Consider the following 235,469-nt stretch of genomic DNA (forward strand, 5'->3'; position numbering starts at 1 on the left):
GTGTTGTTTGTATCTATTCCCCTATTTCCTCTGACCTATGTAGGAGGACCAACTTAGGCTCGAGGGGGACCTGCCACAACAACACCTGGGCCAGACAGAAGTCACCCTGCGACAAAAAATCTGCAGCGCGGTGCAACTCCACACCGTGTGAAGGAAGGTCCCCTCCTTCACCCCACAGTGATGGCACACAGGAGAGGATATCAACCCCATCTGCCTAAGGTGGTTCCTAGTGTAGTAGGTTCTATGTAAATATTTAAATTGAATCATGCAGTGGTGCGCCAAGATAACAGCGTTTCGGAGTCCCGCCATGTCCTCAGTCCAATGATTGTTATTTAAGTCTTCAATGTCTCCTTCCCAGGCAGTCTGTAGTGCCCCCAGGGTGGTGCGGCTGTGTGTAATCAGCAATTGATATTTTGGTTGGATCGCATGAACGCCCAGATCCCCATCAACAGGCTACATTCTAATGGGTTGAACTTCGGCAAGTCTGCCATTTCCCTAAAATAAGGGGTTAGAGCATGTCAGAATTGTAGATACTTGTAGAATTGGCTACGGTGGAGCTGGTACATCGGTACTGTCCCCTTCATAATTTCACCCAGCGTGACCAAGCCAATAAGGTCTCATGCTCAAAACCCAGACAGCGCAATTGTTGTATAAAGATTCCATACCATCGTAGGGTCTCCCGGGTCAGCCTCCCCCACCAGCCCAACAGCTGGACAATCTGTCGCCATAATTGAATGACCACCCTGGCCGCTGGGGGTAAGTGTTCATTCCTGCATGACTGTAAAGGAGGTCCAGTACCAACCTACTGCCCATTGCCCATCTTTCCACAGCATATGCCGGGTCAGCCTGCTCAGTGACTACCATTTGTTGACATTAAGTAGGTGAGAAGCGGCATAGTAGGAATACACATCTGCTGCTGCTATCCCCCCACAGAAAATAGACTGAACACAAGTGTGGCGAGCTGCTCGAACCACACCTCCCTCCACAGAAAGTGGTGAAGTACTGCAATTATTTGCCAGAACCACAATTGTGGAATGCCATATTATGACTAAAATCAACTCTGATTTTATATTTGCAAAGATTTATGCAATACTGGGTTTTAATTTGGTTTTAATCTGACGATTCCCGTTTATAAGTAACATTAAAAAAAAAAGGGAAGGGAAATTGGAGGAAATTATAGACGCACTTGAAATTGTAAATATACTTTTGTATTTTATGCAGTAATATTGCAATGGTTTTAAGTAACTATGCAGGAAATAAAGAAACTTGAATTTGAATGTGGGAAATCCTGGAGCCGATACAATAATTGCGTCAGAGACACCATCTTGAAGATGGTGAACCAACCCAATAGTGACAAAGGCAAGGGAACCCATGCTCTCACCTCTTCCCGGAAACGCTGCAATAGAGAAATATTATGTGACCAGAAGATAGTCGGGTCTGAGGAAATATAGACCTCTAAATACTGAAAGCTGTCGACAGCCTGAGTCAACTGAACTTCCCATGTCCCCCTGCCTTGATCACCACAAACAGTACTGATTATGACGGATACATATACAACCCTGAAGTCTTCCCGAACACCCTTAGTATCTGCAAAATTTTCAGACTAGAGAACGCTGGGTCAGCGAGAAAAAAACAGCACTTCATCCGCATTCAGTGTGATTCTATCAGAAATCTTGGTGAGACATTCAGACCCGCGCATCAGGGGGTCATACCTCACTCACACAGCCTGAGGCTCCATGGGGAGCGCAAACAGCAGGGGCGATAGCAGACACCCTGCCTAGTGCCTCTGTGTATGGGGAACTGGTCAGATAGCGCCACAGCTACATGCACTCATGTGGAGAGATCTGTATAAAGTAGGCGGATATAGGCCAGGAACTGTGGGCCGAAATTGAGAGCCTGCAAGAGAATGAATGAATACTCCCAGCTGCCACTAACATCTCGTACCACCAGCGCCGACGTCTGCGCCACCTGACACAGCCAATGTAGCATTGGGGCTAGGGAGAAAAAGGTAATCTAACCTGGAAAAGGACCCGTAGACTGGGGAAAAAGGTATAACCAGGCTCTGCTGGTTGGTAAGGTCCTCGATGCTTCTGTCCACCCCAGGGAGGACTCCAGGAAACACAGCTTTAAGTCACCTGAGCTTCGATCGGCTGTGTGCCATCCATCTTCCAGTGCCATTATTTCATTCCAGTCCTCCCCCACCACAAACAGTCCATCAGGCAATTCTCCCCAGAGGCACATGACGCTATCAACGAATTCCTGGCCCTTGGCGGCTTAGATTCTACCCAACGTCAATAAACTCCCATGTAGTGTCCCCGTCACTAAAGTATACCTCACACCCAAATCCGTGCATACTCTAGTGGGTGTGAAGGGGACCCTGTGGTAGATTAGAATTGTTGTGCCCCACGAGCCCCGGATAAACCCGGAATGGAAAATCTAATCAACCCCATATTGTGTCAGGCCCGGTACCCACACTTCTATCATGTGGGTTTCCTGTAATAATAATATGTCTACCTCAAACATTTTGGCTTGTTTCAGGATCGTCCCACTTTTGACTTTATCAAGGATTTCATGTCATGACTCGATTCCCTCTGATGTGGTCCATAACCATCTAGGCTCAAGGGGGATAGCCAAAGTGTTCCTAGTTCATAGTACATCTGTTTCTGTGCCATGGAAAGATAAAACCTCTAACTGTGAACTTCAACATGCCTGCCCCCTCCCGCCACCCTATACCTTAGCAAACATGAAGTATCTGTTGCGGCGGGAGTACCCCCTGGACCCCAACTCGAGCCCTCGCCAATGTATCCCCAACTCCCTTAACCATGAGTCTCTGGAACCTTCAAATGCATCCCTATGGGGGCCTGTCAGGCCTGGGAGCCCCATGAGAACAGACCAGGCCAGAACCGATGCCGAAGTTCATAATTCAAGACTAGGTCAGGCCCCATCCGGGCCAGTGCTGTGACTACAGCTGCGTTAGGAGCCTTCACCTTGCGTCTATGATCGTCAGTTAGAACAAGATTGGTGCTGTTGTTTCAATGTGGACTTCTTTGGGCAGTTCCGTCGATTAACCTGGGAAGAATCAGATTTCGGTGGAGGTGCCGTATGTGGCAGAAGGTTCACCGACTTGTCAGTCCACATGAAGATCTCTTTGGGTGTATCAAAGAACAGAGACTGCGACTTATATATGACCCTCATACGTGCGGGGTATGACAACATATATTGAACATTTAGTTCACTCAGTGTACGCTTGGCCACCACAAAGGACTGTCATTGTTGTTGGACTATTTAAGTATAGTCTGGAAATATAATGACCTGAGAATCATGTGTCAGCTTGTCTTTGGGTCCCCAGATAAATTTGAGAATGGCATTCCTGTCCATGTAGTTCAGCAGTTTGGCAATTCCTGGACGGGGTTTTATCATCCGGAGGGGAGGTTTATTTGCGAGGGGCCTGAGCGCCCACTCAATATTAAAGCAGGGGGATAGTGAGCATTCTGGCATAATGGATTGCAGTCACAGAGAAAGGAACACTACCATTGAGGCGCCCTCGCACCCCTCTGGGAATCCAACAAAGCGTAGGTTGTTTAGCTGGAGACGACCTTCTGCATCTTCTACTCGTGCAGTAAGCGCTTGTGTCACAAGGGTCAGCTCATTGATTTTTTGAAGCTGAGTCACAAAAAATCATAAAAATTAAGAGAGGGGGCAGGGTAAGAATACCCTGACCCCCTAGGAGTCGTGGCAGGGTCCCACTGGCCCAGTGTGAGAACAAATGCCTGACTACACAGCTCAGGGAAGACAGTATACTACTGAATTTGGAGTACCAGCTGTATAAGGGACTAGGCAGCACAAGTGACTCAGGAACACCCTGCATAAAAACCTGCTGGCAGAGGTGGTGTAAAACCTGCTGGCTGAGGTGGTGTAATGGATTCTAACCGTGTGCTCGATGAGAAATAAATATATAAATCAGGCAGCCGCCAGAGGACTATTTAGAAACAAAACCATTGTGGGTGTTGCTTTATCTGGCATCTGAGACTAGAAAGCAGTTGGGGGATGCTGCAGCGACGTTAGGTAATTGTCCTGCCTAGTAAGATGGCAGTGCAGACTTACTCTAACTTTGACCATAGCCCGCTTGTCCACTGGAAGCAGTGAACATTCACTATGCTATATCATGATTTTCTGTGCTATGTTACACGTTAAACTATCCTATGCTATGGTTTTCTGTTATGGTACTATCTTGCAATTCAGTGTATGCCATGCCCTGTTGTGTTGCTTAATTTCATAGTATTTCCTTATGACATAATTCTATACTATATTAATATTGATGTTTCACGCAACAATCTTAAGCATGAAGCACCATCACCAGTGGTCTTTATAGTGAGGCAGATGTTCATTGGGAGTGGTATGTCAGGGTGGCCGCTAGACTTTGGCTAAGAGAAGCATTTAATATGTTGCTAGGGAAAAACACATATCATGCTGGGAAACAATACTGTGATTTTGGTGAACTAAAGGAGAGTGACTGTGAGCAGCTCTGTAACTGGCCATCAGAAACATCTCTGTCAGCTATGACCTGGCTGGAAGTGAGTATATGGAATAGACCAACAGCCTCTGTGAAAAGGATCTTTGCACATTATGGCTCTGATTAAGAGTCAGCCCTGTCTGTGTTTGAAATGCAATAATTATCCGAGTTTTGGGCGATCTGATGCTTACAGCACTGAAAACTGGCCGTTCGGTCAACACCGTGCCTTTTCTCCTGATTTAATTTAAGTAGGCTTGATCTGCCCAAGTTGACAAAAGGGTGAACCTATAACACGTCTAGTAATTACGAGGTGTAATAATAATGCCACAACTTGTAATTCTGGTCCCTGATCAGAATTTATTGGGCCACTTGCAATGAGGGTAAAAGGGTCCTGATAAATGCAACTGTACAAACCTTTAGAAATACTAATTACAAGGTGTTAGACCTGTCTGGTTTTTTTGCGTAGTCCTTCCAATCTATTATTTATTTTGTCCCCTTTTTGCCCCTCATACCCTTGATAATTTTTGTCCACTAACTTTTTATAGGTGTTGGTCAAGGGGATAGGTGTTCTTTTCCCCCCTCATAGTTTTTCACCTCAGGCCCAGAGGCCTGTTCTGATAGGAAAAGTTGGAACCACACAAAATGGTGGCTACCAACTGCCTTAACTGCCAAACCCAGAACTTGCCCATAGACCAGTATAGGGCGTTCCAGAACCTTCTGGTCCATTCTGGACCACTGAGGGTCAGCCTATATAAGGCGGAATGCGGGGCAGCCATTTTGTCTACCTGAGAGAGTCAGCTGGAGGACAGGCTATCTTGGAAGGTGGGGAGAGGCTAGTGAACGGGTTGATCTCCTGGACTGGGAAGCAGCCTAATTAATCCACTTCTCTACTCCTCCTTTGGGATCCTTGTCTTGTCCCCGCTGTGGTTGTTTAAGGGAGACCCTGGGCGCCTGTCTAATCTCTGAAAGAATAGGGAGGTGGACAGGAGAAGGAGACTACAGCACTGTGGGGTGCAGTCCTCTGCCCAGTGAAAAGACTTCTACTGTGATTCCCTCAAACGGAGGAGGGCTAATCCTTGTGGCCCCCCCAGCCTTTTATTCAGTCCTCCATAAAAACCTGCCCTGGTTACCGCGACTGTCCCCTAGCTCAATCACCCCACAGAGTGTCATCTCTCACCTGCTGTGGAGTGAAGCCAACTGTGAGGAGCAGCGGGCGCTGAGGGAGCATTGGCCAGGAGAGATCGGGCTGTTCTGCCCCTGTGACAGCGAGGGGGATCAGCGCCGAGTTGTGGCTGAAGAGGCGATCTGAAGGTGAGGGGTGCCGGATTCCATGGAGCGGCGCTGATATCGCCGTCTGCAGGACCCCGGGGGCACCGGCCGCGTCATTGTGTTTAAGCCCAAGGTTTGAAGTCAGTAAGCGCTACCGCGCATGCCCCAGGCGTTCCCACTCCCTTTGGGCAGGAGGGGCCTAGGACCGAGCAGGCCCGGAAGGAGCAGCGTCTTGCCAGCGGAGCCAGCGCGGAGGAAGGCGGGAGCGGAGGCGGGTCTGGAAGCGAGGCGGTGTAGTGTGAACACTTCGCGCATGCCCAGAAGTGTGCGCATCCCAGCCCCGAGTGAAGAAGAGCGTCGGGATCCCTTCAGCGGTTGGACGCGTGTGTAGAGACACCTCTTCCCTGCTGGAGCGCCTCCTGAGAGAGCTGGCGTGAGCGGGAAGGGCGGATGAGCTGAGGAGTCTTGCCAGCGCTGGACTCCCAGGAACTGCCGAGTGACTTCCCCTGTGTCTGGTGCTGATAAGCTTCACCGGACGAGTCATCTATAAGTAAGGAGATAAACTGAAGGGGGAAGGTGGCGCTTGAGCCTGCCAGTTGTGGAATTACACTTTGGTGATTTCTCCGTCCACTGTGGTGAATGAGGAGGGGGAGTAGACTTAAAAATCAACCTATCAAGAGTGTGCTGGAAATACTAAAGTTACAAGGAAAGTTACAAGTTCCTCTTAGAGCTTACTGGTGACAGCGTAGAGCTTGGGCATTTTCTTTGCTCTTCACTGTGTATGCCTCACTTTGTGGAAGAGGGACAGATAAGGGAGGTAAAGGTTTAGGCATTAAGGTAAAAACAAAACCAGTGATGTTGGAAACGTATGTAATGAAAGATACTATTGATGTTGATTTCTAATGCCAGTTGACACTGCTAAAAAGATTGCTATTAATTCCATGACATCTGCATTTGCTTATATTGAGTCGTAGTTTTCTCTCCCAAGACTTAAGCGGATTGTTATTTCACCTGATTGATTGTAAAGTACTGAACTGTGGATTCTAAAGTATAAGAGAACAGATTATATTATTTTTATAAACAGGTACTTATTTTCATAACAAACTGGTGTAGTGTCCTTTTTAAGTGTTATTGCGTGGATTTACTGCTGGGTGGTCTGCAACCTTCACACTTGTGCCTCTAGAATTGCATGTCTTACCCCTAGGCCAGGCTACCCTAGGTGACCTGACATCCCAGGTTCCAACATTTGGTGCCTAGCGGTGGGATTCTGACTTGGTTGCAGCATTAGTAATTCAACGCAATACACTGACCTACACTAGGAGTTTTCTCCTTGCGGCCCTCCTAATTTGAATTTTGGTTTTTTCCAAATTTATTTCTGGTGGTGGGTGGAGGTTAACCTCAGGTCACACTTCTTGGTTCTCTCCTGAGTGTTTATTTTATTCCATACTAAAGATGGAATTGAATTTTAAAGAGCTAGAATCCTATACTGTGACCCAACTCAAAGAATGGTGTCAGCAACAAGGGGTATTCTTTAACAAAGGTGCCAGGAAAGGCGAGTTGCTGACAAGCATAAGGGCATGGGTGGAAGCTCATTTAGTGGAAGAACCAGATACCGAAGAGAGTGACGGGGACACTGTCCTTGAGATTGCAATGTTGAACCAAGCTGGAAGGGGGAATCTGCTGACAGGTCCCAGGACACCTTCGAGGGCGGGCAGCAGCGTCTCAGAGAGGGGTTTAACTGACGCCGAGCTGGAAGATAGGAGGGAGGAGAGGAGAAGGAAGTTGGAATTAGCTAGGATGGATATGGAAAGGGAGGACAGGAGGTTAGCCCATGAACGGACCATAAAGGAGCTAGACCTACAAGCCTTAATACGAAGGTCTCCTAATCCAGATAATGGTGGCAGCGAAAATAAGATGAATACCAGGGAACCCAGACCCTATTTACCCAAAGATGTCATCGCCAGTTACACCACAGGTGATGACATTGGCAAATGGTTGGCCGCCTACGAAGTTTCTTTAAGGGCTCACGGGATCTTAGAAACTCACTGGGGGGGTGGGCTGTATAAATACATGCCCCCTGCTGGCAGGGACACCTTGTTGGCTCTGGAGCAGGATGAGCAAACCCACTACCCTACGATGAAGGTGGCACTGGTGAAGAAGTTTGGACTTACCCCTGAAAGGTACAGACAGAAATTCAGGGGAAGTCACAAACTGAGTACCCAGAATTGGGTAGACTTCTTAGACTACGCCAAGAAAGCTTTGGAGGGTTGGGTCAAGGGCAGCGAGGTGAAAGATTATGAGGGGCTGTACAATCTATTTTTGAAAGAACACCTCCTCGAGAAATGTTTTCCCGAGTTGCGCCAACACCTGGTGGACAGCAAGCTGACCAATCCCCGGAAGCTTGCAGAGGAGGCGGACACTTGGGCAAGTACCCGGGTGTCCTCAAAGGGGACTGGAGGGGATTCTCAAAAAGCCGGACAGGGCGCCCCCCAGAAGAAGGAGGGGGGAGATAAAAAGAGGGAGTTCTCCAAAGGTCCCCAAAATAATTTCCAAGGAAAGGGAGCAGGTTTCACCCCTAAGGCAAACCCGCCCAGAAACCCTAATCCTGGCCAAAGCCAGCAGCCAAGGGTTCTCCACTGTTTTGAGTGTGGTGGTGTTGGACATTATAAGGGAGATGTCAGATGCCCAAAGAGACCACCCCCTCCCACCGGAGGAAAGTCACCGGGAGTAGCTAGTGTAGCGCTCGGGGAGGAGTTGCCCTTAGATAAGGGGGGTGAGTGGGCGGGTGTCACCTTAGTGTCCCTGGGAGAGCGGAGATGGTTCCAAAGATCCAGGTGCCCCCAAATACTACAAAGTATGGGCAATGGGTCACCATCAATGGCCAGAGAGGGGAGGCTTTGAGAGATACAGGAGCCAGTATGACTATGGTGAGGAGTCAACTGGTGTCTCCAGAGCAGGTGGTTCCCAATGTACTCCACCCCGCCGCGATGGCTGACGGCAGAATGGGCCACTATCCAGTGGCTGAGGTTCCCTTTGAGTGGGAGGGGGTTGCAGGTTCACTTCGAGTTGCCGTAAGCCCTGCCGTGCCAGTTGATTGTCTGCTGGGGAATGAAATGGAGCACAACACTTGGAGAGAGGTGGAATACCGGACGCACTCTGCGATGCTGGGTACACCTGACTGGGCCTGTGCAAGCACACGGTCTGCGACTGCCCGGAGAGGGAGTTCGCCTGGGTTGGAGCCTGGAACAATGGCCCAACCCGCTGCCAAAAAGGGACAGACCCGGAGACAGGAAGAGCCTGCTTCGGCTTCCACGCCCCATGTGACAGATCGGCCACCTGCGCTGGTGGGCCAGGAGTCCATGGAGGGGGAAGTAGACTCTCTGGAGGATTTACCCATCCCTGCTGAGTGGCATGTGGAGGGAGGACCTACCAGAGAGGAATTCTGTAAGGGGCAGAGGGAGTGCCCTACCCTTGAGGGACTGAGGCGTCAGGCTGAAGCCCAGGCAGCAGGTGATGCTACGGGACACCACCATATTTACTGGGAGGATGGACTCCTCTACAGTGAACCCAAGGTACCCCTACCTGGCTCATCAAGGGCCTTGGTGGTCCCGCAGCAATACCGAGCCTTTCTGCTGGAATTGGCTCATGCGATACCACTGGCAGGACACTTAGGCCAGGACAAGACCTTTGCACGGCTTGTCCTCCACTTTTACTGGCCCCAGATGAAAGTGGCGTCCAACACATACTGTCGGACATGTGTATCCTGCCAGGCCAGTGGGAAAACAGGGGTGAAGCTAAAGGCTCCCCTGGAACCACTTCCAGTCATTAGCACCCCCTTTGAAAGGGTGGGCATCGACATTGTAGGGCCTTTAGATCCACCAACAACAGCTGGTCACAGGCCCGAGGTCATGTTGATGATGGTGACTGATGGGGAAGAGGAAGCAGAAAGCGAGCCTCTCCCTGATCTCTTTTCATCCCAAGAGAAGGATGGGTCGGTGGAGGGTGTGATTCTCTCCCCATCCCTAACTCCTGAGCAACGAGAGGATTGCCGCCAGGTATTGGAGCAGTACTCTTCGTTGTTCTCCCTTGTCCCGGGAAGAACCCACCTGTGTACCCATGATGTGGACACAGGAGACAGCCCCCCAGTGAAGTCAAAGACCTACAGGCTGTCAGACAAGGTGAAGGCTAGCATCCATGGAGAGGTTGCCAAGATGCTAGAGCTAGGAGTGATAGAACCTTCCAACAGCCCTTGGTCCAGTCCGGTGGTGCTAGTGCCAAAAGCCGCCCCACCAGGCACCACACCAGAACTGAGGTTCTGTGTGGATTACCGAGGACTGAACTCAGTTACAAAGACTGATGCTCATCCGATCCCTAGGGAGGATGACTTAATTGACCGGCTAGGAGCTGCCCAATACCTAAGTACCTTTGACCTCACTTCAGGGTACTGGCAGATCTCCTTGACAGATGGAGCAAAGGAAAGGTCAGCCTTCTCCACGCCTGAGGGACACTTCCAATTTTGTGTGATGCCCTTTGGGCTCAAAAATGCCCCTGCCACATTTCAGCGGCTGGTGAACCAGGTCCTCTCTGGAATGGAGAGTTTCTCTGCTGCTTACTTGGATGACATTGCTGTCTTCAGTAGCAGTTGGGAGGACCATTTGCAAGCAGTTCTCCAGGCCCTGAAACAAGCTGGATTGACCATCAAAGCCAGTAAATGCCAGATTGGGCAAGGGTCGGTTGTGTACCTTGGACACTTGGTGGGTAGGGGGTCAGTGCAGCCCCTGCAGGCAAAGAATGAGGCAATCATGGCCTGGGAACCCCCCAAGACACAGACTGAGGTCCGAGCTTTCCTGGGCCTCACAGGCTACTACCGTCGCTTTGTGAAGGGGTATGGCACTATAGTAGCGCCCCTCACGGAGCTCACCTCCAAGAAACAACCTCGACGGGTAGTTTGGACGAAGGCTTGTCAGCAAGCCTTTGAAAAGTTGAAGCAGGCAATGTGTGTAGCACTGGTCCTGAGGGCCCCAGACTTCTCCAAGGAGTTCATTGTCCAAACAGATGCATCAGAACATGGCATTGGGGCAGTGTTATCGCAACTAAATGAAGAGGGCCTGGATCAGCCTGTAGTCTTCTTATCCAGGAGACTGCTTCCCCGGGAACAGAAGTGGAGTGCAATTGAGAGGGAAGCTTTTGCGGTGGTGTGGGCTCTGAAGAAGCTGCGGCCATACCTCTTTGGCTCGCACTTCCTGGTTCAGACTGACCACCGACCCCTTCGTTGGCTGATGCAAATGAAGGGGGAAAATCCCAAGCTGTTGAGGTGGTCCATCTCCCTACAGGGAATGGACTTCCGGGTGGAACATCGGCCTGGAGTGGACCACGCCAATGCAGACGGTCTCTCCAGGTATTTCCGCCTTAGTGATGAGGACTCCCAAGGGGTTGGGTAGTTCTCCCCACTTTCAGCTGGGGGGGACGCGTGTTAGACCTGTCTGGTTTTTTTGCGTAGTCCTTCCAATCTATTATTTATTTTGTCCCCTTTTTGCCCCTCATACCCTTGATCATTTTTGTCCACTAACTTTTTATAGGTGTTGGTCAAGGGGATAGGTGTTCTTTTCCCCCCTCATAGTTTTTCACCTCAGGCCCAGAGGCCTGTTCTGATAGGAAAAGTTGGAACCACACAAAATGGTGACTACCAACTGCCTTAACTGCCAAACCCAGAACTTGCCCATAGACCAGTATAGGGCGTTCCAGAACCTTCTGGTCCATTCTAGACCACTGAGGGTCAGCCTATATAAGGCGGAATGCGGGGCAGCCATTTTGTCTACCTGAGAGAGTCAGCTGGAGGACAGGCTATCTTGGAAGGTGGGGAGAGGCTAGTGAACGGGTTGATCTCCTGGACTGGGAAGCAGCCTAATTAATCCACTTCTCTACTCCTCCTTTGGGATCCTTGTCTTGTCCCCGCTGTGGTTGTTTAAGGGAGACCCTGGGCGCCTGTCTAATCTCTGAAAGAATAGGGAGGTGGACAGGAGAAGGAGACTACAGCACTGTGGGGTGCAGTCCTCTGCCCAGTGAAAAGACTTCTACTGTGATTCCCTCAAACGGAGGAGGGCTAATCCTTGTGGCCCCCCCAGCATCTTATTCAGTCCTCCATAAAAACCTGCCCTGGTTACCGCGACTGTCCCCTAGCTCAATCACCCCACAGAGTGTCATCTCTCACCTGCTGTGGAGTGAAGCCAACTGTGAGGAGCAGCGGGCGCTGAGGGAGCATTGGCCAGGAGAGATCGGGCTGTTCTGCCCCTGTGACAGCGAGGGGGATCAGCGCCGAGTTGTGGCTGAAGAGGCGATCTGAAGGTGAGGGGTGCCGGATTCCATGGAGCGGCGCTGATATCGCCGTCTGCAGGACCCCGGGGGCACCGGCCGCGTCATTGTGTTTAAGCCCAAGGTTTGAAGTCAGTAAGCGCTACCGCGCATGCCCCAGGCGTTCCCACTCCCTTTGGGCAGGAGGGGCCTAGGACCGAGCAGGCCCGGAAGGAGCAGCGTCTTGCCAGCGGAGCCAGCGCGGAGGAAGGCGGGAGCGGAGGCGGGTCTGGAAGCGAGGCGGTGTAGTGTGAACACTTCGCGCATGCCCAGAAGTGTGCGCATTCCAGCCCCGAGTGAAGAAGAGCGTCGGGATCCCTTCGGCGGTTGGACGCGTGTGTAGAGACACCTCTTCCCTGCTCGAGCGCCTCCTGAGAGAGCTGGCGTGAGCGGGAAGGGCGGATGAGCTGAGGAGTCTTGCCAGCGCTGGACTCCCAGGAACTGCCGAGTGACTTCCCCTGTGTCTGGTGCTGATAAGCTTCACCGGACGAGTCATCTATAAGTAAGGAGATAAACTGAAGGGGGAAGGTGGCGCTTGAGCCTGCCAGTTGTGGAATTACACTTTGGTGATTTCTCCGTCCACTGTGGTGAATGAGGAGGGGGAGTAGACTTAAAAATCAACCTATCAAGAGTGTGCTGGAAATACTAAAGTTAAAAGGAAAGTTACAAGTTCCTCTTAGAGCTTACTGGTGACAGCGTAGAGCTTGGGCATTTTCTTTGCTCTTCACTGTGTATGCCTCACTTTGTGGAAGAGGGACAGATAAGGGAGGTAAAGGTTTAGGCATTAAGGTAAAAACAAAACCAGTGATGTTGGAAACGTATGTAATGAAAGATACTATTGATGTTGATTTCTAATGCCAGTTGACACTGCTAAAAAGATTGCTATTAATTCCATGACATCTGCATTTGCTTATATTGAGTCGTAGTTTTCTCTCCCAAGACTTAAGCGGATTGTTATTTCACCTGATTGATTGTAAAGTACTGAACTGTGGATTCTAAAGTATAAGAGAACAGATTATATTATTTTTATAAACAGGTACTTATTTTCATAACAAACTGGTGTAGTGTCCTTTTTAAGTGTTATTGCGTGGATTTACTGCTGGGTGGTCTGCAACCTTCACACTTGTGCCTCTAGAATTGCATGTCTTACCCCTAGGCCAGGCTACCCTAGGTGACCTGACATCCCAGGTTCCAACACAAGGGTTGTGAACATCTATGGAAAAGTCAGTGGCGAAGCAGTCCCGGGGCACAAAGTAAATTGACCTCCCTGATCAGGTGAAGTGGGAAATGGTGCAGAAAGAGAAGAAGAAAGTAGAAAATGTGGGGCATATTTACAAGGGCATTGCGCCACAGGAACGTCACGTTTAATGACGTTTCTATAGCACAGTGCCCTGCTACATATTTACAAAGTGGCGTTAAGCCACCTTTTGTAGCTTAACGCCACTTTACAAATATGGTACCCTTTCACGCAGGTATCTGTGTGAAAGGGGCATGCAGTGGGTGTTGCTGTGGACGTTCCACTGCAACACCCATTGCTTTTTGACGCTGCCTCAGATTTAGGAGGTGTAAATCTGATGAGACCACAGACCTTGGTCTACGGTCGTTGTGAGAAGTTAGCCTTGGCAAACGCAATCCACGCTGGATGTCGAGATTGGCTTCGGTGCAGACCAGCAAGGTCTGTGGAACTTCTCCTTTGCAGGGAAGTTGGAGCAAGCCCGGAGCAACCAGGAAAGCAAGTTAAATCAAAGGTTTGTCTTCTTGGGGGCTCACTAGCCAACAGACTAGGAACCGCGAAGACGCGTCGAGCTGAAATGCACAAAGCGGGCCCACGGGACACTCGTGAAGTGTGGGCGTCTGAGCTTCAGTGCAAAAGGTGCTCAGGGCTGGGGCTTCAAGCACCCCAATGCATATCTTCGTGATACCTCAGGAAGTCAATGTAGGTAGCAAGATGCAGGATGTCCAGGAGTTCCGGTCCCACGTCTCTCGTGTCCGCCACAGGTCTCAGCTTTGCTGAGATCGCAGGTCAGCATCGCAGATGTCTGGAAGTCTATGTCCTGTGTTGCAGATTCTTCAGGATCCAGCGGGAGCTTAAAAAATGCAGACCGGCAAAGATGCTGTTGGTGCCTGTTTGAACAGGGAGGTCATTCCTTGACCACAAGGGAGATTTCTTCCATTTTCCAGTCCAAATGGAATGTCGAAGGTCCAGGATATATGTTGCAGAGTTTCGTCCAGGGTAATCTAAAGTCCTAGGTACTGGGGTTCTATACCTATAGTAAGTTTAGGGGTTGGACTAACTCTAAGGTCCCTCCTATGGGTGGACCTGGGGAGGGGGTGGTTACACCCCTTCCCCTTTCTCCAGAGCCAACCACCAATCCCTACGCACATGCCTACAAAACGCCGGAATCCAAGGGAAGGCCCTGGACTGGACCACATCCTTCCTCTCCGGCAGAACCCAGAGCGTCCGCCTCCCCCCCTTCCACTCCAATGCCACCGAGACCATCTGCGGCGTGCCTCTGGGCTCGTCGCTCAGCCTGACGCTGTTTAACATCTACATGGCACCCCTCGCCCACGTAGCCCGTCAACACGACCTCAACATCATCTCCTACGCTGAAGACACCCAGCTGATCATCTCCCTCACCAAAGACCCTCACAGCCAAAACCAACCTCCACGAAGGAATGAAGGCCGTCGCTGACTGGATGAGGATCAGTCGACTGAAGCTGAACTTGGACAAGATGGAGGTCATCAACTTTGGGTCTACCCCTTCGGTCTGGGACGACTCCTGGTGGCAGACCGCACTGGGAACCGCTGCGACTCCCACAGACCACGCACGCAACCTGGGGATCGTCCTCGACTCCACCCTCACCATGACTAAGCAGGTCAACGCCATCTCCTCCCCCTGCTTCAACACCCTCCGAATGCTACGCAGGATCTTCAAATGGATCCCCACTGAAACAAGAAGAACAGTCACCCAGGCCCTCGTCACCAGCAGGCTGGACTACGGTTACGCCCTTTACGCAGGAGCATCGGCCAAACTCCTAAGACGGCTGCAAAGTATCCAAAACGCCTCGGCATGTCTGATCCTCGACATTCCCCGCTGCAGCCACATCACCCCCCCACCTGAGAGACCTCCGCTGGCTCCCCATCAACAAGAGGATAACCTTCAAGCTCCTCATCCACGCACACAAAGCCCTCCATGACACCGGCCCAGCCTACCTCAACAGATAACTCAGCTTCTACACCCCCACCCGCAAGCTCCGCTCTGCCGACCTCGCTCTCGCCGCTGTCCCCCGCATCCGAAGAACGACAGCTGGAGGCAGATCCTTCTCCCACCTCGCTGCCAAGACCTGGAACACCCTCCCCACCGACCTACGGCAGACCCAATACCTACTGGCCTTCAGAAGACTGCTCAAGACCTGGCTCTTCGATCAGTAGCAGCGCCCCCCCCCCCTCAACCTCCCCAGCGCCTTGAAACCCTCACGGGTATGTAGTGCGCTTTATGAATGTCTTGATTGATTGATTGATACAGAAAATTACGCCATGCAAGAGCAAGCTTTTGAATGGCGAAACTAGGAGAAATGCTTTTATTGCTGCACACATGGAAAGAGCAAAAGAACATTAATCAGTGGCGGCTAGTCAACTTTGAAAGAGGTGAGGTGTATTAATGTGCCTGGAATCGGAGCAAGCGAGAAAGGCTGACACTCTAAAGAAGGGTTCAGGGGGTTCTGTCCTACAAGAACATTTTTGAAACAAATGGCCAAATGAGGTATTTTACTGTATAGTTTTTTACATAAATTGGCTAAAAATCCAAAGGTGCTGAATGAAATAGTCCATTTCCTTTGTGGTGTGCCATCAAGTGCAACTCCCTGTCAGCGTGTTGGAGCTCAACTTCCCCAAGGACAATTGTAAGAAAATAGTTAAAAAATAGTAGGTTTTCCATCCCGGTGTTCCTTAAAAAAAGAGCTTTATATAACACAGAGTGTAAAAAAGCTGTCAATTCCACATTACATGACCCATCGTTTATCAAATGCACTTTTTTCCATCTTGCTTCTTCACAATGGGAAGGGGAGTTCTGTGTATGACTGAATTCCTTCTTGGAAGGGCTTAGCCAGAACAGCTGTAGCTAGCACTCCTATGAGCACACCTTGAAATCAACAGCAACAAAAATGCAGGTAATATCGACCGCAGGCAAGTTGGCACAGTCCCAGCACTACAGCAATAAAACAAAATACAATAATTGACACAATCCCAGAACAGCAACAAAACAGAATTCAATAATAGTAACCATTATTCAGCAGTGGTCAGTGGAATGCATTTTTAGTTACTGCTGGAAGTCACCCAAAGTTCACAAACACCCTCAAAATAATTATTGGTGCTTAAGAGGATGTGAGTGGTGACAGAAATGGTGGCCACCCACCTCCAAATGATGTCAGACCTATAACCCGTTTCTTCCAGCCTTTCTTGCTATTCAACCATGCCAACATTGGAGGCTGAACAATAGGTTTTTTCTATAGAGTCCTATGGATATAATTGCATGATGCAGGTTCAGAAAGTGGCAATACTGGTAGAATCCTCTTGTGGTTGAAACAAATGGGTTTCTGTGGGTGTTGAATTGCAAGAAGAAGTGACCGATGATGGCAGATAGAGTGTAATAGATTATGTGGTTACTTGGCATCTTTTAAGTTGCCTTGTGTGATGTGACTGGTGCTCACAAAAGCACTACACCTTTGGGTGGAGTTTGAGCTGTATGAAAACTGCAGAAAATGCACAAAGAGGTAACAACAGAGCATTAACATAAAAAAGAAAGACAGACACTCATTTAGTAGCTTGTACATAGTGAAATGAGAAAATCTGGATGAATCACACCTTCTCCGCTTAAATTCTGTGATCTTAGGCACATATTTTATTTTACCAAACTCCTTTTTCTTCACTATCAGCATATGAAAGCATTTTCAAATTTGTGAGTTCAGAATACCAGTTTTACAAAAACCTACTGTTTCATTTTATAGACTATAATGTTTCTCTATAATAATCTGGGTCAGAATAAGGTTTTACATGTCAACTGTCTCCTTTCTTAATAATGCCCAAGCGTCCATATGTTAAAGAAATTCAATTCTTTTAATTTTGAGGACACTTTAGAATATTTAGGTAATGTTTGTTGTAGGAGTTACAAAGGAAATATTTTCAGAAACTCATCTAAAAACGAACAAAAATGCACTGACTGCACCACATTTGTTTTTGTTCCATCTGTTAATGGATCAAAAACAAAGTAGTCCAATTAGTGCATGTTTGCTAATTTTTAGACGAGCGCTGAAGATATTTGCTTTGTAACTCGTACAACAAACAAACATCACGTAAATGCGCTAAGTGTCCTCAAAATTAAAACAATTGTATTTCTTTAACAAAGGGAAGCATGGCCATAATGAATATGTCACATTGTAGCACTGCACTGAAAAAAAGCTTGTTATAAGTGATCGTTTTTCACTATGAACTAAATCCACTCACATGCATACTCACCACGCCCGCAATTAAATACACATATATCCATTGTGAGAAGTTGGCCTGATGTGCAGTGCTCACTATTCTAGTGATCACTATATATCAGTCCAAACAACCCTTATTGATGATTGGTTGTAAGTCAACCTTATAGACCAGCTATCCTAGTAGCATGGATACGAGCAGTCTAAGGCTAAGACTCTAGAGGGCGTGTTAAGCCAGCTGTTTTACCATCACATTACCCCTTGAACACCCAGTGAAAGGACACCACACAAGTTGTTATGAAAATAAACAGTGTATTTATTTATAACAAGACTACCCTGGCTCTTTATGAGACAGGGAGCTAAGCACACAACAAAACTCTTACGAAAATACTTTTAAGTTAGCACGTTACACAAATGCCCGAGGGGCACGAAAAACCATATACGCTAAAAGTGGAATGCGAATTACTAGCAGGTAAGTAACAGTTCTAATAGGCTTTGGAATCGCTAGGACTGGACTAGGGAATCGTTAGATTACTACTAGGAGGCCTAGGGGACTCGGGTGCAGAGTGTGCACTCTCACGCGGGATGCGGGACAAAGTCTATGGAAGCTAGAATTCACAAAGTTAGTGTTCACGGGCGAACCCGACCTGGTGGGGAGAAAACGACAGTGGATCCTGACCCTTGGATAGTGAGGCTATGCTGGGACACCGGAGTGCCGAAGTTACCTAGCCCAGGGGCTGCAGCTGCATAGGTCTGAAAAGACGTCGGGGATCTCGTTGCCGGACCAGGAGCCTGGAAGGAAGAAGTTGCTGGCAGGCGACCAGTGAAGAAAAGTTCGATGGATCCAAGCCTGGATCAAGGAAGAAGAAAACCTGAAAGCAGAGGGGACCAAGTTCTTGAATCACTAGCCAGTGATTAAGTGGGCACCAGGATGGCACCGGGCGAAGTCACCGCAGTCAGGTGAGTGGGCGCTGCTGGGCTCTGCAGTCTCTCGGACCAGGAGGCGTTGTCGGCGACCAGGATGGAGGTGCGAGCTGTCCCACGAAGGATGAAGTCGTTGGCGTCGAAGTTACCCAGGATTGGGCAACAAGCCTTGGCTAATTCAAGCCCACGCGGTGGACTCAAAATGGCGTCTTGAGTGGACCAGGAGGGTCCGGGGTGCTCCTCTTCTGGAAGGGAGCAAGGGCCAGTCTGGAGCAACCAGACCAGCAGCAGAAATGTCGTCGGGTCGTCGTCAGGAAGGCCACAAGCCAACGGGCTCGTAGCCAAACAACGCGGTGAGCAGCGGAAAGCAGAAGGGCCCCACGCAGATCGTGGAGATGCTGGGGGGCTGCACTTCGGAGCTGGAGCTGCTCAGAGTCGGGGCTTCTCGGACCCCAAAGCACTCACCAGTAGATTACTCGGCGGGCTTGCTGGAAAGAAGTCGTGCAGTCTTGCAGATGGCCGGTCCCTTGAGGTCTCGTCGCACCCACGGTTCTCAGCTGGGCTGTAGAGGTGGGTAGAGGTCAGAGGTGCCAGGGAAGCCGGTTCTCGTCGAGCTGGGCAGTCGGATTCCGGAGGACGGACTTACAGCAGACCGCAGTGTTCTTAGATGGTGCCTGCGGATGCAGGGTGACTACTCCTTAGTCACAAGGGAGAAATCTTAGGAAGAAGTCTTGAGTTCCTTTCGCAGAAAGTAGTTTCAGGATTCAAAGATGATCTGATTTGGATGGGGGCCAGTCTCTACCTTTATCCTGTAAAAAGGGGCTGGCACGCGACTAAGTCCTGCCCTATGGGTGGGACTAGGAGGGGGGTGGTTACACCCACGTCCTTGGCGGGCTTTTCCCCAGGCCAGGGGCTGGAGTGCCCCTGGAACTGGTTTCAGCCGGCCTATGCACAGTGAGCACCGGGGTGCCACTGGCAGTCACCTTCCTCTAAAGCCCTGCCTACCTACAATACACAAAACCCTGTCTGGGACGGTGCTGGCACCGCCCCTGGCAGGAAACCCTTTGTCCTTATCTCCTGCTCTGGGAGGACTCCCAGCAGCAGGAGGGCAGACTTGTGTCTCGGTGGCAGCATCCATTTTGTGGATGCTAAGGCTCTGTCTGACTTTTAACCGGGTTATAGGTTACATGCATGTCGTGTCCCTCTAGAAGGGTGGAATGCTAACCCCGTCGCCAGAATTGGCGAGGGGTTAGTATTCCAATTCGTATGACACCTTACTCTACATGTTTTGATAAAGCGATACCAGAGTTGGCACATAACCGCGAGGATTATAATGCACTTAAGAGTATATGGTATGCGATATCATGGAAACGGCTAAGGGATGGATCCCGAAAGCCGCAGACAGGCTCAGCTCATGCCAGAGCACCATCTCACACGATTCCAAGCACTCTGCCTTCAGGATTGTTAAGGCCTGCCATAGGAGTGACTGATAGGAGATCTGTGTGTCCATTTTTAGGGTTAGATATAGGTATACTATATCTAAAGCAAAGGGTGATTACACCACCTTGCCCCAGCTGTCAAGCAGCCAGTTGTGTCAGATTTGGATGGCCATCCAGGGGTGGCATAATACATGCTGCAGCCCCTGGTAGGCCCTGGGTACACCTAGGCCCTGGGTACCTAAGGTACACAGTACAGGGACTGATAAGGTGACTCAGTATCCAATTTAGATATGTACCTAAGGTACATGGAATCCATTTTACAGAGAGAGCAGTGGGCCTGAGGTCCTGAATAGCAGGGCCTCAGGTCAACTAAGTCAGAAAACCAGCAAAACACCAGGCAAAAAGTTTGGGGCAACCATAGTCAGGGGTCAACCTTCCTACATAACCCCCCCCCAAACGAAAGGAGATAAGGCTATCCTTGTCCAGGTAAGCCTATATTGCCTAAGTGGCCATTTAAGGAAGTACCAGCACTGGCATGGTTACCCCCTATGTCATGGTCCACTAAGCAATCCCTCACCCTAAGGGTGTCTGAGGGTCTCCACCATAGGGAATCTCTACCTGTGGTGTGTTTTGTCAAAGAAAAAGGCTGGTGCTGAAATGGAGTACTGAAGTGAGGCTCCACTAATTTTGGGCTCAGCTTCCTCCAATCATTTTCCCCCATATAGGCCTTTCTTTCCAAGACTGAGTTGTTTTGGGCTCTCAGGGTCAACCTCTGGCTACCTACAGCTGGAGGTTGGGTCCCTCTGTTTGGCTTACTGGAGGGACAGGTCAGGTCTGGGGCCCTCAGGTCCCAAGTTTGGCTGTGCCCAACAGTGTCCATCTGTGGGAGGTCCCTAACTAATTTTAAGGGGGATCCCTCAGGAGTATGTTTTATTTTCACTTGGCTAGGACTACTAGCTTCAGTGCCCTTAATCTGCTGATTGGGAAATTCTTTTGGACAGGGGGCCCTTTGGGGTCCAACACTGGCCTCCCTGACCTCTACAGCCCTGGGCTGACTGAGGCAGGGTAGAGAGGGGCAGGTTACCTGCTCCAGACTGGGTCCCACCTTGGAAGGGTCCACTGACATCAGGGGTTCTGCCAGGCTAGGCCTGACTACCTCTGTGGCAGTTTCTTCACAAGGGGTCAGATCAGTTCCCTGAGGAGGCTGATCCTTTCCTAAAGTCTGGTGGGAGGGAGATTTCTCTTCCTCCTCAATACTCTCTGTCTGAGTGGAGTGATCCATAGTTTCAGGCTTCACAACACTGTCATCTGTCTGAGTTTGAGCTGTGGCCATCACAACTCTCCCAACCTTTTCAGGAGGGGGCTCAGTTTGGGTGTGGGCTGTGACCATCACAGCCTTGACAACCTGTTCTGGGAAGGAAGTTGTCTGAGATTGGGTTGTGACTGGCACAACCCTCCTGACCTGTTCAGGGAGGATATCTTGGACTGGGGCTGTGGCTACCACTGCCCCACTAACCTTACCATGGATGTTCACCATTCTAGAATGGGTCTCTTGCTCTACTTCAGCCCAGGCTGAGAGCTCTAAATCATTCCCCAGTAGGCAATCTACAGGCAAGTTTGGTGACACTGCCACTCTCTTGTGGCCAGTGACACCTCCCCAGCTGAGATTGACCACTGCCATGGGATGATCTCTCTGTACTCCATCAATATTGGTCACCTGGTATGTGGCACCAGGTAAAAGTTGCCTTGAGGGGACTAGACTCTCAGTCACCATAGTGATGCTAGCCCCTGTATCTCTATAGGCCTCAACTTTTATACCATTGATGAGGGGCTCCTGTCTGTACTTGCCCAAAGTGTTGGGACAAGTTGTGAAGTTGGCAAACCCCATGCCAGTCTCACAGACAAGAGTATCTAAGTTTGGGGACCTGGTTAGGCCAGAGTCCCCAGGAACTCCCAAAGTAAATGCACCCAAATTCTTGGGGGCACTCCCACCACCTGGGGGATTACTACTAGTAGTAACAGGAGGTTTGGGAATGTTACTTGGGGGTATGTTTTCCTTATTGTTATTCTTTGGGCAACTGCTGTCAGTTTTCAAATGACCCACCTGTTTACAGGGATAACAATAGGGTTTCTTCTGGTTATTAGAAGGATTCTGGGACCCACCCCCCTCAGAGGATTTTTGGGGCCCTGATGTGGTTTGATCTGTAGATTTATTCCCACCCTTCTCTTGAGGCTTGGTTGATTCCTTTTTCTGGTCACCACCTTGGTTCGTGGGCCTAATCCTGGTTCTGACCCATTTGTCTGCCCTCTTACCCAATTCTTGTGGAGAGGTCAGATCAGAGTCTACCAGGTGCTGGTGTAATAACTGGTTCTGACAATTATTTAAGACTTGCTCTCTCATAATTAGATTATACAATCCCTTGAAATCAGTAACCTTACTACCCAGTAGCCAGCCTTCCAAAGCCTTAGTGGCACAATCAACAAAGTCTGACCAGTCCTGAGACTGAGTTTTCTGGGTGTCTCTGAACAGCAACCTGTACTGCTCAGTGGTTAAACCAAACCCATCAACCAGTGCATTTTTCAGGACCTGGTAATTGTTAGCATCCTCAACTCTAGTAGTGAGGAGCTTATCTCTACCTTTACCATCAAAGGAGAGCCACAGTATAGCTGCCCACTGACTCTGGGGAATGCACTGCACAGTGCAGGCCCTCTCCAGAGCAGCCATCCATTTCTGGATGTCATCCCCTTGCTTAAAGGGGGGCACTATCTTAGTCAGGTGTTTAGTATCTAAACCCTTCTCTCTATCTCTTGGGAGATTGCTGCCACCAGTGGGAGCTAGCCCACTCATCTGCTGCTCTCTTGCCAGGGCAAGCTTCTCTTTGGCCAGGGCAATTTCTTCCCTTTCAATCCTCAGTTCAGCTTGTCTCATCCTAGCTTCATGCTCCTTTCTCTGAGGGGAAGTAAATCTCCTCTGTGGAGGATTCCTTCTCCCTTGAGAAGAGGCATTAGAGTGCAGAGATCTATTGGAGTCCCTAGAAAGAGATCTATCTCTCCTAACTCCAAGGTTAGGCCCACTTCGGGTTAGTACTGGGGGGCCCCCAGATCCTAGCCCAAGTAAGTCTAAGTTGGTCCTAGTTAGCCTTCTGACTACCTCAAGACCCTTGTCTACCTCATCCCCAGAGAGTACCTCCTGATCCTCCTCCTCAACTGCTGAATCAGTGTTGTGGAGATCTGGATCCCCAGAGGTTCCTTCTAAGGCTGGCATGTTCTCATGTAACTGAGAAAGCTTTCTGGCATCATATGTCTCTAGGAGACCTATCAGAAAGGAAGTGGTGGGGTTAGACCCCTGCTTCAGTTTTCTGGAGACACAGATCTGTCTCATCTCATGAAAGCTGAGAGCTGCATATCTTGAAGTGACCTGTGGAGGGTCAACACTGACCAGGGGAGTCTCAGTAGAGTCCTCCTGAGTCGACATGCTTTTCTAGTGAGGTGTAAGTGGTGCACTTACCTACACTATATGTTTGCCTACTGATCCCTTGCTAGAGTTGTAGTTTAGGGTGTGCTAGGCCCTAGGAGCTACAACAGCTGGTTCAGTAGAACTCAGAGTATTCTAAGCTAAGTTATATGTACCTTTAGTACTTATGTGATCTTTCACAAGATATTCTTAGGGCATGTGTGGTAAAACAACAGCAAGCTCAAATCCCACCGCTGCCACCAATGTGAGAAGTTGGCCTGATGTGCAGTGCTCACTATTCTAGTGATCACTATATATCAGTCCAAACAACCCTTATTGATGATTGGTTGTAAGTCAACCTTATAGACCAGCTATCCTAGTAGCATGGATACGAGCAGTCTAAGGCTAAGACTCTAGAGGGCGTGTTAAGCCAGCTGTTTTACCATCACATTACCCCTTGAACACCCAGTGAAAGGACACCACACAAGTTGTTATGAAAATAAACAGTGTATTTATTTATAACAAGACTACCCTGGCTCTTTATGAGACAGGGAGCTAAGCACACAACAAAACTCTTACGAAAATACTTTTAAGTTAGCACGTTACACAAATGCCCGAGGGGCACGAAAAACCATATACGCTAAAAGTGGAATGCGAATTACTAGCAGGTAAGTAACAGTTCTAATAGGCTTTGGAATCGCTAGGACTGGACTAGGGAATCGTTAGATTACTACTAGGAGGCCTAGGGGACTCGGGTGCAGAGTGTGCACTCTCACGCGGGATGCGGGACAAAGTCTATGGAAGCTAGAATTCACAAAGTTAGTGTTCACGGGCGAACCCGACCTGGTGGGGAGAAAACGACAGTGGATCCTGACCCTTGGATAGTGAGGCTATGCTGGGACACCGGAGTGCCGAAGTTACCTAGCCCAGGGGCTGCAGCTGCATAGGTCTGAAAAGACGTCGGGGATCTCGTTGCCGGACCAGGAGCCTGGAAGGAAGAAGTTGCTGGCAGGCGACCAGTGAAGAAAAGTTCGATGGATCCAAGCCTGGATCAAGGAAGAAGAAAACCTGAAAGCAGAGGGGACCAAGTTCTTGAATAACTAGCCAGTGATTAAGTGGGCACCAGGATGGCACCGGGCGAAGTCACCGCAGTCAGGTGAGTGGGCGCTGCTGGGCTCTGCAGTCTCTCGGACCAGGAGGCGTTGTCGGCGACCAGGATGGAGGTGCGAGCTGTCCCACGAAGGATGAAGTCGTTGGCGTCGAAGTTACCCAGGATTGGGCAACAAGCCTTGGCTAATTCAAGCCCACGCGGTGGACTCAAAATGGCGTCTTGAGTGGACCAGGAGGGTCCGGGGTGCTCCTCTTCTGGAAGGGAGCAAGGGCCAGTCTGGAGCAACCAGACCAGCAGCAGAAATGTCGTCGGGTCGTCGTCAGGAAGGCCACAAGCCAACGGGCTCGTAGCCAAACAACGCGGTGAGCAGCGGAAAGCAGAAGGGCCCCACGCAGATCGTGGAGATGCTGGGGGGCTGCACTTCGGAGCTGGAGCTGCTCAGAGTCGGGGCTTCTCGGACCCCAAAGCACTCACCAGTAGATTACTCGGCGGGCTTGCTGGAAAGAAGTCGTGCAGTCTTGCAGATGGCCGGTCCCTTGAGGTCTCGTCGCACCCACGGTTCTCAGCTGGGCTGTAGAGGTGGGTAGAGGTCAGAGGTGCCAGGGAAGCCGGTTCTCGTCGAGCTGGGCAGTCGGATTCCGGAGGAAGGACTTACAGCAGACCGCAGTGTTCTTAGATGGTGCCTGCGGATGCAGGGTGACTACTCCTTAGTCACAAGGGAGAAATCTTAGGAAGAAGTCTTGAGTTCCTTTCGCAGAAAGTAGTTTCAGGATTCAAAGATGATCTGATTTGGAAGGGGGCCAGTCTCTACCTTTATCCTGTAAAAAGGGGCTGGCACGCGACTAAGTCCTGCCCTATGGGTGGGACTAGGAGGGGGGTGGTTACACCCACGTCCTTGGCGGGCTTTTCCCCAGGCCAGGGGCTGGAGTGCCCCTGGAACTGGTTTCAGCCGGCCTATGCACAGTGAGCACCGGGGTGCCACTGGCAGTCACCTTCCTCTAAAGCCCTGCCTACCTACAATACACAAAACCCTGTCTGGGACGGTGCTGGCACCGCCCCTGGCAGGAAACCCTTTGTCCTTATCTCCTGCTCTGGGAGGACTCCCAGCAGCAGGAGGGCAGACTTGTGTCTCGGTGGCAGCATCCATTTTGTGGATGCTAAGGCTCTGTCTGACTTTTAACCGGGTTATAGGTTACATGCATGTCGTGTCCCTCTAGAAGGGTGGAATGCTAACCCCGTCGCCAGAATTGGCGAGGGGTTAGTATTCCAATTCGTATGACACCTTACTCGACATGTTTTGATAAAGCGATACCAGAGTTGGCACATAACCGCGAGGATTATAATGCACTTAAGAGTATATGGTATGCGATATCATGGAAACGGCTAAGGGATGGATCCCGAAAGCCGCAGACAGGCTCAGCTCATGCCAGAGCACCATCTCACACGATTCCAAGCACTCTGCCTTCAGGATTGTTAAGGCCTGCCATAGGAGTGACTGATAGGAGATCTGTGTGTCCATTTTTAGGGTTAGATATAGGTATACTATATCTAAAGCAAAGGGTGATTACACCACCTTGCCCCAGCTGTCAAGCAGCCAGTTGTGTCAGATTTGGATGGCCATCCAGGGGTGGCATAATACATGCTGCAGCCCCTGGTAGGCCCTGGGTACACCTAGGCCCTGGGTACCTAAGGTACACAGTACAGGGACTGATAAGGTGACTCAGTATCCAATTTAGATATGTACCTAAGGTACATGGAATCCATTTTACAGAGAGAGCAGTGGGCCTGAGGTCCTGAATAGCAGGGCCTCAGGTCAACTAAGTCAGAAAACCAGCAAAACACCAGGCAAAAAGTTGGGGGCAACCATAGTCAGGGGTCAACCTTCCTACATCCATAGAAACACTTGCATGCACACATTAAAAAATCCACACGTTCCAATTATGAAAACGTATCTTATCTGGCACGCTCCGAGCTGCAATTCCTGCTTGGCTGGTCTTGAAAATCACAAATTCGGCCTTCTGCTTTGAAGGTCTGGAATCTGGCACCACAGCTTTCGCCTTCATATGCTCGAGCCTCCTCTCTCTGCCGTATCAGAAGCCAGGATAGGGTTGGAGGTCAACCCTTCTTCTCTAACCTGGCTTCTGATAGGGCATATGATTGACAAGCCCCACTAAACCTCCATTAGTTGACATGCTGCACAGCCTGAGGTATGTGAAACATGTCAGCTATGGAAGAGCCAGGGCTGTAACAGCCAACGCTCTCACACATACAGAACACCAAGGGGCACGATGGAGCCCCCTCTGGTGTTGTTAACATGATGTTGCAGCTTTTTACATGGAAGCTAACTATCGGTAAGGTGGTTTGTTTTCATGTAAAAAGTGGAACACTGGTAAGTTTTGAAAGAGGTGCGGGCACTTCCCCGGTGCCCCCTATTTGCATGCTACTGCTGCCATTAATGATTGTTTATGTGCTGGAAGGTGCCCCATCTTGCACATAAACAATCATTAAATATCGATTTGATACTTCTACCTGTGCTGCATTCTGCAGCACACATAGAAGTAACAAATAGCCATTATGGATTGTTAATGTGCAGGAAGGGAAACGTTCCTGCATATAAAAAATTATTCCCTGCAATGCATGCACTATGGTGCAAGGGGGTCTGTGTTGGTGCTAGGCGATACAAAAGGGGATGATGGACGGAGAGTTTGAACAAATCAAACACTCACCCCCAGTCAACTGATCTGGGTTTAATCCATCACCATTTTTTAGTTCACTCACCACCCCAGTTCAGACATGGCTATATGCAAATCAGTCTGACCCTGTGCCTTATGGGAACAGTCCAGCCCGAACTGCCAAGCCATGTCTTCCCTGGACCAGAAACAAGCATCCTGGGACCGGTTTCGGATTCATAATCCTCATCAGCCAGGCTATCTTGAATCCAGTGGCCAAGTGAACAAGGGACTTACGTCTGAGCATACCCTGCCACACTTAGGGCGAACAAAGCGATACAAAAGGGGATGATGGACGGAGAGTTTGAACAAATCAAACACTCACCCCCAGTCAACTGATCTGGGTTTAATCCATCACCATTTTTTAGTTCACTCACCACCCCAGTTCAGACATGGCTATATGCAAATCAGTCTGACCCTGTGCCTTATGGGAACAGTCCAGCCCGAACTGCCAAGCCATGTCTTCCCTGGACCAGAAACAAGCATCCTGGGACCGGTTTCGGATTCATAATCCTCATCAGCCAGGCTATCTTGAATCCAGTGGCCAAGTGAACAAGGGACTTACGTCTGAGCATACCCTGCCACACTTAGGGCGAACAAAGCGATACAAAAGGGGATGATGGACGGAGAGTTTGAACAAATCAAACACTCACCCCCAGTCAACTGATCTGGGTTTAATCCATCACCATTCTTTAGTTCACTCAGCCACCCCAGTTCAGACATGGCTATATGCAAATCAGTCTGACCCTGTGCCTTATGGGAACAGTCCAGCCCGAACTGCCAAGCCATGTCGGCTGAAGACGGCTGGAATGCCAGAAACCGGTCCTCGGAAGCTTGTTTCCGGTCCAGGGAAGACATGGCTTGGCAGTTCGGGCTGGACTGTTCCCATGAGGCACAGGGTCAGGCTGATTTGCATATAGCCATGTCTGAACTGGGGTGACAGAGTGGGCTAAAGAACGGTGATGGATTAAACCCAGATCTTTTGACTGGGTGTGAGTGTTTGATTGATTCAGATACCCAGTCCATCACCACCCCCTTTTGTACCGCTTTTGGCCGCCATAAGTGTGGCAGGGTATGCTCAGATGTGAGTCCCTTGCTCACTTTGCCACTGGATTCAAGCAAGCCGGGCTGAAGACGGCTGGAATGCCAGAAACCGGTCCTCGGAAGCTTGTTTCCGGTCCAGGGAAGACATGGCTTGGCAGTTCGGGCTGGACTGTTCCCATGAGGCACTGGGTCAGGCTGATTTGCATATAGCCATGTCTGAACTGGGGTGGCAGAGTGGGCTAAAGAACGGTGATGGATTAAACCCAGATCTTTTGACTGGGTGTGAGTGTTTGATTGATTCAGATACCCAGTCCATCACCACCCCCTTTTGTACCACCTGTGTTGGTGCTAGGCAGCTAATTTTAGCACCAGCGCTAGGGAAACACGGGTGCGCCGTATTGTAGTAAATATGGCGCATCCCTGCATTTTGGAAATGTACGAGCGTGGTGCTACCATATTTCCAAGCGCCTACATTTTGTTGTAAATATGCCTGTGGTATTTTGTCACCAGAAAGAGCACCGTTCACACTAGAAAGAGAAAAGCAAATGTGTTTAAGAGGCAAGTAGGCAAAAAGAGAGTTAATTAGACTTTGGGAGGGAGTAGATATCGAGGAGATTGCAGCACAGAAACCTTACTAGTCTCTTTCTCTCCCTTGTAAACACCCACATAGTTTCTGAACCAGTGGTGGTGGAACACTTTTCCAATTGAGGGTACTGCTGCTGCCATCAAATTTGCGTCATTGGAGTCACAGGGTTTGTGAAAAATCAAAGCGCTACAGAATGACAAGTGTAGGAAATGAGCCATGTCCATTCAGCTGGAGTATGATAGGGTTGTAGTATGTAGTGTATTTTGTAAAGCGCACAGCTGCCCCAACGGGGCGTCCCAGCGCTGTATAACGCTGTGGAACCCTTCCTGGCTCTCCCTGTGAGATGCCTCTCCTGGGCACCCCCAAGGTGAAGCCAGGCATCCCAGGGTTGTAGGGGCCGTTGTGGAGATTAAGCAAGCTATTGCCCAGAGTTGCAGCGTGGGACCCATGATTAGAGTAGGCGCCGATGCAAGAATTATCGAGTCCGCGGACATTGAGCCCAAGACCTTGCCGCGTCGGGACTTGAACCCTGGTCCCGGGGCTGATCTCTGCTTCAGAGTCTGCCGCTCTAACCAGTGAGCCACACTTCTCCGTGTGTCCAGTGCTGCAGTTTCCAGCACACTGTCCCAAATATATGAGTAAAGCAGGGAGCGGTAGGGTACAGCCATGTACAGCAGTGGCGTAAAACAAGAGGATGGGGCCAATCTGCAGAATGTGGTGAAGGGCCCCAGAGTCTCCCATATCTCACAGATATTCATTGGTTTTGGTTTCAATGGGGCAGTCAATAAATGAATGGGGGCCCCATGGAGGGTGGGGGGGGGGATGCAAGGGCTTGTGTTATCCCCCTGATGTACAGAGAACACATTTTTCATTGAAATGTCCTTTTCAAATGGCCATTGAATTTGCATCAGGCATGAAACTCCATTTCTAAACGTATATGGCACACAAACAACTTGTGGAAATATGTTTTTTGTGCATACATACAACACAAGTAAAGTGTCTTGGTTTGTTATGATCCTATAAACATCTTTGTAGCAATAACATTTAACAATTTGAAAAAAAACATACCTTATTTGCTCTTTAATTGCTGTTGATATATTCTTTTATATTTATAAAGTTAATTTGCATTTAAATTTTGTTGGGTCAAAAACATTTGACATACTGCAGTCTTCTCCTTTCACAATCGTTCACACTGCAGCTTTCTCTTTTGTCACATGGTTTCCAAACAAATTCACTGTGCAGAAAGAGAATGGGAAAATAAACAACATTCTCCATGTTAAACAAGCATTGGAAAAGCCAATAGGTCTTGCTTATGCAAGAGGTATTGACTTTGCCATTGTATTTTAGTCATGTTGAACACCCGGGTGGCCGCTGTTCAGCATGGCTAAAAGTAAGTGGCGTAGAGGGGAGTGGCATAGAATGAAATGGCGAAGAATCGAGTAGAAGGTTGTAGAGTGGAGTGGCAGAGAGTGCCATGTATTAGAGCGGAAGTGTGTGGACTGGTGTAGAGTGCATTGTTGTAGAGTATAGTGCGTAGAGTTCAGTGGCATTGAATTCAGCGGCGTAGAATGCAGTGGTATAGATTAGAGTTGTGCATAGTAGAGTGCAATGGTGCAAAGTGCAGTGGTGTAGAGTGGAGTGGCACAGTCTGGAGTGGTGCTGAGTGGAGTGGTGCAGAGTAGAGTGCCACAGAGTAGAGTAGAATAGAGTGGCATAGAGTGCAGTGGTGTAGAGTAGAGTGGTGCAGAGCGGAGTGGCGTAGAGCTGAGTGATGCAGAGGACAGTGGTGCAGAGTAGAGTTGAGTGGCATAGAGTGCAGAGTAGAGATGAGTAGCATAGAGTGAAGTGGTGCAGTGTGATGAGAGTAGAGTATGGTGCCATGGAGTGCAGTGGCGTAGAGTGGAGTGGTGCAGAGTAGAGTGGTGTAGAGTTCAGTGGCGGAGAGTGAAGTACTGCAGAGTAGAGTGCAGTGGTGTAGAGTGGGGTAGATTGGCATGCCTGTGGCGTAGAGTACAGTGGCAAAGAGTGCAGTGACACAGATTTCAGTTGTGTAGAGTGCAGTGGTTAAGAGTAGAGGGGCATATAGTGCAGTGGTATAAAGTGGAGTGGCCTAGAGTAGATTGTTCAGAGTAGAGTGAAGTGGCGTAGAGTGGAGTGGTGCAGGGAAGAGTGTATTTGCGTAGAGTGGCATAGACTGTAATGGTGTAGTGTAAAGTGGTGTAGAGAGCAGTTGTGCAGAGTAGATTATAGTGGTGTACAGTGAATTGGCGTAGAGTGCAACAGCCTCAAGTTGAGTATTACAGAGTAAAGTGCATTGGCAAAGACTGTATTGGCTTGCCGTGCAGTGGTGTTAGAGTGCAATGAGGCAGAAAGGTGCAAAGTGGAGTTGTGCAGAATAGATTGATGTGGCCTTGACTGGAGTGGTGCAGAGTGCAGTGGCGAAGAGTGCATTGGCATAGAGTAGAGAGGTACAGGGGTTGGCCAAGGGAAGGTATGAACTCAAGATGGACAGCCTAAAACAAATAAAGCCAGTAAATAGAAAGCAAATAAAAGTTGGGTTACAAACCACAAAGCCATTGACAGCAAGGGCAGAATGCATTCCTAAGTGAACTTTCTGAATGTCTCCAAGATGCCTTTAGCAATCCAGGTTTAAGCTGCGACATAAAAAAGAATAAGCTGCAGTTTATTAGAAGACATTACTTGGCATTTGACTTTGAATGCACAGCTAATGCTGCAAGATAATAAAAACTTGGAAAGACTCTTTATTGATGGTTCTCCTTTTGAACTCCTGCAAGGTTATTTTGGGGCTTCTGCAGCAACTCCGCATTCCTAGTTCCATCGCCCATGTTCTGAACCCAATGGCATGGTGATAAAACAAATGTGTGTGTACCTTTTCACACAGTGACTGAATCCATCTTCCTCCGTGGCTCAGCTTTCTCACGTGAATATTCTGATGGCAGCAGATATATTGAAACTTGTCAGGCATGCACTTCACTTTTAAAGTGGTAGTCAAGGGGTGGGCCGGCTAGCAGCAGAGACCAGAGCCAGGCTTGGGTGGAGCACAGTCGCAGTTGAACTTTGCATGTGGCTGGCTTTAATAATTATTTTCAGATCTTCCAGTGGCGGCTCGCATAGGTAACGCTGTGGTGCGGTGAGGCGGGGTAGGGTGGGGTGAAGGGGGTTAGTGGAGTTCGGCACACAATGAGAAAGGTGAAAGTAAATAAACAAATAAATAAAACCACTTACCTTGCGCTTCCCACATCACCGACTTGGCGATGCGGCAGGCGCAAGGTAAGTGGTTTTATTTATTTATTTACTTTCACCTTTCCCGTGGTATGTCGAACTCCACTACCCCCCACCCCGCCCCACCTCACCAGCCCACAGCGTTACCTGTGCGAGCCGCCACTGACATCTTCTTTAATCAACTTTAGTTAATGCATACCACGGTTCCCTCGTTAGACAACACATTTGAAAGGCAAAAAGTTGCACAGATCATCCCTAGTGCTGTCCCTCAATCAGATAATTATTTCTTCCCAACGAGGGGTTTGAGAGCCTTACCGCAGCTTGAGAAGAGGCGTAGCTCCCATTGCACCAGAATCATTCCTCTCCAGTTACACAGTAAAGTGAGCATAAGAAGCCACCTGCAGGTCTTCTTGACTTCCCTACTAAATATTAGTTGGTTAGATTGACATATTTTTACATTTAAGGAATTTTCAAGACCATATTTGCCAAGTTCATCTAAGAGCTGTTGCAGAGAAGTCTGTAACAAATGTATATTACAGTATAGACAAGGTTTTGCCTCTGAGTTTTTGTGGATTTGTGTTTTTATCACCACGCAGGGCTTCCCCTATGTATGCAATATACAGAAAAAAGCAGGGGCAGAGTGTGGCTTATTGTTTTAGAGACTGATGGTTTCCCCCGGTGTTATTCTCACCAATATGTCATGGTACAAATGTTGAATGGCTCTGAAATGTTTGCAGGAATTGCCCAGCGCAATAACTTGGTCCAAATATATGCTTTCCAATGAAAGGTAGTGGGCAAATTAATGTCTGTGCAAGGTGCAGTGTCTGTTTCTTGTGTGTCTGTTCCTGGCAAATTCAGTGGTGGATGGAGGGACACAAGGAGTGTGAGGCGGTCCAGGGCAAGTAGAGCTCTGGCACAGGCCCCAAAGCCCCACTGTAGAGATGCCACTAAAGTCCAAAAGCCTAACCAAAGCCCCAAATCATACATCTTCAACAGATCTAAAGTAATGTCTAATCTTGAAAAATGAGAAAGTATCCCAGGACCTTTAAGCAACGTTGCAGATACTGATGGATCTATAATATCCATGAGTCCATCACCAGCAGCAAAGCACAATCACATTTTAATCACCAAGAGCTAGATGAATGAAAACTAGTAATAGCAATTTCCTAATTGCGATTTCCTGCAAACCGCAATTAGGAAATTGCTATTCCAAATGTATGAAACTCTTATGAGTTTTATTTGCGATTCCTAGTGAGTCGCAAATAGACCTACCTCATGAATATTAATGAGGTAGGTCGCATTTTGGGCCCATTAGGAATCACAGCCATCACAGGGATGGTGGTCTGCCAGGGTCTGCAGACACCATTTCTGTGATTGCTTTTAAATAAATCTTTTTTTTTTTTAACACAGCCCCTTTTCCTTAAAGGAAAACAGATGTGTTAAAAATAAAAATAAACATTAAAGTTTCATTTTTAAGAGTTGGCAGATTACCTCCAACTTTGAGTTGGTGGTAAAGTGTGAATGTTTTGCAACCGCATTTCGTTCACAGAACATTTGTTCATACAATTTCGATTTGGTATTTGGAAAGGACACCCAAAACATGCCCCTTCCAAACCCCGAATCACAAAACCCAAATTGCTATTCAGTAACAAGTTACCAAATCGCAATTTGAGCTTTGTACATCCCAAAACGCATTTTTTCAGTCGCAAGTAGGCCAATTCTGTGAATTGGCCCGCTTGCCAAGCTTTGTACATTTGGCCCTTAGTCCCATACCTGCACCGCACCCTTCAAATCATCCTTGTCTTCTCTAAAACTCATGTCAGAAAAGGAAGTTAGACATCAGGCCAAGCTATACAAAGCCTTCAATTTCCCTAAGTGACATGACCCAGTTGCTTTCGTGAAGAAAGTTCCACATCCATTGCATAGGCTGTTACAATTTTAATGACTGGTCCTCTTTTAAGTGGCAAAGTCATGACTCCTTGAAACATATTGTTAGCCCCTTCTTGATACATCTATGGTCGAGCTTCAGTGATTATCCAATAACTGTTCAGCGTCAAACTTTCCCTTTCAAGCAAAGTTGAGCAAAACCCAAGGCAGTACGCAACTTGAAAGTGTATGGAATAGAAATTTATTTTGTATGGTCATCCGTCTAGCTCTAGACTCTTGCATAGAACAAGACCAGCAATTGCTAAACATCAAGAACTTTTATCATGTTAGATGAAGCCCAGCAAGGTGCTCTGCTTCTACGTGACCTCTCTGTTGCCTCCGACACAGTCAACCACACCATCCTTATGAACAGGTACAAGCTTTACTACTAGGGTCGGCTGTCCAGTGGACTTTTTTCAATTCATAACAACTGGATTAAATAAGTATGAATAGGATTGTCTGGCTCTTCAGGCTGTAAAGTGCACTGAGGACTCCCAAAGGGGTTCTCCCTCCCTTTATTTCTCTTGAACATTGACAGGCTGCCTTTGATCTAAGTGCTATACCAACTTTGTGTATCAATCCATATTGAAGTGGATCCTACGTAGAGAAGCATGTGGTTAGACAACAGCTCTGAAAAGCATAGCAGCATTATTGGGTGCCATGACCTTGCCCGCTTTTGGAAGAAAGGAACTACCTTGTTGAGCTTCAGTTGAGCTTGCCTCTTGTTGGAAGTCTCAGGGCCATCAAAGACTTCACATGTTGCACCTGGACTCCTCTACTGAGAGCCCTAATTGTCAAGTGGTGCCAAATCCAGTTCCTGGGCCCTCAATGCTCCCGCCCCGGGCGGTCTAAGGTCTAGCTATGCCACTGACTGGGACCTAGAGAAGCATGCTGCCCAGCTTAAAGCACAACAATGCTTTCTTGGGGGTCGGTAAGTGCTGTACACTGCAATCACAATACAATATATAATCCACACTAAAACTAATACCATAACAGTCAGCAGTCAGATAGTCGATTGTAGTTCATACAGACTGCCTAATAATTCCCTTTACTGCTTGACATGCGTACACATAAGACAAAACTGCTATGGGTCATATCCATAACACAGTAGTGTACAAGTCCACCACAATTAACCACCCCTTGCCATCTAAACAGGCGTGGAATGACTAAAGGGATCTGCCATATGCTGCTGGGCAATGGAGTACTCTAATGTAGTCCACCACTGCAGATCCTGACTAACTACATACTACGGCCACTTCTTGGCATCTCAAAATGACAATCAGATTTCTGATGATATTAATAAAATCTATTGCTCCTCCATTTCTCCCATTTATCCTATGTCTGTTCAGGACCATAAACGTTAAACAAATATTTCACAATGGACAACAGCGCAGTAACCAGCTAAGTAGACTATGAATATAAGAAATACCAAAAAGGGACTTGCAGAGCTACTCAAAGTTGCCATCTTACTGAAACCTATAAACTGCGCACCTGTCACTGATGCTTCTTCCTCCTACATTGCTAAGAGCTGCGTTCCATAACACGATAACCGCACCTCGGTGGTCCTTACACACGGGCCGGTTCTAGAGTTTGCGGGGCTATGGGTAGAATAAGAACATGCGAGGCCCTTCTAAGATGTGATCTCATCTAAACATCAATTTCCTGGCATTGTTGAAGCAGCTTTGCAAGAAACTACGAGGCATATTATCAAGAAACAGCATTAAAATTATCGCCACTTTAGCGGCAGGAAACTCCCGCTAAAGCGGCGATAATGGGCTTGATAATATACCCTTGTGAATTCCCATAGAAGCCCATGTTCTGGTGTGAACATGGGCTTCTATTGGAATTCTCAAGGGCATTTTATCAAGCCCATTATCGCCGATTTAGCGGCAGTTTCCTGCCGCTAAAGTGGCGATAATTCTAACGCCCATTCTTGATAATATGCCCCTACTTACCTAGTGTGGACATCACTAAAATGGCTACAAATATAACTAATAATCCTAATAAAAATAATAATCCTAATAAAATAACTATGTATATTTTAAAGCTGTTTTATGTGGCTGAAAAAGCTAGGCTTAAGTCTCTCCAAAACTGATATGATTGCTTTGATGTTCACAAATTGTTTCCAGGTTAGAGCATGATTAAAATTTCAAGTCAGATTCTCCCAGGACTATACAGCGGGACTTCAACTTCACTAGTGAAAAGGGAGGGCTAGAGAGTCACTTGACGATAAGACATTTGGGGGCATATTATCAAGGGGGTTTATCTCCGATTTTTTGGCTTTAAAGGCCAAGAAAGCGGAGGTAAACTTATCTCCCTATTACCTAGCTGTCGCTAACACCAGTTAGCGACAGCTAGTAGGAGATAGCAACCATCTTGGGCCCCACTTTGCATGTCAGAGAAATTTATCACTAATGACATGCAAAGTGGGCGTGCCAAGATGTTAGCGACTCCAAAAGCTAACACCTGCCCTGAGCAGTTCTTAGCCATGTTATCCAATGGGAGGTGGATAACAAGGCTAAGAGCATTAGCTCGGTAATGCATGAATATCGCTGACTTTTCAGCATTGCAGCCGATTTTTATCGCATTTGCGATAAACCTTGGTAATACCAAGGTTTATCTGCGATAAAAATCGCTGCAGGTCGGTGATACATTTTTGTCTCTAACCAAGCAATAGCGATAATTATCGCTATTGCTTGGTAATATGCCCCTTGGTTTTCAGCACACATGGAGGCTCTACACAAAAGATACATGCTAGATCGGGTGAGGATCTGCAAGGGCTACAGCCAATAGAAGACGGCACAGGTTCCAAAATATAAGAAGAGGCAACAGCACAAATATCATCAACAGGGGGAGTGGCTAATATTTTGGCAGGCCGAAGCAACAAAGGCTGGAACGTGTTCTGCTAATGACAATGAGCCAGCTGGCTTTACGAGCACAGGCAGACTAACTGTGTGCACATCAACCTTAAGGCAATAGCAGCCTTTAGGGTTGTGCACCAACGGCCAAGCCGGCCCAAGCAAGGAGCCCAGTTTATCCACAGTAATAAAATAAACGTCTCTCTCAGTGGCCCGGCCATAGGCCTGCCAGGCAACTGTGGATTCTCTGCCTTTCCTGTCTGAATGTTGCCACTCCTTTGGGCCTCACAGCACGTGTGTTTTGCAGGACACTTTGCATACGCTAAGATATTGTAAGATGTTTTTTAGGTATTGGCGGACTATTAGTCACAGAACAATTTTTTTGCATTTCATTCCATAACCATCTACTCTAAATCAGTTCCTTTTAAAAGACAGAGCTAGACTGGATGAGGCCCATTAGTTATGAGCGGGTTCGAGGCCCTGGGCAGCTGCCCACATGCCTAGTGCCATCCCTGCTCACACACAACATGGAAATACTTCACAAACAGGATCAAAATAAAGACAACACACTTCCAACCACGCCCCCTAAACAATGTAGTGTGCGCCCCATGTAGGCAAGCGCGTTAGTCCCCCACATAGGGGTAGTAAGCGCTATATGAATAGTTGCAATACAATGTAATACATCTGACGTTGTGAAGTACAGTGGTATGTATGCCAGAGCTAGGTGCACCCTGGACCTCCAGCCTGAAGTCTAGGGGATGTGCAGCACTTTCTAAAGCTCCCAGATAAATAAAAATAATACATTTTATCACAATTACATTCATATACTATTGCATAATAACACACCATCAATGCCACATCATTCCTGCAATTACTAAACATTTAAAACAGACGTGACCGTTAGTTGCCCTCTGCCGCCACCTTGTGGCTTTTAGTAGTCGGCTGGGCGCTTTTATTTGTTTCCAAAGGGATTTCCAAACTTCCGAAAAGCTACATTTCTTCAAAAAATTTTGTTTTTTTGTGAGTTGACCAGAGCGAATATGGGTAAAAACGAATTTTTATGTACCTTTCTAATATTTTTTTGTGAATATTTTAAGTGTCTGGCGCTTACAGTCCACGAACAGGAAGTGATATAAATGTTTTTTTCAGTTCAGAAACCGAAACAAAGGCGGGATTGGGAGAAAGAAGGAGGAGGTGACAATGACGTTTCAGAGCGGCGACGGGTTCCTGTACGAGGGATATGAGTGTGCTCAAACGGTGAGTTATTTTTTTTTAGCGAATTCCAGTTGTGCAAAGATGAAAAACAGAGCTGGATTTGTTGTTAAATAAAGTGCGCATTACCCTCGTTTGCTTTTCTGTGCTCAGATCTCAGACGAGCCCTTTCTCTTCTTCGTTTGCTGATTAACCAGACAGAAGCACCCCCCCCCCATACACTTCATTCTATTCCAGAACTTTTAAGCTTCCCAGATCCACTCCTCCAGTACAAGTCTTAAGCTTTACGTTTTTGGGTCTTGTAGTTTTCTTTTTATAATGGGATCAACAGGAATACAGGTCCCAAAATAAATGTAAAGCAAAAAACCTGGTATGGATGAATGACTGGCATGGACTTGAAAAACTTGAGGGTTCTGTTGCATGTAGCGCCCGTAGCAGTCCAGTGCAGTGCATGCTATGTTCTAGGCATTAGCATAATAACTTTAAAAGCTCTCGGGTTTCCCAGTTCCATGCATTTGTAGCTCTCCTAGTCTATGTTTTTTTTCCTATTTATTTTTGAGATTTGTAGTTCAGGCGCCTCTATTATAAAATCATGACTCAACTTCGAGTCACTGATGTAAAGAAAACTCCTGACTGAATGAGCTACTGACACTCCTACCCGGAAGGGCTCTGCAATGAGAGCTTTTAGCATGGCATTGTAGTGCTTTATAGGTCTCGCCTAGTGAAGCAGCGCATGCGCTACTCACTTGCAAGATCTAGTGTCGTCGGGTTTGCTTCGGAAGTGGGATGGAAGCTCCACCCATGCTTTTGATTGACGCATGTTATACATGCTCGCTTTTCATTGCAAGGGAGGCATGTTTATTCCCTCCCTGTCTCCTGTTTGACTTGCCCACCGGGACTGGAGACTGTGCACGCGCACTGCGTCTCTTTTGCTCGCTTCGTCTCTTCCGCCTTGGTGTGCTGTCCTAGTGGCTCTCTCTGTTGGCTTTCAGTCCCCGGACTGGATATTGTGCTTGTGCATGGCACCAGTCAGTGCAGGCACGAGCAGTGGCTCTCTCTCTCGCCTATCAGTACACTCACTGGATTTCACACACTTAATCATAGCATCTCCGTGGCACAATTGGACTGATTGAAAAGGAGTGGGTGGGGTGTCAATCCTTCGCTATCGGAGCCCGCAGCCACCCTTGCCAGCTTTTTCATGGTCTCAGAAACCTCGCAATGTCTTGGGTTCATGGTTTTCTCCACACACATTAGAGAGTAGCTCCGAATATGTGTGTTTATGCATTCAGTGATCGCTGCATTGGGCTCGTACAAGTGTCAACAGCGCAATCACACCTTCCGTTGGTATCCGCGGTATGCACAGCAATGTGGTATTCATTTGGGGGCGGTATTATTCGAGTGGAGAAGGAGGTGACAACCCCGGCTTATAATGGCGATATCCGGTTGGAAAATGTAAAGCGTGAAAGGGGTCATTTGATTTTATGTGGCGCCTGGCACCAGATGGAGTCCATGGGGCAGCACCCCCCACCCTCTGACCACAGGCCTCGTCCATACTCCTACATTGGGATATGTCACTGTTGTCCCTCATCCTGCTTGGCCACGGAACCCTCTAAGAGAGATTCCAAAGAGCGCTGTCTCGGGACCTGTGGTGAAAGTGGCTTGTGTAGTTTACTTAGCGAGGTGCTGTCTAAAACATTTCTTCTACTTGCCACCTCAGGCTTGTTTGCGATTCGCTCACTGTGAGGTACAGCTGGGCTTCTCTGCACTGTGATTGGTTCAGCTTTGCAGTGTTCCTTTTGTGCACTGTATACAAGCGAGGACAGGCACAGCGCTCGATAAATGGTGACGAACGCGGCGCTCGCACCGGGGGCTTCCTGGTGGATGATGAACAAGGTGTGTGTCTAATGGGATTATGCACCGTGCATGTAAATCACAGACAAGGCATGCGCACTGTCGTGGGGTCTCGTCTGTATATGACAAACTGGGCCTGTGGTTCAACGAAAGTAAAGTGCGTGGCTCGCCACAATGGCCTCTCGGGTGCCTCTCCTCGCTTCAGCCTTCTCCCCTTGCTCCCTCCTTCCCCTCTCCTTCCCTTCCAGCACTCGTGTAAAACAAGGAAGAGAGAAACAGCGCTCCGAAATCGGACACTGCCAGCCAGTGAAGACACTGACAAGTAAGGCTACTATTTATTACTCAATGCTTTTTTTTGTTCGCTAGCACACTGGTTGGTAATGCACAATGGCCGCTTGGGTGCCTCTCTTCGATTTGTGCGCTGGTCGGTGCCTTACAGACGGTGCATACATTTGTGCATTAATTGCTAAGCGGCATATCCGAAAAATAGTATTTATTTATGGGCGGCATGTTTTCAAAAGGGACATTTTTACATCACACGTGTTTAAGATGTTTCATGTACACCACGTTTTGTAAATACTCTTTAGAAAGTTGTTATGGTTCAAGGGGACACTTGGTTAAAACGTGCAGCGCATTATTAACAATTAGAAAGGACAGAGCTGTCTCCCAGGAAAACCTATACATTTAATCCATATATTCCTATTAGAGGCATGGTGCAAGAAGCCCCCAATATTCAGGGAGCCCCTATTCCTTTGAAGGCCTATGAATATCTGAGATATGGGATGCTATGGGGACCCACATATTAGGCAGGGAAGACCCATGGTTTTGTGTTGTGCCACTGGTCTCATTATTGTGAAAACGAGAGAGCAATGTTCTCCTCTTTTATGCCTATTTGTTTGTGTGAACACGCATTCACATCTGCTTATACATAAAATGTATTGAGATTTTTTCTGCAGTCTGTTCTGCCTTTGGCGTATTGACATTCCGATTCTCTTTAATAATTAAGGACACTCGGACCCTCTATTATGTTGTGCTTTTTATTTTTTTATTTCTTGTCTCTATGGCCTAGTTTGTAATCACATATCTTTTGTTTACCAAATACATACTCCCATTGTTCTGTCATCTGTGTGTGCATGTTGTGCCATAGTGGCATAGTTAGGTCTCGCATTACTGAAAATGAGAGCTATTGGTGTTGCATTATTATTTGCAACGCCAAAAGCTCTAACTCTAACTTATGCAGGACCTGCTGCATTGCAAATGCTTGTTGCAGTGCTGTGATGAGTTTCCCAGCCTCTCTGAGGCTACTGTCACAGATTAGTTGAGCTTATAAAGATGTGCTACACCTAGTGTGAAAGTGTATATTTCTATGTAAGTGAGTGTGTCAACTTCGATGAGTAGTGAGTAAATATTTTTGGGGTTTGATGGATAATACCTAGGGCCACTGTGGAATTATGATGCAGGCGAGGGCCAAGTTCTGTGGCAGGGTTGAGTAGACTGTGTGGCAAGAAAATGCAAATTTTGTGGCATATTGCGGCACATTTTGTGATAGTGTTACTTGACCCCTTTGAGCTAAAACATTTTTTTCCTTAAACTCTGCAGATTATTCAGCAGATGGTTAATTATGTGGAAAATGCCACAAATCTATAATAATGCAAAAAACGCAGCGGCTTCACAATCACATTATTTTAGTGGCCCTGATAATACTGGAGTGTTCTGCTAAAATTAATTGTCATGTCTGGCAGAATGAAACTGAGATATAAAGAGAACGGGGAGGATATGTGGTTGCCTTTGATGCCAAAAGAGCCACTTGAATGCATAGTTTGGCCTTGTGATGTATATATATTTCGTCAGTAAACTTTGAAACTTTCCACATGGGAACATTTTACTGCTGACTCCACATCCACCACTCTCCCAAAAAAGTTTTACAAAAAGACAACCTTTTTAAATATGTACTTTACTTCTAATCTTGAACATTTCACCATTGTTCACATATTATTTTATTCACCGGGGTGTATTTTTGCATCATTTAATAAAAAAATAAAAAAACATTTTAAACTCAACTAAGTGCCTGATTTATAGTTTGGCGGTATATATACTCCATTGCAATGACGACAGAGTATACATACTGCTAATATGAAGGTCCGCTCGCCCAATTTAAATGCAGGTGGATCTTCCGTTTGGCCTCGGCAGAGACTACTCTGTCTCCGCCATGGTCAAAGTTCTTTGACTGCACTGGGACGTCTGAGAAATAGCTGCATGTCCGACTGCCCAATTTAGAAGGGCGGACATGTAGTCATTTTTTTCTGTTCCTTACCGTCATGTAAAACCTATAAATAAGGAAAAGTAAAACAATCCTAATGCCCCCAACCCCCCCACCTCCTCCATGGAAGAAGTCTCCCATGGCGAGCCGAGCATCACTTTCTTATTTTTCTAAAAGAAAATCCAGTTTCGGGATTTTCTTTTTGAAAAAAAAAAATATTTGCTATTGGGCTCATCCTTCTGATGCAGCTCTGCAGCAAACAGCCAAATGCACTGACAGGAACTGCTGTGACAGCGGTTCCTGCCAGTGCCTTTATAAATGGCCGCCTGCTTGGCAATCATTAATAAATTTAGGTGGGTGGCCACTCCACTATGGAGACAGATTAATTGACTCCTTACAATGCGGCCTAAAAAATAAATCGGCTCCAACATTTCTGAAATTTGAACCTGGATCTCCTGCTCTTGGCAAGAGAAAAATATTATTCTGGTTCAGTCACTTTTTAGCCCTGTGTGTCAGATTGAAAATATGCAGAATTTGTTTATCTAAAAAAACCAGCCGGGTTCCTTGTAACCTGACACTGCATAACATATTGCTCTATACACAGCACGTTCTGCTCGAGGTGCCTCTGCTACTATAAAATAGTTCTCCCATGGTGAGCGGAGTATTACTTGCTTTAAAAAAAAAAAAAAATCCAGTTTTGGGATTTTCTTTTTGAAAAAAAATATATTGTTTGCTATTTGGCTCATCCTTCTGATGCAGCTCTGCTGCAAACAGCCAAATGCACTGACAGGAACTGCTGTGACAGCGGTTCCTGCCAGTGCCTTTATGAATGGCCGCCTGCTTGGCAGTCATTAAAGACTATGGAGACAGATTAATTTACTCCGTACTATGCTGCCTAAAAAATACATCGGCACCAAAGTTTCTGAAGTTTGAACCTGGATCTCCTGCTCTTGACAAGAGACCATATGATTCTGGTTCAGTCCCTTTTTAGCCCTGTGTGTCAGATTGAAAATATGCTAAATTTGTGTATCTAAAAAAACAGTTGGGTTCCTTGTAACTTGACACTGTATAACATATTGCTCTATACACAGCACGTTCTGCTCGAGGTGCCTCTACTACTATAAAAATGGTCTTTTTAAAGCATTGCTGACAATCGGCCCCATCCATGCAGGATAACTTCAACCAGTCCTCACTTTGCTTGCTGGGATATTTCAATCCATACAGAAAATGCTAGAAGAAAACTCACATGTTTTGAATGCAGCATGCTCTTAGCTAAGAAGCCAGAGTCCTAACCCTTGATCAGGTTTGTATCTCATCTAGGGTGGGCACCTCGCTCCAATTCATCACAGAAATTGTATTATCAGAACTGGACATTTTGCTTACAAATCTTTGTACTCAGGTGTGTTAGTTTAATTAAGTAACTGGTAAACCAAGTCTATATGGATTTAGCTTCAAAAGTGCTTTAGGAACCCCTGAAGCTCAGATGAAAGGAAGGTGAGCTAAGTTTTTTTTTTCTTCTATTCTGTCTTTGTTAGCTTTTTCTCTGTGATGTTGGACCATATTTCCACTCAGGCAGCCATGCCTCCCATTTTATCGTAATGCGCCCTTGCTCACCCCCTCCTATCCCTGCTGCACAATTCAAGTGGCGTCCAGTGTTCGGGACCCCTCAGTTTTGCAAGGCCCTAATGTCAAAGTCAACTTATTGTATATCTTGAGAAATAATGTCTCCTCTTTATTTGACAAGGTGCTTTGCCTATCATTCAAAGAAAGAATGCTTTTCTTCTGGTCAGAGGAAGTGGTGCCCAGTGTCAAAGATAAAGATGAACAGAAAAATGACCTTCTGGATAAGTGCTAGGGGTGTAGGACGTGTCAACCTCTCCTTCTGGTCACCCCGAATGTCGGCACCTCCAAAAGTGCATTGGATTGTCACACGAAAGCCCAAGAGTGTGCTCACAGTGGCCATGATGAGTTGGATTAAGGTGAATGCCCTAACTTTGTCAGGTCATCCTTCCTTGTCACAATATGTTGTGCACCGCCATTCCTTTATCAGTTCCCCTGACCAGTCCTGACTATTCAAAAGAGCAGACCAGGTCCAAAGATGGTGTGTGACTAATACAGTCACTTCCGCTCGGTTCCAAGCAGGAGGCACTGACGGACAGAGCGGGGCCTCATACTCCCGAGCGGTCGCCGGGTGAGGTGAGGTCATCACCCACACAAGGCTGGGAAGAAGACACATATCTTTTCCATCAGTGGACACTTAAGTATCAAAGTTTTTGGTATAGATGTAACTTTTCACTAGTACATTTGTGTTACGTGTCACTTTAATACATCATATGTAGTTGCAGTAGCTATTTTATATCATAGGTCCTGAAGAAAGCTGGGCTAAATGCCCCTTAGGCTGAAACATGTCGACCGTACTGCTCAGTACCTCTAGGTAGTCTTACTACCTTGCAGGTTTTTAATTCTTGACACTTAGACTTCTGTTTAAACGTTCTTCGGAGTCTAAGTAGTCCAAAATTTTTTTTATTTATTATTATTTGAGCACTGCATTTTTGTATTCACACCACTTTAGGATGTACATCATGATCACACTCTTTGACATCCTCTCCCACACCGGTACTCTATGGTCGGATTTGGGCTGGTATGACAAGCAATTCCCACGTGATGCAAACTCCACCATGAGGGTGGTCTGATGGTAATTGCTCTAGCTTTCTGTTATCCACAGTTGTTGTCTCCAACGACTTGTTTCACACATTCATCATGTTGTCACATAGTGACTGTATTAGTCACACACCATCTTTGGACCTGGTCTGCTCTTTTGTGTTTTTTGTATCGTGACTACAGGGGAGCGAGCAGACAGGTCAAGAAATATTCCCCTAGACCCTCCACACACCTGTTTTTTCCAGTCCTGACTATTGCCAAATCAATGTTGAGTGAATGGATAGAAGTTTGCAAGAGCATCATGCTTGACGATGCAGTCTATACTGACACGTAGAAGCTGGGGTGCAACAATTTAATAGCAGTTTGCATGCCTCTTGAGGATGTTTCATGTCTGTGATAGACCGTTAGTATAATATACAACTACTAGTAAACAGTATACAACCAAAATACCAATGCACATCCCTTCTAGTTTCTATTATCCAATTGGCTAATAGCCACAAAAGTTCACTGTTTTCACTCTCCCCGTTGTCCTCAAAGTAGACAAGTACAGTTTTCTGTTAATGTTCAATATTCATTTATTGTTGCTTCTTCTCTTTTTTCACACTTTCACAGCCGACGCGCGTTTCGCAATCCGCGGGCTTTTTCAAGGCTGTAATTTACATACAAAAGAAGAAGTCACCAGACTCATTCAATATTTTAAAAGCCACCCTAGCATAGCAATTTTCTCTACTTATCAAAGATTTTTATATGCACACTCCTATTGTACCCTCATTAGGTTAATACCACATCCCGTATTCCTTCATTTCAACCTGTTGGAGAGCCTATATCTAAAATATGTTACATGTTGCTGTGCATACATAATATCAGAACAGTGAGTGCGATCATCTAGGTCCTTCTTACTTCACTTAGTTTACCTTCCTGATAAAACCAAATTAATTCCAAAAGGTGCACTATGGAAGACACCACAATTTATGTATAGATGACACTGGCCCATTTGAACAGTAAATACTTTTTATCCTTGTTTTTCCACTGCAATTCATGGTCTCACTTACCCAAAATGTGATGTAGTGAGCAAAGTGTGGCGTTAATCAATCCTACGTATGTATCCAATTCACCAGTTTATAAGAGGTCATCCAGTTTTTCATACAATGAACCTATTATTGAAATGAGTGGAAATTACATCACCATTTGTGCCCACATATAGGGACTTTATGTGAGATTTTATATCAGCACACCATTCCATATATAAAGAAAGGCCAAAAGGCTTACCTTTTAGCATTAAACTTCGTGTGCAAAATGAGTTGTCAGTTCACCATGTGATGATCGATAATCCAATCAAATTTTACTACATGTAATATCGTGCGCTATCTGGAGCCTTGATAAGTTCCATCTGTAACAGGTTTTGTAAGAAACCAGCAGTTATTCTCATTGTTCACTATACTAGTAAACAGTACACTGGCATGGTGGGCTCCACAGAGCCTACTGGTATGTAATTAATACAAATTCCATTTCCTCCAACGCTCTATTTTTGTGACCTCATTGCCTAGAGGCCACCCAAACACAAGGTCAAGAAATGACAAATAAAAAGGAGTGTTCAATTCTATCCAGGATTATCTTTTCCAAAATCAACAGATGGTTAAACTGTTCTCCAGCAATAGATCAAGTTGTCATGATGTGATGATTAAGAGTTATTCAGAAGTCTTGCGAGTTGCTTTGAATCCAGTTTTATTAAAATAATGCCTTTTTGACAGAAGCAATCCATTCGGCCCAGCCAATGCGATTAGTCCCATTGGGACTTCATCAGGGCTGGATCAATATCCCAATGTTGTCATCAACCCAGTGTTGGCTCCTGTTCATATCTTATAAATCCTCATAGATACAATGTTGTACCACTAGATGGCGTGTTGCGCTCCCATCTTATCTTCATCCTTTCTGTTTCCTGGTTCGAATGTCCTATAAATTCACGCCTACACGCTTTGCTAATGAAGTTGCACTGGGACGAAACACGTTGGCTGAACCGAATGGATTGCTTCTGTCAAATTGGCATTTTTTGAATAAAATTGGATTCAAAGCAACTCGCAAGACTCCTGAATATCTTTTGTCACATCATGACTACTTGATCTGTTGCTGGAGAACAGTTTAACCATCTGTATATTTTGGAACAGATAATCCTGTATAGAATTGAACGCTCCTTTTCATTTGTATTAATATACAACTAGCACAGTCTCACAACCTTCAAAGCCTGATTACTTCCACATAGTACAGTTTTAAACTTTTCACTACTATGATACCGTATTTTTGTGTGACAAGATGGCACCATGATATCCAGACACCACGTATGGAGTACTTGGTTTTCCTACTATATATCATAATCTAGTGCAGGGGTACTCATAGTACGGCCCGCGGGCCGGTGGCGGCCCGGCAAGCCTTCCTTGGCGGCCCGCGGACCTTGCAGACAATCACTGCTCCGCCGGCCCCCACAGAGCAGAGTGGAGAATAGATGCAAGGGCACAAAGAGGTGAAATACGACAAACAAAGCCTCTGTTCTGTGGGGCCGGGCGAGCGGTGATTGTCAGAGTGGAGTGCAGGGGCGCTACAACAAAGCCTCAATAATATGTAAATGGTCTTTTAAAGACCTGCTAAGGACTTTGGTGTGGCTGTCTGTGTGTGCGCGCTGGGGAAGCTGTCTCAGCCCGGACTGAAGGCTGACACAGACAGACAGACACACGCAAAGTGAGATGACAGAGGGGGAGGGAGGGCAGGAGGGAAGGAGGGAGAGAGAGATGGAGAGGGAGAGAGAGGGACGGCAGGAGGGAGAGAGAGGGCATGATGGAGAGGGAGGGCAGGAGGGAGAGAGAGATGGAGAGGGAGGGCAGGAGGGAGAGAGAGGGCATGATGGAGAGGGAGGGCAGGAGGGAGAGAGAGATGGAGAGGGAGGGCAGGAGGGAGAGAGAGGGCATGATGGAGAGGGAGGGCAGGAGGGAGAGGGAGGGACGGCAGGAGGGAGAGAGAGGGCATGATGGAGAGGGAGGGCAGGAGGGAGAGAGAGGGCATGATGGAGAGGGAGGGCAGGAGGGAGAGAGAGATGGAGAGGGAGGGCAGGAGGGAGAGAGAGGGCATGATGGAGAGGGAGGGCAGGAGGGAGATGGAGGGAGGGCAGGAGGGAGAGAGAGGGCATGATGGAGAGGGAGGGCAGGAGGGAGAGAGGGCAGGAGGGAGAGAGAGGGCAGGAGGGAGAGAGATGGAGAGGGAGGGCAGGAGGGAGAGAGAGGGCATGATGGAGAGGGAGGACAAGAGGAAGAGAGAGGGCAGGAGGGAGAGAGAGATGGAGAGGGAGGGCAGGAGGGAGAGAGAGATGGAGCGAGAGAGAGAGAGAGAGGGCAGGAGGGAGAGGGAGGGCAGGAGGGAGAGAGAGATGGAAAGGGAGAGAGAGGGCAGGAGGGAAAGGGAGGGCAGGAGGGAGAGAGAGGGAGGGGGAGAGAGGGCAGGAGGTAGAGAGAGATGGAAAGGGAGGGAGAGGGCAGGAGGGAAAGGGAGGGCAGGAGGGAGAGGGAGGGAGAGAGGGCAGGAGGGAGAGAGAGATGGAAAGGGAGAGAGAGGGCAGGAGGGAAAGGGAGGGCAGGAGGGAGAGAGAGGGCAGGAGGGAGAGGAAAGGCAGGAGGGAGAGGGAGGGCAGGGGGGAGGGAGGGCAGGAGGGAGAGAGAGATGGAGAGGGAGGGCAGGAGGGAGTGGGAGGGCAGGAGGGAGAGAGAGATGGAGAGGGAGGGCAGGAGGGAGAGAGAGATGGAGAGGGAGAGAGAGTGCAGGAGGGAGAGAGAGATGGAGAGGGAGAGAGAGGGCAGGAGGGAGAGAGAGATGGAGAGGGAGAGAGAGGGCAGGAGGGAGAGAGAGATGGAGAGGGAGAGAGGGCAGGAGGGAGAGGGAGGGCAGGAGGGAGGGAGAGAGGGAGGGAGGGAGAGAGAGGGAGGGAGAGAGAGGGCAGGAGGGAGAGGGAGGACAGGGGGGAGAGAGATGGAGAGGGAGGGGAGAGGGAGGGAGAGAGAGGGCAGGAGGGGGAGAGGGCAGGAGGGAGAAGGAGGGCAGGAGGCAGAGATGGAGAGGGAGGGCAGGAGGGAGAGAGAGATGGAGAGGGAGAGAGAGGGCAGGAGGGAGAGGGAGGACAGGAGGGAGAGGGAGGACAGGAGGGAGAGAGAGATGGAGAGGGAGAGGGAGGGCAGGAGGGAGAGGGGGGCGGGAGGGAGAGAGAGGGCAGGAGGTAGGGAGAGGGAGGGAGGAGGGAGAGGGAGGGCAGGACGGAGAGGGAGGGCAGGACGGAGAGGGAGGGCAGGAGGGAGAGGGAGGGCAGCATGGAGAGGGAGGGCAGGAGGGAGAGGGAGGGCAGGAGGGAGAGAGAGATGGAGAGGGAGGGCATGAGGGAGAGATATGTATGTATGCTGGGTCTGGTGGCTCAGTGGATGAAGGCATCTGCTGCAGGGACCTGTGTGCAACCTCATGGTCACAAGTTTTCGTTGTGCTTTAGCCCCGCCCCTCCCCCTCTGACCCCGCCCCCACCGGTGCGGCCCTCGGCCACAAACCACACTGTAAATTTGGCCCCCGAGAGAAAGTTTGTGAGTACCCATGATCTAGTGTGATCTGTGGATTCAGTTGATGAGAATCCAGAATGCAATTCCCAGAGTTTACTTATTTGTTAAATGTAAGCTCAACTATAAACGTGTTGCCTGGTGTGCTACCCAGCATCCATCTGTCACATTGTGTATCACCCCTTGCTACAGTCGCCACTTTCAGTAACCCTCCATACACCGTCCAGTGAATGAGATTCCTGGCACTCTGTACAAAGTAAATTTCAAGAAAATCAAATGGTCTGATAATTAAGTTATTTCTATAGACACTACAGCGGTTCAAGTTTTAAAGTTAAATAGGCTCACTAATTAAATACCACAGTGTTTTAGATTTGGTGAACGGCGATTGCTGTAGCCTCAGTCAAGAACAGTGAAGATATCACCAGCTTACTAAATGGCAAAAAAGAAGCTCAACCAAGCTCTGAGAACATTAAGAAAATCACCAAACAACCTGGTACAGTTCTTACATGCTCACTAACTCAGGAGATCCTATAGAAATTTACTTTGGAGTGAGAAGACGAAATATAATTAAGCATACTGGCCAAAAATTCTCTTTTTTAAGTAAAAAAAAAAAACGAATTCTGGAAGCTTTTGAGGAGAAGTTAGTAGCATCAATAGGGCTCCTTTTTTGACTAGTGACTGCAATAATCCCGAGACAATATGGGCTGATTACCTTGCAGCTCATTTTTTTTTTGTGTTGACATTTTTTATTTAAAAGTTTTATAAATGAAAATACAAATGCATATATAGATGCAGGGAGAAAACATCAGAAGATATTGGTACATTAAACATAGTACAGATGAGAACATTTTACATAAGATTTAACAGAGATGAGGGAGCAAAAAAATAGCAAATATTCCATAATTCATAAGGCAATGAAACAAGGAAGATACGAGTAGGAATGTAATAGAAGAGAAAAAGATAGAAAAAAGGAAAGAAAGGAAAAAGAGAGAGAACAGAAAAAGAAAAGGAAAGAAAAGAAAAGAGAAAAGAAAGAACCCCAGAGTAACAAAACCAACTCAGAAGGAAGATGGAATCAAGAGAGATGGGAAGAGGTGAAGAACAAACAAAGGAACAGGAAAAGGGGGGACCCTGAAGAGAATAGAATTAAGAAGGGATAGCAGTCGTAGGAGAGGAAGGAGTGCAGACAGAGTCACTATCCACTGTGGTCTCCAGGAATGGGGACCAGGTTTGGAGAAAAATGGAAGCCTGATCCTGCAGATTATAGATTATACGTTCATGAGAAGCTGTTTGTACCATTGCCACCAACCACTCTTCCTGAGAAGGAGACCAGGAAGACTTCCAATGACGTAATATACAAATTTTGGCCGTAGCCAAAGCAGTATGGAGAAGACGAACCTGTGGTTTAGAAAACCTCGGAAGGCCACGAAAATCGTGCAAAATAATATTTGCAGAAGTAGAGGGCAAAGGCAGTGACATGGTACTAGCCAAAGTCTTCCTCATAAAAAGCCAAAATGATCTAGTACGGGGACATTCACAAATAATGTGCGTAATATCACAACCGGAAGCAGAGCATCTCTAGCACAGAGAATGTGAGAGTAACTTAGCATGATGCAATTTAACTGGAGACCAGTGCCATTCATGGAGGATTTTAAAAATACAGAATTTAAGGCGGGCTTCTCGGACACCCTTATGCAATCCTTCTAAAATTTGATCCCATTGAGTATTTGAATATGTAACTGATAACCGTGATTGCCATTTCAGTTGAAGAGTTTTTGAGAGAGGTTGCGAAAATAGAGGATGCAAGAAAGTCGTATAAAGGCCAGTGGTTACACCTTTAAGATTCCCCCACAAATTCAGATAGGACAAAATAGGAGAGGCAGATAACAACTCAGGTGGGGAACCTAGATGTTTTGTGAGAGCTTGCTGAAGTTGAGAATATTTACAGGATTGTGTGGGTGGTAAGTGGAATTCCTCACTAAGTTGGGAAAAAGATTAAAAATCGCCACCATGAAACAGTTGCTCTAGAGAATGAATACCAGCTTGTTGCCACAGAGGCCAGGACAAAGTACGACCACGAACTCGAATAGCTGAGTTGAACCACAAAGGAGCTTTAATATGAAGCCGCAAGTTAGATTTAAGTATACGATGGCTTCTTTGCCAAGATTTATACATTGCAGATAATATAGGATTTATAGGATCGGAAGAACTGGAACCCTTACCATATAAAAGAGACAAACCAGGACCAGGGGCCAATAAGTGGCATTCAAGTGGGACCCATTGAGGAATGTCTTTAGACTTAGGCAAAAAGAAGGAAAGTTGTGAAAGATGAAGAGCAAGGGAGTAATGCTCAATAGAGGGGAGACCCAAACCTCCCTGTAATTGGTGGGATTTCAATTTGGCCAAAGTGAGACGTGGTTTAGCCGTACCCCAGATAACATGTTTAATTTTCGAGTCAATGGACCGAAGAGTAGTTAAGGGAATGTTCAGAGGGAGCATACCCAGAACATAAAGAAAACGCGGTAGGGTAACCATCATAACCGGCTGAACCCGTCCCCAAAGGGATAAACCTAGGGCCTTCCATTTATCAAAGTCTCTTTGCATTTGCACGATTAAAGGAGTTAAATTGTCCATGACAATATTATCCAATCCTCTATTAATCAATATCCCTAAATATTGAAGCCAAGATGGTTGCCAATGAAATGGAAAACCAGAGATTGCATCCTTTGTAGTACCAAAGGACATGTGTAATGCTTCACTCTTATCCCAGTTTATCTTATAGCCAGAGAAGGAAGAAAAATCATCGATGACGCGGAGGAGAGCAGGAAGAGAGCGGGGAAGATCAGTAAGTATGAGAAGAATATCATCCGCATATAAATACATTTTTGAGTGACCAATTGGAAGAGGAACGCCTACCACTGCGGCCGATTGACGTATTGTAGCAGCCAGAGGTTCCATTGCTAAAAGGAAAAGAAGAGGGGAAAGTGGACAACCCTGACGAGTACCTCGCCGAATCGGAAATGGAGTAGAAAGAAAACCACCGCAGTTAACTTGAGCTGATGGGCTGTCATAAAGCAGTCGTATTTTAGCTATAAAATGATCGCCTAATCCAAATCTTTGCATTATGGTAAAAAGGTACTCCCATTCAATGCGGTCAAATGCTTTTTCAGCATCCAAAGAAAGAAGTAGGGCATCATCATCAAGATGTTTAGCTGACCATAAAGCATGAGAGAGAGTACGTAAATGATTCCGAGAGGAACGACCGGGGAGAAAACCTACTTGTGAGTTATGGATTAAAGAAGGTAAAACCTTACGGAGACGTGATGCGAGAATGCTAGCAAGAATCTTAACATCAGAATTTAAGAGAGAGAGATAGGACGGTAACTACCGAACAATAAAGGATCTTTACCAGGTTTTGGCAAAACCGCTCTGATGGCCTTGTTGGAAATAGAACCAAGAGAAGATTCCTCTACAGCTTCCTCAAAGGCAGCATGTAGAGTATCAATCATACTCTGACCAGTCCACTTAAAAAATTCAGGAGAAAAACCATCACCCGGTGCTTTATGGTACGGTAAGGCAGTTACAGCTGAGGAGATTTCTTCTTTTGTAATAGCACCCTCAAGTAGGACTCTGTCATCATCTGAGAGTCGTGGAAGATGTACCGCATCTAAAAATGTAGACATCGCTAGTGTATCTACGCGAGTGCTTGGAGAGTAGAGAGATCTGTAAAATGAGGCAAATTCTTCAATGATTTCTTGTGGTCGAGTAAGTATATCACCACCACTTGATTTAATAGCTGGAATCGCCATAGCGGCCTCTCTGACGCAGCTGCGCAGCCAATAGCCGACCAGCCTTTTCCCCTTGTTCGTAGTGACGGCCTTTCATCTTTTGTAAGGCATATTCAGCCTTAGAAGTAAAAAGATTATTAAGAGACATGCACGCCTGTTCCAATAACTTACGGTTTTGGAGAGTCGGTTTTGAAATATATAATTGAGAGAGCCGGCGAATGTCTTTTTCCAGATCGACTTGTTTGGCAGTGTTTTTCTTGTTATAAAGAGTAGCGTCCCGCATAAGTTGACCTCTGATGGTTGTCTTAGCAGCTGCCCAGACCATCCTTTTAGAGGAAATTGAATCCTCATTATTTATAAGGTAATCACGTAAGTGTGACTGTAAAAGAAGCTTACCTGTTGGTGTTTTATATTTGTTTACATTTAAGCGCCACGACTTGCGCCCTGGAATCGAAAGACCCCAATCAAGAGATAAGAAAACAGGAGAGTGATCAGATGTGGCTGCTTCTAAAATTTTGGAGTCTGTAACCAACCGGGCTGAGTGGTGCGAAAGAAGAAAGTAGTCGAGACGTGAAAATGTACCGTGAGTAGAAGAAAAGAACGTGTATGCTTTATCCTGTGGGTGACTGAGTCTCCAATGGTCCACAAGACCAGTGTCAGTAAGAATGTCACGTAAGATGGCTCTATCCGAGGCATTGACGGTATCAATGCAACCTGTTCTGTCAAGAGCAGGGTCCGGAACCAAATTCCAACCACCTCCAATGAGAAATTGAGAAGCATTTATTTCTGTAAGAAGACGATTGAGTCGAAGGAAAAATTGTTTTTTGAGACCTAGCGGAGCGTATACAGAACCAAGACAAAGAGAGATGTTACTCTGGGAAACAGAAGACAAAAGGTGTATAGAAGGTGGAAAAACTGATTGGGGAAGATAGAAAGAAAAGGAGGAGAAAAGAAAGAAAAAAGAAAAATAGATTAGAAAAGCAGAGTGAAAATCTAGAATAGACAAAGTATGTAGAAATAGAAGAAAAGAAGTATTAAAGATAGAGATAAAAGAGAAAGATAAAGAAAAGAGAAGAGTAACCTAGACTGTTAACTACGGGTCTGGGCGCATTTAGAGCCACGCCAAGGGAGGCCGGACCCCTTTGAGTAAAGAAGAATGGGGATCCAAAGGACAAATGATAACATGGAATACGTAAAACTCAATGGAATAAAATTACCTCATCAAAATTGTGAATAGGATAACATTATCAAAAATCGTAAGAGAACAGGAAATAACATCATAAAACACAGCCAGTGAGTAAAGAAAATGAGTAAAGGCGTGGTGCAATTACCATACGGTAAATAATAATTTGGTAATAAAAGAAAAAAAACAGAAACTAAAGGAGGTGAAGTAAAAGAAGGAACCCCTACAGTATATAATAAAAGAGGAGGAGAAGATAGAATTAATGAAACATGAAAGATAATATATGGGAAGGAACAGAGCCGACAATATCAAATAGAGAAAGAAAAGAAGTAATAAGCAAGAGAAGAAAAGGGTAAGCACATAGAAGAAAACATGAGAGTATAAATAAAGACAGCTTAGATTTAAATAGGTAGAACAATATAATAAAAATACATTATGCAAAAACAGAGTATCTGATGAAGTGAATGAACAATATGAAGCTGCACAACATTAACCACAACATGGAGAAGGGAGTGAGCAAAAAGATAGCCCCCATGTAATAGGTAATACATATATAGCATATGAGCAAGGCCTAAAATGGGTATATACTCCCATAAAGTCTATAAAAATGCAAAATTTGAAAACATACAAGATAACAGTAAGATATAGAGCACAAAGTAAAACAGAAAGCCAAACTGACCATATTATATAATACTAGAAATCCTCAGGTGACTAAATAAACAGTTAATGCATCACTGATAACAGGAATGATCATAATCTATAAAATAGTAAAAGAAACAATAGAACAGAAAAAAGAAATCAGTCAGCATCTGAAGACTGTTTAAGAGGTGATATAGACGACAGGAAACAATTAAACAAATGGACATCATGCAAGGGCGTAGTAACTAATGAATAAAATATATAGTAACAAGCGTAACAACATCATCATGATAGGGAGGGAAATGAACAGCAAGGAAGAAAAGCCCCCCATGGAAAAGGCAATATCCATGCAGGATATAGTAAGCAGAGCGTGCAAATGGATAAATATCTTCAAAACTGAGAATAAAGTACAATTAGGAAATACAGAATAACATGAAGGCAAAGAGCACAACCGAAAACATGAAGTAGAAACGACGAAGTTATGCAAGACATTGAATCCCAGCTGGCGAATTAAACAGCAAAAACATCACCAACAGCAAGGACTGCTATAAGCTTATAAGATAAGAAAAAGAAACATTTAGAGCATAAAAGAGGAATTCAGTCCGCATCAGAAGGGTTCTTGATAGGCGATCTAGACTTGTCTCTTTGCTGTGTGTTAGTGAGGGAGGAGACATAATGTAGAGATGAATCCCTATCATCCTGGGAGCGAGGCAGACGGGTAATATCCCTGCCACGTTGCCTGGAATCATTAGAGGTGTTGAGATGAGACGTCGGCAGATTTGTAGATGAGATCTTGGAGGGAGGAGGTTGAGCAGAGGAAGAAGATTGAGTTTCCATATCATCGGGCTTAATATCATCCAGAAACTGCTGAAGAAGTATAGGATCGTAGAAGTCTTTGGAGTTGCCGTTTCTAGTAATACGAAAACGTGCAGGCTCAAATAAGCCATACTTGATGTCCATTTGACGTAGTTGGGGCCGCAGGGCAAGAAACGCCTTCCGCCGTTCATTTGTTTCCTTAGAGAAGTCTGCGGCCATATGGATGGTATGCCCTTGAAATAGAAAGGAGCCACGTGAGCGAGCCATTGATAAGATCTGTCGGGTTTGTTCATGCCGAAGGAAACAGGCAATGATTGGTCTGGGTCTTGCAGAGGCACCAGAACGTGGGGGACCCAATATATGAGCACGTTGGCTCTCAAGAGCAGGAGCAAAAGAGATACCAGTTAAAATGGGAAGGGCATCACAAAGAAAAGTCTTCATGTCTTGCTTTTCAATATTTTCTGGAAATCCACAAAAACAGATATTGTCTCTACGACTGCGATCTTCCAAATCGATGATCTTACTGTGCAGAAAGAGTAGGTCTTGATCTGAACCCTGAACAGAATCCAGTTGACTTTCCATATCCGTTATTTTAGAGTCAATGGCGTCAATCCGTGTATGAAAAGTAGCTAGTTCTGCCCTAATAGACTTAGTTTCTGCTGCCAATGACGTCATAGTAATATCTAGACCCTCCAGTCGACGATTAACCCCAGAAAGTTCTTGTAGAATGCGTTGCATAGTATCTGACAGGGACTTGTCGCTCTGAAGTGAAGCAGCTTGCGATGAGAGAGGCGATGCAGAGCCATTACCTTTAATTGTCGAAGTGGAGGGTTGTCTCAGCACATCAGTGAAAAGCGTCTGTTTAAGGCCACAACCACCATTTCTATTATTGGACATTGTAGTGCACCTTTGTAGTGGCGGTCTACAATAGCGAATTGATGAGATATTGAAATAGGAGGCAATGATGAAACCAATGGTACAACAAACATACAATTAATGCTTGAAATTGGAAAAACACTACAAAAGTGTCACAAACAACAAATATCGTTTCACCAATCCAATGCAATACTGGAGTAATAAATTTGGCGGACCAGAACTACCTCAGAAACAAAGCATGTGAGTGCGAAGAAGGAGAGTGATAACAGACCATCAATACTATGGGACTAAATTGTAAAAAAGCATTACGGTCTGTACACCTTGCAAAAGAACATCTCTAAATAGGAAGGCAATACATGAAAGTAAAATCCCATTCTACTCACAAAAAGGCAGTCATAATAAAACATAAGCGTAGAGCATTGGCATGGGAAGTAGTGACGATGAATACATTCCAGACAGTCTCCAGGGTGGTACGCATGATAAGGCTACAATGAGAGAGGCATCCTGAAAAAGTAAAAGTGAAGAAAAAAGACAGGAAATCGATGAAGGCAAGTAGTACTGCACCAAATGTCTCGTGGAATAGCAAAAATACAGCGTCAAAATCCAATTAAGGGGTTAATTAAATTCACCAACTGTCTTTGAAGGCAGCACAAGGAAGGATATAAAGCTCATTTGAAGATGTTTAAGAAGCAAAATGATTTATGAAAAAACAAACCCAAGCAATTCAAAGAATACTGGCAAAATTCAAGTAACAAGATAATTGGGCTCCCCTGGGGGACGTTTTTGTTACAGGGCCGTTTTTGCAGCATAGCTGCAAAATCGGCCCTGCAACAAAATCGGCGAAAACCGCCGTGGCAATGAGCTCAGCGGCACCCTTGGAGGAGATTCTGCAAATTTCCGGTGCATCAAGTCCTAGGGTAAGGCTTGTGTGCTCGACCCCAGCTACCGTAGAAGGGAGCAGACCCATCAGATCTAGCCGGCATCCCTCGAGCTGCGCAGTGGTACCCAGGCCTCTGGGACGCTCATGGCAAACAGCAATCATTCATCCTAGAAATGGCTAGCAGCCTCTACCTGCCCCATGGCCTGGGAAAAAGGCCTGCCATCTTGTGAACGTGTGTTAAGTAATGCCAAAACACTATTTTATGTAATAATTGAAATATATTGAGAGGGTAAAGGAGTGCCGGGGATTTCAGGCGGGTAGAAATAGACAAAGAAAGTGGGAAGGGGGAGAAGAGAGGGCGAGAGAGGAGGAGAGAGATCTGGAGGAGGAGAATGGGTAGAGAGAAAGCAAGAGGGAAAGTCAGAGAACGAGAGGAATGAGGCAGAGATGAAGATAAAAACAAAGAGGGAGAGAAACCGATATTAGGAAGAGAGGGAGAGAGAACAGACAGATAGAAACCCATTATTCAACAGCATTCAATTGTGAGAGATACAGCGAGACACCTATGGGGAAAGAGAGAAAGAAAGGAAAGACAGGCGACGACAGATTGAGGTATGTAGGACCATTGTTTCATTGAGAAAGTAGAGAAGAGAACAAGTGAAGGAGAGAAAGAAAGAAAAAGGACAGAACGAGGCAGAGGTAGAAGGAGCGGGCGCTATTAAAACCACATTCACCCCACCACCACCTCACTGTGCTCCTGATTTTATTTTTTCTGACAAATTTTCACAATGTTTCTGCATCTTTGTTCTACTTCTCTTTCCTGTACCTTTCTATTGAGCTTTTTTTCTGGATCCTTATAATTCCTCCGCGGGAGCTGTAAAGCGGAGTCTTAGTTAGTCCACAAATGTAGAGCTTTTCAATTCATACAGAATAGAGACCTTCCTGAAGTTCAGATCATGAAGCTGCTCTGTCACAGAGACTGTGGCCCTATCAGTGCGGCGCACCGGGGGATTGCCTGGTGCCCGCTACGGCCAGTCCGGCCCTGCTTAAAAAGGTCTCGGATCGTCTGCTCTAATGCTCTGGATTTATACCCGAAGTCCTGCCTTTGGTGTTATTCTGCTGTACTAGTCACTTTCTCCCCTCCCAGTTCTCTATGGTCCAATTAATATCTTACCCTTTGTTGTCCCTTTTGTTCGAAACCTTTTTGTTTGATATGCATATTTGATTTGTTTGGGTTTTTATTCCTTTTGATAATTGTATTGCAACTATTACCTTCCTCTTCCTCACTCAAATTGTAAAGCGCTCTGATATCCTTTGGGATCACGTTCGCGCTATATAAAACTTTATAAATAAATAAATAATGTGACACTGTATTAGCACAAAAAAGTCAATTTAATAAATTTGATAAAAGTGTCATGAAAATATTCATTGACATAATGGCTAGTTAAAAAACAGTAAAAAGAATTTCTTTCAATCAATGTGTAAAATGTATAAATGCTTTTATCTGGGTGGTATTCCCAATGGTACAGGGAGGAGATGGTTTCCATCTACGCGTTTCGACACGTTGAATGTGTCTTCATCAGGACAATTCCATCTTGTTGCTTTATTAATGAAGAAAGAAACTTGATGACAGGTCCAAACAGGATCTCTGAGTACGGCCTTGATCTATAAATACGGCCTCTCTATTTGTATACGGCCTGCGATACGGCTTCTTAAATGATAATTCCACTCCGTGTTTCAAAATGTGGTATCGGGGTTTACCATAGTGTGCCGAAAAAGGTGATGAAGAAGTTGTCGATAAATGGGTTTGAATTGGTTTCCGATTCCCAAGTAGAACGCGTTGCACAAATACGGTGTGCAAAGGCAAAGTTGGGTGTTCTTTGTCGGAATATAGGCTGTTTGTGTCCGAATACTGAAAGTACGTGTGGTTAAAGCCGGCTGCTATAGGCGCGTTAGATGTAACAAAGCCCGTGGCTTATCAATCGAAGCACAAGAGGACTGGAAGTCCAACTATCTGCATTCGGAGGCGCGTTGGTTGTAACAAAGCCCGTAGCTTTCAAATCGAAACCCAGGAGGATTATGTTTTTCACTATCTGTATTCGGGACCGCGTTGCTAACCGGAGTGGCGTCTCGATACCTCGTCAGGCAGAACGAATCAAAATGAGGCAGAACAGAAATTCTTGTGGAAAATACTTCAAATGGCCTTCAGGAAATGAAAGTTATCGTGTAAGGTAGTTCTCAGAGGACTCCACTGCTGAATTTCAAAGAAATCCCCTGGTAATTGTAGTAAAAGAGGGCTCCGTGTGTTAAACACACAATGTTAATCATAACGCGGTCATAGTAAGCTGAGGAGCGCGACCTCGTTGTCTGAGGGGGCGCAGCCTGAAGCATGAAAAAGCCTGGCCCTGGAGTTGAAGGAGGCGCGGCTTACCCTGAGGGGAGGTGCGGCGTCATTAGCGCGCAGTTCACGCTGCGCTGCGCGCACCAGAGCAGAGGGGCACCTCATCAACACATCGGAGAATGAAGGGAAACGGCGCTGCCACACTGTGAAGACTGCCGTTCGCTCAGGAGAGTCTCTGCTTGCAGTGGAGCACAAAAAGCAGGATCCAGACCTTCAGGTGAGGGCAGGAAGCTCGTCAGGGGTCCGTCCCTTGGCGGAGCTCTTCCCTCAGGTGGCCATGTTCCTGCGTGGCCAGACCACGCCCTTGCAACTCATTTTAACACACTGAGAAATCAGCCCAGAGACCTCCACCAGGATCTGTTGCATGACCCTAACGAAAGACAAACCAATAGCACTAGGAGCTAATGCTAATAAACTTTCACCATTATCAACTCACCCCCAACAACTCGTTTTTGAATTAACAAGAATAATACAATGTAATATTGAAAAAATAATTGCGGGAGGTCGACGGGATGGTGCCTCCAGCCCAAAAGGCACCCCCCCGGGCGATATACAAAACAAACATTGGTTATTGGGTAGGGAAATTGACTGCGGTCTTTAATGCTGTGATACAACACAGTCTGTCCAGGATTGCTGGAGAGGGTCATTTGTCAATCCAATCTTCAAGGGGGGTGATTTGTCCAGGACAAATAATTATGGATTAGTTGCATTCTTTTGTTTCGAAGCAAAGTATTTTGCATCCTACATTCTCGAGGATCTCTGCAAGTGGATACGGGATCTCAGAATAATCCTCTTAACCAGACCGGTTTTAGACAAGAAACTGTAACTACAAGTCACAGAATAGGGCTAGCTTTAATTTAGGATCTCATGCTCTCCAAGCAGCAACCATTCTACTTGTGCCTTATTAATTTTAAGGCTGCGTTTGAATGTGTATCACACAGTCATCTCTGGCTCAAATTAATGACCTGGAGCATACTGTATCACTTATTGTGAGCTATACAATTACTATACATGGACACTTGATTAAGGTAGGCTATGTCACCTGTCAGTCAAGGAACATTTTTACGCATCAAGACCTTAAACAGGGATGCGTGCTCGCACCACAGCTGTTTAATCTTTTCCTGGATGATCTGTCAATAGCTTTGGACCAAGTCCATTCTCATCCGCCTCAGCTCGGAGACTTCCATCTCATTTGCTACATGCTGATATTATGATACTGCGGAGCCAAACTAAAATCGGCCTTCAACGCTTAATAGATAAATTACATCTATACTCCTTCACCAATGGGATGTCAATAAACCGGTCCAAATATAAAGGTAATAAGTAATCAAATCAAAACCCTTTATTTCTGGTATCTTCAAGGACAGCCCCAGCTCCTAAAATCTCAGCCCTACTTTGATTCCGGTTACTCACTGTTCCTATAGCAGAAGTGTATGCTTTTTTGCTTTGGCCGCTTACCAACCCTACATCACAGACTTCCTTGGTTAAGGACCTGCTAACAAAGCTGTTGTCCTCCTATCTAGAGCTTGCCAGGAGTATATTGTGCATTTGGTTTGCCTATGTCCACCCTTTATGAATGACAGAAGAGGGCTCTTGAGGGGGCTTTTTGGCACGGGTAATTTACACATGCTGGCAAGCAATTCTTGCTTGTTTTAACCAAATTGACCCTATATTAGATTGTAATTTTACTATCCGAAAATTAACTTTTTAACTGTATTGAATTTTATGTACTGCTGCCTTGCTCTTTCTTTTTTTGTATGCAATAATTTGAATTAATCGTGCACAATAAACCATTCATGCAGTTCATGTTTTCAGTATCAGGATCCAAAACAACATCCACCCAAAAGATTGGCTGATGCTGCGTCCCAAAGTAATCATTCAAGCAATATTGTCAGCCGCCTTCACTCACACAGTTGCAGGGTGATTCTTAGTTGTGTATGATGCCTTCAGTCAGTCTAAGGTTTTTACACCAAGGTTTGGTTTCATTCTGGGCTCTGCACTTTTGCCTATAATGCTAAAAATCATAACACGGACACAGCTGTAGGATAAGCAGTCAGACGCGGTTGGAGGTGGCACCCGACGTAGGCTATTGCACAATACAGGACAACCTAATATCCATGGGGTATCTCTCTAACTAGTAATTCCTCAACAGGGAAATTCCTCTTTTTTGTAACCTTTAATGAGCTGGGGCCACTTGGCACAAATGTTCAATAGACTTTTTAAAAGAAATGTATAAATACATTGCACATAAAGCTCTGTTAATCTCCATACAATACAGTGCCCAGTTCAAGTTCATGGTTGATAGTGGGGAGCTGTCCTAATTAGGACAGTGATGGTGCAGTCAGTGCACTTGAGGGCTGTCCTGAAGAACAGGTGCTTTTTTGTGCTTTGTGGTAGGTGGAAGTGGTCTAAAGTAAGTAAAAGCCCAGATCAGAGAATTTTGTTCCCCTCAAACCTGGGGGCACATTTCCAAATAAAAGACTCCGCGCCCCACTGCAAGCAAGTTAGCAGCGCCGTGCTGCATCATTTAAAAAATGCAGGGATGCACCGTATTCACAAGAATATGGCGCACCCCTGTGTTTTCCCTATTGCCGGCACTAAAAAAGCTGCTAGCGCCAACGCAGATACCCTTGTGCCATAGTGCAAGGGTGCCTGTATTACAGGGATGATTGTGTATGTACAGGAAGGGACACCTCCCTGCACATAAACAATTTTAAAGGCAATTTGCTCCTTCTATGTGTGCTGCAGAATGCATCGAAAGAGCAAAAAAAGAGGATAAATAAAAGTATTTCTCCTCGTTGTGCCACTCTAATGCCTGCTTTTCAATGGCATTCGTTGTTGGCACTGCCTCCGATTTACACATCCTTATAAATCTGGAGCAGCATCAAAATGAAATGGGTGTTGTGGTGGAACACACACAGGAACACCCATTGCATGCCCCTTTCACACAAAGTGATGTGCCCACTGTTACTTTCAGGCATTTATGATTTATTTGCCCATCCGTGTCCAATGGGAACAGTGACTCTGCAAGTCTCTGCCTACTCTTTGCTGTTGGCTGAAAATCCAGAACTGGCTAAATGCCTTTTTTATGACATGAGGTGAGATGGAACTATGTACAGGGTGTGAGCTTACAACAGAAACATAACTCATATATGGCCCTGGTCTCTGGTAGAAATTACAGTTGACCAGTTATAAAGGGTTTTTATGGGGGTCCAATAAGAAGTTGATCAGTATTTTGACATAATATGGTTTTGGTGCTTAAAGGTGTCTGTAGTTTTTCTGTTACTCTTTATTTCAAACTAATAAAATCTGTATTTTTGCTACTGGGAACGTGTAGTTCAGTGGCCAGAAATAAATAAGCTGCAACTCTATCCAGTACAAGAATTTGCAGCAGTACAACTGAAATTTTACCAAGGTTTTCTCCTAACAACAACTTTCTAAAGTCCCACTTCCCTATTCATCATGCTTATAAGATATTTTGATGTTGGTGAACCTGGCCAAGACGTATGTTATGCCCCAGTCGATTAACTATCATTCTTTCTTTTCAGCAACATTTATATTGTTTTGTTCTATTGATGAGAAACCTACTAAGGTAGAAACTGTACAAAGCAGATCAGCAAATGAAAGACAGATGGAATGTGAAGAGGTTTCAATGATCTGGGATAACACAACCTGTAAACCAGCAAGGACGCGGTCATATCGTCAGCACAGAGATGGAGAGAGCAAGCACAAAGATGAAGATAGCAATTCTCCCTTCTGGGTGAGTAGTAAGTGTTATTGGAGTCGCAATGTTTTTTCCCTTTAAACGTTTGGACGTTTTCCATAACCCGTTCCATGCTAGTGACGGAACCACTCCGTCATGAGCCACGGGCGCGCTGTGCTCATGATGGAGTGGTTCCGTCACGCCGCGGCCACTCCGCCCACGCTGCATCAATTCCGCGCCTGCGCGGCTGAATTAATGAGCAGGCGTGGCCATGACGGAACCACTCCGTCATGAGCACAGCATGCCCGTGGCTCGAGACGGAGTGGTTTTCCGTCACAAGCATAGTGGCGCCGCGCAAAACCACCCTCCCCCCCCCACCCCAACGCCGCGGCAAAATTACCGCCGCGGCTAAAGGGTTAAAACTACTTCACAAAGTCTGTAAAGTTTTTAAAAAATGTAAGGAAGAATATCCAGTGAAATTACAGCAGCAGAAATAAATATCTAGCAGGATGGTTTCTAAAGGATTTTTTATTGTTGTATGGATTTCTATTTATCTGCTTTATGCACAAAACATTCTGAATAGTATGAAGGTGTAATAGGAGCAAAGGAGAGGGAGTGCCATCAATGAAACATCATCCCGCTAATAGGCGAAGTAGCCATTTTTGGCTGCTATCTGAAAGGCCAAGCAAGGATTATTCTTGACAAATTTTCATTGGTAGCAGGTTCTATAGTTTAGGATATTTAACAATAGGTGTTCCTAACTAGGAACAGTAGAGAATCTGGGGGGAATGTCCTTTGTCTTCATCAAAGATACAAATCATCTATGCAGTCACAATTAGAACATTGGAATGTTGGGATCTCCATTGTAGACAATGGAGTGATCCCTGCTTCTACGGGCCAGTAAAGGCCTGCAGAGCAACATTCCAATGTGTTACAAAGGCCTCTCGGCGCTCGAGGGGATTTAAATCCCCTCGAGCTTCGAGAAGCCTTTGTTTAATTTGTTAGAACATTCTGCCCTGAAGTGGCAGAATGTTCTAATAGTCTTATAGCCCTTCGTAGCAGGGCTATACCGGCTATTAAAGTCCCGTCCCTTGTTAAAGTCCCTCGCCTTGGGCTCAGGCCTTTAAAGCGGCTCCATGCCTTTAATAGCCGGATTAGCCCGCTACGGCGGGCTATAATATCTCTCTATCGGTCTTCCTCTTCTCAATCCTTACTTCATGATTAGTTTGTCCACCTTGAGGCAGGTTACCCACAATAGATATAGTTTGAAAGAAATCTATTTTTATTTTCCATACTAATGTTTTGTCCTACAAGTTCCCCTTTATAACTCCCTTACTTATCCAGGATATCACCTTGTAAAAGCTGAAAAAACAAGTCCTGCCTCCAAAGTTATTCTGAAAATGAGATCAAGAAGGGAAGAGGATTGTGTCAAAGCAGACTGGAACTTAGACTAATAAAGGTTATCCATACGTAAACTCGACATGACTCTGTGTTTCTGAGGTCACAAAGAAACATAAAAAGTCGTGAATAATGTCTCCAAAGATCATACACGATGCAAGCAGGCTTTTTGCTGTGAATGTTCTTGAAGGGTTTAGGCAATTCGCTGTTGAACCTGGAGGTTACTAAATTAATGACATTATTTTCCCGGATCTATTTCTTACAAGAGGGAGTGTAGTTATTTTTTAAGGAAGTGTCAGTGTGGATCCTCAATGATTAAAACACATAGGATTTATATAATAAACTTAAGGATTAAATATGGGTCGGAACCACAATCTAGGAACCCAAGACTGAATACCTACTATTTCCACAAAATGGACATTTTGTTCATAGTTTACTGAGCAGGATTTGTGTACAGGAATGTAGAGACCTGAGAGGGCATTACCAGCTGAATCTATTGGCCAGATAAAGTGGTCCAAGCCCTAGTAAATGATTGAATAACATGTTTGTAAAGAGTTCTGCCATGCAAAGAAAGCCAGTATAAGGATATCGTAAGGCGAGAGATGGGATCCTAGTTCCTAAGCCTGAAAGTGGGCCCAGAGGCTGCATTATGGTGCTATTCTAGTCTCTATGTTAGAGGGTGAGATAAGCTGGTGCAAAGTGGTTGAAATGTAGCATGCCTCGCACCACCTTGTGGGATTCATTCGCAGGAAATAAAGAAACCTGTGAATTTTTTCAAAGCTTGAATCACCACTCGAGGACAGCAGTATCTGTTGAAGGTCATTGACGCATGTCAATTTCCATGCAAATCCAAGCTCTTTACCAGTGTCCTTATAATTCGTGGCGGCTCCTAATACAAGTCAAATATTGTTTGCAAGGTATTGCAACCACAGATGAAATTTTGTTCCAAAGCTTTATAGAAGAATTAAAATTTGGCTCACCCTCATTGAGAATGCGGTACTTGTACGATGCTCAACCTCAGGATGGTGAACAATCAGCTGACAAGGTTTCTCTTGCCACCTGTAAAAAAGATGCAGTGTGCATGAACTGCTTTATTTATGACCAACATTGTTCCTCCTGACCCTAATGTTGTAAAAATCCTGAACTAGAAATGCAAACCAACCGTGTACTAAAGTGATGCTCTCCTGTGATCTAAAGCCGGCCATGGAGATGCCCATAAAAAGGTCTCTGCAAAGACCAGACACCAAAGTTATGTCCACGTTAAAGCGCTTCATTGGTTACTGGTGCAGTACTGCTGCACTTTGAAAGTTTTTTGTCTTTTTCACAAAGCACGTTATGGTCACACTTTGTTCACCTGCTTGCAAAGAACGCTTACCTGCTATAACCCAGCTTGCCATCCTCAGTCAACGAAGGCTAATCCATTGCTATTCCAAGAGCCAAGAGTGTGCGAGCAAGAGGCCGTGCCTTTGAAGCGGTCAGTGCCAAAATTTAGAACACAATTCCTCTCTAAGCCAGATGTCTGACTAATCACTTATCTTTGGGTATATTTGCATTGGTAAAATCTGCTATTCGTTCATTGATTCTTTCATCCCTTTTCTTTGCATTTCTTTCTATGTGGATATTTGCACACACACAGGTTGCTCCAGAACGCTCTTGATTTTGCTATCTGCTTTACAAGTGCCCTTTATTACGCCGTGTGATAAACCTCATTAATGAGGTAACAGTGGGTTTTGAGTACCTTCTCGCATACTGGTTGCAGTTTCCAGGTTGGGCATTATTTCATGCCTAGAGGTGTCACCCCTTCATTTTTCCTGCCCTTAACCAAACCAGTTCCACCATCCCCAATATCACTTTACCTGTGGATCAGAAAAACACGTGGACTTTATACAGATCTTGCCCCCTTGTAGGGAGCTCTAAATTGTCATATAGAATTAATTCCTTATTATTGCACCTCAAGGTGTTCCCAATCCCACAAGGGGCTTGGGGGGAGAGCCCTTCCTCTCCTTTAATCCTTCCCCTTTTAAAAATCCATCCGCTTTCTTCCTTGGTGTTACCGTAATGGCGGCAGATGCCAAGCTGGTACCTTAAAAACCTGAGATATGTGTCTGCCCCCTCTCCCAATCTCCTCAACTGTGGTGTTTCAGAAAATCGTCTGGCCACAACTGAGCAGTCCGCTTCCTACCCACCCATTCTATGCTGCCACATCTGCCAGGGGGGGAGACAAGTTGTCCCCATCACTCAATCTGTTCCAGTACCACATGTCCTCCAAGATTAGTTGAGAAGAAAATGGCTGGAAATTAAGTTTTGCTGATTTGTTTTAGATGTAATGAATCACTATTTCATGGCAATAAAATGGAGAGGCGTAGCTGATTACTCATTTACTCTACAATGAGACATAGCGGCAAAAAAGGCCCAGTGTGTCTAATAGGTTAAAAAGTAGTCTAGAGACCATCCTGAATAAATGTCTTTACTATATTTTATTTTTTATGTTAATTAGTGATGTAATGATAATTATAAAAACAATGTTCTCTTTAGCCATTCTTGCTGGGTCATGCAATAGTGACATTATCCTTTCGGTGGTTGCCTCCACTGGTTTACATGGTAGATCAAAGTTCACCACATGACAGAACAGCAATAAGAATTCTTCATGAACCTCTGCCATGGAGGCAAGTGGCAAATGGGCGTTCAGCTAAATGATTGTACATTTATAGAGCCTGTACTAAGAATATTACAACGTAATAACTGCATATTGGAACTTTGATCTATTTTGCTTGAGGACCTGCTCATATTATAATCAAATCCTCCTCCTTCCAATGTCCTCTGGGCTGTTACAGCTCTTGCTCTCTTCTTCTTCTTCAGGAAATTAAGCAGCTACTCATTGAGTTTTTGAGAATGATAGCAGAAAAAGGCATGTGGTAGTGGTGAGAGGTAACCGTGACATGCACATTTTAGGGAAATGTAAATTGTCAATACAATAGAGTGTTCTGGAGATTAGATTAATTGCTTTCAGTGTTTATAAAATCTGCAATATCCAACTGCACGGCCATGACAGCTATTTATCCTATATGTACATATTTTGCTTGGTGGCTTGGCAGTTATAGCTATTCTTTTTCTAGCAGTGATTTCTCAGGTTCAACGAACATTGCACACATCTACCCATTGAGGCACATTCATCTTCAGGTTGTGTACATTATCATTCTCTTGAAGGATGGTAAAGTGTGACTCGAGACTCTGGGCGAACAAAGCAAACACAAGGAGATGATGACCGGAGCACTGAAACTTTTCAGACACTCACCCCCAGTCACAGATCTGGGTTAAATCCATCATCGTTCTTTAGCTCACTTTGCCACCTCAGTTCAGACCCAACTATATGCAAATCAGTCTCGACCCTGTGCCTCATGGGAACAGTCCAGCCTGATCTGCCAAGCCAGTTCTTCCCTGAACCAGAAACAAGCATCCTGGGAGCGGTTTCTGGGTGACACCCTTCATCAGCCAGGCTAGCTTGAATCCAGTGGCAAAGTGAGCAAGGGACCCACGTTTGGGCATACCCTGCCAACTTAGGGCGAACAAAGCAAACACAAGGAGATGGTGGACAGAGCATAGCTGGGTCTGAACTGAGGTGGCGGAGTGAGCTAGAGAATGATGATGGATTCAACCCAGATCTGTGACTAGGGGTGAGTGTCTGAAAAGTTTCAGCGCTCCATCCATCATCTCCTTGTCTCCATGCTCGATTGAAAGGAAAACACAATAAGATGAAGAAAATCCAACATACTCTATCAAATAAGTTGCAAGCAAATGAGAGTGACAATAAAGCCAACCAATGAAGTCCACTGTAAGTTAACAATGTCTTGCAACAGACAGCACTGCCTAGTAGGCAATACATAAAAAGAAACCCTGCATGAGCAAATAATGTGTGAAATGGCTGCAATTTGGCGGGAAGGAGGAGGTTGGTCGTATTGGGATTAGTTTACCTTGGGGGGTTTTTTCACCTCTATTATTACTTCAAGCCATAACATGACCTTGTGTGGCATTACACTGTGTACCATAACTAAGTGTTTTATGTGAAGGTCAAGTGAATTTTGGGTTAGAATATGTGGTAAGGGTAAGATAGGGTGAGGGTTAGGGTAAGGAGCGACCTGTATATGTGCGTGCGTGTGTGTGTGTGTGTATATATATATATATATATATATATATGTATATGTATATGTATATGTATATGTATATATAGACAATCTGTTTTGCTATATTTCGGTTATGGGCTAGAGTTAGCATAAGGGAAGTGGCTAGTCATAGCTACTAGTGAGGATGTCAATGTTACCAAATGGTGTTCTGGTGCTTACCAGTGATCGGACAGGAGAACCAGTATCTTACCAAAAGTCTGATAGGCCGAAAAGCCAAGTTTTCAGCTCACGTCTGAATTTAAGAAGAGAAGGAGCAGATCGAATGTGTAGCGGAAGTTTGTTCCAGATTGTTGAAGTACCTAGCTAGAAACTTCTGCCGCCCCAGTTCTTTCTATTATATGTTGGTACCTCCAGAGTTGGACGATCTAAGAGTTCTATTAGGTGTGTACCGTCTGAGTTTCGGGCCTAAATATTGGGGTCCTAGTTCGTGCAAGGCTTTGGTAGCCAGTGCAGCTGCTTGATAGTTTTACTGACTGAAACATGTTTAGGGGTACGAGTTACAACTCTGGCTGTTGTATTCTGCAATACCTGAAGCTTCCTAAGATGTTAACCCCGGAGATTAAAGTATAGGCCATTGCAATAGTCTAGTCTTGCCAGTACCAAAGGCAATATGGCCAATATTTGAAGGTTTTCAGGAATATAAGCCAAAAATCTTTCAGATTATTCTTAAGACAAAATAGGTGACATCAAGGCATTGATCTGATTGGCAAAAGAGCCCTTCATTTTCTCAATTATCCCAAGGTTTTTGGCTTTTTCTACTGGCTCAGGCCTAAATTCGTTGGCCACCAACTAGGGGACCAGAAAGATGGATCATTACCAAAAAGCATAACCTCTGATTTATTGCAATTTAGCTTAAGACAGTTAAAACTCATCCATGTGCTCACTGCTGACATGAAATCGCTAAATTGTTTTCCAATAGCGTAGGGTTGATTTGTAACTGCTACGACTATTTGCGTATCGTCAGTGTAAGAGGTTAGGGCAAACCCGAAAGATCTTACAACTGGAGCCAGAGCTGCATTATATACGTTAAAGAGGGTGGGGCTTATAGAAGACCTGTGTGGTTCTCCACAAGGGAGCTGAAAAGGTGTGGACATATAGGAATCCATGGCTACAAATTGTGTCCTATTTTCCAGAAAAGATTTGAGCAGATGGAGAGCTGTTCCTCACACTCCTATATCTGCTAGCCTCTTCACCAAGATGGCATGGTGAGCAGTGTTGAAGTCAACCGATAAATCTAATAGAATGAGGGCGGCCTTCCCCATGTTGTCCACAGCTTCCCTGATTTCCTCAACTGATTTGATCAGGGCCGACTAGGTACTATGTCCGCTTCTAAAGCTGTGTTGTGATACGTCAAGCCAGTTATGTGCTTCAGTATATTCCATGAGCTGTATATTCATGGCCCACTCTGAGTTTAGCGTAAAAAGTCAGTTGTGATATGGGATGGTAATTGTTAACATCCTCTGGGTTTGTTTATTTTTTTTAAGATGTGCCGAATTGAGGCTGTTTTCCACATCTTAGGGAAAACTCCTGCCTGAAAGATAGAGTTAAACACTTTTAACAGGTTATCTGCTACTAGCTCTTGGGCCAGTTTTACCACCACCACTGGGCAGGGTTCGGTCGGTGATCCGGATTTGATTTTTGCCATTAGTTCCATAACTTGTGCCTTGTCCATATCAGTAAACTTGTCAATATTCGGCTCCCTGACGGGCCAGTCTGATGCCGGTTCAGCGTCGGGAATGGATTATTTCTCCTTAGATCTGAGACTGCCTACTTCATTAAAGTTCTTTCTACTTTATGCACAAAGTGCGCGGCCAACTTGTCGCACAGAGATTGAGTTAGTACAGTCTCTGCGGTGTGTGGTGAAGTAAGGGACAGCACTGTTCTAAAAAGTTCTTTAGAAGTTATTAGCACTCTCAATTTTTTGGGAAAAAGAATGAGGTTTTTGCGCTCCTTATTTCTTCATATTTGATCAGAATTTGTTTGTATTTGTCTCTCTGCGGGGTTATAATCTGTTCTCCAGATACGTTCCTGTTTTTTGCAAATTAATTTGCATTCCTTCAGTTTTTCCGAGTTCCAAGGTACCGTTGAGCAGTTGAACCTAGAGAGTAAGGGGGCCAAAGGTGCTAGTAGTGAGACTTTTGAATCCATCCAATGGTTGTAAGAACTAGCGTTATGTCTACTCCTTCCCCATACTGTGGTTGTGAGCTGGCAAGGTTTCCTTGAAGTTTTTGTTGATTAATCATATTCCAAGCTCTAACTGATCTACTCCAGACTACACCATCAGTGTGGGGGGGGGACAGTATCTGATATTCCGATGTTAAATAGGGTAGCTGAATGATCTGATCAGTTGAGCGGCAAAGTTTCCTGCACTAGAATATGAGTGTTATTAGAAAAGATCCCGTTAGAAAAGATCCCGTCAAGCATGTGACCAGCCCGATGGGTAGGCTCTTTCACCGATTGTGAAAGCCCAAAACTCTCTATGAGATCAAAGAGGTTTGCTATATCAGCTTCTGTGATCGCTTCTAGATGGAAGTTAAAATCCCTCATCACTGTTAGGTTGAAGGCTGCCAACTCATCTTCTAAGAGAGTGTGGAGGTTCTTTGTAAAGGCCCTTCTAGGTCCTGGCGGTCGGTACACTAAAATGCCCTTAAAGTTTTGTTGGCCACTTAGTTGAAAACTAAAGGATAATGCTTCAATGACTAGAAGGGTAGAGGAAAAGAAGGAACCAGCCAACGACTCCAGGTAGAGAATGGCCAGGCCGCCGCCTTTCCTAGCTAGTGTGTAAATTCTAAAACCTGGTGGTGTGGCTTCCAGCAGGCTTGGACCCTCTGCAGCATCAGTCCAAGTCTCTGTGATAAAAATTAGGTTGCATCCTTGACTTTCAATAAATACCGCACCTTTGCAGCTGTGTTTAACTAAGGATCTAGCATTAAATAAGGTGCCACGTAAGGTCTTTGAGTCAGTCCTGCCTTTGGCTACTTTAGCTTTGGATTCCCCTAACCGTATAACACCTTGTCTAATGAATATAGGTAGGGTGGCCTTACATTTTTTTTTTTGCAGAGTTTTATATAGCGCGAACTACCCCGAATCAGGTATCAGAGTGCTTTACATAGCACCAGTTACGTTACATGAGGACAGACACACATTCATTTTAGGCACGGGGAGATTAAGTGATTTGCCCAGAATCACAGGAGGTTTTGGCGTCGTTACCGAGACTCGAACCCAGGTCCGAGGTCGAGCGCCCTAGCCGTTAGGCCAACTCCTCTCCCCTTACATGCCGGGCAAGTAGCACTGTTCTCACCCCTTCTATCCCATTATTAAGCAAGCCCTGGCTGTCTTATCTCTGGGGTGTAACTCCAATAATTCCTTCCTAATATAATGAATCTGCTGTTGAAGGGTTAACTTAAATCAAGCAGCATGGCTGGCGTTGAGTGCAGACGAGCTTGCCCTTGGCGCGCCCGCTGCGCGGAGGCTGTTAATTTGTAGTCTCGCATGTGGGAGGGGGTGTGTCCCCAATCCAAGCCCTAATTGCTGTCAGGTGAGGCAGGAGGTTTGAGTGCAGCTATGCACTCCCCTACTAACGCGCTATATTTAGAAGTGATCTCATTTTAAACGCTAAATGACGAATCAGTGAAGTACCAGTTGGAAAGGGTGCCCACGTTGCGGGAGCCAGGCACCTCCAGAGTGCACTAAATGTACAGTACAAGGAAAACAAGCATTTGCAATGCAATAGGACTCGCATTAGGAAAGTTTGAGCTATTGGTATTGTAAATGACACATTTTTTATTTATGTGTTGGTTTTGAAAATAGCTAATTTAATAGCTTTGTCATTTACAATGCCAATAGTTTTAACTTTCACAAATGTGACACCTGTAGCATTTGTAATGCAATATGTGTTGTATTAACGTGACTTCGATGTATTGATATTACAAATCAAAATAGTTTTATAATTAATTCTTAAATTAAAGTTATTGTAATTTATAATGGCAATAGCTGAATCAAAACAAAAGAGTCAAAGATAACACTGGATGTACCAGCTAAAAGTCAATTCATAACAGTAGTAAAGAAAGACACCGTGTGTTAGTTTAGTGAAAGTGCACAAAAAACTTGTGAAAAGAGTAAACACTGTATATTGAGTGAAATGAAATAAAATGAAGTGGGCACAAACCATGCCCATGTGTTATATTGCAAAGGGTGGAGTGAAAATGCAACTGTATTCGGAAAAACAGTGACACAGTAAAACCAACGTGTAGCACCGTGCGCTCTAAACATAGCGTGTCATGATGCAGGCGATCTGTAACGCACTTACTCAAACCGGAAGTGAAGGAATAGCCTGCTACTATATTTCCAACCGATAGCAGTAATGAATCTAAGTCAATGGAGATAGAGCCCCAATGTTAGCATTAGCGATTACAAATAATAATAACCTAATGTGTGGCAAAATGCTAGAAAAATATACTCACTAAAACACTGCTCTAATGTTGCCACGCTGGAGATTTAAACTCGAGATGGGAAATCTAAACAAGACGGAGGGCATTGCTGTGGGGAGGGGGGAGGAGAAATGCGACACGGCGGGCAGGGTAGGGGGCGGAGCGGGGAGAGCAGCATGAGGGTGTGAAGCAGCAGGGGCCTTTGAAGTGAAGCTAAGCTTCACTTCAAAGGTGAGGGAGGAGTGCGGCTCAGGCAGAGCGCACGCTGGGGGAAGCTTGTGGGGCGGAGCAGGAAGAGCTGCTGGGGAACAGATGGCTGGCGATTTGATGCTGTGCACGTGCATTTTAGGTCAATGCGCTTGCGCATTGACCTAAAAGCGCACGGGCACTGCATCAAATCGCCAGTTAGTTATAAAGTCTGTTTAAGCCCCCATAGTCTCGCTCCGCTCAATGCGCATGCGCATTGACAGGTCGCGAGACCTAATAAATGAGGGGAACTTAAAAATGGGGCAGGCCGAAGCCGAGTACCCGATCCAACATTGTGCCCATGTTGCAGGAGCCAGGCACCTCCTGATTGCACTGCACGAGCAATCAGGTGGTGCAAGCTGTGTAAAGGCTTGAAGAGGTGATGGTGTTTAATGTGATAATTGATGTATACGAATACACCGACAAAGTGAAGGCAGGTGCGGTTTTGGTAGAGTTTTGTGACTAAGGTTTGTCAGACAACTAGTGGGTTCCTTTTGATGGAGAAGCAAAGAATGTTGCAAGATATTATGCCATCACAGAATCTTCTTATAGAAATGTGCAATAAGAAAATGCAGAAATCTACAGAGCCTCCTTTTTTTTCATGAAATAAACTTTTGTGGTGGGTGCGGTGTCTTGTTTTTTATTAACCCTATTCATCTATATTAAGAGAACCCTGACATGCAGCTGGGAGTCCATCAGCTTGATACACTTGTACAGGCATATGAAACTTTAATCAACTGCCCAATGAACCTTGGAGGCAAATCTTACACTACGTTACCTGTGATTGTCAAGGTTAGATTTGAAGAGGGATGCCATTCTTCAGATCCCTTCAGGTTATATGATAACAGTTATGAAAACCTTTTATATGTGAGAAATCTTGGTGAGCTCAGATGTAGAAGAAGAACTCTGAACCATAGACTCAACATCTTTTTACAAGTGGGGCCTATCTCAACAGAGCAGAATTTAGTCTGTGCCTCTATGGCACAAAGTGATGTTTCTGTAGAGTGCTTTGGGAAGTATACGGTCCCTTTCATAGTTCTGGAGAGTGTTCACCCTTCCCTCTAGTTCCCCTTAGCAAGTTTGTTTGTTTGTTTGTTTGTTTATGATGTTTGACTCCGTACGCAAGACAAGTATGTGTGTGCTGATAGACCCGCAGCACAGTGCGAGAACTAGAGAGGTGGTTAAGTGGGAAAGACCCTCTCTTGTGTCTTTGTTTTGTGTCTCCCTTGACCGGAGTCTCTAAACGCCACCCACCTTCCTGCTGACATTGTGAGACACAGGATATGGTTGAACCGGTCTGGTAGGAATATGCAAAATCAGGAACTGTCAAACCAGCCTCCCAGAATACACACCTTGGCTGCAAGCTCAGTACAAGTGTATGGGTCATAAAGTACAGCTTAGGGTGCCAAGAGGTCTTTACCAGAATCGGAGGTCCCAAGCCGCTGAAGACCAAGAAGCACTTTGGTGCTCCATGGGTAGTTGCTCACTACAAACTCTTCACCAATTTTGGCAACCGGATTATAGAAGCTCTGCAAAATGCTAGGATGAATTGAATTGAATTGAAACTGCACTTGTATAGCGCTATCTACCCGGAGGCCTCGTAGCGCTTATGACTAAAGCTTACTTAGCGCGGGCTCGGGCAGATCAGCGGGATTTGGCAAACAGGTGAGTTTTCAAGGCTTTTCTGAAGGAGAGATGATCGGTAGTTCCTCTGAGGAATAAGGGGAGGGTGTTCCAGAGCTTAGCTGCGGTATATGAAAAGGAACGGCCTCCCCAGCGGGCTCCCCTCACTCTGATGGAGGAGGCCAGCTGGAGGGTACTGGATCGGAGGGCACGTGACGGAACATAGGGGGTGATCAGGGGCTGTAGAATTGCAGGACCAAGGTGATGGAAGGCTTTGTGTAGAGTACACATAGCCTTGAATTGTACTCTGGCCGCTATGGGGAGCCAATGGAGTTCCCCTAGGGCGGTCCTTGCTGACTGCCAGCGAGGGAGATTGTAAAGCAAACGAGCCGCGCTGTTTTGGGTGACTTGGAGTTTTTGAATGACAAAGGAAGGGGCTCCCATATAGAGGACGTTACCATAGTCCGGGCGGGATAGTATAAGGGCCTGGACTAGAATCCTCCTTGCCTGGAATGGAAGCAGAGGGAGCACCTTCCGTAGCATCCTCATCAGGCCGAAACAGGTAGCTGCGGTCTTCGTAGCTTGGGCTGAGAAGTTCAATGCAGTATCAAACCAAATCCCCAAGCTTTTTATTTGGGGCTTGGGAGCAGGAGGCGGGCCCAGACATGGTGGCCAGATGGATGCAAAGACAATGATCTGTCTTCAACCTGCTTCAGTCAAGGACCTGACAGACTGCGGAGAAGAGGTGCTGAATGTGCCTTATCAGGAACAAAACACTAGTTAGACAACCATTGGCAAAGCCAATAGGTCGCGCCTTTGACACTTTTGCCTCTGGCATTGGCTTTTGTTCCTTCTGTACAGCATGGGCATTGTTTGGTATCCATGCTGTATAGCAGTATGACTAAAAATAATAATAAAAACGAACCTTAATGCATCCAGCGATATTGTACTTTTAATTTTAAAAAAGGGCATTCGCCCTAGCACTTTTTAAAAATGAGTTTTAGCCATGCTTCAAAGCATTTGCGCTGCTGTACAGCATGGCTACAAAATATTGCCAATAGCTCTCACATGCAAGACCTATTGGCAGTGCCAGTAGGTCTCGCATATATGAGATCCATTAGATTTTTTGTTGTGGACTGGCATTGTGTGGTGTAGCATGGAGTAAAAAAATGTGGCGTGTAATCATGTGGCGTGCTCTGGAATTGAGAGGAGTGGAAATATTTGGCATGGAATTGTGTGGCTTTGAGTGGATTGGAATTATGTGGCATGGGCTGGAATTGTGGCATTGTGTTTTGTAGCAGGGAGTGAAAGTGGCATGTCATGGAATTATGTAGTGTGCAGTGGAATTGTGTGGCATGAAATTGTGTGACGTTGAGTGGAATCATGTGGCATGGAGTGAAAATATGTGGAGCATGGAATTATGTTGCATTGAGTAAAGTGGAATTATGTGGCGAGGAATTATGTGGCAGGAAGTACAATTATGTGGTGTGGCATAGAGTGGAATTGTGTTGCAGAGTTGTGATATAGAGTGGAATTTTATAGCGTGAAATTGTGTGGTGTGGAAATGTGGGCAGATCGAATAAAGAACATGGGGATGGTTTTAGAAACACAGGAATAAGCAGTATGAGGAAAGCGAGGATGAAGGCAATAACAATAAGTGGTGGAAAGAAGAGTGATTATAAAGAAAACGACGTGTTTGTGGAAACTTGAGCAGTCTTGCGTCATGGAAAAAGGATGTCTGACGTTTGTAACTGTGAATGGAGGAAGGATCTGAAATTAAAGTGTCTGTGATGGAATGTGGCCTCAACTTTTGGGAACACAGACAGTGGCACGTGTTGTGGAAAATATGCTTGCACGTGTCAAGTAAATGAAAGAATGCATGGATTTATAAAGAGGTATCATGGCTGTTACAAATTAGAAACGAAAATAGGATAACATGTTGCATTTTAAGTCAAAGCGGCGGTGCAAGTACGTTTCTTGCAACCGGGTAGCAGTAGTAGACATGAGCCACACGGCCAGTTGAAAATCTGCGTGCTGCTCTTTTAAATAAAGACAGGGTGGGGTGGAGGAACAGTGGGCAGCAACACGAAAATTAATTGCAATGAATCAATCTGTGCTCTGTCATTGCGCCACACAAAGAAAAGGAAATGCTAACTGGCACATTCTGGCCAACCACGAAGCAGCAAAGAAGAGTGGCAGTACAGTCAACAAATGGTATTTAATGGGTGAGTTGCATTCCCGTTGTTTTACACAATAGTCTTGAAGAGACAGCACGTGGACTGTCTTGCTGAGACCTAAAAAGTAGCACTGTGAGAAGCTGAAGTGGGAAGGGAGCATCAGTGCATACTGCAACCCTGGGAACGATCTGCACTAAGGGGTGTGTGGTGAGGCCTTGAGACAGTGCAGCGTGTCCAGAAGTTGAAGTGATTGCGACTGCTTCCTCTCCTGGAGATGGCAACCACATCTCAATGGCTCCCCATTATGAGGCTGAGAGCCTGTGGTTGTACAATTGTAACTGTATTTTGGGAGTCCTATCAACAGATGCCAAGGCAAGGTAGGCGCTACATTAAAATTGCATACCGCAATCTGTGGTTTCTTTGGAAACCTGCTCCAACCCAGGTGGCCGCTTGACTTTGTTTGGGTACTGGATTTATGTTTGTGCCCAAAGAAGAACTATCCACGAAGATCCAACTGTCCCTTCAGAGTGCAGCCTCACTCTCTACTGTATCTGCGCACCTGATGCAAGGCTGCAGACATGTCCGACACTAGACAGTGCAGTGCAGGGCAGAGTGAGTGCAGTTGTTCTTGGTGGGCCATGCAGGACTGCACACCACTGGGCACCAGCCTTACCTTTAACTGGCGGAAGTGGACCTACTGGCTACATTCCATGTAACTAAGGTATAGTGTGGCTTTGCAGGTTGCACCAAGAATATCTGGGACCATTTTACGCACTACCAAGAATGTGACCATAATTAACCTTGTGGAAGGAATATAGGAACCCAGAGGGGCATTGATAGAACATCCATTCCCCCAGAGGGTAGTGTGCCTAATCCTCAACTGACTGTAGTTTGATGCACTACTTTGCCATTAGGATAGCAGCCTAAGATAGTCCTGCTTGCTCCCTCCAGTTAGTGATGGTGCACCATATTTCCAATATATGAATTCTTCGACTTTATTGCTTTGTGTGCTAGAAGTAAAGTACTATGGCCTTATAACCCGCCATAGTGGTCTATACCGCGGCTCGGGTGTTTAACAAGGGGACAGGAATTTAATGCTGGTTTAACCCAGCTATGGAGGGCAATAAGGCTATTTGAACACTCTGCCACTAGAAGCAGAATGTTCAATCAAATAAAACAAAGGCCTCAACTGAGTCCGAGCTGATTGAAATCCCCTCAAGCTCCATGAGGCCTTTGTTCAAAGCAACAGCTGTGAACTACAACATTGGAATGTTGGAGCTCCGGGCCTCTGCCGGAAGTCCGGAGCACGCCATTGTTTTCAATGGAGCTCCCACAATTCCAATGATGTAATTTTCCTTACATGTGTAAGCACTTGCTGCACCTTACTAACCCAAGTATATGTTTCGTTAAGTTGTAGGTTTGTACTCCACACCACCTTCATATAAATTCCAACATTCAGTTCACAGGCTACCCTGTATGCGCATATGTACATGTGCTCTTGACCCACTGTTTTCAGTGTCATGAGGTCTTATATGGGATTATATGGTTGAATTTAGTGTTCCTAGTAAATTTCTATCTGACAGAAAGAGCTTAACTTCCGTCATTTGATGCCCAGGTACAGGAGACCTCATGCCACTTAAAACGTGAATCAGGGTTGCACAAGCTTTTTGGAATACAAGTTACACAAATAGTTATAAGCACATAGTTCAGTGTATCATAACATGAGAACCATTAGTACAGAGAGCAGTGCGATACAACAATACATGTTTGTGGTTGAGTTGTGTTTGTTGCCCTTCAGTGTGTTCCCTTGTATATTAAAATCCATTGGTATTGACATTATTGTACTTTTGTTTTCACAGGATTCTCACGTCTGTGTTACACCTTTTTTGTGTGATTATGCATGGGGCGGCACACATTTGCCAAAGTTTAAGGACAAACCAGGAACCTGAAAGTGGCAGGGAGTATACTATGTATCATGGAACTCACAGGAGTAATGCTCGGGGCATCATCACATCTGGTTTTCAACGATCGTCAGATGGGCTTCTGGGTCCAGGGATCTATGTGAGCAGGGATAAGAAGAAGGCTATGTGTTACCCACTGAATACCAGCGACCATGACAGGGTTGTATTCAAGGTTAGGGTAAAGATCGGCAAAGCCAAGAAGATTGACTGCGACAACCACCCCATGCAGAAGACTTGGCATCAGAATGGGTACGACACTGCTTGGGTACCTCCCAACAGTAACATTACAACTATAAGGAGCGGGCGAGAGGAGGATTGTGTTTGGGACCCTTCGAGGATTACCCTAGTTGATGTTAGTTACTGCGAAGACCCAGAAACAACCGAGCGCCTACGAGACCTCATCACAGAAGTCAATCAAAGATCTAGACAGAGACAACCTGATGAGATGGCAAGTGACACAGTCGTCAACATTCCTCATTTTCCAACAGTTAGTTCTTTACTCAAGTTTATTTTGTCAGTCACACCCTTTTATTTACGTGACTGCGCGTATGCACTGTACATTTCCTGTTGGATCGTAGATTTCTTATTTCAGTTAATCTGTGCAGAGCACGGTGTTAGCCTGAACGTGCTTTTGCTAAACATACTGGCCATTGACTGTTGGATGTGGATGATTTTGAACAACACACTGTTTCTCATGTTTTGTTGCCTAGTTGTATTTGTGGTTTACCGCTTGAAGTTATTTAACTTACTTTAAAATCTTTATAAGTTCATTAAACTGCTTTTTCTTCTTTCCATTTAATAGCATACTTGTTTTTCTGCTAAAATTATCCACATGCCTTTAGCAGTCTATTCACTATTCATAGATGTGTAGTGTGTTGTACTTTACATGTGGCTCGGTCACAGTTGCTATTTCACGATTCCATGTACACAGCTTACTTTTTGTCTTTGCCTTTCCTTGATGCTTTCTCTACATTCAGCTTCCAGTGCACGAGCATTGGTGAACATTATACAGCCAAGCGGGTCTTTTACGTTTTTCACGATCTGCAATTACATTGCTGTTTATTCAGTATTAATCTATTTTGACCGAAGATTAATAGGTTGCTGTAGTGTAGTAATGTTCTACATTAAAAAGAGTACCATGTCTACTTCAGAGACTACTGCCGTCAAACCCTGCCTTGCACATTGGCAGTCACGGTTACCTCCTTTAAGACTACCCATATAGTCTCATACTTAAAGTTGACACCCTCGTAGTGCCTTAAACATTAGGGGGCAGATTTATGAAGGCCTTGCGCCGCCGGTGCGTCATTTTTAACATGGGAAAAAGTGACGCACTGGCGGCACAAGGCCTTCATAAATCTGCCCCCTGGTGTATCATAAGTAGGGCTCCCAGGTTTTATGGCATTTCTTTTTTAAACATTTCCGTCTATTTATCCATATTTATTTTTGGGCCATTTTATCTGTATTTATCCATATTTATTTAGTGATTTGCGGAGAAATGAAGTTGTAAAACTGTACATTTCCATATTTAACTGATAGCAACGCAGTCATACTTTTGGCTACTTAAGCTGCTAAATATTACATAACAATACACCAACAGGTAAATATTAGCATTATACCACAAATGCATGTTGGCATATGCCGTTATTTACAGACATTTCATCATGTTTTTTTACTTTCCATGATGTACTTCTGCTCAGCTGTTGGGCTATGATACATGAAAGACAGCACGGAACATATTGCTTTTGGTCTGTATTTATCTGTGAAAATCCGTAAAAACTGAAAACTGGGAGCCTTAATCATAAGTTAGTGTTCAGTCATCAATTGTTTATTATTCTCTTTTGTCAATAGCCAAATCAATATATAGTTAACAAGTCATCTTCAAGCCTACCAACACGTATTTTGCGAACAATTACTTCCTCAGGGCAGATTTAATATATATTTTCTTGAAAAGATCATTTAATTAAAATACGTAAAAGTTTACACAGTTTGGTGATTCATTTGTTAAAAATTATTTTAAAGGCAATCAGGACGTGGTTATCCCTTTCAACTCAGCTTGAAGATTTTTCGCGATAGAATTGATTTGCTATTGATAGAACAGAATCATTTTTTTTAATCCCTCCACGTCAAAGAGCATAAGCATATGTCAATACAGAGTTGCCAACCGTCCGGTTAGAGTTGTGCACTGTCTCCCTTTAATCAGTTTTCCAAAGAGCAGCCTCGCAGTTTCCCTTGATTCTGATAATTGTAGTGCCCACCTTGGTTTCTTTTGCTGGTGTCCACACAGACTTAATCAGCACAACTCACTGAACAAAACATTGCTTGCTGTTGTAAAAGTATTTCTTACACAAACACTGGGTGATTTCTCATATTAATAAGCATTTACTGATTTCCTAAGTCTTTCACTGGTGCAGTAGTGCTCGAATTAGTTTGTTACAACAGTGCAAGGCTATTGTTGTTGTTCAGGTCTCAAACTTTCTAATTTTGCAGAGTGTAGGACACCTTTTTCCAGTGAACTCCATGTACGAGTGGTTATAACTGGACCAGTGCGTCTTGGTTTCAGATGCAGGTTTACATGGCAAGGGAACCACGCCAGCATGTTCTTGCTACAAGAATTTAGGTAAATGTGTTTGTTGATTGAAAGATAAGTGCATTTAAGTTGACTGTTTGCTCCATATTATTAGATTTTAGTCTTAGTATCCCCCTCTATGCCCAATCATGGTGTCTGCTGCTGTCAAAATGGTTCTATACTGATTTTCATATATCGAAGGTATGATCATTTTGGTCTACATGATCCAATATCTTATGATTACTAATCAAAAATCCATCCTTGTGGCACACCTTTGACTGTATTTTCTTCTGGGCTCACCCCCACTTAAAACATATTTATGTGAATTAGAAACTGTACGATTGTGATAATCCTCAATTGAATAAAAAGTGCCACTTCAAATTTTTTTTTTAAACACACACATTCTTAACGCGTTTGGAATGTAAAAAATAAGACATACATGCTTACAAAACAATGACACTGATCTGCCTGGACTGGTAGCAACAAAGGAATGTATTGTGGAAGTGGTGTTGAAGGATTTTATCACTTCATATGCAATGGGGCCCATAGAACACTGAAGTACAGAACCACTGAAAAGCCACACTCACAGATTTCAGCAACAGAGATCAGTCTAGCTAAACATTCATCCCATCAGATGCAATGTAATCCTTGATCATACCACTTCTAAGCCTCTGACGTCTGTACAGCTTAGCTCAATGACTACCTAGAGCCATAGTCTATCAATTTTCAGAGTGTGTTAGACTATTTAACCTAGCAGCTCATTAATTAATTTATTGCTGGTTTCTTGAATGCTTAGGCTTTTCAAATGGCTGTATAATTTCGCATCTAACTGGAACTATGGTGACAGTTCATTGTAGTAGGGATGGAGAGGAGGGATGAATAGAGAAACAGCTAGACCCCTTTAAGAATTTTGGAAAATAACATTCAAACATTGGCATTACTAGCAGATAATAGCTCTTAGGAATATATCAAATACATTTGAGGGTTTTGTGGATGCAAAAATAAATAAAACACCCTTGTTCCTGCTGAAAGTGTGTTATATTCTGCCCTATATTTGTTTCAGTAGATTTGGGAGGATTCCTCGCATTTAGAACAGTTAACATATTTAAGTACTTTACAGTGTACATCTAAGGAATGTTTTAATAAGTGTCTACACACAGAAACTAAAGCGTACAAAAAGTGACGGCTGGAATGCTTGAATTAATCTCAGCCACAGGTAATACTGGATTGTGCCCGAGTAATTGTCAGTGGCTGAGATTAATACAAGCATTCATCCATCAATTGTTTTGTATACTGGAGAACTCAAAAAGACCTGGATTACTGTTGGGACAGAAGAGTCCCTCACAGGTGGAGAAGTGTGGCTCAGGGGTTAGAGGCAGCAGACCCGGAAGCTGAGATCGGTCCTGGACCAGGGTTCAATTCCCCGCCTCGGCGGGGTCTTGGGCTAAAAATTCCACGGACTCGATAATTCTCGCCCCGGTGCCTCCTCGACTCACGGGTTCACACTCTGCGACTCTGGGCAATAGCTTGCTTAATCTCCACAACGGCCCCTCGCGGCGGGATGCCTGACTTTCACCTTGTGGATACCCTGCTATCTCACAGGGGAATACCAGGAAGGGTTCCCTAAGCAAGCGCCGGGACACCCACTGCGGGTAGCTGTGCGCTATATAAGCTCAACTACATTTACATTTACATTTACATGCTGATGGATGTGCAACCCAGCACTGAGTGCCCTAGCTGCAGTGACGTCTGGATCCCCGGATTCTGATTTGTCTTCAGCAAAAACGGATCATGCAGGTGCATCACAACATAGGTCTGTATCCTGAATAGTGGTGTTGTTGGACCAGGCAGGGTGCCCAAAGAACTAATTTCACAGTGGTGAAAGGCCTTTGCGAATAGTTAAGTAGTATGACTGCGGTGGGAGCAGTGTAGTGATAAGTAGAAGTGAAGCCTACGCTCTCTTGTGTAAAGTTCTGCTGCAACGTACTCAACGCATCCCTGGTCTACATCATTAGCATGTAGTGCTGTGAAGCGCGTGTTGTATGTTTATGGTACAACACATGAAGGAGACAGTTTCATTTTGGGAGATCCAAGGCTGACTTGAGGGACATTAGGAAATACAGGCATACTAGACAGGTGTATGGCTCATAGCATTCCTGTTAGCTGGAAGGGACACACACAGATGAAGAAGCCAGACTCTTCAATACACTTCAAAGGGTTCTCTTTGATTCTGGTAAAGGTTACTGAAAAGGGGCCTGGGCACAGGGAAGACATGGCTTAGCAGTTTGGGATGGACTGTTCCTATGAGGCACAGGGTCAAGACTGATTTGCATATGGCCATGTCTGAACTGGGGTGGCTTGGTGAGCAAAATAACGATGGATTAAACCCAGATCTGTGACTGGGGGTGAATGTTTTGCCATTGTGCAACATTCCGTCCATCATCTTGTGTGTTTTGATGTTCACCCTATGTGGGAAGGGTATGCCCAGACGTGGGTCACATGCTCACTAAGCCACTGGAGTCAAGCTATCCTGGCTGAAGACGGCTGATAGCCAGAAACCGGTCCGAGGATGCTTGATTCCGGTCCAGGGAAGACATGGCTTAGCAGTTCGGGATGGACTGTTCCCATGAGGCACAGGGTCAAGACTGATTTGCATATGGCCATGTCTGAACTGGGGTGGCTTGGTGAGCAAAATAACGATGGATTAAACCCAGATCTGTGACTGGGGGTGAATGTTTTGCCATTGTGCAACATTCCGTCCATCATCTTGTGTGTTTACTGCCCCATCAATCAAGCCATAGCCCATGTGTGGAGTGAGGTCAGTGACTCCATATGCCAGAGAATCACTGTGAAGATTGCATGACTGTTGTGCCAATTAGGCCACAGCCGGTTTGTGGAGTGAAGTCAACAACCGCGTATGCCAGAGAGGGCTGCTTTGAAGAGGATAGAACTCCTGTGCCAATTGGGCAGAGTAGGGCCGGTGACAGTGTATGCCAGCAAGGGACATAGTGAACAAGGAACGCTGCCTGGTTTCACTGACATGAGGAGGATAGGACGTCATGGTGACCTGCGTGCGTCTGAGACTCTTACTGAGGATTGGAACCAGAGCATCCATCCCCCCACCTGTCAGTATGATCAGAGGAACATACTGTTTCTTAAACTAAGACTCAGGCGTAGCTCTACAAGGTTTGTTTTCACACCCACAGGTGACATGAGAGAACTTGGTTCAATGCACCAGCACTGAATGTTAAAGGAAGGTTATTGTAGCCTCACAGGACCCCATCCAATACATAGTTGAAGTGGTGTAATTGGTTTTGGGTTACTAACAATCCCTAAACAGGGATCTGGGACACTATGGTATCATTAACAATCCTATTTTGCGCTTAACTATATCACACACACAAACTGTACTAAGACGGATAGAGGCTTTAACTAAAAAAATTATTAGAATAGGCTGAACATGTTCCTTAGCACATCTAAAATAACCGCACTGACTAATTTTAAAAAGCACAAATGAGTGTTGCACACAAAGACAATAAAAAGAACATTTCTACCATTGTTAAAACTTCATCTAAAAACCTATTTCTAGGAGACCCTGGCTAGATTTTCTTATTGCAATTAATAATTGTGGACACAGTGTTCCCTGCGCAAGAAAAACACACATTGCAGCAGGGTCTCTCCTAGACGTAGCTCATTATCAGCCTCAACCATAATGCAGCATCTTCTCAGTGGTGTGGTGGCGCTTAAGATAGTCTCTGTCGCTTAGGATAGTCTCTGGCAGTATCGTGCCTGATAATCTGAGCAAAGGATCTCTCCTCACAAGTGGAAGTCCTTATATGCTATATCGTATCAGAGATTGTAATTACTGACACCTCAGGAATTTCTGACAAGCTATGTGCATCAAGGTGTGAGTTTCAGGAATTTCTGACAAGCTATGTGCATCAAGGTGTGAGTTTTAGACGCATCCTTATAAACATGTTAGGTAAATTCACATCAATTCAGACTTCACTCTTTTGACCTTTTGACCTTGGAATTGTGATAACAAGACACTTGTCCTAGAATGAAGCTGCATCGTGTGTTTTTATCATTGTCTGAAGGATTTGACTTTTACAGGGAAACAGAAGAAATTATGAAATTTGAGTCAATGGCAGAAATGGCGATGATTCTGCAAAAATAGCATAAATGTAGTCAGGCCTCATGGACTTTGTGAATACAATCTTGCCAGAGGAAGCGCAGTGGATGCCCAGCTGCTACTCCTGCAGAGCCACAAGTGCGACTCACCGTCCACACCTGCTGCAGCCTTCTGCATCACCCAAGAGTTAAAGCTCCCAGGGGCTCTTGTAGTGCAACTCCTGCAGTAGCATGTAGGACTAATCGCAGGGCTTCAAGGATAATGGGGCATATTATCAAGACAGGTGATAAAATGCTGCTAAAACGGCGATAATGGGCTTGATAATATGCTCTATGGTATTCCAATTGAAGCTCAGGTTAGATGTCCTTCACATCTAACATGGGCTTCAATTGGAATTCCATAGAGCATATTATCAAGCCCATTATCGCCATTTTAGCGGCAGTTTTCTGCTGCTAAAGTGGTGCTAATTTTATCGCCTGTCTTGATAATATGCCCCAATGTTTTTATTTTGAGTTGTGGCTCGTGTCCACCCCCACCCCCCCCCCTGCATCTACCTCCCACAGAGCAGCCTTTGCCTGCTCAACCCACACTACCACTGTGTCTCAGGTGCTGAAGGTGTACTTGGCCCATTTGCTCCAGGCCCATAGCAAGTCAGGCCCTGGTACATCAGTAGTAAAAGGCCTAAAAAGCCCACTCCCCAAATTGTCTGTGCCCAGTAGCTCCTCCTTGCCCATGGCCCTCAGCAAGGGGTTATAACAATTACCAACAAGTATATTCATAACATTTGACCCATACTTCTGTAGCCCTTCATTTTTTCTGTTCTATAGCATTATATTGCTGCTCTTCTTCCAATTATCACTTCTTGCAGCTCGATCGTTCCAGGTGAATACATCCTTTTATATCTTCATTCTGAAGGCCTGCATAATTTTGCGACTAATTGAAACAGTCAACTGTTCCTAGGATTTAGCGGGGCAGCTTGGAAGGAGTTAAGGAGACCAGGAGTGCTGGTCCCACTTTCTAGTTTGATACCCAAAAACATCCACACATAAATTAAAAAAGGTACATTATTATTGTAATTTTTACATAGTTTAATTTCAAGTGCATGCTCATGCCAATTTATAAAACGCATTATGTTCACTAAATATTTTTTTCATGCTTCTCCACCCTCTCTGTTTCCCCTGGAGTGAAACTGTGATAAATCATTGTTAAGCCTGTATTAGAATCTAAAAAGAAAAGAAACCCCTGGTCGCTGCTGAAACTGTTTTCAGATATTCCACACAATAAGGGTTCGGTAGATTTTGTTGACCCTGTGTGCCTCCCTTATAGAAGTTTAACAGTTAACTAATTTGTGGTTAAGATGAAATACTAAGAAATGTGTAACAAGTTCCTGCTACCAACTTGCGGACAAGAAAATGGATTACAAGAAAAGTAATTTATTTATAGATTTTAATCTGTATTTCTGCAGTCCTTTTTTATATAGCATTTTTCCTCTTACTACAATCATCACTTAATGGAGGGCAATCATTCCAAGTCAAAACTGCCTCTGATGTCTTCTGTCTCAAGGCCACTTTTTACAGGCGATACCAGCTACCTAGAAACGTGTGCAAGTTAACATGGGCAAGAAGGAAGGCAGTATTCATAATAGTAGAGAGCAGGAGGATCTTGCTTTATTTAATAAGTTAACACAAGCTTTAGTGCTCTTCTCACAGGCTAACCAAATTGCAACAGCTTGAAACACGAAAACCCTGTTTTACAGAAATATGGAACAACAAGGGTGTTGTAACTAATTTTCAAGAGAGCTTTTCAGGAAATCATGCTGCACGAGATACGGACTGAAACAAACGGTAGCTTAGCTTGTAGATCACAGAGGTTTCATTTGGTGTTAACTTCATTCTTTTGGATTAACAATAATATGCAATACACGTTGAAGCAAGTAGTTTTGACAGCAGGACGAAGAAAAATGAAATTGTTAAAACGGTCTATTCTTGTAGCACAGATCTCTTCAATATGCCAAGTGTTAATGAGTCCCTTTCTGTACAATTTGGGCAAAGCGATTTGTAATTGAGAGCGTTGTATCAATGAATCGGTCCACACAGTTGTTCAAGCAGGTTTCTGTCCTGGAGTCCAACTTCGAGCCTGGTTTCTCAACGCATTTGTCCCAGCAAACATCCATGAAGTTATGAACCTGTATGTAAAAAATAAAAAAAAGAAGCAAAAACTAAATTTGAGTATAGACAATTTCTAAAAGGTAAGTAGTAGTACTGGGGGAAACACTTTATGAAGTAAAACAATCAGTTTCATCAGTCACGCTATTAATTACAACCAGTGGGAATTTTCACCCTTTAAGTCTCAAAACGTTGGTGCCCTGAAATGTGTCTGCACTACTACTTCTTGATGATTTACAAGCTACAACCAGAACCACATGTAATGCACCTTTTTCTGTAAAAATGTGCAGACAGTAAAAAATAACAATTAAAAAAAAAAATCTTCTTTCAAAACGCGACTTATAACGCATTAGGGTTCGACATTCAGGCCTTGCCTAGGGTGCTTGCCTTGGCTGATGTTGCATCAGTGCCACTGACCTCGCAAAGGCACATGGACCAAGCCACTAATTAATTCCCAGCGCAGCCAGCCTTTTGCATGAGATTTTGATTTTGCAGCCCTTCCCTGAGAAGATATCCCCACATGTGACAGTCTGCCTTGTCTCAACCAGCCTTTGAGATACTTGCCTGACTTCCCCCGCCCCAATGGCTTTTCTCTTCAGAGCGCTTCAGCCCAACATAATGGAATTTATTGGCATGAAAAGTATTGCTAAAGTAAATAAACAGGGCACAAAATGATTTGTAAACATTTTGAGCACAGCCTTTCCGGGGTAACCTCACACAAAGTGTGCATTCCAAAACACCAGGTTCATTCTTAGTTTAAAAAAAAAACACAACCTTCAACACACAAAGGCCAAATAATGTTTTCCTAGCTAATCTGGTGTTATACTGCAACATAAAACAGATATAAGTACTAAACATAACAAATGCTTGAGCCTTCATTACACGTTTCTCATAAAATTTATCTAAGCCTAATTTGTGTCCCTTTATCTAGGTATGTATTAGCGGAGACCTTTTGATATAATATTCTTCATTATGCAGCCTATCTGCCAGCCCTTGCCATCCATTGCCTGTTATTGTTGTGTCAGTCAATTTTTTCTGCTGCCTGTTAAAACTTCTAGCATGGGGAAAATTAAATGGTTGGTCACATATTTCTGCCGCCTGCTAACAGATTTAGTACGGGGCGAATAAAATGATTGCAGTCACTCGCGGTCAAATCAGCCTGTGTCCGTTCTACTATATCGGAAAAATAAACCCCCTTACCTCAAGAGGCTGCTGTGGAAAAGTGTGCTTTTTGAAACCAAATAAGGTGTGCTTTTGGGGATTTTTGCATGTTGGCGATGGGCCAAGCATCTTCACAAATAATAAATTACAAAAAGCAATGACAAAAAAACAAAACAAGTACTGCAAAGCCAAAAGGATGGCAGTCCGTGCCAGACCTAGTGGCTTTGCCAATACTGGTTTCACACAAGATGGAGATAAGGAAGTACCCATGGTTTGTCAATTCAACTGGAGAGAACTGAGAAAATAGCCCAAATATATCAAAATGTTGCATCTTGCTTTGGAAAAATGTCCAGTACAATAAAGTATTTTTTCCAAGAACGGCATCAACAAACAAGCATTTGCAATGCAATAGGTCTCGACGTTGGGACCTTATACGGTTTTAGTAATACAGTATATTGTGCGGCCTGGAACTTTCAGGGTGCCGAGCCGCTGATAAGCAAGTGGTGTCCTGCGATTTTGGGCAAATCACTTAAAATAAAAGCAGTGATCTCGGAGGGGTGGTGGGGGCGGGATGAAGGGGTAGGGAGAGACGGCACAGGGTGAGCAGGAACCAAGACGTGATGGTGAAAATAAAAGCGGTGAGAAGGGTGGGGAGAGATGGCACGCAATATGACTGGAACAGCACTTGAGCTTATAAATGACTCCATCTGTCAACATTTAAAAAAACAGCAACGAAACGGCATCAAACATGCTGTGAAGGGCATACGGTCAGAGCTGCAGACTCGGGAGTTCAAGTCTCTGCATCAGCTCAACATCCTGTGATTTTGGGTAAAATCGTAAATCACTTAAAATACAAGCAGCCATCTCGGAGAGGTGGTGGGGGCAGGGTGAAGGGTGAAGGGGTAGGGAGAGACGGCACAGGCTGGGCAGGCTGCCACGAGCAGGAAACTAGATGCAATGTTGAAAATGAAAGCAGTGTCCTGTGATTTTGGGCAAATCACTTTAAATTCAAGCAGCGATCTGGGAGGGGTGGTGGGGACGGGGTATAAGAAGAGATGGCACAGGGTGAGCACGCTCTGCCATAAGCAGGAAACAAGACGCTATGGTGAAAATAAAAATGGGCACGTTGATAGAAGGTGCACAGCCTCTAAAGTAAAACAATAATTAAACCAGAGATGCAAATACTGACCGAAAAATGAAGCACAGTGTCCGTGAAGTGTGCGCTGTTTTGATGCACAAGCTGAGGCAAACAAGAAACAAAATTGTGCGCACAATGGAACTTAGATAACTTGTGACTCGGCTCCGCCATAATTTCATTTTACAACTTTCAGTCCAGTCAGCATTCCTCGGTGTGTGTGTGGGGTGGGGGTAGGCAGCGCTGAGCGCTTGGAAGTTGGAAGTTCTCGGGTATTAAATAGACAAGTACGCAAATCTTTCATCAAGCCTGAGAAAATGTGAGGAGAGGAAGAAAGTCAGATTCCTTCAAAGAAAGTTAAAGGATGTACGGAGAGAGAGGGACAGAGAGGAGGAAAGGTGGGAGGGAACACGGCCTGGAGGAAGCTGGCTGGGGAGGGGGAGGAGAAATCTGAGTGAACAGATGGCCGTGAAGCAGGGGGCGGGGCAGGACTGTCGAGTCATGGCCTGCGGGCGTGAAAAAGTGATGTGATTAATTAGGGGAGGAGAACTTTGCAGAGGCCGGCCGAGCGCACGCTGGGAAAGCCTGTGGGAGGGCAGCTGATGCCTTTGATGTGGGGAGGGAAAAGCGCGTGCTTGTGTGGTCACGTGACTGACTCTGACTCACATGCACTGTGAAGAAACAGGAACAGATGGCCATGAAAGTGTATGGGCCAAATGCACGTGCCGCGCGTGCCTGTACGTGCACTTGAAGAAAACGCCACGGAGAAAAGCGGTGGTTTGACTATCCGATGGAGCACATGAATTCTCCCCCATTTCCCATTGCTTCGCAATGGAAAAGGACGAGACCTAAAAAGTTTGCTGTGTCAAGATCAACCTCTTTCTAACTTTTGAGGGGCAGGTAGAGTGGTTAAGAAAACAAATTGACAGTCATTTTCTTTTTCTTTTGTGGTTTTTGCCTACTTGCAGTTTGTGATTTACACAACTGTGAATCCATTTGGAAACTCAGAAAGCTACACATTTCTGAGAAAGGATTAAAATAAATCTGAATTCAGCAAGGAGTTTTTTGTGTAGGTTTCTCATGATTTTCCCGAATTAAAGTAAGTAGGAGAAATAGGAATACATGACAAGGTTTTCTTCTGTATCATAAATTAATGTACCATTATGTAGGGCAGACACTTCCGGTCACAGGCATACACAATGTTTGTTGGCTGTCTAAAATCACTCGATACCCAGAGGCATTAACTGAGCTGCAGCTAATAATTGATCATGGTCTACAGACCGCGCATCAATTGAAAATAATAAAATCGAAAGAATGAACAAACATTTGCAAAGCCATTGAGGAGTCAGGAAATAAAGGACTATGAAGCCACCAATAGTAGGCAATGGGTGGGCTCTAAGCCCTCTTTTTAAGTTTTTTTTTTTTTTTTAAACGGACAATAAACTTGCAATGACAGCGATTTTGCTGTCCATGTGAGACCTAGTGAGGAATGAAATCTGGGGGCATATTTGCATTTCAAACGGGGGAAGAACTGCTGGTGGCACTAAGGAACAAGCATTGAAAATGCAATAGGTCTCGTCCAGTGGTGGCTGGTGATGTTTGAAAGTGGTGAGCCTTAAAATTCTTTCCAACTTTCAAGGCATGAGCAAGGTAGCCACAAGGTCCCAAGGTGAATCCTCAAATACTGTAACAACAAGGTGATGGATGGAATGCTTGAATAAATCGCAGCTACTGGCAATCGCTTGGGCCGCTTCCTAATCCATTATTTTTTGCCTACCATGCTACTCAGTTTGTTTGGACCCAGCCATATGCAAATCAGCCTTTGTTTGAACCAACTGTGTAGTAAATGGCACTAAAGACAAATAAAATAAAATGCACCACCCCATACACGTAGGTCAGTGTAAAGCAGAAAATGAAATGTATATTTAACAAACAGATAGCTATCTTTATCAAAATGCTTTTAGTGCACACAATTCAAACCAATGGAGTAATTTCAGTATGTGATGCCATTTAGCATAATTATACTGTATTAATATATGAACTGTTCACACTTAAAAGTTTCTTCATCACGTAAAAAGATATATAATCACTTTATCATAGTTGATTTCTATTTCTACTAATTGCATAAACCAAGGTATACAGTGAAACAAATATTGCAAAGTTTATAAAAAAAAGTGTCCAGATCTACAAGACAATTTGGTTTGTTTTTGTGTTCAGATAAATTACAGGGCGTTTCTTTATACCATTTGCAGCCAGTTACACAGTTGAAATACTTGTTCCTCAACACAGAGGTGTCAGAAAAGGAACTGCAAAGCAGGATTCAGATTGCAAGTTGTTTGTTTGTTTTGGTTTTCGCTTTACTCGTCAGATAAAATGAAACCTTGAGAAGGCTGATCCCCATCAGCGGACAAACAACGCCTATCAATTTAGCTAATGAACCCCTTAAAAGCAGGGACAGATGACAACAATTGTACTTACAGAATAAACCAAGAACTACTTGTTTTGCCTGCTAAGTGTTAATGCAAATATGTTCTGCAGCTCATTCAGCTGCGGGGCAGCCATCTTTTGCTTTAACTAATTGTGATTGCTGACATGCTCGCTCTGCAAAGGTCCCTGAGGTCTGTTTGTTTATTGCTTACTCCTCTCAACGGTGATTCAATTCAAGCTCAAAATGCAAGATAAATAAGAGGCTTTATCCGGAGTCGGGTTTACTCGGACACTTTCAAGTGAACTGTGGAGTTACACAGTTAAAGCAAATAACTGGTAATGTAAACTCATTGGGTAACAAAGGAGGCAGGTTTATAGAAGAAAGCTAATACACCGGGTGCAATTACACGAGATTAGGAAAAGGCTGAGAGCAATCCGTTATTTTTTTTAAAAAATGACGAATACCTTTCTGTGACTGCTGTTTTCAGCTGTAGTGATAAAACAAAGATTGCATGCCCTCGTCAATTCATACAATCAAATCCCTCCTTTGATAGGCGGGATCATGTAAAATCCTTAAACACTTTTATTGTCTTAGTGCACGCTAGTTCTGACGTCACAACTTGCTTGCAATAAGAAAAGGCGCCGAGTCGCCTGCAATCATTTATTGCAGTTTATGAGTGACTTGCCCAGAGTGCTAAGTGCTGCGACGGCTCACAGCTCTGTCTTTCACTAACTGGAAGCGAGATGACAAGTTGCCAGTAGCCGTCTGCCAGTGCTGTGTTTACTTTCATTTTTCTAGACACTAGAAATACTTTAGAGATAAAAACAAACGCTGTACGAAAAATATGACGGAAATGGTGTTAAAGTTCACGCACGGCTATGAAGCAACTATCTCCCGTGAAAGTTATTCCAATGTAAAAAGCACAGAGCATTAGCCAATTGCTGTGTTTTTGTGTCAAAAAATAATTTGTTTTTGACACCAAGTTCGCCAGCACATTAAAGAGCAGCCCTGCTGCTGGGCGAGGAGATACAACAGGCAGTCGCTGCCGTCATTACGGGCGGGTGGGGTGGAAATGGGATCGCGGAGGGGATGGGATGGGGTGGATGGGGTGGGGGGGGGGCGGGAGGGGTGGGAGGGGTTAAAGGGAAAAAATATATATAAATAAAACTTACCGTCCCGCTTAAGTCCCGAGACTCCCGCCGTCCTTCGTTGAAGCTGCAGCGCACGTCATCAGAAAGGCAGCCTCCCTCCCATCCTCCAATCACAACGCTGCAGCGTTGTGATTGGTGAGGCCGCTGCCCCACACGGGTCATTTCCTCTATGTATGTGTAATAGGAAGAGTGGGCGGTGTTTCTCGAGAGCAGGGGGAATAGCTTGCCCACTGTAGTTCATGCTGCCCAAGCAGTCAGTATGAACAACAGTGGGCAAGCCACTCCCCCCTGCTCTCGAGCAACACCGCCCACTCCCAACCAGGAACTTCTGCTTTCTCACTGTGCGAGAAGGCAGAAACAAATGGTAGATATTACCTTTTATGTTTCTGCCTTCTCGCACGGCGAGAAAGCAGGGGGGGCGGCGCCCAAACCCCCTAAAGAGGAGCTGCCACTGGTCTCGTCTTTAGTAAAGTTTAAGCAATTCCGTTTGTAATTAGGTGGCTTTTTACCTTTGCTTTTATTAGTGTTTTTTAAACTTTCATGTGCATAACATGCATATGTATATGTAAGCATGCATTAATATTGGTATTCATATAGATATGCAGATGTTTATATGTTTGTATATATATACACACACATATATATATATATATATATATATACGCATTATTATGCATGTTATGTTCATGAAAGTTTGGAAAACACGAATAAAAGTAAAGGTAAAAAGCCACTTGATTACAAACAGAATTGCTTTAAGTGTAATAAAGATGAGAAGTATTGCATTTTGCATGTTTTTTTACTAGTGGCAAAGAGTAAAGGGTTGGAGTAAGTTCACTCTGTTTTTGCAGATTGAGTAGTAGAGAGTGAGTAGAGAGTACTAGAGAGTGAGTAGAGTTAGTAGTAGAGTAGTAGTGTGATTAGTAGAGTGAGTAGTAGACCAGTAGAAAGTAGTGGTATTAGTGAGTAGTGTAGATTGAGTAGTAGACCAGTAGAGAGTAGTAGGCAGTAGTAGAGTGAGTAGGAGAGAGTGTGTAGGAGATGGCGAGTAGTAGAGAGTGGGTAGTAGATAGTATAGAGCGAGTAGTAGAGAGTGAGTAACAGAGTAGTAGAGTGAGTAGTAAAGAGTAGAGTAAGTAGTAGATAGTATAGAGTGAGTAGTAGAGAGTGAGTAGTAGAGTGAGTAACAGAGTAGTAGTAGAGAGTGAGTAGTAAAGAGTGAGTAGAGTAGTAGAGAGTGAGGAGTAGAGAGTAGTAGAGAGTGAGTATTAGATAGTAGAGAGTTGTAGTAGAGAGGGAGTAGTAGAGTGAGTAGTAGATAGTAGAGAGTGATTAGTAGTGCGAGTAGAGTAGATAGTAGAGTGTGAGTAGTAGAGTGATTCGAGTGAGTAGAGATCAGAGTTGTATAGTAGATAGTGAGTAATAGAGAGAGAGTAGTAGAGTATGTAGTAGAGAGTGTGTAGGAGAGTAGTAGAGAGTGTGTAGGAGAGAAGTAGAGAGTGAGTAGCAGAGTGTGTATTACAGAATGAGTAATAGAGTGTGTAGTAGAAAGTGTGTAATAGAGAGTGGTAGAGAGTAGTAGTGTGTAGTAGAGTGTGCAATATAGAGGTGGATGAGAGGGTCAAATGAGGCCGCTGGTGCGCACCAGGAGAACAGATAGATGGAGACAGAGACCAGGGCAGGCCTCAGGATCTCAAATGAGCATTGGAAGAAGCTACACCTCAGACTGGGCCCAGATTAGTACAGCTCCCTGAAGTCCTACAGTACACCTGCTTGCTTTGGACAGACATAACTGCTAGATAAATACATCTTTAGATCTGTGCTTGCGCCTGGCGAACACCAGAGGACGAGGGTTGGTTGAGGAACTGGAAATCCCAACCCCTCTGAGTATTATTACAGACGTACCACCCACTATCCACCAGACATTCACCCGGGTAGGTTGGAGGGTTGCAAGATCCACTTTTTGTGCAGTTAGATAAAGCGCAAAGTTGGCTCAAGTCAATGGCATTAGAGCGCTTTACACAAGAACCATGCAATACATTTTTTTTAACACAAAGGATAACTGATTTGCCCGGAATCACTGGATGTTGACCCTCCAAAGGTAGAACTCAGAATTTGTTCCTTGGTACTGTGGTACAGCTCTAGGATGCATCTCTCCCACCTGGAACACCTCCCTAAGGATAATCCGGGGAGTGGTATTCCGCAAGTGTAAGATTTACCGTACCGCTCTGCGTTACAGAGCTCTGACGGCGGGCAATGCGCAAAAGCTTTAGCTATTCAATGAGCAAAAAGGCGCTAGCTATTAAATGCGCAAAAGCGCTAGCTATTCAATGTGCAAAAAGCGGCAGTTCTTCCCTGTGCCATGGTGCTCACGCTTGCAGCGTATGCAGAGACCTGCGCGTCTCCAGCTCGGCTTATCATTCTTCGAGGCCCACAGAAGGAGTGTTTTTACACGGAGTGACACGCACACCCACTCGTGAGAGCGCTGCAGAGTTACAAGCCTGCTGCAGCATTCACAGCGTGCAATAGTCGTGATATAATCGGGTCGCTCGTTGTCCCAAAGTATTCCTTCAGGTTTCACCCCCACTGAGCCAACCTGTGGCTTACAGTTGGGCTAGAGAGTTAGGGGAGTCGTCAGAGGCAGTTGAAGGGCCCACTCCTTAATTCTCATGTTAATGCTGACTGAATGGGCTTAGCAGGGAGTGGGAAGTGAGGGTGGGGGCTGGAGGGAGGCAGCCCCTAGAAGAAAAGCCAGGCACGCAGGGGGTAACGAGCCGTGGGGGGCGATTATTCATTGCTGGTAATCCCCTATCCCAGCTCCCCGTCCTCACCCCCTCTCTGAGGCACGGGGGGGTGGAGGGGGTGGGGGGGTGAATGCAAGAGGCGGCCGCAAATGGGGAGAGAGGGAAGAGAACACACACTCGGAGAGAGGGTGCAAGGTAGGGTCTGTTATCACTGCTGGCAAAGCACATCACCATTGTTAGTATTTCAACCTGAAAACGCACTTTGTCAAGCATGACCTCCCCAAACTTTTCACGGCAGTTCAGCACCCCTGGAACAATGCACCATGTAGAAGAGGTGTAGGATTGCTGTACTTGTACTCGAAGCCTCACATAGAAACAAGACGTTAGTTAAATCGGCCCAGGTAAGAAGTGTAGATGCTGTGCAATAAAAAAGTACAGTAGACCTGAAAAGCGCGTGCACAATCTAATCAAAAGAACGAGTAGCTTCAACACTTCTGTTAAACATAGGGGGTTTGTTTTATTTCTCTGCACCTGATGATCTGTCTGTTTTATGGGATGTGGGTTCTTGAATATCTAAAGATCTGCTATGAAGATATTTCCAGCTAAATCGAGTTGCTTGCATTTTGAAACTATTTATCGGTGCCAGTGCCTTTCTATTGATTTATTTTTTGTTAACTTGTCTCTTATATTTTCCTACTGGGCATACATTACTTAATGTTCAAATACCCAGTGCCGCAACTGAAACTAGCAAAACGCCTTTTCACAGATGGCTGAATGGAATTTCAAACAGTGAAATGAAACCAAAATATGTAAACTTATCTGGTGAGACATGGAATGTGTGTTGTGCTAGTAAATACGGTGGTGCACCACAAAGCACATTCCCCAAGCGCACATTCTCAAATAAAGGTAAACAACAAGCGTTAAGTGCAGACTGCCGGGCACAGAAAGGGTTGATGCCGGCTTGTTTATTTTCCCGAGGCTAAAACTCCCAAGCATCGTAAACTTCTTAATAACATGTTCAGACTGATGGATTATTGGCTGGGTCAGTAGAGAAGTAGGGACACGCCGTGCCCTGCCGATCCCGCCCATTTCTACCACTGCTCAGAAAGCAGGCTCTCATCCTCCATGGTGGAAATACACTTTTCTGACTCGATCGAACATGTGGTTGAGGTCTTTCCACTGCTAGGATTAGAGCCACCAGGCCCTGCCCAGTGTCCACTATTGCAGTAGGATCAAATCGGTGGAGTCTCTGCCACCCGCATTTTCACAGGGGATGTCTGCAGGCCACTTTCAGTAATTTGGCCAATTTGCTCTGCTTTGATGGGGTGATTGATGTGCGCTGCCTCAGGGGATGGGAAGGCGGGTCGAGTTCATGGAGTGAGAACAGGCACACAGGCCCAGGCAACCGGGCGGTGCAAACAGCCCGCCCCCGTCTCCAACCAGGACATTATGCCTCAAATTGTGTGTTCCCCACCAGCCACATTTCAATCAGAGGTTTCCCCACCTTGCCTGGGTGATTAAATCGGGCCGACCGCACCCATCACACAGGCCCACTCTCTCTCATCCGCTGCTCCTAGCTCTCCCTGATGACGCTTCACTGGATAAGCCACCCCCTCCCCCGACCCCTCGCCCCTGCCGCTAGTATTAAATCTTTCACCAATGGTCTTGAGTTGCCATGGACGCCTCACAGGTTGGCATTCCTCCTCAGCCGCAGGACCGCTCTTGCAGTGTTTGTAGCACCATGATCACCTCTGGCCCCAGGCTGCTGCCTCACAGTCACCGGGCTGTAAGCATGTACAGGCTCTCTCCTCACACGTGTTGCACCTCCAAGCCACAGCACTCCCTCTCGACAGCCAGCAGCCTGTCATGTCAGTGCCACGGATCACAGGCCCCCTCCGCACAGTCTCTGCTGGGCGGATGCCACTATCGGGCATCTTACTCCAAACTCTAGGGTTGCCTGTGAGGCTCCACACGCCACCCATCAAAAGGCCTCTCTGTTATCCCCTGCAGTCTGCCTCCCTGCGGGGCCAATTGAAACAAGTGCTGGCCACAGACTTTTCTCTTTGTCTGCCGTCCCACTTGGACGGACTGCCCTGCTGGCGTAAAAGGTTTAATATCTTCTTTATGGGGCCATCTGTTTGGCCCCATAAAGAAGATAAGAAACCTTTTACGCCAGCAGTAAGTCAGGGAAGTCCGTCCGAGTGGGGCGGACTACAAAGAGAAAAGTGTACGTCAGAGGATGCTCTTTTCCAATGGCTGGCCACTGTTTACCCTAAACGGTGACGCCAGCCAATGGAAAAGAGGGGCGGGGCTTAAAGGCAGCTAAGTGGAACTCACCTAAAATCATAAAATCTCGCCAGAGAGACTGCGCATATGCGCAGCCTACGCTAGCCGAGACCTAAAAGGAAAGGCAGAGAAAAGTGAAGGATGACAGTGGGTTGAGAGGAACGGCTGAGGAGAGAGCAGGAATGATGTAAAAATTGTAAAGTGAAGAATGAGATAGAAAAACTTACTGGTGATACTGAGGTGCAAGGAAGGGCTGTGTTTCAGAAGATGAGAGTAGATAAAACAGCTCAAGAGGAGAGACAAGATTAATGTGTGCTTAGCAATAGTGACCAATAACCAGCCTGCTCTAGGGGTTGGATGAATTGGGTCGGTGTGACAATCTAACAGGATTACGGCAAAATAAGGTGCTTGGTTGTGGGATGACTGAAGTCTAGCATGGCAATCATTAAGGAAGCAAGAAAATGAATTTCCAAACATTGATAACAACAAAAATGCCTGACCTGAAGTCTGTCTAGAGAATTAGGTTTTTAAGAAAAATCTTGACAGTTCCATGCAATTTCCACATTAAACTTGGTTCGGATATGGAATAAGTATTTGTCATGACATAAGGTTCAAATCAATTTGTAATCTATTTTACTGAGTTTGATGATGCTATTATACTAATTGCATATGTTCTGGGACATCTGAATACATTTATCTGGCTTCACACTTCTTTCTTTGTCATTATTCATGAGGTTGAGTCCTGTAATATAATTAATTGTAATGGTTGCGTCACCGCCCTAGCTGTCACATCATGGTTTCAGAGACTTTGCAAGGTCATGAACAATGGTACCAAAAAAGTAATACGAACACTTTGTTAGCTGACTCTAGCTAGATAATGGGCACTCACAAACATTTCCTCAGGGGCCTAAATGCACAGTCTGGGGTACTACCTGGGACACACAGATCCGTGTGGGAGTTGGGAGCAGGGTGTTTCGGGGCGGGCATGGTGTGTAGTTTATTGGACAAATTCTACTACATAGAGTAAAAAAACGCATGTCATTCACACTCTACTTCTTTAAATAAGCTGTTTTAAAAAGCAGCATTTTCTCAATCTTTCGAACAACCGTAGAGAAGTTTGAAATGTACCATTCTAAAGGATGTTCAACTAAATTCATAGAAAATGTGCACCTTGTAGTATAAATCACATTTTGATGTAAGCATGATCAGCTCAGTCAAGTGAAAGTACATTCAAAACTTTGTATTCTGATAAAAGTGTAGCATTCAGATTAGGTACATAATGCATTCTGATTATTAGGTATCACTGGCAATGTCGAAAAACGCAAATTAAATTAATATTCAGACAAAGATGGAAAGTAGCTTAAGTATAACTAGTTCCTTCATATCACACATTAATAGATTCAGCAAAGAAGACAAGCAGAGTGTTCTCCGGTGTTCAAGAGTTGCAGTGCAAGTCTTCCAATTTTGATGCTGCACAAGGAGGGTTACTCTGATTAGAAGGCGTTTTAGTGAATGTAGAACAGCAACGGCAAAGGCACACAGGAACATTATTAATGAGCTAATTTTAATCATGTCTGTAATTAATTTCCTGCACTCTGGAACTTTTTCAGGCAGTGCAAGCAAGTCTCAAGAGGTGATTCAGATGAGCATCAGTCGGTTAGTTTCTTAGTTTATTTTTAAGAACACCCATTGTTGAAAAGGAACACCTAATACAGATGTGGAGCCAAATATACATAGTATTTTCTGTACCAAGGTAAAAAGAAAATGGAATTGTTCATAGGGCACACTATGCCAGAGACCTTCTGGTTCCTTCTCCCAGAAAGAGGGCTCAAGCACAAAGCTGTATTGCTTGTGAATTAGTTCCATCTCAGCTTGTGTCCTTTTCAAACCAGGAAATTCAAGAGCTTCAAGATTCCTTGCATTAACCATCCACAGATTTTCTACTTGCCTGAAAACCGAGATAATTCGCCGCTATGTCCCCAAAAATATCCTCCCGATAAGCACACAGATTGAGACTAAACATTTGAGGTTTTTCAACCCTGCGGGCTAAAGCCTACAACTTGGGAAAGTGTGTGAGGTCACCATCTTCCAGCTGCTGTCAGAACAGGTCAAGTTAACTTTCGAAAGACTATATGGCAATCATTGAAGATTTAAGTTTCTGTCTACCTTGTAGTGCCAGATTGAAAGTGTTGATATGTGAGAAAATGTCACCCAGAATATGGAGCATGGTGAGCCATTGCAAATCAGTCAATTCTGGGAAGGACTGTCCTTGACTGATTAAAAATTGTTCCATTTCTGGAAGCCAAGTAATACACCATTCCAGAACTCTACCTTCACTCAACAACCTTACTTTGGTATGTAACAGCAGGTCTGCATATTCAGTTTCTGCTTACTGCAGCAATAATTTGAAGAATATGTGGTGGAGTGCTTTTGCTTGAATAAAATTACCAATTCTTACTACTTGCTTCATAACATCATTTAGTGTAATGACACGGGACAGACAATACTGCACTATGTATATTGATAATGCTTGCATTTCTTTTATTTTAGTTTATTTGAAATAAAGAAATGTAAAAAAAAAAAATCATTTAGTTGTCCTTGTTTTATTTTTTGTGCACAATGATTACTGATGTATTATGCAATGATAATCAATGAAAGAGGATCGTAGAGTTTATTTCTTGTTAGACCCGACATCCTTGGCGTGGTTTTCCATGGCTTTTTTGCCTCTACCTCCTGTGTTTTTGATGATGTGCTGGATTTCGTTTTTGCTGGCTTAGATGCTTTGGGCACTTTGCCACTGCTGATCAGTGTCAGAGTGCAAGTGCTCCCTGTGTAAATTGTTATTGTGATTGGTTCTAACCTGATTGGCATATTCGTTTTACCAGTAGGTCCCTAGAAAAGTGCACTAAATGCGCCAGGGCTACTAGTGGGCTTGCAGCACTGATTGTGCCACCCACATGAGTAGCCCTGAAAAGGTGTATCAGGCCTGCCATCGCAGTGCCTGCGAGCAGTTTAACTACCATATCGACCTGGCCAGTGCACCCACTTCACAGGCCTTACCCTTCCCTTTTCTTACACATAAGACACCCCTGTGGTAGGCCCAAGGTACCCCCTTGGGCAGGGTGCAGTGTATGTGAAAGGTAGGACGTGTACTGGTGTGTGTAATATGTCCTGATAGTGAAATAGTTTTTCGCTATTGAAAGGCTATCTTGCCCATAGGCGGGAATAGGAAATGCTTTGTAACATTTTTACAAGCATATCTTCCCACAGGAGTAAGATAAGAAAATTGAGTTTGGTATCCCTGAACTCAGGATTTAATAACACATCTTTTAGTAAAGACAGTTTTTAAATTGTGTGTTTAAAAATACAACTTGCAGAAAGTGGCTATTTTCTTGTTCAACCTTCCCGTGTGCCTCTGCCTGTTTGTGGATTGACTATCTGGCTTTGGAGAGATATGGGCTGTGGTGGCTCCTGAAGCCTGGGTGAGTCAGCACTAGGCTGAATAAGCTTGATCTGCATTTGGAGTGGTGGGAGGAGTAGCACCTGTACCTGAATAGGGCTGTGCTTGCCTTCCACTATGCTTGCTCCGCCCCCTGCTGCGTGTCTGGAGCCAAGGCCCACACTAAAAAAGTAAGTTGTAGTGCACTGGCAGAGTGCCCCCAGAACTGGTTTGAACTGGTCTCAGAGCCCCTTGCACAAAGAAAACAAATATATTTTGGGGTATAACTATTAGACCTATAACCCCTAAACTTGAGATCATTCCTGGAATTCAAGAGGATCCTTTGCCAAGGAGAAAAGCTGGAGAGACTGAGGAGAAGTGCTCCCCTTGCTGTGTGTCTGGGGATGCCTGCAGTTGCTGTTTCTGCCAAGGAAAGGAGAAGGACTTTGCTGTGTCCCCTGCTTGAAGGAGATCTTCAAGGGCCTGAAGTGAGCTGGCCTCCTGTTCAGAAGTCTCAGGGACACAAAGACTTCACCCCCAGCTCACCTGAACTCTGCGGTTGTGAGTTCTGACCTGCCTTGAGGTGCCTGTGCCATTTTTAGGCTTCTGGAAGTTGTTGCTGCTGTTTGGGAGCTGGAAGAGAGAAGAAACTTAAAGGACTGCAGAAATCGACACATCGCTCTTCTTGCTGCTGTTTTTCTGACATCTTCACGGCGCAAGAAGAATTTCCACGCATCATTGTGCAGCTGCGAAAGCAATTGCAGCGCCTGTCCTCACGGCAAGAATCGACACATTGAGGGAGTGTGGCTAAAGAGCAGCGCCGCGCAACAACCGCCGACACATCCTGAAGATTCAAGCATCGTACCTGTGCGCCACGCTTCTCCGACGCATCACCTGCGGACGGGAACCGGCACAAATAATCGCCGCATCACTCCCCCTACAGACCGGAATCGATGCACCCTTCTTCTGCGTGCAGCGTGAATATTGCATCACCTCCTCAGGGTCTTAGGAGTATCGCATCTCTTTGTTTTCCGACGCTGCAGCTGTTTGGCCTGGTGAACTTTGACGCAACTACAGGTACTTTGGTGAAAAGTCACGCATCCATTATTTTCTATGGTGAAAGTTCTTGAAACCGTTTTAAAGTCATATTTTAACTACGTTGGATTTTTGTCGTTTTGGTCTTGTTTAGTTTAGATAAAGATATATTTTTCTAAACTGGTGTAGTGTCTTTTTGTGGTGTTTACACTGTGTTACTGTTGGTACAAATACTTTACACATTGCCTTTGAGATAAGCCTGTCTGCTCGTGCCAAGCTAACAATGGGGTGAGCAGGGGCTATCTAAAGTGTGTATCCCCCTTACCCGGACTAGAAGCAAGGGTCCCTATTTGGACAAAGGTACCTACCTCTGCCAACTAGAGACACCCATTTCTAACATTTCTTAACAGAGATTTAACGCCACTCTCATGTCCAATCATGGATTGTGCTCCATCTGTAGTGATACTTGCAAGATTAAGTGTCAGGTGATGAGATTCGAAGAAATTACACATGCTGTTCAATACATTCTCTCCTCTTGTGTGACCATGCAATGGCAAAAGACAGAGGAGCTCTTCCTTTGGAATGATCGTTTGTTCCAAATACCTCACCCAAACCATTAATTGAGCCTCATCACCCACATCTGTTGAATCATCAAAAGCAATGCTCAAGGGGACACTAACTGCATTGATGACCTGTTCCAGAAAATTGTCACCCATTTATTCAATTCTACAAGCACATGTGGAATCAAGGCAGTAGTAATACACCTATTTCCTTCATGTTGGCAGATTTATTAGACTAGTTGGAAAATAAAATGTCTGCTGCCGATGGTAAACATTTCTTAACCAGCTCTGCCTCAGAAAATGTTTTTTTTATGCTTTGCAAGCAAGGAGCATATTTGGAAAGATGGCTCAGTTACAACCTCAGTTTCTTTCGTCTGACACAGAAATAATTTTTGTTGGGATAAAAGCTTGCTTCAGTGAGGCCACTTTCACAGAACGCCATTTTGAGGACATTGGGACGTTTTCTGTTAAGTCATAATGCAGAGTTTTATAGTGCTGCTCCAGGTAATATCTTTTGAGGACATTAAGCTTTCCTTTGCAAAGGATACAAGTAGCTTTCTCTTTTGGACATTCCACAAAAAGAGATTCTTCCCACGAAGCCTGGAACACCCTGTGTTCACTCTGTCTGGGTTTTTTGCAAGACCTTGTGATCAAATGGATGCAATTTCTCTTGGGTTCCTTATGAACAATGGCAGGAAAACAGGGTTTGTGTTCACGACCGATGGCCTGACCCAGTCTCGGTTACACAGCTCACCACACAAGCAATGAGGTGACACTTGTGTGATGCTATTTGGGGGAACAGGTTTGAAAATAAAATGTGCTAATATTGAAATATCCACATCGCCTGCTCTATTCTCACAGCATGTTTTGACAGTGCCCTATTTGCACATATTTAGATGCATTAATGTATTTAAGCTTATAACTAGGTGCTTATTCACAAATAGTACGGCTTGGTATCACATTTCTCATGTACAGCCACTCCTACTTAACAGCATTAGAGAAATGAAGAAAGAATATGAGACCACCCTTTCTTAATAAATTACGTTCACATTTGTACAGTGTATCCACTCCCTCAAATCTCTCTTCCCATCCCCTAGACAACTGAAATGGTGGATCAGTAAAATAGCCTGCCTCTTGCATTACTGAAATTAAGTCTAGATGTCCAGGCAGACCACATATGACCTATGACTGCCATTTAACGCATAGGAACATATCAGCTGACCTCAAACATTACAAGACACATTGGGTAGGCGGAAATAGACAACTTGCACTTGCTCATGATGAACTCGCCCTTCCCTGTCCTACGAGCATGCCACAACTGCAGACAAGATCATAAAGTAGACTTCTCACCATTGCACATCTGTACCACTACTAAGCTAAGACTAAAAGTACTGAAAAGAAAACACAGAAAGCTAACAGTATAAAAAAGGCCTATAATTACATTTACAAAGCAATGCAAATCAAGATTTATGCTGCATTGGGCAGGATTTAACCCCACAAAGTAACACAAGGCAGTGCACAGCGCTGCTTTGCCTTACCTTGCGTTGGGGCAGCATTAAATGGGTAAAGCATGGGCATTCAGGTGCATCCACCTCTATGTTTTGAAGCAGACCCATTTATACTAAAGTCAGCAAACATGGGTTTGTGCCAAAATGATCCCCCTAACCGAGGCTGGTGTAACGAGGAGCAACATCTTTATTTCTTCTTTCCTCTTTGTAAGTGCACTTTACTCTAGAGCACACTTATAAAATACATTTCATATTTCTGTTCTCTCCCTTTGACACAATGCAGCAACTACCCTTTCAGTAATGTGTCAATGTTTAGTGAATCTACCCCAATGTTTGGGCCATGAACCTACTAGTTCTTGGTGTAAACCAACCTGTCCAAGAGAAGTCACAGTTCTCTGAAGTGGGACTAGAGGAGGGCACAGCAACAATACCGGACATACACTTACCCCACAAAGAGTTTACATATTTTGGGGTTTGACCTTCCCACCCTGGAAGACCCAACAAAGTATTCTTTCTATAAATCCTCTGACACACTACACATCTGAACAAGGAATGCCCGTTTATTTGAACAAATTAAGTGCCTAGCCTGCATATTATAATAACATGACTTTTGTAGAGAACTTCATGCTGCACTCCTGACGTTGGAATTCTGGTAGGTTTATTCACAAACTGAGCCCACTCCTCGCCTTTTCCACTGTCAGATAATTTTATGTTGCTCATTTTAGTTCTAGGTATATCAAAACAGGTATGCAGTTCCTTAGAAAGATGTTTTAAAAGGCAAAAGGGGGGATAGGGAATAGTTGGTCAGTAAGTGTCTTAAGGAGACAGACAGGGGCTGTTTAATTTGGAACTGGGGCCCTCACACACCAGATGGATTGTCATGGTCGATTATAGGGCATGATCCTGGTCAGGCCCCGCTGTAGTGCCCAACGGGCACCTATGAAGGGGATATTTATCTGAGATCTTTTGTTCCACAGCTATATGTGAAATGGGGGTGTAGGGAAGTAAAGTGTAGAACGGTGTAGTGAAGTGTTTGTAAAAATGGTGTTGCTAAAATAGACTAAGTAGTTTTCTAAAAAAAGTTTTAATATGAGAGTCTACTTGACTGATTAAAAAGAGAGTGGCTAGCAGTAGACACAATGATCTCTAGTAGCTAAAAAAAAGTCTAAAGGTCAACATGTTTCTTGCTGTGTATCAGAAATGATCAGATGGCAATTCATCAAGACCGAAAAATAATTCATGTACGCAGTGGCTGGAATCTGGGCTGGTGTCAAGGATAATCAGATCACAAATAAACCTAGTTGTGGTTTACCTTTTTACAGTGATTCTAAAATGCAGTCACAATTAAGGTGGCTCTTACATCTCCTCAAGTAGGGGCAGAGTAAACTCTCGCTTAGAATGAGTCATAGTGATGGATGTATGGAAAAACCTACACAGTCTCTACTGCCTCTGGAGTTTACTTTAGTGCAGCAAACATTTTCATTAAAATCCTGTTTCAAAAGGAAAATAGGTCACAACTTATCACAAGTAGGGTTGCCACTTTCTCCAGAGGAAAATACCAGCCAAATGTTTTAAGATTCTGAAAAAGCACAATAGTTAATCATAACTTTAAATGAAATTGTCCATATTCACTTTTAACATGGCTTTGCTACCATTGCCTATGAGGCATGTATCAGGAAGGCAGCTTTAGAACACATTTTTTAAGCACTGTCTTGCCTACATTTTTGGTGTTTTAAGCATAGAACAGTATAGACATACTGGCATGAGAGGATTTTCTTTATTTTTGTACCTGCCAAAACAATAAAATACTAGACAAACCAGGAAAAACCTGCCACATGGTAATCCTCACCAGAAGCGTTTCAGACGGTGTGCAGATGTGTTGGAAGTGTTTATAGATCACTGTAGTGCACAAAAAGAGCTCAAAATAGTGAAGTTCACATGGACATGACCGATAGTGCTACTGGTGTGAAAATGGCACTGAAATTGTTACACAAGACTGAAATGGAATATAAAATCACAATGTAGATAAGGGAATTACATAATTGTTAGCTTGAAAGGTTACATAGTATTTGTAAGAGTCCCATGCTTCCTGCTAAAAGAAAATGACACTTTTTCAGTAGTACTTAATATAAGCATCTCTTTTTTTGATGGGCTGTGCTTCTAACATCAGTTCTCCATGTTGTGAGATCAGAAAAAGCCCCATAGCTGCCAAGTGTTCAGATTGCTTGTGTGAGACAGTTCCATGGTTTCAGTTTAAGCATGAGTGACATTCTAATGCTTAATGTGTGGAACTATCAGTGACACTTTGCTGCGTTTAAACTCAGGCAATGAAGCCAACGTAAAGGGTTGAAAATCTGAAATTACCCTCTTTTGAGCAATGAGAAACTCTAAAAAGACCTTGAAACTGCTGCAAACCCCGAAATGGTCCATCACCAAACTACTTCTAGTGCAACTTCTACCCTCGGGGCGCAGTGTTGGAATGACCAGTTTGTGCAAAGTTAGAGCTGATCAGAGCTACTCTCAGTATGCACATCCAGTTCTCTTCAGCTGACCTAGGTATTACCGTAAGTCAGGGACTTCCTTACCAAGATTCTGCATCCCAGGGCCCATCAGCACTAGCCTCCTGCAACAGAGATCTCCCAGCCGATTCAAGTCACCATGATGCTGCACCAGCATCCCCAAACCCACCGGTGTCAAAAAAGGAAAAAGTAGAAAACATCCTGGGTGGTGGTGTCACTGCTGACTGTAGCGATAACTGTGTATGCGATAGGGCTGGCAAATAGTTTCCAGGCAGGTCTTTTTTCGCAGCGCAATCAGAACAGGGTGCTATCTGCAACATGGCTGGGGATGCTAGGAACATTTCCTGAGTAACCATGTTAGGAGACTAGGACTGACCTGGGCCCAGAAGCAGTTGTATGTTACTGAACTGTAACAAAATAATCAACTTAGCCAGGCTGAAACTGTGATCACCATAGCAAACCAGTCACATCTAGACCTGGGCCCGGCTGACACACTCTGACGACTAGCAGGCTGCTAACTAAAGAACCTGCAACCACGCTTTGAGCTGCTGCACTGCACTGTGTGCTTTATGTATGACATAGCATTTTAGTTTGGGGAAGTGGATATCAACACTAAAATGTGCTATGCTAACCCAAGAGGCATGGTTCTTAGAAGCCATGCATTATTCAGTTGCAGATTTACAGAAATCCCTTTTGTTACTTTCAAAGAGAGTTGTGAGGGACCTTTGTGTGTTTGTGAGGACGGATTGTGGCAGTGCACAAGGAAGACTGAAAAGTCTGAAAGTTACCGGGAGAGTTTAACTTCCCATGTACAGATCATAGGTTAGAATATGAAACGCCTGTGGGGTGTCAATACCAGACAATATAATAAGTACAAAGACACAGTAAATATTGCAGTCTGTTAACGACCAAATGAACTCAGGCTACCAGTGGAACCTGCTCTGCAAGCACATTACTGAACACACAGCTGAGCTTGCAACAGTGTGGGAGTCACAGAAAATCTGCTGTAAAGTAGTGGCTCTCTGCAAGACCTTTTCTGATATTTATAGGTACTTTTTACAACTCTAACATCTTCATATAGATAGTCCCTAACAGGAGAAATGTGCAGAAACTGTTCAAGCTTAACAATGAATAAAAAAGGGACCTGATGGTACCTTTCATCTACGACTCCGAGCTGACATGCCGGAGAGTTGGACCTTATAACCTTGGAAGTATTGGTATAATCAGAACTTGGGCACAACCAGGTCTGTGTATTCTATGACTAATTACAAATTGTAGGCAGATTCTGCCCCTACCACTCTCTGAGCATGGTACACCAGAGTTTAACGGGGACTCAGTGTGCCTCTGAATATTGGAGAATCTATTTGAAAACCTAACTGATTTCATGAGACTACTGACACTGCAGGAGCAAGATACCTCTGGTACATTTGGACCAACCCCGTATGGGCTATTTGACTCAGTAAACCGTGCATTCCGTTGTGCTTTTTTTAGTCAATACTGAAGGGCACACACAACTGTTTCTTTGTCCTGAAGAAGACCCCAAAGTGATGTTATTGACACGCACATGTAGCTAGGGGTCAAAACGTCGACGTTCTTGATCTAGCATTGTTGCTCAACAAGCCGCATACAATATAGGAGGTCTTGCTAGGGTTTTTTAATTGCTAGGAATGTAATGCAATCATAAAGAAAAATTGATGTTTCGTGGTTTTTTTTTGTCAAAAATATGTTTATTGAAATAGTCAGGAGCAAACAATGTGCCAGCAAGCAAAAACAAAGATCATAGCCACAGCAGAAAGTCCCGCGCAGGGGAGTATGCATGGAAGATGAGGATGTGATAGGCGTAGTAGGCAACAGTTAATAGTGACAACAGACATCGGGAAGGGCGGGCTCCCACTGCAGGACATTAGATAGCATTAAATGTCGGGTATTAAAACAGCTGGGAAGGCCACCCTTCAAAGAGCCCCATCCCAAGCCAATCGACAATCAACCCGATAGGAGCGATGGGGAGCACTCCCCCATGGCTGCTAAGTGAGGCACGCAAGAACTGGTCATGGCTAAGTAGCCCCGGTGGGGGCAAGCAGTGCACTTGAAGGAAGAACTAAACCAATGTCCCCCCGCCCTCCCCACCCTTTCCTCATCTCCCCCCCCACACCCCCCTCCCCCCATGGTGGCGGCAACGGCTATAGAGGAGGCAAACAAGGAGAAAGAGAGCAAGACCAGAAGTGGAGGTTGCTGCGGATGTTGTGGTACTGCTCACATTTGGAAAAGATGTAAAGCCCTAAGAGTGGGGGGACAGACCGCTGACGGGAGGCCCCGTGAGAGGAAAGTAACCAGCGGGCCCCATTTGAAGGTGACGTTTTTAAAATCATCCCTGAAGATATCCGCCATGCGTTCTAGGCTTAGGAGTTGCCAGAGGCGGGCATGCCAAAGGGATATAGCTGGGGCTTCCCTCTTCTTCCAAGCCACCGCCAGGGTGATCTTGGCAGCTCCGATGCAAAACCACATAATCGATTTGTCCGCGCGTGTCTGATAAAGTAGGGATGGGTTGAGGAGCCCCAGAAGGATCCCTGCCATGTCTGTGGGAATGGGATTGTGGTAAATAAATAATTAATTACCGGTACTATTTTCCTATAAATAACTAAAACAGATAGCTCAATAAATAAGAGGCAGGATCCGTGATATCTGAGTCAGAATGGCTTTAATCGGATGGCTCGAGCCTAAAGACCATGAAGTGGCATGCAATGGAATGGAATGGCAGCTGCAACGTCTCATTAACATTACACAGTATATATAGTAAAACAGTACAATTGCATTGCATACAGTAGGCGTAACAAGTGACAAACGTAAGATAAGAACATATGGGCGTACAAAGAAGGCGTGCACAGGGCGTGCACGTAGATATGTGATGAAAACGTCACAGAAGTGTCATAAAATGGGTGGATACATGGAGGGGGCTACCTGGGCAGCTGGAACCTTTAACCTACTGGTGCGCGCAAACGGGCCATGACGTGTAACTAGGGAGAGCTGGGGGCTCTGACTTCTGCACTAGAAGAGGAGACTAAAGTCTGGGATGTCAGGACGACATGTACCTATAGCATATCTGGTATCTTGTGTTTGGAGTACATGTTGATTGAATCTAAAAGTTATCAGAGCAAAGGCTACTTGACACTAAGGCTGGTGCATGCATATATTCTACATGTATTGCGTGTGCTATGAATCTTCTATGGATATTAATTCAGTAATTCTCTTGCATGGAGACAGGAAGACTAGACTATAGCTGAAGATGTTTATGCGGTTCGTTAGCTTAGGAATGTGAAGCCGGGGAGCTGAACTGATAACTAGAGGCATAACATATTCTTGGCAGACAGGCAGGCAGGCCGGGCCGGGCACCGCGCTGCTTTGCAGAAAGTAAGCGAAGGGTCAGGGATACGGGAGGGGCTGCATCGCTCCTCGGAGTGACTTCAGGAGACTGGAGCTCGAATCAGGTGTCCGGGCCCTTTGAGGCCTAGAAACGGGGACAACTCGATGAATTAACGTGCACAATGTAAAACGTTGGCAACATAGGCCTAATACTCGTTGCTTTCACGAGGACTGGAAACTGGCATACTAACGTTGGACACAACTATAATTGCGTCTTTTATTCGGTCAAGGGGAACATATGCATATCGATCATGCACATATAACATATGATGGGGAACACGTAGGGACACATGACAAGGCAAAATTCAATTTTCCTCATTCCCTCCTTGTGCCCTACGTTTCCTTCAGGAAACATCAATATTCATGATACCATCTATCTGTTCATATAGCATCATTTGCTCGTCTCGAATCTTCTTGGAACGGGACTTAGGACTAGGAAAACAAGAGGTAGCGCACAAGCCGCAAATCGCAGGGCCACATTGTAAACATAGACAACAACTGAATATGATCATTACTACTATTCCTAGGAATGACAATACTTTCCATCCCCAAGCAGATATTATACTCCAGAGCCAACCGGACCATGTCCAGGTACCTGGATTCTGGTGCAACTGATGGGCTATTTTATGAAGTCTGGTTATAGCTGAATAAACAGACGGTGCGTTATTAGGAATGAAAATGCAGCAACTAGATCCGATGACTCTACAAGCTCCGCCCCTATCGGCCAGTATGACGTCAAGGACAAGGCGATTTTGAAGGACAACAAATCTCATAGCAGATTGTTCTTCGGTTAAGTTACCTAGAGCGGAAGTAGTCTCATTCACTACGGCTTCAATGGTTCTGGTTAGCCTACGTATTAGCTTACTATTTTGGACAGGACCTATGAAGAAAAAGAAACCTTTATTGAAGTCTGTATACTGTTCTAAGGCAGTTTCAGTTTGATCGACAATTGGGGACTCAGTCTCCCTTCTATGTCTAACGTGTACTAGATGTGTATTTCTGTGATAATCGGATGGGGCTAGGAAAACTGGTGGCAGTAGGAAGGCAATGTAACATGTTCCATCCCAATCGAGGGGCAGACGAACATATGCGGTCTGACCACACACAAAATACGAATGACGTGAGGCTTTGAAATTAGATTTCCCACTGTCACTATACTCGACCACAGTAGTACAATCACTATGTCCTAGATGTACTGAACCACTCTTTCTGACACATAATTCGCCTTTCACTGGTAGGACTGTAATAGCAGGCAAATCTGGAGTAGTCTCGGACTGAACATTCAAAACCATGAAATTCGAGGAATAATTACCTAGATCATATACTTCATTTTCTAGATCTAACCCTGTTCTATGGGAAAGTCCTTCCTTGTCTGGGAAACATGTTCTATTCAAAAGGGACTTGTCGTCTGAGGATGACGTTAACGTAAACCATGCTCCACACGAACCATTGTGTGAAAACGGATAGGGAAAGAGTGGCAGAACTCCCTTCGGTGTCTGGAAAGGGGGGAGTCGACCACACACCCAACAATTAGTGGCATTGCTAGTCTGGTGTGAATAGTGTAACATTCGGATAAAAGTATTGTTGCGCATGGCAAGTCTGTAGGATAACTCGTGAGGAGGTAGTTCACTAAAGGTGTGCTCTACTGTATCATTAGAAGACAAATGTACATGTGAATCAATAGGAGGAAAATATACATGTAAAACATAACTTATGCATGTAACCATAAGACTCAGAAATAACATAAACATTAATGTTATTACACATCTGCTACGCAGATTTTTACAATAACGTATTTTCTTAGAGTTTCGACTAACTCTCTCACTATGGGGGTCTATCTCATACATGTCAGGAACCTGTCTAACCGCTTCACCCGAGAGGGACTTAGACAATTAAACTGTCTGACTTGCTAGACCTTCGTTTCATTTTATACTCCTGCTGCGGAGTTTTCTCTAACAGGGGGAGTTTAGAGTCAGTATCTGGGCAGTCCTTGAAAAAAGTCTTTGGACGGAGTCCATGAAAACGTTTAACGTGACGGGAGTGGAGCCATCCTTTGCGGCCCTCCACTTTGACGGCGGTCCTTGTGGTCATCAGAACAAGCTTCGGCTCTTTCCAGCGGGGCTCCAGCGGACTTGAACGATCAAAATTCCGGATCAAAACCAGATCACCTGGAACGACCTTGTGCGGTTTCACTTGGGTGTTGTCTGGAAAGGTCGCCGCAACCTGTGAACGACGAGAGTAGTGCAGACATCAAGGAAGCTAGGTAATCTGTCAGCATATTACTGTCAACATCAGTTATTTTACGTGGCATTGGTGTACCCCACATGTTCGGGGGACGACCGAATACAACCTCAAAAGGTGACAGACCTGAACGGGAGTGAGCGACCATTCTCGTGTAAAAAAGGGCGACTGGCAGAGCTACCATCCAATCTACGCCTTTTTCTGCGCAAACCTTTGCAATGCGGATTTTCAGAGTCTGATTATGTCTCTCGACGAGGCCAGCTGCCCCGGGATGTCGCACACAGTGGAACTTCCACTGGTACCCTAACAGAAGAGATACTTGTTTCATGAGTTCGGATGAGAATGGCTGGCCGTTGTCTGAATATACGACCCTGGGCAAACCATAGCGAGGAAAATACTCACGAACCAACTGCCTGGCAGTGGTCGCGGCAGTGTAATCTGGGACTGGGTATGCTTCCGTCCATCTGGACAAAGCGCATACAACTACGAGGACATACTTGAAACCTCGGCATCGATCCATCTGAATATAATCCATCTGGAGGACTTCAAAAGGGTGGTCAGGAGGATGGAATCCACCTTTTTCCACCGGAACACCTTTACCTGGATTGAACTGACAACATATCATGCAGGTACGTACTTTCTGTTTAGCTGCTGCTCGTAAATGCTTGTTAGACCAAATATTCTGGATGCTGTCTAACATGGCTTTCTCTCCTAAATGTGCTGGACTATGTGCGGTATTAATAATAACTTGAACCATAGAGTCGGGGAGAAACCAGGTGGCTTTTCCCTTCGTCAACCATCCCTGATCTGTCTGGACCCCTCCTTGTTCAGACCATTTCTTGATTTCATCTGGGGTAGCATGTGTCTGTATGTCTAGTACATCTCGTGTAGGGTCCTTAACTGTCATACAAGTAGTCTGATCTGGAATATGTATCTTGATCGTGTTAACTGGAATGTCAGGAGTCTGGGCTGTAAGCTTGGCTGTTCGATCTGCTAGATCGTTACCTCGAGAAATGGTGTCAGTGGTTTCGTATGTGCTTTGCACTTCATAATAGCAATGGCTTTCGGTAAATGTATTGCTTCTAACAGAGCTTGAATGAGGGGGCCATGCTGAATCTTGGCTCCATGAGAGGTCATGAAACCTCTTTCTTGCCAGAGGACTCCAAAGTCGTGAACGACTCCGAATGCATAACGTGAATCTGTATATATGTTTACTTTCAGGTTCTTAGCTCGTATGCAGGCTTGGGTCAGAGCAACGAGCTCTGCTGCTTGAGCAGACAGGGTATCAATATGATGTGTTTCTATGACTTCAGTTTCAGTAGTCACTGCATACGCGGCTACTAGTTCTCCTGTACTTGTTCTCATACATGAACCATCCACATAAAGTGTCAGGTCGGGATCAGGTAATGCAATGTCAGTCAAGTCTTGTCTTGGCTTTGTCATGATGTTAATAACTTCCACACAGTCATGTGTGGCAGGATTCGATGTACTCAAGGGTAACAGTGTAGCAGGATTTAAAATATTGCAGCGTCTGATTTCTATGTGTGGCTGAAACAGTGTCAGTTCATAACCTGTTAAACGTGCAATTGTCAAGTGCTGAGTCTGTGTTCGGTTTAAAAGAACTTCCACGGAGTGTGGAACTTGTACTGTCAGGGAGTGTCCTAACACTATGGAATCACTTTGTCTGATAGCTAGAGCTGTGGCTGCAACTGACTTGAGGCACGCAGGCAGAGCCTGGGCTACTGGATCTAATGTGCTAGAAAAATAAGCACAAGGCTTGTGTTGTCCTGCTTGATCTTGTGTGAGAACAGATAATGCTGTACCATCACGTTCAGTAACAAAAAGTGTAAAAGGCTTGCTGTAGTTCGGTGTCGCTAACACAGGTGCATTACATAAAGCTTTCTTTAACTCGTTAAAAACAAGTGTATGTTCCTGGGTCCAAGGGAGGACAGTCGATGTGGCTGCCTCCTGTGTCGTTAACTGTATCAGTGGTTTAGCTAGATATGCATACTGAGGAATCCATTGTCTGCAGTACGAAGTGAGGCCGATAAAAGCTCGTACCTCCTTCTGTGTCTTGGGCTGTGGAAGGTGTGCTATTAACTGGATGCGGTCAGGTGTCAACTGTCTACCCCTCTTGGACAGTAAGTGTCCAAGGTATACCACTTGCTGGACACAGAATTGTAGTTTCGAAGGGGACACCTTGTGCCCCATCTCGGCCAGAAAATACAAAACTGTAAGTGACGCACGTTCGCAGTCACGTTCTGTACGGGCAGTTATTAATAGATCATCGACATACTGGAGCAGGGCAGTGTCAGTTGGCATGTGAATACTGTCTAGCTGTCTTTTAAGTGCTTGACTGTAAATACTAGGACTTTCTGTGAAACCTTGAGGAGCTCGTGTGAATTTATAGCTTCTTCCATTTAAACAGAATCCGAAAAGAAACTGGCTGTCTGGATGAATGGGGACACTAAAGAATGCGTTCTTGAGATCAATAACAGTAAAGAACGTAGCTTCAGAATCAATGGCAGTCAATAGGGAAGAGATATCTGGAACTACAGGGTACTGGGGTATGATACATTTATTAAGTTCTTGAAGGTCAATCACTAATCGATAAACTGGAGGTGCATTTGGATCAGTACGTTTAAGAATCGGAATGATAGGAGAATTACATACATTGGAGTCAGTTTCTACAACCACTCCTTGAGCAATAAGCTCGTCAATAATTTTCGATAAGGCTGCTACAGCCTCAGGTGGCAATTTGTACTGTCGGATTCGTGGTAATACAACACCTTGTTTCAGAGTGACACGATAGGGTGTAATGTGCATACAACCTACATCAGTTGGACCATGCGCCCATAAATGCTGTGGTACATTCAGTAATCTTGGATCAAAATCTCGTAACACATAATGACCTTTAAAGTCACGTAAAAACAATCTCACTCCTTCTGGAGAACAGCATATTACTGCTCCTAATTCTTTCAATGTTTTAATACCAAGTAAATTTTCAGGACATGATTTCGTAAGTAACAAGTCTGTAGTTCGGGACAATGGACCAACTTCTAGGGAAACTGGTTTCGATATTTCATTAACAATAGGCTTTCCTGAAAATCCCAGGGAAACGTTTCTTGAGCCTGAGAGTGGAGCCCCTGGAACCTCGTCATGACTGATGGTAGTCCTACTTGCCCCTGTATCAATCAGAAACTTTCTGTCTTTCCCTAATACTTGACTGTGTACATAGGGACCCTCTTGATCTACAGGAACCTCGATGAGAGGCAAGCCAACCTCCCTCTCTAGGCTGTTTCATGAATACTGCAGATATTCTGGATAATCTGACTGTGCATACTGGTACATCTGTTGTGTAACGTGTTGTGTGGCAGCTATAGGCTGCGGTACTGTAACTGTCTGTTGTGCGTTCTGCGGTGGCTGGGAATTCTGCGGAACTTGTTCTTGTCTTAGAGGACGTGGTCTCTCTTTCGTCTTACCTGTAGCTATGTTGTGTTTCAGAACTGCACATTCGTTTATATAATGACCTGGCTGTTTACAGTAATTGCAGGTCCCTTTAACAGGAGCTGCAGAATGACTAGTCTGATTCGGACCCCTCTTCTGACTATCTGGTTGAACAGACTGTGCAACTAGTACTTTCATTTTCGTGTCTTTCATACGTCTCCTTTCGTGTTCTTGCTCTTCCCTGATTCTGTTCTGGTGATATTGTAGCATCTGGAGCATTTGAGATGGGGTATTAGCTTGCCAAGTACTCTCGACTTTCAATACTCTATTTTTAACTTGCGGTAAAGAATTCTCGACTAGTTTGGTAACAAAAAGATGTGGATACGACTCACTACTTGTTTTCAGGCCGCTATTAATAATGAAACATTTCTCAAATCTGGAATAGAAATCACTAGTGTCTTCGTCTTGTTTCTGTTTACAGGCTGAGATGGCATCCCAATCTTCCTTTTTCGTGGCTAGTAATCTTGGCAAGACCTGTATTAACAGTTTGGGCAACTCTTTGGCTTTATCCCCAAGACCAGTACCTGGGACTCGTGCATTATCTTCGGTCTCTAACGCGGTCCAATCTATCTTTTTCTCTCCCACCTCCCATTCTTTTTCTTTAAGTTTTTCATATATGCCCGCAGGCAACAGGACCTTTAACATTTTTATGATATCAGGATACGTGTATTCTCCCATACGGAGCATGTCTTTTAATTCTCGATGGAACCCTGCTGGATCTTTATCGTGACAGGGTATTAACTTTTTCATTTCTAGTAGTTCTATTTTCGTGATAGGGGTGTAAACAAATACTCGTTCAAGATTACCCCCCGCTCCCTTAACTGGATGCACTTCTCGTAACGGATTCTGTCTGTCTATGTAGAACGGAGGTGAAACAGGAACAAAATGTGGAGTCAGGAACGTTCGGTATTTGTGGCGCTGTTCTAAAATGACACTAATCAAATCGGTACCTAGACCTTTCCATCTGTTTAGTAGTAACTCGTTCAATACAGTATATAAGGGACCTGGATCAGAATGCTGACTCTCGTACAGTGTGATGAGGTGCTGGATCATGTACATACCCACCAGTCGCTGCTCGCCTGGGGGCAGTTTCAGAAACATTTGGGCCACTACTTCGTCTGGAAACGTGGCAGAGTCACTAACCCATCGGACCGCTGATCGGGCTAGTTCTTGTTCATGCATGGTACTAAGCTCACTGTAACCTATTCGTAGTCTCAGAACTTTATCGGTAGCCTGGAATACTTGTTCAAGAGAACACTGCTCTGGTACGGGAGGAGGGAAAATTTTCTTGTAATCTAGGCGTGTGTGTCTATCGGAAAGTCTCGTTCTACCTACATACGCTATTCTAGTGGGAATCTCGCTGTCTACCTCTTCATTTGAAGAGTCATTCTCTTTCTCGGCTACTCTCATTTCTTCCTCCTTTTGGTGTATACTTATAATTTCTTTACGAATCCTTTTGTACATGGATTCTACACAATTTTGTGTTCTGTGTTTTCCTTCTGCTATATTGTCACTCCATCTTGTCAGGACTTTCATATCTTCCTTGTTTTTATCAGGATAATCTTGTTCTCTTATTAAACAATTTATCAGAAATTGCAAAATCATGCCTTGAATCTCGACTTTCCTGTGTGCCATAGCTTCGTGAATACTTTCTGGATTCTCCCCTGTTTGAATAAAGTGGTATATTCTGTCTAGATGTGGTTCCATATTTGATATGGTAACCAAGAAGCTTGCAACTCGTCGTAAACGTATGGAATATATTAACATGCTATCTTCACCTGGCACGGGATCATATCTACAATCAGGTCCGCACTCTGTAAGATCATTTCTGAGGGCGTCATACGTAGCCAGTTTTGGCGTACGCTGTAACGCTACATCTCTCAGCGTCCGTCGCCGTGTTTGAGGCGGGGTAGTAGGAGCACCTCCCCCTGCCCCTCCTGAACTGGAATCGTCAATTAATACTGGATGTGCGGCTGCTGGTAACGTGACTGGTACAGTAGGGATACGTAACGTGGGTTGATCCTGGGGAACTGGCACATGGACAGGACCAACGACTGGAGGCACAGGAATTACATTATTAACAGGGGGCTGGACTTGAACTTGGACTGGCGGGGTAGGATCTGTATTAGCATATTCTGGGACAGTGTCGTCTAAATAGGAAGAAAGAAAAATTTCGGCTGCAGTCGGTTTATGACGCAGCTTAGTCGGAACCAAGGGTGGCGGTAAATTATGGAGTACTTCCGGGGTCGCCTTCGGCAAACCCTCGGCGTGAAGAGGATACATACCTTTAATAAGGGCATTTCTCTGTCTGTCTGACTGTTCTGCTCTAACTCGTTCACCTTCTTCTAGTAGTTCCCTTTCTTGGGCTTTTTCGGAGGATTCTCTACTTAATTCTGCTTTTCTGAATTCTTTCTCTGTTCTTTTATGAGATTCTTTACGCCATAACTCTATGGCATCTTTCTGGGACTGTCTGGCTTTCTTTTTCCATAATGCTTCTTCTACTCTCATGATGCACTCGGCATCCCATGTTCCTGAAACAGGCCATCTATATTTCTCTTCAAGATGTTTGGTATAATCAACCCATAAATCTAGATACAGTATGGCATCTAAGCCATGCTTATGGTACATGAAATGTCCAGGACTGTCCCTGGGAGGGACAGGAACCGATTCTTCGAGTAACCCTTTTCTGGTTTTTATCTGACGTAATTTCGAAAACAGCGGCATATTTGAACCGTACTTGAACTTGAACACAATACACAATGAACACAGTAATGAATAGCAAAACAATCATTCATACCACGACATCAAGAACACATTAATAACAGTTCAAACAGAATACTACCTGATACATTGAAAACACAATACTTGAATTTCTCGAGAACGGACTTACTGGATGCACTGCTAAAACAGTACAGAACATACCGGTCTCCCAAAGAGACACGTCATACCGTATCCACCTAGGTGAACACGTCGGACCGGATCTGTGTACCCAAACCCTTCGGACCGGGCACAAATTAATGAACACCCGTCTAGATACCCCCAGCAACGGTACTCACCGGGAAGCAAAACTGAAGGCCTCGGACTGGACTGGACTGCTACGACGTCTGGTTACGGCTACACACTACGCATGCGCCTCGGGCTTCGGTTACAGGTGGGCCTCCGGATACCTCGGACCTTGCTCTCTCGACTTGGGCTCTGGTCGGAACGACCCGCCTTCCTCACCGCCTCGTCTGGATGCCGGACCGCAGTCTCCGTCTCCTCCGTGGGCCTGAGGGAGACTTGAGCAGAAATATCTGCAGGTGCGCAGTAGAGGTCCGTCACGGCTGTAGAAGGGTCAGGGGGCCTGCGTTACATCGCCGGCGCGTGGGGAAGGGGCTCGTCTCTGTTCGGGCGCCATTTTATGTGGTAAATAAATAATTAATTAATTACCGGTACTATTTTTCTATAAATAACTAAAACAGATAGCTCAATAAATAAGAGGCAGGATCCGTGATATCCGAGTCAGAATGGCTTTAATCGGATGGCTCGAGCCTAAAGACCATGAAGTGGCATGCAATGGAATGGAATGGCAGCTGCAACGTCTCATTAACATTACACAGTATATATAGTAAAACAGTACAATTGCATTGCATACAGTAGGCGTAACAAGTGACAAACGTAAGATAAGAACTTATGGGCGTACAAAGAAGGCGTGCACAGGGCGTGCACGTAGATATGTGATGAAAACGTCACAGAAGTGTCATAAAATGGGTGGATACATGGAGGGGGCTACCTGGGCAGCTGGAACCTTTAACCTACCGGTGCGCGCAAACGGGCCATGACGTGTAACTAGGGAGAGCTGGGGGCTCTGACTTCTGCACTAGAAGAGGAGACTAAAGTCTGGGATGTCAGGACGACATGTACCTATAGCATATCTGGTATCTTGTGTTTTGAGTACATGTTGATTGAATCTAAAAGTTATCAGAGCAAAGGCTACTTGACACTAAGGCTGGTGCATGCATATATTCTACATGTATTGCGTGTGCTATGAATCTTCTATGGATATTAATTCAATAATTCTCTTGCATGGAGACAGGAAGACTAGACTATAGCTGAAGATGTTTATGCGGTTCGTTAGCTTAGGAATGTGAAGCCGGGGAGCTGAACTGATAACTAGAGGCATAACATATTCTTGGCAGACAGGCAGGCAGGCCGGGCCGGGCACCGCGCTGCTTTGCAGAAAGTAAGCGAAGGGTCAGGGATACGGGAGGGGCTGCATCGCTCCTCGGAGTGATTTCAGGAGACTGGAGCTCGAATCAGGTGTCCGGGCCCTTTGAGGCCTAGAAACGGGGACAACTCGATGAATTAACGTGCACAATGTAAAACGTTGGCAACATAGGCCTAATACTCGTTGCTTTCACGAGGACTGGAAACTGGCATACTAACGTTGGACACAACTATAATTGCGTCTTTTATTCGGTCAAGGGGAACATATGCATATCGATCATGCACATATAACATAATGGGGGAACACGTAGGGACACATGACAAGGCAAAATTCAATTTTCCTCAGGATAGCCCAGCATCTCCTTCATGTGCGCTAAAATTTCTTCCCAGTAGGGTCTAATAGAAGGACAGTCCCACCAGATATGACGAAAATCTCCCAACTGTCCACATCCCCTCCAGCATCTGTCGGAAGTGTTTGGAAGGATGTAGGTACCAGTCCATCATCGTTTTGAGGTGGGCTTCTCTGAGGGCAATGGAATGATTGAATCGGGTGGTATCTGACCACAGATGGGCCCAATCCTCATCGGAGATGGGGCGTTGTAGTAGGTCATCCACACTGACATATATCGGGCCGTGGGGAGGTAGAGGTGTTAAGCAGAAGTGCATAAATAAAGGAAATCACTCCTTTCATACAGGAGGACTTAGCGAGTAAGGCCTCAAATTTGGTCAGGGGGCATGTGGCAGCTTCCCTAACTTGGGGGTGAAGAGCCCAGTGCATAAGTTGGGTGTAGTGATAGGACTCAGTGTCTGGTAAGCAAAATTCGTCCCGGCATTACGTGAAAGTGAGAGGTTCGCCATCTCGGAAAAGGTGTATCAAAGCTAGACAGCTGCCCTGTTTCCAGGGGTCAAAGGGGGCTTCATGGAGTGCCGGGGGAAAGAGGGAAGTGTGGTGAATCGGGGTATACGGAGATGGAGAGGTAGTCCACCGATCATCGTCTGAAATAGTGTTCCATACCTTCAGTGTAGTCTGTGTGGGCGTGCTCAAGTATGTGTTCGAAGGCCTATCTCTGCGGGGGCGCCAGGCCAAGTCCCATATGGTTCGCCCCATCAGGCTGCGATCCATATGAAGCCAGTGCTTCTCAGAGTCCCTCTGGGAACACTGGACCAGAACCCGCAGTTGGGCCGCCTTATAGTACGTCTGGAAGTCCGGCAGTCCCACCCCACCCTCCGCGCGAGGGAGACGAAGGAAAAGCGCGCCCTACCACCACGCCAAATAAAGCGTAGAAGCATGGTTTTGAGCTTCCGAAAAAAATCGGAGTCCAAGTCGATAGGGAGCACCTGAAAAAGGTAGAGGAGTTTAGGCAGAAGGGTCATTTTGATTGCGTGGATCCGGCACAGCCAGGAGAGGAAGAGTGGCTTCCATTTCACGAGGTCAGCCTGAATTTGCGTGAGTAGGGGGGGAATTGGCTCGAAAGAGTCCCTGGAGCGACGGAGTCAGGGACACCCCTAGATACTGGAGAGACTTAGAGGCCCAGGCGAGCGACGTGGAGGAGCGAAGCTGATTCGCCCTCTCTATAGGGAGGGAGAGGTTAAGAATGAAAGACTTCCCAGAATTGACCTTGAAGCCTGATAAAGACTCAAATCGTGCGAGTTCTGCATGGAGGCTAGGGAGAGAGCTCTCAGGTTCCGTTAGGGACAGAAGGATGTCGTCGGCAAATAGGGAGATCTTGTGGGGTCCCCTGTAAACGGGATGCCCTGAATGGACGCGTTTTGCCCTACAGCTATCGCCAGGGGTTCAATGCTGCGGGCAAAAAGCAGGGGGGAGAGGGGGCAACCCTGCCACGTGAGGGTGCAGGAAGGAGTCCGAGCAAGCTCCATTGACCTTCACCCTGGAGGTGGGGACGCGATAGTTCGCCTGCACCATAGCAATGAATTTAGCAGAGAAGCCGAAGGCGGACAACGCTCGGAACAGTTGACCCGGTCAAAAGCCTTTTCCGCGTCGAGGCCTACGAAGACAGCCGGGATACGGAGCCGGTTGGCCTTTCCTATGAGGTGTATAATACGGCGGGTGTTGTCGTGAGTCTGCCTCCCCTTGATAAACTCTGACTGGTCCGGATGGATGAGGAGCGGCATGAGGTCATTCAGGCGCTTGGCGAGAATAGAAGAATACAGTTTGGCATCTAAATTGAGCAGTGCAATCGGCCTATAGGAGGCACAGCACTGAGGGTCCTTCCCCGGCGTAGGTATGACTGAGATCACTGCCTCCGCCATGGTACCAGTTGTCCTACTCTCCTCGGCCATGGCGTTGAAGAGAGAGACCATATGCGAAGAAAGCTCAGGGGCAAATGTCTTATAAAAGAGCGCCGTATAGCCGTCGGGACCCGGGGCCTTGTTGGACTTCAGCGAGGAGATCGCCAGGGTGACCTCAGCAAGGGTAATGGGAGCTGTAAGCAGATCATTCCATGCTGCAGAGACCTGCGGGAACGTTAGGGAATCGGGGAATGCCTGTTGGGCGTCGCCATCCAGGGAGTCCCCCGCATAAAGGTTTTTATAAAAGGAACCCAACAGGGCCGCTTTCTCCTCGTCCCGATGGGTGAGTTGACCAGCCGGGTCTAGGATGCCCCCTACATATTCTTTCTCCCTTTTAGCCCGTAGTTGGCGCGCTAGGTGCTTGCCTATTTTGTTGCCCTGGGAATACGAAAGCTGCCGTAGCTTCAGGAGGGTGAGTTCCGTCCTATTGGAGTAAATGGCCCGGAGTTTGCCTCTGAGAGCAGTAAGCTGCTGCTGCTTTTGTCGCGTGGGGTCCGTCTTATGGGCGAGTTCCACGGCAGCGAGCTCAGTTTCAAGAGCCTCGCGTTCCTGGGCACACTGTTTATGGAGCACAGAGTTGAGGGCAATGCACTTGCCCCGAAGCACCACCTTCAGGGTGTCCCAGTTGGTGAACTCAGAGGTGTCCTCTGAGGGGTTGTTCTCAAAGAACCCAGATATGGCGGTACGAAGCTTAGTGCATGACTCCTTGTCGCGTACAAGGGAGGGCGGGAAGTACCACCTAGGGGCAGCCGGCGCGGGGCCCCGCCAATGCAGGCAGATCGAATAAAGGATGTGGTGGGAGACCGCAAGCAGAAAAATCTTGGCTTCTTATAGAGTACCCCGCAGAGACTGGCTGATAAAAACGTAGTCCACGCGAGAGTATGTCCTGTGGACGTGGGAAAAAAATGTATAATCTCGAGTCTGTGGGTAAAGTGCCCGCCAAGTGTCCAGAAGCCCCAGATCTTGGAAGTGTTGTCATGTCTCTCCCGCAAAGGTCCCCGCATCTGACCTCTGTGTGTGTGTGCTATCAAGCCCTTTGTCCCAGATGAGATTAAAGTCACCCATTAGGAGGAGCGGCCCTTCCACTAAGTCCGCTATTTTCTCCAGGAGGTTGGAAAGAAAGGGCGTCTGACCCGTGTTTGGAGCGTAAAGCGCTACGAAAGAAGCCAGTGCTTCTCACAGTCCCTCTGGGGCACTGGACCAGAACCCGCAGTTGGGCCGCCTTATAGTACGTCTGGAAGTCCGGCAGTCCCACCCCACCCTCCGCGCAAGGGCGACGAAGTAGTGAGAAGGAAAAGCGCGCCCTACCACCACGCCAAATAAAGCGTAGAAGCATGGTTTTGAGCTTCCGAAAAAAATCGGAGTCCAAGCCGATAGAGAGCACCTGAAAAAGGTAGAGGAGTTTAGGCAGAAGGGTCTTTCCCCTCAGAACCCCCTTCACCATGATCCAACGGCCCTCCCTATCCCCTGGACTCCCAAAGGCTGGAATTGAGTCGCTGCACGAAAGAGCAGGGCCACCCCCCGGTGTTTAGTGGCAGCGGAGGACCGGTAAATAAGTGGGAATTGTTTATGCTTAAGGCGCAATTCGTCTGCCCTAGCTAGGTGGGTTTCTTGTAAGGCACTCACATCTAGGTGGTGGTCCACAATATATTTCCACACCTTGAGCCGCTTCTGCGGTGAGTTTAGGCCTTTCACATTCCAAGTGGCTATCGAGATGGGTGCCATAGCGTTAAGGAAGAAGCATTATTCTCAACAAGGTAAATGGGGACCCAACGTACCCAAGTCTGGACTCCATGCCTGACTCCCTACCCACCCCCCCGCCCACCCATGCCCCCAACCCACACCCCAACCAAGTAAAACAATAGAACCAACAAGCGGAAAGAAACTACAAGACGGTAAGTTTGCCCCAAAGGCCGGGGAACCTGGTTCCAGTCCGTCCATCAGTCGGTCCCTGGCGCAGGGTCCAACACTCGCCGAGGACATATGGAGAGTTGCGGCAAACTCTCATGCATCGCTCCATCCGGCGCCATCTTTTAGTTCTAGAAGTGCCAGCTAAAAGGTACGCCTCTCAGGAGTCTCCGGGCGCCTCCGTCACTAGCGCCACTGATGCGACCGCTGCTCCCCGCTCAAGGCGGCTTGTGGATACATCGGGTTTCGCCGAGCGTGCAGGCTTGCTGATTCGTTGCCAGTCCGCTCATTGCTTGCTTTCCCTGTCGGGGAGACCCGTCCCGCCCGAAGGGACATCGGGGTCCGCCAGCCCCAAGAGGACCAGGGTCGATGTGAGGGAGCGGGTCTGAACCAGCTTTCCGTTGAACCTGAAAATCAGTCTAAAGGGGTGTCCCCAGGAGTAGGGGAAGCCCTGTTCCTTCAGGTAGGTGGTCAATGGCTTGAATTCCCTACGCTTGGTCAATGTGGAGGCCGCCAGATCCTGGAAAAGTAGTGGACGGTGTTCCTGGAATTGGAGTGGATTAAGATTGCGAGCCTTCCGTAGGATTCGCTCTTTCAGTTGGAAGTCATGGATACACACTAAGATATCTGGAGGGGGGCTTTAGGACCCCTCGGGAGGCCCACCCGATGCACTCTGTCCATTTTAATGTCTGGGAGATCGTCCTCGTCCAACACGTGTTTGAAAAGGGCCTACACATACTCCCGCAGGTCGGAACCCTCACCTTTCCATGGCACCGCCCTAATCCGAATATTATTTCTGCGCGATCTGTTCTCCAGGTCCTTAGCATGGGCCTGGAGGTCCAGGTTCTGTTCAGTTAGCTGAAGCACATGTTGCTGGAGGCGATGGATGTCACCCGCTGTGTCCACATCGTGGTCCTCTAGGGTAGCCACCCTTTCACCTAGCTCGTCGACGACGCGCCGCACTTCCCGGAGGTCTGATGTTAATTGAGAGCGCAGCTCAGAGATATCCTCTTTAATGGCGGCTGTTTCGTGTTTTTTTGTATACATTTTGTAGTATCATGATTTGTACAGTCATAATCTGTCTCCTTTATATGTCACTATTGTAAATAAATAATATTTGTTGTCTATGTTGAATATGTCGTTTGGTCATTGTCTCTAATTTACAAAATATTTTTGCGATACATACATTTTTCAAATTGTCATTTATTTTCAGTGTCATGCTGTTTAATAATATGTTGAGAGTCCTACCTTCAGGGGGGACATGAAAGACAAGTTTTAAGGAGGCAGAACCACTGTTCTTCTACGTTACTCATCCCCAGGTTCTGCACATTACTGAGTTACCCCATTGAGATTATCAATGGTACCTATCATCTCAGCACACTGTCTTGTGCTCTGCAGCTGTTGTATTTTTCAGCTGGATAGTCAAATCTAGGCCCAGGATGGCCTTGCTGACCCTTTAATGAATAAATACTGCTTCATCACACCAGTTGGAGGGCATATGGGAAAATCAGTCTCCCACGTGTAATTCGGGTTGGTGGATGCCACCAGAAAACAGGCAAGGCACCGTCCTGATACACGTGTGCCGCAGTCAACCTGCTCTGCTGTTTATTTTAATGTTTCAATTAGCTTCACAAGACAATTGTAGCGAGCACAGACTGCATGGTCTAGGTAGGTACACTCTCAGAGGCCAGGTTAGTCCAGGGCAGAGTGCCGTGACTATACAGACAAGACCACAAGCGGGTAGGGTGCTGTCTGGAAGGCTCAGATTATGAAGTATCCAACTTGTCTCTCTAGCGCTCCTCAATACGGGTGGTCCGAGGGGCGCTCTAAATGTGGGGCCAACGCATTTAAGTACAGTGATGCGGACACTGGCACCAAAATGCTTTAGTCTGACCCCCGATGCATGATAATTGCTACAACAACTTCAACTACTAACTGAAACAAGCATTTACAATGCAACGGTCACGTCTTTTTTACAAGTTAGAGCTACTGGCATTGTACATGACAAACTTTATGTGTTGGTTTTGAAAACAGATACATAAATGGCATTGTCATTTACAATGCCAATAGCTTAATCTCTCGCAAATGCAACACCTATTGCATTTGCGCGCACACACACACACACACACACACACACACACACACACACACACAGAGCCACACACACAGAGCCACACAGAGACAGAGCCACACAGAGACAGAGCCACACACTGCTCTTTCTTCACCTGGTCTCAGCTGTCTTGAAGGCCCCGACAGGAGTGAAGAGGGTGCGAGCTAAGGAACTTGCTAGCTTTGTAGAACATCCGGTCCATCCCATACTTCCTCTGCATGAAGAGGAGACTGGTACAAGATTATGGGTGGGTCAAGAGGTCTGCCCAAATGATGCGATGTCACTTTCGCTTTGCCTGACATTTGACTTCGTCGCCGTCCTTCTCTTAAAGGTCCCAGGGACGGATAAAGACCCCACCCTCGGCAGTGATATTTTGCCCTTGACTGAGAGCCCGTGAAAGCCTGAGGAATCCAGAGGGGGCTTGAAGAACTCGGGTCTGGATGAACAGCCCAGAGGTCACCGTCTTGGGCCTGGCAATTGCGGGCCTCCGTCCCTAGACACGGGCAGGGGTTCCTGTGCCCTGAGAGAGGATGTGAGCCTGCAATATGGAGGAGGGGAGGATTTGCAGGCAGGGGTCACAGGACTACTAGTGTGCAACCAGAAGCCTTATTCAGCGAGAGGAAGCCCCTCCTGCAGGCCTGTGCTGGAGTAAGTTCACACTCCTGGGGTCTTTTAGTACTGATAAAGCTCTGTTGGTGGAGGCCTGTACTGGAGTAAGCTCACCCTCCTGGGTCCTGTACTAGTGATAGGGCACTGCTGGTGGAGGACTGTGCGGGAGTAAGCTCACACTCCTGGGGTCGTATATTATTGATAGGGAACTGCTGGTGAATGCCAGTGCTGGAGTAAGCTCACACTCCTGGGGTCCTATAGTACTGATAAGGAACTGCTGGTGAATGCCCGTGCTGCAGTAAGCTCTCACTCCTGGGTCATGTACTACTGACAGGGCACTGTTGGTGGAGGCCTGTGCTGGAGTAAGCTCTCACTCCTGGGTCCTGTACTAGTGATAGGGCTCTGCTGGTGGAGGCCTGTGCTTGAGTAAGTTCAATCTCCTGGGGCCCTATACTAATGATAGAGCTCTGCTGGTGGAGGCCTGTGCTGGAGAAAGCTCACACTCCTGGGGTCCTATAGTACTGATAGGGAACTGCTGGTAAATGCCCATGCTGGAATAAGCTCACACTCCTGGGTGCTGTATTACTGACGGGGCACTGTTGGTGGAGGCCTGTGCTGGAGTAAGCTCACACTCCTGGGGGTCCTATAATACTGATAGGGCTCTGCTGGTGGAGGCCTGTGCTGGAGAAAGCTCATACGCCTGGGGTCCTATAGTACTGATAGAGCACTGCTGGTGGACACCTATGCTGGAGTAGCTGACTAACCTCTAACCCAGAGGTCTTCAAACTTTTGTAGGTTGAGCCCCCCCAGCTGAATTTTTTGAAATGTCGAGCCCCCCCTCACCACCTGACAGAAATTTCTGGAATCTGGTACACTACATAATTGACCGCCATCCGCATATCCCGGGCCATATCCGGCAAATAATGTTCAACGCAAGAAGCGTTTAGTTAACTGTAGGTTTGTGAGTGGGTATGGTTAAATGACAGAGGCTTATTCCACAGCTCAAAACAAAATTTTCCAAGATAAAATTGTTTTTACAAATGGAAGGTAGTCACTTGCACACCAAAAGTACAAGTCAATAATCCTAACGTAAATGAATTGTTTGAAAAAAAGAATCAAACTAAAGCGTGCTACATGGTGTCAGAGGGCTGCCGATCCCTCCTGTAACGTTAACGTGTATAGTGATTCCAGACGATAGTCTAGAAAAAAACGTGTGCACAGCTGGGGGAAAGTTTTCACTTGTTATACCGGCTTGTTAGCAAATGTTAGCACAATTTTATGGATAATATAATAAAAACAATAGTCTCATGTTGATATCACCATTAAATTTCATTTGTTTTCAAATAAGGCAAACATGTTTACATTGTTAAATAGATACAGAGATACAATTAGCATTGCTTCATGATAATCAATGATGATCTGAACACAGAGAGTGGCGATTAATGACCTTCGGCCCAATGCATTTCAGGACCTCGTGTCCCTTCCTCAGGAGCCATGCAAATAGCAGGAACAGCCGATATAATGCAAAACAATGATGTGCTGTGTACTCCTTAAAAACGAAGGCACGGTAGAAGACTGTGAAAGACAACAGGCCACCTGTACTGGGAATAATTACATGCACTGAGGATCAGAGCATACTCGAAAAAGATCTACATTACCGCAACTCGAAAAAAAGCCAGGTCCTAAAACTACCACTGACCTGGATGTATGCCAAAAGTTCTTCAAACGGTCCTCTCACGACTGTGGGTAAGACGATACTGCTGAGGATGGTGGCGGATCCCCCCCCTTGTTTGAAGAACTCCGACTTAAGTGTACCCTAACACCTCATTCCACCTTGTACACGTCGCACCATTGCCCCCAAATCTTTTGGTTTTCCATGTGTGGGACTCTCAAAGTGAACAGGTTTCCTGAGAAGTGCAGGGCTGCCAAGGTTTCAGATTGCTATGTGTGACATTTTCATAATATTAGTGTCTTATGAGTGACATTCCAACGACTATGAGTGACACTTTCTCGCAAGCAAAATCAAGCAAACTAGATGAGGGAAACAAATATCAGAAATCACACCCAGTTGAGCAACAAGAAACTTTTAAGAAGTCACTGAACTAAAGTGTGTGACAGCACTCAATACTTCATGACTAAGTATAGCACTTGGTACATGTTTCATTGAGACTTAGATGTGGTCCTAAAATCTTACCAAATAAAACAATAAAGAACACTCCAAATTTTTGTTTGATTCTTTAACAGCCTGCATTTAATGAGTTTCACAGATATGTGTGTTTTCCCACCATATATTTTCACAAGCCCCTTTGTGAAGTATATGCTGCAAAAAGTACTTTATTTTTCCCATAGAGCTGTTTTTAGTACCTGGTCTAATGATATTTCCTTACTCTGTGTGACATTTTATTGCCACCTGCAAAATTTGTGAAATGTAAAAGCTGTGAGCGAGATTATCCGAAATTTGCCACTGTGTAATTTTGCACTATTTTTAGTGATGGATGTCAGTTCAACCAAGATAAGCTATTGGGCTCAAGTTTCACACAAGAAAGGCAAAACCAACATCATTGCCAGCTCCACACCGTCCCTATGCAAACCGTGCAATAGTGATTGATGTAGGACTGAAACAGTGCAGCCCAGCACTGAAATCCGACAAGCACAGAAGGGTTCCAGAGGGGGTGAATGATAACCACTTTGCAGGACGGCCCTGTGGCATCCAGGACATAAGTGCCAGCTCCTGTCCACCTCCACCTGCTCTGTGGAGCCACGTCTTGAGGCACTTACATTTGGAGGGCGAACTATAACCCAATCCGTTTTGCCATGTAAATATCCTCCATAACCTCCCAATTTTCTCTACCAAGCAGTCCATTCTTCCGTGATCACTCGGTCAATTACTTAAGCGTCGCTCTCTTGCTTGTCCAGAAAGAGAAAGTGTAACATATCATGGCAATGCAACAGGAAGCGCCACTAATAAAGGCCGCGCCAGCCAGAATAAAAGCATGTTGAAAACCTTGCACAGGTGCGTGTGGTCTGTTTGCATTTGGTGAGATTGCATATGTATTATGTATAAACACCAACGAGGTCACCTGCAGACAGGCTAAATTGGTTACCGGCAGTGCAGCAATGCGCATGGCTGCCAAGGTTTCAGATTGCTTATGTGTGACATTTTGACCATTTCAGTGAAATTATGAGTTACATTCAACGACTATGAGTGACACTTTCTCGCGAGCAAAATCAAGCAATGAAGAGGAACACATATAAATATTAGAAATTATACCCATTTGAGCAATCAGAAACTCTAAGAAGATCCTAAAATTGCTGCAAATAGAAGGGCACTTTGGGACCTGAATGTACCAAATAGGAAGATTGAGGCCCCAGTGCGGATGATCTCAGCTTCCTGCTAATAAAATATTAGAATTCCTGTGTCACTACAATCGGCTGACTCGTCGATTCAGAGTGCTGCCCAGCCTGCAGGAGCACCGGGCAAGCCTCAGGAGAGCCACCTTCACGACTTAGCTATACTATTTTTGTCCATCATTGTGTCCCTCAGCGACCATACGATCACCCACTGCACCCCCTCCCCCAACACTGCCCTTTGAGTTTCTTCATATCCTGTCAGTGTACCATTAAGTCTCCAGCCTCCTGTAATACTAACTGTGCAGCCCTGTAGTTTACTGTGCATCTCTCTACTTTATACCTGCACTGCTAGTAGAAGGAAGGGAGGGAGGCTGGTACCCGTCGTGCTGGGGGGAGACATCGCACCAGAGGACAGTCTGACCCGTACCGTAACCAGCACTGCTCTTACAGTAAGTGCCTTTTTACCGCTGTAGTCCACCCTTCAGAGTAATGTGGAAACCGGTAGTGAATAGCGCGGATATCCTATTCACCTCGCCCAGTTTAATCAAAACCATAGTTTTCATTCTACAGTCCGTGATGAGCAGCCACGCGCTGTGTGTCAAATGGGACAGTTTCAATCAGGGGGGAATACCAGGGGGTGCTTTTGTGTGCGCTTTCCAGTACCAGCCTCCCTCCCTTCCTTCTACTAGCAGTGCAGGTTTATTCTCAAATTATGGTTGCTTCAAACCCTCACAGTGCTGCCAGACTGCACTGTGAGGCATCAACACTAAGGCGGGCTGGTTTGGGCCGCCACTGCGGGCTGATATTGTCACATTGATTGCAGTGTCAAAATCGCGTGGTCGGCCATTATGCGCAGATAAAGCGGTGTGGGCGAGGAGGCTTTACTAGGCGCGCATTGTGACCAACACCTCAGTTACAGACAAATATCAGCCCAACAAAAGACCCCCCTCTGACTTTGAGAAAGCCCTCTTAGATGTGCAGATTTCAGCAGTATTTCACAACAAGGCGTCGGAAAAACATAGGAAAGCCCTGCCAGGAAACCAGGAAGAAAAGGCAGCAAAAGCAGTGCAGGAGCTTTAAACCCGTAAATTTCACGGCACTTCTTGCAATCCCAGCTGATGTCACATTCATTGCATGCTGACTGTAGAAAGCGGGTGCAGCAGCCAATCAAAAATCCCCATTTGAAATTGGTGATAACGTGCGACTTGTGGGACAGAGGAAAAACAAGTCAACAAAGGTAAGATTTTCAGGTGGAGTGCCCGCTCCCCCTGGGATGGTGGCGCGCCCCACCTGTGGGGCGCCCCCCACAGATTGAAGAACACTGCTCTAGCCTATCCCCCACATAAATCACTTTCATATTTCACTATACTAATTCAACACGAATCCTTTATGGGTTCCTGCGTAGCGTGCTACTCGCCGAAAAAGAGGTTTGACGCCTCGTCAGGGGTAGTAGGCCCTATATAATGTAATGACAATACAATATAACACATATATATGTGTGTGTTATATTGTGTGTGTGTATATATATTACCTACTGGCGGTCGCCAGTAGGTATATATAGTTAGGATTTTTTCTCTATGGGTTTTTTGAAAATTCTATGTCTAATAACTTTGGCGTTTGTGGACGGAATTGGCTGAAATTTTCAGGAAAATGGCACATTTTGTTTCTGAGCAGCCCTTGAAAATTTGGGGGGGGTTCGTCCAGTGGGGGCCGAGAAAAAAGGGGGGTCCCAAAACGTGTTTTTAACATTGAGTTTTCCATAGGGCGGTTGGCCTCACTTTTAGCCCGAACGGCTGAATGGATTTGCACGAAACTTGGCAAAATTGTAGGGACTGGTAGCCCGATGTGCCTTTTGTAGGTCTCAATATATGTGCTCCAGTGGATTTTGAGAAATTAACGTTTAAAAAAAGATATATATCTGTAACAGCGGACCGGTTAGCGCTCTGGTTCGCGGACTTTTCGCGCAACGGAGCTTTGTGAAGCGAAGCTGATTGGTTCTCCGGCGTCTGTCAACATTCCAAACAGTCCGTAGCGGCCGCCATCTTGTCTCTCGGTAGGATCGAGAGACAAGAGGAGGTCAAAACAAAGGGGGAAATAACTATAAGGGGGCATAGTAGATCCTCGCTGACCCCCTAGGTTTGATGTGGAGGTTTTAAAAGGGCCCCGCGGGGCAAAAAAAAATAATAAAAATAATAATTGAACGGCTGAATGGATTTGCACGAAACTTGGCAAAATATTAGGGACTGGTAGCCCGATGTGCCTTTGCTAGGTCTCAATATATGTGCTCCAGTGGATTTTGAGAAATTAACGTTCAAAAAAAGATATATATCTGTAACAGCGCTCCGCTTCGCGTAACGGAGGTTTGCGAAGCTGATTGGTCATTCTGTCACTGGGCTATAGTTGGGCTACATCTGGCTGATATTTGGGCTACATTTGTTTTTTTGTGTGTCTGGCGGCCATCTTTGGGCTACATTGGGCTACATTGGGCTTCATTGGGCTACATTCGGCTAATTAGCAAATAGCTCATCGCAAACTAGGAATGGTAAAGAATCGCTATTTATTCCTTAAAGTTCGCTATTTAGGAAATGCAAATAACTTTGATGATACATATGGCGGTTCATCTCTAACAAGATAAGAAGCATAGGGATAGATTTATGATGACTGGCGCATCACCAGGGATGTGTTAGTCATTCTGTGCCGCTGTTCCGTCACCTATGGTGTGCTGCATTTACAATGCGGCGCATCATGGGGCAAAAACAGCACAGATGCGTGATGTATCTGTGCCGTAAAGGTGGCGCATTGCTGGAGTTGTATCGCAAGTGTGATGAAGCTCCAGCAAGGGTCGGGGGTGCCCCTGTCGCAGGGTTTCTGTTCTCACACAGAACTGTGGACAGAGGATTGGAACCTCGGCGAATTAGGGTGTCCCAAAACTCACGTTAGTAATCAAAAACTATTTAGCAAGCTAGGTACAGTGTCACATTGGATATAACAAACTCTCAATGTTTAGACAATCCAGAATATGAACTTATAGTACCTCAGGATACGTGGAACTCATGAACAGTCGGTCGTTATATATTTCTTAGAAACCAGAACATGGAGTTAAGAAGAACACATGTGTATTTGAAATGTTTATTTACTAATGCCGTCTTCTCAGGCGTAGTACCTTAGATAATAAAAGTACACATATTATCAGTAGCAAAATTACCAGCATAGTTACTAGTACATAAAAAGTGAATGGCGATAGTATGTTAACATGCTGTAAATGAATAAGAGTTAGCAATACTTATAAGCAGCCGCGGGCCGTGGAGGGAGTTACGGTGAGGCAGGGAGGCGGGGAGGGGGAGAAGCAGGGTGGAGAATACAAGTACACATATTATCAGTAGCAAAATTACCAGCATAGTTACTAGTACATAAAAAGCGAATGGTGACAGTATGTTAACATGCTGTAAATGAATAAGAGTTAGCAACACTTATAAGCAGCCGCGGGCCGTGGAGGGAGTTACGGTGGGGCAGGGAGGCGGGGAGGGGGAGGGGCAAGGTAGAGAGGGCTCCACCCTGCTTCTCCCCCTCCCCGCCTCCCTGCCCCATCGTAACTCCCTCCACGGCCCGCGGCTGCTTATATCTCACCCTCCCTAATACACATATTATATTATTTGCTAAGAAGGTCTCTTTGTGTTGGTTTAGGGCGTGTCCATACTTTAGTGTCTTAGATTTGAAGGAATCACATCAGCATACACCAGCTCTCTCTTCATGTGAACCGCATCAACTGTTGTGTATGTGTGTTCGGCAAAGCAATATAAAACCCGCCTCATGCCCAGAATTGGCAGAAGTTGCACTTATGTTATGAGTATGAAGTCGTGGAGATCAGACCTCATAACAATTCTGTATCGTGTTGTTCTTGAAACTTTAGCACTCGCTGTACAGATATAGTTTAACAAGTAAAGCAGATAGTAGACCAATAACATATTATTCTCATGTAAACCACGATGAACTACTAGGTGGAAAGCTAAAGCAACAACTAAGTGTCGTGTGCAGAAGTTGCAAAAAAGGAAAAATGGCGTTTAAACCGGTAATGAGCCCATGCTAACTTAACACGGTGTAAAGATATCCAGGACCTAGATGACACCTCCTCATGATCCGGAAACGAACTGAATAAGATAATAGAAGTGCCATCTCATGAGAGCAGATTGCAAGTTTATATGTGGACGGTCCGCAAGGTAAAGCATTAAAAACTAGGAAAATTCAATGCTAAAGAAAAATAAAACAGCCAAGTACTTTATCGAGTCTTAAGCCAATAGGCAAGGTAAATAATAAAAACTTGACAAATAAGTCAATGAATTGTCAATGAAATGCTAGTACTCAGCATATCAAACATGAAAAAGGTCTATGACATAACTGTGTATGCAAAATAAGCTGCAACAGCCTCCAATAGGAAGTCACCGTCTTCATCCGAAAACAGTTCAGCCATCCAATTTAAAAGCGGAAAAGAACATACGTGCTCTCCCAGCACCGGATCCTCTATCACCATCAGAGGACAGCTCGGTGGGTTTTCAAGAAAGCTGTGTTCCAAGAAAGACTGTGCTGCCGCCAGTAAATTCCAGGGACCAAGTAGTCCATGCATCAATGCCACAGCCATAATCCTTTCGCCAGGACAAATCAACTCGTGAGTAATGATAGGAGTCATCAGCTGATTAAAGTCGACGTCAGGAGAAACCGGTCCGCAGAGACACAAATCAATGGCCCAATCGAAATCACAGGTCAGGCAGTGAAATACAGGCTGGACACAGGTGAAGTAGGAGAACCGAAAAGATAATCCATATGCCGTGCTTAATATCGCCAACGGCATTGTGCCATAATATTCTAGCATGCGATTGCGGAACAGTGTCAGCAGCTGCAGGGTCGGAGGTTGCATAGGAGGGACATCCATATTTAAAAATGTAAAAAAGCACAAGAGCGTCCGCTGGTAATGCAAGTAAAAATGCAATCCACGAACCAGAGTGGAGAAAATGGAATGAAAGGGAGCAGGGATGACTCCAAAGATTTTCTCAAATGAAGTCACGAGACCACTGGTAACAACTTTAAAAAAGTGTGCCAGGGATTTTGTGGAGGATGCGTTAAAGATAGTCGGAAACATGTTGCTGAAATTGAAAGGCAAACCTGTGTACGGGTGTTCGCTATGTGAAGTACGAAAGTTTCACGGGCCGAACTCAAGGCCACCTCTCTCTGAGACAAAAGAGCTCTTATTCTTGTCATGCCGTTGAAACGTGTCCCAAGGTTGGTATTTGTGGCCAGATTGAAAACTCCCTATGTTCATGTGTGGGAGGAAATAGAACATTTCTGCAGCAAATAACCCGTTCACTTACTGTTACGATAAAAGGAATACTTTTAATTAACTCAGAACAATCTTCATTATTGAGCATCAAATAACTACCATTTTCCAACAACTTGAACGTGGGGATGATAGCAGGAACTGGCGTGCCTTGCAACACGCAAGCCATATTTGGTCGGTGTTTGTTGCATGAATCGTGTAACTGTATGTGCCTACACATTAGTGAATGATCTGGCGTCTCAGTGCATTCCTCTCCATTCAGATAAACTTCTTGATCATCTTTGAAACATCTGTATGTGTATGGAAGCGACCAGACCTCATGAACAAAAGCACTACCTAAAGGTTCATAAAGACCTATTGGTATATATTTCATACAATTTGAAAACTTATATAAAGCAAAAGGCAGCGTTATTAAACCGTGGATAAGGCATGTTGCCAAAAAACCCGCAATCCTCTGCTGATGATGTCACTGAGCATGTCATGAATGATGTAATATGTGACATCATCAGTAGTGGATTATGGGTAATAGTATCTCTAGTTTACTCCCCTATAGCTGTCTTTCTTTTAACATAAGTGTGTGTTTCCTTCCCTTATACTTACTGTTTTTGGTTCGCTTCCAGTTCGCGTACCAGCGAGCGAACTAGGAAGCGAACTAAGAGAAATAGAGGTTGGCACAGTTCCAAATATTGTACCAATTTTTTAATAACGGGGAGGTAGTTCTGAAAAGAACTTTTTTTTTTATTTTTCTGAACATTTTTTTACTGTTTTTGAATTTTTCGGAACAGTTTTATATTTTTTTGGGTTTTTCTTGGAGGGGGCAATGAAAACGATTCATTGTAAAGGGCTCAACAGGAGCAACAAAACAAAAAAAAGAAGTATTTATTATTTTGGGCGTTTCGGACAAACTTGCATATGATAGTCAATAGCTCTGTTGATCAGAGTGATGCTTCTTTCTCCGTAGGAAATGAATCCATCGCAAAATACGCAGGTGTGTTTTACTTCACCAAATCTCATTTGTATATTTGGCACCATCTCCCTGCCCTCTGGTCCCGTTACTTCCGGTACAACAGATCTTCTGGCCATAATAGGGAGATTATCTAGGTCGTTCCGAAACTGTGCAGCACTGTAGTTGTTAGGATGCCACCTAGTCATATGGCGATGCATTGTGTAGTTTCCGAAACTGTATTTTTTGTCGGTCCCTCTGGACAGTCTATCTTGACATATAAGGCAAGTTACGTATCTTGCATTTACTTTTTTCTGACCTTTGGGAATTTTAAAAAATTGCCAAATGAAGTTTTCTTTCCGGTGAGACGTCTTGGGCTGCTCAGGCAAAAACTGCCTCTCTTCGTGCTCGTCCTCCTGTTCCTCTTCTTCTTCTTCTTGTTGAATTACAACTTGAGCAGGTGGTCCACTCTTCCTTGGATGTGGTGGAGGTGGTGGGGAAGCACCAGCTGAAGCTACTAAAGAAGCCATTGCTCAGTGATCACAAAGGGTCTTTCTCTCACAATGATGAAAGTCAGAGTGAGGAAAGAAGGAGGGATTTTCATCATTTGGGAAAAACAAGAGTTCTCAACCAATCAAAAGTGTTCATTTTAGATTATATGACCTAGTCTTACATCATTAGGAAACCAAAAGTGAAATGAACCAATGAAAAGTGTTATTACCAAGTCACATGACTTGCTGTGTTTACGTTAAGCGCTTTGCAGGGCCTCCCTGTTTGCTTCCAGAAACCTGCGCTTTGGCACTCGCTTCGCGTACCAGTTCGCTAACGTAGCACGTCATATGACGTATCAAGCGACAACGTGGAACGTCATGCGGACGGGAGGCGTCACGATGTTGTTTTCTAACGCGGCACTTGCGGTAAAGAAACGTTTACCGGCTCGCGGTCTATTTCGCGGCATCAAGGTCAGCTAACGGGAAGCTTCCCGATTCGCGAAGCGTGAACGAAGAAAAAAAAATATTTTAAAAAAAAATTATTCATAAACATATAAAATATATTTTTGGATTTAAAGAAGAATACATTTTACAGCTACAGATATTAGCTGTTAAAAAACCAATGAAATTCACAGAAAAAACCATAGGTTATAGACCATATATAGTTAGGAATTAGCATTTACAAAACCTTGAAAATTCACTGAAAAAACCATAGGTTATAGACCTATATAGTTAGGAAATAGCATTTAGAAAACCTTATTTTACTCACACAAAACCATTGAAATTCCATATATAGTTAGTTGCACTAACTATATATCGCGCACCTGCAATCCACTGCTGATGATGTCACATATTACATCATTCATGACATGGTCAGTGACATCACTGATGACATCACTGATGACATCTCAAATGACATCACTGATGACATCACTGATGACAACATCCAGTGACTGTATGCTTCTGTAAAGTTAAAATATGTCTTACATATTGAAGAATGAGTGGATGTATAAGTGTCTGGATGAAGGATTTAGTAGGTGCATGACTGACTGTATAAGTGAGTGATTAAATGTGTCTCACTGAGTGCATGGGTTAGTGACTAAACTGTTTTAAATTGTGCATCATTGTGTCTGTTGTTTTGTAATCTGATGCATGTGTTGATCATTAGCTATATGACTAACTATATGGGTTATTGATTAGTTGCCCAAGTATTTGTATGGGAGACTGAGTGTGTGTGTGGGTGTCTGGGAGGTGTATGACTCTGTGCATAGATGTGTGAGCAGTTGATTCACTAGATGTATGGGTTCAAAAGTGCATGTGGAAACATCTGTATGGGCGGTTGACTGTGTGCATGAGTGTATTGGTGAGTGAATGGATATCTCAGTGCTACATGTCAAAGTAAGTACATATGTAAAACACAGTACATGTGATAGTTGACATATATAAATAACTGTGCATAAGAGCCAGTGAATGTGTGAGTGGCTGTATGGATTATTGTGAACTTGTATCAGGGATTGTATAACAGAGTAAATATGTGTTATTATATGTTCCAATAAGTAAGGTGTGTATAACTATATAGTTGAGGAAATCGAGGTGTGATTGATTCTTTGCAAGACTGACTAGGTGTGTGAGTAACTCCATGGATGAGTGACAGTCTGTGAGTGTCTGTTTACACTGAGTGTATCTAAGGTTATATTAGAGTCTGAAGAGGTTCATTGTATCATCACATGAATGATGTCATCAGTGATGTGATCAGTAATGTCAAATGAGATGTCATCAGTGATGTCATCAGTGATGTCATCAGTGATGTCATCAGTGATGTCACTGACCATGTCATGAATGATGTAATATGTGACATCATCAGCAGTGGATTGCAGGTGCGCGATATATAGTTAGTGCAACTAACTATATATGGAATTTCAATGGTTTTGTGTGAGTAAAATAAGGTTTTCTAAATGCTATTTCCTAACTATATATGGTCTATAACCTATGGTTTTTTCAGTGAATATATATATATATATATATATATATATATATATATATATATATATATATATATATATATATATATATATATATATATATACACACATACACACACACATACATATGTGTAATTTGTTATAAAATAATGTTATAAATTGAACAAAAAAAATGAAATACTCCAAACACACAGAATATGTGAAAACAAACATTTTCCTTTCAAACCTGCATTTGCTATATTACGAATATAAATTTGTTGTGATCTTGTTTACACCGTGGCTCCGCTCCTCCCGCCACGGTGGAATGAGGATATGCCAAGATTCTATTCCGTGAGGCGCACGCTACCTGTCAGTTGAGCGGCTGCTGGCTGAAGGCGGCGGTGCGCCGACGCTGTGTTTGCTGTACCTAATCAGACCCTCCAGGATTTCGCGATTTCCAATAAAATCGCGAAATCGGCAGTTTTGTGTAAATGCCGCGATTTTTTCTAAAGTGCCCGCGGAATCCAAGGGATGCAGGTGGACGTGCCCGAGGCCCTGGGGGTTAGAGGCAGCTTGTAATGCTGAGTGACCCAATGAGGGTGGGGGCAGCTCGGGACCAGCAAATGTACCTTCACAGGGGCTGTAAGAATATGTGAACACACAAAAAAGCCTCATTTACATGTTAATGGTCTTTTAAAGACCTGTTAAGTAAGTACTCGGCTGCGGCTGGAATCAGATGCTCGCCAGCCCACGAAGCTGTCTCCGGGCTGACACACACGACGGGGGGGGAGGGGGCTGAAGCCCCATGAGCTCAATGGGTGTTGAGCGCCTGTTCACAGCCCTCCTGGTTTCTGGGCGGTCTTCTGTCTCTTCACCTCTCCCCTTCCTCCCCCTCTGTCTCGCTCTTGAAGCCACCCCGCCTGCTGCAGTTAACCTGGGCACGGCGAGCAGCCCTGCGCTTTCTAAACCAGTTGCATATAACCCACTCTGAACCTATTTTTCTTGACACAATCACTGCTTTGCTACGAATAAATAAGAGCGCCTCTGTAATCATATGTCAGGTTCACTCCTAACATCCTTGTGGCACAATCTCAAAATTAAGTTAGATGGGAAAATGCTATTTTGGGTTTTTTGGGCCCTCAAAGCCGGTATTCGAACGGAGTGTGCATTGTTCACCAATAAACAACCTATCAATTTATAACAATATACAAAGTTCTCTGATACTTAATTTTTAATTTCTTAGTTACAACCTTAGTTCGTTGTATTCACATTGTTTGCAATGCCTCATACATCACCTAAGCAATACATTCTCTAACATAAGTTTACATTAAACTTTTTTTAGCATCAAAAGTTATACTGTAATATTTTACATAATACAGAAAAGTGTTGGTATTATATGGGTTTCAGGTATGCCCCTGAGGCATGGACTTAATTGTCCCGAAATGCATCGGGCAAGGAAGAAACAGGATGCAAATTTCTGTATTTTGTATGGGGGCTTTGCAGAATTATGGGAAGTTGAAGTTTCTGGTCCCGTAGAATCGTAGATCTATAGGGGAACAGCTATATGGGCTCGGGGGTGGAGTATTAATGCACGTAGAAGTCCAGGCGGAGGGGACAGGCGGATGAAAAGAACCGGAAAGACCCTTGCGTCACCAGCAAGATGAACTCATTCAACAAGCACTGGTAACGCCAATAGGCCTGGCTTTAATGTCCTTACATGCATCCATCCACCTAGCAATCCGTATATCCATCCACCCCACCTATCCATCCATCCACATCCATTCCTCCATCCACCCACCCATCCATCAGCCACCCGCGTATACATCCCCTCCGCCCACCCAGCACCACGCCCATCCACCATTCCATAAAACCAACCACACCCAACTATCCATTCATCTATCCATCCCCTAGGCAACCACTTATCCATCTGTCCGTCCGTCCACCTACCCACCTCTAAATTCCGATCAAATTTTGTGGGATGAAAAGAGATGTGAGAGACAAATAAAGTTGCAGAAAGCCTTGTTTGTGCAGGAGACGGCTGCGGGGATGGGGGGGGTACACTTGACACCCGCGGGGACGCGACTAATAATAATAAGTCGTGTTTTGTACAAAAGTAACAGTAACAGTATCCACCATGGGACACAGGGGCTCCCGGGACCTACTCGTGCCAAGGTTCCTTCTCAGCTCAGAGAGATGTGTCAGAGTGGCAACACCGGGTAACCCTGGTGGAAGGGCCTCAGATGGGCTCCCTCTGTAGGGCACCCGGGTCGGTGGTGCCAGGGACCTTTCACAGGATAGGGTTTGTGGGCACCGGGGGCTCGGTGCCAGGGCACTTCAGAGAGATTTGTCTGTGGGCACAGGGGGCTCAGTGCCAGGGCCCTTCAGAGAGATTTGTCTGTGGGCACCAGGGGCTCGGTGCCAGGGTCCTTCAGAGAGATGTGTCTGTGTAGACCGAGGGCTCAGTGCCACTTCCTGACAGCTTCTTTACCTCTGCGCCCACGTCCATGGTACATCGTGGGCGCAGATGTAAAGAGATTCCCTCATCAGCATGGTGGGAGAGAACGCCCTATTGAGAGAGCGCACTGGCGCAACATATGTGCCAGCACTATCTGTATTACGTTGTTTATTGGGGCGGGCGGGCAGGACACAGACGCACGAAAGAATAACTTTCCGGGCTTAATGGGGCATTAGCATTTAACAAAAAGTAACACCTAAACCAGAGCTTTACCACTACATTGTGGACATTCATTGCGTGTAACTGTCAAGCTGTAGGAAAAGGGAATTACTTAAACCCACAATCAAGAGTGTTTCTATGGAGGAATGCTTACATTAGTATACATACATAGCTTCATGTTGGTAAATAACAAAAAAAACGAAGATATCTGTGTTTGTTGTAGGAAAAATGGCCAAATAAAATGCCGCAAAATTGCCGCTAAATTTCCATATTTGTGCCGCTAAATTTCCATTTTTGTGCCGCTAAATTTGCTAATCCATGCCGCTATATCCTGGGGGGTCTGCCTAATAAATCTTTGGAACCTACATCTTGTCTCCGTTTCATGTTGACGCTACAACAAAATTCAAACATATTGCTCAAAACAGTATTTATTTGTGACTCTTCACGCATGCCCGGTTACTCACCGGTAATATCCATTACTCCGAGTCCTGGTTTTCCCGTCCCATTCCTTACAAGTGAGCAGCTAGTCTGCTCCCCAGAAACCTAAAACCTAGCAGAGCTTCTCAGTACTTCCCCCAATATGGCGCCACCAATCCGGTGAGGATAAAGGGGGAAGTGCGTCATAGAACATCCTGGGAATACCAAAGAAAACCCAGAAAGGAAAACAATCACCAAAAACAAAAACCAGGGAGGGAGGGAAGGGCTCAGGAATGGGACGGGGAGACCAGGACTCGGAGTAATGGATATTACCGGTGAGTAACCGGGCATTACCTCCTCGTCCTGTCTCCCCGTCCCATTCCTTACAAGTGAGCCCATACCCAAGCACATGGTGATTGTAAGAAAAAAACAGACCAAAATGTGCAAGGAAAACAGGTCCATTTTAATCCACAGAAAACAGCACACACCACAAAACATGTACCGTAGACAGGACATGAGCCCCAAAGGCAGCAGAGGCCGCCATCCCCAACTGAAGTCGATAATGGGAAACAAAAGTATGGGGAGTAGCCCAAGAGGCAGTAGTACAAATGACCCTCAAGGAGGCCCCCTTGAACACGGCCCAGGAGGACGAAACACCCCTGGCCAACCTACCCTGAAAAGAAGAAGGGAGAGGACATCGGGCCGAAACATAAGCAGAAACCTCACCACCCCTGACCCAACGAGACAAGGTGGATAAAGAAGGCCGAAGCCCCAGCCCGACAGGCTAAAGGCAACAAACAAGGAATCAACCGTACGGAAACCAGCCGCACGCCCCAAGTAGAAGCGGAGAGCCCTCAGCACATCCAACGAATGGAGGAACACCTCCGCAGGAGAGGCAGGACCCGGAAAAAACACCGGGAGAACAACATCCCCCGACAGTGAAAAGAAGACTCCACCGCAGGAAGAAAGAACTGACTCGGACGGAGAATGACCAAGCCAGCGCAAAAGCGCAAGAAGGGGGGAGAAGCCAACAGCGCCCCAATCTCACCAACCCTCCGACCAGAAGCAATGGGCACCAGGAAAATAACCTTAGCAGAAAGGAATTCCAGGGCCACGGAGTCCAAAGGCCCGAAAGGAGGACCCGGCAAAGCCTGCAGAACCAAGGGAAGATCCCAAGGAGGCACAGGAGAACGAGAGACAGGACGCCGAAGCAAGAAACTCCTCAGAAGGCGAGCTACCAACGGGGAGACAGAGGAAACAGAGGAACCCCGAAAAGCAAGAACGGCAGCCCATAGCGCCCGCAGGGAAGAAACCGCAAGCCCCAAGACGAAACCATCCCACAAGAAGTCCAACACCCTCACCAGCACACAGAAGGCAGAAGAGAGACCCCTCCCAAGACACCAGGAGGAGAAACTCCACCAGTGACGGGCATACGACTTCAAGGCGGAAGGACGCCGGGAAAGCTGGAGACATCGGGCAACCTCCACCGAGCAACCCAGACCCAGCAAACTCAACCTCTCAAGTGCCGAACCCCCAGCCGGAGGCGCCACAGGGAGGCCAGCCCGAGAAGAGGAGCCCGCAGGGGGGAGGGAGACAGGGGAAACCTCCAATGAGGGCAAACAGAAAAGGTCAGCAGAAGGGGGAACCAAGACTGCAGAGACCACTCCGGAACCACCAGGAGAACCACCGCCCGATCCAACCGAATCCTCCGGAGGACCCGCGGAATAAAGGCAAAGGGAGGGAAGGCAAACAGCAGACCTCCCGACCACGGAATCGAGAAGCATCGGTGGCCCACGCTAACGGAGAGGGAACGATGCCGCAAAACAGAGGAAGAAGGGCGGAATCCACCGAGGCAAAAAGATCCAGCCAAGGAAGGCGGAACCTGAGGACAATCAGAACGAACAGATCCGGGGACAAACAGAGGGACACCGAGGAGGGGGAGCACCCTGCACAAAGAATCCGCAGGCCCATTCTCCTTCCCCGGAAGACAGACCGCCATCAGAGACAAGAGAGACGACTCGGCCCAAAGGCATATCCGCTGGGACAGGAGAAACAGAGCACGACACATGCCCCCCCCCCCCCGGTGACTCACATAAGAACGAACCACCTGATTGTCGGTCTGCACAGAGACCGCCCGACCCCGAAGGAGAGGAGCGAACCAAAGTAGAGCCAACCAAACCGCCCTCAACCCCTTCCAGTCCGAGGACCGGAGGGATACGAAACTGGACCACCTACCCTGAGCCTTGGAGGCACCCAGAACGGCACCCCACCCCAAAGCAATGGCATCCGCGGACAACACGGCCACAGATTGAGGAGGAAGGAGATCGAACCCTCGGGACAGAGACAGAGGGGACAACCACCACAGGAGATCCGCCCGAATCCCCGGAGTGACAGGGATGAGAGTCTCGTAGTCCAAGGAGGCAGGATCCCAGTGCGACAGGACATGATGTAACAGGGGGTACAGACGCAGCCTGGCCCAAGGAAGGAGATGCAAAGTGGACGCCATCACCCCTCTGACCCCGCAACTAGAGCCTGGCAGACACCCGGGACTGGGACAGAAGCCAGGAAAGGTGACGAAACAATGTCAACAGGCGCTCCCGGGAGAGGAACACCATGCCCAGGTCCACGCGGAAGAGAGCCCCCAGGAAGTACAGGGACTGGGAGGGCACCAGGGAGGACATCCCGCGGTTGATGAGAAACCCAAAAAGACCCAGGAGAAGACACACCTGGCCCACATCCGACAGAGCCGGAGAAAAAGAAGGAGAGACAATCAACTAGTCAACCAGACAGGGAAACACCTGCAGCCCCCTGGAACGAAGAATACCCATCAGAGGGGCCAGGAGCACGGCGAAAACCCTGGGCGCCGAGGAAAGGCCGAACAGGAGCACCCGGAACTGGTAGGGAAGGTCCCCCACAGCAAACCGGAGAAAACCGCCGGACTGCCGGAAGGACAGGAACGTGCAGACACGCATCCAACAGAACCAGGGATGCCAGGAAGCCTCTCAGAAGCACCAGAGGCAGGATGGACAGCAAAGCCACCAACATGAACGCACGTCCTGGAAAAAAAGAACGACCCCCTAGAGACCCAAAACAGGGCACAGAACTGGAAGCATCCATCACGGAGAGCAGGAAGAGGAATGAACAACAACCCTCGCCCCATACCAGAAAAGGAACCACCACGCCAGCCATCTATCACAACAGAAGGCACACACCCCCAAGCAATGCCACCCCCGTAGAGGATGACGGGGCTGGGTCATCCAGAAGAGCGGGGGGGGGGGGGGGGACCCGAACCGAGAACCCATGGGCAAAGGCCGCAAGGACCAGGCATCCGGAACCGGCAACCACTGGGGCAGGCAAAAAACACAGGCGCACCCCCAGCCGGGGTCCGACCACCCAGGAACCCAGAAAAAGGCCACCGAAACAGGACCGACGTCCGAGAGGGCGCAGCCAACCAAGAACGCATCCATACACGACAACAGTAAAAGAAGAGCCGGGGCACGGAACCAGTACCACTGACTGGACCACGTAGACGGAAAAGGACGCAGCCCGACCTCAAAGAGGAAGTGCAGGAATGCTCAACCACCCCCTCCACTCGCTGACAGTGGCAGAGGGAGGGCAACATGGAGAAAAATACACAAAACGAAAGCGTACCACCTGGAGACACAGTTACAGCATGGGAAGGCATTGAATCCCGGCCCGGAAGGGCAGACAATACCAAAGGTACAAGACTTACCTTAGAGCAATAGCTCCTCAGACCAAGAGTGGAAAAAAATCCACAGCAACCGGCACACCCAGGCAGACCCCCAACCAGGGATCAACCAGGCAACCAGAAACACCAGGAGTGAAACTCACGACAACATGCGTTGTAAGAAAGTGCACGTTCACCCATAGGTCACTCGGAGCATAAAAAACAGATGTAGCATCGCCACCAAACCCAAAGGCAGCACCATATCGACCTCAGAGGGATGAAAGGCTGAGTGGACCCGCCGGGACCCGAACCCAAGACTATGAGGTTGAGATGCAAAGTGGATGCATCAGGCCACTGAGCCACCAGACCTAGCATCTCCACAAAGCAAGAGGCACGAACCACCAGGCCACCGTGATGAAATCAAACGAAAACAGGCCACATCAGGGAGGCACGGCCGCAGCCCAGCGACCATGACGAATACAGGTCGATGCAGGGGATGCAGCAGACCATGCGCACAGCGCTCCGCAAGTGCCACACAAACATCCCTTACGGACCCCACCACAGCAGCAGAAGGGGCAGGCCAAACAAGAGGGCCACCAGGCACCATGGCCGGAGAGCACTCGCCCCACCAATGAGGAGGAGCAGGGCAGCCAAAGAAGGAGCCATCGAGGCACCCGACCACATAAGCCAGGCGATAAGGGGGCGGACGCATAAAAAAGCGACCGGCCTCCCAACAAAAACCAAGGGGAGGCAACAATCCCAAAGGACGCTTCGCGCCGCAGGGAAAGAACAGAGGGCCCCCGCACGCTAAAGCAGGGCGAGATGGGACCCCCGTTAGAGGAGCGGCTGCCAAAGCAAGCCGTGTACCAGAGGGCGAGGGGCATGGAAAAAAATAGGCACAAACGGCCGCTAAAGCAGGCCGTGAGAAGGCACAAAATACAAATGCACATTTCCCAGCACCAACCCCAAACACAAGAAATAAAGCGGCCGCTACAGCAGGCTGCCAAAAGAAACAAATGAAACAAGCATTGGAAATGCAATAGGTCTCGCAGCATTAGAGTTAGTGCTTTTAGAATTGTTTATGGTTTTTTGTGTAAATCTTTAGCATTTTTGTTTCCTGTAGCCAATGCTAAAGAATTAAAAAAAAAGCCATAAACATTTCTAAAAGCTGTAACTCAAATGCTCCGAGACCTATTGCACTGTGTGAGGGTGAGGGGTTGAGGGTGAGTGAGGGTGAGTGAGGGTGAGGGTGGGTGAGGGTGAGTGAGGGTGAGTGAGGGTGAGTGAGGGGTTGAGGGTGAGTGAGGGTGAGGGGTTGAGGGTGAGTGAGAGCGAGGGTGAGTGAGGGTGAGTGAGAGAGGGTGAGTGAGGGTGAGAGTGAGTGAGGGTGAGGGTGAGTGAGGGTGAGGGTGAGGGTGGGTGAGGGTGAGTGAGGGTGAGGGTGAGTGAGGGTGGGTGAGGGTGAGTGAGGGTGAGTGAGGGTGAGGGTGAGTGAGGGTGAGGGGTTGATGTTGAGGGGTTGAGGGTGAGAGGGTGAGTGAGGGGTTGAGGGTGAGTGAGGGTGAGGGTGAGTTAGGGTGAGGGGTTGAGGGTGAGTGAGGGTGAGGGGTTGAGGGTGAGTGAGGATGAGTGAGAGTGAGGGTGAGTGAGGGGTTGAGGGTGAGTGAGGGTGAGTGAGGGTGAGTGAGGGTGAGGGCGAGTGAGGGTGAGTGAGGGTGAGGGTGAGTGAGGGTGAGTGAGGGTGAGGGCGAGTGAGGGTGAGTGAGGTGTTGAGGGTGAGGGTGAGTGAGGGTGAGTGAGGGTGAGGGTGAGTGAGGGTGAGGGCGAGTGAGGGTGAGTGAGGTGTTGAGGGTGAGTGAGGGTGAGGGTGAGTGAGGGTGAGGGGTTTTGGGTGAGTGAGGGGGAGTAGTTGAGGCTGAGTGAGAGTGAGGGTGAGTGAGGGGTTGAGGGTGAGTGAGTGAGGGTGAGGGGTTGAGGGTGAGTGAGGATGAGTGAGAGTGAGGGTGAGTGAGGGGTTGAGGGTGAGGGTTTGAGGGTGAGGGTTTGAGGGTGAGGGTTTGAGGGTGAGGGGTTGAGGGTGAGTGAGGGTGAGTGAGGGTGAGGGGTTGAGGGTGAGTGAGGGTGAGTGAGGGTGAGTGAGGGGTTGAGGGTGGGTGAGGGTGAGTGAGGGGTTGAGGGTGAGGGGTTGAGGGTGAGTGAGTGAGGGTGAGGGGTTGAGGGTGAGTGAGGGTGAGGGTGGGTGAGGGGTTGAGGGTGAGTGAGGATGAGTGAGAGTGAGGGTGAGTGAGGGGTTGAGGGTGAGGGGTTGAGGGTGAGTGAGGGTTTGAGGGTGAGGGTTTGAGGGTGAGGGGTTGAGGGTGAGTGCCACAGATCTGAATGTATGTAAAACAACACCCTTCTATTATTTATTGTTATGTATGTAACTGGGCTGCACAAAGAACACATCCGTCCGACTGTGATTGGTAACGGTGGCAAAAAATGAGCCTGGGCTAGCGAGAACAAATTCCTTCATAACAATCCTTTCACAGTGCTCCTCAAGCCTACATAACCACTCAGTCTCAGATGCATTTAATTCATTGTATGCGCCACTCCTGTCAGTGTAAGGTGTCGGAACACTTTACATCACACAGATTACAGAGAGACAATCAATCATAAGTGTGTAAATCAGTGCATAGGAAATGTTACATACGGCAGAGGACAAGAAGGTGTAAGAGCCACAGGCCATCCATACAGGTAGGCAGGATCGTTTCAGAGTGCTTGGTCAGGAGTATCAGAAACTTAGAATTTAAAACCTAGCAACATGGATGGGGGTTCTCTTTAATAAGAAGAATAAGAATTGATTTCTACCCAAATGAACCTATTTTGCAACATTAGTATAATGAAAAACTGGGGGGAAATCATAACGCTGTAGCCAGCCTATCCCCTGCAGTTTGCGTGCATCTTTGATAAAAGTTACTTGCTCACTGTTTCACATTAGTATTTTAACTCATAAAGAGTTAGAAACAATATGGTCTCTCTGACAAAAGTGTAACCCACTGACCTATTTACTTTACATTATACGCACTTTGTGAGCTGCACGTTCTTTGCAGCAGGCATAGTAACCCTCTGCGCTACCCTACGATGAGTAGATACTTCTATTACACAAAACCTCGATCTCTCCCTCGCTCTCTAAGAAGTACATTAATCACTGCAGTAATTTAGACCTTTTAATTGGTGGCTGAAAATTGCCGGATTCCAGGAAAGCAGCAGCAGGTGCTTTTAAATCATCATATTAGCGCCCCCACACAAAGTCAGCATCTGGTGCGGTGGCACCGGCCGCACCGCTCTAGAGCCGGCCCTGTTGTGCCCCCAGCATATTCTAGAGCTTCATTTTCTCAAATTCCCCACTCTATACAGGTGTCATTGCTTGAATCCAAAGACCTGCTAAAAGTAATTTGTGTTTGTTGTCCTTTGCGGAAACAAGCTGCTGTGTATATCTAGTCTGCCACCTCATCTGAGGGTGGTAGGATAACCACAGGGGGAAGTGTGGTCTGCGGGTTAGCTCTTGTGACCGAATCGAAAGTACTTGTAGTCAAATCCTGGCTTGTTTTGTTTCCTCTCTGGGAAAGATTGGTTCATGCTCACCTAGAATTGCTTTGTGTATATCTGAAGTGGTTTACATAGCACAAAATGCCTTACAGTAGTTCATGGCAGAGCACGGACAAGCAGATGATAGGTTGTTTCTGGTCTACCATTCTGGAAGTCTTTTTTCCATCTTTTTGGTGAGGAATCTTGCAAGTGTGTCTGGTGTACGTCACAGTTTGGCCTGTGATGCATTACCTCAATGTGAGTAGAAACTGAAGCAGATTTTGCTCTTGCATGGTAATCTAGTGACATAAGGTAACAAAACCAGTGAGGGCACGCAATTAAAGGACCTTAGTGGTCACTGATAAGAGGGCACAGAACGTAGGGGGCGTACACCCATTACAACGATGTGCTTACTTCGCGGCGACAGCACAACGCAATTTCAACATCGCGGGAAGCTTTACATCGTAAGGCGTAACAACGCAAGCCCTTGCATCGCATTGTCATTCACTTTGCATGCAATTAGGACGAATGGACGTTTCTTGTTTAACGCATGCCCTAGCGTATAGAATTCCCTATTTACAGAATGCAAATATAGTAAGTACTTTGCGTATATTTGGACAGCTGGTGAAAAACGGGGACCGTCCTGGCAAATCCGCGACGCCTGGTCCCCCTGTGACAGAAGTAATCTCTTTTTATGGGAAATTATAGGTCTTTCTTTTCAGCGTTGATGGTTATGAATGAAATCGTGCAGGAAGCTATGGTAAGGATTGCAGACACTCACTATGTTACAAAAGTGAGAGTTTCTAGTGTGTCTTCTAATTTGAGATTTGGCTAGTAAATTGAGTATCAGAATTGCTAGATAATCTTATTAAAGTTGCATAGCCAAGCCCATTCATTTGCCTTTCATCATGCCACTCTGCTGATCACTCCCACCTGGGATTGCTGTGGCGAAGGGCGTGGAGTGGAGAAAAGAATTAAAAAGTCCCTGGCGCACATTACCTCCCATAGTCTTCTGGAATGGCAAAAGCCTCTCCGTGCCCGACTTCATCCTGGCAAGTGTCAACATAGGAGAGTTAGCTTGTGGAATACAGCAGTAGAGGAGGGCTGTGCCCTGTCCCACCTTGCCTGCCCCTTATGTCACCCAGTGGAGGACCGGTGGGTCGGAGGAGTGGGTGCATGCGTCAAATAGATGTGGCATGTTTTTAAAATTTTATATCGTATTCCGAGGGTGAGTGTTATTAAGGCATGTGAAGGAGGGACTGAGTCGAGCGATTATAACTACTCTAGTTGCCATAAATGTTTACCAAAGTTGCTTATACTGTAAACATTCACACTTTATTCTTTAAAAAAAAAAACTTTATTTAAAATGTCATCATGACATAAACAAAACCAACAGTAACCCCCAGGTATGGGAGCATTATGGTGTGTACAATAGAGCAGTGTATCGAAGAGGACACCGGTAACGTCAGCTGGTACAGTACTGACAGCGAGTCCTGGAAATTGGGAAGGAAGTATAGGCGGCAGCGAACCCAATGAGAGCAGGGCTCATCCGTCATATACAGTGCGGGTCTGCAAGGCCGACTCAAGCCACAGAAAGACCACACTTGCAGTCAGGAGTTCATCTCCGTGGACTCCGATACCCGCAGGTAGTACTGTAGGGGTTGCCAAATGCCCCTTGGTCTGGAGGCTGGGGGCTGACGTGTGGCATACAGTTCACTTGTTGTATGCAGTGGGCACATGTCTGCTCCCTCAGTGTAGAGTGATTTCATGCTTAGCTAGTAGCAGTGCAATAGCACTGAATTGTTGGACATTTTTTTGGGGAGGAGGCAGGGGAGGAGAGGAGGAGGGGGGAGGAGAGTAGGGGAGGCACGGCCTAGCGGCCGTGCAATCAAGTAGTGAGGGGGCGGAGCTGGGGGAGGCTGTGGAAGAGAGTAGGCAAGGCGACACGGCGGGAGGGGGCGGAGCGGGTAAACAAAGACGGACATGCACGCGCCCGTGACTTTTAAGGTCAATGCGCATGCGCATAAGCTTAATGCGCATGCGCATTGACCTTAAAAGTCACGGGCACTGCAAGGAATCGCCACGATTCCTTGCAGTGTGGATAAAGAGTGGATAACTCGCAATACTCTCGCCTTGCTCGATGCGCATGCGCATCGACAGGCGAGACCTAAAAACAGAAGGGACACTTACCCGACCCGCAGCTCCACTAGGCATGAAGGCAACTGACGAAGTCAGAAAAAAATGAACAGGATGTTCTATGACACACTTTCCCCTTTATCCTCACCGGATTGGTGGCGCCATATTGGGGGAAGTACTGAAAAGCTCTGCTAGGTTTTAGGGGAGCAGACTAGCTGCTCACTTGTAAGGAATGGGACGGGGAGACAGGACGAGGAGGTAATGCCTTAACAGCTTTCAGTGCGTCGCAGTCAGAAACAGCTGAGGCGCTTTAGGGGAGCACGGGCAGACGGGCAAGAACCAACAGACAGGCAGAACCTGCATGTATTTGTATAAGCTCCCCTCCCACAAAACGACGGGGGGGGGGGGGGCAGAAATAGTTAGAAGTGAACACCGGCGCCTGGCATCTGGCTCAAGCCTGTCTCAAGCTTTCAGTGGTTCCAGCTCTCGAGCTAAAACAGCAATCATGCAAAGATATTATCGGTTACAAAGTATGCGAAAGTGTAAATAGTTGAGGAATAATTATTAAAACAAAACCGTGATAAGTGCCATGCTACAAAGAACCCAGGCAATCTTACACAAATTATATTCACTTACCAGCTTGGATGTTCCAGAATATCAAAAATTTAAATAATGGCCAGTATTTATTTTCTATGAAAGGAGGTTTAACCCGTAGTCCGTGACATTACCCAGTGCCACAAAACAGAACTCCCACTCTGGTCCATAACTACATATCACTGTCATTTGGAGCCAGCACTTTACTCGTAACACCGGCAGCACCACTCTAGGGCACGCTTACTGTACACTCACACCTACCCACTAGGACCCCCCTCGCTCGCACCTGTGCCGTGAATTGCGCCTTCTGCTGCTCAGCAGCCAGCATGGACTGCAACTCCGCGTTGACCTCTTTGGAACTACTGCCCGAAGAAAAGTCCATATTCGGAGAGTACTCGGCCATCGTGCCCAGTAACAACAGCTAATTCAGAAATACGACCTTCACCCAGTCTCTGCTACAGCCACAAAAAAAGCTAAACTGTACACACCCGGCTTTTTTTTTTAATGCACGTGCACCGCGGCCATCTTGGAACGGTTAGGATTTGCGAAATATCCGATAGACGCCTTGAACAGTACGTCACGATAAACGCATCCCAACGACCTTCTCATCATTATTTAAATGGTCATCTTAGATTAGAATACATTTTAGTAATGCTTATTTTGCTTCGAATCATCTTTATCCACTGATCACCAATAGAGCATTGCTGCGATTGCTTGTTTGGCGGTCATGCTGTAAGAAGAGGCGGAGTACAACGGATGTGACTTCAGCTACCATTACAGCTCTCTATCAAACTTTAGGGCACGCCCAGGTCGTTTACTTCCGGGTGGAGGAAGTAACCTTGATTGTCAGTTCTCTTCTCCCATCATGGCGGCGTTGTTGAGATTGAGCTGCTCCATGGGTGCGAAAGGTCAGTGGCTTACGTCGCAACATGTTTGTGGAAATTACTTTGTTAAGGGGCACAGTGTGTATGTATAGTGGCTGTCACAGTCCGTTGACTGTCAACCCATGTCTATGAAGTCGTGGGGAGTTTCCATCACCACTCCATCTCAAGCGAAGTTAGCAGACAATTCTAAACAATAATTGCATTTGTATAGCGCTTAGTACCCCTGGCAAGACTTTAAAGTGCTTTCGCCGAGAAGCGATTAATTACGACATGGACGATAAATTGCTGCAATACCGTTATACAAAAATGTTTTCAACAACTCGATTATTGCGAGTGCTTTTTTAAACCAAGACATTGGTTTTTGAGGGCAAACATCACTGTCGGAGGTAAAACGATCCAGGGTAAAGTTCATATGGCGTGGAAGGAGATCACTGATCGAAACCTGATTTGAATATGAATTGAGACCAGGAAGTAAAATTCAAGTATTACTTGTGAGTGAGAATATTATTGCAAAGTGGCAGCATGATTTTAAGTAGGTATTTGAAGACAAATGGGGGCGAAGCATATACTGTTGCCCATGTCTTCAAGGTGACGGAAAACTACAACTCTGTAAAAGAGAAGTTATGCAAAGTGCCTTTTATTATAAGAAAATAACTGGAGCAACAAATTGAAGACCTTTTGAAGCACAATTTCACTAAGTCTGTTGAGGCCACACTTTTGGTCTGACCAACTGTTTTGGCACAGAAGAAGACAGGCGATTTATACATCTGTATTGAACTTTGAAGTCTTAATTAATATCTCTTGGTTGAAAATAAGCCTTTGCCCAGAATTTAAGATTTAATTGCTGCAGTGGTTTAGGCCAGATGGCATACTAAGCTGGATTTAAGAGGCACTTGTTGCATGTTAGTTTGTCGCCATTGTACATCATTTTATTACGATGAGTGGTACTTACCAGGGTGGTACTTACCAGTTTTGTTATCTGTCTATTTTCTCTGGCCTCCTTGGCATCAGTGTTTCAAAGGGTCGTTCACAAAATGTTGAAAAACCTTAAAATGCTGTCCCATTCCAGGATGATATCTAAATATTTGGTGAACACCTTGAGAAAGATGATTATGCAGAAGAGAACGTTTTGGAAATTCTAAATGGAAGAGTGCCCCTTTTGAAAAGACATCACTGACAGACTACATGGGCTGTCCAACTACCCTGAACCAGGGACAGTAAGTTATTCCACCAAACAGATGGTTCAGGTGAAAAGGAACACAGTTAACACTTAAACAATAAACATTCCTGCTGATTTATGGAGCAGACCGACACGAGCAATTAAAAGCGCAGTATTGAGTTCCTGCCACTGAAGTTTTTAGTGAATATATTTGGTTCCTAAACATTGGATGGTTGTAAACCTGCAGTTGTTGGAGTGGAATTTCGACCTTCATGCTAAATCATTTTTGATTGGCCAGAGGTAGAATTGTACGCTCAAAAATTATCTGTCCTGAAGATGACCGCGTAGTTTCCATGCGTTTGAAACGCCGTCAACGCTTTTTGTGGCCATAATTCATTAAGGACACATTTTGTTTTTGTTGTTCCTTTTTGTATTGATAATGTTTGTCTGTTAACCACTAGTTTGGCATGTGGAATGTTTGCTTTTGTATTTGCCAACTCTTCTTTGAGCGCTATGATTCTTTTTTGAATTTTTTATGAAAAATATTTATAGAATAAATTATAACTGATTTTGATAATCCGTCAATGTGTGTATATAGGCTTCTTCTTCTTTTAGTTTTTTCACTCTAATGTTTATTGTTTAAGTGTTAACTGTGTTCCTTTTGAAAAGACAAGCATAGCCTTAGAACCAAAGGGATTGATTTAATGGTTTATATGTTGACAGGCGATGGTGTGAGACCCAAACCTAGTTTGGTAAAAATCATTGAGGCAGCACCTCCACCTTTTCACAAGGAATAGTTATGATAATTTTTCAGCATGCGAGAATTTTATGCCAAGATTGCCAAAGGATTTGCAAGTATAGTTAAATGCTTTAGACCTTTGCTAAAGAAGAATGCAACATATAGTTGGACTGAGTAGTGTCCAGATGCATTTGAAAAGATCAGAGTGTGATTGAGAATGCACCAACTTTGCAAACGCTTGTGGAAGGAAGCGATGTATCATCATGGATTGAATGCATGTTCTTGTGATTTGCATGCAGTGTTAAGTCAGGTTGCTAAGGAGACTTCATTGTGACTTTTGTTCCTCGCACCTTACGAGGGGTGGAACTTTGATACTCAGTTATTGTGTATGAGATGTTGGCATATGTGGGTAATCAGAAAGCTCAAGGCTTATGAGGCTAAAGCTTCATTTTGAAAAGTAACCATTTTCCATGTGCGTGCATTCTATCTGAATATAGTGTGAGTAAAAATGACAGCTCCCTTACCAGTAGTTGAATACAATTTAGTGTTAGAATGAATTCAAACAGAGGGCAATTCGAGAGCAGATCTGTTGTCGCCTAGCTCAGCCTTGCCTTGCCAGACCCAGCCAGTCGATCGCGGATCGCGGATTAAGCTGTTCGTGGACTGCAGGAGGAGACCGCCGGCTCGCGTGGTGGGGCGCACCGAGTGAGGACACCGATAGTGCCGCCTAGCCAACACTGGTGAGCCCAGAAACTCCTTTCCGCCGCTAAACGCCCCCCAGCCTCGCAGCTCGCGGTTCACGCTGTGCAGGGAGTGGGGTGGAGCAGGACGGGGGATCGGACGAGAGCAAACCGGAAGCCACCAGTGGGAGTGGAAAACGGCACCCTGCCAACACAGGTGAGCCAGGAAACTCCTTTCTGCCGCTAAAACGCCGAGAAGCAAACCGGAAGCCACCAGAGGGAGTGGAAAACTGCACCCTGCACCCAGGACAAATAGAGCGGTGTGTGGGGCAGCGCAGTATCACAGCTTGGGAGAGCGCATCTGGACGCGGTAGTAAGCCGCAGTAGCCGACAACCGGGTCACAGTCATACCCCCCCCCCCCGGCAATGCAGTAACACAGAACTCAGAACTCAGTAGTCAGCTGCCCCCAAACCCCCTCGGAGAATAGGAATACAGAGGAAGTCTACAGAGGCATAGTGAAAACTGTTTTATCCCACGGCGTGAAACTCAGTGAGAAACCATACAATACCAGAAGCCAAAACAAGGGAGGATCCAGTATAAGGAGAACAAGGCTAAAAATAGCCAGAAGATATCGTAAGAGAGTACAACAAGGGCGGCAGGCAGGCAAGTCAGTGGGCACAAGGCACAACAGAGGTAAGTGTAAAGTTACAGTTATTTATTAACTCTTAAAACTGAGAAACGATCACACCAAACGATCAATAGAAGTACTACATTTTAGGCAATCAAACTAAGAAATGGGACCAAAAAAAGGGCAAATTCAGCGGAAAGAAGATAGCCCAGAGAAGAGCAAAATATTGGAGGGCTCAATATCATTGGAAGAGAGCAAAGAAAGTCAGGCATCAACCACGGAGAATAATAAGGGGCGTCGCAAGAAAAGAAAAGTGAAAAGAGCAACTAAAAACGCCAAACAGGCTAAAAGGGACTGTGTTCAAACAAACGCCAAACAGAAAGACAATACGCTAACCTCCAAATCTATAAAGGATTTTGTAGGGAAACACTACAAATCAATAGAGACAGCAATCAGTCTGGACCCCGAGAAAGATATGGAAGAACACGGCGCGGAGGGAGAAGGAGAGACTGGATCAGCAGGGGAGAATCAGAAAAGGAAAGAAACAGGAAGATTCACGGATGAAGCTCCTCTCGATATAGAAGCAGGAAGGGAGGACTCCATATTAATAAACCTGACGCTCCAGAGTCAAAATATTCATATCCCTGCACCCCGTCTCTCATCATCCCCAAAATTATTCTCATTACAGTCACCAGGAAATGAGGAGCGAAGGGGAAATGAATTACAGAGACAGAGCGCAATCTGGGGCGGTGGGCCTGATCAATCCCCACAACATCAAAGCACCCTAAATTCTCCTCCACATCAAGAACCCACAAGAACAGGTCGTCAAATAAACCCAGACAGAGACCACACACAGGATACGGAGTGTTCCGTAACACCCTCTTCCTCATTGGTAGACCTTATATTGATGTTACAAAAGACACTACAAGGAATCCTTGAAGTAACACTCTCAAATAATGGAGTGCTGAAAACTCAGAAATTGTACCTAAAAAAGATCGAAGAGGAACTAGCGGGGATAAAGAATCAGATGCCAAGGATGCTAAGCCCAATAGTCACCGAACAACCGGCTGATGGAAGCGTAGAGATTGAACTGGTGGAATCATCTGTTGGAAACCCAGCAGGATCCGTACTACCAACAACTCAAAATCTATCAAAGGTCTCTGTGGAAGCATCAGAAAATGTATACATCTCCAGATGCCCAATGCTGATAAAAAGGCGCAGGGTGTATACAGTGGCCGCCCTTAAGAGTAGGGCTAGAAAGAAGCGAGAGCAAACCTTAAAAGTAAAGAGAAAAGGGAGGAAAGCTGGGAAGGAGGCACAGTTAGTCCTAAACGCATCAGCCCCGATATATGTTCCAAACAGTCCAAGGCAAGGGGAGTATAACCTAAGAACGACCCCGACAAACTCAAGAAAAACCTGGAGAACAATGGCCACAAAAGAGAAACCAACAACATCCGGTATTACAAAACAGAAAGTGAGAATAGCCTCAGGGCAACCAAATAGGGGCCTTAGGGTCGAAAGTCCACAAGACCAGGTAATACTAAGGTCGGGAAATACTGGGTTGCGGACAGGGAGATCAAAGGCTAGACAGCATCATTATGAAACCCCCCAAAAAATACAAGAGAGAAACATCAATAAATGGGTGTATTTAGATCACATGCAGTCGGGGAAAAGGGGAAGCATGAATAGGAAAAGAAATCCCCTGAACAGAGCACAGATTTTGAAAGTCTTTGCTGAATGTAGCAGTCTATGGGGGATCAATACAAGCGATCTCCGGCAAGTTGGTTTCATTGAAAACAGAAACGGTAAAGAAATAACAAAAGTGTCACTTCACTCAGACCTGGTAAAAACGGCAATTTTAAAAGCCACCAAAGAGATAAACCACCTGGGAATAAGGATAATTCCGGAGAGGGAAGTAAAAGTCCCCATGGATAATACTTTCTTAAAACATCATGCAGGTTTGGGGAAAAGACAAGTGAAACTTTATAGAGATGAGGAAGGAAACCAAAGCCGCCTGAACATAGAAATAGACAATGTAGGAAACGAAGACCTTTGGGGCAATTGGTCGCAATGTAGTAGTCCAAGGTCCGACCTAAACGAATGTCATACGGAGACTGAGGGAGAAGAGGATGGCATGAGTGAGGTAGAATAGGATGAGGGGGTGTCGCAAAGTCTAGGTCTCCTAACATGGAATGTGAACGGGTTAGGCAATGAGAAAAAGAGAGAAACTATAAAGGATATAGTAAATAAAGTGGACATTGCCTGCCTCCAAGAGACCTGGACATGCGACGAAACCCCGATCAACGAAGGTTACCTACAAGTAAACCGCCCGGCTAAGAAACAGAACTATGGCCGCCCGTCGGGGGGATTAATGACATTGGTTTCAACAAAAGTGCTCAGAGAAGTAACATCGATAAAAATGAAATGTAAATGGGTTCTGACTAGCAGAATTGAATTACTGACTGTGGAAAAGAAGTATAAAATGCTGACCATAATGAATGTGTACACGCAGTGGGAAAATGGGGTAGAGTACGAGAATGAGATGAAGCTCTTTAAAGAAGATGTAGATTTTGTAGCAGAAAAATATGCATTGGATACTGTGATAATAATGGGTGATTTCAACCATAAACTAAACCCAAAAAAGGCGGATATTTGGAACAGAGAAATGTTAGAGGTGTTTGGAATTAACCCAGCAATTTTTCCAGTAGGGGTGATATCGAAACAGGATTCGGATCTTGTTCACTTCTTAGGTGGTAGGGGCTTCCAATGCTTGAATGGAAGAATGAAGCTTGACTGCCCAGCAGGCAAAACTTTTAAAATAGGCTCTCAGAATTGTCCAATTGATTACATGTTCTTACAAGCCTGGAACTTCTCCCAAGTACGGGAATTCAAGTTGGAACAAAAAGAGATCAGTGACCATAACCTTTTACACCTAACAATACAAGGGGGAAGAAGCCTATCTAGAGATAAAGTGATCCCCCAGGAGGTTGAGTACCCCAAACGTGTGACGACACGACTCACGGAGGAATATCAGGCAAAACTGTCAGCTATGCAAATTAAAATTGAACCGGAAAACCTAGAGAATAAATCCTTGAACTGGTTCATAGAAAAAGTAGAGGAAGTAGTCCAATGTTTAAGAATAGAACTGAAAAGGGTTAAAAATCATAGTAGGAAACCACCCTGTAGAGTAAAATGGTTTTCCGTGGAGTGCCAATCCAAAAAAAGGGAGATTCGGGCAGCACAAAGAAGGCAAAAAAAGAACTTCACCCAGGAGAGACAGGACCACATAACCCGACTAAAAAGAGATTATAAAAAAATGGTAAATGACGCAAAAAGGTCATTTAAAGAGAAATGTTGGTCAAATCTGTTGGAAGCGATTGAGGAAAAAAACCTCAGACAATTTTGGAAATTGGTAAAGGCGGCCTTTAGCCCTTCTGACGGGGAACTAAAATGCGTAGTCAGTGATGCCGCATGGGAGAAGCATATAAGGGAATTGTACGGGGCAAGAACACCTATAGCCCAGGTAGCGACTCAAAAATGGCAAGAAATATCAGCAGAACTAAAAGCTAAATTCAACGTAAAGCAAGTTGAAGATACTATAAGAAATCTGAAATTAACCCGTGCAGCAGGTCCTGATAATCTCCCAGCAATAATACTAAAGTCAGACGTTAAGTGGTGGGCAAGATTTTTTGCACAGATGTTTAGTATAATACTAACAGATGGCAAAATGCCATTTAACTGGAAGGGTGCGATAATTAGGCCCATTCATAAGAAAGGAAGTATGGAGGCCCCACAAAATTACCGCCTGATTAACCTCCTAGACATAGGAGAGAAAGTTTTTTCTAAAATTGTACTAAATCAACTTAATATATGGGTAAAGGAGCTCCAAATTGTCCCTATAGAACAGGGAGGATTCAGGGAAGGACACTCCACAATAGACCACGGTTTTGCACTGTGGGCCATGGCAAAGAAGTCAACGTAACAAAATGGCAAGCTATGTTGTTGTTTCGTTGACTTCCGAGCAGCATTCGATTCAGTTGATCGTGCATGCCTATGGGAAACATTGTTGAAGGTAAATATCCCCAGTGACCTTTTATCAATAATAAAGGAATTACACAATGAGAACTGGGCACAAGTCATCAAGGATACAATGGGTTCATTGACGCAAAAATTACCCATAAACAATGGTTTAAGACAGGGATGCGTGTTAGCCCCTCTGTTGTTCTCTATATTCCTATCGGACCTTCCGGCCCACCTAGAGGTAGAGGGTAGTGCAAGCCCAAGAATGGATGGTAACAAGGTGTCCTGCCTACTATATGCCGATGATCTGGTTATAGTAGACCAGACAGAGAGAGGCCTCCAAAGAAAGCTTAATGCCTTCAACGCTTACTGTGTTAGTAAATTTCTAAATGTCAACCTAGATAAAACCAAAGTTCTTTGCTTTGGGAAAAAAATAAGCAAATATAACTGGTACCTAGGTGAGCTTAAACTGGAGACGGTTAATGAGTATCGCTACCTAGGGATATGGTTTGACAAAAGACTAAAATGGGATACGCATTTGGAATCACAGAAAGCCAAAGCACATACATCGATAGGCGGCCTAAAAATATTCAATAGGGATTATGGAGAAATGTCACATCAACCAATATTAAGAGCCTTTGAGGCAATGATACCCCCCCAAGTTCTGTATGGGGCAGAAATCCTTTATTTGAGCGGTAAGGGAGCCTGGGACTTGATGGAGGGAAAATGCCTCAAAGGACTCCTTTCTCTCCCACAATCCGCTATGGTGCAAGCTATAAGAAGAGAAATAGGCACTAAGTCCTGGGAGATACTAACGCAAATGGCAATACTCAGACTCTGGAAACGAATGGAAGACCCAGAAGGACAAAAAGTAGCACAATGGTGCAGGAAGGAAATACAATCAAGTAACCTAAAATGGGCAAAAAGGTGTAGGGAAAGAGTAACCCGAATCTGTAAAAGATTAAATGTAGAGGTGAACCAGGAAACACATCAACCCCTCTGTTCTAGGAGTGAGTTGAAATTAAAGGGGAAGGAAATATCGGAAAAGACTGATATGGAATACTTAGCGGAAAAGAAATCAGTATCACATATGATGGGCGCTTGGATAAATGAAAATTGGTTCCCTTATCTAGACCGCCTACCCAACCGTGGCTTTAGGCAGGAGATCTTAAGGCTGCGGGTTGGTATAAACCCATTGTTAACAAATAAAGATCTGAGAATGAAAATGTTAGACCAAAAGGGGTGTTGCAAGTGTAATTAGGGATGCAAAGGAGACTGGGTTCACATACTCCTCGACTGCCTGTCTCTATTGGAACAGCGGAAACGGTGGCTACGACCAGTGTTCCTAAAATATGCTATAAACTCTAGAGTGCAGGCAGCCAACTTATTAACTGAAATCCCGAACATTGATATTGCAATTGCTCTAGGGAAATACATAAAAGTAGTACTGAGTGATCTAAGAAACCGGGAATAAGATCTAGGAGCTAAAAGTATTTTAATTTAACCCCTTCAGTGCTAATGACAAGGGTAAGTCGTCATGGAGTTTCCATTGATTTCAATGGAAATTACATGCGAAGCCATAAAACACCTTAGCATCCAAGTGGTTAATGAAATTTCACTAGCAGAAGGGAATTGAATAGGTTTTAATCATAAATGCAGAAATTTAACTTAATTTGACATTTTTAGGTTGTGAACAAATGAAGATGTGTGTGTAAGAGTTTTTAACTTATATTGGATTAATTTTATTGTATAATGTTTTAAATGTTTTGATGTGAATAATTTTACCTTTTTGATATCGCCTCTTGCACCTGTTTAAATGACTATGGTCATAATAAACTTATCTTTGACTTGACTTGAGAGCAGATTGTCTGTTCTTCCTATTGATGAGTGGCATGGATGAACTTGATGAAATTGAAGAAAATGTAATTGCTGAGGTGAACGTAGATGCAATGATTTGAAAGAATAGAATGGAAAGTTGAAATGTGGAAAGATGCCTTGATTCAAGAAATTGCTGAAATGTTTGGCTGACTCATAGAAAACTCTTAATCAAGAATTATAACCGTCTTGGAAAATAGCATAAGAATTGTAAGAATTGGTTGGAATGTCGCTATGTGGAAGCAAATTGGCCTTCTTTCGTGTCTTAGTGAGAACATACTGAGTTCTGATCATGAGGAACACATGAGCATTATTCACCTAAGGACATGTTCATGAGCATTCATTAGGACCATGCATAGATGCTGATGTGGACAGGAAAGACAGTAAATGCATCAAGAGCATGAGTGACAAATATTTAGTGACAGACACCACAAGAGGAATCTGCACCCTGCCCTGATAAGGCATGGAAGATAGAAGGTATAGACTTTATTTGGGCAGTTTCACATCCATCCCAGTTGTGTGATACTTTGAATGTGGGTATTAACCTTTCTCTCCCATGTTGCGTCTTTGAACCCATGACAGTGGAATTTACAAAGTTTCTGCAAGATGTTTGACAAAAAAGCTGTGCCTGAAATCATACTGACTGAAAATAATGTGCAGTTCTCTTCAGGGGCAATGATGGACTTTTTCAAGCAATCTGGTGTTACGCATTTACCTACATCGTCATATAGACCTCTAAGTAACGGCATGGTGAACTGTGTTCAGATCACTTCTAATTTTGAAGAGAATTTTTGAGCTTTAAGAGAGTTACTCTTGGCCTACTGCATGGCACCTCATATTGCAATAGGAGAAAGCAAGCTTCATTTGAGCTGCTGCGAGAAAGATAGGCTTTGTCAGAGATAAATCCATTCCATTATGGTTGTTAGTTGGAGACAGTAGAAAGCAATAGCTCGGTGAGTTGTGGAATCCCAATAGAGCTAAGTACAAAGGAAATGTACCACTATGAGTGATCGGTGTGGTGTTGGAATTCGGAGAATTGGTGAGTGGGTATGTGAGAAGGATCTTGTGTAGATGAAGAAAAGCTGTCAAGGTTTCGACTACCTGCAGGTATGGTGGAAGTCAGAGGGGCTGTAGTAAAGCTGGACATTGGTCAGTGGTGGCATGCAGTTTGGCCAGAGTGCCATGTAAGCAGGCTTGCTAAGGTGTTTGGGAGTTAAATGTTGTGCTTGCCGCAAGATCAGGAGAGCACTTTTGAAGTTGGAAGCAAGCCGATTAGTTCTCAACAAAAGATGGTCAACAGACCAACATGAAATATGCAATCTTTGTCATTTTTGTCTCGGTGCCAATGTTGGGTGGCTTCTGCAAAAATTTATCATACCTCTCATGTTTCTGATCATTATATTGACTGTTGCTTATGTGAGAATAAATGTGATCATTTTTTGTTGGTGTTTTTATGAAATTCATTTGTTTACCGTGATATTTTTGACTTGTGTTATGGAGGAGGAATGTAGTGTAATTGAGTTGTGTACCATGTCACCCTTCAAGCAACATAGCCCTTTAGTGTCTCACTCTCTTTATTCTCTTATTGTCACATATCTCCTTTATTAATTCACAGCAGATTAATTCATGCTGTGTTCCTAATGCGTGTACCCAGTACTTCTTATGCCTGCTTTAACTGTCATTTCAACACCTTCCTCGTGCACTGTAAGTACCTTCCTGTGACTGTTAGGTGCACAGACAGTGAAATAAATGAGGATGGAGTCAAAGCTTCTCATAGAACTTCAGCAAAGAGCAGCTAATTCGTTCTTCTTGAGTACTGCCATATGGTAGAGGTTGTGAGAAGTTGGCCTGGTATATGATGCTCACTAGTTCTAGTGATCACCTTGTACCATGCCAAGCAACCCTTATGATGATTGGTTGTAAGTCAACCTTATAGACCAGCTATCCTAGTGGTAGCATGGACAAAGCAGTCTTAGGCTAAACTCTGTAAAGGCATGTGAAGCAAGCTGTTTTACCATACACAATCCCCTTGAATACCAAATGAAAGGACACCACACAGATATAAATTGAAAATATATATATATTTATTTACTTCAAATATCCCCTATACTCTTTATGAGCACAGAAGCAAATGCGTTAAAACAAAACACAGTTTAAATAAACAAAAGTTGCAAATATGGATGAGCCCTAGGGGCCACCTAAACCATATACTAAAATAGTGGTATAAGAACCACCAATCTGAAAGGAAATAGGCCTAGGGCCTGGGGAATCGCTGGAGCTGTTCGGGACTAACAGTGAAGAAGTCGGGAAAGGCCCGCGGGACTCGGGTGCAGCGCTTAAAGCACACGCATGCACCAATGCAATGTCAATGGTGCGTAAAAGTTATAAAGTTACTGTTTAAGGAACCTTTGACTGACCTAGAAGGACAAAACTTTAGATCTAGGCACTAGAGGTGTGTACCAGTGTAGGAACACCGGCGTTGCTGAGTTACCTCACCCACAGGAAGCGGGTGCACAGGTGCCAAGTAGTGTCGGGTTTCGTCACGCAGGTCGATGGTGCCTGGAGATGAAGATGCTGCAGGCGGGTCGTCGAGGAGAGTTCCGGTGGATCCAAGGATGGATCTGAAGATGTGAAGACCTGAAAGCAGAGGGGACAATGTTCAAAGTCACTAGCCAGTGATTACCGTGGAACCAGGATGGAACCAGGCGATGTCGGGTGCAAACAGGTGAAGAGGTGCAGCTTGTCTCCGCAGCCACGTGGACACGAAGAGGTCAAGGACGTCCAGGAGTCGATCACGAGCTGTCCCACGAAGGCTCTAGCTGATGGCGGTGTTGGCAACTTGATTGGAGCAAACAGGCTTTGGCTAATGCAAGCCACGCAGGAAGTGAAGAAAGCTTGTTACTCGGACCCGCAAGGTCAGAGCGAGTGCTCCTTTTCAGGGGAGCAAGGGCCAGTCTGGAGCAACCAGACCAGCGGTGTTGTTTGTAGGTTTCGTCGCCAAGATGGCCGCTAGCCACGTGGCAAGTTGCCGGGATGGCGCGTCGAGTGGCAAAATGCAAAAGGGCCCCACGCAGATCGTGGAGATGCTGGGGGTCTGATCTTCGGTGCAGATGCTGCTCGGTGGTGGGGCTTCTCAAACCCCAAAGCACAGCGTGGAGGGAGCCTCGGGTGCTGCGCAGTCAGCTTCTCGGGGGTCTTTCGAGATGGCCGGTCCTACGTCTCTCGATGCCTCCATGGGTCTCTTCTTTTCAGGGACTGTGGATCGGGCTGTGAGATGTCTGGGAATCCAGGTCTTGTCGGGCTCTGGGCTCGGGCTCGGGCTCCGGCGGGAGGCGGCGGCAAAGTAGACGTCGAGTTGCTGGTTGGTGCCTGTATTCACAGGGTGGTCACTCCTTGGCCACAAGGGAGATTCTCTTCAGTCTTCTGTGCAGCAGAATGTCGAAGTCCAGTTTTCTTCTTAGTTTCAAGTCGAGTTCAGGATGATCTGTAGTCTTGGGACACAGCTCCTACTCTTATTCCAAATCTGGGGGCCTGATCACCTGCTAGGTCCCTCCTCTGGGTGGGACCAGGAAGGGGGGTGGTTACACCCCCTTTCCTTTGTCCAGCTTCGCGCCAGGACTGGGGCTGGAAAGCCCCAGCACCGGTTTGGACTGGCTTATGCACAGGGACACCTTGTGTGCCCCAGGCATGTCTCTTTCTATTCAGCCCTGTCCTACCCAATACACAAAATCCTGTCTGGGGTGGTGCTAGCACCTCCCAAGGCAGGAAACCCTTTGTCCAAGCCTCCCTCGCTGGAAGACTCCCAGCAGCAGGAGGTCAGACTTGTGTCTGTGGTGGCAGCATCCATTTTGTGATGCTGAGGCTCTAGTTTAACTTTAAACGGGGTTCAGGTTATGTACATGTCGTGTCCCTCTAGAAGGGTGGAATGCTACCCCCGTCGCCAGAACGGGCGAGGGGGTAGTATTCCAATTCGTATGACACCTTACTCGACATGTTTTGATAAAGCCAAACCAAAGTTAGCAAATAACCGCGAGGATTATAATGCACTTAAGAGTATATGGTATGGCAGTATCATGGAACAGCTACAGGAAGTGGTTCCGAAAGCTGCAGACAGGCTCAGCTCATGCTAGAGCACCATCTCACATATTTCCAAGCACTCTGCCTCCAGGATTGATGGGGCCTTCCATAGGAGTGGCTGATAGGAACATATGTGTCCATTTTAGGTTAGATATAGGCATACTATACCTAAGTAAGAGGTGATTACACCGACTTACCCCAGCTGAGTGATCAGCCAGTTGTGTCAAATATGGAGGCCAGGCCAGGGGTGGCACAATACGTGCTGCAGCCCCTGGTAGGCCTTGGATGCACCTATGCCCTGGGTACCTTGGGTACACTGTTACAGGGGCCTATAAGGTGAACCAGTTCCAATTCGTAATGCACCTAGAGTGCATTGGCATTAATATAGAGAGAGAACAGCAGGCTGTGGGTCTGATTGGCAGGCCCACAGCCACATTAAGTCATAAACCAGTGAAGCAAAAAGCAAAAATTTGGGGTGACTATAGGATAGCAGACCCTACTCTCCCACAGGGGTGATGGATGGAAATTGCAATTTCTTTTGTTCACGGTGAAGTGTTTCTAGATGGGGCTTACCAATTTTTAGGTCTCGCCTAGGCAGCGTATGCGCTGTCTCTTTGAGACATGCTGCGTCTACTCTGTGGGCTTACAGGCCGCCCACTGCTTTTAATTTGTTGCTTTGCATGTCCTTGCTTCTCTGTGTTCAATGTTGGTTATAAGTCCCTCCTTTCTGTGTGCAGACCCCCCCCCCTATTTTCTGTGTTAGGATGCCACTCCCCCTCCCAGTGGAGCATGCTCCTATTGCTTGTAGTGATCACAAAAAAAGGAGGTACCCTACTATAACAATAGGGACAGAGTGAGTACGGTACAAAAGCCAAGAATGTCCCAACTCAAAGGTACAGTTCTACCTAAACTATGTCAAGTACCACATAACCCATCAACAACATCAAGAGCATGGCTCGAGTCGGGGTACCACGCGGGTGGACAGCATCCCCCCACTTATTTTACAAGGGGGACGCCGTCCCCCCTGCCAAACAGCTGGCTTCATTCTTTGACCCCTCTGGGACGAGGAGCTCAGCCCCTTTTGTGACGTCACTTCCTGCCGTGACATCACTTCCGGTGACAGCGTCCCCCCACTTCTTTTTTTAGGACTTGTGCCCTGATCAAGAGTAATATTATAAGGTACGTCAGTACAACACAAAAGCAAAAACACGATCAAAATAGTGTCATTAAAATTTCTTCCATGCGTTTATTACAATCAAGAGTTAAAAACAAATTATACATATAAAAACATTTCATAATACCATTTTAGAGAACAAAGTCGATGCAGCGTTTCGGTGAGTGGACAGATGTCCACCTTCTTCAGGACAGTTTTCTAAATAATGGAAACAGTTTATTATTTATCTTTCCTTGATAACTTTATTTCGGTCACAATGGACCATAAAAGCACATGATAAAAAATACATGAAACAATACATTTCGGTAATAAATAACATAAAACATATCACTAACAGTCAGAATCATATATACACAACTATTTACACATTAAAACCATCACATATAAAAATCAGATTAAACCATTCTCAGAAGTTATCAAGAGTATGCATTTAGTTTCAACAAATAACTAAATCACAATTTTATTTCGTAAAATTTTTTCTACGTTTTAGCCACATACCGTTCAAAAAAACGGGAGATGGCGAAAACGATCGGAGGGTGCGTATTGTATTTTAATACTCTGAGAGCATAGTCACATTTACTAAAACCCAGATTCCTACAGATTGGTTTCACCCAACGGTTACGCTCCAACTGGTATTTAGGGCAACCCTAACAAGGTCCTCATGAATGAGTGTTCAACCTTGGTTAGACTTATAGGCCCAAGATGCCCCCAAAGTTCCGCCCCATATATAGAAGCCGCTCTCATTTGTACTTTATAAATTTCTATAACTGGGGCGGCGGGTTTGTAAACAGATACTCTGAGCATTTTTGATAGCCCACCCACCTTTTTTGAGTCAGCTTTAGAGCAGACTTAGCTACTTGGGCATCCCATCCCAGATGTTCCTCGAGGATGATACCTATGTATTCAAAGGTCTTTACTCTCTCAAGAGGAATGCCATTCAATACCGGGTTTGGGCGGGTCTGCCTTGGAGGATTAAAGATCATAAACTTAGTTTTAGATAAGTTTATCTCCAGGCCCCTTAACGCACAGAAATCTGCGAAACTATCCAAGGTACGTTGGATGCCCATTGATGTCCTGGACAACAACAAAGTGTCGTCCACGAACATCAATGCGGGTACCCTACCTGAGGCTAATCTTGGGGCATCGATATCCTTAACACCTAGTAGATGATCGATAGGCCCATTAGTAAATAGACTAAAGAGGGTGGGAGCCAGCACCCACCCCTGGCGCACCCCCTTTTAACCGGGAAGCGGGCTGTCAATTCTCCATGTTTCCCACATCTAACCTGGGCAAACGTTTCTGTGTGGAGCCTAATTAGCACATCCAGGAGGTATAGAGGGATACCGAGATCCAAAAGAACTCTCCACAGTTTATCCCTAGGGACCAGATCAAATGCAGACCTGAGGTCCACAAAGATGAGGTAGAGGCTGCCACCCTCCAAACTCACTGTTTTCCAATAAAGTACCTGGAGTCTGAATATCTGGTCGATTGTTGACGTGCTCATTCTGAATCCGGCCTGGATAGTGCTCAAAGTCTCCTTTTCCTCAACCCAGGCCAGGATTATATTCAAAATTATTCGTCCCATCAACTTCTGAGCTATGTCTATCAGGCTGATGGGCCTGTAATTTGAAGGTAACAGGGGGCAGCCTTTTTTGTGGATGGGAACTATCTCTGCACCACGCCAGGTATCTGGCGGGTCCATCCCCATTAAGATGGAATTAAACAGGACACAGAGATAGGGGGCCCATATTTTCGGTTCTGACCGAAATAGATCCCCTGGAATTTTGTCAAGCCCGGGCGCTTTGTTGGGAAGTAGCTTGACGATAGCAGATTCAACTTCAACGATGGTAATCTCCTGGACTCCCTCTCCCCCCCCCCCCCCCTCAGTCGATACTTATTATTGATACATTCATGTGTTGCTGACGAACCAATATAATTACTAAACACAATTTTTACCCTTCACTGTAGTTTCACATTCCTGTAAAACTAGTAAAATCTAAACATACAAATGCATTTTGAGTATTCCATAGTCATTTTCTTTAGCATACATTATAGTTAAATAATCCTAATTCATATCTTTTAGTCTGCTTTATGTGTTCCTCAACTTATTTTTAAACACAACATGGTTAGCATGTATGATTCCATACCTCTAATATAAGGAAGGCGGTGTTTCCTCCTTATCGAAATATAAAAATGAAGGCAAGGGATCTTGATGATATCCCAAACTTTAAATCCTATACATCATGTAAAGACAAAACACAGAGGTAGAGAAATTACTTTAAACTACCTGATTACATCATCAATTTATTGTTTGATTTAAAAAGCGACACACTTTTTTTTACATACCACTGAGTCAATGCCCAAGAAATATATATAGTGTTCGTTGGAGCCACCGTCTAGTTTTATTAAAACATGAACTATCTGAGCGGAAAAAACAAAGAGTTATTCCCATATCTATATCTCCAACTTAGAACCAGTCTACAAAGAGATCAACAAGATGTTTCTTACTGGCCCATAAAAGTGGTTTTCCACATTAAAAGTGGCCTGTCATGGATTCTGTTAGAGCCAAGGGATGAGTTGACTGGATACAGACCCAATTTGAACCAAACATAGGTTTACACACTGTTTAAAAAAGATGTAGGGAATATTTGATTATATTCAGTTTTCATTTCTAGTTATTTACAATTATTCCCTGGCATATACGTCATATGTAATACTATGTCCAGGCATTACCTGAGAATGATGTATCTTTTGGCCAATTCTAAATTCTCATGACAGGCCTGTAAAGATAGAACAGTAGGTTGGGTTAACCTGACGGTTGTTCCTCTTTCTACATGTGACTATTCTTTATCTTTCACTTCTTAGTAGTTAGAACTCCGGTCTATCACTACTCCACTTAAATTAGTAGACTCAGTTCTCGCAAGAGATGCATTGCGCATGGGCCGAAAACCGATCTGTTACACGGTTGTCTTCACTCTGAGTCATTGTTTTACATATTGTAATGACTCCGTCATTGATATAATATCTAGTGGATTATTGCACATGTATTTCTTGTCTAGAGACTGCAACAAATATATCGGCATCTGTTTATAACACTAGTATAGAGCGCTCTTTTAAAATTTATTCGGGCCATTTTAAGTTAGTTATCCTGCGTTTAATCTAATCACCCATATTTGTTTCCTTTGTGACTATTCAAAATAAGTCTATATTAGTAAATTCGAGAGAGAAAGAAAGGCGAATACGCTCTCGTTCTCATGGAATTGTTACAGCAGAACGCTCACCTAGTAAATGACAAACGGCCTCCCTGCGTCCAACGAAAGCATTTCCGGGTTCCAGTATGCCTCGTTGACGCTACAACGTGCCGTTTAAGTACGTTCCGCGGGGCTCAAAGTTCAACTTCTATCCCCGTGATTTTATAACAGATTATCCGTTACGTAACTATGTCCAGCATTAATTAATTTTGAATACTTCTGGATGTCACTGTATCAAGTATATAAAATGTGAGCCCTTATTCCGCTTTATTAAAAGTAAAAATATGCCCCATATCCATATCCATATCCATACTAATATTATAAAGAGAGAGCCCAAACCTTTGAGGCGGGTAATCTCAGTAACCACACCGCCAATCACAACATCCAATACAGCGTTGGAAAGGGCAGTTGCAGCAGAAGGACATAGGCTATGCAGACGGCCATCATATACATTTAAAAGGTAAAAGAACCGTGCCAGCAAAGTAGTCCCTTGTGGGCGTGTCTGCGTTGTGCTGTGGGCGTGGGCTGGGGGCGTGACTAACGCTGGGGGTGTGTGGTACAGCCATCATATCGTGGGCTAGGGGCGTGACAAACGCCGGGGGCGTGTGTCTGCCCTTCATGCCATGTGAACGCAATTGCACCGCATCAAGGGGCACGCTGGGGGCGTGTGCTACGTTCCGCCCTCCATGCCATGTGGGTCGTACATTAATCAGAAGATCGTCTGCTGTGGCCGTGTGCTGGGGGCGTGACAAACGCGTTCAGCTGGAGGCGTGGTAAGTAACGTTACTGCAGCCTCTCCTGCGCGCTGTTACTGAACTCTCTCATTCAACAAAATTACACGCGCCTGCTACCAACGACGAGGGCTCTAGCCGGGCTCAGGCGGCGGATCAGTATACTAATTACACGCGCCTGATAACATCAACCAGGGCTGCCGCTGGGCCTCAAGCGGGGATCACGCGCCTGCTAACATCAAACAGGCCTGCATCTGGGCCTCAAGCGGGGGAACACGCAAATGAGCGTGTCTGCGGGGACAATTACTGCAGCCTCACCTACTCGCTGTCACTCAACTCTCTCATTAAACAGATATACCCGCGGCTGATAACTCTCTCATTCAACGACCTTACACGCGCCTGCTAACCTCAATCAGGGCTGTAGCCGGGCTCAGGCGGAGGATCACTACACCAAATACACGCGCCTGCTAACATCAACCAGGGCTGCAGCTGGGCCTTCTCCGTCCCTATTCTAATGAAACAAAAAATGTTGTCTACCGCGAGATTTTAAAATAAATTGCACACATTACACACATTCTATTTCATACCCGGACAACGTCGGGACTGGCTGCTAGTTAATGTTACAGGCGAGAAATGTTGTTTTGCAAGGCCCATAATTATTACATATCGTTTTTAAACAAGAAAGACTCTATCCCTATTGCTTGTAGGCCTTCCCTGTTATGCATGTAGGTTGAGGTGCACTATTTTTCTAAATTTGTTTCTGCCTATGTTTTTTGAAATGTCAAATTTTTTTTTTTCCTGTACTTGTTCATCCGACGGGAGTTCAGTAATGATTGCCGTAGTGCTTTGTCCCAGCAATAAAGCAGGCACGGCAAATTCACTTTTGATGTCATGCGAATAGTAAGCACTCCAAGTTTTAGAGCTCGGGTTTAGAAGACGCTGCTTGTTCATCTAAGCTGTGTCAGTAAATGAAGTGCCCGCCTTGAACAGGGGTCGAGGCAGGATTTGAATTCAATCATTTGTCTTTCTTTAAATGCCTGGCATGATCACTCTGAATATGTCGTCATTTGTAATTTGATTGGTTTAAGGCTGACAGTCACACAACGCCTTCACAATCGGGGAAATATTTTTGGTTAGACTGCTTACGTTTTCTATATATATATATTTGAAAATTATCATCTCTCGCCGTTGCCTACACAAACCGTTATCCGATTTTCCTCCATGGAGGAATGTATGCTGCGTTAAATCCGAAAGGTCACCCGTTGCTACTCTGGGAAGTACACCTTCTAAAATGTCTAGCAGTTTGTTTACGTTTAGCGAAGTCCCCCTTGAGAGTGTACTTATTCAAACAGGCGTGAACATGTTCACTTTCTTTGCCCCAGACAACTTGCTTACAACATTAGATTCCCTTGCTACACCGTTCTGTACACAGCTCTAGCCCAAATGGAGCCTGCTTGGTTCAGAAGAACTAGCTGCCTAAAGACCATAATCATTTCCCTATCCTAATGGTATACGTCCCCTGTCGCACTCAGCATTACATTCATGGTGCTTCATTTCCGACTCCACATGGGTGGGTAATTTGAATTTTTTCCCGGCATGCTTATTCTGCGGGAAGGCATTGGCAAGTCTGGGTGGTGAAAAGACGGCAAACTGAAAATGCCTGGCTGCAGAAGCCACAAGAGAGGCAGCCACCTGCAAGGTGATTAGAGAACTACTACAATTGTTAAATTATGATAAGACTGATGTTGCAATGGATTTTCCAAGAAGTATTGTTGCTCTCATTGGATTGGATCTCTTTCATAGTACTTTAAATGGCGTAATGCAGTGACATCCCTGAATGTGACTAGAAGGCAAAAATGCACCACTGCTGATATGGAAAGGTTGTGTGTGGCTTCACTGGCAATATAGACCATTCCTCTTTCTCACCCATGTCGCTTCCTACCCTCCATATTGCTTCCCCAACCTGTGTCTTTCGGGTTGCTTTTCACACCCGCCCTCTGTGATGCTTCAGCCTTATTCTGCTTCATTCCCCACCTGCACCCTTAGTGTTGCTTCTCCCCACTGAGTCCTCGGTTACTACCGCCTAAAAAAAAATGTGTGCTACTTTTTTTTATTTACCAACCCAACTCTGATTTGTGAATTAAAAGGGGAAAACAGAAAAGCCATTGCTAGACCTATTGACTTAGTCAGTGCTTGTTCTTCCTTGTGATTAATGCTACAAGAAGGCTAATGCCAGGCAGGGGCAGAAATCTTACACTTTATTGTGCCCATAGTTTGGATACTACAGTATGGAGCTAGGCCCCATTGTTACCTTCGCTAAGAACCATCAACTTGCACAAATGCTGTGTCTGGAGAACATTTGAATCGAACTAACCCAAATTGACAGTTGCCCCATGATCTATGTCCCAACACTTTGCAGTATTGACCTCTGCATAGGACCTAAAGTTGGCAATGCAAGTCGCCACGATCCATACCTCCCTTTTTTTTTTTTTTTTAAATGGATTCCTCAGTCACTTTGGCATATACTAACTCTCAAAACACTTCGGACTTGAATCAACTGCAATTCATTATCATTACTCTAACATAGTAATTTATTTGATCATATATATCTTCATGCCAAAGCATGTTTTGTGTGTATAACTGCTTCTGCATGGAAAATCTTTAATAATATTAATGTGTAATCTTCATGGTAACTTTTGTTGATGACCCATTTCCTGGTACATTCATCAAATTCCATCATGGGCATGTACAACAGTAAATTTCTATTTTAAATAATTTGGAATATACCACATCTGTTTCTGAAGTAGCAGACACCGGGACGTTATTATCCCTTTCATCCAGCATTCCCAGATGCATAAGGAACTTTGATAACTACTGTGGAGTTATTATATGGCTAAGAGACTGAGGATTTGATCCAACTCCCCTCTATGGAAAATGTTTATAAAACTGGGCTCCAAACCACCCCACTGTGTTTCAGCTTCAAGGTCTTCTTGAGGGGAGGGCTCTGCAGATTATTTGAAGAGCTACAGTTTATTAGGTTTCGCCTATTATCATTCGCTTGCGAATGTAATAGGCGAAAATTCAAGGGCTCGATCGACTAGTCAAACCACTGCGGTTTCCACTGCGGTTTCTTCACAGTGCATATGAGCGGGTCACGTGACCACACAAGCACGCGCACCTCAGGCCGGCATTTCTCCTCCCCTAATTACCGGCCGGCACATCAAAGGCTGCTGCTCTCCATGCGTCTTGTCACCCGCCTCCGCAAAGCAGAGAAAACACAAAGAAGTGAACGTACTAACGTGATGATAGCAGTGCCAAAACACAGAGACTTAACGTTTTCGGCGTCTGAACCTGCAACATTCCTCCTGCTCTTGAAAATCGGCGTCACCGCAAGCGGCCAATACCAACAGGCTCCCGTCAGCCAGCCCGAATCGACTGCTTCTGATGTAAGATGGTTATGATAGGGAAAGACTACACTACTTGGCATGTCTTTTTGTGGGATCCTTCGTAAGCCAGCTATTTGTTTGAACAGAGTTTACAGGAGCCAAAGGCAAATATTTAACATCGGGACTATCTACACTTCCTATCATGCTTGAGTGGAAACACGGGCTCTCGCTGCGGCAACAGTGGCCGCTCACCCGCCGTGTCAAGAGGGAATCCAGCCAACCATGTTTTTGAAGCACCCATCTCTTGGTTTCGATTTCTGAAAGGGGGCATGCATCAGCCACAGTTTTATTCTAAAAATGTGTTTGTTCAAAGAGACAGAAACACTACTGCCAAACAAGCACACATATGGTTCCTAAAATTAAGCGCGCTTCTTCATAACGCTCATTTTAGGTCAGCCTGGGTACTACATGGAGTGGTTATACTGGAAGGCGAGGCACCTACAGGGAATGGAGGCCCAGGAAACCGCACTCAAAGCCGCGAGTCATAGATGCCTGCTTACGAGTCTGCCGCGGCAGGAAAAGACAACACGCTCGGAAGAAAATGCTGAATGTGTAAGAAACCAACGCAAATGTCTAAGTAAAGCCAACATCGTGAGTGGAATGTAAAACATGAATAGGGCGCCGCACAGTCAGAAGGCACCCCAGGACAGGTAAACACGATCAAAATATGTGAACGTTAAAAAAAAAAACAAAAAAACATATACATTTAAAAAGGGATACAAGTCCGCCTGTAATGTGCCTAACAAACCAGAGATATGTTTTCACAGGCGCCTTGTCTGCTATGTATACTGCTATGCTTCACTTGCCGACAATATGTAGTCGTTAAAGCAACTACTTAACACGATTGTTGTATTGTCTGTGGTGGTTACAACTGCAACATGTTCCATGTACATGCAGAACGGAACCGCTTCACTGTCAGACTAGCACACTGAATACCGGATCACACTCAAGAGGGTGTGCAAGTCCCAACAGCAGTCAAAAAAGCTGGCATTCCAGACAGATTAGTAGAGATGAAGCACACCATGAGCAAGAACAAGCACTGGCGTTGCCAATAGGTTTCGCATTTGGAAAGTTGGAGCTATTGGTTTTGTAAATGACATTTTAGATTTATATATTGTTATTGACAATGCCAATAACGATATATAAATATAAAATGTAATTTACAAAACCAATAGCTCCAACTTTCCAAATGCGAAACCTATTGGCAACGCCAGTGCTTGTTTAGTGCTGGTGTCTGATTCACAGCCAGTCTCCCAGAGTTGAGGGGACATCACCTGAAGTCTGCTCTTTCTGCTGTTGTATTTGAGGATGCTTCTGACTTGCTTAGAAGCCTACCTGCTGGCAGTGGAAAGGAGTGTGGCTGGCCCTACAGGAGGAAAAGCTTTCCAGATGGAGAAGCCACGTCATGCTTCCGGTTTGAGGAGCACTTGGCAAAAGTTAGGAGCGCAGCCAGAATGTATTGTGCCCTGAAGGAGTCCCTGGTCTTTGGATGGTTCCTATGTGTCCTGCATTAAGACTTTTCAATATAAAGTACTACCATGTCACCGCACAGTCTGCTGTGTGTACAATCTACTGGTGCTGCCACTGCCAATATCTGGAAGTAAAGCTGTGCCTCCACCGAAGCAGGAAGATCTGATCAGCCCAGAGGCAGCAACTGCCATAGACAATCCACAAGCTAGGACACAGCCCATTGACAGTAACTGCTGAATCTGAGAAGCTGTCTGCAACAGTCTGGGAAGGCAGTCACTGCTGAAGCCGAGCGTTGCCACACAAGTGTACATGCCACGCTGACTTCATCTTCCCATCTCTTTTCCAAAGTGAGGCAGGTGCCACACAAAAGATCTCTCATTGCTGTGTAGTCAAACGGGTGAACTGTACCTGCCGCTCTTCTAGGACAGAAATGATAGCCACCCAGGTAAAGTAACTATCATAGACAGACGAGTCTGTCATGTATGGGGAGTGGTGAGAGTGAAAGTGGGCTCTCACTTCAAGATTTGGTATATTTTACAGAGGCGTTTCTTCAGCTGCTTCCCAAGTTGGTTAAGGTATAGGACCGCTCTAATGGATACAGTATGTCGTTAGATTTCCTGGATGCATAGGTGGGAAAGATGTTATGGCAGGTGTTTTTATGTTGGTACTTCATCTGTAGTCTGTTGTTGTCCTGACTATGGGAGGGGCAAGAACTGCAGGAGCCGGAGAGCTTGTCAGCCAGGTAGGGGGCACTGACTTTTGATGGCTTTGTAGATGACACAGGTTGTCGAGATGGCGCAGGACTGTAGGAGGGGCCAGTGGAGTTCCAAAAGATGGAGAGCAAGAGAAAGAGAGAGAGAAATTTACATGCAGATCACAATTCGCAGCTTTCCTAAAGTTGCTGACTGTGTCATGCACCAGCTTCAAAGAGCTCTAAGTAAAATGCATTACATCGTGCAGGGTTTAACAAATATTTCATTATTGAAGGTTTGCTATAATGGGTTCTGTTGTATAGAACCATTTTCTAATTAACTGCCCGGAATTCAGTATATATTTCTTGCTATATAAATAGTTATTATGACTATATGTACATATATTTAACAGATAAATCGGATGTTGTCACAGAGCATTCCAGGACGTATGAACATACTCTGCTTCAGAAAATCCGGAAAGCAACCTAAAATTGTCAGATTACCCTTTGATGGCATGTGACGTGAGATACTGAGTGTATTCGTCTTTCACCTGATTCTCCAGGCATTAGACTCCATCTGTGCTCTATATGAACTACAGTTGCACCCAGGACTTGAAGAAAGTAGTTGGTCAGCTGATAAGTGAGGTCTCTGCATGGCCCTCGAAGTCTGTGGTAAAGCACACAATGTGTGCTGACAGTGCTGCTGTGTCCTGGTGTTGGCACGCTGCAGTGGGATACAGGATAAATCTGAGACTCTGATGCTTCCAAATAAGGTTTAAGAGCAGCTGCCAGATCCAAAGTCCTACGAACCTTCCCCTATTCCAGTGGTTGAGGTAAAGTAGATGATTAGCCCGTCAATGCTGCAAACAAACAGATTTGCAGCGGCAGTGGGACGAGTGGATGCCCCATAACTGTTGAGTCAAGGTCAATCTTGTGCTCTTGGGTGTCAGAGCGTAGTAGTTTCCCACAAGAACATTGGAGCCGACGCACTTGGGACAATAGGTGGTGGCGAAAGAGAGGCTTAATTGTCTGGACTGTCTGCCAATATTTAATGATCCAGTCTGCTATTAATTGCGCCATCAGGGAACCATTGCTTCAGCAGGCATGGTAGCGTCTGGTTGGCAGACAGTTTTGTGGTCTTCGCTAGCACATAGAATAACTGCTTAAGTGGTTTGAATAATGGCAGCACTAGAAGATCTAAAAATTGTATCTTTGATCAGCTGCTTCATGTGGTGGATCCATATACTCCTCAACTTCTTGCTGAGGTATCTTCGTTAAGGTGGTAACTTGAGAGAGCGAGCATGTGAGAGCAAAAAAATGTTTTTCGTTTTGGGGACAGATACTTCTAGTCCCAAGAATTTGTCCTATTTGTAAAACCATTCCACCATTTCTTCGTTCCATTTCATCACCAGATGATAGGAAACCTTGGTGGTACATGCATGCCAGAACTTCTGGAAGAAGTTTCTTACGCAGCCATACGTGGCATGATACTTAGTAGTTAGTCATAGCGAATAGCACTTAACTCGGAGAACACATTAAAAAGGCCATTAAGTGAATGATTTACAATACATCTCAAAACGTCAGCTAACATAAACACGGTTCTAGCCCCCTGGCTGCTGAGAATTTTCTACTCCTTTGCTGAGCCTTTTTTTTATGTTTGGAGCACTTCAGCATAATCCTCCATAGCGTTTTCTTTACACAAGAGGTACTTGGGCCAATTTGTGCCTTTTTTTAAAAAACAAAACTAAAAAGTGGAAAAAGGCAAAACTCAGCAAAGGGGTTATTTATGCAGATCGCTTCTGGTTTACCCAAATAAGCAAATTATTGAAATTTAAAAGAAAATGGGTAGGAAGAAATAGCAGTTGGTGACACAGCTTTCATCTTTTTTTTTTTTGTCAATGGGCAATTTATAAAACTAAGATACCATTACATCTGTCATACCCTTCTGGTTGCAGCAATATATAATATTTGATGAATGTTCAAAAACATGGGATAAGCGACGCCAAAAAATGATCTCTAATTTAGGTGTTCTTCCTTGCACATTGGCTTACATTTATTTGAAAGCCAGAAATTGAGACCGATTTGGTTTTAAAAAAAAACGTGTTCATCAATTCTGTGCTCCAATAGGTCTCCAGATAAAAGCTGTATCCCACTATTGTGGATAAGCTGATCGCCCGCTATAGGAAAGGCAACGTAATATTTTTGCCATGAAAAATTACCCCTTTTGGCGATGTGAGAAGCTGCTAAATTTGACCTTGGCTCAGTTGGCACCTATGGAAACCTACCATATCCAGACATGTCTGAAAACCAGACAACCAGGGGAATCCAGTGTGGTTCAACTTGCGTGGATTAAGCTACATTTTGTTACCCAGAATCCCCTTAAAACCTCAAGCTTTTTTCTCATATTTATGTGAGTGTCCCCACGCTCCTACCCTTAAAAACGGTACCCCATTTGTGTGGGTGGGCCTGTCACCCACGACAGGAACGGAACAAAAATATTGGTGATGTTTGCATGGTCCCTGGTTTGGTCAATCCTATTGTGGGCGATAGGCTGACCTAGACAAGAAAGAGTACAGTTTTTATCGTAAGGTGCATGGGAATACTGGGTGGTAGGAATGTTGTCAATCCTTGCCAATTGGGAAACTTTTCCTCAGAAATATGAGGAATATAAATCATTTTTTGCCAAACTGACATGGCAAGTGATATGAAATTAGCATTTACTACTTCTCTAGCAGTTGATATGTCAAAACCACGTCCAAAAGAAGCCAAACTTCTTTTCGCTATCTATGAGGATATGGATGCTCTAGCCCCAGGAAGGCAGAAAGACTGGTAGGTCTTTAAACCTTGAAGATCGGCCTGGTGCCTGGATAGGCCAACCTCACTGGAAAGACTGTGAGGCCTGTTCTGGGATGCCTAGGTTAGCCTTCCCATTTTTTTTCTTTTTTTCTTTCTGCGTGTTTTTTTTTTTTTTTTATTACTTTACCATTTTTCCTGGCATCTTCCTTATTAACCCTGCTTCCCCCTCAAGCAAAAATCTGTGTCCTGGGGTTAGGCAGGGGCAGTATGGGAGAGCTCCTAGGGCCCTTGTGGGCTAGAATCACGGCCCGATTGGCGAGTGAGCCGCTGTTGGTCCTGCTTCCTCCCAGGGAGTGTGAGTTGTAGATTGGGGGTAAACTTTCACATATTTTTTTTCAAATCTGGATCTTTGGGTAGTTGTATTTTCAATTACCTGGCACCTATTTTTATTTTTCTCACAAGGACAATTCATTACAGATGTAAACAGACTGCAATTTTCCAAATTATGTGTTTTTGGTGTGTGAGAGCAGACACTTGCATTCTTACAGTTAGTCACTGTTGCTCCTTATCAGTTTATATTGCATACCACTTGAACCAGTTAGCGAAGCTAGCTTTCTTAAACACAATAAGCATTTGTTGTTTATCTCTTGGACTACAAATGGTCATCTGAAAACTCTGTGCACGCTCTGTTTCAGCACAGCATATTCTACTAAATCATCCAGAGGTCATGAGCTACATTGGGAATGTTGCACTTCCTAGGTGTTTACCACTCCTAAATGTTTTATATTTACATTTAAATCAGGTTTCCGGAGAAAGTAGTTCTTCAAAGTTGCATAGCATATTGAGATGCATTGAATTACACTAAAATCCACCAGGTCTTAATTTCAGTTTTGTGATGCTTTGCGACTGAACCACACTTCCAGATGTTGGTTTTCAGTAAAGGCCCGGATAGTCATGTATAGTGAACAGTTACCCACATTTATAGTGTTCGAAGTTTCTAAAGTATGTTGTCATTTATACAGCTCACCTGTTCAACAAAGCTTTGCTGAGGAGACCTGTCATTGTCTGTGCAGCTCTTCAAGGGCACCCTGCTGTGCTGGCGTCTCAGATCCACGCGTCTCCAGTTCATCATAGTAAGTACAATAGACGATGTGTGGTTTTTTTTTCTGTGGTTTTTTTCTTTTCTTTTTGCTGAATTCTTTCTTAGTAAACTAAATTATTTACTAAGTAAATCTACCTAACTTAATTGTTGAGACAAGGAAAGGTCCCGTGCATATCTCTGGAAAGCGTACACCCCTTCCTGGAAGTACCCATAGCAAGGTGCAGATTTTTCTGACCCCCCACCCCCCCTTAGTACACGTAACGATCCTGTGTATGCCCTGAGCATTTTCTGTGATGTGCATGGCAGACCTTATTTCTGTTGCCTTCTTTGGAAGAGAAGCCTACTGCCTTCTCTTGCATATGAAATACTTATGCAAGTCCCTCTAACGGAGTTGTTTGCCCATCCACAAGAGCAATGCATGATGGAGGTGTGTAGATTAATGTGCACATACCTACTATGTTATAAAATGCATGTGTAGCTACATCCTCAGTAGGCTCGATTTGTATCATGCATACTCTGTATAGTACGCCAGATGAAGGGTTGGTGGGAGAGTCCAGAGGAAAATGTATATTGCAAAAGCTTCCCCACCAAGGGATCTCTTTCAGTAGGCCATTTGATAAAATCAAGAAAGGAGACAGAAGGTTCCTTTGAAGCTAGGGAGTTCCACATTCCCCTTCCAGAACCATTGTTTTCCTCTGAAATTGGTTGACCACCTCAGCTTAACGGGCAAAGTTAAGTGGGGCAACCCCCCTTTCCTTTGTGCTCTTGATCTGGGTTGCTTCTGCCAGGAGACTCTCAGCTCCCCCTGAGTTTCTGCTCCAGAGTAGCCAGGATGCCAGCTGAAACTTTCTGAAACCAGTCACAGAGCTTCAATATACGATGCCTGTCTGTAACTTGGGTATAAGGTTGATGCAGAAACTTCCAGTCAGGGTGCCAAGATTTCTGTCCAGGATCCTGGGGTCAGACACCAGCAGCGTCCAGGAGATTCTGGGGGTTTAAGTCCTGACAAATCTGAGCTCTGTAACTCATGACTACAGAGGGACGCCTAAAAAACAATATTCCTCAAATTTTCAGTACAGTAAGAGGCAAAAAGGTTCATATATAATAACTCTGTTGCCTCAAGATAGTCCAGTTTAGTATTTGAAGACTTACTCTGGGAATGGTGTGAAGAGAACGAGGCCTCAAAAAGTGCAAGTCAGTATTTCGGTGTTCACCCTATGCATTGTCTTTGGATAAGAATAAGTATATTTCTCAAATACTCTCTATAATACAGCACATCAAGTTTCAACTGTAACACATTATACTGGCTTTTACTACTATATCTCTGAGGTTGATCGAAGCAAATTTGTAGTTCCTGGAGGGGGAGTGTGGAGGGCAGCCTCCTAGGGTATCCATGTGCAATAGAGAATTATAGACACGTGTGGACCTTCACAAATAAATTTGTTAGTGTGAGGATTGTTGGGGTAATACTGCCTGGGACGCGGGTCAACAGGTCTTCGTTAAATAGCAGTCTCTTCCCTCCCCTTTTCTCTGCTCTTCTATGTTTACCCATTACCTTATTCATTGTCGCACTTTGGGCCACCTATACAAAGGTTTTTGGTTCACAAACTGCCAGATTCGCAGAATCAGGACGGTTGAGAGCAAAAATGTCTTTTTCAATGTACAAAGGCCTAATTTTTGATTTGATTAGCGATTACCAAATCACTAATTGGGTTTGTAATTCAGTATTAGAAAGGGGCGTGTTTAGGACGTCCCTTCCATCCAAATCCCAGTGGTATGTCTGAATGTTTTGTAACCGAAATGCGGTCGCAAAACATTCTCATTTTATCACCTACTTTAAGTAGGTGGTAACCCATTCGCAAATCTGAATGGGTCCCCAAGGGACCCCTTCCTCTTTGTGAATGCTAGGAGGACCATTTTTTAAGAGAAGGCCGTGTCCCACGGTCAATTTTTCTTTTGGAAACTCATAACATTTTCCTTTCAGGAAAACTGGTATTTTGCATAATGCTTTATTAAAAAGCAATCTCAGACATCCATGGTCGTCTGCTGACCCCAGCAGGCCACTATCTCTGTGATTTTGGCGATTCCCAATGGGTTGCAAAAAAGAGCTACCTCATGAATATTAAAGAGGTAGGTCTATTTCCGACCCACTGGGAATCTTAAACTGTGTTAAACACACATTCGTACATGGCTGTTTGCGATTAGCAACTTTTTACGATTCGGTATTTGGTAATCCCAAACCATACCCTACATACATCTGATCTGGCCCCTAGTTCTTTCTTGGTGCAGGCACCACTTGCAGTAGTTTGCAGGGCCGTTCAGTTTGATGTGTGCCCGGGTCCTGTTGCCTGATGTGTGGGGGAACCCTGTTGGGCACCGGAATGAGTTAAGTGGAGGAAACGCCAGCACCAGTCCATGAGGCTGGTGTAGAGTTGGAGTACCAGTGAATCAATAAATCTTGAAATTTAGAGTCTTCCCGTCTGTCACAAAACCCCCCAACCTAACAAGCTAGATATCTGCTCCTCGTGGTCTTAGTGATTATTTAGTCAGACCCTCCAGCTTATCGCGATTTGCAAAAAAATCGCGAAATCGGCCAATCCCCGGAAATGCCGCGATATTTGGCAAAAAGCCCGCGAAATTTGCCATTTCCTCCGTTCGCCGTCCTTTCTGCCTGTTTCCGCCCGTTTCCGCCTTAAAAGGAGAAGGAGCGAGGCACCCATTTTCCCATTCCCCCCCAGGATTGATTTGCGGCGGGAAGAGAAGGAGCCAGGAGGTCGAGGACGCGGCCGAGAGAGGGAGAAGACCACGGCGGCCGAGAGAGGGAGAAGACCAGCACCACACCAGCAAGAGGGGGAGAGAGCACGAAGCGGCAGCGACACACACGAAGACTCTTCCTCAGAGACTCGGACTCGGAGCAGGAGGAAAGCAGAACACAGACAGGTACCGTCTGTCCTTCACGCTGGTGGGGGCCCGCTGCACACATAGGGAGGCTAGGTAGGCAAGTTTAAAACCAGCTTCGTTAAGAAGCGCTGCCCGGGTGGGAGGGGGGCAGTGGAGATGTGGAAGAGGAGAGAGAAGCTTTTATTGCAGGCCTCGCCCGGCCTTGGGTAAAGTGATCTACTCTGTGTGCTGAAGAGAGTACTGCAAGGGCTGTTGCACGATTCATACCACACATCCATTTCCTTGGTTTCTGTATATTTTAAAACCCGGTAACTGTACGGTCCTGACGTGTCCCACCACTTGTCTCTCCTTTTACAATTATTTATAGTTTTGCATGAAGGAAAACATAAACCCAGGCTTACGAAAAAGTATGTGTCCAGGACTAATGGATTTTTTTAAATATGGATATTAATGTTGCTTTCTCCCTACTTGCAAGCTAGTCACCTGCAAAAGAAACAAACAAAGATTAGTGACATCGTTTTGTTATAATTTTTTTGGCTTTGGATATTTCTGGGAAATTATTTGCCCTGAGTACATTACACAATCTTAATTTGCTTGGCCATCAAATCGTTCATAATAACTGGGTCATCTGACGCTCATGTTAAATATACACTGCATTAAATGCATATAGTATTCTGTATGAACAGTAATTAGCTGTATTTGAAAACATTTTTTTTTAAATACTTAACCATCAAAGCAGCACAATTATGAACACGTTTGTATGTGCAGTTTTTTATATAGCATAAACCTAGCCAGGGAGGGAATCAATGGGAGCGAATGAGAGGTCCTTATATTTATTAATTAATTTTTTAGGCACAGTAAATTGAAGTGGTGTGTTCAGAGTTGGATGGTTTTCTCTCAAGTGCTTAAACTGGGATTAGCGTTTCATGAACAAACGAAAAAGAGATATGCGTCTTCTTAGCAGAACAAATGGGCTGAATTGTAAATAAACAAAATGTACATAGCTCCATGTTGTCAAATAACTCAAACAATAAGATATCTGTGTTTGGTGTTGCAAAAACCCCAAAATAAAATGCAGCTAAATTTCCATTTTTGTGCCGCTAAATATTCATTTTTGTGCCGCTAAATTTGCCAATCCATGCCGCTATATCCTGGGGGGGTCTGTTTAGTACTGGATACAAGCCTTTCAGCCATTGTGGTTCTCCTCTGGTACTTAGGTTCTTCTTTGTGGTAACTGCACATTGTGGTCTGATCTTCTTTAACACCACTTGTGTTTTTGGTGGTGTAAATCTGCAGTTGAACTTTTGTGACCCTCTCTTCATTAGGCACACACTTTTTCTCCCATTCTGGGGTTACTTTGGGATTCCTGAGCCTTGCCCTCGCAGAGTGGTGCACGTTTGCGCCAGTGTAGCAATAGACGTTTCAGCTACTCCAGCCTTGACTCTTTCACAGCCCCCTTTTTCTGTGTAGCACATTCCTTGGGCAAGGACCCCACCCCTCCAGTGCTCCTCTCGAGCAGTTGGTCATCTCTCTCCTTTGGCAGGAGGACCTGCACAAATCTTGCTTTTAGTCTTAGGTGATGTATCCAATATTCTGGTCCTGATCCTGGTAATGGATGTTGGCTGTGGATATCCTAACCTTGGAGTAAAGTGATTTTTCTCAATTGCCACCAGTATGGAAACCCTGGATTCGTTGTAGAGATTTTAGGCACACAGACTGCAAGTCTCTGCCTCGTCCTTATACTATAGTTGAAGATAAGAGTTGAGTACTCCAATAGTTCAGTTTTACCCTTTTGCTTATTCCACTTACTCTAGCCCAGTCTAAGTCTTTCCTGCAAGATGTGAGGCAGGAAGGTGAATTGGAGCGGGGAGTCTCCAGGCAGGAAACGCCCAAGACGAGCACAAAGACAAAGTAAAGGGCCCTATGTCTCCTCTCCCTCAAACTCCTCGCCACCCATTAATAGGTTGTCTGGAATTTGCCTGGGGTGGAACCTGCATTTCAGATCCTCTGTCTGAGCTTTTCTCCCCAACCTCCATCTTGGGCACCACTTGAATGCAACACATAAAAAAATAATTCCCAGTGTGGCTGTGGTCATACATGTTCCATGTACACATCATTTACACATGTTAAATGGTGCAAATATGCATATGTCCACATAGATGGGTGAAGAATCCATTTTTGCAGGGGACTGACGGACTTCAAACATTTGACGAAGCACATACACCTAAAAATGCAGATGTTTCAGGTATGTATTTGAGGCATTGAATTAGAGACTTATCATGCTGTAGTCCTCCAAGGGACGGCGCAGTAAAAAGTGAAAATTGGTGAGCTTTAACACATAATGGAAAAAAGTACAAGGATAGATGAATATTTACTATATGTGCAAATGGCCAAAACACTTGGAATTTAAGATTGAAACAATTACAAACACAATGATATATGAGCATTTAAGTTAGAATATCCATCAATGACTGATGTGGGTAGGCCCATGAAATTTAGACGTTTATCCCACTACTTCAACAAATCATCTGAGATCTTCATCCGGGCAAACATTTGGTTGCGCATGGGGAGAAGCACGAGTGAGACTGCAACAACTGGAAGGGGAAAAGCTATGGAGGCAAATGCAGAACACAGGAGAGAAGGCTCATGGAAGAGAGCATGCGCACAGTGCACAGAGGAGTATTGTGGGAGCGGTGAGAATTACAAGAGGGAGAGGGCTGCACACACCTGCTCTCTGATGGAGTACTTAACCGAAAAAAATATAGTTATTAAAGAAGGCAGTTCATAGACACAAGTCAGTAAAAAGGATGACAAAGAGACTATGCTGAAGGGGAGGGATAAACACATGATGGACAAGAAAAACCATCAAACAAGAAGCAACTAAAGCCAAGTAACAAAGCCTACCAGTGGGCAGGCACTAAACTCCTCTAAGTTCCTGGTAATCTCACAATGTATTTCACAAACCAGACGGCACTGTCTTGTAGGCTCCACCTAAAAACTGAGTTTGTGTAGTAGATTTATCTTCATATAAATGTTGTCTGCCATTCAAGATTCAAGTCCTTTTGTCATCTAATAAAACACTGCTTTATTGTGGTTTCACTTATTTATTTGCTCATTGCATTTCTTTTTTTCAAAGGTAAAAAATTCAATTGCAGGCTTTTCCGTTTGCTGAGTGTTTTTCCGATTGTTTATTATTGCAATGTCAGGTTTATAGTAATGTGACAATTGTTGGCAAATAGCTGTTCTGCTATTTACCAACTATTATTGGATGCCTTCTAGTGGAGTGCTTTTAAATGGGCAGGTACTGGGTTATATGTACTACTTAAATTTGAAAAGTAGAGTACATGCACTTCTCTGCAGTGGTGCAATACTTTGAACTGCCAGCGCACACGGAACCCCACAGCCGTTTGTTTTGGAGTAATATTTTGCCCAATAAGGTTGCCTTCATGCTGATAGCTCACTGCTTTGCTATCTGCATCCACCTGCACAAGACCATTTGTTGTCTAAAGAGAGCCCATAGCAGATGCTCCTCACCTTTTAAGGGACTCCGAAAGGGACTGCCGCCCCAACTATTCTTATCCCAGATATTGATCAATTGAGAACAATTATTCTCACTACGTTTAGTTTTCCTACCCTCACAGACTGTGCCTCCAATACCTCAGCCTGGGAATTTCAGTCCTGGTGAGACCCTTTTATTTAGCCACGGGTCGAAACATCGTCGACATATGTACAAAGACTGTCTCTTGGAACTGTGATACAATGATTAGTTCCCTGTGACTCAAATTCTATTGAATATAACATTTTTGTCTTTTGTTGTAAAGCAACCAATACAACCAATTGTGAATATGTACACATAGCACTTTACCTTCTCGTCTTTAAATTCGGTTTTGGTTTGTCTTTTCACTTGGTGTATACTCACTCCGCTTTTTTCCTTTGAGAAACACTCGCATCAGTTTGTCTAACAAAAATCCTAGTTTAATAAACTCTGTTCGGCTGAACCGTAGTTGTTTATAAATACTGGCTGCTCTGGAATCTTCTTTTCCCTACTCGATAGTATTAATAATGTGATTATACATGTTGTTTATTATTATTTTTTTTTAATCTTACAAGGCGCACAGCTACCAAAAAGGTTTCACGGCGCCGCCAGACAGGGAAAAAGTATATAGGTCAAACAGCCAGGTTATTTAGGCAGGCTCAACAAAAAGACAAACGACTATACCTAGTCCAGTTCTGGTGTAAACTGTTATGGGAGAGCAAAAATCGCAACTCAAGAAAATTTTGGGCCTTAATCCATCGTCAAAACTCTAGTTCGTCCAACTTTGGGAGCGCAAATATTGCAGAAGCCGACTGGTCCACTTTCTTGACTGACCACTTTAGGGCCACTGAGGGAACAGCTCCTACAGACACACGTGCTCTCAATTCGATGAAAATAAGCCAGAGTAAGACCTGGAGCAGGCCCATTGAATTTTTAGAGTCGCCAACTGATGATTTGCTGATCGCCCAAGAAATGGTCACCAAAGTACTATTAAAAGCGAGATCGGATGGATCGCCTGGTCCAAATGGCCTACCACAGAGTGTTTGCGAGCAATTTATTGGTTAAACAACCAGGTTTTTAAATGCTTGCGAAAATTACTAAAGACAGTTTCATTCCTAAGAGGTGGAGGGAGAAAGTTCCACAGAAGAGGACCCAGGTCAGAAAAGGACAGACCGCTCGTTCGTGACAGTCTGACTGATTCGTTCAACGCAGAAAGATCTGTGAACAAAAAACTTTGCTAAAAGTGAGTTCAATGTGAACACTTGCCAAGGTTGAGTTGGTTCAAGTTATTCAGCAGCATTTTAATTGAAAAATTGTGGCAAGTAATTAACGGAACTAGAAAACTGAGTGAGACAATGAGATGCCTATGATACCGTCCGTTCCATTTCTTGTAGGCATAGCTAGAGAAAAGAAATAAGATATTTCCATTTATTATTTTAACTCCTTTGTACTGTTCCTACTATTTTTTTCCTAAATTCTTCAGCCCTAGGTTTTATAAATGTTTCGAAATATATTATTCTTTTGGGCTGTCCCTCTTAGGCAGCTCAAATGTTTAAAAACAATCCCACATCAATCCACTGCTGCAGATGCACAGTGTGTGAGAGTTTGTTAATTCAACACACTTCTCTTACCTGTAACTAATAGTACTAACACATTATCCTGAGCTTTAACGTGACGTGTCTTGAGCATTGCAACACGGTATAACTGAAGTGGTTTGATTCATTCATTGTCATAGTCGGGAATGGCAAATGGTACTTGTTGGACTTGGCCCTTTTCGGCTAAAGTTCCCTAAACTTGTTGCTCTCCCCCTAGACCTTTTTATGTCTTGCCTAGGATGCATAGGAGTGGACCTTTTGGAATCGATCAGCATTTTGGCAAAAAGCGTGCACGTTTTGTATTGCTCTCAATGGTCACTCGTGCACATTTGGCGTTTCCCTTGCGGGAGCGAGCAGCGGCACCATCTGTTAGCAATTATCGCTTCTTGCTACTCGCTCCCGCAAGGGAAAACGCCAGACATGCCCCAAGCGTCTATAGGCATGCAGGGGCCATATGTTTATTTTTTTATTTTAAAGTATCGTGTCCTTAGCGCCTCTCATTAGGCTTCAGCAGGTCGATCCAAAGTTAATGGTGAGCAGATTTTTGTTTAGACAATTTGGATTTCACAAGGCACCTCACTCCTGGCCCATTCTAATGTAAGGACTCGTCAGGCAGGAGAGTTACAAAGCACCCCGCGAGGCTGAGGTCATTTTGCATGTGAGAGCACAGGAAGAAGCGCAGAAGAGGTTTTAATTGCTCCGATCAAATGAACTGGGGTTGGCATCTCTCCCTTCTCCCAGGCCTCGGGCTAAAGAGAACATCCTAGCCTCTAACATCAGCTCAGCGGGTCACTTTCTCTGACCACCTCTGTAAGTCTCTGTACGGCTGTTTTAAATACTGATTTTAATATACTTGTTAAAAACGTACATTATGCAATAATTTGCAACAAATTTAAGCTGCTGTTGATTGTATTCCAAGTCTCGAGCTCGACTGAAATGAGAAGCATCTCTGATTGGAGAAAACATTCTGATATCAGTAACTGAAAAAGGCATTACACTTGGAGAAAACATTCTGATATCAGTAACTGAAAAAGGCATTACACTTTTGTTTCCTCGCAAAACCGCTTTCTGTGCCTCGCATCAGATCATCTTTTGCCTCTCATTAAGGCTTCAGCATGCCGATCCAAAGTTAATGGCGAGCAGGTTTTTGTGCAGACAATTTGGATTTCACAAGGCACCTCACTCCTGGGCCATTCTAATGCATGGACTCGGCAGGCAGGAGAATTACAAAGCACCCCGCGAGGCTAAGGTCAATTTGCATGTGAGAGCACGGGAAGCAGCTCGGAATGGGTTTTAATTGCGCCAATCAAATGAAATGGGGATGGCATCTCTCCCTCCTCCTAGGCCTCGGGCTAAAGAGAACATCCTAGTCTCTGACAGTTAGAACAATCTTTCCTCTCTCAAATGCTGCCCTGCATCTGAAGTCAACAAATCACACTTATTGGAAAGCTTTTCAGGTCAGATTAGAGAGGTTCTCAATGCCGAATTATAGGGTGGTTCAACCACAGTGTGACTAGGCAAAAACAACTCTTAAGTACATTCGTCTCTTTGGATCAGCGGGTCACTTTCTCTGACCGCCTCTGTGAGTCACAGCATAACACACTGTGACAAGGGAGTTTACTGTTATTTATCTAACTCTCTCTCTCTCTCTCTCTCACACTAACTCTCTCTCTCACTAAGTAGCTCTCTCTATCTCACCATTTCTCACAAAATAACTCACTGTCTCACTCACTAACTCAGTCTAACTCTATCACTAATTCACTCTCTCAACCTCCCTCTCACTAATTCACTCTCTCAACCTCCCTCTCACTAACTCACTAACTCTCTCCCTCTCTCTCACTAACTCACTCTCTCACAAATTAACTAACAATCTCAATCCCTCTCATTAACTCTCTAACTCTCTTTAAAAACACTAATTCAAACTATCTCTCTCTCACGGACTCTCTCTCTCAAAATTAACTCTCTAATTTCTCTCTCTCAATAGCTAACTACCTCTCTCTCACTAAATAACTCTCTCTCACTCACTAACATACTAACTCTCTCACTATTACTAACTCTCATTAACAAACTAACTCACTATCACACTAACTGTTACAGTTACTATTTCCCAAGCTTCAGCCTCATGTTATTTATGCCCCCCAAAATAATAAAAACCGATAACAAGCAAGCATTGGCACACGCAGAAACAAGTTGCCAACATTTATAGGACAACATTAGATGAAAACATTATTTATAATTAATAATTTTTTAATATGGTCTTTCACTTGGACGTAATGCTTTCTTGGTCATATATAAGGTAACAAAAATGCTATCAACACTTCTTTATTATAACTTTTCAGCATTCTAAAAACTAATGTACAGCACATACATAAGCAAAGTCAATATCTCTAGCTAAACACTTAAGTTCCCAAAGGCGAGACCTATTGGCTATGCCACTGCTTGTTTTTGACATGGTGTTGCCAACTTAGATGCTTTGGGCACTTTGCCACTGCTGATCAGTGTCAAAGTGCAAGTGCTCCCTATGTAAAGTGTAAAGGGAATTGGCTGTCCATGATTGGTATGTTTGCCTTACAAGAAAAAGTCCCTAGTAAAGTGCACTATGTGTGCCAGGGCTAGTAATGCACATGCTACTAGTGGGCCTGCAGCACTAATTGTGCCACCCACACAAGTAGCCTTAAAGAGAGAACTCAGGCCTGCCACTGCAGTGCCTGCGCTCAGTTTGTTAAACTGCCATGTTGTCCTGACAAGTGCACCCACTTGCCATGCCTTACCCTTCCCTTTCGATGCACTTCAGCCACCCCTATGGTAGGCATAAGGTACCCCCTGGGCAAGGTGCAGTGTATGTGAAAGGTAGGACATGTACTGAGGTGTGTACCATGTTCTAACAGTGAAATACTCTCCATTTCGTTTTTCACTTTTCAAAGGCCATCTTGCCCATAGGACAGAATGGGGAGGCTATGTAAAATGTTTCCAGCCTATCTTCCCAAAGACTTAAGATAGAGAGGTGAAGTTTAGTGTGCTTGAACTCACAATTCAATAACGCATCTTTTTGGGAAGGTGTTTTTTGCATGGTTTGTTTAAAAAACACTCTTTTAGAAGTGGCTGGGTTTTTGTGCTCTAACATTTCTGTGTGTCTCTGCCTGGTTGTTGATTGACTGTCTGGATTTGAATGTGATAGGCTCTGGGAAATGTCTTTACCCAGGGTAGGCGGTGAAACAGCAACAGGCTGACCTGCATCTGGAATGTAGGGGGGAGGAGTAGCCCCTGGAGGTGAAGAGGCCTGGGCTGCTGCCATAAAACAATGTCTCCATCTCCTGCTGAGTGATTAAGGATCCAGACCCCCCACTATCAAAGGAAGAAGGTGTTACTGGCAGGGAGACATCCAGAACTGGTTTAGACAGTGGTCCATGCCCCCCTGAACACAGACATTTAGGGGTATAACTAGGAGAGCTGGAACCCCTGGACTTTGGAATGGAACTGAGCAAGACTGAACAGGAATGGAACTGTTCAAGACTGTAAAGGATTGAAACTACTTCGTGGTCAAGAGGAACCTCTGCCAAGGAAGAAACCGCTGAAGAGACTGAAGGAAAGGACTGACCCTTGCTGTATGTTCTCGTGCTGGCCTGTAGTTTGCTGACTTAACCAAGGAGAGGCTTAAGGGACTTTGCTGTGTGCTGTGTCCTGAAGTAACTTATCCCCAAGGGCCCAAGGAGAGCTGGCTCCCTGTTGTGGAAACTTAGGAACACAAAAGTTTCCAGGTGTGTCTCAGCGACACTGTGCATGTGCTTTTTGCAGCCTGAGACCTTCGTAAGAATTGCCCTGTGATCGTAGGCACCTGGAGTCCTAGCAAGTCTCCGTGACGCTGTGTGCTTTTTGCAGCCTGAGACCTTCGTGAGGATTGCCCTGTGATCGTGCACACCCAGAGTCTAAGGGAGTCTCCGCGACGCTGTGTGCGTGTGCTTCGTGCAGCCTGAGACCTTCATGAGGATTGTCCTGTGGTCGTGCACACCCGAAGCTCAAGTGAGTCTCCGCGACGCTGTGTCCGTGTGCCCTGTTGCAGCCTGAGATCTTCGTTATCGCCATCGGCCCGGTAACAGCATCCCCAGAGGAGCTGTGCCACCGGCCTGAGCCCACTGTTGCCAGAAGCGGGACCTCAAACCAACCCCGTCGGGGGAGGGCCCGAGTTCCACTGCCTGGAATCAACCCAGTCACATCGGAGGCCCAAGTCGCGAGGAGAGGAGAGCGAGGTCTCACCCCCCAGGTAACGTGTGTCACCGCCTGGGGCGGGTGCAGGCTCAGAAGGAGACTCTCTCTGCCTCTCCCATTCTTGCAACGCGAGCCTCTGCTCAAGCTCTTATCGCAGCCCGTACTTGCTGAGGAGTGGCAGGGCCGGGGCCGGAGTGTGAGCTGCACTTTGGTTTACACCATACCCGTGTTCGGGGCATATGTTGGCAGAAGCTGACGCGAGTCAATACAAGTGACGGAGAGACAATCTAAAGCACCGTGATCGGTGCCGGAGTGCATTACACATTGCATTATGTTTTTTGCATTACGAACTGCCTGATTGTTGCATTACGCATTGCATTATTTTGGCATTATGAACTGCTTGATTGTTGCATAACGAACTGCATTATGTTTACATTGCGAAATGCCTCATTCTTGCATTACGAACTGCATAGCCTTGCATTAGGATTGCATTGGATCATCTAGAATTGCTCATTAATACCGCCAGAACCTAGAAGGGCTGGCTGGCCTAATAACCAGCCAGGAGGAATATTACAAATGCGCATATGTTAGATTTTTATTGTGTGGTCTCATCGTATATCTCTTTATTTAAACATATAATTGTTTTTTTATGAAACTCGTGTGGAGTCCATTTGTGGTGTCATCATTGGGTTGCTGAGAGTGTGGTTGCAAGTACTTTACACACTTGCCTTGAAGATAAGCCTGGCTGCTTGTGCCAAGCTACTGAGGGGCTGAGCAGGGGCTGTCTGAGAAGGTGTCCTTTCTTTCCCTGACTAAGAAGGGTCCCTATTTGGCCTAAGGTACCTACCTCAGCCAACTAGAGAATCCCAGTTCTAACTGTACTCTATTTCCTAACATATTTTTTCAGCTAACTAATTTCTTTAACTGGATTGAGCTGTTTCCGTCACAATTTGTGCTCATATTTGCATAGTTAGCCTTAGCAGTGGCGGTCGCGGATGTAACTCGTACCTATGCTGAAGATGGAGGGATGGAATAAAACAAGTTTTAAAAAATTAGTTTAATGTGACCCTGCCCCTTTTTCCCCCCGTTATCCAGGTGGCTCCAAGTCCGCGTCACTGCACTGGACAGCCGAGAGGGCAGTAAGTGTTATCTTGCTGGGCCTGCTCCCTGCAGCCTACCTGTACCCTGGTGCAGCTGTTGATTATTCTTTGGCGGCAACACTCACTCTCCATGGCCACTGGTAAGTCCGGAGGAACTGACTGTTTCACTTCTGTGAGCTTTATTTGGGTCTGTAATGGTGTATGTTCCATTCAACTGTCCAGAAAATAAATTTGAGTACCTTTGAGATCAGGCTGCTAATATAAGGAGTATAGTTGTTTCATCTGTAGCCCTATTGCTCCTCCCAATTGTTAAACAACAGCACCACTTTGTGGACTTTGAGTAACCCCAGTTGTGAGTTAGCTTTTCCATACAATATCCGTTGGGGGAGATAAAGTATGAAAGAGAAGGCATCTTTTTTCAATCAATCATTCAGGGGTCTTTATAAAGCACGCTACTCACCCGTGAGAGTCTCAAGGCGTGCGGGGGGGGGTGGATGGGGGTTGTAGCTCCAGATCAGGTGAAGAGCCAGGTCTTGAGGCTCTTTCTGAAGGCGTGCAGAGTGGGGGAGCGTCTGATGTTGACTGGGAGCTCGTTCCAGGTCCTAGCTGCAACGTAGGAGGAGGCTCTTCCCGCCTGCTCTGGTTCTGCGGATGCGTGGGGTCTCTGCCAGGGCGAGGTCGGCGGATCGGAGGTTCCTTTTGGGTACGTGGAAGGAGACTCTTTCGTTGAGGTATTTGGGTACGACGATGTGGAGAGATTTGTAGGCGTGGGTGAGTAGTTTGAAGGTTACTCTCTTCTCAATGGAGAGCCAGTGGACTTCTTGTAGGTGCTGGGTCATGTGCTTGTGTCATGGGGTTCCGAGGGCGAGTCTGGCTGAGGTGTGTTGGATGGTTTGGAGTTTGTGTAGCAGGGTTTTGTTGATTCCGTCGTAGAGCGCGTTGCCGTAGTCCAGTCTGCTGGTTATGAGTGTGTGGGTGACAATCTTTCTACATTCGGGGGGGATCCATTTGAAGGTCTTGCAGAGGGAGTTGAGGCAGGTGGAGGCGACGGCGTTGATCTGGAAGTTCAAAGTGAGAGAGGAGTCTAGAATGATGCAGACGTTTCGGGTGTGGTCTGTCGGGGTGGGTGGGTTTCTGAGGGCATGGGACCACCAGGAGCCATCCCACACAGTGGGGTAGGGGCCAAGGACGAGGATCTCTGTCTACTCCGAATTCAGCCTAAGGCAGCCGACGCTCATCCAGGCTGCAACGTCTTTCATTTATTCTTGGAAGCTGAGTCTGGTGTCTTCGGGGTTCTTCACGACCGAGAGGATGAGCTGGGTGTCGTCAGTGTAAGATACTGTGCTGAGCCCATGCTGTCTGATGATGGCAGCAAGGGGGGCCATGTAGATGTTGAAGAGCGTGGGGCTGAGCGAGGATCCTTGGGCTACTCAACAGTTGATCTCTGTAGGTTCGGAGAGGAAGGGGGGTCTGATCCTTTTGGTTTTGCCAGAGAGAAAGGAATGGATCCAGTCAAGCGCGGTTCCTTGAATACCGGCGTTGTGGAGTCTGGCTGCAAGAGTGCGGTGTGAGAGTGTGTGTCGAAGGCTGCGGAGAGGTCTAGAAGGATGAGGGCCGCAGTGTGGCCCTAGTCGAGTAGCATGCGGATGTCTTCGGTGGCGGCAAGGAGGGCTGTATTGGTGATGTGCTTGCTGCGAAATCCGGACTGGGAGGAGTCTTGGATGGCGTTATGTTCAATGAAGGTGGTCAGCTGGGCGTTGATGAATCTCTCTGTGACTTTGGCCGCGAAGGGAAGGAATGAGATAGGCTGGTAGTTTTTCAGGTCCATCGGGTCGGCTGAGGGTTTCTTGAGGAGGGACTTGATCTCTGCCCGTTTCCGTCGTCTGGCAAGATGCCAGATTCAAGAGAGGCGTTGATGGTCCGGCCTAGTTAGGGTGCTATGGCGGCTCTGTGGTAGATGTGCGGAGGGCAGGGGTCCGAGAGGGCTCCTGAGTGGGTGTTCTTCATGGTTGTGGCGGTGTCTTCAGCGGTGACAGGTTTCCAAGTGGTGATGGTCGGCTGGTTGCCTGTGGTGAAGAGGGTGGTGGTGTCCGTAGTCTGTCCGCTGAAGATGTCGTAGAGGGCCTTGATTTGCAGGTGGAAGTACGAGATAAGCTTTTTGCTGAGGTTCTGAGAAGGTGAGACCTCTGTGGCTTCGCTCGGGGTTTGGTGCACTTCTGTATGATGTAGAAGAGTTCTTTTTCGTTACCTACCGTAGCTGTGGATTTTGTTCTTGATAAAGGTCCGCTTGGTGGCTCTTAAGCGCTGGTGGTATTCATTCATGGCGTTACTGTAGTTGTTCTGGTTTTCCTGTTCCACCAGAGTTTCTCGAGGCATCTGTAGGAGCACCTGGCTTCTTGGAGGTCGGTGGTGAACCAGGCGGCCTTTAGGGGAAGTTGTTTGGCGGGGTGGAGAAGGGGTGCGAGCTTGTCTGCGCAGTTGGTGTTTCAGCGGTGTAGTTCTTTGGCTGCGGAGTTGGCTTTGGTCGTGGCGGAGGGTGATGTTGACGTGTTCCTCTGTGATCTTGCTCCAATTCCTCCGTGTCAGGCTTGGGGCGGGTTTGGGTGTGGTGGTAGAGTTGATGGTGAAGTGTACGCAGTGGTGGTCTGTCCAGAGGGGCTGGGTGGTGTGGCTAGAGTGGTTGTTTGTCAATCCTGCGAAGATGGGGTCGAGGGTGTGTCCGTCTCTGTGGGTGGGGGTGGTGACGAGCTGCTTCAGTCGAAGGTTGGCGAGGTTGTCAAGGAGGGTGGTCGAGTCTGAGTCGCTGCGGTTGTCGAGATGGAAGTTCAGGTCTCCAATGAGAATGTAGTTTGTGGAGGCGATGGTGTGGGGTGCGACGAGGTCGGCAATGGTGGTGGTGGTGGAGGAGGCGCGAGGGCCGAGGTATCTGTAGACTAGGGTCCTGTGCGGTTCTGGGGCTGGTTTGGATCTGGAAGTGGAGGTGCTCTGTGTTGGAGAGGGGGTCGTTCGTGCTGGAGATGGAGAATCGGAGGGAGCTCTTGTGTGTGATTGCGAGTTCTCCTGGGCAGTGGGGGCGGTCCTTTCTTTGGATCTTGTATCCGTCGGGGATGCCGGTGGCGATGTTTGGGGAGGAGGTGGCGTTGGTCCATGTTTTTGTGAAGAAGGCGATGTCTGGCGAGAGGGTGTTGAGCAGGTCCCAGATCTCCGTGGCGTGTCAGTGGAGGGAGCGCACGTTGAGGATGATGCACGTCAGGGCTTTGGTGGTGCAGGAGTCTGGCCTGGGTTCAGCGGTCGTGGCGTGCCTGTTGATGCTGAAGGTTTGTCTGCAGGAGAACTGGCCCTGGGTGGTGTTAGGCGTCGATCTATGGCAGTTGTTGTCTCTTCCTGGGTGGAGTACGAGGAGGGCAGCTGAGTCATACCTGTGGATGGCAGGAGGACCAGGGTCCCTGGCTGCGGTCAGGTCACGGAGGAGCGCAGATGAGCTTGCCTTTGTCGCCCAATGCGCAGCAGCTGCCATTAAGTAGGGGAGGAGGGAAGAGCAGAAGAAAGGTGGGAAGTGGGAACCGGCAGGGGGGGAGGGGCCGCTGGGGTAGCAGCGGCGGCAGGAGGGAGAGCAGAGAGGGGGCAGAAAACGGGCACGAAGGAGACAGAAAAAGTAGGCAGAAAAAAAGCACAGAGGCAGATACGGGCACAAAAGATACCGAACAACGAAGGGGCACAGAGACAGATACGGGCAAAAAAAGAGACCGAACATCGAAGAAGCAACAGAGACCGATATGGGCACAGAAGAGACAGAACAAAGAAGAGGCACAGGAACAGAACCAGACTACAACGGACAGCAGACCTGGGCGGTGGCACTATGGATCGGAACTGTGTGGGGAGAGCACGTCCCTGACCAGGCGGTCAGAGGTCTTGCTCACAATCACAGTTGCCACCATTAAGTAGGGGAGGGAAGCGCAGCTGGGAGGTGGGAACCGGCAAGGAGGCGGGGGGCGGCGTGGGGGCAGCAGCGGTGGGAAGGAGAGCAGAGAGGAGGCAGAAAACTGGCACGAGGGGGACAGAAAAAGTAGGCAGCATAAGGCACATACGGGCTCAAAAGAGACATAACAAAGAGGCACGGCGACAGATACTGGCACTAAAGAGACATAATGACAATGAGGCAGAACAATGAAGCGGCACAGACCGATATATAGGGTGACCAGATCCTCAAAACAAAAAACGGGGACAGGTCATAGACCTAGAAGAAGTACTACGGTTTGCAGTAACCATCGACATAAAAGTAGGACTATTTGACAGCTGACATAGAAAAGGGACTACAATGACAGCTCCCTCCACACACCGAGAAGAAGCATTACAGACAACAATTCTGAAGTCTTTTTTTTATTGGCAGCTCTCTCCTTTATGCACCAGCATTAGTACTTTTTTTTACGTTTACACTTTTAAGGACTATAGCATATATTTGCCAAAAATCAATAAAACATCACAGGATAGCAAATGCCAGATTTACTAGCTTTATCAATGCTCATTTCTATAACTGCGCGTCAGCACCACGTAAAGTACAGCTCACTCATGTTGATTAGTTGCTCATGACAGAAAAGCATGGGAGGTAAACTGCGGAATGCTAAATTGCCAAAGTGCAGCCATGGACCAATGTAAGAAAAACACATCTCTCCAGGTATTACTGCCTTGGGGTATTATGGGTCACAAAGGCTGGCCGACCACACAGTCCTCCCACATTTGCGTAGTCACTGCTGGAATGTCATGTTACCTTACTGGGGTATGTATAGTGCACTCTAGAAATTGGTATCATCTCATAGCGCAATAGTGTGAAGACCTGAGCAAAAAGCTCGAGCAGCGCTGCTAAGCCTCTTCCACAGGTGTTAATACTGCTCCTTTAAGTCCTTTCCAGCTAAACAGGTTGCCGTGATCTGAAAGTTCAGTCAAAAAGTCAGTCATAGGTTTGATATGGGGAACACAGGATTTCTGTTCTGATCTTGGAACTGGTAGAAAAGAATGGTTGGAGCTTAGGAAGGACATTGGGGACGTCATCACCACATGTGTTGTCAGACACTCATCCTAACATTCAGAAATACTTTAAAGTTTCTGTTTCGTGTACTTCTAGATGGGACATCTGGAGGAGCAGCAAACACACAGCCTCTACAGATCACAGAAGTTCAGAAAGTTCATAAACTGGGGTTGCTCCTTAATATCACTATTTCCTCCTCTAGCGAAGATTCAGTTTTGGTGATATGCAATTGTTCAAATATGGCTGGCACGATGACATAGGTGGCGCTGCGAGTAAAAAGAGAAGGGAAATCCCGAGAGAAAATGTCTCTCTTCAAAGGATTTCCCTTCCTGCTACAGCGCTCTCCTCAGTGACGACCCACGCCGTAAACAGTGTAAAGAGAGCATGCGCGTGCACATGCTCAACCAGAACAATGAAAAACTGACATTTCTGTGTTTAACCCGGACTCTGTTTGAAAACTGGGACATTTGAGTCACTTGGAGAAAAGTGTTGGGACACGGGGACACTTCGCCAAAAACGGGGACCGTCCTAGGAAAACGGGGACGTCTGGTCACCCTACAGGTATGGCAACAGAAGAGACAGAACAACGAAGAGGCACAGAGACAGAAATGGCCACAGAAGAGATTGAATTACGAAGAGACAGACCTGAGCAGTGGCACTTTCGGATCAGAGCTGCGTGGGGAAAGCACGTCCCTAATATCCCTGACCAAGCGGTCTACTTGTCTCTACTTAGTCGTTGGAGAAATATTCTTGACGTTCTGTTTTTTGCAACATTTATTTGTTGAAACCTTAACAGTACAGTGTCAACCAAAGAGTCAGGAGTGCATCAGGGAGTATGTGTTGAAGAAAGCACATTAAGGTACAGTGACGTTAAACAAGGTGCAGCACCGGGGTCGCTGCAGAGTACACAGACCTCTAGCATCAACTGCACAAAATATCAGAGACCAAGCTGCGGTGGGTAGATGTTGACCACATCTGCATTGTGTAGAGGACCGCCTCTTCAACAGTTAGTTGCACTCTCTCGGCAGGCAAAAGAGGCACTTGGGGGCGATTGGGGAGTGAGGGTAGGGAGGCAAAGTGGGAGGGTGAGTGCATGCAGGAGGCATCAGTGGTGCGCATGCCTCCAAGAAGTCGACCAGCCTTCCCTGGTCCACGTGGCCCCGTACTCTGCTCCCCCGCGTGGTGACCTGACAACCCCCCTCCGTCTTCCTCCCTCCCCTCCCCCCCCCCCCTCCCCTCCCCTCCCCCACCCCCACCCGTGACCGTCTCGTCCCCACTGGGCAGGAGGGGCAGTCAAGTGATGCCACAGCATTCGCAACGAAAGGGCTCGATGTGCTTTAAAGTTGTGCGACTGATCATTCAGCCTATAAGTGGGTTGCTCCTGGCCCGCCACTCAAAATATAGTTCAGGTAGCTGAATCAGTAAATGAGGGGAGGTTGGGCTGTCACCAGGGACGATGTATACATCTATTCTTCACATTTAACTCTACCATAGGCAAAAGCAGATGCCTGGATCAACTACATTCTTTTTTTGATTTTCATTCATTAGGTGTTAATATGAATTTCAGAGCCATTTGTATAGGGAAGCCATGTGCACTGATGCATTTTTTCGCTGGTGCATGATGCACAGATGTAAAATTATCCACCAGAAGTGGTATGAACAATGTATTTTTAAGAACTTGTTAATTGCTGAGTGAAAGACAATATTTTGAACTTTTGGCTTTGTTGTTGATGTGAACTGAGCCAGTGCGCCTGTCTATGGTAAAAGGTAGGTGTTGACATAAGTGAATGTGTCAGCAGTTTTCCACACCCTCTATTGGGGTGTGTGAATAGGCTTTAGTGTATGTGGGTTGATGGGTTTTTAGGACGAGTTAGTAGATTAGGGTTCTGAGTGTGTGCTAGGTGCCTCTCGGTCGCTCTCATGGCTAAAAAGCCTGTGTTCCTAACTCTGGGACCAATGCCATTCAGCAGCCGAAATTTCCCCGTGGAACATCACTCTACCCTCTCTGCTCTCATGGCTAAAAAGCCTGTGTTCCTAACTCGGGGATCAGTGGGAATTTTTCGGGTAGAGTGATGTTCCACAGGGAAATTTCGGCTGCTGAATGGCATTGGTCGTTTTTTAGTTGCTTAATTAAATTTTAAAGAAGTAATGTCACAGCCAATAGGAGTCCAGTATGATTCTATTTTACCCCCTAACGACTTGCACCTAGTATTATATTTGTACCGGCATGGCAATAACCTTAGCATAGGATTCTTAATTTAACATTACACTGCCAAGTTAAAGAAAGAAGTGATTATGGTAACTTTCAGACATATGTACAAGCATAAAAAATAAAAGCTGACCCAGATATTGCATCAGCGTTATTCCAAAAAATCAACAAGCATTAGCAAAGCCAATTGGTCTTGCCTATGCAATAGCTATTGGCTTTGTCAATGCCTTTTAGCCCTGATGTACAACATCACGACTGAAAGTTAGAGGAAGAAAATCACTGACTCAGCCAGCATTGACCACGAGGGACAGTGATTGGTTTTAAGTATTAATTTCCATGCAGGTACTTGTACCTTTAGCTCGGAGGTAAGTATTTTTTATTTTTTTTTAAATAGTTTTTTATGTTAATAAAAATAAAGTGATTTTAGTATTTAGGGATGAGTAAAGGTGATTTTAGGGTGTAGGGAGGTGAAGGTGATTTTAGGGGTCTGGGGTGGGTAGAGGTAAAGAAGGGTTAAAAGTAATACTAGAACACTAGAATAGACTAGAATACTAAAACTAGTCAAAACTCAAACCAAGACGCAACCCTCACTATCAAACGACGCAACAAACGACATCCCACACTGTGAAGACTTTTCTGCTTTCTTTAAGCAAAAGACCGACAGCATAAGATGCGACCTCCTCAATGATGTAAGCCGATACCCTAGCCACATCAAAATGTCCAACACCCAACCTAAAAATAACGCATCTTGGACGTCCTTCGACACCTACTCTGAAGAAGCAATACACAAACTGCTCGGCACCTTGAAGCCCTCTAATCACCTCTCAGACCCCTTACCTGCTAATGCTGTAAAAGACTTCACCCCCGTACTCCTCCCACTCTGGACTAAAATCATTAACAGCTCCCTTCAACAAGGTCTCATCCCAGACTCCCTCAAGGTGGGGCAAGTCATGCCCATACTCAAGAAACCTACAGCTGACCCGGCGGACCTAAACAATTACCGCCCTATCACCAATATCCCCACTCTGGCCAAACTGCTGTAAAAATGTGTGCAACTCCAACTAACAAAACACATTGACCAGTTCGACCTCTTCAACCCTCATCAATCAGGCTTCCGAGCGAAACATAGCACGGAAACGGCTATGACACACATAATTGATGACGCCCTCCAAATCCTTGATCGCAATGATTCCTGCCTCCTCATCCTCCTGGACCTCTCCTCAGCATTTGACACGGTCAAACATGAGAACCTATTGGAGCTCCTAAATACTAGAATGGGTTTATCCGGGACTGTGCTCAAATGGTTCACTTCCTTCCTACACAACCGGTCTCAGAAGTTCAAGATCAACAATTTGCTGTCCTCACCTGTGCCAGTAGATTTAGGCGTCCCACAAGGATCTTCCCTCTCACCCACGCTGTTCAACCTCGTCATGGAACCACTCGCCACCTTGCTCCAAGCATCCAATGTACACTTCCATATGTATGCCGATGACACTCAACTTTACCTAAAGGTACAATCCCCGGAAGATATCAAACTTCTGAACTACACACTTAGAAACACCCAATCGTGGTTGGCCGACAATCACCTCAAACGAAATGCTCTGAAAACTGAGTTCCTCCTGATATCACCCCCTGCGAAAACTACCACCACCCAAATCTGGCTCAATCACCTAACCGCACTCAATGTCCGACCCACCATCGTGGACTCTGCGAAATCCTTAGGTATCACACATTTGACGCAAAGCTCAATATGCAACAGCACATTAGCAAAGCAACGAAAGGAGCTAACTCCCAAATCAACACATTGAGGAAACTTAAACCCTTCCTCCCTGTCAAAGATTTCCTGACTACTGTACAAGCCCTAGTCATCCCCCGCATAGACTATGGAATTGTGGCCCTCAGCGGACTCCCTCTATCAACAACCGCACCCCTAAGAGCCTCCTTGAATGCTGCCGCGAGACTCATTACTGGCTCAAGAAAACACTCTCATATAACCCCTGACTTGAAATCCCTGAAATGGCTTCCCTTTGAAGCCAGAATACAACTGAAAATTGCCGTTATGACACACTCGGCCATACACCATAAGGCACCCAACTACCTCACTCAAAAGTTGTCTATATCAGGAGGCTCGAGATTTAATAGAAGTACAAAAAGTCTGCTCCTGAAACCTCGCAGATTCCGTAAGGAAAAAACTTACAAACGCTCCTTCTCAGGAATGGCACCCAGGATCTGGAATGCACTCCCTCCTGAAACAAGGCTTATCTCCTCCACTGCATTCTTCAAGAAAGAGGTGAAAGCCATCCTTATGGCCAAGTTCACCTGAACTTTATTGCTGCTGATCAGAGACTTTGCACCGCCTCTGTAACATTGGTTACTTGATTGTCCAATGACTTCATACTCATACATGAATGCGATCCTATTATGCTACTCACTTACTACCTATTACTACACTGCACAGTAGTTTGTTGAATCTCCCCCCTGCTTCCCCTACCCCTTGTTTCATTGTAACTCTAAGTAAGTGATATAGATATCCATATAGCCTGAGCTCTCCTGATCTCTTTTACAGTTGGATCAAAGACTCTGCACCGTCTTATATTATTGTCTTTTTGAGTGTTTATTGGTATCTCCTGATCTCTATTGTAGCTGGATCAAGGACTCTGAACTGCCTTATATTATTGTCTATCTGATTGTTTACTGGTATTTTATTAGCACATGACTGCTATCCATTTATGCTATTGTTTACTGTACTGTACCCAATTATATGTTTATTCACCCTCCTGTTGCCCACTCCCCCCCTGTTTCTGTGAAGCACTCTGATATCTGTAAAGATCTTGTTCGCGCTATATAAAACTTTGAATAAATAAATAATACTGTATGGCAGTAGTTTCAACGGAAGGGAGAAGGTTTACAGCTTAATCATTAAAAAAGCTACAGGCGGCCAAAATGTATGTTTTGCAAATTGTTCGCATGGGACAGAGTTTTGGTATTGTTAGTTGTTTGCATTCAGCTTTTGGAAATATCTGGAGGCGCGACCTTCAATCCTGATGGTCTTGCAAGTCAGAGCAAAAAAAAATCGTGAAAGTCGGAGCTATTGGTGTTGTAAATTACAGTTTTTTTAGTGATGTTTTTTGGTATCCAAGCATTTAACACTGGTGTTCTGTAACATGAAGCACTGGCAAAGCAAGTAGGTCTGGCCTATCCCTTACAGTGCCCTGATGTTTCCATCCATGCTCCCACTCATTCATCTGTACATTGAATTCTCACTTATCATCCATGCAATCATTCAATTATATGTTTAACATATAATTAAAAGAGCATGACTGTCCCTCTTCCTTACCAAAGAGCATGAATGCTGTCTTTTTGAAAAGAGAATAATTCTACTGTCTGTTTTGAGATATTTATTCACTCTAAAATGCAGTCAAGCATTTGTAAGCCGGAGTAAAAATATACCGGACATTGGAGTCTTTAAAGTAACAAAGAATGCTCTAATTATTTGGCTCAGATAAATTATGAGGTCACCCTGGTAACGTGTGTGACTCTTGCATGGATAGGAGACACTGCCCAGACATGGATCGACATCCGCAGCACTGAACAAACAAATGTGCAGAGCTTCAAATAAGCCTAACTGAAACCTGAAATGCAATTTGTGCTTCTAGTCTTAGTAACACAACTCCAGACTGCAAATCCCAGAATGCAATACAATTCATTTTAAGTTATGCCTTATGCAACTTCACCTCTACTGTAAAAAATACAGTCCTGTAAAGCTGCAGGCATACCATCATCCAATTATGTCTGTATGTGTTTGCACTAGACTAGCACATAATAAACAAGCATTGGCATAGCCAATAGGTCTCGCCTTTGGGACCTTGTAAGTATTTAGCCTTGCAGCACATTATCCTGGATGTCGCAACTATAAAAGGTTAACTGGCTGGCTTAAAACCATCCTCGCACACTCAATCTACAGAAACGTGCACATTTGCTAGCAGTATAGCAAAGCGCACAATTTATACGTAGCATACTAAAGCATGTAAAGGCAGGTTCCATTGTGACTGTCACCGCAAAATGATATGTTGAAGAGAATTTCTGCCACTTCCATTTTTGGAAAACCATAAGATGATATCAGGCTTTTCTTGCATGTGTTTTTAGGTCTGGCCTGACTACACAGATGTCTGAAAGACCAATTAATACCAATTCTTTAAATTATACATAAAGTGGATTTGCCTCAGCCTGAGCAGAATTTCATTCTCACCTTGTGCTATTGGGTGTATTGCTTTTACAGAGCGGGTGCACTAATGGACTATTTTACATCTCAAAAGAGTATTAACTCTTTAGACATTAAATTATGCGTTTGGCAGTGCATGGAGGTTGGTAGAGAACTTTCTTGGTAGTTCTTTATCAGTCTGTCTTATTGAACATGATAAGCTCATATTGTTTTAGGATTACTTGCTGCCCCAAATCTTATGATAGTGTATATAAAATAAACAATAAAAAGACATAAAATACATGTATGATTTAGAAGAAAACAATCCTTTGCTGTGAGTAGGGTTTTTATTTTGGACTGTATCAGTCTTTTTTTCAAATATTTGTGTTAGGACTTGCAGAATGACTGCAGGAGTGTTCAACCGACACTAATAAATGATCCCGGCAATGCTAATAGGTCTGGCTTTAATATGCTATCACAGGCATCAAATGCTGGATGTTATATACAGAAATGCTAGACACTGCCTTTGCACTTTAGTAGGCCTGAGAACCGTCCTCGCGACTCAATCCGAACAAAGACAGGGACGGGGCATTTTCCAGAGCTGATTTGCTCATGTCCATGTGGTCGACCCACCTTGAAAAACGGATAGCGCACTGGCGCTTGAGGGCTCAGCGGTGGACACACTGACCCCCGAGGTATGGGCTCAGGTCACAACACTGCCCGGGAAGATGCTGCGTCTTGGAGGAACCAGGAAGCGAACATTTCATTATCACATGCATGCTAAGCACCACGTGCCCCCGCCCCCCCAACTTCTTCTGGAGGTTTTACTGTGTATTGAGGTGCAATAATGCAGAAGCTTTGGTAGTACTTGAAGAAGGTATACAAATGATTTCACACTTGTTAATATAAATATAATAAAAATACACCCTCAGTAACTGCATGGTGGCTACGACTAGCACCATAAGCATATATAATATAGTGGCACCACAAGCGGGCGTGCGTACATTGAAAATTGATATTGCATTAGCATACTGTACGACAACCTCGAACATGTGCAATGTAGGTCGTGCAAAAAGCCAGGTTCTGAAATCCATTGATCACTATTTCAAAGGATGGAGAAAAAAGGTTAAATGCCTCTTTTTATGTCTAAACGCGTGTCTTCTGAAGAAATATCAGAAGCGTTATTTTTTTTAATCGTCTTGGTTGTCCGTCCGGTGCAGGTGCAATGGCATTTATGCGTTATTTTATTTATGTATTTAGTTAAGTACTCCATTTGCATTGCTGCTGTGCCTGAAGGACCATGAAATTTGAGGGACTACGATAGCGCTGTCACATGGGAAGTTACCGTACAAAGCCATTTACGCCACAAAAGGCAGTAGCTCTTTAAAACAGGCCTGCACGCCTAAAAAAGTGTCGGCAAAAGTGAAAGCGTTTCCCTTGCTTGAGCGAGCCAGGGGCACCATGTGTTTGTAAGTTAATTACAAACATATGGTGTCAAGCTCCCTCCCGCAAGGGAATCGCCAAACGTGCACGCGTTTCCATTTTTTAAGGCAATGGAACACGGGCACGTCTTTAAGACAAAAAACGAAGCGATTGCTAAAGGTCTTTTGCCTATGCAGCGCATGCGCGCTGCGTAGGCGAGACCTAAAAAGGTAAACCCAAAACTACAAATTCCACAATGCAGTGTTCCTGGCAAAAAAACTTAACTGGACAAATGTAAAAACTGTTTAATTTGTTTTCCACTTAGCATATTTTCCTTACAAGGAAACTACATAATAAGATTAGCAAGAGAGAGTTCTGAGACGCCTGCAACTGGAAAAACCACTCTTTACCTTGATATATGGATTTTCTAGTTTACCTTCCGGCCTCTGCTGCATTATGTTTTCAAAAATAGAAACCTCCAAAAGCAACTGAGTGACGTAGGAAGGAAAATATGTCCTTGTGCAGCTATTTGTGCGGGAGGCTGCAGTATCTGGTAGTGTTGTTTTTGTACACCTGTCAGTGTGAGGAATGTAGCAGCTCCGAGAACTCCCTTGGTTATGCTGATACCTCACAAGGAAAGAAACGTGCTGCATTTTGTTTTTGCTCTACATAGAATAAAAGTTGTGCATTACTTTTATTGGAAGAATAGTTAAACACGTGTTTGAAATTAATAGCACCTCAACCACAACTGTAAACCGACATCTGAAGATATTTTAATATAGCCTTATAGCCCGCCGTAGCGGCCTATACCGGCTATTAAAGGCCCGCTCCAGCGTTAAAGGCCCGAACCGAAGGCGAGGGACTTTAACTGCTGGTATAGCCCAGCTACGAAGGGCTATAAGGCTATTAGAACATTCTGCCACTAGAGGGCAGAATGTTCCAACAAATAAAACAAAGGCCTCTCTGAGTTCGAGGGGTTTAAATTCCCTCGGGCTCTGAGAGGCCTTTGAAAACAACATTGGAATGTTGCTTTGCAGGCCTTTACCAACTGGTAAAAGCATGGAGCACTCCGTTGTCTTCAATGGAGCTCCCAACATTCCAATGTTCTAATAATGTTTGTGTGCAGGCAACTAAGAGCGCAATACATGCAACAGTAATGTAAAGCTCCCAATGGGCCATAATCTTAGTGCTTTTAAAACTTACAAGGCTGGGACTAAATCAGGTTGTTATCAATTATTTAAGCACATGTAAATTAGAAAGCAAAAAAAAAAAACTTTGAAAAAAGCAATCGATATTGGGAGAGATTTCACAACTTGCAGAAAACACACGGGTAAAAGATTGCAATGTGGATTGAGGACAAACGCCCACAGGCGAGACAGCAAACTAGAGTGCTAGAGAGTGTTTACAACAAAGAAAACAAAGCAGTGTTGGGGGCGGGCATGCACTGTTTGGGAGGGGTAAGGTGGTGTGGGGAAGGGCGTGGCAAGGGGAGATTAAGAGCAGCAGTGAAGTGGACAGCTTTCAGTGCATAAGAGGATTGCGAACATAAAAGCAATACACAGGGTACATACTGACTGCTGGTATTAGCACAGAGCCCTACACGATAAACTGCTAAATTTGAGTAGTAAACCCATATTCTTCCTGCACCTCCCTACTGTCACTTACCTCGCCTGTTTTCTGGGCTAGCCTAGATCTTCACAAATTCAATCTCTGTCTGTGAGTATTCAAAACTGAAACTTATTTTTGAGAGTTAAGAATAGCTGTAGTGCTGAAGAAAAAAGCACAGCCGTGTGTGGAAGGGCTGATGTGGTGTGGGGAACAGCACTGGGAGATTAGGAGCGGGACAGCGGGCCCCAAAGCTAAAAAGCACCACCATAATTCTGGAAAAAGCAGCGACCTTGGAGGGGTGTTGGGGACGAGCATGCACTAGCGTGTGGGAGGGATGAGGTGGTGTGGGGAACGGCACTTGAAGGTTAAGTGAGAGGCCAAGCTGAAAAATGAAGATCCGCTAAGGTTTCATGGCAGGAACATTAGCAGAGGCAGGGCAGCAGAAAAAGGAGTTCTCCTTGAAGTTTGGGAAAATAACGTGAAGCGTATAAGCACATGTAAGAGGGCCAGTCCTCATGGGTGGAAACAAAAGGAGGGACTAGTAAACCTATCCACCAATCAGAAGCGGGCATTTACAAAGGACAGTAAGAGAAGACAGTTGAAAACATGGGCTGTGCTTAAAGCCCGTATTCTAAGACATGCCTCGCAGAGCAGTGCATGCACTGCCCAGGCTCGACCTAATAAGTCGCACAATCTAAGCGCAGGTATTGAGTAAGAACATAACTCCAGAAATCAATCCGTACTTGATCCGTGCTCTGGGGAAGAAAACAACCCCACTGAGGCAAAAGTGAAAGAAACACCCCTGCACCACTGAAATGGAAGAAAATAAGCGTGACAGTGAAGTCAGCCAAAGGTAGGTAATGTGCATGCTAAAAGTCCTTGTTTTAGAGGTGTTTTTTTAAATGAACAAAAGAATGTCGCAATCAACAGCGACTGGTTCAGGCAGACCTAAAAATGCACTGAATTCATTCGGTGCATAAATGCCCCTAGTGATACATTGGCTGCTTGCAGATTTTTGCACTGTTCCTCATCACGTGGAAAACGTTGTCCAATTACAAACCGTAACCTAAACCTGCCATTCTGGAGGTTGCCCAGTGAATATTATAAATAAATGAAAAGCACAGTGTTATTAACATAATTTGTGTGTGTATGCATGCTTGTAGACTACTGTGAAAGAGTGGGTATTTTTTAGCAAAAGGATCAGCCAGAAGGCGATTCAGATGTGAAAGGGCCTCAGGAAAAATATCTGTATTTTCAGGTGGTCTGGTCAGACTGATCTCTTCACTTTCTCTGAGCATCAGTGAGTCAGCGATACACAACTAAATAGCAATGAATTAATAGGAATATTTAACTGAAATGTACATGTATAGCCTTTCAAGGATTGTTGTCCTTGTGTTAAGTGATACATTTTTCATCTACTGTGTTTGAGCCCCTGATGGAGTTGGGACCCTTCAAGGGTAGAGCATTTGTACTACAGCAACAATTTTCATTACCAAAACCTTAGCCAATAAATCTGTAAATTTACAGAAAGTGCGTGGATCCGTTGGCTTTACAGCTGAAGTTTATGAAAAATGTATTGGCTCCACGTTTACTTGAGGTATATTTGGAAACACTGAAGATGTGAAAGTTACACCCAGCTACCCATCGTTCTGCTGAAATCTAAAAAAGATGATAGGCTTCCTAAGGCCTGATGCACATTTTCTATTTTAAATCTCAACTTAAAATTCTGCCCCCAGTTATTGCTAAAAGATGTAAGTCCTTAATGGACAAATTGATCCTCCCAACCCAGGCTGAATTTGATAGGAGCAGAGCTAAATCGCATAATTTGCACACCGTATTCACGCTTCTACATCAGAAGTAGGAATCTTGGTGTAGTTTAACGCCAAGCAGCCTTTGACTCAAAGGAGTGGTCTTTCTTGATGGCTGTGTTACTCAAGAGGTTCCTTTTGATAGATCCTATTAAACTATTATACTAAACGTGTTGGCGGGGTGCCTAATAAGTGTTTGTCTGAAACATTTATTATAGGTAGGGATGATTGACAGAAATACTCGCTTTCAACCCTGCTTGTTGCTATTGAATTTGGCTTGTTGGCTGAAAAATTGTTGTGCCCTCATTTATGTGACGATCTTCCTTTTGCGAATTACCCTGCGAACTGGTATCTGAAAAAGTATTAGAATTGGCAACTGCGTTGGCATAAAAGTTAACTGGGGAAAACAGTAGGTACACCCACTCACTCAGGCCTCAAGCACAGGTAGATTTGGAATACCCTTCCGCTGGGGCACTTAGTGGGATATCTGGGTATTTCTATACAAGCAGATGTCGTGATATGGATAATTGTGGACAGTGCGTGTTGGATGGTCTAGCCAGGTGGGTGCTCCTTTCATGGCCTGTGCTGTATTGTATCTGTGTTGATCTGGACTTATATACAATATCTGTTGCAATGAGTTATATTAACCTTACCCAAGGATAAAAGGGATTTTCGGGTCTGCGCTGCCCTTTTATTAGTTACTTTCACCTTTCTACTTGCCGCACACCTTCTGTAGAAATGGATCACATTGAAATGAGAACACTGCAAAGTGTGTTGAATTAACCTAAACCGACCGGTGTTGTACAAACAGCTCAATGCACTGGTTGGTTATGGCCGGAGATGGGAAAATTGGCAGCACATATGTCATATTCACCTGCTTTTGGCCACCCAAATAATCCCTTGCCTGCCTTCAAATCCCCCCGACAATGGACAAATGAGTAAAGAATTATTAGCAGAGGTATGGACCAAATTGGGTATTTTTACAGCAAGGGGGTTGTTTTCCTGACTTTAGATCAATCTATGCACTATAGACACATGCTCAAATGTATTGTGGTACACCTTTGCAAATTATCCGGTACACCTACATAGGTTTACTCTAATGGTAAGCCCTTCTTGTGCACATCTACGCAGAGGTACTCAGGCATTCAAGTTTATTGGATAATGACAGTTGATGTTACATCACAGGCTAACATGTACTCGGGCATTCAAGTTTATTGAATAATGACAGTTGATGTTTCATCACAGGCTAACATTGATCCTTATGTTAAAAAACAAGGAGGGGTGAGCAGCTTAATTGGGGCAACCCTCAACCTTCCCTAACAAAGTAAACAGTACACAAAAGAGTGAAAGCCTTGCAACTGATGAACTAATGTTTTGAAGGTCAAATTAACTGGTCTCCATATATATCAAAGTGGAAAGAGATCTGCACCCAGGTGAATCGGTGCAAGCCTTGCATTACATGAATATATTAGTAGGATCATAACCCACTAGCGCCACCAGTGGCATGTTCATCATCAGATCCTCAGCCACTGCACCTAGTGTGAGCGGGTGGGCTCAACATGGTTTGTAAGCGGAGCTCTTACTAAAACCTAAGTGCAAGTTAAACCCTTCAGAATCCTAATTCTTGCTTATTAATAAGGTTCTTTAGCGGGGATAAAAACAGTGTAATTTTCTAGAAGTGCAATGACCCCTAACATCTATAGCTCAGTAAGGTCGACATGTTTCAGCCTGTTACAAGTGCCACTCATGTCAGCAGACTTTCTTCTGGACTGACTAAATCTCTAGATTTCCTACACATTGTGTTAAATACCAACTCCTAATGCTGGTATAACCAGTATTCTAAACATGACTCTGAGTGGCACTTGTAACAGGCTGAAACATGTCGACCTTACTGAGCGTACTGAGCTATAGATGTTAGGGGTCATTGCACTCCTAGAACATCGCACTGTTTTTTCCCCAGCTAAAGGACCTTATTAATAAACACGAATTAGGTTCTTGAAAGCTTTCTTAACTTGTACTTAAGTTTTAGTAAGAGTTCTGCTTACAAACCAGGTGGAGCCCACCCACTCACACTAGTTGCAGTGGGTGAGGATCCGATGATGAAGCATGACACTGGGGGTGGGATCCTACTAATATATCCATGTGATGCAAGGGATATATATATATCTCTACCTCCTGTTTTACCAGCTGCAGTAAAGTAAGAACCTGTGAATCCAGTGGTCCGTCTCCTACTTTGCCTGCCTCGCCGGTCCTGGGTGGATCAGGAAGTGGCGTCTGTGGAGTTCCAATATATATATATATATATACAGCAGATGAATATATAAACATACTTGACAATAACAACTTGAATCTGCATTTCTCGGGTTCAGTGAGTCCGTTGGCAGCGGAATATCTGGATCTAAGAATATTCATTGAAGGAGAACATCTTCACACCTCCCTATATAGGAAGGAGACTGCTGGCAATTCCACACTCTTTGCCAGCAGCAGCCACCCTCCTCAACTTATCAACAGCATTCCCTATGGGGAGCTATTGAGGCTCCGCAGAAACTGCTCCAGAGATTCCGACTTTGAGGCGGCTGCCTCTGAGTGCGTATCCCGCTTTAAGAACAGGGGGTATGGCGAAAAACTGCTGAACAAGACGCTGACTAAAGTAGGGAAGATCGAGAGGGAAACCCTTCTCACTCCCAACCCTAGGAGGGAGGAATGTGAGAAAAAGGCAATTAAGAACAAAGGAAAATTCAGGCTAATCACCCCGTATTCATCAGGGGCATCAGATCTGAGAATGATGCTCAAGAAAAACTGGCACATTCTGTTAACTGATAATGTACTTAGGGAAGACTTACCAACTTACCCACTACTAACCTTCAGCAAAGCTAGATCAGTCGGGGATATGCTGGTCACGAGCCACTTCGATAAACCTGCTCCCAGAACTAATACCCTAAGGGAGCAGAAAGGCTTTTACCCCTGCGGCCACTGTAAAGCATGGGCAGGCAGTAAACGGGTCCTGGCGTACACAATAACAGAAACAGGGAGGAAAATGACCATCAATAAATTTATCACCTGTACCACGCAGTATGCGGTCTATTGCCTACACTGTCCGTGTGACCTTCGCTACATCGGAAGTACAATTAAAGAACTTAAACTAAGAATATTAGAACATCTTAGAGCGATAGACAAAGCCGACCCAGCCTACCCAGTGGCTCGCCACTTTGCTGATGTTCACGGGCGGGATCGGAACAAGCTACAATATTTTGGAATAGATGTTGTACCTCCAAATGTGAGGGGTGGAGACCGCTTGAGGAGACTCCGGAGGTTGGAGTAGAGATATATAATTGACCTCTCTACGAAACATCCTAAAGGTCTAAATAGTGGGGAGGAGATGGCATTTCATCTGGGCAAGTAAGAGGCATGGCTCACAGATAAAATGATATAAGAAATGTAGAAGTTGAATACTGTATGAGCACTGCTGTGAAATGTAAATATGTGATGTCCTCCCTTAGTAATATGATTTGACAGAAGTATCTGATGTCTGGTAGCTCGTAATTGAAATCCTGATCACATAATACTGATTTGAATTTCATTTGATTAGGTTATGAATAACCACGATTTGCTGATTGTATAATGTGTAATTTTATCAAATCTTCACTTTATTGATTGAGGTAATTATTCCTAGATATTATGAACTTTGTTAATTGTATAGCAATCATGCAATCGTGACTTGGCAATAACTTGACAATTAACTGGGAAGACCTATCAATATTGACATGGTTTGGTTTTAGAAAGTTTGAGGGTGAAAGATTATTCTTTTCTTGAATGAATGAGTTAGGTTGATAAATTCGGAGTTGAATAATGTGTCATCATTTTTAGACAATGACGAAGATACAACCCTACATGATTCACTCATTTTTTGAGTTGATAATAGCAATGCAATGCTTTGCCTCTTTCTTCACTTGCATTACAAATATAGATGGATATGTTAACATGTAATGATGAGGGACACTAGCCGATCCACGGCTTGATTTGTGTTTATAGGAAAAACAATTGTATATTATCACATCACTGGGGTTTTTAAGGTGTGATTGCCCATCTGTGGGCTTTATTGCATTCAATTTTGTGTGTATAGCGGAGTTACATGATGGAATATGTCACTCTAAGATGGCGCTCACCTTAAACAATGTGATGATAGTCCCTTGTCCATGTCTATTACCATTTGAATGCTTTATTAACATGTCGGTAACAAATAGTGTTGAACACACACTGACGAAGGCAGCACGCCGAAACGTGTCTGTGTGAGCCCTTTCCGCGAAAATAAAAACTATCGTGATTGGCATAACTCCCTCTCGAGTGCTGTTTGTCTTCTTCATTATCTGAGGAGGAGTTGGAGCGTTTTATATATATATATATATATATCACATAACTTCCCTCCACAACAGAAGAAAAGGAGGCCAGAGGGGGTTAACAGGTTAAGCCAAGCTTTATTTAGCAGCATTCAGTGCTGGCGGCGAATGCATTTCGGCTCCTGGCCTTCCTCAGCGCCCTGCCATGCACAGTAAGTCCTCCACTCAATGTCCCAGTCCTGCAACCCTGTAATGAAGGTCCGGAAACTCCTCCCCCGGCTGATTGTTCTCACCTGTTGGTGTCCGAAGTTCAACAGTGGACTCCAACTCCCAGAATGCACCCTGGGTGTGCATCTGGGTCGGTGGTATGGGTAGTGCCTCTTGGTGAGTAAATGGCTTTGTCCGGATTGTGCAGGAGGGTGGTGGGGGTCCCCACGGAGCGCTACCAAAGTCTGCAAAGCCTTCCTGTGTCCCCTCGGACCGCAGCTGCCTCGGCGTCCAGGAAGGAAATATCGGCAGGGACAGCCATTGCGCATAGCGTCCTAGCGGAGGCAAGTGCCTCCTACCGCCTGATACCTCCTGGTCAGTGAGGCGGACACCGGACGTCTTGGTCCCCCGAGTGTGTAAAATCGCTGAATGAACAACGACGTGTGCCAAATGAAGTCCGGGTCTCTTGGTGCTGCAGGGCCATCCTGGCAGCCCCCTTGGCTGGAGCAGAATACATCACATAACTTCCCTCCACAACAGAAGAAAAGGAGGCCAGAGGGGGTTAACAGGTTAAGCCAAGCTTTATTTAGCAGCATTCAGTGCTGGCGGCGAATGCATTTCGGCTCCTGGCCTTCCTCAGCGCCCTGCCATGCACAGGAAGTCCTCCACTCAATGTATATATATCATTCCCTGTGGTCCACAGGGCGGGCCTCCAGGCGCTCTTGAGGCGGTGCACTCGGAGCACGGCAGAACCAAGCCGCGATCAAATTATTCTGGTTTCCCCATGAGGGGAGAAGGTGTCTCCATGCACTCCCGGATATTATTTATCAATTATAGCCGTACATCCAAGTTAGTAGTTCGGTCTTCAGTTTATTGTTTATTTCAGCAAGCCAGCAACACCTGACGCGTTTCGGTCTCTACGGAGACCTTGCTCACAGTGAGCAATATCTTTCACCCTCAAAACCTCAATTATAGCCGTACATCCAAGTTAGTAGTTCGGTCTTCAGTTTATTGTTTATTTCAGCAAGCCAGCAACACCTGCCGCGTTTCGGTCTCTACGGAGACCTTGCTCACAGTGAGCAAGGTCTCCGTAGAGACCGAAACGCGTCAGGTGTTGCTGGCTTGCTGAAATAAACAATAAACTGAAGACCGAACTACTAACTTGGATGTACGGCTATAATTGATAAATAATATCCGGGAGTGCATGGAGACACCTTCTCCCCTCATGGGGAAACCAGAATAATATATATATATATATATATATATATATATGTATATGTATATATATATCGGATAATTTAATATTGATTCTTAGTCATGCGTGTTACTTCTGAAGTTATGTGGCTGTCATTTCAAAATCCATCAGACGTGTGATGGCTTCAGTTTTTTGTTGGCTAAATGCCAAATGACCATGGCTTGATTGAAAGGACTGTCTCCCAAATATGCACCATGAGGCTTTCTGAGATGGGAACTCTTGAAATAAACTTAACAATGGAACCTGTATCTCTGCACCGGGGAGATATATGGTCTATATTCATGCTGTACCTTTTCTTTTCAGAGTATATTGTGTAGCTTTGAATAACTATGGAACTGTTGAGCTTCATGCACATTACTATTCCTACTTTGTTAAATTGTTATTACAGACAAATCTAAAAAATATGTAATATGTAAAATCTGGATGCTTAGACTTAAATTAGTTGTCAGAATAGATGTTTTCCCCTTATTGAGTGTTCTTTTTTTTCTTTTCTTTTATTCCAGGGGTCTTGGACAGTCAGTAACAGACTATGTGAAAGGAGACACCTTGGTCAAAGTGGCCAATACAGGCCTTTTTGCTCTGTCGGCCTTGACGTTCGCAGGTCTTTGCTACTTCAACTATCATGATGTGGGCATCACCAAGGCCGTGGCCATGCTCTGGAGCGTCTGATGCAGAGTGGAACTGATTGGGAAAGGGTTCTGCTTTAACTCTGTCTTGTGAGAGTGATAGATGCACAGTGGAAAAAATGGGACTTGGCCACAGAAATTCACGTCTTTCGTCATTTGATTCCATACGAGAAACTGTGTGAAGGAAACTGCTCTTTGTTCTGTAGCAATCATATTGTTAATGTATACTGCTTGCCACAGAGAAGATTTGCAACATCTCCATGCTACGATAGTTCTTGCATTTTCGGTCCACGGGGGGATTTAGTAAGTAAGGAATTGTTTGCATAAACATGGGAAGAGGGACATCCAAGATCACATTTCAGAGAAGCATATAGAATATTTCAGTTGTTTGGAAAGCGTCATTTGCAGTGCTGCACTGTAAACATTGTCACCTTTCGAATTATCTACTGATGTGGATTTCTGTATTTCTTGGGGAGGGAGTGGAGATGCATGAGCATTACTTAAGGTCCAAAAAGAGGGTTACAATTCCAACCTGATTTGGTAAATACGGTTTCCCGCGCACTTGGCCACTAATATCTGGGATTTCTTTTTTGTTGCTGAAACCTTCGCCAATAAAGGGAAGACATTTCTGTCCACCTACAAAAATAAAAGCTTTATACAAGTTAAAATTTGTTTTTTGTAAAAACAGCGAAATTAATGTGGAATCAAGTGAGACATGGTTTGAGTGTTATTTTATTGCTGGTTCAGTTTGACCACAGTTAAGAATCTTAGTCTTTGTTGCTTCATTTTTTTTTCCGTACAGGGTTTGTGTACCCCACAGGGTTTGTGTGTGTGACTATCTGTATGTCATCCATATACATTATGAAAGTGAAGCCAAATGATTGATTTAGGACAAAAGAGCTACATAGGTGTTAAAGTATGGTTTAACGAAGAGCCCCGAGGCACACCCTTTTCACCTGGTTTAAAGGTAGAGAACATGGAAGACACTTTTACTGCCTGTTTCTTATCCTGTAGCCAGCAGAGAAGCCAAGTCTTTATTCTGAGAACCAACTTCAAGTCTAATGATGTTTTGTCAGATGGTATAGAAGGAGGTAGAGATGCAGAGAAGCTCTGCTCTTCTTCCTTCATCAAACATCTAGTTACATTCATCCAGAATTGAATGAATGAATGAAAGGCGTTTTGTAACGCGCAAAACTTAGTCCCAAGGGGCATCAAGGCGCAAAAACAGACAGACAAAAATCCCAAACTACCAACTGCAAAATCAAAATACCGCTAGGAGCAGAGCCTCTAATATGCCTGAGAGAAGAGCCAAGTCTTCAGGCGTTTCCTAAAAACCACCAAAGAAGACTGACTGGAGAGCTCCAGAGGGAGGGAGTTCCAGAGTTTTGGAACCTGGGTGGAAAATGCTCTACCTCCCCATTTAGCCTTCACAAATCTGGGAACCGAAAGCATGTTTTAGATGCTGAGCGGAGAGTTCTTTGGGGGGTGTAAACGCGTAGGAGGGACCTAATACCCTCTGAGCCTGAGCCATGAATTGCACCATAGGCCAGACACAGGAGTTTGAAGGAGATCCGAGAGGAGATCGGAAGCCAATGAAGATCTCTTCTAGCCGTGGTTACAGAAGCAAGCCTAGGGAGATTCAAGACCATCCTGGCCGCGGCATTCTGCACCATTTGAAGGCAGTGGATGGAGCTTTTGTTAATGCCACTATAAAGGGCATTACAATAATCTAGCCTAGATGAAACTAAGGCAACAGTAGATTGTTTCCGGGCTGCTTGAGATAGATACGGGGCAATCTTCCTCAGTGTTCTAATAATGGCACAACAGGTAGACACCGTTCTATTTACCTGAAGATCAAATGAGAGAAAGGGGTCAATTAGGGCACCAAGGTTCCTGGCGGAAAGAGTAGGAAGAGGGCAGTCCCCCAGTGAACAAGGCCATCAGTCCTTTGACCACAGATCTTGGCTGCCTCCAAAGACCATTATTTCGGTCTTTTCACCGTTCAGTTTTAAAAAGTTACGCACCATCCACTGGGAGACAGCCTCCATCATGCTCTAAAATTGGACGCAGAATCGCTAGCCAACTGGGTAATAGATACCAAGATCTGGGTATCATCGGCGTATGACAATACATCAAGATCAAAGGATCTCACCACCTTGGCAAGTGGGGTAACATAGATGTTAAATAATAATGGGCTCAGCGAGGAGCCCTGTGGTACCCCACATTGCACTACTTGGGAGGCAGAGAGAAAATTGCCGATTTTGACTCTTTGCTCCCTATGGTGTAAAAAGGAGGAGAGTAAGCTAAAGGCAGTACCCTCTACTCCGATGTCCATGAGCCTGGAGATCAGGATTGACGGAGACAGAGTATCAAACGCTGCTGTGAGATCTAATAACACTAGCAGAGTAGGATGTCCCCTATCAACCTCCATACGGATGTTGTTAATCACAACCGTTAGGGCAGATTCGGTGCTATGAGCTGCCTGAAACCCATGTTGGGAGGTGTCTAACAATTCGGAGCTCTCAATGAAAGTAGAGAGGTTTCGATTTATATGGGACTCCAGTATCTTAGCTGGAGCTGGGAGCAGGGAAATGGGACGATCATTTTTTTAAACTTCAGGGTCCAAAGAGGGCTTATTAAGCAGTGGTTTAACCACGGCGTCCTTCCAGGATGAGGGGAAAATACCCTCACTGATGGCCATATTCATAACTTCCAAAAGGGGAGGGAGGACCGACCCTCTACAAGTCTTCAGAGTTCTTAGGGGGCACGGGTCAAGAGGCGAGCAAGACTTGGTGGCATCAAGAAGAAAATCAAGCTCTTCTAGAGTCAGGAGAGGGAAGCAGGTAAGCTGCAATTTAGGAAAAGCATTAACATTCTCAGTAGGGGGAGAGGCAGGTAGAAAAGGAGAACCTGCTGCGTTGGCATCCAACTCATGATTGCGGATTTCAAGGGAGGTGTAGATGTCAGCGATCTTAGAATGAAAGAAACTTGCGATATTATTACAGAGTTCCTGTGTTTCACGGTTAGGATCAGCTGTTTTAGGTGCAGACAGTGAGTCAATTATATTAAAATTCAGACTAAAGCCATCTCTGTTTCATGAAATGGTCTAAAGGCTGTTTGTGTTGGATCCAAGACAGTGTTTTTTTTTTCTTTTGGACCAAGTAGTAAAGATGTAATATCTGTTCATATAATTTCCCAGGAAATTGATCCATATAGGAAGTTGGTGCCGGCTCCAAGCGAGACTGAAAAGCCCACTGTAGAGTCTTCCGTGACCTATCCTTCCGAATTAGCACCAGCTACAATTATCGTCTTGCAGAGGCTAGATGGGAGTTGTAGGCTCTCAAAGATGTAACGCAAATGGGATCATTTTCCGTATGCAGGAAAATGTGCATACATTTTTGGCCTGAAGACCACAAGTTGAAAGAAAATGCAAGATCACACAGTGAAGTGGTGCAGAGGTGACCATCTCCAAATTTAATGTAATGCATTTGAGATCTACTTGGATGAAAGTGAAGTAACCAATGAAGGTGAGGTACAAAATTAATACATTCAAACCCTTCCTACTTTCCAATTGTATTTCATCACACATCTGTTAGAAATGGGGGTCTCTAGTTGGCAGTGGTTTGTACCCTGTCCAAGTAGGAACACTTACTCTAGTCATGGTAAGAGATCACACAGCTAAGATGAGCCCTGCTCACCCGCTTGGTATCTTGGCATGAGCAATCAGGTTTATCTCCGATGCAATGTGTAAAGCATTTGCACATAAAAACAAATTAACATATTGAAAAACCTACAAAAAGATAACACACTAGGTGAGAAAAATAGCCAATATTTATCTGAATAAAACAAGACCAAAATGACAAACATCCAAAATACACAAGCAAAGATATCACTTTTAAAAGGTTCAAAATAGTTCAGTCCATAGGAAATAATGAATGCGTCACTTTTATCAGAAAGTACCTGGGATGTGTCAAAATCAAAGACGAAAAGAGGCGCAGGGGAGATGGGCGCCGGAAAAGCAAAAAGTTAAACCTGCAGAATACCTTTCGTTGGAATACCTGGGTGTCTAACTCACTGCCAAGGGCCCCCACCCATCAAATTCCACACCATCCTCCTGGAGAGCGTACCCTTTTCCCCGAAGAACAACCAGACCTAATACCACGGTTCTCCATGACAGACACAAAAGACGTGTTCCTGGGTGACCCCAGTATCCACTGGAATGACCCAGAAGACTCCACTGTCCAGAACCTATCCAACCTACTTGAAAGATACAACCTCAAGCAACTCTGCAATAAACCAACTCACATCAAAGGTGCAACACTGGAGGCGATCATTACCAACAATTAACTGGTCTCTCTCAGAGCGATTTCTCCCATTGACTGGTCCGACCACCACCTCATTCTGTTCAAGATTGATGCACTTGTCAGCCACCAACCTATTTGTGATGACAAACCTAATCACTGGACCAGAAACATCAAAGTAGTCCCTTTACCCGAACTTGAAATCCAGGATTCATGCCCATCTTCAACTTCAGCCCTCATCATGGACGGCCGATGACCTCACTACACACTTTAACAAAAAAATGGCAGAGGTTTTAGACCAAGTAGCTCCACTCAAACAGTTGAGGCGAATCAAATCTAAACCCTGGTTTAACGTGGATCTGAATGACTAAAGGCGTCAACTCAGACAAACGGAAAGGTCTTGGAGACTAAACCCCTCGACCTTGCACCTAGCGCAACTTATTTTTGCCCAGCAGGCATACAAAAACCACATTTTCAGTGAAAAGGCTTCTTGCTTCCGCAGCCAACTAGATCGGACGAAAAACAGACTGAGAGAACTCTTCAACATTGTCAAAAGCAAAACAAACTGCACTCCCTCTCAAGAAATCAAAGCTACCAATTAGCGATGTGAAGAAATTGCCACCTTCTTCACTAATAAAGTCACAAACATTGATCAATCCTTCATCCAAACCGCTAACCCTCTTAACCTGCCCCCTTTAACCACCCTTGACCAATCGGAAAGAGTTCTGACCAAGGACAATCGGGTCTGCCTCCAGCTAAAAACAAATGCAATGGTCCGACTTTGAGCTAATGTCGGAAAACTAGGTCTTCAGTATAATTTCTAACCTAAAACCTTACTCCCACGCTATGAACCCCCTCTCATCCACAATTGTAAAATAACTCAACCATACCATTTCCCCTTTCTGTACAAAAATCATCAATGCCTCTCTCACCACTGGCTGTGTCCCAGACTCGCTTCAACTAGGACAAATCACACCTATTCTCAAGAAACCAAATGCCGACCCTAATGATCTTCACAACCTCAGACCTAGCCCCAACCTCCCATTCCTTGCAAAAACATTGGAGAAATGCATTCTCCACCAACTCAACAAACACATTGATGAGTTCAACCTCCTTCACTCCTTTCAATCAGGATTCAGAAAAGGCTGTAGCACGGAAACAGCTATGCTCAACGTCTCTGACGATATTCACAAGGCTTTAGATGAAGGTGATGCCTGCCTACTCATCCTTATTGACCTATCTGCGGCATTCGACACAGTAAATCATCCAGCTCTTCTGGAGACCTTGTCTAAGCGCTCCGGCATTAATGGCACAGTACTAAAATGGCTCACCTCCTTCCTTCAACACCGCTCGCAACAAATTAAAATGAACTCCTGTCTCTCGAAGCCAACAAAAGTCACACTTGGGGTCCCACAAGGCTTGATCCTCTCCCCGTCTCCATGGAGCCCCTCACAATCATCTTGAAAAAAGCTGGAGTGAATTACCACCTTTACGCTGATGACACCCAAATCTATTTCAAAATTAAGTCTCCCAGCGACATCCGACACCTCAATGTCACTCTAACCGAGATCCAAACTTGGTTCAACGCTAACCATTTAAAGCTCAACCCAGATAAAACGAAACTAATCCTATTCTCTCTGAAAAGCAACCATCGACCAATCCAACAGTGGCTCAAGAATCTGGTTGCCCTAAACTGCCCCCTCGTCCTATCCGACTCCGGTAAGTCTCTAGGCATCACCCTTGACAAGAACTTATCAATGGAGGCCCCTATCAAAAACTCTGCAAAAAGCGCTCTTTTCTCTAAAAACACCTCAAGAAATTGAAACCTTTTCTACCCCATGATGACCTCAAGACAGTAGTCCAATCACTAGTTCTCTCTAAAATCAACTACGGGAACGCCATCCTAACAGGGACTCCAAAAGCTCACCTAGCCCCACTAAGGGCGGTGCTGAACATGGCTGCTCGACTCATATCTGGAGTAAAAAGATTCAAACACAACTCCAGCTCTCAACTCCCTCAACTGGCTTCCCATGGAAGGGAAGTGTATTTACAAGCTGGCCTGTATCACACACAAAACCCTTCACTCTCCGGCCCCAAACTACCTGAACAACAAACTGGTAAGAGCAGGTCAATCCAGAACACTGAGAAGCTCCAACTCATTCCTTCTTATTCCTCCGAAACTGAAAAAGAAAACCACCAAATACCGATCGTTTTCTGGCAACGCTCCCAGGATGTGGGACGCTCTCCCCAGAGTCCGCAGATGCAACCCCTCCTTCTCCTGTTTCAAAAGGGATCTGAAATTCCATCTCCTTAACAAATACTTTCCTGACCAACGTCAACTAACCTAGACTTCAATATCCGAGTGGACTCCTCTCTCTCTTGACATTCAAGGACAGTTGGTGACCGGACTGTGTTAACCACTTTTTTTTTTTGTTCTCTCCCCCTCCGCTACGCTGTTTACTTATTTTTCATGCTGTATTTTTTTTCTCTGGTTTGCTTCCTTACTGCCTGCCTACTATGTAATGCAATTTCCTTCCGTTTTTTACAGTGTGAATGTAAAGCGCTCTGATACCTATGGGTCAAGCTAGCGCTATATAATATTTTTAAATAAATACATTCCTTACTCTCAGTGGAGGTGATGCATCGATTCCTTACGGCAGCACCGGGGAGGTAATACTTCAGTTTCTTACTGTGAGGAAAGTGATGCGTCAATCGCCAGACACGCTGCCCTAGTGCCTTACTGCACCATTGATGGAGAACTTGGTGCACAAGGAAGATGCATCAAAAATCCAGGCACTCTGCGTCAATGTAGCGGAACATGTACTGCCTCGATTTCCCAGCCGCGAAGCAGGTGATGCGTCAATTTCTTTATCCGCACAGCAGGGCTTGCGTCGGAGAGGGTGCCACGAACGTCAGTGAAACGGTGCTCGGGCCTCAAGCTGAAGCAATTTTTCAGCTGTATGAAAAGTGCTGGGTCAATTCTTCGGATGCAAAGCGGCAATGCGTTGGTATTTCAACTGCACAGTAATGCTGCGTTGGGGGCAAAAAAAGGTGCTGAGAATCGATGCGTGGATTTTCTTGGGTTTATTGCAAAAAAGCAACCTATTAGGGCCCAGAACTGGAATTGGCACCACTTGGCAGGTCAGAACTCCCAGCAGAGGAGCTGCAGCAGGGGCTGCAGTTGAAGTCTTTGATGGCCCTGAGACTTCTTAACAGGAGACGAGCACACACAAGCCCTTGGTGAACCTTGGCAAGCAGGTTGTAGAAGGCAAAGTCCAGTCCTTTCACTGCCCAAGACAGAAGCAGCAAGCATTAAGCCAACACTGCAAAGTGGCAGTCCCTCCTGACAGCTTCTCCAGCTCTTCTTGGCAGAATGTCCTCCTAGTCCAGAAGTGTTCTGAAGTTATGATGTCAAAGCTCCAGTACTTATACTAGTTTCTGTCTTTGAAGTAGGCAAACTTCAAAGGAAAGTCTTTGTAGTGCACAAGTCCCTGCCTTTCCTTGAACTGGCTCCAAACACACTACAGTGGGGTGGAGACAGCTTTGTGTGAGGACCGGCACAGCCCTATTCAGGTGTTGGTGACTGCTTTTCCTACCACTCTAGCTCAGGAAGGCCCATCAGGCTAGTGATGGGCCATCAGGATATGCAGGGCACATCTCCACTCCCTTTGTGTGACTGTCTAGAGTGAATGTACAAGCAGCCCAACTGTCACTCTCCCGCATACGTGGATTCCACAGCCATGCAGAGGCACAGAATGGTAAAGCAAGAAAATGCTCACATTCTAAAAGTAGAATAGCGTTTTATCTAGCCGTCATGTTTAAAGCTGTTTTCTACTTGAACAGACTTAGACCAATCACTGATTACAGTGGTCTTTAGTGTTTTTTTAACAATCGTTCTGTACTTTTTAGACCATTTATTTTTTGTCTTTTGTACCAAAAACCGCGAAAACACGATTTGTTTTCACAATACACATACAATCAAATTTAAGAAACTTAACAGACGATAAAAATACAAAATGAATTTCTAAAAAATGGATTACAAAATTGGCCTTTGGCCCAGGGAATCGATATTATTAATGTATTAGCCTGGAATATAGCGGGCTCAGGTCTAAGAGGGAAAATGAAGACTGGTCTAGGATTATTAATTGTTATGACCTAGTGTGCCTTCAGGAAACATGGAAAGTTGGTGCGAGGTATATTGATGGGTTCCGTGCAGGTCATACCCCTGCTATTCCTTCCGGGTCAGGCAGAGCTAGAGGAGGCTTACTAACGTTGATAAGAAACACCTTGTGTGTAAGTATACTCGAGTTAGATGTCGTCTAAGAGGGAAAATGAATACTGGTCTAGGATTATTAATTGTTATGACCTAGTGTGCCTTCAAGAAACATGGAAAGTTGGTGCGGTGTATATTGATGGGTTCCGTGCAGGTCATACCCCTGCTATTCCTTCCGGGTCAGGCAGAGCTAGAGGAGGCTTACTAACGTTGATAAGAAACACCTTGTGTGTAAGTATACTCGAGTTAGATGCCGTCCTCTTATTACCATCTCAAAGTGTTTAGTGGTGTTGGTGTAGAGGATATGCTCTTAATCAGCTATTACTATTCATAACTATTTTGAAGGCAACATGACGGAGGTAATCCACTCACTTGAAAAGGCAATTGAAAAAGTAATACCCACCTATCGTAAACCCTTACATATAGTGTGGATGGGTGATTTTAACGCTCATAGTTGCCCTAAAACAACCCCGCTATGTGAGTTGGTAGATGAAGAAGGGGTTGTACCTTATCATTTCTTACATACGCAGTACGGGGACAAATTGAACAGACTTTTGGTTACGAGAAACCTGGTAATTCTTAATCCTGTGGACGAGCAAACGGGCCCTTTGGCAAAAACATTTGGGGACACAATACATGGTTCCATGCTAGATTACCTAGTGGTACCAAAGAGGTTTTTTAACCAGATCGGAACCTTTACTTCAAATTTTAGTGACCATGTTGCATTGACCTTTCAAATCCAATGGAAGGGTTGCTTTAATAGCGCAGTTACGAAAGTCCCAGCACCAAGAATAGCAAGAAGGAATGGCACAGTGTTAAAGTGAGCAAAAATAAAGATGTATTACTACCTACTGTAATTGGGAGCACTCAGAAAGAAATATCAACGTGTCTTGACTTGCATAGTGACCCGCAAAGTATAGTCTGGGCCTTTTTTCTCTGCTGAGTGTGGTGGAAAGCAATTTAAAATCTAAGAAAAAATGTAGTCTAATAAAGACCCCATGCTGGTTTAATACTGCTTGCACAAAAACCCTCAGTAGCTTACACAAAGAGCTAAAGGAAAGTCTAAGGAATATTGCCCTGGTCAGCTCTCTTTGGGCACAATACAAAAAATGTAGGCGGGAGAGACTTATGACTCTTAAAGAGGATGCCTTGGACAAATTTCAGCTTGCTTCGCTATTAAAAAGCTCTAAAGAATTATGGGAGATAGTCAATTCACCATTCTTGAGTCAAGAGACGGACCAATCTTTAAACATGTGAGCATCTCAACTTGCATCAATTGGTATAACTACCAACCCATCAAGGAGGGCACGTCCTAGATCTCCTGTTCGCTAATCAGACAGAGACTGAGGTGGTAGATGTACTGCCTCAAAGTTGGACTGATCACTCTCTAATTCATTTCAGTATTACGACACCCAGGTCTGAGGATAATTATAACCGGTCTGTGACATATCGAAAGGGAAGAGAGTGGGCCAAACTAGTAAAAAACAGGACTTATCCAACCTTCCCGAACCAGAATCTTTTTGCCCCTTCTGTCTCTGTAGGGGAAAATTATCAAACATACTGTAATCACATAGCTGGAACCCTGAACTTATTAGTTCCAGTAAAAAGACTCAAGAATAGAAATAAAGCCTCAGCCCCCTGGTATAATGAGGAGATGAAGTTACTGCGAGTAACATGCAAGAAGGTTGAGAGAAAATGGAGAAGGGCATACTCTGAGCTGGATAAGAAAGAATTGAAACTAGTACAGGACAGATATAAGGAGTCTATCTCTAAGTCAAAAGCAGACTTCTATGCCAAATCAATTTTGCAAGCACAAAAGCACTTTTTAATATCTTTAGGGATTTTTCCAGTCCAGCCTGTACAATCAACAAGGTGGTTGCATCGCAGAAACTCTGTGATGAGATTGCTTCCCACTTTGAAGAAAGAATTACTAAAATTGTTGGAGATCTTCATCCGAATAACACCAGAGGCCAGGATGACTCACCCTGGAAGTTAAGTGAAGAATTCCGGGTAGATACTACCCTGGAATACTTTCAAGTTCTTACGGAGGATTCTTTTAATAACCTTGCCCAAAGTGTTTCCTCGGGCTCTCCTCTTGACCCTCTCCCACATAGAATTTGGCAAGAAACTTTCCCTTGGCTGTGGCAGATTTGCTGTCAGTCCTTGGAAGAAAAAGTTGTACCAGAGGTATGGAAGCAGGCAGTAGTGACCACGCCCCCCACGAACAAGAGATCCACTTTGGACCCTACAATCCCACCAAACTTCAGATCTATTTCCCTCCTGCCGTATCCAATTAAAATCTTAGAAAAAGCAGTTAGTAAAAGCTTGACATGCTATCTTGAGGACAACCATCTGCTTGATAGGGACCAATTTGGTTTTCGTCCAGGCCACGGCACTGAGACAAAAGAGAAAAACATGAAAAGGGTGTTCCCTAAGTACCAGGAGAACACATTTCTATTTTCACATTCAGCTAGCCCACACAACCACAACAGAAATACATTTGTTCAAAAGATTTTTTTTTTATATTTTGAACAAATTTATTTCTGTTGTGGTTGTGTGGGCTAGCTGAATGTGAAAATAGAAATTTGTTCTCCTGGTACTTAGGGAACACCCTTTTCATGTTTTTCTCTTTAGTATTCTCGCCCTGGCGGTGTTGTTCCCCTCCTTGTCATTAAACTTTAGATTCATGGCCCCTCTCCTGTTTTTTTTAATTGGTTTCACGGCACTGAGACAGCCTTGGCAACCTTAATGGACAACCTACGAATGCGTGCCGACAATGGGAATCCTACTGTCTTAGTGTTACTGGACATGTCGGCCGCATTCGACAAGGTGAGCCACACAGTGCTGGTAGAAAGACGGGAAAAGATAGGGGTGAAATGACAGGCTTTACAGTGGTTATATTGCGATCTGTCAGGGAGACAACAAGTTGTGACCATGACGCCGTTCACTTCCAGCAAGTCTCCAGTACACCATGGGGTACGCAGGGCTCTGTGATTAGCCCTATTCTTTTTAATGTCTATTAGCGCCCTCTGTGCCCCATTATTAAATCCTTCGGAATTGACCTGGACAACTATGCGGACGATACCCAATTGGTGTTCTCCCTGGAAGGGAAACAAGCGGTGTCCATGGACACGTTCCAGGAATGTATGTGTCAGACTGTTGGGTGGCTCAGGAAAAATTCCTTGCAATTCAATGGGGGGAAAACAGGTGGTATACTGCTCCACTACCAGAATGTCTCAACATCTATCGTTGGAGTTCAAGCATAACCCCGAGGATAAACGCCTGGCTCCAGTCAAAACGGTGCGCAATTTGGGGGTCTTGGTGGATGATAATCACCAAATGGAGTCACAGACTAGCAAAACTGTTAGCGTGTACTTCGCCCTGCTGCGCATGCTACAGCAGATTCTTCCATTACTGCCTAAGGACACTCGATCTCTTGTAGTAAGGAGTATAATTTTGAGCAGACTGGACTACTGCCACTCCCTGTATTTGGGAGCACCACAATATATCTTTCAGTGGTTGCAGAGTGTCCAGTCCATGGCAGAAAAGCTGGCGTTAAATAGGCAGCGCAGGTCTTCTACAACCTTGACCTTGAGAGATCTTCACTGCCTGCCTATTAAGGAAAGAGTCTGTTTTAAATCTCTCTGTATTGTGAACAGAGCAGTGCATGACCTGGACCCAATTTCACTGCAGGAGAAGTTTATCTAGTATAATCCCAAGAGACAGCTTCGCTCCTCTAGTGCAAACCTGATAATGACTACCAGATTTAAGCGATCTAGGATGGGGGGAGGGGCAGAGCTTTCAGTGTGGCTGCTGCACGCCTATGGAACGAGTTGCCCCGAATATTAGACAGGCCAATTCCTTGACCTGCTTTAGGAAGAGTCTAAAAACCTGGCTGTTCCCAATGGCTGAACATTAGACCTTCCCACCGTCAATCTGGTCTGCTCTTGTGGTGGCTGTCTTCAAGTCTAAGTGGCAGGATACTAGTAGGGTGACAGTTTTGCGCTATATAAGAACTCTATACAATACAATACAAATATAAATGTGGGGGAGGATGCATAGGTGGATCACTATACAGCTATATTCGGGTTAGCTGTAGATAGGGTAAACCTGACTAATGACCACCCAAACTGTGATGTGGGTACTCCCATTACCTTCTCAATTACAGAGGTGGAAAATGGCATTATCCAATGCAGTAATGCGAAGGCTCCTGGCCCCGATGGTGCCCCTATTGATTGAGGAATGGGCCGCTGACAAAAAACATTTTAATTCCAGTCCAATATGGCTTTAAACAAGGGATGGGGACACTGGATCAGTGCCTAAACTTAAATCTAATTGCTTCAAAGTATACATATGTTAAAGGAGGAAAAGTTTTTATGGCATTCATGGATCTTTCCGCTGCGTTTGATTCTGTTTCGCATAACAAATTATGGATTGTTTTGAAAGACATGGGAGTGGATGATAACATTATACTTTTCATCAGACAATTATACTCCCAGTCTACTGCATGTGTTAGGTAGGACGGCCAGGGCAAATGCACAAGATCTTTCTCAATCCTCCGGGGGGTTAGGCAAGGATGTGTCTTAGCACCTTTTTTATTCTCAATGTATACCAATGGTGTGGAATCAGCAGTCAGTATTGAGGTGTCTGACGTGCCCAAGGTAAATAAGAAACCGCTTCCTATACTGTTATACGCTGACAATGCCGTATTGGTTGCCAAGACCGGTGTAGCCCTGAAAAAATTAATAAATAATTTAGTGTCATGTATGGCGGCACTAGATCTACAAGTTAATGAATCAAAAACATATGTCCGTATAGCAGGGAAACAGCCCAAAAAACACCATAGTTTTTTATTGCTACACAGAAAATTTAAATAACTAAGTATTTTTTTTATATTTGGGGGTCCTTTTTAACAGTGAAGGGACTTAGACAAATATGATTGAGAACAGATGTAACACACTAGAAAAGAACATCATGGCCATTTGTTCATTCATAAAAAAAACTGGGTACAAAGCCTGTGGAACCAATCTAACAAATTTATGGCGCAACAGCTATCGCTTCAGCCACATATGGAGCAGGGATTTGGGGCATATCCAAAACTGAGCTATTACAACAGAAAGAAGATAGTCTTTTAAAGCTATTTCGCTCCCTATAGGTTGTCAAACTACATCATGCACCAAGAGCTGAATGTCCCATTTATATCGGATTTAATATTTATTGCTCCTGTCCAACTCAGGCACTCAATCTGTACCAGAAATACAGTGGAACGCACCCAAAATATTATTAGAGATTGTTTATCCATTGACAAGGCGCTCCAAGTTGCGATATGAAAAGGTTACACTGTTAAAGTTGGGCTTAGAGACCCTATTTACAGATCCCCTTACCTGCACGGGAACATCAAAAGTGGAAATAAAATCTAGTTCTAAAAAGTTTAGGGAGAATGAAAGATATGCTTCAAATTGTAACAAAACCATGGTGGCGTTATATTTGGGCCACCCGTCTGCCCTTGGGGAAGCAAATTCATACCTGACATCTGTGACAAATGCTTGACATCGATTTGTACTCCTGAGATTTAGATTAAATCTTATTCTGTGCATGCTGGCCTTTCCATCAGGGACATACTCCATTAACGAACTTTCAGTTTGTCCCGTTGATGGCACATCTATTCAATCTAACCTTCCTTTTATATTTTTCTGTACATCTTAAAATATAAATTTGCATAATGTCGTCCAGCCTTATCTGTTCTCCTAATGCTCCCTGACCCTCATGTAAACTCTTGTGTTGCATCATGCCTGTGCATGGCTTTATCAAAAAGATTATTACTTAGTCGGTAACTTGTACTTTAACAGTATGTGGCACTGTTTAGCACTTCCCAATCTTTTACAAGATGAGGCTGTGCCTAAGAGATGCCGCCCTTATTTTTTTTTAACTGACATAATCTTCTCTTACCTGGAGGCAGTGGATGGCAGAAAAAGCGGCCCGCTGTTTGCCAATTAACTTGTCTCTGTATCGCTCTAAGCACTTTACGAGTTATTGAATGAACTTCCCATGTTTTAATCAATGTTTTGGCTAATGTTTTAACATGGTTCCTATCTGCTTTTTACTTTGTGTTTTTATTGAAATCTGACGGTGATGTACTATAATTTTAATATGTGAACAATGTAATTTTGCACTTTTATGATCTTACTAAGATCGAATAAAGTTATATTGATTGATTGGATTACAATATTGGACCAGTGATTAATTTCTCAAATGCAGCAGCAGTAATCATGATTTGTTTTTCAATTAATAAATCCTTCTAAATGTTGCTGCCCACTGGGAACAAATATTCAAGCTCATAAGGATTAGGAATTTTCAAACCGTTGCCTTAGAGTGGATCCTAATTCCATACATATGTTAACCAAATGGTAAGTGATGCTGACAAGTTTAAATCCTCAATATTATTCTTGGGGTTCTCCTCAGGGCTATGACTGGGTGTAATCTATAAGTCAAAAATAAAATTAATTACTGCCCCTTCTACATTCCTTTTAACATGTCCTTTACGTGTGTCTGTTGAATTATTCATGATACCTGCTAAGTCTTTCGTCTTTATGCCTTTGTCTTTACTTGTATTTCTTCTCAATATTACACGTGTCTCTTCGACCATCCAATCTGCAATGTAAGAATTAAATAACGGAGTTTGAGTCCGCTCATTTATCTTTAATTATTGACTGTTTAAGGTCGACAGATAATTTGTCAGGAAAATCGTTATAACGACTTACCTCCTAGTCGTTCGAAGACAACATGATTTAAAGGACTCCTTGTCTTGTTCAATAGACGCGAGCTTTGGGTCAGATCCAATCAAAGTAAACCACGGTTCTGTTTTAGTTCTAGAATAGAAAAAACAGACAGTGATGATTGATTGCAGTTTCGAATTCTATTTTGAAATCTAAATTGCGGTCGAGCTCGAGATAAACATTTTATGAACTTATTTAACGGCAGTTCTGCCTTCGGTGTTTTTTGCGCATTACCTCCAGCTGATTCGATCCTAGTGACTTCTGGTTTCTAGTTATTTATAGACCACCGTTCTCAGTGTTACTAATGTTGCATTTTAGGATTTGTAGTAAATAATCAGAGATTCGATATTACGATACTGGCTGAAGTTTAGGTATGAGATTCAAGCTTTTCATGGCATCCCTTATTGTTCTTCATCTAGCTTCTGCCACTTTACTGGATTAACTGGGAGTGCTGTTGTATTTATTTAAACAATTTATAGAGCGCACAACTACCCGTGGGTGTCTCGGCGCTGAGGACGTGTGTAGGTAATAAGCAGATTGCTATTATTGAGTGAATAACCAGGTCTTTAGTAGCTTCCTGAAAGAGAGCAGGGTGGGGCAGGTTTTGATTTGTGGGGGAAGGGAGTTCCATAGCTTAGCCGTGGCGACAGTGAATCTTTTGTCTCCCCAGGAGACCTTGTATGTATGGGTAACCATCAGAAGATTGGCCGAGGAGGATCGTAGGGTTCTGCGAGGTGTATGGGTGGACAGGGCTCTCCTGAGATAGATGGGGCCTGAGTGATGGATTGCTTTATAGGCTATGCATGGTGCCTTAAATTTGATGCGTTTGGGAATGGTGAGCCAATGTAGCCTTTTCACCACTGCCGAGATGGATTGGTGTTTGGGGGTGCCTGTGATGATCCTGGCGGCAGCGTTTTGTATCCGCTGTAGTTACTTTTTTCTGTCTGTTCAGGAGTAGACCATTGCAGTAGTCTATTTTAGTCATTACCAGGGAGCTAATTAAGGTTTTTCGTGTGTTGGAGGGAAGGAATGGTAGTAATTTCTTGATTACCCTTAGTGTATGAAAAGCGGAGGAGGTGATGGCGTTTGCGACGGCTACAAAGGAGAGTTTGTCAACGAAGATGACGACCAGGTTTCTTACTTTCTGTACAGGAAGTGGGGGAGGACCTAGTTCAGGAGGCCACCAGGAAGGGGACCAGGTGGGGTGCAGGTTGCCAAAGATCATGACCTCAGTCTTGTCTGAGTTTAATTTTAAACAGTTTTTGGCCATCCAGGAGCTG

The 235,469-nt window shown here is 45.1% G+C and overlaps 3 protein-coding genes across 3 annotated transcripts; 2 read left to right on the plus strand and 1 right to left on the minus strand.

Annotated features, from left to right (window-relative positions):
* Positions 1–63,640: 63,640 nt before the first annotated feature.
* LOC144823377 (uncharacterized) lies at positions 63,641–80,585 on the plus strand. The gene is made up of 2 exons (XM_078681840.1): positions 63,641–63,832; positions 79,690–80,585. Exons 1-2 carry the CDS (start codon positions 63,786–63,788, stop codon positions 80,543–80,545), a joined length of 903 nt encoding a protein of 300 aa, XP_078537966.1. The 5' UTR covers positions 63,641–63,785; the 3' UTR covers positions 80,546–80,585.
* Positions 80,586–87,918: 7,333 nt separating this feature from the next.
* On the minus strand, positions 87,919–154,552 carry TIMM8B (translocase of inner mitochondrial membrane 8 homolog B). Its single transcript, XM_078681842.1, has 2 exons — positions 154,366–154,552; positions 87,919–88,674 (listed from the first exon to the last, which is right to left on the minus strand). The coding sequence occupies exons 1-2, from the start codon at positions 154,480–154,482 to the stop codon at positions 88,507–88,509; spliced, it is 285 nt and encodes a 94-aa protein (XP_078537968.1). The 5' UTR covers positions 154,483–154,552; the 3' UTR covers positions 87,919–88,506.
* Positions 154,553–154,841: 289 nt separating this feature from the next.
* Positions 154,842–219,553, plus strand: SDHD (succinate dehydrogenase complex subunit D). Its single transcript, XM_078681844.1, has 4 exons — positions 154,842–154,987; positions 182,724–182,834; positions 196,136–196,280; positions 218,717–219,553. Exons 1-4 carry the CDS (start codon positions 154,945–154,947, stop codon positions 218,880–218,882), a joined length of 465 nt encoding a protein of 154 aa, XP_078537970.1. The 5' UTR covers positions 154,842–154,944; the 3' UTR covers positions 218,883–219,553.
* Positions 219,554–235,469: the final 15,916 nt, after the last annotated feature.

The sequence above is a fragment of the Lissotriton helveticus genome, chromosome 3_1, assembly GCF_964261635.1.
Source record: "Lissotriton helveticus chromosome 3_1, aLisHel1.1, whole genome shotgun sequence".
NCBI classification, from domain to species: domain Eukaryota; kingdom Metazoa; phylum Chordata; class Amphibia; order Caudata; family Salamandridae; genus Lissotriton; species Lissotriton helveticus.

Bases quoted from the DNA above. Each gene is read 5' to 3' on its own strand.
- LOC144823377 (XM_078681840.1), top strand. From the start codon at position 63,786: ATGGAGAGAGCAAGCACAAAGATGAAGATAGCAATTCTCCCTTCTGG. The intron at 63,833-79,689 runs GTGAGTAGTAAG...TTGTTTTCACAG, and splicing joins ATAGCAATTCTCCCTTCTGG to GATTCTCACGTCTGTGTTAC.
- TIMM8B (XM_078681842.1), bottom strand. From the start codon at position 154,482: ATGGCCGAGTACTCTCCGAATATGGACTTTTCTTCGGGCAGTAGTTCC. The intron at 88,675-154,365 runs GTGCGAGCGAGG...TTTTACATACAG, and splicing joins AGGCGCAATTCACGGCACAG to GTTCATAACTTCATGGATGT.
- SDHD (XM_078681844.1), top strand. From the start codon at position 154,945: ATGGCGGCGTTGTTGAGATTGAGCTGCTCCATGGGTGCGAAAG. The intron at 182,835-196,135 runs GTAAGTACAATA...CCCGTTATCCAG, and splicing joins CGCGTCTCCAGTTCATCATA to GTGGCTCCAAGTCCGCGTCA. The intron at 196,281-218,716 runs GTAAGTCCGGAG...CTTTTATTCCAG, and splicing joins CTCACTCTCCATGGCCACTG to GGGTCTTGGACAGTCAGTAA.